This window comes from Lutra lutra, chromosome 1, assembly GCF_902655055.1.
Source record: "Lutra lutra chromosome 1, mLutLut1.2, whole genome shotgun sequence".
In the NCBI taxonomy this organism is placed as follows: Eukaryota; Metazoa; Chordata; class Mammalia; order Carnivora; family Mustelidae; genus Lutra; species Lutra lutra.
Window position 1 is genome coordinate 83,045,680 of NC_062278.1, and position 284,881 is coordinate 83,330,560.

The 284,881-nt window shown below is 38.0% G+C and overlaps 1 protein-coding gene and 1 long non-coding RNA gene across 8 annotated transcripts; one reads left to right on the plus strand and one right to left on the minus strand.

Annotated features, from left to right (window-relative positions):
• Positions 1 to 42,595: 42,595 nt before the first annotated feature.
• Positions 42,596 to 239,729, plus strand: LEKR1 (leucine, glutamate and lysine rich 1). Of its 6 annotated transcripts, XM_047728752.1 has the most exons (14): positions 42,596 to 44,153; positions 44,816 to 44,890; positions 53,712 to 53,794; positions 65,982 to 66,196; positions 123,325 to 123,444; positions 135,825 to 136,000; positions 151,583 to 151,768; positions 177,573 to 177,654; positions 186,687 to 186,764; positions 187,116 to 187,319; positions 206,596 to 206,689; positions 219,363 to 219,527; positions 222,740 to 223,039; positions 238,622 to 239,729. In XM_047728752.1, the coding sequence occupies exons 3-14, from the start codon at positions 53,747 to 53,749 to the stop codon at positions 239,105 to 239,107; spliced, it is 2,154 nt and encodes a 717-aa protein (XP_047584708.1). In that variant the 5' UTR covers positions 42,596 to 44,153; positions 44,816 to 44,890; positions 53,712 to 53,746; the 3' UTR covers positions 239,108 to 239,729. The 6 variants fall into 6 exon arrangements, with proteins under 6 accessions (XP_047584708.1, XP_047584690.1, XP_047584700.1 ...); XM_047728734.1 differs by having other exon boundaries at positions 42,596 to 44,890; XM_047728744.1 differs by lacking the exons at positions 42,596 to 44,153; positions 44,816 to 44,890 and adding an exon at positions 50,275 to 50,418.
• LOC125099296 (uncharacterized) lies at positions 46,531 to 50,206 on the minus strand. Of its 2 annotated transcripts, none has more exons than XR_007127094.1 (3): positions 49,698 to 50,206; positions 47,159 to 47,243; positions 46,531 to 46,574 (listed from the first exon to the last, which is right to left on the minus strand). It is a non-coding gene; the product is annotated as an uncharacterized LOC125099296 (long non-coding RNA). The 2 variants fall into 2 exon arrangements; XR_007127092.1 differs by having other exon boundaries at positions 49,265 to 50,206.
• Positions 239,730 to 284,881: the final 45,152 nt, after the last annotated feature.

Sequence of the window (284,881 nt, forward strand, 5' to 3'; positions counted from 1 at the left end):
GCCATTCAGTATGGCCAGGAAGAGAGGGGTGGGAGGGAGTGGAGCCAAAAAGGAAGATGTGGGCCAGATTAAGGGGCCCTTGAGATTTATTGTGTGGATAAAGAGGTGTTATTGTAAGTCTTAGGAGGATAAAATATATGACTACTATAGTCATGCATTCATTCATTCACTTGGGTATTTATTTGTTAATTCAAGGATCACTTATTAAGAATGTATTCATTGTGGTAGACACCGGGACTATAAAGATGAATAAAAAATGATCCCACCTCTGAGATGCTAACAACCTTAGTGGTGGGACACCGTCATCAAAGAAAAGCATTGTTAATACTGTGGTAATCAGCACTTCAAAGGAGCCATCTACAAGGTTCTATAGAAGATAGAGTCCTATCTCTTAGAGTCCTATCTAAAGAAGGAAGAACTGTCTTCCTTCTGTCCATCTTAGGTTTGTTGGCTGGTGTTCTGTAAATTAGATTAAGAGAAAAAAGGTGGTTAGTGCATGCATCGCCCATGTACACGGGAGTGTTCAGTGATGAGTAACTCAAAGGCGGTATAAGTTAGAACTTGGACTTCATGGAGTTTTAACAAACACACAATACATTTTTAAGAAAGTGACAAGACAATGGAAAAGGACTGAGTTTCTGGGGTGGCAAACTGTGGGAAGGTAAATATATGGGGAACTAACGGATGATAAGGGCTAGGTAGTAAAGTTTGTTACACAGATTCCCTGGGGTAGTTAACTTCAATCCTTCCTGGTAGAGTGGGGGGCGGGGGGGTTTGAAGCCAGGGGGATGACATCTTAGCAAATTTCATTTTGCTTTTAGGCAAATACGGGGAGGTTGGAGAGCTTTGTTCTCATCTGTTTCTTAATCAGTTGCCTTCAGTTCAAAATAATCCTTAGGGACGTTGAAGTGGCATATTTTGGGGTGACATAATCTGCTACCCACCACTTAACAGAGGATAAATCAGTCAGGAAAACAAACAAAAACACATTAAGAATTTCAATAGAGACAATACAGGGAATTAGTTAACCAGATCTTAGAGAGAACTGAAAATACAAAAAGGGAACACTGAGGTTTCATAGAGATAGTAACTTAAGGAAGCAAAACCACCTTCTAGTCTGAGCAAACAAAGGAGACTTTGGGGTTATCAGAATTCAGAAGCTTGGAGAGAGAAGATAAACAGAGGGGATCCCGGCCTGCTGGTGCTGGTGTTTCCAAGGAAGGTGGGGCGAAGCTGGCTCTGGGTATGCCAAAAGAAACTGGGAATGGGGAACAAGGGCTATTGTCAGGACCAAAGGTCATTGCTGGGTGACATTACAGGAAAAGTGAGCAAATCAGAAAGCACAGGTCCCTTCGACTTCCTCCTGCCTTCTGGGCTCCCTTTAGCACCTCCTGTTGACAAAACCAAAAGGAATTCTGCTGACAAAAGAAAAAGGTGGTTCGCATCGTATCAACCCCAACCTCACAAAAGAGGGAAGAGGAAAGTGGGTTGAGAGCTGCCAGAGAACAGCCTCATCTCCTATCTCCGGGTTCAGAGTATAAATCCGATCAAGTGAGGAAGCCGGCTTACAGAGAGGGCACTTCAGGCAGAAAGAAATCCCGGGTGCTAAGGCGTGATGCCATCACAAGGCTTGGTGCTCTTGGGAGTTCAAGTGCTGATACCCGTGCAGCTGGAACGCCAGACACATTGGGAAAGTCTTGAGCAGTGCAACTGGAGGGATTGAAAGGAACCACGTGGCTGAAAGGGCAGGGACTCCAGGGCTAAAGAGCAAAGCCAGATAATAAAATAGCTCCTGCTGTATTTTCCCTTTCAGTTTTCCAGGGGTGTGTGTGTGTGTGTGTGTTTTACCCTCACAGTCATTAAGAATAACCTTGGAACCTGAGTTTTTTTTGTCCCAGGGAAGGGGAGTATTTGATATAGCCCAGAACAAATAGGTCATTGCCTCCATTTTTGAATTTCAAAATAGTTTTTTTTTTTTTAAGTCCCCAGGGAAACAAGATAGCCTGAGGACAAGCCCTTTTGATTTGCAAAAGTATGGCTTTTTGAAACGGAAAAAGATTGACTCAACACTCCAAAAGCTTTATCAGGAGCCAAGAAACTAGCCTTTATTCTAAGGAGCCATCGAGTAGGGATATACAGGATAGGACGGAAAGGAAGGCACGTTGCTGTTCCACAGGACAAAAGAAAAGCCCTCAGCAGCAGAGGGGAGCCATCAACCACAATGTCAGATTCCAGCATTCCTGCTGTGTTCATTCCTCACCCCCCACTTCTGGGAAAGACCTGGGCAGGGCGGGGAGTGTGTGTGTGTGTGTGTGTGTGTGTGTGTGTGTGTGTGTATGAACTTCCAGAGACATTTAACTCTTAAGTCCCAGAACAAAAAGTCTGTTCCTCAATTCTCCAACTACAGCCTGTTCAGCCTGTTCATCCTGCTGGGTGGAGAAGCCTGGTGTTAGCCTGGGACCACAATGGTCCCTTAGGATGCACCTGGGAAAGTATATCTCCAAACAGTGGAATGAATGGTTTTGTTTTCGAGCTTTATAAAATGGTATACTCCAGGTGTGGAACTGGAGTTTTCCATATTATTTCATGTAGCTGCAGTTCATTCGCTTTCATTTGAATATAGTGAATTGTGAGAATATTCTCTGATTTGGTAATCCATTTCCTGGTCAACGGATGTGCTGTTTCTTGTTCTGACTCTTCCCAACACTGTGAACAAGGCATGTTTCATTAGGGGTGGAGCTATGTGACTGTTCAATTTTATAAGGTAATGAGAAGTTTTCCAAGTTAGTTATACCAGTTTGAATTCTCAGCAGTATTTTTAAGGTTTCTATTGACTACATCCTTTCCACCACCTAGTATTATCTGACTTCTTAATTTTGTCACTCTAGCGAATGCAAAATATTATCCTATTATCATCTTAATTTCCATATTCTTTTATTTCTTTTTTAAAAAGATTGTATTTATATATTTGACAGAGAGAGAGAGAGCTGGAAAGGGAACACAAGCGGGGGAGTGGGAGAGGGAGAAGCAGGCTTCCTGCAGAGCAGGGAGCCAGATGCGGGGCTCCATCCTAGGACCAGGGGATCATGACCTAAGCTGAAGGTGAACGAGATGCTCCACGAGACTGAGCCACCGAGGCGCCACTAATTTCCATTTTCTTAAGGATTAAAAAGGTCAAATATCTTTTTTTTCCCCCAAATATCTTTTTATGTGTCTATTTGTCATTAGGGAATTCTGTTCTGTGAAATTCCTTTTTTTTTTTTTTTTTTTTGTTTTGCCTTCACTATCAAGTCCCTTGCCTTTTAATATTGATGGGTAAGAGATCTGTAGATATTCTGGCTTCGAATCCTTTGTTAGTTATAGTTCTTGCAAATATCCCTATCTTAGTTTGTGATATGAGTTTTTACTTTCTTAATAGTGTCTTTTGAGAAACAGATGTTTTTAATTGATCAGACTTTAGTGGTTAAAACTTTATGTCTTGTATTCAAGAAATTCTTCTCTATTCAGAGGTGATAAAATTTTCTCTTAAAAGTTTTAAAATTGGGTCATTTATTTTACATTCTCAATCCACCTATAAATTGGTATTTCAGAATGGTACGGCAGAGGGGTTGAATTTTATGCTTTTTACATGGATAATCAATGATTCCATTTACTGAATAATCTGCCACACACAGATATATGTGCCCATATTTCAAAGTTCCGTAACCACTTTGGATTTTTAAGAAGTCCTGATATCTGAAATGAAGAAACTCATTGGTCTGTGAGAGTAATTTGGCCGTTCTTGGCCCTTTGATTTTCTACATGCTTTTTAGAATCAGTTTGTCAATTTTTAAGAAATAGTCTATTAGGATTTTTACTGGAATTGCATTAAATCCATTCAGTCTCAACCCACTCCATTCTGACTTCAATCTCTAGGACTCCACTGCAATGATTTGCCAAAATCACTGAAACTCACCATATTACCACATGGAGTGGATTTGTCTTCATCCTCACTTTATTTGACCCGATAACAGTACTCAACACGGATAAGAACTCTCCTTTTTTTGAATCAACTTATGCTCTGGGCTTCAGAAACATTATACTGTCCTGATTTCTTTCCCAAATTAATGAACTCTTCTCAATTTTTATAGCTGGCTTTTTGCATTGGCCCAACATCTGAAAGCTGGAGTGTCATGGGGCCTGGTAGTCAATTCTCCCTTCTTACTTGTCTTCTGGTCCAATGGCTTTAAATGTTATTATGTGCTGATATGAACTGACCCGAGCTTCAGACTCATGGATCCAATTGCATAACTGACATTTCCAATTAAACTCCAAATAGGTATTGTAAACTAAATGTACATGAAAAAGGACTCCTAAATCTGATCCTATCCCAGTCAAAGTCAATACCTCCATCATCCACCCAGTTGCTTCACCCCAAAAAACAAGGATCCCAATCATTCTAGGTTCCTCTTGCCTTCATCCTCTGTATCTAATCCATCAGCAAATGTGTAAGTGCTACTTCCGGAATACATTTTGAAACCATCTACTTTACTCTATCATCCCAGTCTAAGTCACCATCCTCTTTTGTTTTCACTACTACAAGAGACCACTAATGGGTCTCTTTCTTTCTCTTCTTGTCTCACCATAATTCGCTCTTCACCTAGCAATGAGAGTAACCTAATAGGGCAAAACACGTGCTGCCTTTGGTGAAAATCTTCCAAAGTCTTCCTGTTGCACTTAAAATAAAATCCAAACTCCTCACCCTGGCCTACAAGGCCCTACAAAGCTGAATCCTGCCTTTCCCTTAGGTCCCTGCTGGCTAATTTCATTCCCATTGGCCTCCTTTAGCTTCCTCAAATACACAAAGCTCTTTCCCATGTCAGAGCTTTTGTGTCTGTTGTACCTGAGGCCTTCAGCTCAGTGTATGGCTCTTACCACCTCATCTTTCTTCTATCTGCCGACATATCCTCATAGGAGCCTTCTCCGACCCTAAAAAGTCAGGAATTATCTTATTTACATATTGGTTTACATATTTATTCCGACTAGAATTAAGTTCTTTGAGGCCTGAGGCCTTGTCTGTCTTGTTCATCCTTATATCTGTAGTACTTGGGACAATCCTTGGCATGTGGGAGATATTCAATAAATATTTACTGAATGGAGAAAACCTTCTCCCAGAGGGAGTGTGTGGTGTGATAGGGAAGAGGACAGATGACTGGGGCTTATAGAGCACTTAACTTTTTTTTTTTTCTTTCAACCACTAGGTTAAAAAAAAAAAAGGTAGGCAAATGGACTTGGTATAGAAAGGAACAGAGAAAAATGAAAACAACTGATGTATTGGGGTGTAAGTGTTAATGGTATTTCCTTCCTTCTATTATTGTTGCTACACTATTTGTGTAATAAATCTAGATTCGAAGAGAAAATTAACTTCTTTGGGTTCATACGGTCTTATAATGAAAAGGGCTGCAGTCAGCTTATGAAACCAGTATATATCTATGATTTTTGGAAGAAAAAATGAAACCTATAGGAAGGTGCTCATCTGGATATGCTCTTTTACCTTGTCTGATGATCTAATTTCTGCCCCCCATACTGAACTCACACACTTGTTTTAAAATCCAAAATACTACCTAAATTAAGAACACAGTTCTTTAACTCAGATGCTTCATGTCTAATCTATTTTGGAGAAGGAGAGGTTTAAATGATTGTCTTTTATCTCAGTTTTAACTATTATCTTAGGTTTTAGTTGGATATATAACTGAAAATGTACCATGGCTAACATAACATTCTGTCCAAAAATTAAATATACTGGAACAGTCATAAATGATGATAAATACATACTTGTATATATTACTTACTTATTTAACAAATCCATACATAGTGCTTTCTATGTGCCAGGCACTGTTCTAAGGTCTTTAAATAGGAAACCATTCGATCCCATTCTTATAAAAACTTTATGACATATGTACTATTATTATCCCCATTTTATATAGGAGGAAGATGATACACAGAGAGATTAAATAGCGTTCCCAAGGCTTACAGAGCTAGTAGTCAATGCCAAAGCTGAGATTAAAATCCAGGCAGTTTCTCGCTACTGGATGTTCCCATGATTGAAACTTGGTTATGTAAATGAAAATGCTTTCTTCATCCAATTGCAGTAATTTCCACATGCTTGCCACATGTCTGTTCTTTTGAATAGTTGCTTGTTCTGAAACATCATGAGAAGAACCAGTGCCAGGGATAGCTAGTGAAGTATCATTTAACACCATGGGTTCTGAAGGATATCATTAATAATACTCCCATGGTCAGAGTCACCATTGACCATTTTGTAGCCTGTGCAGAAGACCATTCCCAGGCCATGACCCATTGAGACTGGATATGATTGGCACATCTTAAGAGTTGCTTGGGTTTAACTATCTGCAGTGAACTTGCGAGTGGCCTACAGACTTAATAGCTTTCTCAGAGAAAGACTTCCAACTGGGAGACCCTTCTCTCTACATGGTCCATTTTTAGTTTCCATCCATTACAATTTATTGTTAAGAGAATGTATTAAAATGCCAGTCAGTGTCCTGGATACTTGTCATGTCTCTTCCATTTTGAGTTCACTAGAAAGAAAAAAATGCTTACATGTTTAAATATGTCTCCATATATGGTGTACTCTAGAGATAGTTTTTTTTTTTTTTAATTCTGTGTGAAATGTTATGATTTTAAATGCCTTTTTGGGTACTTTCAGAGATGGCAACAAAGCTAAGTCAAGATTCTATGAAAGGCGACATTCATTCCTTAGTTCATCTGCCTTTAGATAGTTTTGAGAACAACCTATGTTGATTGGGTATTAGCCGGTTCGGTATTCCTGGTCCTCTGTGTTTAACCTCAAAACATAGATAATTCCTAGAATGATTGGAACGGGACAAGTCAGGGTACAGGGGACCTGTGGGGTCCTGTGGTCTGATTTTTCCCTAGATAAAGAGCCTGAGGCTCAGAGAGTTGATCGTAGATCATGTGTACACAGCTGGCTGGTTATAGGAGAATGACACTGGAATCTCAAATTTCCAAAGTCCTACTTTTTTTTTTTTTTTCCTGTTACATCTCTTTATATCCTGTACTCCTGTAGAAAACACAGACTCTACCTTGTGTGAATACCTTAAACCACCATGCCCCAACTTTGCTATTTGCCCTTGTCCATATTCAGTAGGACAATGAGTGGAGTCCTTTGAGCATTAAGTGTGATCTATACCATCTTTAGGAAGAAAAGTCCATTCCTAGCTCACAAATATAGACTGGTGGTTTATTAGTCATGACTCAGGAGTTGGGGCTCCACCACTAATTATATGGGTTAATTAACTAGTCAATTAACTTTTGTAGGCTTTTCCCAATTATGAAATAAGAGGGTTGGATGGTGGCCTGCTGTGTATTCTCCAGCTCTTATATTCCATGTTTCTGTGAACTCTACTTGTGGGTCCCCATTATCTTGTCTTTAAGGTGCATTTGGAACATGTAACACTCCTTTTAGGTCTTGATTAAATGAGTTCATGTGTTTTAGTAACCTTGTCAATTTTACTACCTTATTTTTCCCATGTTGCTTTCAGTACTTTGGACCCTAACACTAATATTCTGTTCTTTTCTTCCAAATTACCACTAACTATACAGTGACCTGTCATTCTGCTCTGGCTAGTCTAGCCTCACTTTCTGCTTTTTTTGGGAAAGGATTTTTGCTAAAATGAGCAGAGAAGGAAATTTCCCAAGTGGATTCTTTAGAGTCCCAGGGATCTGCCAAGGGTTGCCGTGGTTAGGACTTCATGACAGCTTTAGCCAGAGGTTGGTGTCTGGCCCACAGGGAACACATGGGGTGCCTGGTTTGAGAGCTGAACCCTAAACAGATGCTTAGGACTAGACACTTCCCAATAGACTCAAACAGACTCTCTCTCTTAGAGCCTTGGAATCAGAAGCAATGAGGTCATTGAAGGCATGAAGTGGAGGAACAGTTCATCAGAAAGGAAGGAAAATGAATGGAGATAGTAGCTGAGTCTCAGTAATAGTGGGCTCACTGGAGTGGGAATAAATAAACAAGCCCGAGGCAATGACCAGATGACCTCCTGACCAGAGCTCTTGTATCCTTAGGGCATCAGAGGCTCTTGTGGCATGCTGTACCATGTTCTAATTCTCTGTGAGAAACTGGCCAGCTAAAAGCTGCTTCTCATAGCTCCAGAGTTCCCCCACTGTCTTTCCAATAATTTCCATCTCCTGAAGAATCCTGGGTAGTCCTCTGTACCTGGCCATTTGAAAGAGCCTAAACAACATGGCGTCTTTGTCAAAGTGTCCACATGCTTGGCAGGGTTGGTTGAATGCCGTGTTGAGATGTACAGAATGACTTTGGAAGTGACTGCGTCCATGTAGGCCGGTGAGAGAGTAGTTCTGGACAAGGTTCAAGGTGTATCCAAAGCTCTCCGAAAACATGTGGGCTGAAGCACAGTGAAGCCTTGCGAGTAGATGAAGCAAGAAGTGGTTTATGCAGCAAGATGACCAGGAAGGACCCCCCACCCAAAGTAATTTTCCCTCCGGTTTGCCCACACTGCCTGAACTTGATGCTGGGAGAGTAACTTCTCCAGTGGAAGTCACTCTGTCTGCAAGCGCCCACTTACAAAGTACTTCTGTTCAGAAAGAGGATTAACACACAAAGCTGGTATCAGTATTTCCCACCTCAGTGTGCATTCATTCAGAAACCCCCCTCCTTGTAGTCTGTTGTCTTCAGGGACTGAAGAAATGGGAGTTTTGATGGTCACAGGAGGTAGAAAGGGGACATTTTCTGAGCATGGAACACTGCTGAAGGAAAGTATGGTGACCGTGTGGACAAAATAAATTCTGGCTAGTCTTGGTAAGAGAAACAGTAGGTATGAAGCCAGATGTCAAATACCTCCAGGCCTCACTTTAGATGAACCCAATGACCACATATATTACAAAAAGACAATCTTCAAGGATGTATGTTGTAGGACAAAGATTATAGGCTTTTGAATTAGAAGATCTGAGCTCTGAGTCTATTCTCTACAGCTTGTTTATGGTGCATATAACTTGCGGTTTCTGGGCCTCAGTTTCCCAATCTATAAAATGGGATATAATAATAATAATAATAACAACAACATATAATTCTTCAGACGGAGTGGCAAGGATCAACAGAGAGGATGGAAGTCAAATGACTAAAAATTGCAGACTGTATCTATTGCTAAGTAGTTCACCAGTAGTAGCTGAAGAAGAGGGAATAATTTAAGAATGGCTTTAGCTGAGGGTAGACCCTTCCTGCTGCTAAGTCCCCACTCCTAGTCCCTACTCAGGCTGTGCCTTAGAAGAAGTATGTGGATTGACTTTTCTCCAGCCACACACTGCTGAGGTAGTTACTCATCCCTTGGAAACATTTTTTTCTCATCCTTTTCTCAGTAGCAATCACTTCCTTATTCCTTACTGATCTTGTTTTTCTGTAATTAGTTCTGAAATTGACCTTAATAGTAGCCCATTAGATTATCACCTTTCCCCTTATTTTTCTTTTGTAAATGTCTTCTAACAGGTAAATATGACAGTTAGGAAGCTTTGGTTACAAACTACAAAAAAACTTGAATCAAGCTAGTTTAAGCAGTATAGGGAACTTAATAGTTTATGTTACTAAATGGTCCAGAGATAGATCTTCAGGCAAAGCTTGATCCAGCAGTAAAATGGTAACAGCTTTTTTTTCACCTTCTCTATCCTGCCTTCTGTGGTCTTTGCCTTTTTTAGGCAAATGGGTTAGTCCCCATTATGACCCTAAGGTGACTGCCAACTGTTTCAGTGGTCTTGTCCATCAGGAAAAAGTGACTAATGTTTTCCCAGCAAAAGCCTCAAGATTCACTTTGATTGGATAAACTTAGTTCATAGGCCTCCGCACGAAATCTCTGTGGCTAGGAGAGATAACACATTGAATAGCTTAACCTAAGTCACATCCTCTGTTCTGGGGCTGAAGTAACTTAAGTTCTTCCAGAGTGTCACAGATCCCAAAATAGTTTCTGGGCTGATAAGAAAGTGAACTGGGAAGAACAGATGTTGAGGAGGACACTAACCAAAGACCCCTGTAACAGGTTAGAAAAAGAGGCAGTCCTTCTATGAAAAGCTGCAGCGGCCATATACTGAACGATTTTTTCATTTGAGAACTAGAGAACACACTGTTTACCCAAATTTGATGTGTCCAGTGTAATATGGATTTAGTTTCATCAATAGGCATGAAAAATAATCATTAACCTTTGAATTTTATGAGTTTATAAAGACTGACTTCCAGCCTTCAGAGTTCTCGTGAGGGAAGCTTTCCGTCGATGCATTTTGGCCATTTTCAACATGCTCTAAATTGAAACAGAGAATGTTATATATATATTTTTCCCTCCTAGTGTAAAATCGAATAAGCTGCAGCACCCTGCAGGAAGTCAGTCTAGCCACAGCAAATCTGTACTTGTTTTTGTGAGAGAGGATGGGAAGAATGAATATTTGCCCTGTGGCATCAATTTCCTGTTTAATGTTCTCCAAAAGGCATTTGGAAAATGCCCAGGAACACAGATGTACATAAATACCATACATAACTGGTTTTCGTGAATAGAAAAAGAGTCTGTAAAATTATGACAAGGCTGGCTTCCCCTCACCTGCTGGCAGTTGGTGAATCGCTCTACCTTTAACTTGGTGATTTGGAGAATGGATTGTTCCAGAGTGTGGCTTTGGAAGGAGAAGTTGTGTAGAAATGGCATGGCGCTCTGCTTCTTAGCTCAAGTTCTTACTCATTCAAGGTTACTTGCATCCCAAAGTTTGCTGGTGCCTGCTGGAGGTTGCCTGCAGGTTGCCTGTGAAGAGAATATACATACCAGCATGGTTTTCTAAATGAATGAGCAAACAAACAAAAAATAACCCCCCAAAACAGAAACTCATCTGTAGGTTTGCAGACAGAAATTTGTTTTCAAACCACAGAAAAACATGCACATACCACATTGCATCTCTCAAGGTGTGGGTAGACATGTTCTCATTTCTGTAGATCACATTACCCTAGACCACTCGCACACCATTTTTGGACATCTTCTCTAAAAGGTCATGGCGTGGTTGGAGAACCAAACTCTTTTATTTTTTTTCAGCAACTAACCTCTACGGCTACTACATGAATTAAGAACGTGACATAGAAAAGAAGATTCAGGCTCAAGAATCCATTCTCTTCTCTTCGAGCCACTTCCCCACATAACTCAAGAAAAGAAATAATAGTTACGACCTGTAACACCTACTAAGGTGCTTAAGAAGGAACGCACAAGAAAGCCCTTTATATGTCTCAGAGCTAATCTTCATAATACCCCACAATTTGTCCATATCTTCCTATCTTATAGATGAAGAAACTGAACTTAGAGAAGATAAATACAGCCCAAGGCCACCCCAGAAGCTGTTGGAGGCAATAATTGAACCCATATCTGGCTGGTCCATGCTCCTTTTTTCAAACTTAGAAATTATTAATTTAGGGTGCATGGTAGGCTTCGGAAGAGTCACAAGAGCCTGGAACAGAATGCAGGTATGTAAATGTGTTCATGTACACTTTCTTTTCTCCCCTGGGGAGAGGGTCTAAGACTTTCATCAGAGTTATTAGCTGTATTTCTAGAGCCTGGCACAGTCTGAAATACAGTAGAAAAATCATAAATACTGTTTCAATGAACAATATGGGTCCATGACACAGAAGAGGATCAGTACCACTGATTTTATTACATGCCTCTGTATCACTCTAGCTTGTCCTAATATCTGTCCTAATATCAATGGATTTGAACTTCCAGTACAGCTGGATTTGTTTGGGGGACATAAATGCCTTCTTTTAAAAAGTTAAAAATACGTTATTTAGTTGAGATTTCATTGGAAACTATTTGGTAGTTATATAAAAATATTAAAAATTTTTCAATGGTATTGCCTAAGGAGATTAAAAAAATTTTTTTTTTAATTTTAAGATTTTATTTATTTATTTATTTGACACAGAGAGAGACAGAGAGAGAGAGAGACAGAGAGCATAAGGAGGGGCAGTGGGAGAGGGAGAAGCAGGCTTCCCGCCGAGCAGAGAGCCCTATGTGGAGCTTGATCCCTGGACCCTGGTATCATGACCTGAGCTGAAGGCAGACACTTAACAACTGAGCTACCCAGGCACCCCAAGAAATGCTTTTTCTTTATTTCTTTTTTTTTTAAAGATATTTTTTATTTATTTGACACACAGAGAGAGAGAGAGAGAGGTCACAAGTAGGCAGAGAGAGAGAGGAAGGGGAATCGGCTCCCTGCTGAGCAGAGAGCCCGATGCGGGGCTCCATCCCAGGACCCTGGGATCATGACCTGAGCCGAAGGCAGCGGCTTAACCCACTGAGCCACCCAGGTGCCCCAAGAGATGCTTTTTCTTAAGTAGAGCACAGTAATGCAAAGGACTGGAAACTAGACCACTAAAGAACAGAAAAACAACGTGAGCTACAAATGCAAGTCACACTTTAATTTTAGTCTTCCTAATAGCCACATTAGAAAAGAATTTTTTTGAAAAAGCAGGTAAAATTCATTTTAATCATTTATTTTATTTAACTCAGTATGTTCCAAATAGTCTCATTTCGACCTGCAAGACATATTGGAAGTTGTTAATGAGATATTTTACATTCTTTTTTCCACCCTGGGTCTTGGAAATTGAGTGTGTAATTTCACACTTCTTTCAGACTGGCTTTATTGCTTCTGCTCAGGGCCCGTGCTGGCTCCTTGCGGCTCTGTGGGGTGATGCACATGGAGACTCGGGTGTGTGAAAGAGGGCGACATGGTAAAACCTGGAGAAGAGTGAGAAGAGTACAGCAGGCTTGGGCATGTGGGGAGACACCTTGATAACCCAAGACCCAGTAACGGTGGGTTAGGCCGCCAGCTCACATTGCCACAATTGCAGCTTTGCAGGTGATTATTAAGACAGGCTCTAGAAAATAGTGGAAAAGTCAGCATTTCAGCAGCACTTCTCCCATACCCGCAGTCACCTTCTTTTCTTGGTAACCGACGTGCAAACCTAGGGCACACATTCAGTGGAAGATGTGATGCAGAGTGACTAAAGTTACGCCCAGTAATTATAATAATTTTGTTCTTTTAACCACACCTAGAGCAAAGGATCTGGGTTTTATAGTGTGAGGCTTAGGCAGTTTCTGGCCCCCTGGGGGAGAAAAGCAGAGCAGAGGTCCTGGATTTGCATTCCTCCCTTTGACAGATACAGGAAGGAGGCTGCCCAGTGCCTAAGGTCATAGGCAGCAAGAACAGACAAAGCCATAAAAGAGCCCAGGAAACTCTGCACCCAGTCCCGGCTTCCTGCCGTGCTTTCTGTGCTTCCTGAGGCCATACCAAGACTTTTCCCCAGGGTGTTGTCCTGCCTTCCTCTCTGGCCTGCCTCCTCCGCATCCTGAGATTGAACACACTTAAAACACCTTCTGCTGCTAGGCGGAATGGTGTTGTGATCCGCAAACATGGCTAGAAATATCTCACTGATGTAAAGGATCTTACAAAATCACATTTCTTCTAAATTTTTTAGTTATTCAAAATGACAAGCGTATGACTGTCATTCTCCATAAGATACTGCTAATTTGGGAGCTCAAGGTTTAGTTAGCCCGGGCGCCACGCCTAGATTGCCAAGAATTGAGGATTTACCTGAATCCATATAGCATGGTTTCCTTCTATCCCTGGGTCTTCAGTTAAAAGCATTTTCTATAGGCAAATGGTAGAGGCTGTTTTAAATTTTAAAGGAAAAAAAATTCAGCAACATACATGAAGGCATATGCCACTGGAAGATGGAGATACTTTTATTTGGGAACTTCAGTAGCAACTAATAAACTATAAAACATCGACCAAATAAGTTCAGATTGTCAGAATAGAATGAAATTCTTCCCGGGTGAGGTGCCCACGTCGTTGGATAAACTCTTTCCACTACCATGTTATCCCCACTGCTATTACAACCACCAGCAATATGCTCCTTCCATTAACCCTCGTTGTTTGGGAAAGGACCCAGGGAAACAAAAAAAAACCACTTTTTTTTTTTTTTTAAGATTTTATTTATTTATTTGAGAGAGAGACAGTGAGAGAGAGCATGAGCGAGGAGAAGGTCAGAGGGAGAAGCAGACTCCCCATGGAGCTGGGAGCCCGATGCGGGACTCGATCCCAGGACTCCGGGATCATGACCTGAGCCGAAGGCAGTCGTCCAACCAACTGAGCCACCCAGGCGTCCCGGGAAACAACGTTTTATAGGGAATTTCCCCTGCACTCAGGGCCCTGTCCTCCCACAGTTACTGGGTCATGGAATGGTATAAACTGGAAAGCGCAGCATTTGTAAACTCTTCCCCAATCCCAACAATTTCTATGTTGATGATGTCAAGTTATGTGCTGAGGTAGACATAGACATCGACTGGCCTATTAGAAGCATCGAAGAAAGCAATTAACTAGGTGGGTGAAAATACAAGTCAGAGATGGCTGTGACTGAGCACCCTTGGGGAGTAATGAGACAAGAATTCCTAGGACTTAATTCATAAAGGAGAGCCTTAGAGTGTGGAGGAGTGTGTGGGTAGGCAATGACTCATGTTCCTGCACAGGGCGCAGCCTCAAAATAGTGATGCCGATCCTACAAAGTGTGTATGAAAACCAGTCTCAGAATTGCAGTCACTACTCATGGGTGATTGTTGACTCCACTTTCGAAGATTAATTTCTAAGATGGCTTTTGTAAAAGAAGAGTGCTCTGCTCAGTCATTTTATGAGCAGAAACAGTTAGGAGGTTGGCTCCTCAACATGTGTGGTCTAGAGCAAGATTCTTAATTGCCTGAGCCTCTGTGGTTTTCTCTGCAAAATGGGGGTAATGCCGTGTAAATTAGAAAATACATAATTCATTACATAGGGGACCTTTGACACACACAGTAGGAGAGACAATAATGTAGAATTTGTTTACTAAGAGAATGCTTGCCTTATCTCTATTAATCTCCCCATTCGTCCCCAGGAAATAGATATTATTTTCACCTCTATTTTATAGATGAGGAAACAGGTTTAACGAGGTTAAGATCACACAACTTGCAGAGAGACCTCTAATTTATTTCTCACTGTTGACAACAACTAGATTTCTTTAATATGTAAACTGTGTTATTTGCAATGGTTTAGACCCCAATGGAAGATGAAAATCATTCAAACTCAAGATACAAATACATAGAGAAAATTCGCTAATCTGGAAAACTGGGCCATTTCAAAGGATATGTGGGCTTTGTTACTTTCAAGTACATACAGTAACCAGAAAAAAAATGACTAGTAAGTACTGGCAGTTCAGGCCCAGATTCAGTAAATAAATAAAAATGATTAATATATCTAAGAAGTTCTGGTCTTGCCTGCACTTTGAATAGAGTGTTTTATAAATAAAAGAAATCTTGGGTTGCCTGGGTGCCTCAGTTGGTTAAATCGCTGCCTTTGGCTTAGGTTATGGTCCTAGGGTCCTGGGATTGAGTCCTGCATCAGGGAGCCTGCTTCTCTCTCTGCCTCTGGCTGCTTGTGTGCTCCCTCTCTCTCTGACAAATAAATAAAATCTTAAAAAAAAAAAAAAATGAAAGCAATCTCGAGTGTTGAAAAACAAATTATTTTCTTTGGTAAATAAATGCTTCCTTTCAAATATTATTTATACTCTTCATTTACTAAGGAAGTCAGTTTTCTCACAGAGAGTACAAAAGTACACTTTCAGCTCAGTTCCTGCATGCATTATAAGAAACTTAGAGATTATAGCTGTCTAGAGTAAATGTTAAAATATTTTAATCAGGTTAATGTATTTTCCCTTTAATTCTTTAGAATATAATGTTCCAAATAAATGTAAATTTTGAAATGTTTTTCAAGTATTACAGTAATCCAAACTTCATAAAAATATTTATTCTAGTATTAATATGAATGGGATAATATCAGCTGTGTCCTCTGTTAAAGTAGACAGTTTTTGAGGAATGCGATCTTTCCTCACATGAAATATTTATGTCATTTATGAGTACTCTTTATGGTAGAAGATGGAAAAATGAGGAAGAAAGTGTTCAACTGTAGTCTTTGACAACAGTTTACCGGATCTGCCCTAGGTTATAGACCTGGGACTTCCATTCATTTTGCTATACCAGGCAGGGCACAACCTGGGTGTGGAAGCTTAGCTACTGGTGTTAACCCATGGAAAATATTTCAGCGTGATGCATTCTCCTGAAAAGTTAATAAAATGTTGCAAAAAGAATAATGGGATTTATTAAATATGGTACTCTTGAACCATGCCAAATGGTCTTTGGTTTTGTGGGAATATAGCAAATGTAGTTATTGGTATTGTAATAAATAAGGGTCTCCACAAGTTCCAGCTGTTGAACATACGATCATTACTTAGGAGTACAAATAATAATATTTTTCCATCTCCAGAGTACATTCTGCTCTTGATATGCCTGCATAACTACCATGAACCATTAGTGGGAGTTACACACAGAGGGAAGAGACTGAGGAACTACATCTCTTTTCTGCTGCCCAAATGAAACTTCATCTGGTTGTTATCTGTCCAGAGTTAAATTTTCTATATCACACAAACTCTGTCAGTATTTGAATTCCACTTTCATGGGAGTCTTTCTTTATAAAAGCCAATTGAACAGTACATTTTTAATTGGGTGGAATCTGGTTTTGCCACATATTTGTGTGTAACTAAATTAATGTTCAACAAATGACTTTTAAACAATGCCTAGCACTGTAACCTGCAAAGGCAGAAGAAAAGCACCAGACACTGCCCTTCCAGAAATTAAATCTGGCTAGAGAGAGAAGATATATTTATCCAGAATCATGAATATGTAGAGTTAGAAGGGTTCCAGAAAGGAGACAGTCTTGGGTTATATATTCAAATTCTAACAGAGAACTAACATAAACAAGTGAAGTGTCCAGGCTACTTCACCATGGCACATCAGAGGGTCCCCACCCCATGTTAAAGACAATTGTTGGGGCGCCTGGGTGACTCAGTTGGTTGAGCATCTGAATCTTGGTTTCAGCTCAGGTGGTGATCTCATGGGTTGTGAGATGGAGCCCAGCATTGGGCTATACACTCAGCCAGAAGTCTGAAGATTCTCTCCCTCTGCCCCTCACCCCACTTACACGCACTCATGTTCTCTCTCTCAAATATATAAATAAATCTTAAAAATAAAGACAATTGCTTTCCTTCTCAGTGGATTTTTAAAAAAATATTTTTACCTATTTGAGAGAGAGAGCATGTGACCATGAGCTGGGGAGAGGGGCAGAGGGAGAGAGAGAAGCAGACTCCCTGCTGAGCAGGGAGCCCCATGTGGGACTCGATCCCAGGATCCTGGGCTCATGATCTGAGCTGAAGGCAGACACTTTAGCCACTGAGCCACCCAGGCATCCTTTCTCAGTGGATTTGTCACCATGCAGAAATGTAGGTCTCGGGCCGCCTGGGTGGCTCAGTCTTTTGAGTGGCTGCCTTCGGCTCAGGTCATGGTCCTGGGGTCCTGGGATCTAGTCCCTCATTGGGCTTCCTGCTCAATGAGGAGCCTGCTTCTTCCTCTCCCTTTGCCCCTCCCCTGCTCGTGCTCTCTCTCATGCTCTTTCTCTCAAATAAATAAATAAAATCTTCAAAAAAAAAAAAAAAAAAGAAAGAAAAAAATGTAGGTCTCTTGTTGCCTGTTCTACTGATTTTTTTTTTTCCCCAGAGGGGGTAGAATTTCAAGCTTTCCAAAAATTTCCCAATTTTTAAATATGCTAACTAATTTGAGTTTCACTAAGGCCAAATGAAACACATCTGTGGGCCTTATTCAATCCAAGGGCTGGCATTTTGCAACCTATGGTCTAGACTAACGGTTCCATAATGTGCAGATGTGGGAAATGGCCCCTCTGCAGTCTGGAATTATTCTCCAGGACTCTGAGTCCAAAGCTTTTGTCACTTAACTACACCTTCTGTCAACAAGAAAACAATTAGATGACTCAGAAAGAAAAAAAAATGTAGTTATAAAGCAATATGTTGAAGTTTTTTTTTGTTTTTTGTTTTTTGTTTTAAAGCACAAGATAAATAACCATGAAATGATGAGGTGAATCTTATGGGGAGAAGAAGTAAAAGAGTACTCATAGTAGGAAGAATTCAAGGTTTTACAAGTGGCATCTGAGCTAGATTTTGAAGGAAATGACTAATATGAATTGATAAAAGATAACAGTAAGGGGAATTAGGTAGAAGAGAATAGAATGAAGAAAACATATAACCAATAATTCACAAATGGATATGTAAGACAATGTAGAGAATGGCTTGGCTTAATCAGGGAGTAAGAATTATGTCACTATAATTCACTCAGCAAATATTTCCTGGGCTCTGTGTGCTAGGCACTATTCTAGGCCCTGTAGATAAAGCAGTGGACAAGAGAGCCAATCTGGGTTCTTGTGAACTCTTTTTTTCCCCAGTGGCACGGTAAAAAACAAGTAGAAAATAATATAAAGTACTATGAATAAAATAAAACTAAAAGAAAGATGTGACAGGTACATCTGTGAATGCACATTAGACAGGATAGTCAGGGAAGATCTCTCTGAGGAGAAAGCATTTCCATTGAATCCCAAATGATGAGAAGAAGCCATCATGCAATGGTCTGGGCTAAGAACTTTCAAGACAGAGAAGAAAGCTAGAGCTGTGGGCCTTGGGTGGGAAGGAAGAGAAAGAAATGTGAGCTGTAGCAAGGACGATAAAAAACATGGTTGGAAAGATTGGCAGACATTTATTAGCCTTTGGTAAGGAGTCTGGAGTGAAATGAGGTTGCCCACAGGGAAGCGGCATAATTTGATTATATAGAGACCATTTCTGATAAGAAAGTGGCATAATTTCATGAGAAAAGGAGGTAGATAATGGAAGTTCTTGAATGGAAGCTGATGAAATACAGCTAATCTTGGGGGAACGCTGTAGATTTCAGCAGGCAGAAAGACAGTGACAAAGATGATGTATGAGAGTCTATTCTGTCTGCTGAGTATAGATGGGTTGAGATCAGGAGCTCTGGATAAAGGCTATTGTACAAGTCCAGGTATAAGGGAGGATTAGGATTCAGTCAAGAATGACAAGAAATAAGGGGAGGAAAATGAGTATCATGGACACTAAACAGAATGAACTGTTGTAAGGCAAAACAAACAGAAGAGGAAAATTGTTGTGAGGCTCTCTTAAGTTTCAGAGTCGGAAGCCATTTTGGAAGCAGTCTTGATAATTAAGATAGGAGAGAATTTATCAAGATAGTAACTCTTACTGGATCATAAGATATATATTATAATAAATTAGAAATACAAAATTAGAGAGGCCTTGGAGGTGAGAGTTGAGGGCAGGAGAGAGGTTTAGAACTACTCTTTGTATCAGTAGAGATTGAGGAGAACAGAGAGAACTTTCCTAGAAAGAAATGTCAAGAAGAGAATCAGGTCAAAAAACTAAACCCTGATTATATCCACAGCCCGGTTGAAAGTACAGGGTAACTAGGTGTTTGCTCTGTTTTGTTCTTTTCTTTTCTTTTTTAAAGATTTATTTATTTATGTTAGAGAGAGAGGATACACACACACACACACACACACACACACACACACACACACAAACACACATACACAAGCAGCGGGGAGGGGTAGAGGTAGAGGGAGAGAATCTCAAGCAAACTCCCACTGAGCATGGAGTCCAGAGGTGGGGGTGGGGGGAACTGTCTCCATCTCAAGACCCTGAGATCATGACCTGAGCCAAAATCAAGAGCCAGCTGCTTATTTGACTGAGCCACCCAGGTACCCCTGCTCTGTTCTGCTTTTTAAATTGATCTGTTAATCAGGGGAAAAAAAACATAGACCCTTGGTCAACTCAAGTTTAGAAAAAATACTTGTTAGAAGCAGGAAGTTATTCTACATCAATGTAATAAATATTGATATGTTTTACTAAAAGTTGTTCTTTGAAGCAAAATTTAAAGAAACATAAAATTTGACTTACTTCAAAGGCTTTTTTTTTTTAAAGATTTTATTAATTTATTTGCAAGGGAGAGAGTGAAAGAGAGTTTGAGAGGGGAGAGGGTCAGAGGGAGAAGCAGACTCCCCACTGAACAGGACTTGATTCCAGGAGTCCATGACCCAAGCTGAAGGCAGTTGCCTGACCAACTGAGCCACCCAGGTGCCCCCGCTTGAAGGCTTTTAATTTTTACTTACTATTGATGATTACTTAATGTTTGAATATAAACCTGAGTGTTTTCCTAGAATCTGCAACCTCTCTCTCTATGTGGTCTAGAAAGGCTGATGATCTTGAACTTGCAACCCCTGAGTCTCAAAACAAAGCAGAGCAAAATTTCAGGCAGTCTTTTAAACCAAAGCTTTCCTCTTTATGTAGCAAAGCCTTAATTTTATCTTTCAACAAAAATTGTAAAAAAATTTTCATAGTCCCAAATATTTATTAGTACCTGTACACAAGAATGAAGACATGGTCTCTGCTCTCATGAAGCTTACAATTTCATCAACAAAAACAAAGAATTTGGTAACACCTCCAATAGTAGAGGAATAACTATTTTAGCTGAGCACCAGGTGGGGGTTAGAGAATAAGCATTTGATTGTTTTGTGGGAGACCCTCCGCCAATGTCAGTTCCTTTTTAAATACAATTTTTTTTTTTATTTGACAGAGAGAAATCACAAGTAGGCAGAGAGGCAGGCAGAGAGAGAGGAGGAAGCAGGCTCCCCACTGAGCAGACAGCCCGATGTGGGGCTTGAACCCAGGACCTGGGATCATGACCTGAGCCGAAGGCAGTGGCTTAACCCACCGAGCCACCCAGGCGCCCCGTCAGTTCCTTTTTAAAAAGAAGAATCAAGTTGTGTGTAGATGAAAAGATCAGGGACCAACTTTGCTATTCAAAATGCCAAACTAAACCTTCCTCGAGGAAATTTTGAGAAAGCTAGGCCATTTAGGAAAAATCAAAAGGGTTTCTTCCAATTATTTTAAAAAGACATCCAATTTTTTTCATTGTTTTGATTTTGAGGAAAATCCCTTGCTTTTGTAAACATTAACATGTACATCAATGCTCATCATGAAAATTCAAATAATGCACACAGTACAAATATGAACATGAAAAAAAAGTCACACTTTCCACCAGTTCATATTAATATTATCACTACTAAGAGTTGAAAACAATGTCTGGATGCTTTCTCTGCATATAGACACAGAAGGATAGATAGAAGGGTAAAAAAGGAGGAGAGAAATAGAGAAATACTTTCATAAAAGTCAAATTCTGTGTTGCTATCTGTAATAAAATATATTACATTTAACTGTATCTGAATTTCAATAGAAAAGGAAAAAGGCAAAAGTAGAAGGGGGAAAAGATGGATTAAAGTGTCAGAAAACACCTGAAGTGCTGGACTCTGGTCTCTAGCGTCATGCTACTGTATACTAGGTATACTAATCTTTGTGATTTAGTAGATGCTTATCAACTTTATTTATGTTACATTAAGATAAATGTTTAACGCTTCATTTGATGTGTTACTCTTATTAACCTTCCATGTTTAATCCAATTCACTTAAAATAGATGTGATAGCTTTCTATCATGAGGATGCATTTTCCATTGATATATATGCTAAAAACTAACAAAGATAATAATGCAGGATAGGCAGTCCTCTGCATGGCTCTGATATGCATGGATATCAGTTACTACATTGTAGTTAAGTAATACAAGTGCGCCAATAACACCGTTTAAATTGTAGTTACCATGCTCTCTGGGATCTTTCCTGTATTTACCCAAAGTACAAACGTTGCTCCTAGCCCTTCAGCACACAAATCACTATGTAAATAACATATGTGAATCACAATCCATGACCAATCACTTCCTTGAAAGTCTGTGGGATCCCCTCGCATCTGTTATTCAGTTCACCCACAGATAGCAAAGTGTGCTGTTGTCTCCTTGTTGCCCAGGGATAAACCTCTGTGACATTTTACAGGAAGAGTTCATCAAAGGAGTGAATTGACCAACCAAGAGGGAAGTGCAGCAGAGAAATGATAAGAGACACATGGGAAGTAGAATCTGAGTGCAATGTAATGGAATTCTTGAGGACACTGCTGGTCAGTGCAGTGTGAGCCCCTCCAGACTGGCAGCCAGACCCTCAGCAAAGCCCACTTCCTGCCGTCAGTGGGGAAACCCACCATGATGAAAAGGATGACGATGTCCCAGGGGAAGTGACTTCAGGAAAATACTTCACATTAAAGAAAGTCTTGGAGGTATTTCGTGACACTGAATGTGCAAAGGATAAAGTGTTGGAAACTGATCCAGATTTAGGAAGGAATGTGACAATTTTGCCAAGGCAGTGGGAAGATGCGTAGAAAGTTATATGATGAGAGGAAAGCAAGTACTGTTCAAACTCTTCTTGATGCTTTTTCACAAGGAAGTGAGATAATTTCATTCATTTTTTTAAAAGGTTTTATTTATTTATTTGACAGACAGAGATCACAAGTAGGCAGAGAGGCAGGCAGAGAGAGAGGAGGAAGCAGGCTTCCTGCTGAACAGAGAGCCAATGCGGGGCTCGATCCCAGGACCCTGAGATCATGACCTGAGCCAAAGGCAGAGGCTTAACCCACAGAGCCACCCAGGTGCCCCATTTTCATTCATTTTTATTGTTTTAAATTCTAGTTTACTGAATGTCAGTTTTTACTTTTTTTTTTTAATTTCCCAATACATGGATAACTGACCTTAAGAGAGTTATTAATGTTTTCACAAAAGTTTTTAAAGATCTTGGAATAATCGTAATTTTCCCTACTGATTATTAAGATTACTTTGCATGGCTTCAGCTTATATAGGTCATTTTTATGTTCCCACATTGCCGTGCAAAGTGAGGGCTGCCTGTACTTAATTATGTCATGCAGATTAGCACTTATGTATATTTTGTGTATTTGACTCCAACTGGATTTTAAGTTGCTTAATTACAGAAATAAGGCAAAGTAATCTTTACTTCTACATTGCCTACTCCATTTAGAATAGCTTTGAATGTCTGGTAAATGTTTGAATAATACTTACTGGTTCACTACTTATATAGAATGATAATGTTTTTATAAAGTGCTAAGTCATAATAATAAATGTTATTCCTTTCATTGGAATGTAAGCTTTCCCCATTTTACTTTCCACTACTGGGGCAACAAAGTATGACTCCCAGGTTGTATTCTACTGTCTTCAGGTTGCATTGTTCCTTTGGATGATGATGCAAATGGTGGCCTGCAGATTTGTTTTGTGCACAACCTGTACAATCATACAGGCAGCCCTGATCCCACTCCTCATGCCTAAAACAATGCCTCCCACACCAAAGGCATGTGATAAATATTTATTGAATTACTGTAATTCATAATAATTACTAGGACCGTGCACTGTATATTATTTTGTACCAGATGTTTTACATACATTATCTCATTTTATCTTTACAACAATCCTGTGGCCCTATTTTATAGGTGACAAAAGCTTGGCTTGAAGATTAAATGACTCAGCCAGCAAGGGCAGGCTAGAGCCAGAATCAGAATCCAAGGTTGCTTGACCCTTGTGTGCCTTGGTCACCACAATGATAATAAACTGACATCAGTGATACCAAGTGATGTGCAAATGGATTAGAGACAAAAATCTGATGCAATTTAAAAAATCTCTTCAAATTCATTTTCTGTCTATCACAGGCCTATTTTGACAAGGGGAGTACGTCCCATCAAATGTATTTTTGTATTACTTTACATTTATAATTTCCCTCATGATATTCTTTCTTTAAACACCAATTTTTAGGAAAAGAATCGCCCAAAAAGCATTTTCCATAGTATTAGCTTAAAGTAGAAATGGCCCCAAATCATAATATTATTATTATTATTTTTAAAGATTTTATTTATTTATTTGACAGACAGATCACAAGTAGGCAGAGAGGCAGGCAGAGAGAGAGAGAGAGGAGGAAGCAGGCTCCCCGCTGAGCAGAGAGCCCGATGCGGGGCTCGATCCCAGGCCCCTGGGATCATGACCTGAGCCAAAGGCAGAGGCTTTAACCCACTGAACCACCCAGGTGCCCCTCATATTATTATTTAAAACAATCTAAATTTACAAGCCACTTTATGAAGCTCTCTTGGTCTATAAACGAATGCGTGTGTGTGTGTGTGTGTGTGTGTGTGTGTGTGTGTAACACCTTTTCCATTTTAAGAAGTTTATGTTTTAAAAAATCATTTGGCTTTCTGTTTTGGCATTTCCTTACACTGACGCTTTATCGGTACTTCTTGGCTAATAAACTCTTGATTGCAGGGGGAGACCATCACTGTTGCATGGCACACACCAGACCCCCCACAGCAGACTTTTCATGGGAGGTGTCATGTAGCACGTGAAACCTGAAGAGGTCATCATGGCCGTCAGAGGCTGTGTGCCCGTGTCACTGGGCAAACCCACTATTGTTAGAAGGCTGTTACTGCTGTCACCTTGGCAAAGGCCTCCACTTCACACTTGTTTTCTTTCTCTTTGTATATGATAAAATACTCTGTTGACTACCCTTCTCCTCAGTGAATAGATGTACGCATGTTGTTTGGTGCGAAGAGTTAGTTTGAATCCATGGCTGAGCAGAATAGGACTTATGATCTAATGACTCTGCCCCAGTTTCTCCCTGTGTCTCTGTCTCTCTTGCTTTCTCTCTCTGAACCCCACACCCCTACTCATTTTCTCTCTCCAGGATTCTGTGTTAAGACTGCTTTTGAAAACCAGGCGTTTAGGATTCAATATCTGCTCTACATTTAGACTTCTTGCTGTGTGCTATTCACAAGGCCCTTTCCTGGTAGTTCACTTTCCCTTTCTTCAAATCTTCACACTTTTCTTCCTTTCTCTTGAAACTAGGAGACCTGTTACCTTTAATCGTGTTTAATAAGTATTCAGTCAAGGTGGTGGCTTGGCCCGTGTGTGGGACCTGAAATGAATAATGCCATCAACGGTGGACAGTTAGTGAGGCTTTTAACATTCTCTCTCAGATACCTCGTTCTCCTTTGGGCTTAAACTACATCACCTTTCTGCAGATTTAGTAGCTCAACAGATGTTTATTGAGCACCAGCTATGTGTCGGGCCTGGACATATTGTATGAATAGGACAAGTGCTCCTTTTACCTTCACTGAGCTTACATTTTAGTGCAGAGGACATTAAACAAAACAGTAGGTATGCAATATACATTTCAATAAGTAAGTGCGACTGTAGGGAAGGAAAATTTTTTCTCTAACTCTCTTATTTCTGTAGCTAGGGTTACAAATTCAGCTGACAAGTGACATTAAGCAGGACAAAAGCATACACATTTTATTTGATGTTAGTATTTTTACTTGGCATAGGGGACATCACAGGAAAGAGATGAAAACAGACTTGGGGGCTTTTATGCTATTTCAACAAAAGGTGAGAAATTGTGAAGAAGTAACTGGATAAAGGGAAGAGGTTTGGGCCTCTGGGGGTGGTAAATTGTGGGAAAGTGACTAGGAAATATATGAGGGAAACAAATGGAAGCTAAGGATTACTTTAATAAGATTTGTTGTTTTGTGGGCTCATCTTGGCATCAACTTCCCAGCTCCAGTGATAAAAATTTTCTATTCTTTCTGGTACCAGCAGGGCATCTTTCTCATAGGAAATTTATGCCCTGCTTTTTTAGAGTGGGGGAAGGGCAGAGAGCCCTTCTTGTATCTGCTGTTTTTCAATTGCCTTCAGCTCAAAATAATCAGTATGCCAAAGTAGCATCTTTGGGAGTGCATGTTCTGATCCCTTCACTAGGAAGATTAGGTGGGGTGGGCATATTAGTTTAAAAAAAGTGGCTTGGGGGATGCCTGGGTGGCATAGTCGGTTAACCATACAACTCCTGGTTTCAGCTCAGGTTGTGATCTCAGGGTCATGAGATTGAGTCTCACAATGGGCTCCATGCTCAGTGTGGAGTCTGCTTGAGATTCTCTCTCCCTCTACCCCTCCCCCCTCAAATAAATAAATCTTGAAAAAAAAAGAGTGATTAGGGAAAAGTTTTCTTAGGATATGTATTTGTTCGGAGGACTGACAGATGATATCTTGGATTGTCAGTTCAAGATACCAAGAAAGAAGCTGGGGGTGGAGGGAAGAGCATTTCTACCCTATTGCAGCAATGAGCAGCCTCTCCTGCTGAAGAACGAAAGGAAGGCCAGATGCGGTGCAGAGACATGAGCCAGGGTGAGGGGAGGAAGGGAGGCCAGGGACTAGTCAGGGTCTAGAGCCTCTGAGGCCTCTGTGGGCCCAAGGAAGGAATTTGGCTCTTATTCTAAATGTAATGGGGAAACACTCGAGGACTTAAACAGGAGAGGGACATAGCCAGTGTATTGTATGCATGTATGTGTGCATTTATTAATTTATTGATTTATATTTATTTTTTGCTTTCCCTGGGCCAATTTATTTTCTACTTAGGATTCAGAAATAAACTTAAAAGAACAAATACAGTAACTGCAAATGTGACCATTTATAACCGAAAACAACCACATAAGTTGAATAACCAGATGAAGGATAGCTGGTGTATTCTCAAAAGGTCATTCCGAATATATGTGCAGAATGGATCTGAGGAGGTGAGATGGTAAATACAGGAAGTCTGGTTGGAAGGCGAATCTAGCAGTCCATGAGAGGAGATGGCGACTTGGCCTAGATGGTAGCGGTAGAGGTGGGAAGAAGGGCACAGATTCGGAATACAGTTTGGGAACTACCAGGACTTGCTGTTGAAGTCAAGTAGATGGATATGGGAGAAAGAGGGAAGGAAGGATGGAGAAAAAGGGAAGGAAGGAAGAAGAAATGGCGCTTAAGATTTTGGCTGGACCACTGTGTTGTGTTCGCGGAGCTAGGGAAGGCCAGGGGAGGGGAAGGCTGTGGGCTGTAATGTAGAGCTCTACCAGCACATGCGCAATGTGAGATGCCCATGAGATACTCCAGCGGAGGTGTCTAGAGCTTAGAGCTCTATTTGCAGCTCTTGCCCCTACATTTGGAGAAGAGTTTAAAGGGCAAATCGTTTAAGAGAAATAACAATATATCTATCTTGGAATTCGAATTATACCTTCATTTACTAATGTTTGGGTCAACTGCCTCAGTTTGGAAAGCAAATGACTGGTGACAGCAGGCTGACATAAGGGGACCGTTTGGGCATGGGCTTCAAATTGATCAAATCAATTATTTCCAAGCAGGACTCTCAAAGTGTGTGCCCGGGAATGTTGCAAACAATTTCCCAGCAGATTCTGAGTTAGCCTGTTTGGATTTAAATCCCAGCTCCATCACTTGCTAATTTTATGATTGTGACAAGTTATTTAAATCTCTTGTCAGGTTTCCTGTGTGTAAAATGGAGACGATACCAATCTCACAGAGTGGATTTCATCCCCAGCCTCTTTTGTCTTATGTGGACCTTATGGGAACCAGGAAGCCAGAGACATTTATCTGTGGCTTCCAATTCTGGCCTCAGCTTGAGCTGGATTGGCCTAAGAGGTGCTGGCGAATGTGCCCGATATGGCACCATGGGAAGACCTGAACCCTTTTCATCCCTTCTCCACTTTGAGGTGTGCTATGAAGATAGGGAGGCCCTGCTGGCAAGTGGAGTGGATCCTCATTCAATAAGCTCAGAGGAGGGTTTGGAGTTGATCCTGTCTTAGCCTGGGTCTATTAAGACAGGTCTTGAGAAAGATGCATGTTGTTCACAGATGCCCCCCAATGCAGTGATTCTCAAATTTAAGTGTGTATCAGAATCCCTTGGAGGGCTTGTTGAAGCACAGATTGCTGGGCCCCGCTCCCAGAATTTTAAATTTGGTAGGTGTTGGATGAGGCCCAAGAATTTGCGTTCTAACAAGTTTCCAGGTGATGCTGATGCTCCAAGGATGACACAAAGGAACCCACTGCCCTGCTGCCTCCCAGAGACCTAGGCTGTATGTGTGACTCTGACCTCCTATTCTGGACCTGCTACAGACAGAAGTTAACCAGCTCTGTGGCAGTGTGAACAAGGAAAACAGCATTCTCATCCTGTGGGAAAAACCTACCTCTAAATACAACTTCTCTCAGCACCAGAGAGAAGATTAGAATCCTCGCTTTCAACATCGATTGAATCCAAAGCACAGATAAGACAAAGAATATAGAAAGGTAAGAAATGGCCCTAAAAGCACTTCCCTCTGAGCTTCATACCAGTCCAGGACCTGGTTTTCCTATCTGGGACCCCTGCACCCTCCCTAGATGGATTATAACCATAGGAATTGGCCCAGGCAGTAGGCAGGATCTGAAATGACGATAACTTCCATGTGCTCTCTAAAACAGTACCTTCCACATGGAGACATGTGTGGGGCACCTTAGGAATTCCATCTGGGGCTTTCGATCGTATTGCAAGATCATACTGCAAGCAGTCAAACTTGGGCCAGAGGAAAGGAAAGTATTGGCTTTTTTTTTAGTCCTAGCCCTCAAAGTCTATTTCATTTCTACACTACAGGTAACTAAGAATAAGGTACTTTGATTCTTCAGTTCATTCTGAATTGTGTCCCTTTTCTCCCCTCCTACTTCCTGAAGGAGTCCTTGTGTAGGTTTTCCCTGATACTGACTCCTCTTGTAAGAACCAGTATTGTTCCCCTTGGAGGTCCTCCCGATATTTCAATGGTTCCTAAGTCTCCTGTGTTATTGTGCCACAATACCCTTGACTCCCCCCACCCCAAACATTTCTACTGCTGCTCTCTCTCTCAGCTTTCTGGAATTAATGGCTTTATCAGTCAGGTCAAGCTGCATTATGCTGCAATAACAGATGAACCTTCTATTTTGGTGGTTACAACAACAAAGGTTGTTTCCTGGTTTATTTTCTCACTCATGTCAATAACAGATCAGCTTCTGTTCCAGGTCATCTTTATTTTGGGACTTGGACTGAAGGAGCAATCCCCACCTGTGACACATTGGTCATTTTATAACAGAGGGAAACACCATGGCAGAACCATGCAATGGTTTTTAAAGCTTCTGCTAGAAATGTCACATGCCCTCTCTACTCACATTTCATTAGTCAAAGCAAGTCAGAAAGCCAAACATAATATTGGTGTGTGGGAAGGGTAATCTCTTAGCACAGCCTCTCCTACAAAATCATCCTCCCTTGTTGGGAGGGGCCAGTAGAGAGGAGCTGGACTTGTGTTTGCTTTTGCAAACTGATACAAATCAAACTTGAACTTAATGGGCATCTAGAAGATCCAAGTTAGCAGTGATCTGCTCCACTCTTCTTCTTTTTACTTTTGCAGTCTCCCTGTTTTTATAGGCCACCCACTTTCTTCCTGTTATTCAAGCCTTCATCAGCTTCTTTGGACTCTACAAGCCATCTTAAACCATCTTTGATTGAGAGGTTGAGAAAAGGGGGAAAAAAGGAAGTGAAACAGGGAGGAAAATAAGTTACTCTCTTTAAGAACTTTACAACAACACGCTTCCAAAGATTTGAACAAAACTGGGCTCCAGGGGAAATGTTCATCTGTCCTGTTTGGCATAGATTAGTGGTATTACCAGTTGTTGGTGGCCGGTTTTTGTCGCTGGCCATGTTTGCTGTGATTGGGCACAGATTTGGGTGGGGGGTGCGCTTTGGGAACACTCTTCACCTCTTTGTGTCCAGAGGCTGTGAGACTGTTGGAAGAGCTAGTAAGAAGACACATATGGCTAGGATGGAAACAACAGTGGAGGGAATACACATTCTAAGCGAGGAGAAAAGGATGAGAGTTGCATGTGTGCAAGGGATGAATTGTTTTCGCAGAAGGAACAGTTCTGAAGGACAAAGAGAATCCCGCAGCAATTGAAGAGCTGGGCTTTTGCAATCAAGAGTAATCAGCAAGAGATGAAGCAACCTGATTAACCAAATGGAAAGCCTGGCCCATGGGGTTAGAGGATCACAATCAACGCAGATGTCCTTTAGCCTGTGTTAATTCAGGAGAAGGCCAAGAGTTTGTTTGAGAACTTAAAGGCTCAAATATGTTTGTGGTAGACCAAGGCCAAGCCTGCCTGCAAAGTAAGTAGAAAACTCCTACACCCCACCGCCCAGGTGTAGATAAGGAGAGACTGCCCCAGGCTGGGCACAGCAACCATTTCAAGGTCTGGAATCTGGACACTAGCCTGAAGGAAGTAGCCCGCTGGAGAACTACATTTTGGCCTTATATGGTAGCATAAATTGTTTCTGGTTGCTGATGTGGTGGGAGGTATGAAAGATAGTGAGCCCCTACTTCTGGGCTCCCCTCCCCTGGCCTCCCAGACATCTCACTTTCTTCAGGCTGCCAACACCACCAAATTTATGTGTCTCTCTGAAGAAAAAAGGAGACAACGGGCAGCTGCATCTGCCTTACCTCATGTCTATCCTTCGCACTGCTTGGATGCTGCTTTGGAAATAAATCAGAGTGCAGCATCTTTGAACTGAACTCAGAATGTCATTCTTGCCCATTCTCTCACCTAGACCAGGCTCCATGCTCTGACTCTCGTAGAGCAAATAAATGGGCATTCGGGGAAGCTCTTGTTAAAAGCCACAAGTGGTTCATTAGTTCAAGGCCTGGCCCATCTGCACTGTCAAATAAATGGTAAATTCAGATGCTGTATCTGCCGAGGTCAAGCGATTACAGCCTCAAGAGATTCTCAGTGATCTCTTCTGGTGGAGGAAATGCCTGACAATACTTAACGTGTCATCAGAGAGGGGACAAATGCAACTGACTTAAAAGTTTTGAGAAACATCTAACTCCTATTAGATAGAAATGTGTTCATTGTTATAAGCTTAATCTCCTCTTAGTCACACCAGACAGTGGCAACGGGTTGTCACCTGCTTAGCCTCTTCCTTTCCCTCTGAAAGTCTCTCCTCAGGTACCTTTACAGATCCAAGGGCTCTTTAAACCCAGTAGGAACAGCACTGCCCTAACTTAGGCAATGTTAGTAAGTTATAGGTCAAACTGGGACACTTCTGAGCATGAAAGGAAGTAAGTTCGGTTGGTAATTATGCTAGACAACAGACATAACCTGGGGCCATCCTAGGAAAATGGAGAGTCTGGTCACCCTACAGATATCCTAATCCCAGTGTTTGCCTGCAGAGGCTGCTTCCAAAGGGATCCTGTTTTGTCCACGGCCCCCATGAGAGAGGCAGCCGCAGGCTCTCTGGGCTGATTCTCAACCTGCAGCCTGTACTTCAGTTGAGCATGTGACTCAAGGCCGGTAAATAACCCTCGGCTAGTGACTCCAGGAGACCTCAAGGAGGCTTGGCGAGACAGGACAATCCTGGTCAAGTAGATTCCATCATGAATTGGAAATCCTGACCAAAAGAAGCCAGCCGGTAATGGTTCTATTTTTTCTGCCTCCACACTGTTCACATATTGAATTCACTCTGCCATTGTCAGTAAGTAACAGCTGTCATTGCACTACAGTTCTTCACTGCTAGGGAGTGGGGAGGGAGGGCGGTAATATAAAAATCCCCAGCAATGCCTGCTCAAACCACAAATGTACACACCCTTGACCCAGTAATCCCAAGTCTAGAAATGTATCAGACAGATATGATTGCACACTTGCAAAACGCTCTATGTCGAGGCTGTTTGCTGCAGCACTGTTTTACCAGCAAAAGACTGGACCCCCTCAAATCACTCAATGTTGATCAACAGGGAACTCATCTGTAACTTCTGTATGTCATCTCCAGGGAGAGAAATTGGATGGCTGGGGAGTGAATGGGAACATTTTCGCTGTAAGCTCTTTTATACTTGTTCAATTTTGAACCATGCGAGTTTATGAGCTATTTTGTAAATTAGTAAATAAAATTCAAGATCTAGGATACATGACAGCTCTTAAGTAGGAACTTAGAAATATTAACTCTGTCTTTGCCCACAGGGCTACCTAGGATCCCTTCAGGCATGGTGCACTCAGGAGCATTGGGATTTGGGGACTGGCAGTTTTAAGATTGGGTGGCAAAGTCCTGATTATTCAGCAAACATGCACTAAGCACTATAGGAATTACAGACATTAACAAAATGATTTACAGTTGCATAAAATGTGAATATACTTAACATTACTGAACTGTGCACTTAAAAATTGTTAAGATGGTAAATTTTGTTATGTGTTTTTTTACCACAATTTAAAAAACAAGGAAATAATAAATAAGAACAAAACAAAATTAAAAAAAAATTATAGTCTACTAAAAGCCTGAATATAATCCATTATTTCACCCATAGATGATGATCAACAAATGTTTAACAGAATAGAATTGGCAGACGAGAGAATAAAAGTAACAAATTAAAACAAAATGGAGTGAGGAATGCCTGGCTGGCTCAGTCGGTAGAGCATGAGACTCTTGATCTCAGGGTTATAAGTTCAAGCCCCATGTTGGGTGTAGAGATTACCTAAAAAAATAAAACCTTAAAAAACAAAATAAAACAAAACAGGGGCATGTGGGTAGTTCAGCTGGTTAAGTGGTGGGGTGATGAACTCAGGGTCATGGGATTGAGCCCCTGTCAGCCTCCCCAAGAAGCTGGGGTCTGCTTGGCATTCTTTCTTCCTCTGCCTCTCCCCTCCCCGTGCAGGTGCATGCTTGCTCTCTCTCTCTCTCTTAAATAAATAAATGTCTTTTTTTTTTTTTTTTAAATTCTCTCTCCCTCTCCTTCTGCCACTCCACCCCTCATTCATTCTGATAGAGAGGGTCAGTATTATATGCACTGTGATGCAAAGAATAAAATGAATGCTTTTGGATCCTTCAGTCCTGGGATCCATTCCAGGCTTGACTCTTTTTCTGGCTAATTGATTTAGTTCCTCGTTGCCTCCTTCTATAAAGGATTGATAATATCCCCCTTTCAGGACTATGCCCATCATAAATGAGGCAGCTCAAGTAAAGCACCTAGCAAGATACTGAGCACATAGTATATGCTTTAGGTATGTTGGTCCTCCAGTGAGATTCAGTGAGATCCTAGAAGATGAGTAGAAATCTGCTGGTCTGGAAAAAGTCCAAAAAAAGGTATTTCAGCTCAAAGAACTATTACAGTTGGATGAGTCAAGCAAGAAAAGCCTTGGGATTTTCATGAAAACCATCAGGGGGGACTTAAGTAACTTTTTTTTTTCTAAAGATTTATTTATTTTAGAAAGAGAGAGAGAATCTCAAGCAGACTCCCAGCTGAGCTCAGAGCAATTGTGGGGCTAGATTCCATGACCCCGAGATCATGACCTGAGCTGAAATCAAGAGGAGGATGTTTGACTGACTGAACCATCCAGGCGCTGCTTAAGTAACTCTTGAATGTGGCTGAATGCAGGTACAAAGACCTAGGTCTCCTTTTTCTTTTTGTTTCTGCTCATTTTCTTCTTTTGACTTCTCTTCATTTTTCTTTAATCCCTCTCCTTTTGTTCCTCTTCCTTCCCCCTCTCTTCTTTTTCTTTTCTTTATGTCAGAAGTTAGACTGTATTCTAAAAAAACCATCATTATCTTCCCAGGTAGTCTTAGGAATATTCCATAACTTTTCTGAAACAGCATAATTTCATAGGAGTTAAGACCTGGAAGGAGCATGATTTCAAATTTAAATCAGGAAGAACAGCTATTTGCCCCATGGACACATTATTAACAAGGGAATAATGATAACGCCTACTGTGTATTGAGTGGCTGTTGGGTACTTCACATGCAATATCAGGAATTTTCACAACTGTAAGGCAGGTATCAGCCCTATTTTATGGATGAGAAAAATCAAATAAATCTTAGATTTAGTGGAACTAGGATTTAAGCCCATATCTCAGTTCAAAGACTGCAGTCTTTTCTGTATACTCTCCTCCCTCCCCAAACTTCTTGATTTTCTCTGGTCTCCCATCTCTAGCCTTGTCTAATGCTTACAGTTTTCAGTTCTGGAAGCAGTAGTCATGTTTAATAGAGAAAGTAATTAGATAGGTCATCTATATAAACAAGAAACAGGACAATAGTATTCCTATCTCTTTGTTGGTTCTGAGAGTAGAATTTTATTTAATAGATGCCAAAATTATTAATAGCTTATTAAAGTACATGAAAGACATGGGAATGTCTTTGATTCCACCAGATTTTCAGAAATGATTAGTACTGAATCAATGAATCCCTCTCCCTAAATTGTTCTAATGCCTGAGGTCATATAGTTGACCTCTTTCTGTTATTCTTTTTGCTTCGTCCTACTCATGCAGTGAGCAAAATTATCCCCATACAGAAAAACATGGAGAATCTCTTCTGTACACTCAGGAGAAAATTGTATCATTTTGAGAATTTAACAACTATTATAGACATTTTATTCATTTATTCTCTTGGTGACTTACAGAGCAATTATCAAGAAGTCTGTATGCTTTTAGGCTGGTGCTTGCTTTAAATGCCAGTATGTATTCTTTAATATTTCAAGTGTGATATGTAAGGCTCAACAGTTTTTTTAAATTGAACTGTGAATGTGTCTGAATACAACCAAAATCGGAACAACTTCTTCGGGAGTTTCTTTGTTTATAAGAGAAATGGTTCAAATAAGATAGTGTACAATTGACTAATTTCTGTTCTAATTTTCCAGAAATGCTTCTCTCTGGCCTATGATGTTCTAACTTTACCATTGGTGTCTATACACACATGCTAACACATAGTCATACAGACAGAGACATACACACCTACTTCTTTGCACATTTCTAAGATAAATTTTTCCCCTGGAGGAAGGTAAGACTTAAATGTCGAAAGAGGAGGGAATTCACAGGCTCTTTGCTAGAATTACAGAATACTTTTTTGTGGAAATGACTTCAGAGAATATTTATCCAAAGTTTTCATTTACAGATAATGAAAATGAGACCGAGGGAGGCAAAGTTACATACCCAAGGTCATACAGCTGGATGGTCAGAGAAACAGGGTTGGAGTCCATTTTTTTCTGACTTTCAGTTTGAGATAGGGTAGACTGATCGGGGGGGGGGGGGGTGGGGGGCAAGCCTTAAGACAATTTATGGAAAGGATGCCACTTTGAAACAATGTTCCCTTGCTCCTGGCTACCTTCTCCTTTCCTTCCTCAGTTTTTTCTTTTTTTTTTTTTTAAATCAGAACTTTTTGTTGAAACAGACAGCCCCGACCCTTCCATGCCTTTCACTTGCGTTTAGCCTTTCTATCAACCTCCCCAACTTGGCCCCTTCTTCTCAATGTGCTGCTGCTTCTTCTTAAGGGAAAAATATTTTATAACTTGCTCAGAATTTATAGGAATGTCACTGAGAGGTACCACCTAACACCAAAGATGAATGGCAAAAATGTAGACAGCAATAGAAGAGAGGTTTTTATTTTTTAATTACACTAAGTAAGTAGTGTTGGTTGGGAGAGAGATGAGCTTAGTTGGTGGAGTTGTTCTTAGTCTTTAAATAATAATCACCTAGGCCACTATCAACCACCTAGCCATACAAACATTTGGCATGAAGGCAAGCTTAAAATGCATAGTAAACATGAGAACTACTATCTAGAGGTTGTATTTTTAAGCCTATAAAACAACTAACATTTTTATAGTCCTTTATCATTTACAAAGCACCAGTACCTACATTTTCCTCTTTGGGTCTCAAATGACCGAGCGAGCTCATTAAGGCAATCCATGTTGTTCTTTAGAGGAAAAACAGAGGTTCCAAGTTAGACAGACTTACTCAGGTGGAGTCAAATCTGGGGCTTCTATTTCTATAAATCCCAAGGTCTTTTCATTCCACGACTTTGTCTCCTAGAAAGCCCAGCAGCAAACACAGTTCTAGAAACGTGGAAACTTGGGCGAAATCTGTGTAGAAGCTGTAATGGTTAATTTTTGGTGCCATTTGCGAAAGGTCCAGGCTGCCGTGCAAAGCTGCTTCGCTGCTTGGGCATATGATCTAAGAAGGGTATGCTGAGATTATTTTCAGATATTATTTCCTCAGTGCTGGGGCAGGTGGGGTCAGAATGTGGAGCATAGACATGCACACTGGGTAGAACTTGGCTGGTTTGCGGTGATTTGAATATGTTAGGACACACTTGCCTATTTGCTCTTTTATTTTTATGCAATGTTTCTCTCTTACATACATACACACAGAGATTTTATTGATGAGAAAGCTACTATTTATGGGAAAGTGGGCTTCCTAATGTAAAACCCCGCTATGAAATTTGTTTCCCCACTCACAAGACCTGAAGAGGCCTCCTTCTGCCCTGTTCATCTTTGGGCCTAGAAGAGCAAAAGACAAAGCTTCCCTTCAGGCACCATTGTCCTAAGAAAAGAGAAGGGAAGGGACTGAGCTACTTAGTTAGGCACAGTCACTCTTTCCAAACTCAGATGTCACTTTATCTCCCCTTGGGCAGAGTAAACAAGGCAGGGAGAAAAGCCAGGACTCATATGTTAATGGAGCTCCCTTCACAGGGAAGGAGACGACAGGAGTGGGAAGACACACTCCATCCTACTGTAAATTAGTGAAGATTATGTCACTTAATGTAGGTGAAACACTTTCGGGCCTGGTCTGGAGTCAGTACTTGATTAATGGAAGCTCTTTTAATTAGAAATCCACAGACTTATTTCTGTTTCTAGCTCCTCCATTAACTGAGTGATTCAGGGCAAGAGACCACATCTGTCTTATTCACTGCGGGATTCCCAGAACAGACACCGGTGCCTTGCATAGTACCTGTAGTGATGACGATGGTAACAACAGTAATACTGTTTTTAAATGAATTAATTTTCCTCTCTGAATTTGCTTCCTCATCCATAAAATGAGGAATGTGATCCTGACATTTAAATCTCTTCCTTGTGCTAATGATTTAATTCTATAATAGAGAATCTCAGAATATCTGACACACCTCTGTATTTTTTTAGGTTTAAAAACAACAAAAACAAAAGGATTTGCTGCCAGCATTCTCATTTATTCTTCGTATTTTGAATTCCATTATTTATAAAAGGCAATTCATTAAGAATAGCAACATATGTATAATTCTCTAATAATGTTAGGGTTAATTAATTTTTCTCTAGTTCCCATATACCCTGGTTACTTTTAGTAATATTGTCAGCATTTTATTCTATTCCTTGTAATTTTTTTTAAAAACTCTATTAGTCAAGTCCTCAGCTATGCTACTATAAGTTCTTCTCAACTGAAAAGTTTAAGATTTTATGGAACAAATCCAATGTTGCCAAGCATTCAGATTATTGTTTTAGAAAATCTCTTCCTTGTTCACTGAGCCAAAAACAAAACCATTCTCCAGTTGTTACATATTTAGAGATGAGAAAATAGGCTCATGTAGTAATACGACCAGGGCACAAAAACAGTAAATGGTTGAGCCTAGTTCCGCGGACTTTTAATTTTTTATTTTATTTATTTGGGAGAGAGAGACAGAGACAGAGATAGCGAGAGAGTACCAGCAGGGAGGAGAGGGAGAAGCAGGCTCCCTGCCGGTTCTGTCCTCAAGATGATCTGAGCCAAGGCAGCAGCTTGCTTGACCTACTGAGCCACCTAGTCACCCCTCCAAGCACTTTTTAAAGTGCCTTTCTATTTTATTATTATCTTATTAAGCAGCTGGTAGTTATGATCATGTGCTCCATCACCCACTGTGCAGCTAGAGAACTAATGTGTTCTGGAAGAGAGCATGCACAGAACATAAAAGAACTTAGCACTTTTTCATTAAAAAGTCTAAAATTTCTTATAGGGCACCTGGGTGGCTCAGTGGGTTAAGCCGCTGCCTTCAGCTCAGGTCATGATCTCGGGGTCCTGGGATCAAGTCCCGCATCGGGCTCTCTGCCTGGCAGGGAGCCTGCTTCCCTCTCTCTCTCTCTCTCTCTGCCTGCCTCTCCATCTACTTGTGATCTCTGTCAAATAAATAAATAAAATCTTTAAAAAAAAATTTCTTATAAAGATTTGAACAGATTAGCTAACAAAGGCAAATGTCATAAATCTAGTGAATGGCCTCAAAAGGCACAATGGAAAATATCACACAGTAGGTGAATGAATTCAGCAACTCTGAAAACAAAGTTTCTTCAACTCCAATCTTCTTTATGCACAGCTATTTCAGTTTGGAGTCTAAAAGACTATCTATCTACTTTGTGTCTGACTGATTTTCCTGTCAGGCAGGAACTGGAATTTGAACTTTGCTCTCCAAAAGCCAAAGGCCAACTAATTTAGAAGGAGACTCTCAAAATCAATGATGGTTTCTTCTAGTTTCATTAGCTCTGTCTAAAGTGATGAAAGGATTTGATTCCCAGATAACTATGATCCTTATTGGTATTTTTACAAATCACATTAATTTCTATACTTAGTTCTGATCACTTGTGGCATTCCTGAGGCAAGTCTGGATTCATGCAACATTCCAATCCTGAGTGCCTTTTCAAGTTTCCAACAGAACCCTGTGCTGGTGAGTGATGATACCTTTATTATAGTAGCCCCAAGGTGTGGAAGTTGTTTCCTGTGGCCTAGACTCAGCCCTACCCCTCCACTTGTTGAAACATCTGCAAATACTTTTTTCATTTCAGAGGCATCTGACCATAGCTAGTCTCCCATCTGGATTGCTTCCTTTTTCCTGATTGCTCATGTAAGGCATCAATAATTTGGGAAGGCAATGAGCAAGAGAGAAACTGGGAGGGCCTGGAGATTAGAATGGAGTGCTTGGAAGTTAGTTCTTACAGGTTTTTCTCTCATACTCATTCATTAACTGACTCATTCAATCATCATGATTGACTGCATGGTACTAGCAATGCAAATATCAACATGTAGCAGTATTTGTTCTCAAACAGAAAACAAACAATATAATTCATGCAACATTTATTGTCTCAGATATGGAATTACATCCATCAGTTATAGTAGTAAACTATTTTTACTAGGAGTGTTCTGTGTGTAAAGTTCCACAATTGCTTTAATTCTGTCTTTGGTAGGTATTGGATTCATGGAGTATTTTAACAAATCTGTTTCCCCACCTTGAAAACTGAAAAGTGATGCTCTCAATTTCAATAAAATTGAAAGCAATACTCTCCAAAGGCTTTTGTAAATAATCATTAATCAATTTAATAAATACCATAGGAATCTTTACTTGATAAGTAAAATGATATATTGTATAGTGCAAAGTAATCATATTTCTTCATATGTTTTGTTTGCTTTAGGCTTATATGGTAAGCCATGAATCTAACTGCTTGACTACTATTAGAAAGAGATGACATTTTAGAAGGTGTTAAGGCAGTTGGATCATTTCCCTGCTCTTATATGATATTAACTCCAAGTTTTAAAATATATTTATATTATGTCCACATTTGCACAATTTTACTAAGTTACATTTAAACTCTCACTTTGTTATAATCAAGTCATATAAAGAACTAATTAACTCCATCCTGGGAGTTATTGAGCAATGACTATACCTTCAAAGCAACAAGAGATTTAAGGTGTATTCAGGGTGGGGCCCATCCACCTGGGATTTCAAAACGACATGGTTCTTCAGGTCTTGTTGGGGCTCATCTATCCGCACGGCTCCCCTGCAGGAGTTTGGACTAATCAGGTCACTACATCCTGACACTGCAGTCTCTACCACTCATTGTTTGCAACATGATGTAATGTCAACAGACCACAGCGAAGTTAGCAACGGGAAAAGGAAAACACTTTAATACCCAAGGCCATCCCTGGGGTTCAGCAGGACATATATCCTATATCAAATCACTTGATATCAAATCCTACAAATGAGCTCGGCCAAAAGGTTGAGCCATGTGGTCTGACTGTATCATGTTCTGCAGTTGCAATGCAATACTAAGGCAACCTGTTGTGAGTTGACAGTTCTTCCAGTTTGCTAAAACCGAAAAGGCAGTTTTGTTGCTCTGTCACTGCTTCCTCTTTGCTGCAGAACATTTCACACAGCATCACGCCTCAGCTAGTTTTCATTTATCTAGATATTATTTAAAATATCACGGAAGGTGATCAGGGTTGCTGGTTCATTTCTACAGCCTTGACTTCACCCCATCCCCCAGTGTTCCCTGTCTTGCTACTCAGAGCAGTGCTATTCAGTATAACATGAAAATACATGTCAAGGGCAGATGGCAGTCAGTTGCCTGAGAACTCTGAAGAACAAAGAGAGCCATGGTGGTGCTACAGTGCTGTGTTCAAATTAGAAAAAGATACCCCTTCCTCAGGTAGATGCAAAACACATGTCTTAGCAGGTGAAGGTAGGTGCTGGAATTCAGTGCCTACCCACCTCCTCTGCAAGGCACCATGATACAGTCAACAAACTGTACAATGTAGGGTGTCCTGGAAAAAGGGCATGTGTAGCCTTAAAATGATGGTAGAGGGCATTAAGAAAGATGAGGGCAACTTGGATATGGAGAATGATGGAAAACAGCGGTATTGTTTGGTTTTGGCTTTTCCTTTCCCTCTCTTAGAGATCGCTTCTAAAAGCTGAGACAGGAACAAGTTTTACATTTACACAAAAATATATGTCATGTATTACCATATCTAAGGTTATTTGTAGTTAGAGAGACCAAAATTATTTAAATTATTTAAATAATGATTTAAATCCACAGTTCTGTTCACTGCTGTGTATCTCTAACACCTAGAACAATGCTCAACACACAGTAGGTCCCTTAATGTGTTGAGTAAATCTCGAATCCAGGACTTTTGGTCACTGAGCAACAGGAAAGTAAACCAAGAGGATCTCTTTGTCTTCAGGATTCCACAAATCAAATTAGGAAGGGTTATCAAAGATTAGTTTTCTCCTAGGTACTTCATAGACCAGAGGTCTCAGCTTTCATATAAAAAATCGTCACCACAAATGCTACTCAATACTGATTATTTAGAACTTCCAGTTTGCACATCGTATTTGTCAACTGACAGTGAAATGTCTATAAGTCAAATATTTTACATAAGGATGCAGCCTCCCACTGTATTTTAGTACTCGATGGGCTAAACACCAAAAAAAAAAAAGGTAGCACAGCTGCATTTAAACATTATTTTATACTTTTGTAATTTTATATACAGGCTGCCATAACAGCAGTATATTATTTGTAATAATTGAATTTATCACCTTACTCCAAAGATCTCAAAGCACCTTTTGTGAGTAAGGAATATTCCTCCCGACACCTCTGGTGAGGTGGGTATGCTGTAGGCATTATTTCCATCCTACCAGGATCACACATGAGTCATGAGACAGTGGTAGGGCTGCCAATTCTCACTCATGACACTTTATAGTTCTCAGCTCTGTCAGAGAGTACTGTTCACATATTCATCCATTTCTTCATTGAAAATACTTATTTGATGCATTTACTAAGCACTTAGGGTCAAGGCCCTACTTCATTACTGAACTCACACTGTATAAACATTACAATTCTAAAAACAAAAAACAAAAAAACCCCACTCATAATATTTAAAATTCAAAGCAGAGATTTTTCTGCAATTGTGATTAATTCTAATTATTTCATAGTGACATACCTATCACTGACTCACTAAGGAAATGACTGAAATACAACAAAAATTAAAGATACATTTCTCCATGTTATGGCTGTGAATCACGTGTCTATAAGGCTTTTAAAAAGAAAATGTTTGCCTCGTACAGCTAAATACTTGCGTTTTCTGTGTCTAATTAGAAGTTTCCGCCGTGTATTATAGTTGAGTTGGTACAAGATGTTCAAGACCATGAAAAGCTGAATGTAATGGCTTCCTTGTGTCATGGTCTGAATTTTTTTTTTTCAGTTCATTTGTCCTTTTAAGTAATCTTACTGTTTGTACCCTAACTGAATTCGCAATTGTTCCTCTTGCCAAACCATGCCTCCAGACTTGACTGTATAAATTAAATTTCATGCATGCATGTGCAAGCCGTGTGCACCGCCTGTTAAACGAAGTACTATAAACAAATTAAAGGCACATTTTAATGACCCTTGCGTTCCGCGTTACAGTGATTTTTAGCCAGTTACCTACTGGGCACAGTGTAAGACACTGATTCACAGAAGTAATTTTCCGTGTGCCAGCCGGGCTGCTCAAAGAATCCAGTCCCCTAACTGTGCAAGTTGCATTTTGTCCGGTTTTCTTCTCTGGCTGCCCAGCCCTTTGCGGCCTCTGGGAATAGTTCTGACGCTCCCCTGGCGACAGTCAGGACGGGGCTGATTCACCCCCCAGCTCCCTCTGCCGGAGCCCGCGCGCGGGGCGGCCGCAGTCACGGCCACCAGGGCAGAGCCGGCGCCGGGGCCCGGCGGCGGCTGCGTGACAGGCTGCACTCCCCAGCCCCGGCACTGTGGTAATTCAAACTGATCTCATCGCCTGTCGTCACGACACGCGCTTCCTCGCTTGCACGCGGCGTAGCGTGAGAGGCTCCGGGACAGCCGGCGCGCTCACCCCTGAGCCTTCGGGTGGGCGGACGCGCCCTTCAGACCGCTTTGAGGCCCGCGATGCAGCAAGTCCCTACCCCTGGCGACAACGCCACCATCCTGCCTTCAAAAAAAAAAAAAAAAACAAAAAAAAAAACAAAAAAACCCACAAACAAACAAACAAAAAAAACCACAAACAAAACAAAACAAAAGGTCCCGGGACGTCAACAAATAACCTCACCTCCCAAGGGCTGGCCTTCGCCCTCTTTGGCCTCAGCAGGCCCTGCCCCTCACCGCCCCCTGACGCACAGCCGCCTCCCCCGCCGAGTTCGGGAGTAGACGCCAGGTCGCCCGGGTCAGTCTCCCGGCAACGCAACCCGCCTCCCGCGGGCCCCGGGCGTCCGACCGCGCCGGCTTCCCGACAGCCGGGGCGCCGTGGGGGCCCTTTTCCGGGTCTCCCTGCCGGGGGCGGGTCTCCGCGTCCCTCCTGCGCAGGACAGGCAGGGCGCGAGGCCACCAGGCGGTGCCCCGAGACCCCCCACGACCGAGAGGCCAGGTTTGGAAGGCGCCGAGGAGGCGCCGCGCCTGCTAAAGAAACCGAGAGGGGTTCGCGGGGCGAGACCGATTTGTCGCCGGCGTTCCCCTTCTCCCTCCCTCCGCCGCCCGTGGTGTTTGCTTTACAGCCGCGAAGGTGGAAACTTTTTGACGTTAAGTGGAGGGCATCACCCTCTCGGCTAAAGTCGGCGGAGGGCACGATGTGTCAGGAGTCCGGCGGAATCCGAGATTCCGCGCCGGATTACTCGGCCGGGTCGGCACGCAAGGCGGGCTCCGTGCCCTGCAGGAAACCCCGAACGAGCACGGAAGCGCCGAGAGCAGGCGGCGGGGGCGGGGCCCCCGCCGCCGGGGTTGCGTGACCTGCCGGCCGGCGGCCGCACGCACTTCGTGCTGGTGGCTGCCCTCTCCTGCCTGGCCGGCAGCGGCCGCCGCGGGGCGGGAGGCGCAGGTGCTGGAGGGCGGCACCCGGTTTCCACTTTTACAGCCCCAGCCGGGAGGGGAGTCACGCTATGTTTCTGGGAAAGGGAGTGAGTTCACCGGGGAGGACACGGCGTCTCCTTGTTATCAGAACGTGGGTAGCATTCGGTAATAAAACCCGCTCACACAGGATGTATTAGACGAACTGGGAACCGGAGCTGCTTAATCAATAAGTAATCGTGCTGGGAAAGTTTACCAAACAAAGAAAACAACAACTTTAAGAGGCAGGGCGCACAGGTGCGAAGCGTGTGACAGGCTTACACAAACAGGAACAGAGCAAGGACGGCGGTTTCGGGAGGCCCTTTTGTCCACTCTGCACAAAGATGAATAAGAGAGTCTAGATTCCGTGCGTGTTGTTATTCCTCCTCGAAGCGTTCCTTCCAGTGTTTTATTTCAAAATCAGAAGTACCTATTTCCCTGGAATACTGAATGTAGAGAGACTTCTTTTACGTGTCTACTGAAGAGTCCCAAGCGCATTTAAAAAAGAGAAGACGACAGACATCCAAGCTCCTTGTCAAGATCATGAGAAAAAGTGTTTTTCGCTCAGATATCTATTTACGTAACTCATATGTTTGTAGATATCTAGATAAATGAAGTTTGGAGGGCAGAACAAAAATATTAACACCAAAATAGTTTAACACACAAAACCACTCCGGTGGACTAAAAGCTTTCAGCTTATCTGCTATTTATTTATAAATTTTTATATGGTGGATCTAAGCTCTTATTTATTTCCCTCTTACTCTTTCTCTCAGACCTATGGTGCCTAGTGACACACGCATTGATTTTTGTTATACAAGTAACGTATTATTGAAGAGGAGGATTTTCCTGGGTTAGGATACCTGCCGTAAACTAGGAAACTTCTTCAAAATACTCGTATTTACCTCCCAACTTATCACATGTTTAAAGGGTGAGCAAGGTTCACTGTTCACTTTTAAAATGTTTTCCCAGTCAACTGATCCTTACTTAAGTGTATTTGGGGATGTTTATTTTGTCTGCCCAGCAGTCTGTTTCCTCTGGGGCAGAACTGCCCCTTTACTGTTCTAGGCATATAATTAGAAAGGGAAGTTCATCATGTGTGGCCTTGCCTACCTGATCTTCACAACTGGTCAGGAGGCATGTACCTGCTATCTCCTAGCTTCAGCAATTTGGTCAAAGGATTGCTGTATAACTTAAGTGTGCCAAACAGTTATTTCCTGGCATTTTTCTAACTGGTGGTTGGGAGCAGCGTCCTCCTCTTTGCCTCTTGCTGACAAATCTGGACTGTCAGCCACTGTGCAGACACTGTAAAAGAAGAGAGCCAACCTGCATTAAGTGGTAAACTCAAAGGGCTGAGACGCACCATGATTATTACAGTTCAAGAATCCATATCTGAAGTTCTCAAAGAAGTCCTGTTTTCCTGCTTTCTTGAAGCTTGGTTATTCAGCTCTTGTTGACTCTGTGAGGTACTCTGGTATCCTAAGAAAATATACATCTATAGACACAAATAACAGAATGTATATTTAGAATACTACTTGGAAAACTTATTTTTTGGATTGATAATATTGTTTTTAACTTGCTTTTTTTTCACAGAACAATCCATTGGGACATTAGTTACCAAGCAACGATATCATCATTTCTTTAAAAGATGCACAACCTTGATATTTGGTATATCAGTTTATTTCACATTTTGATTTTTCCAACTTTTAAGCATTAAACAAGACTGTGATGAACACTAAATATATGTACTAATAAGAAAGAACTTTCCCAGAAGCTTCTGGCAGCCTTCTCATGGAGACTGTTTGATGAGAATTGAGTCATAGGCCCATTTGTTTATCTATCTATCTAATCTTTCCTTCCTTCCTTCCTTCCTTCCTTCCTTCCTTCCTTCCTTCCTTCCTTCCTTCTCTCTCTTTCTAAGATTTATTTATTTGAGAGAGACAGAGAGCAAAACAGAAAGCACAAGCCAGGGGAGGGGCAGAGAGTCTCAAGCAGAGAGTCTCAAGTCTCCTATGGAGCCAGGAGCCTGACCTGGGGCCCTATCCCATGACCCCTGAGATCAAGACCTGAGCTGAAACCAAGAGACTGAGGCACCCAGGTGACCCAACAGGCCCATTACTGATTTAAATCACTGGTAAAGGGAAAGGGGCTAGCAGAGATGACCTAATCTGAGCTGTTTCCTGGAGTTGGGCTGATTCACTTGGGTTGAGGGTAGGGGGAGGAGGTCTAGATTCCTGAACAAAAGGAAGAATGGGACTCAGATGTCCACTACAATAGTTTTGAACATTTCAAGGTGTTCACAATATATGTATTATTTTTTTACACTAAAAGCAATGTTTAAGACTGCTATTGCTCTACACCCTTGCAAACCAGGGCTACTATAAGTATTTTAATTTTTTAAATCTATTTAATAGATCCGGTAATCCTATTTGATATTTTTTTATCAATAATTTGTAAGAAAATATCTTTAAGATGATCCACAACTCCTTGTTTAGTGGAATCAAATCATTCTATTAATAGAAATATAACAAAATGACAGGAAAATTGTTATAATTTGACACCTATAAATTCCACTTACCTAAAATTATAGGTACAGAAACATGAACTTCATCTCTACAAAGGTAGAATGAAATAACTTCTGCCAATCACTTATGAAAACACACGTTAGACTCTTACATGCTTCATTAGAATGCTATGGAAATCTCAGAAATAAGCTATAATTTCATTAAACAAGCAAATTCTACAAAAGCTGTTTTTAAATATATAAGGCAGTTCTCAATTATCAGTCTTTGAATTCATTAACATTTATTATAGGCTATATATTTGATGCTAAGAGTTTAAAGAGTTAGCAGGGGCATATATTTGAGCATCAAATTCATTACAAGAGTTTTAGTCAGTTACGTGAGAGCTTTGTTCTTTTGTTTTTAAATATGTTCATGAAAGTAAATGTATCCTGGGGATGTATTGGACAGCATATTGATGATAGTTAATAATACTGTATTTTATATTTGAAAAGTTGCTAAGAAGATAGATCTTAAAAGCTCTCATCACAAGAAAAACAGTTTGTAATTATGTGTGGTAATGGATGTTAACTAGAATTATTGTGGTGATTATTTCACAATATATACAAATATTGACTCATTATATTATGTACCTGGAACTAATAAAATGTGAAAAGTCGATTATATTTCAATAAAAATAAATATACTCATGTAAAAAATATTTTTTAGAAGATTTTATTTATTTGACAGAGACACAGCGAAAGAGGGAACACAAGCTTGGGGAGTGGAAGAGAGAGAAGCAGGCTTCCTGCTGAGCAGGGAGCCTGACCATGGGGCTGTGGAGCTCCATCCTAGGACCCTGGGATCAACACCTGAGCCGAAGGCAGACGCATACCAACTGAGCCACCCAGACACCCATCATGTAACAAATATTAAAGTATACTTGGCAGATAGTACATTTTTGGGTAAGGCTCTTGTCAGTAGTGAATGGCCACAAGAGAATATACTTACAATCACTGAAGTTTTTGCTATACTGCCTGACTTACTTTTAATATTTGAGAGTAGACATTTATCACTTAAAGGCTTGATGTCTCATTGGAAATTTGTTCAATAATTCTATTCTCAGGGCTAAAAAGAATTCAATATAGAATTTATTACTGTATAGATCACAACACATTTGAACTCCTAGAGAGAGATGCTATTTAAACATTGTGACTTTCATTTTATTAGGTACTCAAGTTTATACTGCACATACGATGGATTAAAAAATATACAGAGCAAAACCCCACAAATAATATTTTGTGGCCAAAGCTACCTCTAGACCGGTTATTTGGAATTCAAAATATACAAAGCTGCTTTACAAAGGAATCTGCAACTTTAAATGTTGATTAGCACTTACAAAAACAGTATTAGGGAAAAGAAAAATCTAATCCACATCTTGGTGAGAATAAAGTGTGTTGGGGTAAGTACAACAAAGCAAGTAGTCACTTGTAGCTGGCCTCTTTTTTGAAAACTGGAAGCTGTATCAGAAAAGTTATAAAAAAAAGTAAGTCTATGACAAAGTTGTTTCCAGAATTCAATACTTTTTGAGTATTTACATGTGTTACTACTCCACAGTAGGCTGATGCCTAGTGGGTACTGACTGCCCAACAGAGTCAACTAACACAATACATGAGGCCCAGGTACTTCTGCTTATACTTTTCACTCCAAGTACACTTCAGTGTTCACATGTTGGACCTTGCCCTTGGCCATTTCCATCATTTGGGTAAAAGTAATAAGAAGGATCTGACTGAGTTATGTTTGGAAGGCTTCTCAATAAATGAGACATTGTGTATGAAGTGACTGGCACACAGAAAGAGCCCAATAAATGTTAGTTTTTAAAAAATTCTGCAATTGCATTGGATAGATCCCAGAAATAGCAGTGAAATCCATGGTTGCTCCCACCTGGGAGGCCTGTATTACAACTGTTTTATTCAAACTTTGAGGCATTAGTATGGAACTGTGTTCTGGTTAACAAGATAAAAATAAAGCTGGGTAACTATAATTTTGCCAAGCTCCTTTTGGTACAGTTCTGAACTCACTTTGAAATTAGCAATCTTGGGGAGACTTCCTGATATTTTCATCAGACTTGCTGACGAAGTACCTATTCTTCCATATGCTTTTTATGGAGGGAGGGAAGGGGGTTATACTATTACCAAAATGAATGGGATGAATGACAGTGCCTTGATGGATCAATATCTTAGGTAAATTCATGATAGAAACAAAAGCACAGACACTGTGTTCTCATAAATATTACTACTACAACACAAAGGTCTACAGACATTGTGGAAAGCTTTTAGTCACTTTAGACTAAACTTTAGGCTCTTTAGACTCTTCTTCCAAAACCAGGGAATATATTTTTTTCTCTCAGGGGTCACTGACCCACAGGGGAAAACAAATAATAAAGGGTCTCATAGAAGTTGAAAAAGAACTTAATTATCACTGGATTACTTTATAAAGTCACAGTGAAAAGTGAAACTTACATGATTTAAAATTTAAGAACAGAATAACACAAAACTTTATTCAGTATGTTTAATGATAGGAACATTTTAAATTCTACTTCAGTTCCAGTATAGCCAATAATGGGGTGAAGAAAAGTAGTGGAAAAACAAAAAAGAAAAGAAATTCAGAGGGAGAGGAGAGATTGAGATCAACAGAGAGCCAAGAATAAACACACAAGACCCTGAGGAGAGGCTTATTGGATTTCTTTTTTAAAAAAGTAACAACTTGTCATAACTCTTCATCTGTACTGTGGTCTTCAGGGATAACGCCTTTCACTGCTACTTTTTAACAAACGCTATTCTTCACAATTTATTAACTCTCTTTATCCTTGAAATTCTTACTGGGCCTACTGCTCCCTGTTCAGAACTTTCTCTGACGATGATAATGTTCTAAATATGGGTAGTCTGATGCTGTGGCAATATATGACTACTGAACACTAGTACTGTGGCTAGTGCAATAAAGGAATTTTTAAATTTCATTTTAATTAGTCAGGCGTGGCTATCTAATTGGACAGTGCAGGTCTAAGGGACGTTTGTGGTGTGGACACTTATGGTGGGAGGAAAACTGGTCTCAAGGCTATGTAGAGATGAGTAAGGACAGATGAAATTAAATCACAGAATGAATTACAGCCTTTCAGCTGTATCTTCTTCCACCCTTAAGGTGTTTCCTTTCCTTATCATATATAAGAAGTACTCAATAAATATTATTGGTGATAACCATATTACTAGCCAAACTAGCCTCAGAAAAGTCACCTTGCTTTAGATGAACAGTTTCTGTTCCAGATAAAGCACTCAGTGGACCTAGATGAACTCCTTTTTTTGTGCCTCATGTGTAAACCCCATTACTGAGAACAATCCTGCCTTCCTTGTCCCTCAAAGAAACATGCTGAACATAAACAGCTGTTGAAAGTCCTTTGCACTTCTCATAAGCATGCCCTACCTGATCACTTTGTTGGCTGTCCTCTACTCCCCTTAACCTCTTCAGTCCTCTTGTTGCTTACCTTTTCCAAATGGAGAAAAACGCTCTTTGAGGGGGTGGAAACTCAAAGTCGTTGGTAGGCGTTGGGGCAGAAATATCTGCCAGGTTAAGTGTACAGGGTATATCTGTCTCTAAGACTTTGAGGAACAAGGCTTTTAGGAGTGTTCACTACTTCATGCTGTCATTTTCATTAATAAACAGCTCTCACCAGCAGTTTGACTACCATTTCAGCACTGCTCTGCATGGTTTGGTCACCTCTAAATCTATAGGTTTGAACTAGTTTTCTCTTTCTTAAACCTTACTTCATTTGAAAGTAACAGGTCTCTTTCCATGCTAGTGAGCCACATATGATTTTTCTTGTAAGAGCTGCATTTTCGACCTCATATAATCTTCGGAAAGGCGAGATTGGGACTATTGATGAGTCACTTGAAAATCACACCAATAGCTGTCCCTACCTGGGTTAGTCACAGAATCACCCCATTCCGGTATGCAGTGCTTGTCTCTTAGTAGTGGGTCATTAATAAACACTTGCTTTATGAAGGAAGAGAAGTAAGTCACGTGCAAAGCTAAGCAGCCTCCTGTAAATAACTTGTGTACGAGGGCAGTCTCAAGGTATGAGTCTTACTACATCCCTAGTACTTTGGGCTATGAAATTTCTAACGCCTTCCCAACTGCCCTCGTGGCAATGCCAATGACCAGAGCTTCCCTTTATACTCCTGACCTCTTCAACTGGCTTCTCTCCTCGTGGCGCTCAATATTATAATTGCCCACTGCTGTGTCCACTTTGCGGGCTCTAGAGCCAGGGATCAGAGGTACAGGGACCTAGACCACCACTGCAGGCTGCCTCTCTCCAACCCACTTGAACCTAGGGACATTTCTCTTCTCAGCAGCTTCTACTAGGACTCCAGCCCGCCCTCCCCCACGTTGTCCTTTGCGCCTTCCTTCCCTCACACAGCACTCGGTATAAGACCAGCCCCCCCTCCCTCCCCGCAAACCCCGTCGTGAGCTTTCCGGCTTTCGCTCGGCGCGTGGGGCCCGAGGCGTGGCAAGGGAGCCCCGCTCTGCGTTGGCGAACGGCGTGGGCCGTGACGTCACTGCGCCCTGACGTCGAGCCGACGTGTAGCTTGGTCTCCCGGGAGACCGCGAAAGCCGTTCGCACTTGGAGTGGAGGTCTAGGTGAGACAATGAATGACTTCCTTGAGTCCCCCCCCGGCCTATCCAGTCCTCGGGACGCAGTTCCGGAGCGGAGGCGTGCTGACACCGGGGGAGAGGGCCGGAAAGCTGAGCCGCGACGCCGCGGCGAGGGAATGTGGCCCCGAGCGTCGCCCCCGCACCCCTTCGCGGCCCCTGCACAGCTTCCGCGAGCCCGCTTGGCCCCGGCGTCCTCTACCGAGAGCGCAGCTAGTCCTCCGCCCTGCACCCTCCTCCTTCCTCCTGGCACAGCAGGTCCCGAGGGTACGGGGTTAGAAGGGGACGGGTTTCAAAATCAGCAGTTTTAGCTGGCCTTGCAGTTGGTTTCTATTTGGAAAATCCCGCCGCTTCAGGAATGTCTTAGAACGTGAGCTTCGTTTCACCTGAACGTGACCTCGTTTGCGGGTGATTCACACCAGGGGAAGGGTGTGTTTACGGAAGGGTCCGAAAGCTGAACGTGAGTTAATGGCCCAACGTGACACTGCTGTGAGGAAGGGAATCGGAAGTGAACAATCCAGGACGTTCCTGTGTTTTCGACATCTTCCTCGTGATCCTGTTAAGAGAGCAGGTTCACAAATACTTAGTGTTTGCTGCCAGTTTCACCACACCTCTTGCTCAAGGGCAGCCTGCATGTATGTAATGTGCAAGAATAAAAAAACTGACTTCATAAAACGTGCAAAATAATATAAGAGTGAAGTAATAATTTTAAAAATTGCCATGTTGCCAAAGGGGAAAGAGACTTTCCCCCTCCCTTTCTTGAGAAACTTTGTATTTGTGAATGTTTCCACTGTTCCTTTAATACCTATGCAATTTTTTAAAAGACTCAATTTTTCTTGAGGACTTGAGGAAAATTTCTTTAAAATGTAAACATCAAGGAAGCTATCTCCTGTCACCTTGGGAATTTCACCTAGGCTCCTTACATCAGTACTAAGGGCTCTGTCATAGAGATTTGTATTCCTTAAAACAGTCGCAATTAACTAGCGCAGATAGCTTCTTCAATTACTAGGTAAATTGAAAACAAACTATGAAATTGTATAACAGACTGTACTGAGAACGAGTTACCGTTTCTCTTGAGAAGATGTATGTAATGGATTGTATCTACATAGCTATATAAAAAAAGTGGGGTTACTTTATGTCTTTGTAGTCTCATTAGCAGATTGGCTCTGATGTGCATCACAATCTAGTTAAATGCTTATTCAGTAATAAGACTGTTTTCTTCCTGCATTGTGGAGAGATTTTTCTGGGTTGGCAGTATTTAATTCTTCAGTAATCAGAACCTGCCAGATTTCCCCACTTGCTATAATAAGGCTACAAAGTTGGACTAGCTTTAGAGATAAAGAGGGTACTAAACAAAAACTGTTCCACTGGTCCCTTGTTTATACTGTCACTAGATTCATACTCTCAAATAATTTTATGGGTGGAATTTAAAAAGGAGATTTCGTTGTTAATTTTAGGAAAAATTCTACTCCCACCAGAGTTTAATTAAGGTGATGCCATCTTATTTTACTGATGGTGAGTCCATTGTAAAATGACAGAAGAGAGAATAATGAGCCTTCTGTGAATAATGAGCTCTTGCCACATCAGAGACAGTCTGCTGAACATCAGATTATTATGTACTTGGCTATGTGGGCCTATGTTAGCTATGTCAGTTAACATTACGCTCATAGTTAACTCCAGTTAACTTTACCACATACATACATTATCTTTATATGGGAAGACAGTTCATTAGTTATTTGTTTTTAAAAAGCATCTCATTAAAACAGCAGGCTTTGTGTTAACACAGGGGATGAGGAATTTTCTTTCCAACAATGGTTGCATGATTTAAAAAAAAAATACTGCTACTACAGAAATTTTTGTCAACTACAATTTCCCTAACACCTTGTAGTGGCTGAGGTTGCTGTCTCTGATAGCGTACTCCACCTCCAGTCTATCTTTGTGTCAAAATCATGCTCTGATCAAAAGCAAACGGCTTCAGGAAGCCTTCCATAGTTTCCAATTCCCACCCGAAAGATAAGACAGGTTTCTTTTCTGAACTCCTAGGTTGTTCCTTCTCTACCACTCCTGGTCCTCACTTTCTTCCTTGCTATGGAATTGTGCCTGTTCATACTCTGCTGCCCTCTTTCTACTCCTCACTCCTTAGATGTATATATAAACATTTCTTACGAAACTGGACTGTGTATTCTCTCTCCATAGTTGGGAAAGATTAAAAAAAAAACAAAACAAAACCCCGAAAGTACTTCCTTCATTCACCTTGTGTAGTTATAACAAAGTAGATAGAATTTTATGTTGAGTTCTTTTATTAGAAAATGAAAATCCAGGGACGCCTGGATGGCTTAGTTGGTTGGACGACTGCCTTTGGCTCAGGTCATGATCCCGGAGTCCCGGGATCGAGTCCCGCATCGGGCTCTCAGCTCCATCTGACTTTCTCCTTGCTCATGCTCTCTCTCACTGTCTCTCTCTCAAATAAATAAATAAAATCTTTAAAAAAAAAAAAAAGAAAATGAAAATCTGGGGCACTTGGGTGGCTCAGTGAGTTAAACCCTCTGCCTTCGGCTCAGGCCATGGTCTCAGGGTCCTGGGAGCGTGGGTCTCTCTGGTCGGCGGGGAGCCTGCTTCTCCCTCCTGCTCTCTGCCTGCCTCTCTGCCTACTTGTGATCTCTGTCTGTCAAATAAATAAATAAAATCTTTTAAAAAAGAAAATGAAAATCTATTAAAGTAAAATATCTGCATAAAATTATGTAAATGTTCATCTTAAAACGAACACTTCTCATGCTCTGATGCACTGATCTTCAGTGCCTGCAGATGATATTTAACTTGATAACTGTTTTTTCATACTTCATCCTTTAAACCAGCATTTGTGTCACAATTGTTTTTCCTATCTGCTGAACTAAACTACTATATTTAGATATTTTTCTGTTAAGTTTTTGAACCCCCCTTTTATAAGGGAACAGAAATAAATGGGCCTGTTTAAAATTTTAAGCTATACTTACTCTGTATTTGCAAAACAAATCATTAGTAGTAAGCCACCACAGAAACTACAATTAGACTATAAAGTTATAAAGAAAGAGAAGTTTTCTAAGTTGTCTGTTATCTTTTCCATTCTAGTGGCCTAATAACTGAGAAAAGCCCAGTTGTTTGTACCTTTTAACATTGAGTTGACGAAATAACTGTTGAAAGTTATCACCATTCATCTCTGAGTACTCCCAAGAACTTAAATCTTTTAATTCAAATTTTATTCACATTGTTTCAATTCTGATTATTGCTATCAATGTTTTTAGATTATTTTACTTGAGAACTCACATTTTGGGAAATTATGGATCGTCACATCCCCATGCATGCATTACCTGAAGAAATCCAAAAGGTATGATATTGTGTTATTACAGCATAACATTAAGAACATTTTAAGGTAGTTAGTTATAAAACCTGGGAGAATGATTTTAGAGGTTTTACACTTATTTTCGTCAGGGCATCTGCAATGAACTGATGGAGTGGTTAAGGAGAATAATCATAATGGCCAAACTGTAGAGTTCAATTCAGTGCAAAGAATGTTTAACCTGTGAAGGAGACTTCTTTAATTCCAGCATAGTATTTGACCAGGTATTTGTGGAGCTTTTGTGGAATGTCCAAATACTAAGGTACTTTTCTTGTAGCTTTTCAGGAGAAGAAAGCTTGTAAAAAATGGAAATACATGGCCCTGTTTAAAATTTTAAGTGAACCTTATTCTGTATTTGCAAAATGGATAATTAGTAGTAAGCCATTATAGAAACTACAATTACTTTGTAACTTTTTGTTACAAACGCTAAATGTTGGTGTCTCTCTCCATATAAAGGTCTATTTCGGTTTCATCTTAATTTTTGCCACTTATCATGTACCAGACACTGTTTTAAAACCTTTCATATATATCTGCTCATTGAATCTGATTAACATCAATTTTTCTTTACAGTTTCTATCCTCCTTCCCTCCCTGTGAGTTCCTATCTGTCCTCAGGCAGAAGCATTTATCCTATATTTAGTTTGGCAATGCATACATTGTTAACAGTTTAATTTTTAAAATATCTCTTTGAAACTGATTGACAAATTGTGTATTGAAACCTCAAATATTAACTATCATTAATCATTAAGGTTTTTTAGTAAATCTACAGTCAACTCTTAATTAACCACCAATCCATTACTTTTTAATTAAAAATTGCAGTCATATCTCAGATATGCTTTTATCCTTTGTGCACATTGCTTTGGGCTGCCTGTTAGCATTAATCATTCCATTGATTTAACTTGATGCTTAATGTTACTGCGTGTCCTTCGGATTTATGTAAAATGCAACCTAGCAGGAGCTGGAAGGGAAAAGACCCAGAAAAAAACCTTTTAAGCCATTGCATTTCATTTTCTTCACCTTTTAAGTTGCATGTAAGAGATAATAAGCACACAGAGAGCTTAGCCATGCTATATTTATCTGAGAAATGGTACTCGTATATGTTTGAAGACATGGTATATTCTTCCTCTCTCACTCAACTGAATTCCTTCCATTGTGCTAGGCTGGTATGGTAGAGATTAAGAGAAACAGAACGAAATAGTCTGAAAGAAACAATACCCACACTGCAGATCCCGAAGAAGAGGATATATAATGACATGAAAAAATTACTCTAAAAGATAGTTTATGATTTAAATGTCATATAAAGTAGTATCTTCTTTGAGAATGGAGAGGTGGCAGGCAAGGGAGAGGAATCCCTGGTATTGGGATGGTCACATAAGGAGCTTTATGTGGGGGATAGAACTGGAATAGGTCCTTGAAGGCAGAGTATTTCTATAGACAGATGGGAACAGGATATGCTAGGCCAGGGTAACAGAAGCTTGCTGGTGAGAAAAAGCTGGCCAAGTTAGAGGATGTTTAACAATGTAAATGTTTTGAATACATGAAAGACTATGTATTTATTTTGACTATTGTTATAAGAGTTGCAGAATGCTTTTTTCTCATGTTTAAGTTACTATATAAGTAAATTGTTTAAAAAAGATAAAAACCAAACCTTTCATAAATCTGCAGTTATATTCTTTTTTTTTTCAAAGATTTTATTTATTTATTTGACACAGAGAGAGATCAGAAGTAGGCAGAGAGGCAGGCAGAGAGAGAGGAGGAAGCAGGCTCCCTGCTGAGCAGAGAGCCTGATGCGGGGCTTGATCCCAGGACCCTGGGATCATGACCTGAGCGGAAGGCGGAGGCTTTAACCCACTGAGCCACCCAGGCACCCTGCAGTTATTCTTATGGCAGGAATGGCAGGCAGCTGTCCATACAGTGCAGAGAAGGGACATCAAGAGAAACTCAGCTGCCTAAGGCCCTGGACAATTATGCTGATTGTAGCCCTTTTCTGCTGAATGTTTAGAATGTAAAGTGCAGCTCTGTACTTTTGCAGACCTAAGTTAGATACATTTATACCACAAATATTTATCAAGTGCCTATTATGTGCTAGACACTGTTCTGGATACTTGATTAAAAAGCAGTGAAAATGTGTACATGTAGCCACAGCCTATTAAGCACAATCTAAGAACAAATCAGTTATTTGTTTTCCACAACTTCTTACCAACCTGTGATTCCTCTAGATTGTCCAAATGTAACTTGTTAAATTGCTCACCGATCAGGCGGTCTATCTATTTAGTCAGCTTGCATACATCATTCTGTACAGAACCATGTTAAATAGATAAATAGCTTATAGTGGTAATAGGAATACTTCAGATTAGAACCATTTCATTATTTTTTTTTCAGTTTTTTTATATTAAGTTTTTATTTTAATTTCAGTACAGTTGACATACAAGTGTTATATTAGTTTTAGGTATACGTTTTAGTGTTCAACAATCCTAGAACCATCTCATTATTAATATGAAGAAAACAAATCATTTTTTCCACCATGGCTTTGAAATTGTGCTCATTTCTTTATTAGATAAACAAGTACGTGAGGTGTGTTGGTCAGTATGTGGTGACAAGTTTTTCAAAGGTTTATTTATTTATTTATTTATTTATTTGTTCTTCTGTTAACTTTTTGTGTTAGTTTTTATGCTGGTTCTTCTTTCTAGAGAAGCCCCTGCTGTGTTTCCTTTTTTTCCCCTCTTGTGTGTAGGCAAGGAAGGTTAGTGTAGAAATTAGGAAAGAAAAGGTGAAATTTTCCTATCTCTTTCTTTCTGTACTTTTGCTATATGATCAGGAAATAGATGGTCAATAAATCCCTTGAAAGATATATGATAAAGAATGTGAAAATGTACTATATTGTACTATTAATAGCAAAATCGTAGTAATTGAAAGAGTTGCAAGAATAAGTAAAGGTGGGGACAGGTGTGAAGAACGCTGATGACAACCAGCTACAGTTAGAGAACCCATTTCCTGATTAGAAGCCTACAATTGTTAAATTAGCTCCCCCGATCTCATCTTCTTAGGAAATCTTAGAGAAGAAAGAATAAAATAATCTTTTTGACTCCCATTCCTAACTCTTTCTGCCTTTTTCATAGTTTCCGACTGAGCATAAAACACACCTCAGACATCCATATCTCTCAGTGGAAGAAAATGTAAAACAGGCCCGTGGGCTGGACAGCAGGACCACACTTGTCCACTTTGTCTGCTGCTAGACTATGGTTCTCTTCTGAATGTTCTTAGACTGTATCTCTAAATCTACTCTCTCTAGACTGACCTAACCCCTGCCTGTGTCCGATCTCCCGTATCCAACAGCTTTGCTTGAATTTTCATCCAGTGTTCTGGAAGAATGCACTTGGTCTAAGTTTAGAATTGCCACAATTTAAAGCTAAAACAACGCTTCTAAATCAGCAAAGTAATAATTCTTTCTTTATTCCCTTTCTGAATGTCAACTGATGTGAGGGACAGGTGGGCTTTTGTTTTTAGAAAAGGAAGCAATGAACAACTTTCCTTTTGCTGATTTCATTAGGGGACATAAGCAGAAGTCAAAATAACTCCAACAAGCTAATGGAAAAATTAGTTTTTTTGCAAAAGTAGAAATGATCTCTTGCTTTTTTTTTAAATGGTGACAAAATGAACACTTGTAATAGGATTTTAGCTTCAGAAGATATTTATTACCACAGAACACAAAGTAAAATAAAGAGACCAGAGTTGTTTATTTTACAAATCAGAAGTGGTGCTGCAAGGGCTGGAGAGCACACTGTTCTTTCTGGGATAACAATCCCTTTCTCTAGAGTAACAGCTCATTTTGTCCTGTTTCAGTAAAGTAATTTTAGTACTTTGGGACTTTGAAATTTATTCAGAATAACAGTTTTATATTTCCAAGCACAGATTGTCATTGCCAGAAAAAATAAAACGTAATTTTCTAGGTCATTTTGGGCCACTGTGGCTAGGGTCAGATTTGGTGTTGAGTTAAAGTAGAAAAAGAAAGAGAATATAGTCATAGAAATGTTAGCACTAGCATCCTGGAAGAGTGATATTTGTATGTGGGTGTATGTGTGTTGTGATTTTAAGCAGTCGTAGTTTTAAAACTTAATGACAAAAGAAATAGGAAGCATTGTAATTTTTGGAGAGACTATTCAGTTAATATTGTGATCCAAGATAGTTCGTTAGGAAAAACAGTTTTTTTTTTTTTTAAATAGTACTGTGAATCTTGAAAACTCTGCATCTGTCAATCTGTAGTCCAAAATACCTTTTTTTTTTTTTTTTTTAAAGTCCAAAATACTTTTGTTGGCTGGCTGCAGAGAGTCATAGAGTCTAAGGTGAGGTTTCCCAGTGGAAAAATAGGTATTGGGGGAAATACACTTTGGAAGTATATTTATATAAACTGAGTGTGTCATGTCTAATTTATATGTGAAGCCAACATTTCTTAAAATTGCTCAATAAAATTTCTTTATGGGTTAATCTCTGTATTTCAGATTTATTTTTACTCTTATTATTTTAAAAGTAAGCTTCTTATTTTGAGATCATTGTAGATTCACATGTAGTTGCAAGAAATAATACCAAGAGATGACAGCTTCTTCTTCCCCAGCCCCCTCTTCTTTCCCCAGTTTCCCCTAGTGGTAATATCTGGCAAAACTGCAGTCTCATGACCAGGATATTGACATTGATACAGTCAGGGTGTAGAACAGTTCTATCACAACAAGGGGTCCTCATGTTGCCCTTTAATAGCCACACTCACCTCAGCCTACCTCTTCACACACCTCCACTACCCCATCTCCCACACCTAATTCATGACCCCTGGGAAACATTAATCTCCAAGAATTATGTTATCTAAATGGAATCAAGCAATATGTAACCTTTTGGGATTCCATTTTCCCCTCAGTGTAATTCTCTGAAACTTTATTCAGGCTGTTGCATGTATTATTAGTTTATTCCTTTCTGCTGCTGAGAAGTATTCCAGGGATGAAGGCACTGCAGTTTAACCTGTCGAAGGACGTCTGGGTTTTTTCCAGTTTTTGACTATTATGTATAAAGCTGTAAATATTCATGTGCATGTTTTTATGTGAACATATGTTTTCATTTTCCTGGGATAAATGCCCAAGAGTACAATTTCTACAGTAGTTGAATTGTACAGTAGTTGCATGTTTAGTTTTTTAAGACACTGTCAAACTTTTCCAGAGGTCTGTCCCATTTTGCATTCTCACCAGCAATGTATGAGTGAGCCACCTTTTCTGCATCTTTACCAGAATTTGATGTCATTAGTGTTTATATTAGCTTTTTGGATAGGTATATAGTGATACCTCATTGTAGTTTTAACTTGCATTTTGTAATGGCTAATGATGAATGTCTTTCCATGTGCTTATTTGGCGTCTGTATATATCTTCTTAAGTGAAGTCTCTCTTCATGTCGTTTGACCATGTATTTTCTAATTGGAATTTTTTTTAAACTGTTGAGTTTTGAGAGTTCTTGTGTAATCTAGATAATAGTCCTTTGTCAGATATGTGATTTGTAAATACTTTTTCCCTAGTCTATAGCTTGTCGTTTTATCCTCTTCACAGGGTCTTTTGTAGAACAAGAGTTTCAGATTTTGATAAAATCCAGCTTACCAGTTTTTCCATTTATGGATTATGCTTTTGGTATCAATAAGAATTTGGTATCAATAAGAATTCTTTGCCTAGAAAATCCTGAAGATTTTCTCCTAGGTTTTTTTTTTCCTTCTAAAATTATATTTTTATGTTTTACATTTAGGTCCATAATCATTTTGAGTTAATTTTTGTATCCGGTATGAGTTTAATATAAGTCTGTTCATTCGTTCCTTCTTCCCTCCCTCCCTCACTCTCTTCCTCCCTTCCTTCCTCCCTCCCTCCCTTCCCTCCCTATTTTCTTCCTTACCTCCTTCCTTTTAACCTATGAGTATCCAATAGTTCCATCACCATTTGTTGAAAAGGCTGTCTTTCGTTCACTGAGTTGCTTTCGGACCATTGCAAAAAACCAGTTTGGCATATTTATGCAGATCTATTTCTGGGTTTGCTATACTGTTCCCTTGATCTTTGTGTCCATCGCTCTGTTAATACCACACAGTCTTGATTGCTATAGTATGTCTTGAAATCAGGTAAAATGATTCTTTCCACTTCATTTTTTTCAAGATTGTTTTAGCTCTTCTGGTTCCTTCGCCTTTCCATATAAATTTGAGAACAATCTCGTCTATATCTTTAAAACATTTTGCTGAAATTTTGCTGAAAGAATTACATTAAGCCTATATATATAAATTTGGGGACAGTTGCTATTTTTTAAAGATTTATTTATTTATTTATTTGACAGACAGAGATCACAAGTAAGCAGAGAGGCAGGCAGAGAGAGGGGGAAGCAGGCTCCCTGCCAAGCAGAGAACCCAATGTGGGGCTCGATCCCAGGACTCTGAGATCATGACTTGAGCTGAAGGCAGAGGCTTTAACCCACTGAGCCACCCAGGCGCCCCAGCAATTGCTATTTTTAATATTTTGAGTCTTCAGTATGTTTTTCTGTATATTTGGATCTTCTTTGGTTTTTTTTATCAGCATTTTATAGTTTTTAGCATATAAGTACTGTATATGTTTTGTTAGATTTACGCCTAAGTATTTCATTTTTTTGAGCAATCAGTTTTGTATTTTTAATTTCCCTGTCCATGTGTTCACTGGCAGTCTGTACAAATATAATTAGTTTTTGTACGTTATTCTTCGATTATTGATCTTGCTTGAACTTATTCTAATTTTATTGTAGATTCTTGGGACTTTCTATGTAGACAATCATGTCCTCTCAAATAGGGACAGTTTTCTTTTCTTTTTCTTTTCCTTTCCCTTTTCTTTTCTTTCTTTTTTTCTTTCTTTCTTGTATGTATACCATTTACTTCTTCTTGCCTTCTTGCCCTGGCTAGAACTTCTAGCAGTATGTTGAATAAGAGTGGAGAGAATGCCTTGCTACTGATATTAGAGGAAAAAACATAAATTTTCACTGTTACCTATAATGTTGGCATAGGGGTTTTTGTAGATATTTTTTGCCAGTTGATCTTCAAATTGGTGGTATAGCAGTTTGACTTATTGATAAGGAAGGGTCCTGATGGTATTATGAAATGGTCAGGTGGCCTGTATACTTAATGATTCAAGAGGTACACTGTCCTGTCTTAAAGTGTTTCTCCCAATCCTAATGAAATTCACTAGCTAGACACTCTGCATCTTTTTGAATGGAAAGCCTCTTAGAAAGGTTAACATTTTATATTGCTGTCACTCTTACCTTTGTGAAATAATTTACCTATTTTTTTCTTCCTTATTCAAGTATGAAAAGCCTGGGAGGGGTTTTGGAGCAGAGAATGCTTCAGATGGGCAGCAATAAGTAGGTTACTCGAGTGCCTTTTCTAGGTAAAGCACAAATAAGAACTTTGAAAATTAAACCTTTTAAAAATTTTGCATCATTTTTATGTTAAAATAACATATGTTAAATAACAAAATTTTTAAAGTACAAACACTGCACATGAGCAGTTTATTTTATAATTTATTTTTAAAGAGCTGTACGTTTGTTTAATATCCTGTATTTGTTGATGCCTCCGCCAAAGTGCATCTTGTAGAAAGCAGAAACATCCTGCTAATGATAGCTCTTTTGTCAAAAATGACAGCATGTCATTATTTTACTTACAAAACGAGGACATGATATAACACAAGTTATAAGAATGAAGCACAAATTATGTTTCACAAAAAACAGATAACTTTTACTTACTTCATTTGGGAACATAATTATAGTATTCAATAATTTCTCAAGTTTGACAAAAATGTCCTAAGTAATTAGCCCATACAAACTAAGAATTTAAAAGGTTATTACATTTCTTAATATTGTAGTTTTACTTATGGAAAATTATTTACAAGTTAATAACATTGAAAACTTTTGTTCAATATCCTTATTTAGCATAGATCAATCAGTGATTCAGATTGTACTAGGCCAAATTTGGAGACTCTTCCTTATGGACTTATTATTTTGTAATTTGATTGTCTTGTTTCCTAGATCATAATGTCATGTTTGGGCTCTCTTTGTTGAACTTCTAGAAGACCTTTTCTATAAAAAGTATTACTTCATATATTTTAGCTCCCTCCACCCCACCTTAATGGCTGTGGTAGAATAACATTCTAATAGCTTTTGTAACTGTGAAATGTATACTCTTTCTGTTTTGTACATCAGGCTGCAAATAAGCTCCAGCCAGCAAGAGTCTTCTTTGGGATGAGGATAAGGCATTTTGCCAGAATCTGGGCAAGAACCATGAATAATGGGCATAAGGTTAAGAATGAAAGTGCCTCCAAGTAAGAAATATAATTTTCAAATTGATGAGAAGGAACCAAAACTCACAATGAGCAAAGGAATTATAAGGAAATACCCATCTGCTCTGAATTAGTTCAGGTCTCTTGACCTAGATAATTTATATTTACAGGAACTAGTAAATGGGATTGTGGAACTACTCTTGGTGATCTTTGAGAACATGGAGAGAGTAAGAGGATAACGTACACATGCCATCCCATGTATAAAATAACCATAAATCACAACCAGGGAACTCAATTTCAATCCCAGGCAATATACTAGAATATATTTATTAGACAGTGATGGGGGGGTACCTGAGTGGCTCAGTTAGATAAGCGTCTGTGTTCAGCTTAGATCATGGTTTGAGGGCCCTGGGATCCAGCCTGGCATCAGGCTCTCTGCTGAGTGGGGAGTCTGCCTCTCCCTCTCCTTCTGCCCCTCCCCCAACTCATGCAAGGCATGCGAGCTCTCACTCTTTTAAATAAATAAATAAATAAAATCTTAAAAAATAAAAGGTGATTTCTGAGGATATACTAGAGAAAGCAATAAGAGCCAAATTTATGTTCATTAAGGGAAGTGGTATGTAGGTTCTGCCATTCCATTTTGTTTTCAGTTACTAGATCTAGGAACTGTGGTAGCCATAGAAAATATGGGCCTTATGAAGACATTTGACAAAGTTTGTCATAATATTCCTGAGGATGATATGAATCAGTATAAAGATAATTGGATAGTTTAGTAACCAGCTGAAAAGTGTACCTTCAGCTCTTCAAATGTGCTGACATGCTGTGGAGTTCTTTCCTCAATTTTGTCATAGTCAATATTTTTAATCAATGAATTGGATGAATAAAGCAACTTATAAGAATCAGTTTTGAAAAAGACACAAAGTTTAAAATTTCCTGGATACCAAAGTCAGTAAATAAAGGCTGAGTCTAGGACACACCTATTTTCAAAATACATGTGTGTCTAAGATATTTATGTATAAGTATATATGTTATTTATTGACATTTATAATTATATTTTTCTGCATTTCTATCTGAAAACCTATTACATAATAGAATGAAGTTTTTTGGTTATAAGAAATAGGTAGTTTAAGGGGGTAGGGGAGTAGTGCAGGAAGATTGGGCATGGACCCCTAAAGGCAAGTAGGGCAGCTAGGTCTCAAGAGGAACTGAGGGGAGGAATTCTCAGGGCATTGGTTCTTTTTCTCCTCTCTTACTCTGGATCCACATTATCTTTGTCTTATCTTGTCTCTGTGTGTCTTCTCATTTTTCTCCCTCATTCCAGTAATGTGGCTAACTCTGTACCTTGCATATGATCCTTCTCTATTAAGACTGCCTAAAGGTGTCCCAAATACCTGGGTCTTCAACACTTATAAGTCTGGTTGGCTTATACCAGCTTAGGGCTTGGTTCTTCTTGGTCTAATATCTAATCCTCATCCCCCGATCAGCCATGGCTAGGGAGGATGGGTAGACAGAGTTTTAGTCATTTTACCAAACAGAGCAGTCAGTACCGTAAAAGGTGGATTCTCTAAAAAAGCAGACATAGGTGGGAAGGAATAGATTGGTATATTTAATATAATGAAAGATAATTTTGTACTAAGTACTTTTTAAAAATAGGGCCTTTATTTAATGCAAAACCCTGTTGTAGTATATAATATTAACATATAATTGCTGAAAATACGGAAGACAGTTGTGATCTAAGATTGCAGTAGAAAATACTTCCATTGCTATTACTTATGAGATATTAGAATGAGGGAGGTTTGAGCCCTCTCTTACTCTGTTTTAGTGAGACCAACCACACTGGAGTATTAAATTCTGGGCACCATACTTTGAGACATATATAGAACACTGGAACAAGTTCACAGGAAATTATTTAGAATAAGGAAGAAATTCAAAAACATGTCATATGGGAAACAGCTGAGGGAACTGGAAGTGTTGACCTGGAGAAGAGAAGATATGGAGTGTTCCTGAAAGCTGCTTTTAAGTATTAGAAAGAGCTCCGTGTTGTTCCACATGTTTCTAGGAGGTCTAGGGCCAGTGGATGTTCCAGGGAGGCAGATCTGGGGTCAGCATGAGAAGGAATTTCCTGATAGACAAAGCCATCAGAAGACAGACTGCTTATATCATTTGGGATGTTGAAATAGAGTCACGATAACGACTTACTAGATTGGAATAGACTTTAGGAACCCATCCAGAGCTTGAACCAAGTTATCTTTATGATTTCTTCCAAACTTGTTATTTTACAAATCTGTAAATTTGGTATTGCTGGCAGTTAGATGATTGATATAGTCATTCATCTGTATCCCACAGTATTATGTTTTTTAATTTGAAATTTTTATTATTGAACTTTAGATGAGCAAAATGTTACTGTGTAAGAATTTGTTACTAGTTTGTTTCATCTGACTCTTGTGTAATTGTACTGATAGGCAGATGAGGTAGTGTCACTCCTAGTTATGGGAGCAGTTTCTATAATCTTTAAAAGAAATTTTTAAGAAAGATTTTATTTATTTATTGGACACAGACACAGCGAGAGAGAGAACACAAGCAGGGTGAGTGGGAGAGGGAGAAGCAGACTTTCCACTGAGCAGAGAGACCCACGTGCAGGGCTTGATCCCAGGACTCTGGGATCATGACCCGAGCTGAAGGCAGATGCTTAATGACTGAGCCACCCAGGTACCCCCCCTCTTTTTTTTAAAAGCAATTTAAAAAAAAAGATTTTATTCATTTATTTGACAGAGACATGGCAAGGGAGGGAACACAAGCCAGAGGGAGTGGGAGAGGGAGAAGTTTCTACAATCTTAAGGGAGGTTGCATTAAAAGTAACCCTTCAAGTGTTGCTTTCATTTTAGTGCCTTGGAGCAAATATTTAATGAAGCCGTCTCTCATTCTTTGTGAATAGCAGGACAAGTAGTCTACTTGAAGAATATTTATATACTTGAGACAGAAAAAAGAAGTACCTCTCTCTTGACTTTGCTTAAAATTCCATTTTTCACTGCTCTTATGTTGACTAGAGATGTATGAACATTTTATTTGATGGAAGGAAGAGGATTTAGCTGACCGTCACATGGCAGATAAATATAACATAAATGGTTACAGGCGTAGGTGCTGGGTTTAGATAGACTTGGGTTTAACCTGTGTCTCCATGTATCAACTGGTTATTCAACTTCAGTGGTCACCATTTCCCTATCTAGAAAATCTACCACAGGTATCTACCATACCTATGTGAAGGGAAAAGAACATTGAGAGAAGAGGTTGGGTTCAAAATGTTTTTGCTATTTGTGGTTTTATGACAGAATTCTGGCATAATTTCTGCTAAATTCTGTAAAAATCATAAAATGTTAAAAACTGAACAGGAACTTAAGAGTTCATTTGGTCCAATGCCAGAATTTTATAAATGAGGAAAAATAAGATCTGAAAAAAGCCAAGAAGCATCTCCAGGTTCACAGTGCAGCTGGCAGTAAAAGGTCAGTGATTTCTCTCCACTTCATGGAAAACTCATCTTAAAACAAGAATTTTAAAGATGTTTTCATCATTTTTAGTTTTATTTTATGGAAAATATTCCAAGGGTAAATCTTTCTTAGAGATACTGCGGAGAAATAATCACTCTGAAAGACCCTTTTCTAATTCCAAGATTTTGTGTCAGAGTCGGTATCATGCCAGTTTTAAAAATTTTACCCAGATGTAAGCAATGTCATAATTATTATTCCGTGGCATAGTCCAGTGTACATTTACTTCAGCTGATTGGCATAGTTGCAATGACATCTTCAGTGGAACTTTGCTTTTCAGAATTTAAAAAATATCCTTTCAATGTATGTATGTCTGTCTGTTTTCTAGATGTCTCCTGAAGAAAAAGTTTGTAAGTACTGTGGAGTCAGCTATCTGATCCTTCACGAGTTTAAGGCTATGGAAGAAAAAGTGAAGGCGATGGAAAAAGAGATGAAATTTTATCAAGGAAGTGTAGACCGTGAAAAGAGACTTCAAGAAAAGCTACGGTCTCTTAGTCAAGATTTTGAACAGTACAAAATTAACAATGAATCCAAAACAGAAAGGTGAGAGTCTGTTATTCTCTTCTGTCATTTATTTAGTTTGAAAGAAAAGCACAGGAAAGAAATAGACTTTGAATGTTTTTCTAAAATTTCTCTGTATCAGTTATGTTACAATTTAATATATTTGAGTTCATTTTATTATTAATAATTATTAAATATAATTACTATAGTTTGAGCATTTCTTTAAGACATGTATTTAAATAATTAGAAATCAGTTAATTCAGTAATTATGTGGTGAGATGGGTCAAGTTTTAATTTTCCCCAGATGTATATCCTAATTTTATCATTAGGAAGATTTGTCTAGCAAAAACCAGGTGAATCTTGGTAGTTTTTGATACTTGATATTGTTTTTAAATGGCCTCAAACATTTAGATTTATAGAATAAGGTTTTCATGTTTTGAAAAGGATGCCAAAACATTAATATTGGTACATGATTCTAAATCACTGAAATTTGAATAAAATTGAAGAATGGGTTCCTGATGCTGTTGAATCAATAAATTAAGCAATTTAGTCTGCTTAAAGACACCTCAGTGGTTTTATACAGACACTTCTGTAGAAGGGTTTTGCTGGTATTTTACGGCTTTTCCTTTTTTATAAGTGAATATTTCTCCATTTAAAATATCAACAGTTGATGTTAGTAAATCTTGAATTAATGAAGGTAATGAGTATCATGTCTTTGTAAAAGTAGGAACTTTGTTAGATCTCCTAGGATTAAGAACTTCAATTACATTTTATTATACATTTTTCTAATTACATTAAATCTCCATTGAGCGGATAGTTCTTAGACTATTACTAAGAAAATTTTGTTACAGTTTCTTGAATTTCAAATCTGAATAATAAAGTATTTTGTAATATTTGGGTAGAAAAATAAAAAGTTTGAATATTCAGTTTAAAATTTTAGAGTTGGAGGGTTTTTGCCTGTCAGAGCAGAAATTCTTTTGTTTTGCTGTATTTACATTTTCCTTCTTTAATAACCTATTACATTATATAAGTCATATATAAATACACAAAATAAAAGAAGTATATAGAAGAAAAGACAAGAGTTCTCTTTTTATTCTGATTTCTTCTTACTGGAGATAAAATTGCTTTTAGTGGCTTGGTGTATATCTTTCTAGGTCCTTTGTTGTTCCTTTACCCTCATTATAGATATATTTCTTTAAGATATCTAATGTATTATATAAGACACATAATTTAAAAACCTTTATCTTTTAATAGGCCAGTTTTTAATATAAGCAATATATTAAATATATCATTCTGTGACTTTTGCCACTTAATTTATATATATTGAAAATTGTTCCGTGTTAATATATATAGATTTATCTTTTTATCTGTTACATTTTCCTTACTAAGAATATGCTATAATTTACTTAACTGTTTTTCTTTTCAACATTTAGATTATTTCCAATACTTATTACAGACAGTACCTATATTTATATTCTTGTGTATGTATATTTTCTGTGGGATAAATTCCTAGACATGAAGTTGCTGAAAGAAAGGAAAAGTCAATTTAAAATTCTAATAAATGTTATACCAAATTGTCCTTTGAGAAGATAGTGTTAATTTTTATATGGCCAATTGTTTATAAAGTGGCCATTTTCCTACTTGTTGTTAATATTAGAGTTTTTCAGATTTTTACTTTTTTTTTAAGGGGAGAGAGGGGCAGATGTAGAGGAAGAGAGAGAATCCCATGCAGGCTCCATGCCTATTGTGGAGCCTGATGCAGGGCTTGATCTCATGACCCTAAGATCACGGCCTGAGCCAAAATCAAGAGTTCAGTGCTTCACTGACTGAGCCACCCAGGCATCCCATCAAATTTTGGCTTTTTTCTTGAGTCAAAAAAGTTACTTCTTTGGTGTTTAATTTGTGTTTCTTTATTGCTAATGATGTTGGACATTTTTTCATATGTTTTTATTAGACATTTATATTTCTTCCTCTATTAATTATTTGTTCATATCTATTGTCCAAATTTCTATTAGGTTAATTTTATCTATAGGAATTTTTAATATAACATGGATATTATACTTTGTTTATATATGTTGCTAATATTTTCTCATGGTTGCTAATCTTTTCGTTCATTGTGTTTTTTCTGCATTGATTGTTTGTTTGTTTGTTTACTATTCCATGCCAAATTCTGATCAGGGGTCTGTGTCAAGTTCTCTTGGTTGTGAACAACAGAAACTTACCTGATTAACAATAACCTAGATTTAGCCCAGTTGAAAAACCAACATGTGTTTAAAATTATTATAGCATTGATGTTTTAGTTAACTTTTTAAAAAATTTTATTTATTTGTTTGACAGAGATCACAAGTAGGCAGAGAGGCATGCAGAGAGACAGAGAGCAGGAATCAGGCTCCCTGCTGAGCAGAGAGCCTGATGTGGGGCTTTGATCCCAGGACCCTGAGATCATGACCTGAGCCAAAGGCAGAGGCTTAAGCCACTGAGCCACCCTGGTGCCCCTTTAGTTAATTTTTTAATCTATTTGGAATTAATTTTTGTCTGATGGATTTATAATTTCATGTTTATTGTTGTTTTCTAAATGTGTGACTTGTTGTCCCAATGTTATTTTTTTATATCTTTTATTCTTTCTCCCTTGATTTGAAATGCCACCTACTAATTTCTATTCTAGTAAATTTCTGGACTCTCTGTTTTATACTATTTTTTTTTTTTTCTGTTTTATACTATTCATGTCTTGGTCCATTTGGGCAGATATAACAAGTACCATAGACTGGATGGTTATAAACAACATTATTTTTTAATTTCTCTCAATTCTGGAGGCTGGGAAGTCCAAGATCAAGATGCTGGTGTATTTGGAAGGGTAGCTCCTCCCACCCCTTCATGGTTCATAGATAGCTGTCTTTTTGCTATGTCCTTACAAGGTAGAAGAGACAAGAGAGCTCTCCAAGGTCTCTTTTAGGACACTAATCCCGTTCATGAGGACAAAAATCCTCCATGCTCTGCTGATTCATCCTTCCCTCCCTCTTAAGGATTGGCAACCACTGTTTCATTTGCTCTCTTCATAGTTTTGTTTTTTTCCAGAATGTCATATATACAATCATACAATATATAGCCTTTTCAAGTTCTTTTACTTAGTAGTAAGTATTTAAGCATTTAAGTTTCCTGCATGTCTTTTAATGGCTTGATAGCGCATTTCTTTTTAGCATTGAATAATATTCCATTGTCTGGATGCACCACAGTTTATTTCTCCTTTCACCTTCTGAAGGATATCTTGATTGCTTCCAAGTTTCGGCAATTATGAGTAAAGCTGCCATAAATAGTCATGTGCAGGTTTTTGTATGGACCTACATTTTCAGCTCTGTTTAATAAATACCCAAGAATTTGATTCCTGGATCATATGGTAAGAGTATGTATAATTTTGTAAGAAACTGCCACATTGTCTTTCAAAGTGGCTCTATCAATTTGCTTTCCTTGCAGCAATGAGTGAGAACATCCTCACCAGAATTTGGTGGTGTTGGTGTTTTGGATTTTGGCCATTTTAATAGGTGTGTAGTAGTATTTCATTGTGGTTTTAATTTTCATTTCCCTGATGACATATAATGTTGAACATCTTTTCAAATGCTTGTTATTTGTTCTTCTTTGATAAGGTGTTGTTTAGGTCTTTTGCCCATTTTTAAAAAGATGTATTTATTTTAGAGAGAGAGAGAAAGATGATGAGTGGGAGGGGTATGGTAAGGGAGAGAGAATCTCAAGCAGACTCCACACTAAGCATGGAGCCCAACTCGGGGCTTGATATTAGGACCCCGAGATCACAACCTGAGCTGAAACCAAGAGTTAAACGGTTAACTGACTGCGCCACCCAGGCGCCCCACATTGTTTAAAAAAGATTTATTTATTTATTTATGTGTTTGTGGGTGGGGAGGGGCAGAGGGAGAGTTTTAGCAGCCCCCATACTGAGCTCGAAGCCCAATGTGGGGCTCTATCTCATGACCCTGAGATCTTGACCTGAGTGAAAACTGAGAGACTGATGCCTAACCAGCTGTGTCAGTGGGGGTACCCCAGCCCTTTTGCCCATTTTTATATCAGATTGATTGTTTTCTTAGTGTTGTTAAGAGTTCCTTGTATATTTTTGATAATACTTCTTTATTGGATATGTTTTTTGCAAGTATTTTTTCCAAGTCTGTGGCTTTGTCTTCTAATTTTCTTGACATTCTCTTTAGCAGAGCAGATATTTAAATTTAATGAAGTCCATCTTATTGTTTATTTCATCAAACTTGTCTTTGGTGTTGATTCTAAAAAAGTTATCACCATAACCAAGGTAATCAAACTTTTCTCCTGTCATTTTCTAGTTTTCTAGTTTTGTATTTTATATTTAGGTCTGTGATACATTTGAGTTAATTTTTGTGAAGGTTGTAAGGTCTGGGTTTTTTTGTTTGTTTGTTTTTCTGCATGTGGATGTCTTCTAATTACTTTCAGTACGCTATGTTAATGAGACTCTCTTTTCTCCATTGTGTTTGCCTTTGCTCCTTTGTCAAAGAGCAGTTGACTATATTTATGTAGATCTGTTTCTGGACTCTCTATTCTGTTCTATTAATCTTTGTTCTTTTACCAGTACTACATTATTTTAATTATTGTAGCTTATAGTAAATTTGAAGCCAGGTAGTGTCAATCCAAATTTTTTTTTTTCTCCTTCAATATTGAATTGGCTGTTCTAGGTCTTTTGTCTCTCCTTGTAAATTTCAGAATCCATTTTTTCATAGCCACAAAATAACTTGTGGAATTTTAATTGATATTGAATTAAATCTGTACATCAAGTTGGGAAGAATTGATATCTTCATATACTGAGTCTTCCTGTCCAAAACATGGAATATCTCTCAATTTATTTATTCTTTGTTTTCTTTTTTCTTTCTTTCGAATTTTTATTTAAATTTTAGTTAGTTAACATATAGTGTAATATTTAGAATTTAGTGATTCATCACTTACATATAACACCCAATATTCATCACAACAAGTGCTCTCCTTAATACACATCCTCTGTTTAGCCCATCCCTCACCCACCTCTCACCATTGACCCTCAGTTTGTTCTTTATTGTTAAGAGTCTCTTATGGTTTGTTTCCCTCTCTTTCTTCCCCCCTACTTCCTTTATGTTTTGTTCCTTAAATTCCACAAATGATTTCATATAGATAGATAGATAGATAGATATAGATATATATATCTCCCACATCATCTTTATCTATTCATCAGCCAATGGGACTTGGGCTCTCTCCATAGTTTGGCTATTATTGATAATGCTGCTGTAAACATTGGGGTGCATGTACCCCTTTGAATCTGGGTTTTTGTTTTTGTTTTTGTATCCTTTGGGTAAATACCTAGTAGTGCTGTTGCTGGGTCATAGAGTAGTTCTATTTTTAACTTTTTGAGGAACTTCCATGCTATTTTCCAGAATGGCTGCACCAGTTTGCATTCTCACCAACAGCGTAAGGGGGTTCCCCTTTCTCGGCATCCTCCCCAACATCTGTTGTTTACTGTGTTGTTAATTTAACCATTGTGACAGGTATAATGTGGTATCTCATCATGGTTTTGATTTATATTTCCCTGTTGATGAGTGATGTTGAGTATCTTTTCATGTGTTTGTTGGCCATCTGTTCTTCTTCTTTGGAAAAAATGTCTATTTATGACTTCTGCCCATTTCTAAGCTGGATTATCTACACTTTATTTTCTTATTTAGATCTTGTACAGATTTTGTTAGAGTTTCTTAGGGTTGTGTCAAAGTATTTCATTTGGGAGGGTACTAATGTAAATGGTAATCTGTTTTTAATTTCAAATTCCATGTGTTTGTAGTATATAAGAAATTGACTCTTGAATGTTCACCTTGTATCTGGCAACCTTGCTATAATCACTTACTAGTTCTGGGAGTTTTTTTGTTGATTCTTTCATATTTTCTATACAGGTGATCATATAGATTTGCATGCTACAAATTTCAGTAAGTTGTACTTTCATTTTCACTTAAAGTATTTTTAAGCTTCTCTTGTGAGTTCTTCTGTGACCCATATGTTATTTTTTCATCTCCAAGTATTTTGGGATTTCCTAGCTCTGTTTGATTTCTAGTTTAATTTCCTTTTGGTCTGAGCACAGACACCGTATGATTTTTATTCTTTTAAATTTGTTAAGATGTGTTTTATGGCCCAGAATATGGTCTGTCTTGGTGAATGTTCCATGTGAGCGTGAAAAAAATGTATATTCTGTTTTTGGATGAGGTAGTCCATAAATGTCAATTATATCAGTTGATTGATGATGCTGTTGTGTTCGACTATGTTCTTATTGATTTTTTATGTGCTGGATCTGTCCATTTTTTATAGAGTCTTCAACTATAATTGTGGATTTATCTATTGTAATTCTATAAGCTTTTGCATCATATTTTGATATTCTGTTGTTAGACTTTCTTGTTAAGGATTATTATGTTTTCTTGAGGTTTTGACCCCTTTTATCATTATGTTATACCTCTTTTTAACTCTAGTAACTACTTTGCTCTGAAGTCTTTTCTGTCTGAAACTAATATGTACATTCTCACTTTCTTTTGATTAGTGCTAGCATGGTACGTCTTTCTCCACTGCTTTATTTTTAACCTATTGGATCTTTATATTTAAAATGGGTTTCTTGCAGACAAGTATATTTGGGTTTTGTTTTTTGATACACTCTGACAATCTGTCTTTTAATGAATGGATTTCGACCATTGACATTCAAAGTAATGACTGATATAGTTAGGTCCAGATCTACCATTTTTATTACTCTTGTTCTTTGTTCTTATTTTTGTCTTCCACACTTTTTCTACCTTTTATGGAATTGAACATATTATATAATTCCATTTTCTCTTAGAATATCTGGGATTTTTTTTTAACTTTTTAAAGTTGTTGCCCTAGAATTTACTAGGTCTGCTTTCAGATAACACTATACTGCTTCATGGGTAGTGTAAGTACCTTATAATAATGAAATATTTGTGATTCCTTCCTCTTATTCTTATACCACTGCTATCATTCATTTTACTTTTTTTTAAAAGATTTTATTTATTTGAGAGAGCAAGAGAGAGAGAAAGAACAAGAGAGAGAGTGAGCACAAGCCGGGGTAGGGGCAGAGGGAGGCAGAGGGAGGGGAGGAGCAGACTCCCTGCTGAGCAGGGAACCTGATGCGGGGCTGGATCCCAGGACCCTGTGATCATGACCTGAGCTGAAGGCAGACACGTAACCAACTGAGCCACCCAGGTACCCTCAATTCACTTTTAATTAGGCATATATAAATATCCATATATATTTTTAAAAGCACACATAATCAAATACATTATTGCTCAATTATTAGTTTGAATGAATTATTGCTTATTAGATTAAAAACAAGGAAAAGTTTTTAATTTACGTTCACTTAGTCCCTCTCTGATGCTCTTGCTTTATGTTGACCTGAGTTTCTGTTCTGTATTCTTTTACTTTTTTCTGAAGAAGTGTTTTAACATTTCTTGCAAAGCATGTTGACTGGCAGGCAAATACCCTCAAGTTTTGTTTTTCTGAGAAAGTCTTATTTCTCTTTCACCTTGGAAGGATAATTTTATAGGGTACAGAGTTTTGTTAATTTTTTTTTCTTTCAAACTGCAAGTATTTCATTCCACTCTTTTTCTCTTTTTTTTGCTTGCATGATTTCTGAGGAGAGGTTGTATAGAAGACTTATCTTTGTTCCTGTATAGGTAAGGTGGGGTTTTGTTTTGTTTTGTTTCCTTTTGTCATTTCTGGTGTTTGTTTGTTTGTTTTTTAAAATTATTTATTTGACAGAAAGAAAGAGCACAAGCAGGGGGAACAATAGGCAGAGAAAGAGGGAGAAGCAGGCTCCCTACTGAGTAAGGAGCCTGTTGCAGGGCTCCATCCCAGCACCCTGGGATCATGACCTGAGCTGAAGGCAGACACTTAACCTACTGAGCCACCCAGGTACCACAGGTAAGGTGTTTTTATCCTCTGGCTTCTATCAAGACTTTTTTCTTTAGTCATGATTTTCTATAGTTTAGAGATGATATACCTACATATTGGGTTTTTTTAGGAGGGGGTGGCATTTATCCTGCTTGGTATACTCTGGGGTTCTTGGATCTGTGGTATTGTATCTGACATTAATTTGGAAAGAATTCTCAGTCATCATCTCAAACAATTCTTTTTTTCCTTTATTTCTTTTTCTTTTATTCTTGTTATGTATATGTTATGCCTTTTATAGTTGTCCCAAAGTTCTTGAATATTCTCTTTCTTTTTCATTTTTTTTCACTTTGCTTTTCAGTTTTAGAAGCTTTTCTGTTCCATTGTCATATGTTCAAGCTCAGAGATTTTCTCTTAAATGATGTCTAGTCTACTAATAAGCCCATTGAAAGCATTGTTCATTTTGTTGCAATGTTTTTGATCTCTAACATTTCTTTTTGATTCTTTCTTGGAAGTTTCATCTCTCTGCTTACTTATCCACATGTCTTGTGTGTTGTCTACTTTTTCCATTAAACTCTTTTCATAGTAATTATAGTTTTAGAAAAGTTCCTAGTCTCAGGGCCCCTTGGGTGGCTCAGTTAAGTGTCTGCCTTCAGCTTAGGTCATCTCAGGGTCTTGTGATTGAGCCCCATGTTGGGCTCTCTGCTCAGCTGGAAATCTCCTTCTGCCTGTCGCTCTGCCTGCTTGTGTACATGCTCTCTTTCTCTGTGTCAAATAAATAAATAAGGTCTTAAAAAAAAATTCCTAGTGTGATAATTCTAACATTCTTGCCATATCTGCCTCTGGTTCTGATGCTTGTTCAGTCGCATCAAACTTTTTCTTTTTTCCTTTTAATAATGCCTTGCAATTTTTTGAAAGGTGGATATAATGTACTTGGTAAAAGGAATTGCTCTAAATGGATCTTTAGTAATGCAGTGGCAATGTGGTGGGTGGGAGATGAGGGGAGGTGTTCAATGGTCCTGTGACTGGACCTCAGTCTTGTAGTAAGCCTATGCCTCTGCATTGTGAAGTTCACAGATGTTCCTTAGTTGCCAGAGCCTTACCCCTCCTCACTCCCACCCTTATGTGGGTCAGGATGGCTAGAATGGATCTGCGTATTTTCCTTTGCCAGGTTAGTTGAGCTCTGATAAAACCCCAGCAGGTTAAACTCTAATAAGATAGTTTCTCCTGAGAGCAGGCCTTGTTAAACAGAATACAAAGCTCTGGTATTTTTCAACATATTTACTTTTCCCTTCTGTTTGTCAGAGGCACAAGTGGATTTTTCTCTAACTTCACTTTGAGGATCTGATAGGGCTCCTGGATGTAAAACTCACAAAAACATGGTGTTCCCCTAGAGTTTTTATCTCTCAGACTTGTCCACAGTGAGTTTCTAGTCATTTGCAAGTTACAATTCAGGTTTTTGTTTCCTCGCATTGGTTCCCATGGAGGTTTCTCTGGGATTCTGCTCTGAAAAGTTGTACTTCTCTGTATTTACCCTTATCTCCAGTTTTGGGGGCAGTGGTTTGCTTTAGGCCCTCACTTCTCTGACAAATCTAGCAAGAGCTGTTCATTTTCACTTTGTTCATCTTTTTACTTATTGTTAGGGTAGCCTATTGACTTCTAAGCTCCTTACATTCCTGACTGGAAACCAGAGGTCTTAAGCTGGCATTTGAAAATGTGACTTAATACTTCAAAAATTTTTATTCATGTTCTATAGATGTTTACAACTGGAATCATTAAGTCTCATGAAACAAATCAAAGTATAGACACACCAAGAGGAAGAACAGGACATAGCAGACAAAGGAAATAAGCAGAAAATTATGAGTGTCTGAAACTTAAAAAAAAAAAAAGTATAGGTTTCAAATAACATTTTCTAACCTTGACTTTCTGCTTATAAAACATTAATGCTATTACTTCTATATCAATTCCTTTGGTGTCTGTCAGCATCTATTAGTGAGCTGCCAATGTGACATTGTGCCAGAAATATCTTTTGGCGCTCCTCTGGGAAGGTCTACTTCAGAGTTCCTCTGGAAAGGAATAGCCACAAGGAGATTCTGTGTTTGTAGACAGATTGATGCTGTATAGCTAAATATATTATTATTATCACTACTAGAGTATTCTATTGATTTTAAGTTTATCAAAACTATTAGTTTAAGCTTATGGTTCTCACCAACTGATCAGAATGACATCTAGCATGTTTTACCTTTAGTCATCATGGAGTAGCATACTGATCACAGCTGGGTATTTCAGAGAATTCAAGAACCATAATGGCAGACTATTGGTCAGAAATATTTGTATTTAGAATTGAATGAATTTATTACATGAAACTTTAATTTTGAGGTAATGATAGATTCACATGCAGTATAAGAAATAATGGAGATCCTGTGTACTATTTACCCAGTTTCCTCCAGTTGGTAACAGCTTGTAAAACTATAGTATAACATCACAATGAAGATATTGACCAATATAGTCAAGATGCAGGACTGTTTCATTACCACAGGATTCCTCATGTTGCTCTTTATAGCCACAATTACCCTTTCCTACCTCCGTTCATGACTCTTGGCAGCCACCATTTCTATAATTTTGTCCTTTCAAGAATGTCATATAGATGGAATCAGAATATGAGTCTTTTGGGATAGCCTTTTCACTCAGCATAATTCTTTGGAGATGCATCCAAGTTGTGTATATTACTAGTTCATTCTTTTTTATTGCTGAGTAGTATTACATTGTATTGATGTACCACATTTTGTTTCATCGTTTACAACAAGCATTCACTGAAGGACATGTTGGTTATTTTCAGCTTTTCCTTGTTACAAAAGAAGCTGCAGTGAATATTTATAAACAGGTTTTTGTGTGAACATGAGTTTTGTTTCTCTGAGTAAAAGTTCAGAGTGTAGTTGCTGGCTTATAGGGTAATTGCATGTTTAGTTTTATTATTTATTTATTTATTTATTTATTTTTTTGGTATTTATTTTTTTGCATGTTTGGCTTTATAAGAAACTTCCAAATAATGTTCTAGTGTGGTTGTACCATTTTATTTTCACCAGGAGTATATGAGTCATCCAGTTTTTCCACATTCATCAGCATTTGATGTCAACTATTTTTTTGTTTTAGCTATTCTGAGTGGTGTGTAGTGGGACCTCATCACGGTTTTAATTTGCATTTCCTTAATGGCTCATGATGTTAAACATCATGTGTGTATTAGTTTGCCAGGGCTGCCATAATAAAATACTACAGACTGTGTGGCTTGGACAACAGAAATTTATTTTCTCACAGTTTTGGAGGCTAGAAATCCAAGATCAAGTGCTTGATTTCTGACAAGGCCTCTTATCCTGACTTTTATTTATTTATTATTATTTTTAAAAAGATTTTATTTATTTATTTGACAGAGATACAGCGAGAGAGGGACACAAGGAGGGGGAGTGGGAGAGGGAGAAGCAGGCTTCCCGAGGATTAGGGAGCCCAGTGATGGTAGGGCTTAATCCCAGGATCCTGGGATCTTGACCTGAGCCGAAGGCAGACGCCTAAGGACTGAGTCACCGGGTGCCCCTTTTCCTGACTTTTAGATAGCTACCTGCACACTGTGTCCCCACACGACCTCTTCTCTGTTCATTTGGAGAGAGAGATTTCTGGTGTCCTCATTTTCTTACATGGATACCAGTGCTTTGAGATTAGGGCCCCACCCTCATGGTGTCATTTAACTTTAATTACCTCTGTAAAGACTCCGTCTCCAGATACAGTCACATTGGGAATTAGGGCTTCAACATACAAATTTTGGAGGGACCTTTTCAGTCCTTAATATTGTGCTCATTTGTTATCTGTATATTCTCTTTGGAGAAGTGCCTATTTATATCTTTTGTCCATTTTCTAGTTGAAATGTTGAGTTTTCTAGTGTTGAGTTTTGAGAATTTTTTGTGTACTCTCAATACTAGTTCTTTTCAGGATATGTGGTTTGTAAATACTATCTCCCAGTCTTTTTATCCTCTTCTCAAGGTCTTTTGCAGAACAGAACTTTTTACCTTTGATGAGATTTAATGTAGCAGTTTTTCTTTCTATAAATCATGCTTTTGTCAAGTCTAAGAACTCTTTGCCTGGCCATAAATCCCAAAGATTTTCCTCTATGTTTTTTTGTTCTGTTTCATTTTTCCTAAAAGTTTTTATGTTTTACACTTAAGAACGATTCTGTTTGTCTTGATTTTTTTTTATAAGGTGTGGGACTTAGGTCAAAGTTCATTTCTTGCCTATAAATGTTCAGTTGCTCCAGCACCATTTATTTAAGACCACCTTCCCTTCATTGTATTGCTTTTGCACATTTGTCAAAAATCAGTTGGGCACATTTGTGTTGGTTTATTTTAGTGTTCACTATTCTGTTCCATTTATCCATGTGTCTATTTTTCCACCAGTCCCACACAGTTTGATTACTATAGGAATTTGGCAGGCCTTTATATGAAAGGTAGGATGATTCCTCCTATTTTATGCTTTTTAAAGTTTGTTTTAGGGCACCTGGGTGGCTTGGTTGGCTAAGCATCCAACTCTTGGTTTCAGCTCAGGGTCATGAGGTTGAGCTCCATGTTGGGCTCTGGGCTCAGTGCTGAGTCTACTTGAGATTCTCTCCCTCTCCCTCTGCCCTGCCCCCAACTCACACACACTCTCTCTAAAATAAAATAAATAATTTTTTAAAAAAGATTTTATTTATCCATTTGAGAAAGAGAGAGAGAGTATGAGAGGGGAGAAAGTCAGAGGGAGAAGCCAACTCCCTGTGGAGCTGGGAGCCTGATGAGGGACTCAGTCCTAGGACTCAGGGATCATGACCAGAGCCCAAGGCAGTCGCTTAATCTACTGAGCCACCCAGACACCTAAAATAAATAAATTCTTAAAAAAAAAGATTATATTAGTTCTAGTTTCTTTATTTTCCATATAAAATTGAGAATAAGCTTGTGTCTACAAAACATCTTGGTCAGATTTTGATAGGAATTAAATTAACCTGTGTATCAATTTGGGGAGAATTAACATCTTCACTATGTTGAGTCTTCCAATTCATGAACACAGTATATCTCTCCATTTATTTAGGTCTTCTTTGATTTCTTTCATCAGCATTTTGTAATTATCAGCATACAGAGCTTGTTCATGTTTTGTTGATTTATACTCAGGTATTTTATTTTTTTTGGAGCATTTGTAAATGATATTGTGTTTTTAATTTTGGTTCCACAGGCTCATTGTTAGTATACAGAAAGGCATTGTTAGCATATAGAAATGCAGACAATCATGGTATCTGCAAATATGGACAATTTTCTTTTTTCTTTACTATGTATACTTTCTTTCTTTTTTTTTTTTTTTTTTTGCTTTGCTGTAGTGACTAGAACTTCCAGTAATATGTTGATTACATGTGGTGAGAGTGTACATTCTTGCCCTATTCCCCGTCTTAGAGGGAAAGCATTCATTCTTACACTGCATTAAGTGTAACATCAGCTCTAAGGTTGGTTTTTTTTTGTTTTTTTGTTTGTTTTTTTTAGATGTTCTGTATCAAGTTGAAGAAGTTCACCTCTAATCTTAGTTGGCTGAGTTTTTATCATGAATGGATGATGGATTTTGTTAAATGTTTTTTCTTTGTCCTTTGATGTAATGTAATTGTTCTCCTTAATCCTGCATATATGGCGGAATATACTGATTAATTTAAAAAAAAACTGAACCAGACTTGTACCCCTAGAATAAATCCCACTTGGTCTTAGTATATTATATATGTTTACTAGGTCTTATTTGCTAATATTTTGTTGAGGGTTTTTCTGTCTAAATTATTGAGAGATATTGGTGTGTAGTTTCTTTTTTTTTGTTATGTTTTTGACTGGTGTAGGGTATTGTGTTAATGAGAAGTGGTTCCTTATCTTTTATTTTCTGGAAGAGATTGATTAATTCATCTTTAAATGTCTGGTAGAATTCTCTAGTGAAACCATCTAATCCTGGAGACTTTTGTTGTTTTAGATAGCTTTTAAATCACAGATTCCATGCCTTTTATAAGACTGCTCAAGTTATTTATTTTATCTTGGTTGAGGTTTCATAGTTCATGGTTTTCAAGCAACTCTATCCTAAGTTGTCAAATTTTGGGGGTTATTGTTTATAGTAATACCTTAATATCCTTTTGATGGCTAGAGGATCTGTAGTGATATTCCCTTTTTCATTCCTGATATTGTTAATCTCTGTCTTCTTTTTATCCTTTTAATTCTTGCTATAGATTTATAAATTTTGTTGATGTTTTTAAAGAGCCAGGTTTTTGTTTCATAAATTTTCTTTATTCTTTTTTTTACATTTTTTTGTTTTTAATTGATTTCTGCTTTTATCTGTCGTATTTCTTCTGCTTGTTTTGGATTTATTTTACTCTCCTTCTTCTAATTTCTTGAGGTAAGAACTTAGAACTTTATTTAAGTTTTCATTTAAATTCCAGTTAGCTAACATACAGTGTAATGTTAGTTTCAGGTGTACAATATAGTGATTCTTAGATTATATATTTGAGAACTTCTGTCTTTTCTAGTGGAAGCATTTCCCTCTTTTCTAATGGACGCATTAATGTTTCCAATAGAAAGTTTTACTCATGGGGCACCTGGGTGGCTCAGTGGGTTAAACCTCTGCCTTCAGCTCGGGTCATGATCTCGGGGTCCTGGGATCGAGCCCCGCATCGGCCTCTCTGCTCGGCGGGGAGCCTGCTTCCCCCTCCTCTCTCTCTCTCTGCCTGCCTCTCTGCCTACTTGTGATCTCTCTGTCAAATAAATAAATATTAAAAAAAAAAAAGAAAGTTTTACTCATGAATTTGATTCTGTTCACTTTATTAGTTGTGTTGTACATGTTCTGATATGCTATACTTTTCATCTCCATTTTAGTTTTCTGTGTGTGTATGTATAATTTTAAAATTTTCTTTTGAGACTTCTTTGACATATGTGTTATTTCAAAGTGTGATGTTTAGTTTCAAAGTGTTTGTAGATATTCTTGTTATCTTTATTATTGACTTCTAGCTTGATTCCATTATGGTCAGAGAATATGCTCTATATAATTTCAACTTTTAAAAATTTGTTGAAATTGGTTTCCTGGCCCAGTATATGTGCTGCTTTGGTGACTGTTTTATGGGTGCTTGAGAAAAATATGTGTACTGCTATTGTTGGGTGGAATTTTTTATATGGCAATTAGGTTGATAGTTTTGTTGAGTTCTTTCATTTCCTTGCTGATTTTCTGTCTAATTCTATCAGTTACTAAAAGTGGAATTTTAAAAGTCCCCAACTCTGATTGTAGATGTGTCTATTTTTCTTTGAGTCGATAATTTTTGTTTCACATATTTTGTGATCTTGTTGTTTAATGTGAACACCTTTAGGATCAGTATGTGTTCCTGGTGGATTGATTCTTTTATCATTATGTAATGTCCTTCTTTCTCGCTAGTAATTTTCTTTGCTCAGAAGTCTACTTTATCTGATACATATATATCCACTACTGTTTTTAAAAAAAAACAGTTTATAGGGGGACCTGGATAGCTCAGTTGGTTAGGCATCCAACTCTTTTTTTTTTTTAAATATATATATATATATATATTTTATTTATTTATTTGACAGAGAGAGATCACAAGTAGGCAGAGAGGCAGGCAGAGAGAAAGAGAGAGGAGGAAGCAGGCTCCCTGTGGAGCAGAGACCCCAATGTGGGACTTGATCCCAGGACCCTGAGATCATGACCTGAGCCGAAGGCAGAGGCTTAACCCACTGAGCCACTCAGGCACCCTGGCATCCAACTCTTGAATTCAGCTAAGGTCTTGATCTCAGGGTCATGAGTTCAGGCCCCATGTTCAGATCCTGTGTTGGACTACACTTTAGATGTAGAGCCTACTTAAAAAAAAATAAGTTAAAACTGTTTACGTGGTATATTATTTCTATTCTAAAGATTTTATTTAGTTATTTGACAGACAGAAATCACAAGTAGGCAGAGAGGCAGGCAGAAAGAAAGGAAGAGAAGCAGGCTCCCCACTGAGCAGAGAGCCTGATGCGGGGCTTGATTCCAGGACCCTGGGATCATGACCTGAGCCGAAGGCAGAGGCTTTTACCCACTGAGCCACCCAGGCGCCCCTATTATTTCTATTCTTTTGCTCTCAATATACCTATGAGCAAATTTTGACAGCATGCAGTAGACAACATATTGTTGAACCATGTTTTTTTTTTTTTTTTAATCTACCCTGCCAGTCTCTCTTTTTCTTTTACTTATTTGAGAGACAGTGAGAGAAAGAGTGGGGAGGGGCTCAAGGGGAGGGAGAGAGAGAATCTCAAGCAGACTCCTTGGTAAATGTAGAACCTCACATGGGGCTCTTCCATCTCATGACCCTGTGATCATACCCTGAGTGGAAATCAGGAGTCAATCACTTAACCAACTGAGTCACCCAGGCAGGCCTTGGCCAGTATCTTTTAATTTATGTATTTTTTAAAAAGATTTTATTTATTTATTTGATGAGAGAGAGATGGAGAGAGCATGAGCCAAGGAGAAAGGCAGAGGGAGAAGGAGAAGCAGACTCCTCACTGGGCAGGGAGCTTGACTTGGGGCTCCATCCAGGAACCCTGTGATTGTGACCTGAGCTGAGAGCAACTTAAAGACTGAGCCACCCAGGTGCCCCTTAATTTATGTATTTAGACCATTTATGTTTAAGGCAATTATTGGTATGTTAGAGTTTAAGTGTGCCATTGAATTATTTGTGTTCAGTTTGTTCCTCTGGTTCTCTTTTTTCCATTTCTCTTACATTTCTGTTGGTTTCTTGAAGATTTTTAGGATTATATTCTGAGATATATATATATATATATATATATTTATATTTGGACAGAATAAGTTCTTCCCTAAAGTTTGTTGATTCTATAGGTTTATATCTCTTGCCATATTTAGGAAGTTTGCAGCCATTTTTTCTTTGACTATTATTTTGTCCTACTTTCTCTCTTTTCCTTCTTAGATTCTAATCATATGCATGTTAGCTCTTTTGTTACTATCTCACATGTTTCTGAGACATTGTTAATTGTGGTCTTTTTTTTTTTTTCTATTTTCTCTCTGCTCAGTTTGGGTGAATACTGTTGATTTATCCTGAAGTTTATTGATTCTGTCTTCTGTCATTACACTCTGCTTTTGAGCCTGCCTAGTGAATTTTTTTCTTTCAGTTATTACATTTTTCAGTTCTATAATTTCTATTTGGTTCTTTTTTTTGGTAACTTCTATTTCTTTGTTGAGATTCTTTATTTTTTGTTTCAATAGATATTTAATTGCTTTTAAGGTAATTTTTAGGTAATTTAAGGTAATTTTATAAAGGCTGCTTTATAATCTTTGTCACATAATTCCAACATTTGATTTATCTCAGTGTTGGGTCTGTTGTTTATCTTTTTTTTTGTTAATGTTATGATTTTCTTGGTTCTGGCATGATGAGTGATTTTCCACTGAATCCTGGTTGTTTTGAGGTTATACTGTGATGTTCTGCATCTTATTTCATCTTTTTTTTTTTTTTTTTTTAAGCAGGCACTCCCCCTATTGAGGTATAGCATGAAAGCCAGATGGGTATGTTTGTTCAACTTCCTGCTGGGCTCACTAACACTACTCCAGCTAAAGTGGGTTTTTACTCATACTGCCTTGTATCAGACTGGTGGAGTGGAAGTTCACTTATCCCCCTTGGCCCCATTCACACTTTTCTGGCTAAAGTGGGTCACCAACTTACACTGTCTTGTGTCTCTTCTGGATTAAAACATTGGCTCCCTGCTGCTGAACTCACTGTCACCAAAGACTGTGAGTCAGAGAGCTGACTCACATTGCTTTGTTGCAGGTGAATGGGTAGAAGTTTGACTCCTCTATGTGCCCCACTGACACCGAGGGATGGGAGAGGTAGAGTGCCACCCAGCCCTGCTTCCTGCCACTTTATTCTGCTTTGTTGATGCCAGCTTGGAGTGGAGGCTCAGCTCCCTGCTGGTCCCACTGGCACCAGAGGAAAGGAAGCAGATTGTTGACTACTTGCTTTCATACTACCTTATTCTGCCTCATTGGCATTGAGCAGGGCTGGAGGCTCCTAACTGAGATCCTCTGACACAGGATCTGGTTGGAGAACAGAAATAGGAGTGCTGCTAGTACTGTTTTTAACTGCTTCATTCGTCTCTTTGCTGTCCCTTGATATGGAGGTTTAGTTCCCCACTAGGCTTCACTGACACCAGGAGTAGAAGGAAAAGTGGAGTGGTCACTACTACTGCTTTATATTACTTTGTACAGACTCGGTGCAGCGTGGGAGTGGAGGATTAGCTTTCCATTGGCCCTGCTGATACTTCCCCTGTGGGGGAGTTGGAGGATATCTTAACTTCTGCAAGAGGGAGATGGAAGATCAGCTCCCAGATCAGCCCACTGACACTGTACCACTCAGGCGAATTAGAGGATCAACATTCTACTTGGCCCCAGCCCCACTAAAACTGTGGGGTAGGAGGTACAGTTGTAGTTGATGTCTAGCTCCGAGAGGGTGGATATTGCCAAGAATGTTTTTTGTTGGTTAGTCACCCTATTGCTGATCGACTGTAAACTTTTTCTTTTTTGTCTGTGGCTATGGGTGCTTCTGGTTTGGAGACTTTGGCACGTTGTCTGGAATATATGGAGATAATAAGGAACTCAGGGATCTCACTGCCTTGGCATTTCTCAAGTCCTGAGATTCCTAGGCCATCTGTCTTCCTTTTCACCTTTCAGAGCTTTCTATACTTAGGTTATGTTACGATCAGGGTTTTTTAGTTGTAAGAGGGAGGACCTGAGAATAACAGGGCTGTTCCATCTTGGTTGTGACCTTGGGTTGATATTTTAGCCAAATTAAATATTGCTCTGAATAACTAAAAACTTTTCAAAGTAATTGATTACATTTTCACAAATGTCAATAGCTAGTTGACAAAAGTCAGTAGTTCTATAAATGCATCTCTGTTTGTCTGCTAAACATTTCTTCTTTGACTTCTATTCTGCTAATGCCAAATTGAGACTGTGGCATAGAGATTTAAGCAGCTGTACAGTAGGCCTGACTGTGAGGCACTAGACTTGAAAGTTTTGTTGATGAGGGTTGGCTGTTCTCAACAATTAGCTGTGCCATAGAAGTCAGGTCTAAAGCAGTCAGCCAAGGAATGGGCATAGGTAGGTACCAAGGGTTTAGAGACTCAGACTGAGTCCCCAGTTTGGGATCAGAATTAATACAGAGAGTTTATTATGTCTCTGAGTTTATAAATGTACTTGGCTGGAATAGAGTGTCACTGGGCAAACAAAGTAGATTTTGTGAATTATCTTCCCTGCCAAATCTGCTTTCCACATAGACTAGTTATATCAGTTAGGAATGCATTCCACAGCAAGTGGCTTAAAGGGACATGGCTTTATTTGTTTCTCGAATCATGAAGAAGAGGTATATAGGGAGTTCAGTAATGTCACCAGGGACCCAGTCCCTTTCCATCTCTCACTTTGTCTTTCTCAGTGAATTGAGTTTCATGCTGGTCTTCTTGTGATCTCAAGATGGCTTCAACACTGCCAGATGTCATGTTCATTTCTAGGCAGGAATATGAGGGGTGAAGCACTCAGGGGAAATGCCTGTATTAGAAGATCAAAAGCTTGCCTACAACTGCAGGGGTTCTGGGGGAACTGACTGCAGGCAGTTGGCTCACTGCTTGCTGAAGTATCAGGTTCTGTTGTAAGGAAGAAGACACTAGCAGAGCCTGCCTAACTGGACCATCACCTCTTCCTCCAGAAAATAACACGTGCATGCTTCCTTTAGTTTCTTGAGTGGGAGAGAAATAATCACCCAGGGAAAGAAATATATCAAGGACTCCCTTTTTAAAAGGGTCTTTTGTACATGTCAAGGCTCTGCTTTTTCTACTTTTGCAGTAATCTCTGGATTTGTGGAAGTAGTGTTAAGAGAGATACATTAAGAATGTTTGTGACAACTGATTTTGAATAATTAACATAGAACAAAGAACTATAGTTCCCATGGGGTGGGGTACTTCCTAGGTAATCATTTCAGATCTCTGGGGCTTTTCAAGCCTTCACCTCTCTTCTAAGATCCTGAATTTTTGCCTTCAGGGTAGAGTAATACTAGCTACAGTGAAGTAAGAGCTGGTATGAATGGGAGTGTGGTTGGGCTGAACATGGGGAAGGCAAGAAAAATAAGGTAGAGTTCCACTGGGGAAAGCATTTATTCCTTTTCAGGCCACTGAAAATGGCTCCAATAGATACAGGATCATTAACAAATAATTTAAACCTGGAAGTTGATATCATGTTTTTTTTTATTTTATTTATTTATTTTTTAAAGATTTTATCTATTTATTTGACAGGCAGAGATCACAAGTAGGCAGAGAGGCAGGCAGAGAGAGAGGAGGAAGCAGGCTCCTCGCTGAGCAGGGAGCCCTACGTGGGGCTCGATCCCAGGACCCTGGGACCACGACCCGAGCCGAAGGCAGTGGCTTTAACCCACTGAGCCACCCAGGCGCCCCAATATCATGTTTTTTTCCCAGTCTAGGTGTATACATACGAGTTTATTATATTGATATCGTTAACTATTCATTACTTAAACCTTGGGAAACCTAAACAAATTTTATTCATACCATATAGTCTAAGACTAGCTAATCTTTTTATTGTCTTTTCGTTGTTCACCAGTACTAGACTATGTTCCGGACCAAAGTCCTTAGGTATACATCATACTATTTTCCTTTATTCCTTCTTTCTGTGGACATGTGCAAACAACAAATAAAGTTTGACAGGTGTTTTACTTATTGGCATAAATAATGCTTACATGGGTTTCCTTGTTACTAAATCTGGCAAGGTTATAGAGACTGATATTTATTCAACAACATAGATAGACCTATGTATACATGTATATCTTTTATTACCAGTATAACTTTGAAAACTCTTCTGTGTACCATTATGTTGTTGCTATAGCAACATAGTTACCAAAATAAGGTATATATTTTTCTGCTTTGTCTTTTTAAAGATCTCTTTTTCCCCCAAGTTTTTAGTCAGCACAGTAGAATTTTCATCCCAGACATTCAATATTCTTTCTTTTTATCTTTTCCCTTTGAATTTCTCCTGCTTCAAATTAGTTATTTATCATTATAGAATGCAATTTTTATTGGACTAAATCCTATTGGGAGTTATAAGAATGAATGAAGGGAAGCCATGTATAATATGGTATAAATAGTAGAGGCTCTGCTGTTACCTAGTTCCATGACCTTGTAATCTTTTCATACTTTTGCTTCTTCATCTAGAAAATGGCCAAAGAACCAGCTACTTCACAGGAATGATGTGCACATTACTCTGTGCCTGGCAGGAGTTCAGTTATGTCTTACTTCCTTCATCTTCCTCCCCCCATCCCCACCTTTTTTTCCCTTTTTTAAATTAAGGTTAATAGCATATAGTTTTTTCCTCCATAGGTATCATCACATTCCTACCTATCCTGGATATCTGAATATTACCTAATATCATAAGGGAAGTTCTTAGGTCTAGGAAGTATCCCTATCTCAGCTCTACCAAAACAATGAATTCCATTTTAATTAGTGATTGAAAATGCCTAACCAACTTTGATTATGTCCACAGCCTGTATTTCTTTTTTTTTTTTTTAAGATTTTATTTATTCATTTGACAGATAGAGATCACAAGTAGGCAGAGAGGCAGGCAGAGAGAGAGGTAGAAGCAGGCTCCCTGCTGAGCAGAGAGCCCGACGCAGGGCTCGATCCCAGAACCCTGGGATCATGACCTGAGCTGAAGGCAGAGGCTTTAACCCACTGAGCCACCCAGGTGTCCCCACAGCCTGTATTTCTGCTCAATGGAGTAGAGATCTTGTAGAAAGCATAATTTTAGAATTAATTGTTACTTTTATTTATTATACCCCATATTTCCAAAGAGGATATGAAGTGTTATAAAAGGACATAATAAAATTAACAACTTGACAGAAAAAAGGGAGGAGGTGTTGAACAAAAACCAAGAAACAGAATAGGTGAACCCCTAGAGTCAACAGTGCAGCTTTCCTGAAAATCCTACCTGAACTTGAGGAGTTCTGTACATAGCCTTTTTCTAGAAACAGGAGTGGAGTAGGGGTTGGAGAGGTGGGTTTTATATGTAGATTGTTTATTTGTTTATTTAATCAAGGCTGACTTAGCGCCAGAAGAAATCAACAAGAAGTCTACAGGAAGTAACTAGGAGGGCCATTAGGCCCTAGTGAGAACCTGCATTATCTGTGTAGCATGAAGCCAGTCCTGATAGGTGACAGGGAGATGCCCCTCTACTGCTGCTGTTCATTGAGGAGGCAGCAAAACTTTTCGGAAGAACACAGTCTCATCCTATCTTTCCCTTAGCTTTCTCTTAATCTTCATCTCTCCATCTACCTTCCTATTGTTTCACTTACCACTAAGCCTGAATAAACAAGTCAGATCCTGTTATTTTTAGCTTAGGAATAGGATGGTTTTTATTTGTTGCAGATTTGAATTAACGCATCTTCAGAAACATGCAGTTTGGTTTCTTCTCAGATTATTTATATATTATTTACATTTTTCTGAATGGGAACAGTTTTAAATTAGAAAAAAATGAATGAACTCACTGAGTGAGGTATCATTAACAACTCCTGTTATATCCATTTCATAGATGGCTAAACAAACAAAAAGATTAAATAACAGTGTCACACAGCTAATTAACTACTTTGTCTTTTCTATAATATTCCTATTTGAATTCACTGAAGAAACCAAACAAATGCAACCATGGCAAAAAATAGCATGAAGATACTGTCATTGGAGAGTTGTTTTGAAGGGACAGGGCACACCAGAGCTTGAGTCTTGCCTTATTGTACTGAAGAAACCCACTGTATAGAAAGCCATCCTGTAGCATTAGCAAGGAATGGGTTGGTTGGATTTGCAGAACTACTAGGAAAGCTGTCCCTGGAAACAATGTGAAGAACTTAATAAGAAATCTTCATGTATTACATGCCTTTTTAAAAAATAAATTGAAGATGTAATGAAAATGGAAAAAATTCTTTCCATTAGCCAAAGTGATTCCACATCTGAAATGACTAATTCGGACATCCATTCTTTGTTTATAGCCTCTTCACCTTCCAACTTGGTCACTTTCATTGAGGCCTGAAATCTATTGCTGTCTCTACCTTCTCTGTCCCTTTCTGTTAACACATTTTTCCTATTCAGCTTAGCTTCCATGGACCGTGATGTCAATTATTCCCTTGACAGTATGTTAAAAAGTCCCTTATTCCATTATCCTTTTAGCATATCAACCTGAAAAACCCCTACTGTGGATGGCTACAACTATCACACACTATACTGGTACCCTCACTACCAGGAACCTGATACTAATTATTTCCTCTTTCTGGAGTATTTTTACCTTCTCTTTCTCTACAAACTCCTTCTTTTCCAACAGCATTCCTTAGGACTCTCCAAACAAACAAATGAAACGGTCTCTCAGTCTGACTGCCTTAGCCCCTTCTTCCTTTTCAGGCCAGTCTCATTAAGTAAATTATCTGAGCTTACTATCTCCATTTTGTTATTTCTACACACAGTGTGCCTTCCTGTCATCTGGCTTCACTCAGCATCATTTCAAAGGAAATGTTGTAATTCAGGTCACCAGCTACTTCATGTTACCAAATCTAAAAAATACTCTAGTTGACTTCTTAGCAGCATTGACACACAATATTTCACCCGTTCTATTTGAAATACTCTTCTTTTGCTTCCATGATATCATATTATTCTGGATTATGTGTGGCTTCTCCTAAGTGTTACTTCTCATTATCCTTTCCTGGACTCTTCACTTTTCTTGCTCTGTACATAATAGAGCCTTTCAAGGCTTCATCCATAGCTCTCTTCTATTTTCATTCCTTACTTTCCCGTTTCTCTTACCCCATCCCAAGATTTCAGTTACCCACCTTTTTTGGTAGGCCTGTGAATCTCTACTTCCATCTCTAACTTCTCCTTTGAGCTCCAGATTAATCTATTTAACTCTTCATTTGACATCTCCACTTGGAGGCATCACAGCTTCAACAATGTCAAGTAGCATAATTCTTTACTTAGATAGCATATTATAAGTACGATGACCATAAAATTTGTAGTCCATATCGGGAACTTATTGAGAGTAAAAGGGGGTGTTATTAAGAGTTATTCTTTTTTAAGACTAAAAAAGCAATTTTAGGTTTATAACAAAATTAAGAAGGAGTTATCGATATTTCCTCTATCCTCCCTGCCGCCACACATGCATAGCTGCTCCATTATCAACATTACTCACTAGAAGTGTACATACTTTACAAGGATGCACCTACATCAATATATCATCATCATCTAAAGTTCATAGTTTACCTTAAGGTTCCCTCTTAGTGTTGTATTCTATAGGTTTGGAAAAATGTATAGTGATGTGTATCCATCTCTTGTGTCATACAGAATAGTCACATGTCCTAAAAATCCTCTGTGATATAGCTATTCGTCGTTCTGCCCCCAAACCACTGATCTTTCTATTGTCTCCATAGTTTTCCCTTTTCCTTTTCATATGGTTGGAATCATACAACATGTACCCTTATGAGACTGGCTTTTTTTTTTTTTTTTACTTAGTAATACATATGTAAGATTCTTCCAAGTCTCTTCATGACTCAATAGCTCATTTCTTTTTAGTGCTGAATAGTATCTCATTGTCTGTGCATACCACTGTTTGTTTATCCATTTCCCTAATGAAGGACATCTTGGTTGCCTCAAGTTTTGGTAATTATGAATAAAGCTATTCTAAATAGCCACGTGCAAGCTTTGTGTAGACAAACATTTTCAGCTCCTTTGGGTAAATATAAAGGAACATGATTGCTGGATCAGATGGTGAGAGTATATTTAGTTTTGTAAGAAACTGCTCAACTGTCTTCCAAAGTGGCTGTATTTTTTTTGCATTTCCACCAGCAATGTGTGACAGTTCCTGTTGCTCCACATCCTTCTCAGCATTTGGTATTGTCAGTGATCTGACTTTGGCCATTCATACAGGAGTACAGTGGTATTTCATAGTTGTTTTAATTTACATTTACCTGATGACATATGCTGGCTGAACATCTTCTTCTTTGCTTATTTGCCACTTGTATATCTTCTTTGGTGAGATGTCTATTAAGGTGTTTGGTCCACATTTTAATTGGGTTGCTTCTTTTCTTATTGTTGAGTTTTAAGAGTTCTTCGTATATTTTAAATAACGGTCACTTAATCAGATGTCTCTTTTGCAAATATTTTCTCCTAGTCTGGATTTTCTTCTGATTCTCTTAGTATTGTGTTTTGCAGAGCAAAAAATACTTCTGCTTTTTGCAGAAGCTTTTAATTTTGATAAAGTTTAGCTTATCAGTTGTTTCTTTTGTGGATGATGTTTTTGGTGCTGTATCTAAAAAGGCATCACCATACCCAAGCTCATCTAGCTCAGCACTTTGCGTGTAGGTCTGTGATCCATTCTGAATTAATTTTTGTAAAGGTTGTAAGGTTTGTGTAGGTTCATTTTTTTTTTCTTTTGCAAGTGGATGTCTAGTTGTCCAGCAATACTTATATGGGTCTATTTTTGGACACTCTATTCTGTTCCTTTAATTTCTTTGTCTATTTTTTCACCAATACCACACTGTCTTTATTACTGTAGTTTTATGGTAAAGTCAGGTATTACCAGTCTTCCAACTTTGTTTTTCCTTCAATATTATGTGGGCTATTCTGGGTATTTTGCCTTTCCATATAAATTTCAGAATCAGTTTGTCAGTATCCATTAAATAACTTGTGGGGTTTTGACTAGCATTGAATTGAATCTGTAGATCAAGTTGGGAAGAACTGACATTTTGACAGTATTGAGTCTTCCTATCAATGAACATGGAATATCTTTCAATTTATTTAGTTCTTTGATTTCTTTCATTTTTTTTTATTCCATCAGTTTTGTAGTTTTCCTCAAATAGATCTTGTACATATTTGTTAGATTTATACATAACTTTTATTTTGTGGGATGCTAAGGGAAATGCTGATGTGCTTTTTAATTTAAAATTCCATATGTTCATTGCTGGCATATATCTTTTATATCCTATATATATAAGAAAGTGATTTACTTTTGTATATTAACCTTGTATCCTGCAACATTCCTTTAACTGCTTATTAGTTCCAGAAGTGTTTCTGTTTGATTCTTTCAGATTTTCTACATAGATAATCATGTCACCTGAGAACAAAGACAGTTTTATGTCTTCCTTCACAGTCTATATACTTTTTATTTCCTTTTCTTGCCTCATTGCATTAGCAAAGACTTCTTGTGCAATGTGGAAAAAGAGTGATGAGAGGGGATATCCTTAACTTGTACCTGATCTTGGCAGGAAAGGTTTGGAGTCTCCCCATTAAGTATGTTGCTAGTTATACTTTCTTTTCTTTCTTTCTTTCTTTCTTTCTTTCTTTCTTTCTTTTAAGAAAGTTCTTTATTAAGTTGAGAAAATTCACCTTTATTGCTGGCTTACTGTGAGATTTTTGTTCCTGAATGGATATTGGATTTTGTTAAATGCATTTTTTGCATCTGGTCATATGATCATGTAATTTTTCTTTCTGATACTGTCAATGTGATGGATTATATTAGTTAAATTTTGAATGTTGCACCAGCCTGGAATACCTGGGGTACATCCCACTTGGTCATGGTAATAAATATTTTGTTGAGAACTTTTGCATCTGTGTTCATGAAAGATAATAATCTGAGTTTTCTTATAATGGCTTTGTCTGGTTTTGCAATTAGGGTAATGCCTGCCTCATCAAATGAATGAGGAAGTATTCCCTCTGCTTCTCCTCTCTGAAAGAGATTGTAGAGAATTGGTATAACTTATCCTTAAATGTTAGAATTCACCAGTGAACTCATATGGGCTTTGCTTTCTTTTTGGGATGTTATTAATTATTGATGCAGTCTTAAAAAAAAAAAGATTTTATTTATTTATTTGACAGAGAGAGACACAGTGAGAGAAGGAACACAAACAGGGGGAGAGGAAGAGGGAGAAGTAGGCTTCCCGTGAAGCAGGGAGCCAGATGCGGGCCTCGATCCCAGCACCCTGGGATCAAGGCCCGACCTGAAGACCTGAAGACAGACACTTAACGACTGAGCCACCCAGGCGCCCCTTTTAACTAATTTTTAAAAAGATTTTATTTGAGAGAGAGAAAGAGAGAGATGGTGAGAGAAAGTGAGTGAGTGTGGGAAAAGAGCAAGAAGCAGGTTTCCTACAAGCAGGGAGCCCGCTGTGGGGCTTGATCCTGGGACCCTGAGATCATGAGCTGAGCCAAAAGCAGACATTTAATTGACTGAGCCACCCAGGCACACCTTTGCTCTAATTCTTATTATTTATTTTATTCTGCTTACTTTGGATTTAATTTGCTCTTCTTTTTATAGTTTTCTAAGTTAGAAGCTTAGATTATTGATTTTTTAAAGTCTTGATTCTTTTCTAATATGTGCTTTTGATACTTACAATTTCTTTTCTAAACACTGGTCTTTTTTTTTTTCCACATCCTACAAATTTTGATAAGATATGGTTTCATTTAGTTCAAAATATTTTTCAATTCCTTTTGAGATTTCTTCTCTGACTCATATATTTTTAGAATGATTTATTCTCCAGACTTTGGGGGATTTTCCAGATATCTTTCTGTTACTGATTTCTAGTTTAATTCTATTGTGGTCTGAGAGAGCAGATAGTATATGATTTCTATTTTCTTAAATTTGTTAAGATGTGTTTTATGACTCTGAAGATTGTTTTTCTTGGTGAATGGTCCATGTGAGCTTTAGAAGGATCTATATTCTGCTCTTGTTGGGTGTAGTCTAGAGATATCAGTTATATCAGTTGTACTGGTATTGTTGAGTTCAACTATTTCCTTTCTGATTTTCTTCCTATTGGATCTATTTCTTATAAAGATTTTTTTAAAAAATTATTTATTCAAGAGAGAGACAGAGAGTGAGCAAGCACTAGTTGGGGGAGGGGGCACAGGGAGAGGGACAAGTAAACTCCTTGCCAAGCAGGGAGCCCGACATGGGGCTCAATCCCAGGACCCCAGGATCACGACCTGAGTTAAAACCAGACATTTAACTGACTGAGATACCCAGGATCTCCTATCCATTTCTTAGAGGGGTGTTGAAGTTTCCAGCTATAGTAGTGAATATATGTATTTCTTACTGCAGTTCTATCAGTCTTGTCATAGCTTGTTTGATACTCGGTACATATATGTTAAGATTTCTTATGTCTTTTTGGAGAATTAACTTCTTTATCATTATACTTCTCTTCCTTATTCCTGGTAACTTTTCTTGCTTTGAAGTGTGTTCTGTCTGAAATTAATATGGTTACTCCTACTTTCCTTTGAATAGTATTAGCTAATCAAAATGGTTGATTTTCCTTTATCTATTTACTTTTGGTCTATATGTTTCTTTATATTTAAAGTGGATTTCTTGCAGGCAGTATATAGTTGGTTTGTGCTTTTGATTCATTCTGGTAATCTCTGGCTTTCATTTGGTGCACTTAGACCTTTGGCATTTAAAATGGTTATTGGTATAGTTGGATTAATATCTACTATATTTCTTACTGTTTTCTATTTATTGCCATTGTTTTTTGTTCTGATTTTTGTTTTCTCTTTTTCTGTCTTCTGTGGTTGGGCATTTTATATGATTATGCTTTCTGTCCTTTATTAGCATGTTAGTTATACTTCTTTTTTACTTTTTTAGTGCTTGCCCTGGAGTTTGTAATAGAAATTTACAACTAATCCAAGTTCACTTTCATATAACACTAGACACATTACAGGTAGTATTGTATGTACCTTATAATAACCAAAATGATTCCAGTTCCTTTCTCTTCTTCCTTGTTTCATTGCTGTCATTAATTTCACTTATATAAAAGCATACACATATATACATAAAATAAAGACATAAGAACACATAAGTATATTGTTACTATTATTGATTAAGAATAAGAAAAGTAATTTTTTTACTTTCACTTATTTCTTCTTTGATGCTCTTCCTTTCTTTAAATATGTTCATGTTTTTGACTTGTTTTCCTTATCTCTAAAGAGCTTCTTTAATATTTCTTATAAGGCAGGAATACTGGCAGCAAATTCCCTCAGTTTTTGTTTGTCCGAGGAAGTCTTTATTTCTCCTTCACTTCTGAAAGATAATTTTGCAGCATACAGAATTCTAGGTTGGTGGTTTTTCTTCTCCCCTCAACACTTTGAATATATCACTCCACTCTCTTCTTTTTTGCTTGGTTTTTGGGGAAAAGTCAGATGTGATTCTTATCTTTTTTCTTGTATAGATAAGGTATTTTGCACTCTGATTTTTTTCTTTATCTTTGATTTTTCTGTAATTTGGGGATAATATGCCTATGTATGGTTTTGGGGGGCATTTATCCTGATTGGTGTTTTCTGAGGTTCCTGGGTCTGTGCTTTGATGCCTGACATTAATTTGGGAGATGCCCAGTCATTATTGTTTCCAATATTTCTTCTGTTCCTTCTCTCTTCTTCTGGTATTCCCAGTGTGCATGTGTTACACCTTTTATGGTTGTCCCATAATACTTGTATATTCTGGTTTTTTTTTTTTTTGAAGTCTTTGTTCTCTTTGATTTTTTTAGATTTCAAAGATTCTACTGATATATCCTCTAGCTCAGAGATCCTTTCTCAGCTATGCTGTCTACCATGACCATTAAAGGCATTCCTTATTCTGTTACAGTATTTCTGATCTCTGGCATTTCTTTTGGATTCTTTTTCTTTAGGATTCTTTCTTAGGATTTCCATCTTTCCCCCACACTACCCATCTGTTCTTGCATGCTCTCTACTTTATCCATTAATGCCCTTAGCATTTTAATCATAGTTTTATTTTATTATTATAATTTTGGGGCGGGGGAAAGGGAGAAAGAATTTTAAGCAGGCTTCACACCCAGTGCAGAGCCTGACACAGTGCCCGTCTCATGACCCTGAGATCATGACCTGAGACAAAAATCAAGAGTCAGATGCTTAACCAACGGAGCCACCCAGGCACCCCTAATCATAGTTGTTTTAAATTCATAGTTTGATAATTTCAACATTTGTGGCATATCTAGTTCTGATGCTTGTTCTGTCCCTTCAGACTGTGTGTTTTGCCTTTTGGTGCGCCTTGTAATTTTTTCCGATAGCCAGACATGATCTACTGTGTAAAAGGAACTGCTGTCAGCAGCCTTTAGTAATATGGTATAGTAATGCGGTATAGGGGGAGGGGAAGCAATCTATACTCCCGTGATTAAGTCTCAGTCTTGTAGTGAGCCTCTGGACTGTGAACTTCACAAGGTTCTCAGTTCTGGCCCTGCCCATTCCTCCCTCCCCTGCCCCCAGCCCTTAGGTAAGACAGGATGGCTAGACTAGATTGGAGCTGGATATTTCCCTTTGCCAGGTCAGTTAGGATCTAATAATACTTATGCAGGTTAGGCTCTGGTTAACTAGTTTTCCCTGAGAGCAGGCCTTGTTAAGAGAACAGATTGATCTGGTGGATTCCTTTGGCCCTCCCCCTGCTGGATTCACAAGGGGATTTTTCTTTGATATTTGCTATGAGACCCTGGTCAGTTTCCTAGGGCTAAGTCTCACAGTGTTGTGAAGGTTGCGCTATGACTGGGTCCCCCTGCAGTTTTAACTCTTAGAGTTATCCACAGTGAGCCTCCAGCAGTTTATTAGTTCCAGTTCAGGTTTTCTTACCCTCAATAAGTCTTCTTGAATAATAAGCTTAAACCAGAACCATAAAATTATGGTTATATAATTATAAAATTATAATAACCATAAAATTATGACTAATTTTAAGAAAATAACTCATTTACATATGTAAAAAAATCTGTAATTTTGATGTAGATTTGAGTTAGTTATAGAACTATCTGAGGCCATTCCCATTTCAGTGTGTGTGCACATGTTTTTTTCCCTAGCCAAAATAAACTACCCATTTCATTTCCTTTTTTGTGGTTAGATTATTTTGATTCTTTAAATCCTTCTTTTTTATGGTGTTAACCTACAGTTACTCTAGCCCATAATAATCTTTTTGTACCTTATAGCACTTATATTTTTAAACAAACTGTTTGGCAGTTGAGTATGTCTTCTTTTGTATTTATTTGTTTATTTATTTTTTTGGTTTTATTATTCTAAGTCTTGCCTTTTTTGCATGTCAGAATCCTTGAGAACAGTAACTGTCTTTATTTTCCTTTGTAATACCCATAGGACCTAGCACAATGGTGGGTGCATGGCAATAGGTGTTTGTTAATTTGCTGAGTGATTGGAATGTATGAAAGGAATCATGAAGCTAAGGTTTTCATATTATATTTCATTTTGATTTTACCACTCTACATAACCTAAGAATGTTTACACGTCTCCTGAAATGCACTCAAGCTAATGTGTTGTTCTGTATTACAAATGATATCCATGCCAAGAAAGGATTGATATGGAACAGTATATCTCTTGCTGCCACTTCTGTTTCCTATTAACAGTAAATGCATGTAGGTCTATGGATGGCTCTCCGCCATGAATTGCATCATTTACATTGGCTTTTAATATGCCTCCTGGCCTTTCAGTTTCTGTTCTCAGCAGGCAACCTCACTCACGCTGAATCCTCTAATATTTGTACCCAGATAAATGCTTAGAGAGCTGTGAAAGATTGTCTTTCTTTGCTTCTGCATGGTTTCAGATGAATGTCAATGACACATTGGAAAGTATATCATTCAAATATAATTTAAAATATTGAATCATAATAATTTCCTAGAATTTATATTCTATTTTTTCTTTTAATGGACATGAATTTTTATATTGAGTTTTGTTGCCCGTATATGATTACTCCTGGGTTTTGTCATTGTCTGCCCTCAGAAGAGGAGGGGCGTTTCTCATCTGCTGCCAGACAGCAGGCACCTTGTGCAACTGTGCCTGAGCTTGAAAAGGCGAGCAGAAAAACAGAGAGAGGGAAAGTGTAAAATGATTTACAAAAATTTCCTTACCCATGTTAGGGGTGGAGTATGGCAAGGATGCTGGGAAGAAGGAAAATGCATATTTAAAGGTATTAGCTTTTAGTTAATCAAGGCTCAGAAGAAGAGAAAAATTTTTAATTTGTAATAATTATACATTTTTTGTGTCAGTGATTATATAGATGAGCTGAGCAAATCTTCTTAGGGCTTTTTTTTCCCCCTTCAGGATCCTTTGTGTTAAAGAGACTCATACTGCATATGAGATAAGGATAAAGAAAATCAAATTTATTTTTACAGAGAACATTTTTCTTCACAAATTTTTTGTTTGTAAAATAATAGTTTTTTTTTCAGGAAATAAGACTTCATACTTAGAAATGCATTCATAAATATTATAGATTTTTTTGAAATTCTATATGCCCATAAGAATGGTAGTTTTGATTCTGAATTCTCTGCTGAAAAACATTTGAATGATTAATTTATACATTCTGCTTTATTGGTATATTAGTGAAAGCCCCTGGTAATTGCTCAGGGAAGAGCAATCAAACAGCAACTCCTTTAACTATATGAGTCTTAATTCCATTATTATTATTATTTTTAAAGATTTTATTTATTTATTTGATAGAAAGAGCCAGAGAGCAGGAGCAATGGGAGGGGCAGAGGGAGAGGGGGGAGCAGGCTCCCCGCTGAGCAGGGAGTCTGATACCTGGCTCCATCCCAGGACTCTGAGATTATGACCTGAGCCGAAGGCAGATGCTTAACTGACTGAGCCACCCAGGTGCCTCTAATCCTATTATTGATCTAATTTAGAATTATTTTTATCTATTAGAAATCTAAAAAATTAAAAATGGGTCATAATTATTGAGTTAAGGTACTGGAATCAGAGTAATCCTTCTGCCCTCTCCCTACCATTTGAGAAAATTCTATGGACAAACATTTAGGTTTACTCATTCATTCATTCATGAATGACTCATCATTTTCTAATTTTTTCCAGGTGGTATACCTTGAGAAAGACATTTGAATATTCATTTGTATGTATTTCACATCATTCTGTTGTTATTTTGACACTCTCCAGAGAGTTGTTTATTCCAAATTCTATCATTAACATGCAAATAAAACTGTGATAATAAACAGGGATAATAAATCAGGGAATTCAAAGAATGTCTTTGTTTTTCAATGTAATTCTGTCAAAAATATGGTCTCAGTTCACGTACCTCTTCACTATGTCTAATGAAACTAGTTTAATGTGACTGTGTAACAGATGATCAAAGAAGGTAGGAGAGTTAGGAGTGGGGAGAGGATTAGGATAGGGAAGGAAAAAAAATTAAAACAAAGCAGTTGGTCAACACTTCTGTTAAAAAGCAAATGTACGGTTGGGAAGCACGGTAGTATTTATGACCAATCTAAACAGCAGGATAGCTCAGACTCAAGCTTAGACTGGAAGTACAGTATTGCCAAGTAAAAGAACTAAGGCCGAATCCACAACACTCTCACTGAGCCATTCATTCATAGCTCTGTGATTTAACTTTGCCTTATCCTTTTGTTAATAACTTTGTTTTTGCAAAATAAATAATTTTGTGACATGAAGTAAATGGCCTTCTAATATTAAGCCAGAAGACTTTGGAGAGGAGGGAGAGAGAAACAAAAATTAGAAGATTGAAAATGCCTAGTCAGAGGCACCTGGGTAACTCAGTTGATTAAGTGTCTGCCTTCTGCTCAGGTCATGATCCCAGAGCCCCAAGAAACCCCCTCCCCTACTCCCCACAGCATCTAGCTCCTTGCTCAGCAGGGAGCCTGCTTTTCCTTCTCCTGCTCCCCCTGCTTGTGAGTGCTCTCTCTCTTCGGCATTCTCTGTCAAATAAATAAATAAAAATCTTTAAAGAAAAAAGAGAAAATGTCTAGTAAGAAAGTTCTGTAAATTTGGGCAGCTGCTAATCCAAGGAAAGAGATAACTAATTAAACATTCTCTGTTGCTCTGCGGTTTTTCTTTTGCTTAAGTTTGTTTTCTCTTTCTCTAACCTTTTGGTTTTAGCCTGGCTTTATTTTGTAAATTGTGTCTGTTAAAAGCAGCATTTTCTTGGAATATTTATCACCATTGTTCTTCTGTGTCAGACTTTGTCCAGTGTTGTTAGTTTTCTCTTACCAGAATAGCAATCCAAACACAAGCCTGTCTTTTTTTTTGCTCTGCTTAATTTAATGTAAAACTAATTAGAGTATGAGCTGAAAACATAGTATGTTTATGCCTTTGAAAAATTAACTTTAGTATAACCTGTTTTATAGCTCCTATCTTCTAAAAAGAAAAGTTTTATTTTCTTGTAAATGCTAAATCATAGACTTCTTTTTAATCTTGTTTTCTTTGGCTAGATATTTTATTCACTTATATCTTTATATCTACAAGAATAGGTTATAATTTTCTTCATTTCCTATCCTCTTTTAAAGGGAAGAAAAGTTGCCTATTGAGGTAAAACTCAAAATTGTCAGCGAGTTAGAAGCCAGTCATTTAGTACCTCATTTACACTGTTATATTGGCCTGGTATTTTATGCTATTATGGGAGGGAAGACTACAATTAGAGAGCTTTCTAGGTTTGATAAGAATTAAACTAAAAAAAAAAATGAATGTTTCACATAATTATAAGCATGTTTTGTTTGTCGCAGTGGAAAAAAATAGGAACAACAACCACTCCTGTGCCTCTTTCCTCCAGTGCTTTTCTTTTACCCAAGTCTGAAGCCAGTTGGGAGGCGGCTAGAAGGAGATGAAAGCGATTTGCTGTGGAAGCTAGAATATTAAGTGCTTTGGCAAGCATTTAGATTTCTTTCTCAGGAAGAAAGGAGTAGCATGCCAAATTCTTACCCTGCTGAAGGACAGAGACTAACTGGGGTTGATTCTGAAAACATTTTTATGCCCATGAAAACAAATGACTGTGAGAATTACCACTGAACTCTTTCCCTCTGTCAACCCCTGGGTTTTGCAAGGGGATTTTAAAAAGACGTATATTTGGAAATATGTGTAAATTTAGCCTGGTGTTTCACTTTTCTTCATGTGCATATCATTTGTGGTTCTTAGCCATTGCTCTCTTTCCTTTTTTGGTAATGCCATTTCCCACTCTTCAATTCCTGTCTATTGCTATTAAGTATCAATTTAATTGAAGCAGAAATCAAAGTACAATATGCAATAAAAACCCATCTTCTAAAATAATATGCAAAGCAACAATCAAAAGTACAAAATCAGAGCAAAGTATCATCCACTATATATTAGTATCAGAATAAGAGTCAGGCTGCATGGGTTCAAATCCCAGCTTAGTCACTTGTGTGCCCTATTGTAGCTTTCTTATGTCTCTGCCTCTCTATTTCCTTATCTAACAAGTGGGGCTGATAAGGGATCTACCTCCTAGGAATATTGTGATGTTTACTTAAAGGACACAATAAAGAGAAGTGAAATCTGAGAAATTATAACGAAATTGGTTCAATATATAATGTGTGACTTCACCATTCAGTTGTTTGGCCAGAGCAATCCAAATTAGTAAGTATCTAAATGGTAGAATATTTTGTAAGTGCTCAATTTTAATTCATGCAAGTACATATAACTAATAAAACCAGACAACAAAATACTGTGTGATTTAATACTTCATGGATTAGTGTTAGTAATCCCCCAAGCCTGATATTACAATTTTTATTTATTTCTAAATTTAAGCAGTTCATATTTAAGTTTTTCTTTACTGAAGTTTTAAAGGAAGGTTAATGTTAATATTTCCATCAAAAATAATGCAGACAAACTTCAGCCCAGCCTTTTTTCCCCAACTATCAGAAATTCCCTGTTAGTGTATTTGAAATAAAATTGTAATTTAGCATTATATTTACCAGGCAACTCTGAGGCCTCTCTGTGTTGTCAACTGTCAGCATTCTGAGACTGCCCCAAAGTAACACTCTGCCAGCATTACTTTGACAGAAGGATGGAAAAGAATAGGCAGCAACTGGGTATAGGCAGTTATTTTCTAAAAGCCATGCTTCTTTTTAGCAGAGAGGACTGTAGTATTGGAAGCCAGTAAGCATTTTTCTGTTTGTTTGCATTATTACACTCCAGAAGAATTTTAATTTGGGGAAGTGCAATCCAAGATTACTTAAGGGTAAGAAAAAGTATACATATTTGCCTTTTGAGGTTACAGGATTCCATACTTAAGAAATTATTAGTACTACAGGATAGGCCCAGTACTGTCTAGCTTATAGACAGAGTAGAAGAATGAAGGGATCATGAACCTTTTTAATCTAAATGAGGAAAGGAAAGGCTTAAAGGGCTAGTAAGGGAGAAGCATAAGGTGATTGTTTTATGGCATGCCATATTAGATTAGGTGTTAGTGAGGATCACCTGAGGGGCCAGATTGTCATCCCAGAGAACAGTTAGAGTAAGTGGTGTTTGTCACCTTCCTGAGCTCAGCTGAGCTTTGCTCAGTCTCTTAAAAGGACTAGTACTAGAAGCTGGGACCTGGAATTACACGTACCCATTTTGTTTATATCAGGTGCTGAGGAAAACAGCCTTAGCTTTACACTGTGAAGGTGTAGTCTTCCACTACCACTGCCCACACCACCCTCCCCTCCCATACACACCCTCCTTGAGTTTCTAAGGTTGATGTATCTGGATAAGTAGTTAAGAAGAGAAGTTAAAGGCAAAGTACTAATAACCTGCCCCAACAGATAGCAGGGTTCATGTTTATAAATCCAAAAAGTCTAAATCACTCAGTCACTGATAATTAGAGAAAGCTGAATTGCAAGATTGTGGTCTTGGCCTGGAAAGAGAATATTAAGGATCTGGTCTTTGATGGGGTTACCAATAGAAGACAAGATTACAACAAAGCAGATAAAAGCCTATTGATTAAAGGAGGATAAAGGAATCAGCACAAGAATGACTGGGTGTGGAGAAGTGGACAGTGTTGTTGAATTTATGTCTGAAGTCAGAATTGGTCCTGATGAGAAGGGGAAAGGGGAGGAGAGAAAAGGCATGAGGGTTGGAGGGCAAGTTGAGTCTCTAAGTGGGGAAATCATATGGCGGTAGCTGTGATCATGGTAAAATAAGTGTGATTGATATTATCAATCAATAGGAACATGTATAAATTGAGTTTTATAGGAGAAAAAAGATTCTGGAGAGGACAGACTGGAGAGGAGAGGGAAGTTCAACGACATAAATATTCCTATGTCTGGGCAGCAATTTCTTAGGTAATTTCTGGAGCCATCTTTCTGAAATGCTTATCTGACTCCTGCTTCAAATCTTCTAGGGGTCCTATAGCACTGAGGGAAAAGTGCAAATTTCATAACGTGGTTCACATGATCTTCAGTTTGCCATCAATTCTTGTCACTCCACATGAACCACTAAGAATTAACCAGATTATAACATCTTCTCTAAAACTTCTGTGCTTTGGCTAATGCCCTTCCGGAATTCCTTGCTTGTTTTGCCTTCCACTGCTTCACACTGACCCTAACTCATCCTTTACCCTTCAGCTTCCTTGACTGACCTCCTGAGCTCCCATAAAATTATGTACGTGCCTGTTGTTACAGTACTTAAACTTTAGGGCTGATCAACCAACCAGTCTTCTGCATAACTGAAGTTCTTTGATGAATGAGTAAATGCATGACACAGATGAAACCCTGAGTAGAGAGAATTATTACTAAGATACAGTCCAGTTTGTTAGTTGGCTTGATTGAAGTGCCTTAGGCCTACTAATGATAGCTTCGTGTTTGCAGTGAGGGAGCCATCCAGAAACTCGCAAGAGATCCTTCTTGGCTGGTTTCTGTTTCTCAATAGAGCCCTTTGTAGGATACTGGAGCCTTGTAAGGTCAGGATCTATAGGAGAATCTCTTTACTGATCTTTAACAAGAAAAATATTAATATTCAACTTCACCAAAATGATAGGAATAGCATCTTTAGGTATGGTACTATCAATCTTCTCCCATAGTCAAAGAAACTGTCTGGGTCTGGAGTAGAAAATTGGTTGGGGGTGGGTAACATGCCCCACCCTTCCAGGTGGGCAAAGTTTGGGGTACATTGACCTGTCCAAGGAGTCTTCCAAGTTGAGAGCAATGGGCCAAGGATGAATTTAGATAGGCAGAAGTAAAGGATCAGGACCTGGAAACCAGTCTGATGATCAAGCAAGTTTGTAGGGCAGAGCTGGAGACAACCCCTAAAATAGTGTGTATGAGAAGGAGGTTTTTGATGGACCAGACTCCATCCTGGGTAGGAGTCCTCATAAAGGGAAGAGCTCATTTGGCCAGAGAGAGCTTCTGCAATACTCACTAGAAAAAGAGGGACCTTTATTCTTGTTGCAAGTGCTATTTGCTCAACTTTCTGCCTTTTGCTAATACTTTCTGATACCCTTTTTAAATGAACATTATTTTCAGTAAAATTAATCATATAGAATGATTATAAAATTGATACTAAAAATAGAACATTGTTCCTCAAAGTGTGTTCCAAGGGATTCCTAAGAAGTGTCATCGAAAAAGTATCATATGGCCAAATCTTAAGTTTGGAACATACGCCATATCTATCTTCTCTTGGTGATTCACTTTACATATTGGCATAGTAAAATCCCTAAGAAGTCTTACAGTACAAAAAAAATCTGTTATTTCTAATTTTAGTTTACTATGAAACTATTTTTGGAGTGTGCTGGGGGCTTACTGTAGAACTTTGACAACACTAAAATAAGGGTTAATAAAATATTTGATATGACAAAGAGACTGCTAAAAATCAGGCAAAATTCTCTTGATTCAAACCAAAAGAAAATTTAGAAGCTAGAGATAGGATTCCCCAAAAGGTTTAAATGAGAAAACACCTGTAATGTATGTTGCATTGGGCCTTTTGTGGTTGGTGCTGGGTCATTTGTTGCTGCTATTGTTACTGTTTTTGTTGTTTAATGGGAAAGGAGATGGTACGGGCTTATTCTTGCCAGCCATATGAGAGAGAAGTTGCTGTCGGCAGGGTAGATATCAGCTTATTTTTCAATTAAGGATCCACTGCAACTTTGGAGCAAACAGTCATAATTTCTCCTTGCCCTCAAGATTTAGTATCTTCATTTAACATACTAGTAGAGGTTATAGCCTCAGCAATCAGACAACAAAATGAAATAAAAGGCATCTGAATTGGCAAAGAAGTCAAACTCTTACTCTTCACAGATGACATGATACTCTGTGGAAGACCCAAAACTCCAACCCCAGAATTGCTAAAACTCATGTAGGAATTCAGCAACATGGCAGAATATAAAGTGCACAAAGTCAGTTACATTTCTATACACTAACCATGAGACAGAAGAAAGAGAAATTAAGGAGCCGATCCCATTTACAATTACACCAAAAACCGTAAGATACCTAGGAATAAACCTAACCAAAGTGGCAAAAGATCTGTACTTGAAAAACTATAGAACACTCATGAAAGAAATTGAGGAGGACAGAAAGAAATGGAAAAATGTTCCATGCTCATGGATTGGGAGAACAAATATTGTTAAAATGTCTATTGTACCTAGAACAATCTATACATTCAATGCAATCCCTGTCAAAATACCACTCAGTTTTTTTCACAGAGCTGGAACAAATAATCCTAAAATTTTTATGGAACCAGAAAAGACCCCAGTAGTTGAAGGAATGTTAAAAAAGAAAACCAAAGCTGGAGGCCTCACAATGCCAGACTTAAAGCTAGATTACAAAGCTAGAATCACTAAGATGCTGTGGTTCTGGCACAAAAACAGACACACAGATCAAGGGAACAGAATAGAGAACCCAGAAATGGAGCCTCAACTCTGTGGTCAACTAATCTTCAATAAAGCAGGAAAGAATATCCAGTGGAAAAAAGTCTCTTCAGTAAATGGTGTTGGGAAAATTGGACAGCCATATGCAGAATGAGACTGGACCATTTCCTTATGCGATATAAAAACTTGGACTCAAAATAAATGAAAGACCTAAATGTGAGACAGGAATCCATCAGAATCCTAGAGGAGAACACAGGCAGCAACTTCTGTGACCTTGGCCATGGCAGCTTCTGGCAATTCACCTCTCCAAAAGCAAGGGAAACAAAGGCAAAAATGGACTATTGTGACTTCATCAAGATAAAAACCTTCTGTACAACAAAGGAAATAGCAGACAAAACCAAAAGACAACTGACAGAATGGGAAAAGATATTTGCAAATGTCTTAACAGATAAAGGGCTCATATCCAAAATCTGTAAAGAACTTATCAAACTCAGCACCCCCCAAAACAAAAAATCCAATCAAGAAATGGACAGAAGACACGAATAGACATTTCTCCAAAGAAGACTTACAAAAGGCTAACAGACACATGAAAAAATGTTCAGCATCACTCAGCATCAGGGAAATACAAATCAAAACCACAATGAGATCCCTCTCCCACTGGTCAGAATGGCTAAAAGTAACAAGTCAGGAAATGACAGATGTTGACAAGGATGCAGAGAAAGAGGAACCCTCTTACACTGTTGGTGGGAATGCAGTCTGGGGCAGTCACTCTGGAAACCAGTATGGAGGTTCTATAAAAAGTTGAAAATAGAGCTACCCTATGGCCTTGCAATTGCACTATTGGGCATTTATCCCAAAAATACAAATGTAGTGATTCAAAGGGGCATTTGCTCCCCAAAGTTTTTAGCAGCAATGTCCACAGTAGCCAAACTATGGAAAGAGCTGAGATGTAGAGCTGAGATGTTCATCCACAGACAATGGACACACACACACACACACACACACACACACACACACACACACTGGAATACTACTCAGCCATCAAAAAGATGAAATCTTGCCATTTGCAACAATGTGGATGGAACTAGAGGGAATCATAAGCTAAGCAAAATAAGTCAATCAGAGAAAAACAATTGTCATATGATTTTACTGATATGTGGAATTTAAGAAACTATAAAATAGGATCATAAGAGAAGGGAGGGAAGAATAAAACAAGATGAAATCAAAGGGAGACAAACCATAAGAGACTCTTAATCATAAGAAACAAGGTTGTTAAGGGGAGGGGAGGATGGTGGAGGGATAGGGTAGCTGGGTGATGGACATTGAGGAGGGCACATGATGTAATCAGCACTGGGTATTATATGAGACTGATAAATCATTAATTTCTACCTCTGAAACTAATAGTACATTATATGTTAATTAATTGAATTTAAATAAAAATAATTTTAAAAGTTTTAATATCTTGGTAACTGTCAGTATAAATTCTGATTTTTCTCTGTGGTTTGTTCTATTTCTTTTCTCTCTTTGTTTATCTCTCTGTGTATAATATATATTTTTCATTATGCAAAATAAAAATGTAGTTCATTTAATCTAAAGAATTCCTCAAGTGAATGTCAGGCAACCACCTTATGTAATTTTCAGAGAAAAAATATTTGAGATAGCCAAAGGCTCATTCAGATGGACTTTACAATGAATATAAAAACATCTAAAATCCCGCTAGTGAATTTTTGGAATTAGAATTTAGAATGGCAAGCTTAAATGCAGGTATCTCAAGTGAGTGAGTGAAACAGGCTAGGCATGAACTATATAGTAAACCAGAAAATGTATGCTCATTAAGGAGGCAGCTGGTCCAGGAGATTGTTTTTTGGGGGGAACGTTGACCCATTGTTTCTTGATTTGTATATGTACGTACGTATGTAAGTATGTATGCATGCGTGTATATATGTATTTGACAGGGAGACAGCAAGAGAGGGAATACAACCAGAGGGAGTGGGAGAGGAAGCAGCAGGCTTTCTGCTGAGCAAGGAGCTGGATGCCGGGCTCAAAGCAGGGCTCCATCCCAGCACCCTGGGATCATAGACATGAGGGGAAGGTAGATGCTTAACAACTGAGCCACCCAGGTGTCCCTGAATTACTTGATTTTTAAAGAAAAGTGGGGAATATGGATCTTTATATAAAATCTCTGAAATTTGAAATGGTGGTGCTCATGAGAAACCAAGCCAAATAAAGCATGTTCAGGGACTGGTTTGTAACTTCAGAATTGGGCAACTGTAAGACTGCATACAGCAGAACCGCAAGTCTGCATACCAGCTCAGCTCTGGGTTCTGTTTATCACTGAACCCTCTACAAAGTAATTGTATAACAATTCTTATCCAACCCTATAATTGAGGTGCTTTTTGTCACCCTAATAAACATCTGCTTTAAGTTAGTTGGAGATCACGGTGCCATTATTTGATGATCTACAAAAGTCATATTACATTTCTTAATGGCATTGTAATTAGAAAACTTTCAGTGTTAAGCCTACAGGATTTGAATTAGAAAATATTTAGTGAAACACTGATAGCAGAAAAACTGGCCAAAAATACAGTAGGTTTGTTAACTATAAGAATATTTGGCTATTATATTCTTAAGTCATTTAAAAATTTGTAGTTCGAGAATACTTCATAATTTTATTTCCTTGGAGTATGGCAGGCAATAAGTTGAATTTTGAACAAATACTACTACATTTCTTTTCCTTATCTAACTCTTTGAATAGTAAAATGAAGTGCATGTAATATCTTGTCAAAAAGATTCTTTGGGCATTTTTAAATGTCACTACTGTATTAATGAAGATCATGGAATGATCTTTCAATTGGAAGTAACTATAACTACTCACATCTTTTCCCTCTTTTTTTTTTTTTTAATATTTGGAGAAGAAAATAAAAGTCTTTTATTTTGTTTTCTTCCTTCCATTATGCCCGGGCAACCTCTTTCCTCTTATCTTCTCCTCTTTTTCCTTGCCTGTTTTCAATACCATTCATGGTGCAGTCGGAGAATTCTCTAATCAGAAAGTTCTTCATACTTTCAAGGACACACAAAGAGCAGCTGGTTCCTTGCCTCTCTGACTCCTCTCATCTGCCTTCCTCTTTTACCATCTTTATCCTGCTGTAATGTAACTCTTCATGTTTATCCTCTCCCACAACTAACCCTGAATCACTAGGAGACTGGTGCCATCCCTTTATTTCCCAATCTTCAGTGATGCCTGTGTGCTATCATGTACATAGTGGGCATGTCATACACATTTTTGAGTAAATGATTTCTATTTTTGTTTTTCCTCCTTAATGTAATTACAGTTTTATCAGAAGATTAAAAATAGTGACCTGAAGCTGTTACATATTCTCTTTTCCTTGATTGAGGCAGATTTATTATTGCTTCAAACCTAAAAATGGGAAGAAAGGAAGCCTCAAATTTTAATCATTCTTTGAATATCTTACAGTTCTGTGCATTATTTCTAGAAGCTCACATATAACTCTTGAACCTTTTCAAAGAAGAACAGATGTCTAATGTTTAAAGCAACTAATGTAATCTAATTATACATTAGTAAATGGACTATCATACTATCTTTCAAATGCCCTCATTTTTATTGCTTTAATCATTATAAATTATTTGCTATTGTTTATTTTATTTATTTATTTATTTATTTTAAGATTTTATTTATTTATTTGATAGAGAGACAGTGAGAGAGAGCATGAGCGAGGAGAAGGTCAGAGAGAGAAGCAGACTCCCTGTAGAGCCAGGAGTCCGATGCGGGACTCGATCCCGGGACTCCAGGATCATGACCTGAGCTGAAGGCAGTTGTCCAACCAACTGAGCCACCCAGGCGTCCCTGTTTATTTTTTTTAAATTAAGTATCTTGTTTTTACTGTGCACATGATAGAATATTTGGGAAGTAGAAAGTAGATGAAAAAGATTGCCCTTAGTGTCACTTCCTGAGGTAACTGATACTGGCTTTTGGAGTCAAATCTCTTTTTTTAAAAATGTGTTCATTTTATTACCCTAAAAGCATTTAAAAAAAAAATCACAGTTTAAAAGGTATATTTTAATGAGAAAAAGATTTAGAAGCTGAATTTCACAATCAAAAGTTATTTTTTCTATAAGAATTTTAATAAAAGATTTTAAAAAAATCTTATATATAGCTATTTTATTATTATAGGGTGAAAAGAATAAATACATGTATTTTAGCTAAAAGGACATAAACCTAAATGTCTCTGAGGAGCTCCTGAATAGTATGGAAGACTACACTAAAATTGAGTCTTAAGAAATTATTATGGGGCGCCTGGGTGGCTCAGTGGGTTGAAGCCTCTGCCTTCGGCTCGGGTCATGATCCCGGGATCCTGGGATCAAGCCCTGTATCGGGCTCTCTGCTCAGCGGGGGGGTCTGCTTCTTCCTCTCTCTCTGCCTGCTTCTCTGCCTACCTGTGATCTCTGTCAAATAAATAAAATCTAAAAAAAAAAAGAAAAAGAAAAAGAAAAAGAAATTATTATATATGTCAGAACAACCAAGATTTAAAATATAGAAGCAAGGTCATCTTAGTAGCCAGCCCCTTACACAGAGTAGCTATGTATTCCTATATTTGGAGAACAGTGGTTCCTGTCCCTTTATTTAAGGTGTTAGCACTTTCATAGAGATCGACTTTTCACTAATAGCAGTCTTTGGAATGCAAATCATATTCCATGTAAACATACAGAATGATATCTAGCTTGTATTTATAATAATTTTCATTGTTTATATTTTAAAAAAAAGTTATGTAATTTGATATCCTGATATTTAAAAATCTAATACCATAATGGTAAGTATTTTTCTGTATTATTGCACACCTACTATAAAATTATTTTTAGGGGCGCCTGGGTGGCTCAGTGGGTTAAAGCCTCTGCCTTCGGCTCAGGTCATGATCCCAGGGTCCTGGGATCAAGCCCCACATCGGGCTCTCTGCTCCTCAGGGAGCCTGCTTCCCTTCCTCTCTCTCTCTCTGCCTGCCTTTCTGCCTGCTTGTGATCTCTGTCAAATAAATAAATAAAATCTTTTAAAAAATTATTTTTAATAACTAAAATTGCCTTAGTAAACAATTAATAATTTTTAATTGAAGATTTTTTTAAAATTTATTTATTTGACAGACAGAGATTACAAGTAGGCAGAGAGGCAGGCAGAGGGAGAGAGAGGAGAAAGCAGGCTCCCTGCTGAGCAGAGAGCCCGATGCGGGGCTCGATCCCAGGACTCTGGGATCATGACCTGAGCCGAAGGCAGAGGCTTTAACCCACTGAGCCACCCAGGCGCCCCAATAATTTTTAATTAAAATGAACATTTGTATTGCTCTCATATTTTTGCTACTGCAAATTACTAAGGTGATTGGCTTTCTTCAAGGCCAAAGAAAACAAAAAAGTTTTCTGTAGTTAGATCTGTTTCCTCAATTTAGATCCCAGCAGTGGAATTCCTGAGTCAAAGAATATGAATTATGTTAAGCTTCTTAATCTATAGTTTCTAAATACATTACAAAAACAGAACATTAAAAATTTATACTCCCACAAATGGTGTAAGAGGATGTTGTTTCATTGTAATTTACCAATATTGGATTGGATACTCATTTTTTAAAATCTTTGTTATTTTATTAGATTAAAATATTTTTAAAATGTTATTTACAATAGCCAAGATATGGAAGCAACCTCTAGGGGTCCACTGAATAGATACAGGGATAAAGAAGATATGGGGGATGTGTGTGTGTGTGTGTGTGTGTGTGTGTATGTATGTAATGGACTATTATGCAGCCCTAAAAAGAAAGATCTAAGATCTTGTCATTTATGACAACATGGATGGATCTAGAGGGTATTATGCTAAGAGAAATAAGTAGAGAAGAACAAAAGCTGTATGATTTTACTTATAATTAGAATCTAAAAAACAAAACAAATGAACATAGAAACAAACAAAAAACAGACTTAAATACAGAGAACAAAAGTGGTTGCCAGAGGGGAAGTGGGTGGGGTGATGGGTGAAATTGATAAAGAGGATTAACAGTTACAAACTTAGAGTTATAAAAAAAAGTCAGATGAAAAGTACAGCATAGGGAATATAGTCAATAATATTGTAATAATGTGTGGTGACAGATGGTGTATATGTTTATAGTGATGAGCTCTGAATTATATATAGTATTGTTCAATCAATATGTTGTATACTGAAAGTATATAACATGTTAATTATACTTCACTAAAAAGAAAAGTCAAAGCCCCAAGGAACTGAGGGCAAGCAGTTCATGACAAAAATTGTAGATTTGGATGAATGTAAGGGAATAATTTTTTCCTTTACTAGGAGAGATAAAGACCCTGTGAATTGAGGAAATGAGAAAAAAGTGGAAAAGAGAGAGATTAGGCACTGGTTAGTGTCCCAGAATAGGAGAGTGTGTGATAGAGTCCTCAAGTTAATCTGAACATCTAACAGCAAGAGGACCTGTGCTCACTTCCCCTTGGTAACTCTGAAGGGCCCATGGAGACTTCCGAGGTCCTAGACAACACAAAGTGTATTGGTTAAAGTGAGTTCTGCTGTAAGGGACAGAAACTCTACAATGAGGGATTTATACATGTAGAAATTCAAACACATGTTATATATATTGTACATAAATATATAATTGTTATAATTAACAATTATGAATATTTCAAGTTCCATTTCTCTGAATTTTAGTGGTGTACATTTTTTTCAGTTTTTTACTCAGAATATTGCTTTCCTCCAAGTTGCCTGTTTATTATCATGAGCTTATTTTACTAAATGTTTTCCATTTTTAAGGATTAGTAGAAAGCTTTTAATCTTCAGTCTAACTTTAGAAGTTAATTCTAAGTTTGCTATATAATAGATCCCGAGCTATACACTATTAGATAAAACTCTTAATTGGGGGTGCCCGGGTGGCTCAGTGGGTTAAGCCTCTGCCTTCGCTCTGGTAATGATCTCAGGGTCCTGGGATAGAGCCCCGCCTCAGGTTCTCTGCTCAGCAGGGAGCCTGCTCCCCCCCCCACCACCTGCCTTTCTGCTTACTTGTGATCTCTGTCTGTCAAATAAATAAATAAATAAATAAAAACAAAAAAACCTCTTAATTGTAAGTGACTAAACTGTAGCTTGAATCAGATTGGGCAAAAAGTGTTTAATGGATCACCTTGGAAGGGCCTATGAAACTAGGCCTCAGGAATAACCTGAACAAAGGTCATGACCACCCCTAAGATTTTCTTGTCTTTCATCTCTGTTTTTCTTTGCATACTGGCTTTATTCTCTACCATTGCAGATTTACTTTTCTCCTTTCAGAAGGAAAAGTGCCCACAATGCCTAAGTTTTACTTCTTATATTTTCTGCCACCTGAGAGGTACTGCCTACTGTTTTCTCTCGTGCAAGGGGAAAAACACATCGTAGAAAAGAGCTCTGACTGACCCATTCTGGGGGAGGTGTTTTATCTATCTAGCCAGTGGAGTTGGGCCCTAGAACATGGAAACCTCTGTGGCAATCATATGAATAGTTGGTGCTTTCAGAGTGGAGTGGAAAAAAATAATTCCTCCTTGCATAAAGTATCGATGATTCCATAGAAAAAGAATCTTTTTGGGTGGATAAAACAGTAGCTAACCATTTCATGAAAAAGAGAATATCCAGGGATTTTATATGCATTTCATCCTTTAGAGTTAATCAAAAGAAGAATATTTATCAATGCCTGCTGTTACCAAAACTGGGACAGAACAATTAGGGAAGTAAGAATTGTAAGTTCATACAATAAAGAATAAATAATGTAATTATTTAGAGTACCTTAAAATGATGGTGGTGATATTTAAATGTGTTTTACATGAACAGTGTGATTTTATTAAGAGCATTTTAAAATGATGGAGATTTCCATTTTTTTTTTTTTAAAGATTTTATTTGTTAGAGAGAGCACGTGGGAGCACAGGCAGACAGAGTGTCAGGCAGAGGCAGAGGGAGAAGCAGGCTCCCTGCCGAGCAAGGAGCCCGATGTGGGACTCGATCCCAGGATCCTGGGATCATGACCCGAGCCGAAGGCAGCTGCTTAACCAACTGAGCCACCCAGGCGTCCCTGGAGATTTCCATTTTTGTCCAAATTGTCTTCTATGCCCCTTACCTTCAAGGAAAATATGGTAAAACATTTCTCCCCCATTTTGTGAAAATATATGTCAACCCTAAAATACAGTATTATGTGTTTGTTTATTAAGTCAGGATTAAGATTTTTAACTTCTTATGTACTAGTAACGCTTAAGGGTATCATACTTAGTCAAAGGAAGATCTGTTTAATAGACTATATATTAAAGAGGCCAGTGGAGTTATTAATTACTGATTCCATTTCATTGCTGTAGTCTGTTCAAATTTTCTGTTTCTTTCTGCTTTAGTTTTAGGAATTTATGGTATTTATCCATTTAAAAAAGTAAAAAGTAAGTAAAGAGACCAAGGAAGAAATCAAAGACTGAATAAAGCTCAAATGTGGTTAATTATTTTTACTTTTTTCAAATGAGATTAATTAAATGAAGTTAATTTAAAAAGCAGTGTTGATGCAGTCCAATGCAAGGTACCATTCTCTCACATCGTTGGAAGAGGGTGGAGAGAGACAGAGACAGGGGGAGGAGGAGAGGGAAAGGAATGAATTTGTGATTTCAAAGTCAAGACAACAGCTTATTATAGTTAGACTTTTGAGACCTCTACCTTTTAGCAAAGGTAAATATTCCTGATCCTTACCTCAATAGGGAAATCACCCTTTAGAAGGAGCCAAACTATTAAGGAGTACATTTGTTATCAATATACTGAAAATACATTGATAATGTATACAATAATGACTGGGATAAAATTACCTCAAAAAAGGATATGTTTTAGTAACTAAGCCAGAACTCTTGTAAGAAGATGTAAATAGGTATCATAGTAATTCTATAAAGGAAAGCAATAGGATATTACTTAAAAGGAAATTACATGTTTGTATTCATAAATAATTTTCTTTTTATTTTTAAAAAGATTTTATTTATTAGAGAACACAAGTGAGCTCAAAAGTGGTGGGGGAGGAGGAGAGGGAAAGAATCTCCAGTGGACTCTGTGCCCAGCACGTAGCCCAATTCAGGGCTCAGTCTCACGACCCTGAGATTGTGGCCTGAGCCAGTATCAAGAATCAGATGCTAAGCCAACTGAGCCACCCAGACACCCCATAAATAATTTTGTTTTAAATATTGCTACTGTCCTATGCGCTTGGATGTTAGTGACATTTTTGGTCCTGGGCTTTCTCTAAGCGACACTTTTGAAGTTGCCATTCTCCTGATAATAGCTAAAGAAGTTTGGTTTCTGTCTTCAGAGTTTCACAAAGTGCTTAGTGACTTTTCTGTGTAAAATAAGAATTCTTTCTGGTTTAATTGAACCCTAAATGATTATCTACCCATATACTTGGGCTCCCCATCCCATATTCCCTACTTTCTTGAAAAGGAATTTAATTTTCTAGATGCATTTAGGCAGTGGTTAATTCCAAAGGAGCAGTTACAGAAGCCACTTTTTGTAATTGGCAGTTAGTTGCATGTCCATTTCTCAGATCCGTTTCCCAAAAACTCTCGAAGTACTGTATTTTGGTTGATTTCTTTGTTGTAGTCCTAATTTTCCCTTTGATAACTGGATGCCTTCCTGTCAGATCTTGGTGGGATATAATCCTGAAAATCCCCCACCTCATTTCTTTAGACCCCTAGCTTCCACCTGTCATCTTAGATTGCTGCAAAACCAGTTTGAGAGAATGACTAAAAATAAAGGAATCCTTAGATCCAGGAGCTTGACATAAAAGAATGTAGGTTACAGGTGGTAAAATCCCCAATGATGTGATTAGCTTTCTTGTTGTGTTTTCTAAAGTGTTTGATTACAGAGTGGAGGGAAGTTAAAAGGGTGTTTTTAAAGTATTTTCCTTTAGAATATTTTCATTATGAGTGGTTTTAATAGATGATCCAAATGGAAATAGAGACTGTAATACCTTTCCCAAGTTTGTTTAACAACTCCATGATTCTCACAAAACTCATTTTAGTCAAGTTAGCTAAGGGAAAAGCTGGGAAATAGATAAGGTAATAAATGTGGTGTTCTCATGGGTGCATTGGCAAGAGGTTTATAATACAGGTCTCTAAGTTCCAGCACAGGGCTCTCTACACTAGAACATGCTGTTAGTCCCTACTGTTTGGAACACCCTCTCACTAGACAACAACATGTCCTCACATCAACATGGTATTCAACTTTAATGCAGAATTACAGCTGTTAGAGGAAAAATGTGTGCTTGCCCAGTACATACTTTATTACAATATTATGGGAATTGTTTATTTTGTAAAGTTGATACATGCAGCAAAAGCAAACATTAGTGCCTTTCCAGGCATGACATTTTAAACCATATCAGTTTAATTTTGAAAGAATTGAGGCTAATTTACATAGCCAGAACAGAGTGAAGTAATGTGGCCTAACTTCTTAGGGAGTATTGTTAGAGGGCCTGAGATGCTATTTATATGAAACATTCATTTGGGGAGCATATTAAAAGAAGTAAACTTGGGGGCACCTGGGTGGCTCAGTGGGTTAAAGCCTCTGCCTTCGGCTCGGGTCGTGATCTCAGGGTCCTGGGATCAAGCCCCACGTCTGGCTCTCTGCTCATCAGGGAGCCTGCTTCCCTCTCTCTCTCTGCCTGCCTTTCTGCCTACTTATGATCTGTCTGTCAAATAAATAAATAAAATCTTAAAAAAAAAAAAAGAAAGAAGTAAACTTGGAAAGCGTTTTAATGTGTATTTTTTTTTTAAAATTCTAGAAAGGAAAATATTTTGTAAAAATGCAAGCTTAGAATTCTTTTCTGGGTAAACCTAAATAGTTGGAGTGGGCTTTAATTAAGGAATGTTTTAATACAAATATCATTTAATCCAGCAGTATATTAACTTAAATTTTCCTCTAATATTTCTGGATTTTTCTACATTTATCAATCTTGGTAGGCTTATATACACATAATAAGCTATCTAGATGTTTTTTTTAAATTCTATTTTATCTTTCTAAGTTTTTATTGAAGTACAATATAGAGACAAATGCATAAATACACATGTACAGCTAAATTAAATTTCACAAAGTGAATTTCCCACGTAATCAGTACCCAGATCATGAAACAGAGGCTTTCTTTACCTCTTTTACTGTCACCCACCCAAAGGAATTTAGTATCTTGATTTATAACACCATAATTAATTTTGCCTTTCTTTAAACCTTATGTAAATGGAATTACATAGTGTACATTCTTTTGTCTGCTTTCCTTCACTCACATTACGTTTGTGAGATGCATCTATGTTGTACTGGGTAGCTGCTGTTCATTCCTGTTGCTGTTCAGTTTTCTATGGTATGAATATACCACAGTGGATTCATCTGGTCTGCTGTGGGTGGGTATGTGGGCTGTTTTTGATTCAGGGCTATTATAATCATTGGCGCTGTGAGCATTTGTGGGCATGTCTTTGGTGAATGGATGAGCCCATTTCTGTTGGGTATGTATTAGGTGTGGAAATTCTGGATTAAGGCCTTATACATATGGCCAGGTTTATGGATCTAACTATGTATTCAAAGTAGTTGTATTAATTTACATTCCCACTAAAGGTGTTTGAAAGCTTTTATTGATCTCCGAATTACAGCTTTTCTTTTTCCTCCATAATTAGTCTTGGTATTTTTTCCATGCCAGGACATAGAGATCTACTTTATTCTTTTTTTATATAGTATTACATATATATTACATATAGGTTAGTTAGTATTCCTCTAGCATTGACCATGAAATTTGTTTCCTTTTATTTTGCTATTAAAAATATTGTATAACCTCCAAAATTTAAAATACACCCACCTTTTTACACAATTTGTACTACAAATATGTTTGACATGTACAAATTATTCATTGCATATGTATGTGTGTTTTTTTTTTTACTTTTTATTTTGAAATAATTTTGATTTGTGGAAGATTGCAAAAATAGTACAAAGAGTTTCCATGTGCCCAGCTTCCCCTAATGTTAATACCTTACATAACTATGGTACAACTATAAAAACTCGGAAATTAAAATTGCTACAATACTATTAACTAACCTACTGGCTTTATTTGGTTGTATCTGTTTTGCCACTACCATCTTTTTCTCCAGTCTGGGATTCAATCTGGAATCACACATTACATTTAGAGCTCATACTGTTTTAGGCTTCTTTGGTCTCTGACAGTTCCTTAATCTTTGCTTTTCATGACCCAAGGCTTTTCAAGAGTGCTTTCAGTTATTTTGTAGAATGTCCCTTATTTGGGGTTTGTCTGATATTTACTCATAATTATATTGAGATTATTCATTTTTGGCAAGAATACCACAGAAGCAATGTGTATATCATATAGAATGTATATGCTGTCAGTATGTCTTCTTACAGGTGATGTTAACCTTGATCACTTGGATAAGGTGGTGTTTGCCAGGTTTCTCCACTGCAGAATTATTATTTTTCCCTTTGCAATTAACAGATATCTTGGAGTAAATACTTCCCTTATTCCTTCTATATTTATTAATTAGAATTTCTTTGTGAGGGAAGGGCTTTTCCTTCTCTTCCATTTATTTATCTGTTCAGTTACTTATTAGTATCAGTATGGAATCATTTATTTTGTAGGTTATACTCAAATACTATATTTATTTTGTTTCTAAACTCTTCTAGTTTTAGCTATTAGGAGCTCTCAGGTGGTACCTGTATCCTATCTTTCTTGAGCTCTTCCTTACTTTCTTTTTTTTTTTTTAAGATTTTATTTATTTATTTGACAGAGAGAGATCACAAGCAGGCAGAGAGGCAGGCAGAGAGAGAGGAGGAGGCAGGCTCCCCACTGAGCAGAGAGCCCAATGCGGGGCTCGATCCCAGGACCCTGAGATCATGACCTGAGCCGAAGGCAGCGGCTTAACCCACTGAGCCACCCAGGCGCCCCTCTTCCTTACTTTCTGGCACCACAAAATGTTCTAGTCTTGCCTTAGATTTTTCTCTGCCCCAACAAATTCTGGAATCAACCAATTCTTTAAGATGCCTTGGTTTCTTTTATTGGAAAATGGTATTAGAAAATGGTATTAGAAATGGTATTAGAAACCAAGATGTGAAAATTGGGTTTGCTTATTTCTTGCTTGCTTCTGAGGATTGATTGCTTTTTGTCATTTATACATTTTTGTCATTATACATTTCTCTTGAATCATGACATTCAGAATATCCATTCATTTTTTTAAAATAAATGCGTTTAAGACTATACATTTTTCTCTGCATACTTTGGTATATCATGTTTCCATTATTTATTTCTACATAGTTTTTATTATTATTTCTTCTTTGGCCCAATGTTTATTAGATGTATGTTTTAAGTTTCAATGTATATAGATTTTTAATTGGCTTTTTGCTGTAAATGTTTCATGTAATTTTACTGTAAGCAATGAGTGTGCATATATGATGTTTTTTCTTTTTAAGAACATATTAAAATTTTAATTGTGGCTTGTTACATGGTCACTTTTTTGTGATTTTACCATGTGTTTGAAAGAATGATTATTAGATATAACCTCCAATTAAATCAATACATCATTTGTTACTTATGTTATTCAAATCCTCAATATCTTTACTATTTTTCATATCATTGTAACATTCCATTTCTGTGAGAAATGTGTTAATACCTTCCGTTATGATTAATAATTTGTTCTCACTGAATTTTTAACAGATATTTCTTTATGTTTTAGAGCCATGTTTTGGGTATGTAAAAGTTCATGATTATTATTTTTCTTGGTAGATTAGGATTTTTATCAAAACTAAAGGGTTCTATTTACTGTGTTGCTAGTTATTGATATTAATGTATATCTTTTATCATTTTTAAAGCTATGGCCTGGTATATATTTTTCTAACTTTTATATTCTACATTTTTGTTAATTATTATTATTTTTTTATATGTGACTCCTGAAAACAACATGTGGCTGATTTTTTTCTCTTAGTATGCCAAAAGAAATACTTGTTGGGGTATAAAGTGAGGCTGAAAAATGGGAAAATTTATTAAAAATATTTTAGAAGTGCATTTAGGCTTGCAGAACCTCTCTCCAACTCTTCCTCCCCAAAGGCTTTTAATTACCTTGTCCTGACTCTGGTAGATGGCATAGGTACTATCAAAATAGCTAATTCCCCACATGGTCTCCTACAGTTGAAGCCCATCGTTTAATAATTCCAATGCACACCACAGAAACTTAAGGCATTTCAGTGCCTCATTTGTTAGGTTTTTAAAGAGAAAATAGTATAATAAATGTCCATTAATACAGATTCAAAAATTACCACAATTTTTGTCATTTGTGTTTCATCTGTCCCTTTTTTCTGTTGCTAAAGTAATTTAAGGAAAACCCAAGATGGCATGCTATTTTCATTTCTATTTACTTCAGTGTGATGTGCCATTTTCTTATGTAACAACAGTATCATTATCCCCAAATTAGCAATAGTTCTGCTGTATTTTCTAATTCTCAGTTCATAATCAAATTTCCTTAATATTTTTTAAAAACTAGTTTATTTGTTTGAATCTAGTTCTATAGAAGGTCTGCATGTCACTTTTGTTGCTTCTCTCTCTCTCTCTTTTTTTAAAGATTTTATTTATTTATTTGACAGAGACACAGCGAGAGAGGGAACACAAGCAGGGGGATTGGGAGAGGGAGAAGCAGGCTTCCTGCTGAGCAGGGAGCATGATGCAGGGCTCAGTCCCAGAATCCTGGGATCATGACCTGAGCCAAAGGCAGATGCTTAAGGACTGAGCTACCCAAGCATCCCTGTTGCTTCTCTTTTATCTAGAAAAGGCACTTTCCCACCTTTTCTCCCTTCATCATTATTAACTTGTAGGAACTGGACCAATTGTGTTCATTTGTAAATATGAGTAGACAACAAAGATCTCCAGACTGTAAGGGAGGCTTCAAATGTGAAAGACAAAAAACAAAGCAAGGAAAAAATTTAAAAACCCAGAGAAAACAGAAGTAATGCAGTAAGCTGAAGAAAATTTTAAAACACAGTGTAACTGATATCAAAATTATCATCAAAGAGTAAGAGAAGAAATTGTATCCATGAAATAAGAACAAGAGGTAATAAAAAAAGGGACCTTTTGGAGAATAAGAAAGAATTCCTGATAATTAGAATATGGTAGCAGAAATTAAAAATTTTATAGGCAGAATGGAAGATCATGGAACTAAAACAAAATGTCAAAATAGTAAGATGGCAAGAAAATTTAAGAAAATTAGATCTCTCCAGATGGTTCCACAACCAAATAGAAAGATGTTCCAGAAAGGAAACAGAAAATGAAGGGGAAGGAATCATTCTCCCTAGGGTAAAGTTCCTGGAACTAAACATCAGTTTCCAAAACAAATACTCATGAAGTGTGCAGCACAGAGAAGGACAACATACTGACATGATAATATATTTTGATGAAATTTAAGAATACTAAGTGAAAAGAGAAAAATTTTAAAGCTTCAGAATCCGGGCAGGGGCAGAGTAGGGAGAATCTACCATGTATCATACAAAGAAGTAGGAATTAAAATGGCATCAGACTTTGGAAAACAGCACCAGAAGTAAGGAAACAGAGGACAGTGCCCTAATTTTCACATGAAGAATATTTTTCTCATCTATGATTCTATATTCATATATATTCTAAACTGTCCAGTCTGATATGTAATAAAGACATTTTCAGATATTCACATTCTCAAATTTACCTCTCATGCACAAAATGCTTCTGGAGGATTTATTCCACCAAAAGGAGTACACCACAGAGGAGGAAGATTTTATTTTATTTTTTTAAAAGATTTTATTTATTTATTTGTCAGAGAGAGAGAGGGAGAGAGAGCAAGCACAGGCAGACAGAATGGCAGGCAGAGGCAGAGGGAGAAGCAGGCTCCCTGCGGAGCAAGGAGCCTGATGTGGGACTCAATCCCAGGACGCTGGGATCGTGACCTGAGCCAAAGGCAGCTGCTTAACCAACTGAGCCACCCAGGCGTCCCAGGAGAAAGATTTTAGAGCCAGGATACAGAATATTTGACATGAAAGAACTGAGGATAGTTCCTGAAATGATAAGAAAGGGAAGTCCCAGGATGACAGTTGTTACAGTCAATTGAGAGAATACCCAGATTGGAGAATGAGAATAGAGAGCTTTGGGAAGGATGTTTCCTAGAAAAGAAATGATATGGAAGAGTTTTCTGCTGTGTCTGAAGGTGTTGAGAGAGAATTACACCTCTGTCAGATTTGGAAGATATATCAGTAATAGGTATACAGAAAACTAAGAAGAAAAGGAAATGGTTTTTTTAATCCAGGGACAATAAAAAGTTGTACAAGAAAAGAAATGTGATCATAACATAGGGCTCACTAGTGAAGAATAATGTAAATACTAAATTAAAAATTTGATTTAAGTAAACTGGGAGGGTGAGACTAGGAAGGCGATGTGTTTGTATGCGTATATAAGAGTATTGGTATGTGTAGAAGGATCAGTTCTTACTAGGATTGTGATAGAAACTGCTAGCTACCTACCCTAACATCATTGTTCCTTCTTCCTTAGTAAGAGAACTGTGGATATATCTGCTCTACTTGAAATAGGTATGGTCAGGTGTCTAATATCTAAGTTCAGCAGAAGTAATTGGTGATACTTCCAAAAAGTCTCCTTAAAACAGAATGAGCCATTATTCTCATCTTGCTGCTGGTCTGGAATGGGAAGGGAGTTGTTGGGGTTTCTGCCACTGGTTTCTGCCATGGTCAATGAAAATAACACACACCAAAGATGGTAGACCAGAGAGTTGGAAGGATCCTGGGGCTTTGATGACTCTATAAAGCTATTATTATCAGCATTGGATTGGCTAACAATATATTTGTTTTATGCAATATAATGTACTCTTGTATATTTAAGCTATTTATTTATGTCTCAGTTATTAGTAGCAGTATCAGATCCTAGCTGATTTGTAATTTACTAGGTAATACTGAAATATTAAGGAATAAGAATATAAGCATGTTATTTAGTAATATAGAAAGAAATACTAGAGAAATCAGGGGAAAAAGTTGAAAGTTGTTTTGGGCAGTGGGAATTGAGGTCAAGGCAAATGATTACTGTTTTTTCTTTAGATTTTTTAGTAATATTTGACATTTGAAATTGTATACATGTATTACTTTTAATAAAAAATTAATATTTGTTTAGTTATATTCTAATTAGTAATTGAAGTGAAAATACATGTTCATTGAAAAATTTGAACAATACAGACGATACAGAGTAAAAATTATGCCTCCCTTCAGTGTTCTTTGCCTTTTCCCTGCCCATCAGTTCTGCTCTCCTCTCCAGGGTTAATGGTGTTTGATATGTGTCTCTCCATACTTTTTCTGTACATTCATTTAGCATATATAAAGATGTGTATAGCTTTTTAACATTTATTTTTATTAAAAGTATATTTAAATTTAATAAAATTCTCAGGAAGGAATATTTATGCTTGTAATAGGTGTTGGTTGTTTGTATTTTTAGAATTCAAGATGTGAGCATGCAGTTAAAAAGTCAACAAAATGAATTTCAGAGAATACAGAAAGAATTGAATCATTTGCAACATGAATTAAAAATTAAGCAGAGACAATCACAAGTATTCAGGTAAGATTATCTTTAAAGAATCGAAAATGATAAGGATTGAAAAGGTACTTTTAATACTAACTTGATAAACATTCAAACAGATTTTAGTAATATAGTTTCTGTATTCCGTGTGGTTGAAAAGAAACAACTTCACCTGGGGTTTTTTTTTTTTTTTGGCCATTATCTCAACTGAAGAGTTTTAGCAGGCGAACACCTTGCTTTTATTGTGCAGTAACATTTAGAATGAAGGCACAATAACTAATTCATTTTTCTCTTTCTCTTGACCAGTATTTCTTGGTGTTTTAATTCCCTGCCTGATAGTCTAGTGGTACAAAAAGTAATAGAAGAATAGGATAACTTTAGAAAAAAAAAAAACATTTATTTATTTGAGAGAGGAAGCGTGTGCATGCTTGTGTGAGTGGGGGAGGAGCAGAAGGAGAGAATCTTCAAGCCGACTCCGTGCTGAGTGTGGAGCCCAGCTAGGGGCTCATCTCAGCACCTAGAGATCATGACCTGAACCGAAACCAAGTGTTTGATGCTTAACCAATTGAGCCACCCAGGCACCTCTAGAATAGGGTAACTTTCTAAATGATAGTAATTTAGACCTTCTAAATTTCAAAATTTCCAACATAAATGGTGTTCATTCTGTTTTCATATAATCTTTGGAGGGCTTATAATATCTAAACCCCATGTTCTAAATAAATTAGGAAGTTCATTTTCTTTTAAAAAATTGGAATTGAATATATTGAGAATATCAGAAACAATGATTCTTTTCAAAATTGAGTAACAGCTCTTAGAAAAGGGAAATAAGTGAACATTATAAATAGTTTCTGGGGGGCGCCTGGGTGGCTCAGTGGGTTAAGCCGCTGCCTTCGGCTCAGGTCATGATCCCAGGTCCTGGGTTCGAGCCCCGCATCGGGCTTTCTGCTCAGCAGGGAGCCTGCTTCCTCCTCTCTCTCTGCCTGCCTCTCTGCTTACTTGTGATTTCTCTCTGTCAAATAAATAAATAAAAAATCTTAAAAAAAAAAATAAAATAAATAGTTTCTGGGTTACTAAAAAATATGTTGAATGAATATTTTGAATGTTAGTTCCCTTTCTTTTCTTTTCCAATCTACTAGTTGTTGCTGGAAACATTGTTCCATTAAAAAAATTACCTGGGCTAATAATTTTTTAATATACTATCTGGTGATCATCTGCCTCAACTACCTTTCATAAATGCCTTGCACCTAATGACGCTCAAGAAATACTTTTTGAATCAATGAGTCTACTCATAAAACAGATGATCGTTTTTGTCATCAGAAATCTTTTCTGCCCTGTCCTAGAAATCTGGTATTGAACCAGCAGGTGATTCCAGTTCTTTACTTTAGTTAGGCCAACCAGTATTCAAACTTGGCTCTTCCAATATCTCTGGCTCAGGTCTGCTAAGGAAGTCCCATTTATTTTATCCATTAATGCCATAGTGGGTGGTAAGATGCACTAAATTTTAAAGGTTAGGCCAGAACTAGATTAAATAATTAATGCTGCTTCAAAATATTAAGATTTTACATGTGGTTTTGTAGCATTTTAAACTCTTGAAAAAACAGGTGTATTTGTTACTTTTAATATGTTTTAATTTTATCATTTTAAGTTATACTTTTAACTGCTTATTTTCCTTAAAAATTTTTCAATAGATATGTGACTTTTGTTTATTTTTAGCTAAAAGATTACAAATTGGGAGTCTGGGGTCTGACTTACATAAAAACATAGCATTTACTAAAAAGCAATTTTGGAAGTAACCGTTTAACTAAACACTTAGTGCAAATAAAAGTTTATGATATACAAATAGAAATGATTACTGGTTTTATTCCTCACTAGGAGGTACATTGAGTAGAAACAGGCAGTCTGGTGAAAATAAAATCAAGATTCATAAGGTCAGTGATTTTGTTGCATTACTAAAAGCTAATTTTAAAGTTGTATATCTTAAAAATATCTACTAGAATACAGAAGAAAAGGAGCTTACCATCTCTCTAAACATGGCAAAGAAAAGAAGCATGAGATTTAGGTACTTAGACATAATCATTTTATTTGTGGAGCCCAAAAAGAACTTCCTCTCTCTCTCTCTCTCTTTTTTTTTTTTAAAGATTGTATTTAATTGTCAGAGAGAGAGGTAACAGAGAGAGAGAGAGAGAGTACAAGCAGTGGGGGAGTGACAGGGTGGGGGAGAAGCAGTACTCCCTGCTGAGCCAGGAGCCAGATGTGGGACTGTATCCCAATGACTTGAATCAAGGGCAGATGCTTAACCAACTGAGTCACACAGGCTTCCCAAAAGAAACTTACAATAGAACGTTGAACTATGTCCTTGAGTCGCATTGCTCTTTTAAAATTATTCTGTCATTTACTTAATTGCAATTGGGCCTTAATCACCTAGCCTCCAGAAAAATGTTCTTCATGCTCTGTTTTTCCTGACATCGTTTCCAACCTTCCTCATACAAGGAGGTCGTCAGGAGTAGGTGTGGTCTGCCTCAGCTGGCTCAGCACATCTGCTATTCAGAATAGAGTGCCTTTGAGAGTGGAAATTAAGTTTAGAAGGTCTGTAAAATGGACACTAAAAAGTAGTATGGAATATAAGTATGCTTTACTTTACATAAATCTGTATTCCAGTGCTCCAAATCAATCCATATTTGAAATATTTTAGGAAGTGTTTATTTTTAGAGGATTCCTGTTGTGAATCTTTCATAAATTATTTGAAATATAAAGTACTTACTTTTTTGTTTGTTTGTTTGTTTGTTTTAAGAGTCAGATAGGGGTAGAGTAGAGAGAGAATCTTAAGCAGGCTCCATACCCAGCATGGAGCCCAGTGCAGGGCTTGATCTCACAACCCTGAGATCATGACATGAGCCAAAGGCAAGGGTTGGATGCTTAAGTGACTGAGCCACCCAAGTGCCCCCTTACTTTTGTAATTTGTCCATCTGGACTGTCATCTGGCTTTATTTTGTTTTGTAGCCTCAATCTCATGGTTTATCATATCACATCTTATTTTGAACAGCTTTGTTGATATACAATAACTTACTACAAAATTCATTCATGTCAAGAGCACAATGTAATGATTTTTACATTGTAAGACCTACTAAGTTGTGCAACCTTTACCACATCCAATATTGGAACATTTGAGTCATTCTCAAGATTCTCATGCCATTTGCACTCAATCTCTGTTCTCACCACCCATCCTAACAATCACTAATCTTCTTTCCATTTCTATAGATTTGCATTTTTCTGGGCATTTTTGGATATATGGAATCAGACAACATGGTCTGATTCACTTTTGGTTTATTTTATTATTATTATTATTATTTTTAGATTCCACATGCAAGTGAAATCATATGGTATTTGACTTTCTTAGTTTGATGTACTTCCCTTGGCATAATGCCCTGTAGGTCCATCCATGTTGTTGCAAATGGCATGATCTCAACCTTTTATATGACTGCATAATATTCCATTGTTTAGAGGTACTTTATCTTCCTTATTTATTTATCTGTCAATAGACATTTAGGTTGCTTCCATATCTTGGTTATTGTAAATAATGCTGCAGTAAATGTAAGGGTACATATATCTTTTGAATTAGCACATGTCAATGCTCATTTATAATTTTCTTTTTCTTTAGGTAAATATACAGTAGTGGAAATATTGGATCACAAGATGTTTCTATTTTTAGTTTTTTGAGGAACCTCCATACTGTTCTCTACAGTGGCTGTACCAGTTTACATTCCTACCAATAGGGGATGAGGGTTCCTTTTTTTCCACATCTTGCAAACACTTGTTATTTCATGTCTTCTTGATACTAGCCATTCTGACAGATAATATCTCATTGTGGTTTATATTTGCATTTCCCTGATAACCAGTAATGCTGAGCATTTCTTCATGTGTTTGTTGGCCATGAAGGTCTTCTTTAGAATGATGTCTGTTCAGGTCCGTTGTCCATTTTCAATGAGTTCGGTTTTTTGTTTTTGGTTTTTGGTTTTGAATTGTATAAGTTCTTTATATATTTTGGGTATTAATCCCTTATCAGATGTAGCATTTGCAAAATCTTCTTTCATTCAGTAGGTTGTCTTTTTCTTTTATTGATGATTTCTTTCACTGTGCAGAGCTTTTTATTTTGATGTAGTCCCAATAGTCCATTTTTGCCTATGTAAGACACATTACTGCCTGTGCTCTCTTCTAGGATTTTTTTTTTTTAAAGATTTTATTTATTTATCTGACAGAGATCACAAGCAGGCAGAGAGGCAGGCAGAGAGAGAGGAGGAAGCAGGCTCCCCGCTGAGCAGAGAGCCCGATGCGGGACTCGATCCCAGGACTCCGAGATCATGACCCGAGCCGAAGGCAGCAGCTTAACCCACTGAGCCACCCAGGCGCCCCTCTTCTAGGATTTTTGTGGTTTCAGGTTTCATATTAGGTCTTTACTCCATTTTGAGTTTGTTTTTTGTGTGGTGTTAGAAAGTGGTCCAGTTTCATTCTTCTGCATGTAAATGTCCAGTTCTCCCTGGATGTTTCCCCCGACCCTGTTGCATATTCTTGCCTTCTTTGTCATGGATTAATTGGCCAAATAATTGTGGGTTAATTTCTGGGCTTTCTGTTCTATTGCAGTTATCAATGTATCTATTTTTGTGCCAATACCATACTGTTTTAATTATTGCAGCTTTGTAATGTATCTTGAAACCTGTGTTTGTGGTGTCTCCAGCTTTGTTTTTCTCCCTTAATATTGATTTGGCTATTTGGGGTCTTTTTATGGCTCTATGCAAATTCCACATTTCTCACTTTAAGTAGAAAGCTAGAAATGGTTAAGCTTAGTGAGGAAGGCATCTTAAAAACCATGATATGTCTAACAATAGCCAAGTTATGGAAAGAGTCCAAATGTCTGTCCACTGATGAATGAATAAAGAAGGGGTGTGTGTGTGTGTGTGTGTGTGTGTAATGGAATATTACTCAGCCATCAAAAAGAATGAAATCTTGCCATTTGCAATGATGTGGGTGGAGATAGAGTGTATTATGCTAAGTGAAATAAGTCAGTCACAGATAGACAAATACCATATGGTTTCAATCATATGTGGAATTTAAGAAACAAAACAGATAAACATAGGGGAAAGGGAAAAAAAAGGTGGCGGTGGGGGCAGAAGCAATCCATAAGAGACTCTTCTTTTTATTTTTAAAGATTTATTTATTAGAGAGAGAGAGCTCACAAGTAGGTGGAGAGGCAGGCAGAGAGAGAGAGAGGAGGAAGCAGGCTTTCCGCTGAGCAGAGAGCCCGATGGCGGGGCTCGATCCCAGCACCCTGGGATCATGACCAGAGCCGAAGGCAGAGGTTTTAACCCACTGAGCCATCCAGGTGCCCCGGAGACTCTTAACTATAGAGAACAAACTGAGGGTTGATGGAGGGAGGTTGGGTGGGAGGGGCTAGATGGGTGATGGGTATTAGGGAAGGCACTAGTGATGAGCACTGGGTGTTATATGGAAGTGATGAATCACTAAATTCTACAACTGAAACCAATTTTACTATATATGTTAACTAACTAGAATTTAAATAAAAACTTGAAATCAGGAAACAAATAAACAGCGAAGATATGCCAAAAGCTAGGCCCCTTGTGCCAAACAGTTATCCAAGTTGTGGATGCAAAAAAAAAAAAAAAAAAAAAAGCTCTTGATGGAAATTAAAAGTGTTACTCCAGTGAACACATGAGTGATAAGGAAGCAAAACAGTCTTAATGCTGATATGGAGAAAGTTTTAGTGGTCTGGATAGAATATCAAATTAGTCCCAACCGTTCCTTAAGCCAAAGGCCCATCCAGAGCAGGGCCCCAACTCTTCAGTTCTATCTATGAAGGCTGGTAAAGGCATGAGGTTGTTGAAGAAAAGTTTGAAGCTAGCAGACGTTGGTTCATGACGTTTAAGAAAAGAAGCTATCTCTATAACATAAAAGAGCAAGATGAAGCCGCAAGTGCTGATGTCAAAGCTCTACAGCAAATTTGCAGAAGATCTCACTAAGAAAAATAATGAAGGTGGCTACACTAAACAACAGATTTTCAATTTAGAAAAAACAGCCTTCTATTGGGAAAAGATGTCACCTAGGACTTTTTTAGCTAGAGAGAAGTCAAAGGCCTGTTCTTAAACCTTCAAAAAAAAAAAAAAAAGGCTGATTCTTCTTGTAAGGGGCTAATACAGCTGGTGATTTTAAGTTGAAGCCAATGCTCATTTATAATTTTGAAAATTCAAGAGCCCTTAAGAAGTATGCTTAATCTACTCTGCTTGTACTCTAGAAATGAAACAACAAAGCCTGGATGAAAGCAAATATGTATATAATATGGTTTACTAAATATTTTAAGCCTATTGTTGATACTTACTGCTCAGAAAAAAATATTCCTTTCAAAATGACTGCTCATTGACAATGTACCCAGTCATCTAAGAGCGCTAATGGACGTGTACAATTAGGTGAATGTTTTCATGCCATCCATTCTGCAGCCCATGGATCAAGGAGTAATTTTGACTTTTAAATCTTATTACTTAAGAAATACATTTTGTAAGGCTCTGGCTGCCATAGATTGTGATTGCTTTGATGGGTTTGGGAAAGATAAACTGAAAATTTTCAGGGGAAAGATTAAGATGCCATTAAGAACATTTGTGATTCATGGGAAGAGGTCAAAATATAAACATGAACAGAAGTTTACAAGAAGTTGATTCCAAACTTCATGGATGACTTTGAGGAGTTCAGGACTTCAGAAAGAAGTCATTGGTGTGCTGGAAAAAGCAAGAGAACTAGAGTTAGAAGTGGAACCTAAATATAAGACTGAATCGCTATAATCTCAAGATAAAACTTTAGTAGATGAGTTGCTTCATATGGATGAGCAAAGAAACTGGCTTCTTGGGATGGAATCTACTCTTGGTGAAGATGCTTGGAAGATTGTTGAAATGACAAAAAAGATTTAGAATATTATATAAAATTAGTTGCTAAAATGATGGGCATGATTTGAGGGGACTGACTCAAATTTTGAAAGAAGTTCTACTGTGGGTAAAATGCTATCAAACAGCATTGCATGCTACAGAGAAATCATTTGTGAAAAGAAGGGTCAATTGGCATGGCAGACTTCATTGCTGTCTTATTTTATGTCCTCTTTAGCATATTAAAGTCCTTTTGGAAACCTTCCTTTTTACTTACCTCCCTCAACTCCCAAATGTATAATCAGTCATCCTCAAAACCCCAGGGCAGCAGCTCTTTTTGCCCACAGGTCCTGTCCCCATACTTTAATAAATCACCCTTTTTTCAAAAAAGAAAACAAAAATCACCTTTTTGTACGATTAAAAAAAAAAAAAAAAAAAAAGATACTGCTGCAGTCATCCCAAACCTTCAACAGCCATCACCCTGATCTGTTAGCAGGCCATCAACATGGAGGCAACACCCTCCACCAGCAAAAAGATTGCGACTGACTGAAAATGCATATGATAGCATTTTTTAGCAGTAAAGTACCTTTAATTAAGATATATACATTGTTTTTAAAACTTCTGCACACTTAATAGACTATAGTATAAACATAATTTTTAAAAGATTTTATGCATTTATTTGACAGAGACAGACACAGTGAGAAAGGGAACAGAAGCAGGGGGAGTGGGAGAGGGAGAAGCAGGCTTCCTGCTGAGAAAGGAGCCTGATGTGGGGCTCAATCCCAGGACCCTGGCATCAAGACCTGACCTGAAGACAGATGCTAAACGACTAAGCAACCCAGGAGCCCCTTTTAACTAATTTTTAAAAAGACTTTATTTGAGAGAGAGATGGTAAGAGAAAACACAAATGGAAGAGAGTGAGAAGCAGGTTTCCTGCAAGCAGAGAGCCCAATGTGGGGCTCGATACCAGGATCCTGGAATCGTGACCTGAGCCAAAGGCAAACGCTTAACAACTGAACCACCCAGGCCCCCCTAAATGTAACTTTTACATGCACTAGAAAACCAAACAATTCATTTGATTCACTTTATTGTGAAGTTTGCTTTATTGTGATGGTCTGGAACCAAACCTGCAATGTCTCCAAGTTATGCCTGTATAAGTCTTGCACTCCTTTTATAAATTATTTCTAAGTATTTTATTATTGTTGATGTTATTATGAGCGGGATCATTTTCTTTTTTCTTTTTTCTTTTTAAATTTTATTTATTTATTTGTCAGAGAGAGAGAGGGAGAGAGAGCAAGCACAGGCAGACAGAATGGCAGGCAGAGGCAGAGGAAGAAGCAGGCTCCCTGATGAGAAAAGAGCCCGATGTGGGACTCGATCCCAGGACGCTGGGATCATGACCTGAGCCGAAGGCAGCTGCTTAACCAACTGAGCCACCCAGGCGTCCCATGAGCGGGATCATTTTCTTAATTTTATTTTTGTGATTGACTACCATTCGTATATAGCCATAACACTGATTTTTGCATATGGATCATATATCCTCTATCCTGTGACATTGATGAACCTGTTTGTTCATCATCCTGTTTGTGTGTGTGTGTGTGTGTGTGTGTGTGTGTGTGTATTCTTTCGGATTTTCTATGTGGAGGATGTTTCTGTCTAGAGGAGTTTCCAACATTCCAACTCCTTTTACCCCTGCTCATTTAGTTGTCATTACCCTTACAACTTTCAGTCTTCATACTTACAAATTGTGAAACACCAAGCCTTTAGTTCCTCCAGCACTATTCTAACTCCTCACTCTTCTGCTTCGACTACTCATCTCTCTGCAGCTATGTATCTTCCTTCCTATTTCACAAAGGAAATCAATGTTATAAACACAGCCTTTACTATGAATTCAATGATGCTCAAATTTCAGACCCCTTCACTCGGCAGCCCCTTTTAAGGTTCTGAGGGCCCCTAGCAATAGTAAAATGACCTAATTGTAATTGGTTAAAATTCTTTCTTTTTCCAGTCTGATATCCCCTTTCTTAAACTTCTGATGTTGGTGTGCCAGTGGAGTAGTCACAAGCATTTTGTGAATCTGAGTAAGGGGAAATTGAGTTGGGAATACACTATTAAAGTTGCCATTTGGAAAGACATTCTAAAATGCTTTAATAATACAAGCAAGATATCACCGACGAAAAATTTGGGTGGATGTGAATTTTAAAAAAATTAATGGAATAAAAACAATAAAGATTAATTTAAGCATAGAAATTATTTTGACAAAGAATTGTAACTTTTTTCAGATTATATTACAGGTGAATTCATTAAGAGAAAGAAATATTTTCAATTAAATATTGAATGGATTATTTCATAATCCATTTACTGAAATGGAGTTAATTATTCAAATACATTGAAGAAAGATTTAAGTGTCTTGCTGATTTACAAAAGCTACTATCACTGAATACAACATAAAAATCATACCACATCAAGGGCATCTAAGATAGATTAGTTTATGAACTTCCTCATTTCAAAGTCAATTTAAGCCTAGTCATTTTCTTTCTTTCTTTTTCTTTCTTTCTTTCTTTTTCTTTTTTTTTCAAGATTTTATTTATTTATTTGACAGAGAGAAAGATCACAAGTAGGCAGAGAGGCAGGCAGAGTAGGGTGGGAAGCAGGCTCCCCGCTGAGCAGAGAGCCCGATGCGGGACTCGATCCCAGGACCCTGAGATCATGACCTGAGCCAAAGACAGAGGCTTAACCCACTGAGCCACCCAGGTGCCCCGCCTAGTCATTTTCTAAAACACTTGAAATGTTCCTAATCTTATAATCATATAAAGAAATTTGATAAGTTTTTTCCAAATTGGACTATGCATAATATTTACATAGTGTTATCAATAATGAACTATAAAGCTGAAAGAATTTCACAATTACGAATTATGAAAAACTAATGGCTATGCTAGATGAAAAGCTACATAATTTTTATATTTTCTCCACATAAAGTATTATATAAAATGATTCTCATATGAACAAGAGCATGAATATAAAAATTGCAAATAGGATGCCTGGGTGGCTCACATAGGTTAAGCTGGTTAAGTTGGGCTCTGTAGCCAGCACAGAGTCTGCTCTAGATTCTTTCCTTCTCCCCCTCCCACTACCCCCACTTGCGCATGGTACCCAGGCTCACTCTCTAAAAATAAATAAATAAAATCTTTAAAAAATAAAAGGTATTATAGAGCTGTTACTTATTAGGAAGTTATATTATTTTCCTATATTTTGTGATATTAGTGGAATTCATCAACTTTAAAATTTTTATTTGTAATGATTTTTCTCATTCTATGGATAATTGCACACTTTTAACCTAATTTATAGACATCTTTTTTTTTTTTTTTAGAGAGAGAGAGTAGGGGTGCAGAGGGAGAGGGGGAGAGAATCTTGTAGGTTCCACACCTAGCGTGGGACCAGAGGTGGGGCTCAATCTCACAACCCTGAGATCATGACCTAAGCCTAAATCAAGTCAGTCACTTGACCAACTGAGCCACTCAGGTGCCTCATGTAGATATCATTCTTGTATTCTGTTTTTCAAGAAAGCTCTCCTTCCACTCACCACTAATCCTATAAGATATAGGCACCACAGAACATTGATCTTCTTGTGGCTAACAACCTTGAATTTTCTGTTTTCTGCCTTTCTCCTTACAGAAGCACCTGCGTCCACATCCAGTCTTTTTTCTGTTAAATATCCTTGTAAGCCCTGACTCCCATCCACATGGCTTATTCTCAGCAGCTGCCTTACGCCAAACCATTAGCCCCTTGACCTTGACTTAGTTCATAGCTCTTCTCTCTCTGTCTTACCAGTTTTAGCATCTCTCTTAGCTTCCAGCTCTGCATGCTGAGTGAGGCATCCCCTGTGGCTTCTGATCACTCAGGTGGACCTTAGTTACCAATAGAATGACACCACCCTTTTTCCTGACAAAGGCTACTCTTTTAGTCTCTACCCTATCTCTGTCTTTTCTAGGACTGCACAAGAAATTCACTGCATCTCTTGTCTGTGTTTTTAGCCTCTGACTGTACATGTATTGTTACTCAGCTATGTGCACGCTTAGGTGTCTCCTATCTTAACCATTCTACTCTGCATTTTCCTCCTTCTCTTCCTGCCACTTAAGTCAAGGTTCTTGATTGCTGGTATCACCTGTTTTGTCACTTCCACTTTGTTGCCCTGTCTTTCCTACCTAATGCCTCTCTCTGAGATCACCAGAGGTCTCCTTAATACCAGATACAGTGGACTCTGTTCAGTGTTTATTGAAGGCTTAAACACTGACCACTACTTTTTTGTTTAAATTCTTGTATTTCCTGGATTTCAGATATTATTCTTTTGGTTTTTCTTCTCTTTTACTCCCTAGTCTTTTTTGAGGCATTCTTTTCTGTTTCAGTCCCATATATGTTAGTGTTGTCCAGTGTTTTATCCTCAACCCTTCTCGCTTCTTCATTCCTCCACCTGGGTGATCTATTATTTTTACTCATTTATCCATTTGGCAGTATTTGTTGAGCATATACTGTGTGGTAATACTGTGCTAGGTGTTTGGGAAACTGTGATGAATAAGACAGATTTAGTCTCTGCATCATAGATTCAGTCCATCCAGGAAGATGATTATTATCATTATTTTTAAAAAGATTTTATCCATTTATTTGACAGAGAGAGACAGTGAGAGAGGGAACACAAGCAGGGGAAGCAGGAGAGGGAGAAGCAGGCTTCCCTCCGAGCAGGGAGCCTGATATAGGGCTTGATCCCAGGACCCCGGGATCATGACCTGGGCTGAAGGCAGATGCTTAACAACTAAGCCACCCAGGTACCCCCAGGAAGATAATTATTAACCAAATAATTACAATTCCATGGCTTCAGTCACCACTTTTTTTGCTAATAACTCCCAGATCTATGCCTGAATCTTTTTTGACTATTAGGTAAATTATAGCCAGGACATCTGAAGTAATAAAATCACTGAGATTGCAAAACATCTGTGATTACTTTGAACTGTGACATTTCATGAAGCAAAAGCACTGGATCAATCACTTTAAAAGGTATTCTTTATTGTTACCCCAGGTTTCATACAGCATGGAGAACCATGGTATGTAGCAAGAATATTGTCTATGAATCTGAGATTCTCATTTTTTCTCTGTGGTTATGTCACTGACCTAATTTTCTTCACTAAGTATTTACTGTTAATGAATTTAAAACATTAATTGAATTAACGTGTATGGAAAAGTTAGCTGTCTTTATAGTTAAATAATGGAAGTGCGTTGGGGTGACCATATACCTGTTTTCCTGGGATATTCCCAGTTTATATCTGTCATCTCAAAGAATACAAATAATCCCTCCTTTCATGTTCAAAATTGTCTCCACTTAGACAGTAGGTTATATGGTCATTCTCAAACCATTTTTCAAAGAAAACCATTTTTTCAAAGAAATATTTGTTATTATCCTTGCTATTTTTAAAATTCCTAATTTTTTAAACTGTTTTACAGTCAAAGATTGGTGGAGTACAAATATTTCTGGAATAAGACTCTTTCATTACTTACTTTTACTAAAAGGGAGCTAACCAGTATTAAAAATGAAGTATATGATAATTTTCAAAACTGGACTTCACTGAAAGGAGAAGTTTTTCTACAAATTAAATCCATAAGTGAAACAGCCTTTACAGGTTTGTTGTGTATATTTAGAATGTAATCATCTTTTTTTTTTTTTTTTTTTTTTGCTATATGGTACATAAGTAATGAGATAATACTTATACTTCATTTTATGTGATGGGACTTATGATCAACTTTTAAATTTGTCGGGGTTGGTAAACTAGCTGGCCATTATGACTTCTTTGAACCCTAAAATTCAATAATTATAGGCTGATCTAAAATAAACCAGATACATCTATCTTGAGTTGTGACCAGAAGTCTGTTTATTACTTTTAGATGTGCCAATTTGTATTTTAAAACTTTTTATTCTGTTCATGATTTAGTATGTCATGTTGGATCAGCCTTCCCTCAGATAACTGATAAATTCTGGACAGAATAACTACTTAAAAACACTGGAGAGTGACCAAAGTCAAGCACATAACAAAGGGAATGTCAAATATTGAAAGAAGTCATATTACTAAGTGAAAGAAGCCAATCTGAAAAGGCTACATAATATATGATTCCAAATAAATGAAATTCTCAAAAGGGTCAAACTATAGATATAGTAAAGGAATCTGTTTTTGCCAGGGTGTGAGAGAAGGGTGAATACGTTGAGCATGGAAGATTCTTAGAGCAATGAAAATACTTTGTATGATACTATAATGGCGGATACATGTCATTATACATTTGTCAAAACCCATAGAATGTAAACACCAAGAGTGAGTCCTAATATAAACTAAGGATTTGGGGGGAATTGTGATGTGTGAGTATAGGTTCATTGATTGTAAGAAATGTCGCACTCTGGTGCAGGATTTTGATGATGGAAGAGGCTATGCATGTGTGGAGACAGAGGTTATATGGAAATTCTCTGTACTTTCTGCTTAAGTTTTCTATGAACCTAAAACTGAGGCATTTTTCTAAAAGGCTACGATTTTTTTGTTGTTGTTGGTAAAAGAAGAAAATGGAACTGGGTGAATTCCTTAGGGTTTTGTTTTTATTTTTGTTTGTTTGTTTACGGCTGTTAGATTGAGGGCAGGTACAGTGTGTTCCATGCCAGAAAGCTAAAACTCTGATAGAAATCTATAGTCTTTTGGCTTGAAGATTGGAGAACACAGATTAAGGCAGCCTCTGAGAAAGAATTTTCTAGAAAAGAGATGATCGGAGAGGGAGAGCTCAGAGTTTGCATATAAGCTCTTTCTAATTTTTGGCCTATTCCTGAAATACATGTGCACAGGGAAGACTTGAAACAACCCACCAAAGACCAAGATAATTGATATTTTCACTGCTGCTTACCCAAGGGGAGATATATTTTACAGTTTGAGTTCAGCCAAGTTAACTGCTTATTAAAATAAAACAATGTCAAAATCACTACCCTTTAGAGGAACATAACAGAATTCAGGGTCTCCATAACATAACATCCCCAATGTTCAGGATATAACCCCAAATTTCTTGATCTGGGAAGAAACAACAAAACATGGCCCATACTCAAGAGATTAGATATAAGCAGAGACCTACCCTGAGTTGATCCAGATGATAGAAATAACTAATCAAGATTTCAAATTACCTGTTAATTATATTCAGTGACATAAAGGAAAATAAGCTAGTATGAATGAAAAGATAGACTATCTCAGCAGGAAACTATTAAAAATTGGATATTCAAGAATGGAAAAATACAATATCTGAAATAAAAGTTTACTAGATAGACTTCTATAGCATATTGTGATTATAGAAAAAATAACCAGTGAATTTAAGATAGATCAGTAGAAATTATTCATTTTGAAGAAGAGAGATAAACATTGAAAAAAAGTGAACAGAATCCCAGGGCCCTTGCGATGGATTAAATGTACCATAAGTGATAAATATGGGTAAGTATTATTAAAGACTTTTTTCCTTTGAATTAAAAAAGTTGTATATTCTTATTTAAAGTAGGAATTATTATATGTGGGTTTTATAAAGTATGTTGATTTAACTTATGACAGCTAGAACATAAAGGATGGAGGGAAGGAGTAAATAGATGCAAATGGTTGTACTTCTTTTGTATTTTATGTGATATGATGCAATATATTTTATATGTAGACTAAAAAGGATATATAACTCATAAAGCAATGACTAACCAATAAATACAAAAAGATAAAGCTAAAAAGATAATAAATAAACTAAAAAGTAACTTTTCTAAAGGTCTCCAAACAGTGTTGAATTAATGTCACCTGTCTCTAAGATTTATTATGTATTATGGCATCTGGATCATCAATAGATCAATGGAATAAAATAGCCAGGTAAATGATCCTATTTGTATGATTATTTCACTTTTGACAGATGTGCCAAAACAATCCAGTGGGAGAAAGAAAGTCTTTCAACAAATCGTAATAGAACAACTGAATACCCATATGGGAAAATATACCTCAACTCCTACATTACATTGTACATGAGATTAATTCAAGCTAAATCATAGAACTAAATATAAAAGGTAAAAATATCAAAGAAATAGAGCAAAATGTCTTCATGAATTGGTAGTAAGTGAAGGTTTCTTGGATAGGGCAAAGAAGTAAGAAAAAGACCAAAAATTGATGTGTTAAACTTTATCAAAATTAAAAACTTATTCATCAAGAGATGCCATTAGGAAAACGAATAGGTCAGCCACAGACAGAAGAAATATCTTTAAAAAATATGTGATGGCATCGGGCTCTCTGCTCAGCAGGGAGCCTGCTTCCTCCTCTCTCTCTGCCTGCCTCTCTGCCTGCTTGTGATCTCTCTCTGTCAAATAAATAAATTAAAAAAAAAAAATATGTGACAAAAAACTGCTGTCCAGCCTACATAAAGAACACCAACAAATCAGTAATAATAGGACAAAAAAATCCAATCAAAAATGGCCAAAAGATTTGAACAGACACTTCATAAGGAAACATGTACAAATGACCAATAAGGACATGAAAAAGCACTCAGTGTTACTGGTCAAAAGGGAAATGCAAATGTCAAGAGTACATACCCACCAAATTGGCTAAAATGAAAAAGATTTAAAACAGCAAATGCTGGTGAGGAAGGAAAGCAACTTAAACTCTTACGCAGATTGGTTTGAGTATAAAATATTATAGCCACTTTGCAAAAAGATCTGACAGGTATTTTTTATAAAACTAAATATACACATATCCAATGATCCTTGAAATTCTTTTCTTTGGTATTTATGCCCCACCTCCCCACAAGTAAAAACGGATGTCCACACATTTATCCTAAAGAAGTGTTCCTGGTGGCAGCCTTGTAGCCTTAAAATAAGGGAAGAAAATTAATGTTCTTATAGTTTAAATAAATTTGTTCATATATAACTAATATATTAAATATACTTATATATATAAATTTAGATCCACATGAATATGCTGCACTGATTTTTTATGGTGTGGTATTCCATTTATTTATTTATTTTTTAAATATATTTTTTAAATTTAAATTCAATTAATTAATATATAATGTATTATTGGTTTCAGAGGTAGAGGTCAGTGATTCATCAGTCTTACGTAATGCCTAGTGCTCATTACATCACATGCCCTCTTTAATGTCCATCACCCATTTACCCCATGCCTCCATCTGCCTCCCTCCAGCATTCCTCAGGCTGTTTCCTTGATTAAGAGTCTCTTATGGTTTGTCTCCCCTCTGGTTTGTCTTGTTTCATTTTCTCTTCTCTTCCCCTGTGATCCTCTGTTTTGTTTCTTAAATTCCACATATCAGTGAGATCATATGATACTCGTCTTTCTCTGATTGACTTATTTCACTTAGCATAATACTTTCTAGTTCCATCCACATCATTGCAAATGGCAAGATTTCATTTTTTTAAAGGATTTTATTTATTTATTTATTTGACTGATGGAGATCACAAGTAGGCAGAGAAGTAGGCAGAGAGAGAGGAGGAAGCAGGCTCCCCACTGAGCAGAGAGCCCAATGTGGGGCTCCATCCCAGGACCCTGGGATCATGACCTGAGCCGAAGGCAGAGGCTTTAACCCACTGAGCCACCCAGGTGCCCCAAGATTTCATTTTTCTGATGGCAGAGTAGGATTCCATTGTGTGTGTGTATATATATACACACACACACCACATTGTGTATATATATATATATATATACACACACACACCGCATTGTGTATATATATATATATATATATACACACACACCACATCTTTTTTATCCATTCATCTGTCGATGGACATCTTGGCTCTTTCCATAGTTTGGCTATTGTGGACATTGCTTCTAAAAACAATGGGGTGCAGGTGCCCCTTTGGGTCCCTACATTTGTGTCTTTGGGGTAAATACCCTGTAGTGCAATTGCTGGGTCTTAGGGTAGCTCTATTTCCAACTTTTTGTAGAACCTCCATACTGTTTTCTAGAGTGGCTGCACCAGCTTGTATTCCCATCAACAGTGTATAGGGAGGATTCCCCTTTCTCCATATCCTCGACAACACCTATCATTTCCTGACTTGTTAATTTTAGCTATTCTGACTGGAGTGAGGAGGTATCTCATTGTAGTTTTGATTTGTATTTCCTTAATGCCAAGTGACGTTGACCATTTTTTCATGTGTCTGTTGGCCATTTGGATGTCTTGTTTGGAGAAATATCTGTTCATGTCTTCTGCTCATTTCTTGACTGTATTTTTTGTTCTTTGGGTGTTGAGTTTGATAAGTTCTTTATAGGTTTTGGATACTAGCCCTTTATCTGATAAACATATTTATTAGTATATAATTAATATATTAAATATATTTATATATAAATTTAGACCCATGTAAGTATGCTCAACTGATTTTTGATGAAGGTAAGTAAGCCATTCAGTTGGAGGAAGGACAGCTAGAAAATCTTTGGGACCTAAGATTCTCAGACTTGAACTAAAAGCATGATACATAAAAGGAAAACTTGATAAATAGAACCTCAACAAAATTAAATTTTGCTCTGTAAAAGACCCTGTTAAGAGGATGAAAAGGCAAGTTACAGATTAGGAGAAGATATTCGTGAATCAGCCAAAGGACTTTAATATGGAATACATGAAAAACTCTCAAAACTCTGCATTTTAAATAAACAGACTAATTAGGAAATGGGCAAAATATATCAGAAAAAATTTCATCAAAAAAGTATATACAGGTGGAAAAAAGCATGTGAAAAATTGTTCAAAATCATTAACCATTTAGGGAAATGCAAATTATAATGAAATGAAATACACATCTATTAGAATGTCTAAAATTATAGAGGTTTCTTAAAAACATAATGACCTAAAATAATTTTAAGTCCACGTGGCTAAGAACAACAGAAAAATCTTATCAAGATAAATTGATTGTATAAGACTAATACTAGTAATTGTACTTTCATTAGCTAACATTATATAATACTTATTCTAAATTTAAAACCCTGTATTAGCTTTACACTTTGACGATATTACAAGCATTTTAAATGATAAATACTTTTTTAAAAATACCAGCTTTTATTTGTGATCTACATGGATATGTCCTTATGGGGTGATTTGATTATGCATGGCATAGTTCTTCAGTTGAAAAATTGACATAAAAAAATGAAACATTTTTTTTAATTAATTAATTTTTTATTTTTTCAGCATAACAGTATTCATTATTTTTGCACCACACCCAGTGCTCCATGCAATCCGTGCCCTCTACAATACCCACCACCTGGTGCCCCCAACCTCCCACCCCCCACCCCTTCAAAATTCTCAGATCGTTTTTCAGAGTCCATAGTCTCTCATGGTTCACCTCCCCTTCCAATTTCCCTCAACTCCCTTCTCCTCTCCATCTCCCCTTGTCCTCCATGCTATTTGTTATGCTCCACAAATAAGTGAAACCATATGATAATTGACTCTCTCTGCTTGACTTATTTCACTCAGCATAATCTCTTCCAGTCCCGTCCATGTTGCTACAAAACTTGGGTATTCATCCTTTCTTTTTTCTTTTTCTTTTTTTTTTTTTACAGCTTTATAAACATATATTTTTATCCCCAGGGGTACAGGTCTGCGAATCGCCAGGTTTACACACTTCACAGCACTCACCATAGCACATACCCTCCCCAATATCCATAACCACACCCCCTCTCCCAACCCCCTCCCCCCATCAACCCTCAGTTTGTTTTGTGAGATTAAGAGTCACTTATGGTTTGTCTCCCTCCCAATCCCATCTTGTTTCATTTACTCTTCTCCTACCCCCTCAACCCCCCATGTTAAATCTAAAATCCTCTCCCTCATATCAGGGAGATCATATGATAGTTGTCTTTCTCCGATTGACTGATTTCGCTAAGCATGATACCCTCTAGTTCCATCCACGTCGTCGCAAATGGCAAGATTTCATTTCTTTTGATGGCTGCATAGTATTCCATTGTGTATATATACCACATCTTCTTTATCCATTCGTCTGTAGATGGACATCTAGGTTCTTTCCATAGTTTGGCTATTGTAGACATTGCTGCTATAAACATTCGGGTGCACGTGCCCCTTCAGATCACTACGTTTGTATCTTTAGGGTAAATACCCAGCAGTGCAATTGCAGGGTCATAGGGTAGTTCTATTTTCAACATTTTGAGGAACCTCCATGCTGTTTTCCAGAGTGGTTGCACCAGCTTGCATTCCCACCAACAGTGTAGGAGGGTTCCCCTTTCTCCGCATCCTCGCCAGCATCTGTCATTTCCTGACTTGTTAATTTTAGCCATTCTGACTGGTGTGAGGTGATATCTCATGGTGGTTTTGATTTGTATTTCCCTGATGCCGAGTGATATGGAGCACTTTTTCATGTGTCTGTTGGCCATCTGGATGTCTTCTTTGCAGAAATGTCTGTTCATGTCCTCTGCCCATTTCTTGATTGGATTATTTGTTCTTTGGGTGTTGAGTTTGCTAAGTTCTTTATAGATTTTGGACACTAGCCCTTTATCTGATATGTCATTTGCAAATATCTTCTCCCATTCTGTCAGTTGTCTTTTGGTTTTGTTCACTGTTTCCTTTGCTGTGCAAAAGCTTTTGATCTTGATAAAATCCCAATAGTTCATTTTTGCCCTTGCTTCCCTTGCCTTTGGTGATGTTCCTAGGAAGATGTTGCTGCGGCTGAGGTCGAAGAGGTTGCTGCCTGTGTTCTCCTCGAGGATTTTGATGGATTCCTTTCTCACATTGAGATCCTTCATCCATTTTGAGTCTATTTTTGTGTGTGGTGTAAGGAAATGATCCAATTTCATTTTTCTGCATGTGGCTGTCCAATTTTCCCAACACCATTTATTGAAGAGGCTGTCTTTTTTTCCATTGGACATTCTTTCCTGCTTTGTCAAAGATGAGTTGACCATAGAGTTGAGGGTCCATTTCTGGGCTCTCTATTCTGTTCCATTGATCTATGTGTCTGTTTTTGTGCCAGTACCATGCTGTCTTGATGATGACAGCTTTGTAATAGAGCTTGAAGTCCGGAATTGTGATGCCACCAACTTTGGCTTTCTTTTTCAATATTCCTTTGGCTATTCGAGGTCTTTTCTGGTTCCATATAAATTTTAGGATTATTTGTTCCATTTCTTTGAAAAAAATGGATGGTACTTTGATAGGAATTGCATTAAATGTGTAGATTGCTTTAGGTAGCATAGACATTTTCACAATATTTATTCTTCCAATCCAGGAGCATGGAACATTTTTCCATTTCTTTGTGTCTTCCTCAATTTCTTTCATGAGTACTTTATAGTTTTCTGAGTATAGATTCTTAGTCTCTTTGGTTAGGTTTATTCCTAGGGATCTTATAGTTTTGGGTGCAATTGCAAATGGGATGGACTCCTTAATTTCTCTTTCTTCTGTCTTGTTGTTGGTGTAGAGAAGTGCAACTGATTTCTGTGCATTGATTTTATATCCTGACACTTTACTGAATTCCTGTACAAGTTCTAGCAGTTTTGGAGTGGAGTCTTTTGGGTTTTCCACATATAGTATCATATCATCTGCAAAGAGTGATAGTTTGACTTCTTCTTTGCCGATTTGGATGCCTTTAATTTCCTTTTGTTGTCTGATTGCTGAGGCTAGGACTTCTAGTACTATGTCGAATAGCAGTGGTGATAACGGACATCCCTGCCGTGTTCCTGACCTTAGCGGAAAAGCTTTCAGTTTTTCTCCATTGAGAATGATATTTGCAGTGGGTTTTTCATAGATGGCTTTGATAATATTGAGGTATGTGCCCTCTATCCCTACACTTTGAAGAGTTTTGATCAGGAAGGGATGCTGTACTTTGTCAAATGCTTTTTCAGCATCTATGGAGAGTATCATATGGTTCTTGTTCTTTCTTTTATTAATGTGTTGTATCACATTGATTGATTTGCGGATGTTGAACAAACCTTGCAGCCCTTGAATAAATCCCACTTGGTCGTGGTGAATAATCCTTTTAATGTACTGTTGAATCCTATTGGCTAGTATTTTGGCGAGAATTTTTGCATCTGTGTTCATCAAGGATATTGGTCTGTAGTTCTCTTTTTTGTTGGGATCCTTGTCTGGTTTTGGGATCAAGGTGATGCTGGCCTCATAAAATGAGTTTGGAAGTTTTCCTTCTATTTCTATTTTTTGGAACAGTTTCAGGAGAATAGGAATTAGTTCTTCTTTAAATGTTTGGTAGAATTCCCCCGGGAAACCGTCTGGCCCTGGGCTTTTGTTTGTTTGGAGATTTTTGATGACTGTTTCAATCTCCTTACTGGTTATGGTTCTGTTCAGGCTTTCTATTTCTTCCTGGTTCAGTTGTGGTAGTTTATATGTCTCTAGGAATGCATCCATTTCTTCCAGATTGTCAAATTTGTTGGCGTAGAGTTGCTCATAGTATGTTCTTATAATTGTCTGTATTTCTTTGGTGTTCGTTGTGATCTCTCCTCTTTCATTCATGATTTTATTTATTTGGGTCCTTTCTCTTTTCTTTTTGATAAGTCTGGCCAGGGGTTTATCAATCTTATTAATTCTTTCAAAGAACCAGCTCCTAGTTTCGTTGATTTGTTCTATTGTTTTTTTGGTTTCTATTTCATTGATTTCTGCTCTAATCTTTATGATTTCTCTTCTCCTGCTGGGTTTAGGGTTTCTTTCTTGTTCTTTCTCCAGCTCCTTTAGGTGTAGGGTTAGGTTGTGTACCTGAGACCTTTCTTGTTTCTTGAGAAAGGCTTGTACCGCTATATATTTTCCTCTCAGGACTGCCTTTGTTGTGTCCCACAGATTCTGAACCGTTGTGTTTTCATTATCATTTGTTTCCATAAATTTTTTCAATTCTTCTTTAATTTCCTGGTTGACCCATTCATTCTTTAGAAGGATGCTGTTTAGTCTCCATGTATTTGGGTTCTTTCCAAATTTCCTCTTGTGATTGAGTTCTAGCCTCAGAGCATTGTGGTCTGAAAATATGCAGGGAATGATCCCAATCTTTTGATACCGGTTGAGACTTGATTTAGGACCAAGAATGTGATCTATTCTGGAGAACGTTCCATGTGCACTAGAGAAGAATGTGTATTCTGTTGCTTTGGGATGAAATGTTCTGAATATATCTGTGATGTCCATCTGGTCCATGTGTCATTTAAGGCCTTGATTTCCTTGTTGATCTTTTGCTTGGATGATCTGTCCATTTCAGTGAGGGGAGTGTTAAAATCCCCTACTATTATTGTATTCTTGTCGATGTGTTTCTTTGATTTTGTTATTAATTGGTTTATATAGTTGGCTGCTCCCACGTTAGGGGCATAGATATTTAAAATTGTTAGATCTTCTTGTTGGACAATTCCTTTGAGTATGATATAGTGTCCTTCCTCATCTCTTATTATAGTGTTTGGCTTAAAATCTAATTGATCTGATATAAGGATTGCCACTCCTGCTTTCTTCTGATGTCCATTAGCATGGTAAATTCTTTTCCACCCCCTCACTTTAAACCTGGAGGTGTCTTCGGGTTTAAGATGAGTTTCTTGTAGGCAACATATAGATGGGTTTTGTTTTTTTATCCATTCTGATACCTGGTGTCTTTTGATTGGGGCATTTAGCCCATTAACATTCAGGGTAAGTATTGAGAGATATGAATTTAGTGCCATTGTATTGCCTGTAAGGTGACTGTTATTGTACATTTTCTCTGTTTCTTTCTGATCTACTACTTTTAGGGTCTCTCTTTGCTTAGAGGACCCCTTTCAATATTTCCTGTAGAGCTGGTTTGGTATTTGCAAATTCTTTCAGTTTTTGTTTGTCCTGGAAGCTTTTAATCTCTCCTTCTATTTTCAATGATAGCCTAGCTGGATATAGTATTCTTGGCTGCATGTTTTTCTCATTTAGTACTCTGAATATATCATGCCAGCTCTTTCTGGCCTGCCAGGTCTCTGTAGATAAGTCTGCTGCCAATCTAATATTTTTACCATTGTACGTTACAGACTTCTTTTCCCGGGCTGCTTTCAGGATCTTTTCTTTGTCACTAAGACTTGTAAATTTTACTATTAGGTGACGGGGTGTGGACCTATTCTTATTGATTTTGAGGGGGGTTCTCTGAACCTCTTGAATTTTGATGCTTGTTCCCTTTGCCATATTGGGAAAATTCTCTCCAATAATTCTCTCCAACATACCTTCTGCTCCCCTCTCTGTTTCCTCTTCTTCTGGAATCCCAATTATTCTAATGTTGTTTCGTCTTATGGTGTCACTTATCTCTCGAATTCTCCCCTCGTGGTCCAGTAGCTGTTTGTCCCTCTTTTGCTCAGCTTCTTTATTCTCTGTCATTTGGTCTTCTATATCGCTAATTCTTTCTTCTGCCTCATTTATCCTAGCAGTGGGAGCCTCCATTTTTGATTGCACCTCATTAATAGCTCTTTGATTTCAACTTGGTTAGATTTTAGTTCTTTTATTTCTCCAGAAAGGGCTTTTATATCTCCCGAGAGGGTTGCTTTAATATCTTCCATGCCTTTTTCAAGCCCGGCTAGAACCTTGAGAATCGTCATTCTGAACTCTATATCTGACGTATTACCAATGTCTGTATTGATTAGGTCCCTAGCCTTTGGTACTGCCTCTTGTTCTTTTTTTTGTTGTGAATTTTTCCGCCTTGTCATTTTGTCCAGATAAGAGTTTATGAAGGAGCAAGTAAAATACTAAAAGGGTGGCAACAACCCCAGGAAAATATGCTTTAGCCAAATCAGAAGAGATCCCAAATCGTGAGGGGGGAGAAAGGGGATAAAAAGGGGTTCAAAAAGAAAAAAAAAAAAAAAGAAACTATTTAAAAAAAGAAAGCCAATAAAGAAAAAATATAAAAAGAGGAAAATATATATATATATATTAGATAAACTATTTAAAAAACGTTAAAAAAGAAAACGGTAAAAGTTAAAAAAAATTTAGCAGAAGAAGAGAAAAAGAAAAAAAAAATTGAAAAAGAAAAAAAAATAAATTAACTGCAAGGCTAAAAAATCATGGGGAGAAAGCCATGAGTTCCGTGCTTTGCTTTCTTCTCCTCTGGAATTCTGCCGCTCTCCTTGGTATTGAAACAGCACTCCTCGCTAGGTGAACTTGGTCCTGGCTGGGTTTCCCGTTGATCTTCTGGGGGAGGGGCCTGTTGTAGTGATTCTCAAGTGTCTTTCCCCCAGGCGGAGTTGCACCGCCCTTACCCGGGGCTGCTTGCTGAGTAGCTGAGTAATCCGCAAAAAATGAAACATTTTTATAAGAAGTAAAATAACCTCTTGGGCGCCTGGGTGGCTCAGTGGGTTAAGCCGCTGCCTTCGGCTCAGGTCATGATCCCAGGGTCCTGGGATCGAGTCCCACATCGGGCTCTCTGCTCAGCAGGGAGCCTGCTTCCCTCTCTCTCTCTGCCTGCCTCTCTGTCTACTTGTGATCTCTCTCTGTCAAATAAATAAATAAAATCTTTAAAAAAAAAAAATAACCTCCTAATTCACAATCCTAATTCCTTTGTCCTAACACAGTTGCTTTCATTTTCCCATTTTATCTTTAATCCATCACATGCTCGTTTATTTTTGGCATATTTATAATCACAATATACATGCCAATAAATATTCTAAAATGTAGTGTTATTGGCTGGATTTTGTCACTTCCCCAAATTCATATATTGAAGACACAATCTCTCAGAATGTAACTGTATTTGGAGTTAGGGTCCTAAAGAAATAAATGTAAGTGGGTGGGCTCTAATCTATTGTGATTGGCGTTCTTTATAAAAAAGAAGAAATTTGGAAACAGACACACACAGAGGGAAGAGCCATTTACAAACCAAGAAGAGAGGCCTGGAACAGCTCTGTCCTTTGTGGTCCTCAGAAGATACCGACACAACTGATACCTTATCTCAGACTTCTTAGCCTCTAGAACTGTGAAAAACATTAACCTTTGTTGCTTAAGCCACCCAGTTGATGGTCCTTTGTTACAGCAGCCCTAACAAATTAATAAATATCATGAACCACATACACATTGCACAATTTTATTCAAGATACTTTGAAAGATTTGCACATTAAAATTTAGGTTTAAATCAAAGTCAAAACAGTATTCCTAGAAAAGGCATTGCTTAGTATTTTCTTGCTGACAAAGTATGTTTATTATTGAATAGCAGATATGAGTGAAATATTTCTTACCCCTCTAATGAGTTGCTTTCTCTTTATGTAATCAAGATTTTTAAGTTCAAATGTTCATGGGTTAGGTTTTCTTAAGCCAAAGCACACCTATTTTAATAAGAGAAATTTCAGGAAAAAATCCTTTATTGTAGAATCACCACACTAAAGGTAGAGTATTTTAAGTGTATAATCAATTTGCTTCCATTCTCAAAGTAACTTTTGATTGACTAACTCTTGAACTTTCAAAATTCAAGTTCTGAATTAGTCTTAGAAATATAGTCCACATTTTTTGTAAAATTGAAGAAATTGGGGATAGAATAGGCCTGTTTGCATAGCTTGTTAAACACACACAATTGCTTATGTGTTTTTATTGCTTTATCTAGTCTGACATTAAATAATCTGGGGCTCAGAATGCTTGCCTATGAAATGAAGGGTAAAAAAATATTCAGGATATTCAACCAGTATATCAGAAACTAGAAGTTTTTTTCAGAAATGAATTTACTCATTTGGTAAGTATGTAATGAGCTGCTATTATTTCTAGGACATCATGGTAGAAATTATGGGTATAATAAAAAAATAAGCAAGGTATTATCTCTGGCATAAAATAATTTAGTAGGTCATATGTAAACATATGATCAGTGCAGTAAAAAATGGTGTAAATTGGTGAAAGTTCCAGGAAGATTTAGGTCACTTCCAGATTGTATCAGACAAGATTTCTAGGCCCTGGTAGCATACAAGCAGTGGCAGGCCAAATGAATGAGGTTAGGAGAAACTTCTTCATGGGGGTGCCGAGATAGGGGAAATACAAGATGGGTACAATGACCAGAATAGGTTAACCTGGTAAAGATCATAATTTCTGAACTCCAAACTGGGACACATGGCTGACAGTTATGAAGTTATAGAATGATGAAGGTGGGATTGAATATTTGACAGCAGGATTGCCAAACAACAATGGATGTGTAATTTGCCAAGGATGAGTTAATTCACCTTCATTGAGTTTACTCTCCAAATTTCATGTTAGAAACAGCTCCTGTTAGTTTGGAAATCTTGCTGTACTTTTCCATGTGTTAGAATATATTTCACAAATAAATTTGTATCGCAGATTCTTATTCTTTTAATGTCAGATAGAAAGTCATGTTGACATGAGTAGTTATTTTAGAGACAGCGAATAGTGTACACTTACAGAGTCAGCCTGCTAACCTAAGCAGTATCATTCTGGCAAATGAAAAATAGGTGACAGCATGTGCAGGCTCCTCTGCAGTGTCATTTTGACTTAAACATAGATATGATTAGGATATTATATAATTTATTCAGCATAAGGAGCCGCCTTTATGGATACAGGAATACCCAAGACTTTTTAGGTGTGAAGAAAAACTGCAACCTCTATATTCTTAAAACTCTCTTCTTTTAAAATCTTATGCACTAGTGGGTTAGCAGTTTTCCTTATACAAATGGGTGCATATCCATAAGTATTTAGAAGCATACAGTTTTTCTTAGGAAAAAGATTCCCATATAAATAATCATTCATTAGAATATAGTAGAACCTTACTTATTTGGTCTCTGTCAGGTTATTTCTCCAGGTTTTCCATTTTTTTAAAGATTTTATTTATTTGAGAGAGAGAGTGAGAGAGAGAACATTAGTGGGGTAAGGAGCAGATGGAGAAGCAGACCCCCGCTGAGCAGTGAGCCCAATGTGGGGCTTCATCCCGGGACTCGAGGATCATGACTTGAGCCAAAGGTGGATGCTTAACCAACTGAGCCACCCAGTCACTCCACCAGCTTTTCTATTTTGAGCAATAATTAAAAGTGAAGAAGATGCTAGACCCCTTGTGCTCATGCCCTAGATCTGTCTTAAAGATCATGTTTTCTTCTAGACATACTCTTCACCCACAAGAGATATTTTGCTTTTCTCTCCTTGGACCACATTCCTAATCCTATTCATCACCATCCTTTAAGGCATGTTCTCTTTTCCTTATCTGTCTAGCCTACCACTTTACTTCTCCTATAACCACTTGCCAGCCATATTGCCTCTGCTGCCATGTCTGTTTGATGGATCTCTGATTCTGGTTTTCAGCTGCCCCTCTGGCTGCTATTTCTGCCATGGTGGTTCCAAGACCAAGTCAAACTCATCTGATACCCAGTCACTTGCTAAACCCATCACATGGCCCAGGATAAGCTAACCAAGGAAGGGGATGCCAAGTGAATTATCTGAAGAAACAGACTGTCCAGATTTTCATGTAGACCACATCCTCATCAATTCAAATTAATTGTGGTACAAATTTTATAGTATTTTATCATTATTGTGGGGTTCTTTAAATACTTTAATACTGGTTTAAGACAGTAGTGCTGAGGAGACTGATTAAAGGAGAGCTTGATAATTATTCTGAAGGATAATATGCTCCATGCATTTCTCACAAAATTGTACAAAACTAGCACATTTAAATCTACATAATGCTATGAAGGCATATTTTTATTAAGTTTAATTTAGGTAGATAGAATAATGACAAGTGATTGCTATAATGAAATTCTGGTCTCATTTTGAGGGCACAGAGTATTATTAGAATCATTAAGGTATATTAACTAATACTTTCTGTCCATAAATTTATTAGTTTTAGATACTGCATATTTTTATTCCTCTCCATCGCTACTGCCTTTCTTCATAATTTGTATAGAATGTACCCTAGTTACTCTCCTAGAAATGCCACCCAACTAGCTCATGCTAGCACATTTTAAATTTACTTTTCTCAATCATGTTGCCAAGAAAACAATTTCAATAAAACTCGGAACATTATGCAGATATTATGTTATTCATTTATGTATTTGAGAAGCAAGATGGATTGCCATTTATTACAATTTAAAGGCTAAACTACTAAAAGTTTTCATGCATCATTTAGCAATATAATCCTTTTTATTTCTTTTTTCTAAATAACTACTAAATTTAAATTTTTTGGTTAGGTGTCATTATGCCGACAGAAAAGTCATCTTGACTTTCAACTATTAATTTTCTAAAAGGAAATAATCATTCTATGGGGGAAATGATTTATGATTCAATTTTGTCTATTTGTAAACTTTGAATGTTCCTTACAGAAATAGAGATACTAAAGAAAAGTTTGACAGTGTCCCAGAGAAATAAGATATGCCTTGAAGAGGAAATGAAAAATCTGAAATTATTGTCAGATGCAGCCATATTGAGGTCTCAGCAGATTCAGACATCCAAACAACAGGAAGTAAACTTGCAAACCAGATGCCATGACTTGCAAAAAGAAGTACTAGGTAAAAGAGAATTGTTTTTTGCTGTTGTTAGCAACTAGCCATAATAAAATCTTGCTTTAATTAGTTTCTGTTGCAAATATGCCTAATTACTAGTAACTATGTCAATAACTGTGTCTGTGATCCATGTTTACAATCTTCCCTTCCCATTCTGCTATTTAGAGTGATGAGACTTAAGTGAATATGCCTCCCATTCTTAAATTGTACAGATAGTCTCCTGAGTTTTCCTACATTTAAGTCATTAATACATGTAAGATGTGGGGCACCTGGATGGCTCAGTGGGTTAAAGCCTCTGCCTTCAGCTCAGGTCATGGTCCCAGGGTCCTGGGATTGAGCCCCGCATCGGGCTCCCTGCTCAGCGGGGAGCCTGCTTCCTCCGCTCTCTCTCTGCCTGCCTCTCTGCCTACTTGTAATCTGTCTGTCAAACAACAACAAAAAAAACAAACAAACATGTAAGATGTGTTTTTTATATGGTGTGAGATGTGGGGGTCTAATTTTATTCTTTCCAAGTGGATAACCAGTTGTATCAGTATTATATATTAAATAATACATCCTTTCCACTGAATAGTACTATCATCTGTCGTATGTTAAAATTTTATATATGCTAATAACATTGATTACTGTGTTCTCTGTTCTGTTCCACTAATTTATTTAAAATACCAGTAATACATATTCATTCGAATATAGTGACTTAATAGCATATTCTCGGGGCTCCTGGGTGGCTCAGTGGGTTAAGCCGCTGCCTTCGGCTCAGGTCATGATCTCAGGGTCCTGGGATTGAGCCCCGCATCGGGCTCTCTGCTCAGCAGGGAGTCTGCTTCCCTCTCTCTCTCTGCCTGCCTCTCTGCCTACTTGTGATCTCTCTCTGTCAAATAAATAAATAAAATCTTTAAAAAAAAATAGCATATTCTCATAGCTGGTAAGTCTTTTCTCCCTCCACCATTCTTACTTTTTAAATATATGTTTGGAGTTATTCTTTGATTTGAACTTTTTTTTTTTTTAAAGATTTTATTTGTTTATTTGACAGAGAGAGAGAGAGAGAGATCACAAGTAGGTGGAGAGGCAGGCAGAGAGAGAGGGAGAAACAGGCTCCTCACCAAGGAGAGAGCCCGACGTGGGGCTCGATCCCAGGACCCTGGGATCATGAGCTGAGCCGAAGGCAGAGGCTTAACCCACTGAGCCACCCAGGCGCCCCATGATTTGAACTTTTTAAGATCCTTTATTTACTTCTAACCCAAAGACTCTAAATAGTTATCTATAAAATATTTCTCTTCCAGTCTTTATATTTTATTATAGATTCACAAGCAGTTATTCTTCCACATAAACATTAAGGCAATTCATTTAATTCTAATCCCATCGGGGATTCTAGCTGGAATTACATTATATTTATGTAGTAAATTTTGGAGAATTGACATTTTAGTGATAGCCTTTTTAATATTATCAAATCTTCTCATTCAAGAATATATATCCTTTCATTTCTTTAAATTTGTTTGTTTTCAAATGATTTCATAGTTTTATTTGAATGTTTGTCATTTTTGTTAAATTTATCACTATCATGGTTTTGCATCTACTATAAATGGGATATTTTCTCTATTTCAGCTTCTTAATGTTTGTTTTTTTGTTTGTTTGTTTTTTGGTGTAAGAAGGTGTTTTTATTATAGCACAGGGACAGGACCATGGGCAGAAAGAGCTGTATGGGGATTGTGAGGAGTAACAAGTTCTATACCCTTTAGTTAGTAGGAGTTAGGGATAGTCTGTAAGGAATTTGTGCATGTTAAAAGCAAGGTCTCCAGGATGTTGGAGGGCTTGCTATTATTAAGATAAGTTTGCTTTAGTCTTCAGTGAAACATCAACGGTAAGGCAGCCATGAGTTCCTTGAGGAATGTCACACTCTGCATGTCTCAGGGATGTATCAGCGGGCTGCCAGTTTAAGGAGAATATTTTAGTGCCTTTCTCTTGCCTTTGTTCTCCTCATCATTTATCTTGTGAAGAATTTTGACCCTTAAATTTTTCAGGTTGCTGAGGGTGAAAGATTTTATCATCTGTAACTTTTTCCTGATGAATGCGGGCGTAGAGATGTCCCTACCTAGGAGTCAACATTAGTCAGTTGGGGATATAGGAGTTATGAAAGGCAGAGACAGCTGAATCCAAGGTAGACAGCCTATATGAATCTTCTTGAGTAGAAAGGATCATCTGTCAGCTTGAAGTTATGGCACTGAAGGAGTCTTGGCACTGTGTGGAGAGACGTTGGAAAAAAAAATGATTAAAATTATTATGAGAAAAAGAAGCCCAATAAAGAGATCTTTGATAGTTGACTAAAATCCTCCTCCAGGCCAGGAAATTGAACCAATTTTTAAAGGAGAGGGAGGGATTGTTTAAAATGCCAGTTTGAATATTTATATCTTTTAGCAATTCTGTACATTTTTATGATAATCTGGAATATATACATAGCATTCTGTTTTTATGACGGCACATGTTCATCCTATGCAGCAGTTATAATATCTAATGCCATTTTATTTTGGAGAAGTGCTTTATGAATGAGTTATTTCAGTGTTTAATAATGTAATGCTATTTTGAGAGTCACTTAAGGCTTTAATTGTGGAGCAGGTGGTGTTAGCCATCATATAGACTGTTCTGTTTAGCAAGCAATCAGATAATTAATAAGAGGCACTTTCATGGGAACAAAAGAAAAATATAGGTTAGTGGATGGAGCAAATTACAAACCCAGTGTCTGAGTCTCCAGTACTGCCAGTGAGAAGATTTTCAGATGTCAGGTTTGAAGCATCCTCAGACAGACTGGGATCAGGCAGTGGGAATCAGATGAGTTTTTCTGGTTTGTAATTTAATAACTCTGGTGATCCTTTTGAATGGCCCATAGTGCAACAGGCACAAAGATTGTGTATATATGAGTTCTGTGGCAGTTTCTTTGAAACTACCCTCAAGTTGTCCAGCATCAGTTTTCAGGGCTTTAGGAACAAGAGCAGTTTTAATTAAGAGAATGGAAGAAGATTGGAAATCTTGGTACTTGTTGATAGAATAAAAAAAGACTATTGGTTTTTATGTATTTGTCTTATATCCACCAACTTTATAAAGTTTTCATATTAATTCTAGTAGTTTTTTACTAGTATCTCTTTGATTTTCTAGTTTTACAATTATACCACCTGCTCTAATACCCCTGAAAAAGAGTTCATCTGTTTCTTCCAGTATTTATATCTGTTATTTTCTTGTCTTGTTCATATCTTTTTAAATTCATTTGAACTGAGACTGTATTAATGATGATGACATTGAGCATCCACATCTTCTTCCTGATCTTAATTGAAATTGTTGGTGTTTTGCCACTTGGGATTATATTTGATGTTTGGTAAATACTTATTTTTAATTAACTCTTTTACTTCTGTTTCAATTTTACTTAGATATTTTATATGAAATGCTTTTGGATTTTGTTAAGCACCTTTCAGCATCTGTCATTATAATAGTATGTCTTCCCCTTTAACCAACTGGTAAAATGGATTAGTATTATTGAATTTCCTGATATTGAAGCATCTTTGGTCTCATGGAATAAGCCGTATGTCATTTAGTTTTTAAATATATCATTGCCTGCATGGTTATATTTTATTTATAAATTTGGTACATATATATTGATAAGTGAGATTGGTTTATAAATTTTTCTTTATTAGGAGGCACTAATTTTATCAGAGTTTTGCCTTAAAATTAAGTGACTATCATAAATACTCTTGTTTTACTTTATTTTATTTTATGTATTTATTTTTGAAAGATTTTATTTATTTGACAGAAAGAGATACAGCAAGAGAGGGAACACAAGCAGGGGGAGTAGGAGAGGGAGAAGCAGGCTTCCCGGCAAGCAGGGAGCCTGATGTGGGGCTCGATCCCAGGACTCTGGGATTGTCACCTGAGCCAAAGGCAAACACTCAACAACTGAGCCATGCAAGTGCTCCATAAATACTCTTACTTTTAAATATTTCGTCTATCTGTGGTTAGGCCTAGTTTCTGATTTTTAATCTTGTCTATTTTTGTTTTATCTTTTATTATTTATCAAACTTGCAAAACCTTTATTTTTTAGTCTTTTCAAAGAACTAGCCTTTGTATTTTTTATGCTTTCAATTACTTTTATTTTCCATAACATTAATTTTTACTTCTATATTTGTTAATTTCCTATTCCTAGTTTCTTTTTGTTTGTATGTTTTTATTTTGCAGACTTCTGGAGGGAGTACTTAGTTCTTTTATTTCTCATCTTTTTTTTATATAATAGTAAAAACATATAAGGTAATAAGTTTTCCTTTTTTTTTTTTTAAAGATTTTATTTATTTATTTGACAGAGTGAAATCACAAGTAAGCAGAGAGGCAGGCAGAGAGAGAGGAGGAAGCAGGCTCCCTGCTGAGCAGAAAGCCCGATGTGGGGCTTGAACCCAGGACCTGGGATCATGACCTGAGCCGAAGGCAGCGGCTTAACCCACTGAGCCACCCAGGCGCCCCAATAAGTTTTCCTTTAAGTAAAATTTTCTCTATGTCATATTTTTAATAGGAATTCTCCTTTTCAGTGCTGTCTAAATACTGTGTAATTTCTAATTTTTTTCTGTGGTGAAAGGGTTGTCTAGGAGTATATTTCTTAATTTCTATGTAGTTAATTATTTGGGGAAGGAGTTACTTTCTTATTTATTTAACTTGGGAGTATTCTGAGTAAGTAATGAGGTTTATAATACCTTTTTGAGTTTGTTAAGCTTGCCTTTATGTTGTGTACATGATCAAGTGTTATAAATGTTCCTTAGAAATACAAAATAATTCTCAGCCTGATGGATAGAAGTTTATTTCAGTTAAGTGTAAGATTATTGGGTTCTTTTATCTTAGACTATAGACGCTCTGACTTCTAGCTTTCAGTGCTGCAAATGAGAAGTCTACTGTAGCTCTGATCCTTTTTCATTTAAAGGTAACTCATTCTTTTTCCTGAAAGCTTTTGTTAGATTTTTCTTTTTCTTGTTTTTTTTTCCTCTTTTTTTCCATTGGGCCTCAGTTGGATCACTCATAATCCTTGGGTCATGACACATATGTACTGGCTGGGACTTTATATATAATCTTGAATAGAAGGGTAATGCAGACATCCTTGTCTCATTCACAGTTTTATGAAAATATACTGCAGAATAACTTTGGAGTTTAAGCAGAAATTAAAATGAATATAAAATAACTAAAGAATGACATTAAAAAACTATATTATCAAAACTTGTGGGTCACAGCCAAAGAGGTGTTTTGAGGGAGATGTATAGCTTTAAATAGGGATATAAAAAGGAAAGAACAAACTCAAAATACATAGAAGAAAAAATAATAATAAAAATAAGAGGCAATCAGTGAAATAGAAAAGAAAAACATGATAAAGAAGATAAGCAAAATAAAGCATTGATTTTTTTTTAAACTAACGAAGTAGACCTTTGACAAGTTTGGTCAGAAGATGAGAGAAAACACAAATGAAAAATACAAGCAATTAAAGAGGGGCAATGTCTACAGATAAAGAGTAAATAAATAAAATAAAAGTGGATGCTGTTAACATTACACCAACAACTTTGAAATCTTAAATGAACATACTATTAGAAAAATACCTTACCCAGACTTACTCAAAGCAATTAAATGGTCCTATAACTACTAAAGAAATTGGATCAATGTCTTCTCACAGAGAAAAGACCAAATTTTTTTTCAAGTAAATTCTACCAACTTTCAAGGAACAAAAGATCTTAATTTTATACAGTCTTTTCTAAACAACTGAAAACTGGGGACTATTTCCCAAATAAGTCTACAAGGCCAAGGCAACACTGCTACCAAAATCAGACAAAGAAATATTAAAGGAATATTATAGGCCTATTTATATTATGAATGTCAGTGTAACAATTTCAACTGTATGATATTTGCAAAAATATTTTGAATCACCTAAGTGAATTACTTATTTATAAAATTAAATAAAGTTAAATAAACAAAAAATGTTAAATAAACTCTGAATGCCATTGTACTTATTTTAGACTTAAAAGAAGAGGACAAATTTAAGATACATTTGCTAAAATGTGCATTTCACACTTATAAATAACTTTCTTCAAAATGCAAGGTTTTGGGGCACCTGGGTGGCACAATTGGTTTAGCATCTGACTCTTGGTTTTGGCTCAGGTTGTGATTTCAGGATTGTGAGATTGAGCCCTGCAGGGGTCTGCACTTAGTGTAGAGTCTGCTTGAGACTCTCTTCCTTTCCCTCTGCCCCAGCCCTTGTTACCCACACTGCCCCACCTTTCTCTCCCTTAAAAAAAAAAAAAAAAGCAATTTTCCTTCAAAACAAAGATTTTCATTTTTGCCTCTCTTTTATTTCATCTTTTTAATCTGGCTTAGAAAGTAAGCAAGTTTCTTTGAATATTATAATTTCTTAGAAGAACAGTAATACATTAGAGAATGTGATATCTTATATTTTTTTAGGAAACTGTAATGTATATATGATCCCCTTACTTCCTCCTCTGGTCCTGAATACTGGTTGATCTTGGAATGAATTCTTAAAGCTTCTGTTGCTTGGTGTCAATTGTTTTTGGGTCAGCTCTTGGGAAAAATATATTTTAAAAATAGTCTGAAAAGTAAGAACCATGTTTGGCCACCTAGCCCTAGCATATTTAGAATATGTTATTATAGGAATGTGTTGCAGTTTTTAAAAATAGCAATGTATATTTTTAGAACAGAATACCAAATTCAGAAGTTGAATCAGATTTTAAGGTAAGAATCATTATTAACAAATGGGGAAAGGCAAAATTATGTGATAAGTGGCATAGGGATAACTAAAACAAAATAAATCAAATACTCAAAAATCAACCTCAAATTCAGTAAGAAAAAAATAACAGGATAAACTAGTACCAAAAATAAGGATACAGAACTTATCCAAATCATGGAGGGATAAAGCAACACTTTAAAAATTACAAAGGGTAAGATAGACAGATTTTGCCTTTAAAAAATATAAAATCTCTGACTTTAAAACTGCCAAACCTCTTTGTTTTGTTGACTGTTTCCTTTGCTGTGCAGAAGCTTTTGATCTTGATGAAGTCCCAAAAGTTCATTTTCGCTTTTGTTTCCTTTGCCTTTGGAGACATATCTTGAAAGAAGTTGCAGCTGATATCGAAGAGGTTACTGCCTATGATTTCCTCTATAATTCTGATGGATTCCTATCTCACACTGAGGTCTTTTATCCATTTTGAGTTTATCTTTGTGTACAGTGTAAAAGAATGGTCGAGTTTCATTCTTCTACATATAGCTGTCCAATTTTCCCAGCACCATTTATTGAAGAGACTGTCTTTTTTTCCACTGTATATTTTTTCCTGTTTTGTCAAAGATTATTTGACCATAGAGTTGAGGGTCCATATCTGGGCTCTCTACTCTGTTCCACTGGTCTATGTGTCTGACAGTACCATGCTGTCTTGATGATCACAGCTTTGTAGTAAAGCTTGAAATCAGGTAACGTGATGCCCCCAGTTTTGTTTTTCTTTTTCAACATTTCCCTAGCAATTTGGGTTCTCTTCTAATTCCATACAAATTTTAGGATTATTTGCTCCAGTTCTTTGAAAAATACTGGGGGAATTTTGATCAGAATGGTGTTAAAAGTATAGATTGCTCTAGGCAGTATAGACATTTTAACAATGTTTATTCTTCTGATCCAAGAGCATGGAATGGTCTTCCATCTTTTTGTGTCTTCTTCGATTTCTTTCATGAGTGTTATGTAGTTCCTCGTGTACAGATCCTTTACCTCTTTGGTTAGGTTTATTCCCAGGTATCTTATGGTTCTTGGTGCTATAGTAAATGGAATCGATTCTCTAATTTCCCTTTCTGTATTTTCATTGTTAGTGTATAAGAAAGCAACTGATTTCTGTACATTGACTTTGTATCCTGCCAAACCACCTAAAGATAGAAGATGGACAATAAAATGTGTGTATCATATATGGTATGCAAAGAGTTACAATCTGTATTATATAAAGAATTTATTTAACTATGTGTGAGAACTCCCAAGACCCCAAACAGGCAAATGGCTGAAAAACAGAAACAAACAGAGGAAATATAATAAGCACAAAATGCTTGATCACTAATAATTAAATAAACAAAAAATTATCTTTTTAAAAAATTAGTACAGAAACGTCAATGTTAAAGTTTCCCTTCATTTGATGACAATAATTATGTATTTTTATAACCCACAGAAATGTTTGTGATCAAGTAATCTCCTTATTGAGAATCTATGCTTGGGAAATGGAAGACAAAAAATTATTTATATGTAAAGATCATGTTTTTAATAGTGAATGATTAGAAATACTTTATCTGCAACATTAATGAAATGGGTAATAAATTATCATATACCATCACTTAGAACATTATCCAGACTTATAAAATGACAATATGAACATAGGGTATCAACATGGGAAATACTATAATTATAATATTACATAGTAAAAGAACTGACAAAATTATATGTACCTTACAATTATGTCAAAATACATTTATTCATGAATGGAAACCAGAAAGCATCATGAAAATATTATTTTTATAAGTTTTAGGGTGATAAAAATATAAGTGATTCTTCCCCTCTTTTAAATTACTCTCTATGTTATTTTAATTACCTTTCTTCAAAAACGAAAAAAAACTTTACACGTCTTTTAAGATTTAGCTCACATTCCACTTCCTACATTAAAAAACCTCACCAAAACATTGTAATACTAATTAGTCATGGTTTCTATACTCATTAAGACCTCACCTTCATTTAAGTACAGCTATATTCAAATCAAAAGTGCAGCTGGAGACACTGATCTGTTCAGTAGTGTATGTATAGGTTGTATAGTTATGGATGCAATATAAACTCGTCTAAAGGACAGTGTAATTGCAGAGCAAAGTGGCACATAATTTCAAGACTAAATTAGGGTTTCATTTCTGGTGCTGCTGAATAGGTTCACTTCATGGGTAACACTCGAACTATGTTAACAGAGAGAGAAAGCATGTTAAAATGCTGTTACATCTCTCTTACTATTTAAAATTGGCAAGTCAGAGTGGACAGGATCATTAAAGCTAATGATGACTCTAATGATCTCAACTAGTGATGACAAATAGAACTTCCTATGAAACTACCTATGAAGGGCACTGGGTTTGGGGGATTTTGTTTTGTTTATTCATTTGTTTGTTTTTACCACCACCCCCTACACACAATCTTATGCCCATGTTAGAAATTGTCAGAACATTTAGAAAAATGTTCGTAAATGTACCTCTTGCTTTATCCACAAATAGCCTTCTAGTGAACTGATTGTACCAGTGTATCCTTTTTTCCTAATTCATTTTTCCAAGATGGTTACAATGGTTTAAGAAAACTACAAGTGCAGGAGAGACAATCAAGTTTCTGTCTCAGGTCTTAGCAGTGTTGTATCACAAATCTGGTAAACTTTCTTGGGGTTTTTCTCCGGTGTCCTCACCTCCAGGGACCCAAACCTGCCCTCCTGTTCTCCTCCTCTCACTATTTTCTATTTGGGATCATCTGATTTTATTTCTGCCCACTGTCCATGAACCTAGTCATTAGGTTCATTCCACACCTCACCTCTTGTCCCTGGGCTGACCATGCCTCTGAGTTTAACTTTATTTTTTCAACAAGTGTTTATTGGACATTGACCACATGTGGCCAACTGGCCTCATCGTTGCTATGACTTCTGGTGTATAGGTATTCTTCAGCTCTTCATGGGTCTTCACAGGATTTCTGACTTCCTAACTCCACGCTGGATGCATGTGCTGGCACTCTTTAACTTTAGCCATTCTTGACAGATATTTTTCTCTTCTATATTAAGAATAGACTACAAATTTCTTTAGCGCCAATTTTGTTGTCATTCAAATTATTTTTAGTTTGCTTTTTCTGCCATCACATGGCATTTACTTTCATAATTTTCATGAACTTTAACACTCTTACTTTTTATTCTGCTTCTTTTAAATGCATGCTTAATTTTTCTCTTACTAACCAACTAATGTCCTTAAGATTTTATCCTTTCTTCATAATCATCATCTATAGCTTCTCTAACTTATTAATGTCTTTTCAGAAATCATGTCAACCATTTGCAAAGAGGCAAAACCAGCATATCACAGTAGATATCTTCTCCCCAGATAAATGACTGGATTAACATAATGGGCATAGCATTTTAAATTTTCTTTGGGCAAATTAAAATAAAGGCAGACTGATATATCATTTCATAACTCTTTCTGTGTCTTATTTTTAAGAAATGTAATAATTTGCTCAAGGAAACAATAGATAGTATTTAAATTCATTTTTGATGATCACTATAAATGGCTTATTATTTATAATCCTAAATCCAGTTCTAAGCATTTGCATGGTTTATGATCCTTCCTATGAATCATTTTACTGGGCCTCCATTGCTGCAGAACTAGCTTTAAATGATAAGCGTCACAATACAGCTTCCTGTCTAGTACTAGTTGAACAACTTCCCTCCTGTATTCCTTGCCTAATTCTCTGCTCCACCTTCTGCCTTCCATTATTTCCTTCAGAGCATTCATTCAGGCCCTATACTATATATTTTCCCTTATACTTCAATCAGCTTATTATTATCCATGCTCTTAATAGTTTCTTATTCTCTTAGATTCTTTCTCTTATTAAATGAGCTAACATGTTATACAGTTGATCTTTGAACAACAGGTTTGAATTGCACAGGTCCACTTATATGCAGCTTATTTTTCAGCAAATACTATTGGAAATATTTTTGGAGATTTGGGCCAATATGAAAAAACTCATGACAAACTGTATAGGCTAGAGATATTGCAAAAAATATGAAAGTTAGGTATGCCATGAATGCATAATAGATATAGATATACATACATAGACACTAGTCTGTTTTATCATTTACTACCATAAAATGTGCACAAATCCATTATAAAAGATAAAATTTATCAAAATTACACATACAAACACAGACCATATATTATCTTTTCATTTTTGATGTCTAGTGTTAGTAACACATATGACATCTACGGTCTCTTGTAGCATATAAGAAAATATTGAGGTGGGTACTGACAGATGACCATTTTGCCAACAAATAATGTAAACTTATGGTATCAGTAAATACAAGTGCAGTACTGTAAATGTATTTTCTCTTCTTATGATTTTCTTAATGTTTTTTTCTTGCTTCATTGTAAGAATGTAGTATATAATGCATGTAACATATGAGATATATGTTAATTGCCTCTTTATGTTATTGGTAAGGCTTCCGTTCAGCAATAAACTATTAGCAGTTAAGTTTGGGGGAAGTCAAAAGTTATACGCAGATTTTCAGTTGAACAGGGGGTCAGTGCTTCTAGACCCCGTGTTGTTCAAAGTCAATGTACTTTTTTGACTGACTAAACATATTCATGTATTTGAATATGTTTTAGATTCCACACGTAAGTGAGATCATACAGTATTTGTCTTTCTCTGTCTGACTTATTTCATTTAGCATAATTCCCCCAAGGTCCATCCCTGGCAAAATTTCATTCTTTTTTTATGACTGAGTAATACTGCATTGTATATATGTACTGCATTTTCTTTATCCACTCATCCAGGAATGGGTACATAGGTTGCTTCCATATCTTAGCTATTATAAATAATGCTGCAATGAACATTGGGCTGCATATTTTTTTTTAAGTTAGTGTTTTAATTTCTTCGGATAAATACCCAAAAGTGGAATTGCTGTACCACGTCATAGTTCTACTCTTAAATGTTTCAGGATGTCCATGCTGTTTTCCATAGTAGCTATACCGCCACTTTCCATTCTCATTGATAATACACAAGGGCTCCCTTTTCTCCACAGTCTTACCAACACTTGTTACCTCTTGTCTTTTTGATAATAACCATCTTAACAGGTGTGGAGTGATAGGTCAGTGTGGTTTGATTTGTATTTCCATAATGATTAGTGATGTTGAGCGCCTTTTAGTGTGCCTGTTGACCATCTGTATATCTTCTTTAGAAAAATGGCTATTCAGATCCTCTGCCCACTTTTTAATCTGATTGTTTGCTTTATGGCTGTTGAGTTGTATGAGTTCTTTATGTGTTTTGGATATTAATCTCTTATCAGATACATGATTTGCAAATGTTTTCTCCCATTTGGTACATTGCCTTTAAATTTTGTTGGTGGTTTCCTTTGCTATTTGGAAGCCTTTTAGTTTGATGTAGTCCTAATTGTTGATTTTTTGCTTTTATTGCCTTTGCTTTGGATATAAAATCTAAAGCATCATTGCCAAAACCAATATCAAAGAGGTTACCACCCATGTTTTCTAGGAGTGTTATGGCTGCAGGTCTTATATTCAAGTGTTTAATCCATTTTGAGTTAATTTTTGTGTATGGTATAAGATAGTAGTCCAGTTTCATTCTTTTGCATGTAGCTGTCCAGTTTACCCAGCACCATTTATTGAAAAGAGTGTCTTTTCCTTACCATCTATTCTTGGCTCTTTTGTTGTAAACTAATTGACCATAAATGTTTGGGTTTCTGTGCTCTCAGTTCTGTTCCATTGATCTATAAGGTTGTCTTTATGCCAATATGACAGTTTTGATTATCATAGCTTTGTAAGAAAGTTTGAAATTAGACAGCATGATGCTTTCAGCTTTGCTATTCTTTCTCAAGATTGCTTTAGCTCTTCAGAATCTTTCGTGGTTCTATACAAATTTTAGTTAGTTTCTTCTATTTCTGTGAAAAATGTTGATGGAATTTTAACAGATATTGCACTGATACATTTTTTGGGGGGTGATATGGGCATTTTAACAATATTAATTCCTCTAATCCATGAACACAGAATATCTTTTCATTTATTTGTGTCTCCTTCAGTTTCTTCCATTACTGTCTAATAGTTTTCAGTGTTCAGGCCTTTTACCTCCTTGGTTAAATTTATTCCTAGATATTTTATTCTTTTTAATGCAATTGCAAATGAAATTGTCTTCCTAATTTCTCTTTCTGATAGTTTGCTATTAGGGAGAAACACAGCAGATTATTGCTTATTGACCTTGTATCCTGCAACATCTATTTGTTCTTAAAATTTTTGGTTTAGTCTTTAGGGTTTCCCATATATATAATATTATGTCATCTGCATATAATGACCATTTACTTCCTTTTTAATTTTGATGCCTATTTCTTTTTCTTGCTTAATTTCTCTGGTTAGGATTTCTAATACTGTTTTGGGTAAAGTAGCAAGAGTAGGCATCCTTGTCTTATTCCTGTATCTTAGAGGAACAAGTTTTCAGTGTTTCATCATTGAGTGTGGTATTAGCTGTGGGCTTGTCACATATGGTTTTACTATGTTGAAGTACTTTTCCTCCATTCCTATTTTATTGAGAATTTTTACCATAAGTAGATGTTGAATTTTATCAAATGCTGTTTCTGTATCTGTTTAGATGATCATATTATTTTTATCCTTCATTTTGTTAATGTGGTGTATCATATAGATTTATTTGTGGACACTGAACCATCCTTGCATCCTTGGCCTAAATCCCACTTGATTAGGGTTTATGATCCTTTTTAATGTATGGTTGAATTTGGTTTGCTGGTATTTCTTTGAGGATTTTTGCATCTGTGTTCATCAGGGATATTGGCCTATAAGCTTCTTTTCTTATAGTGTCCTTGTCTGGTTGATATCAGGGTAATGAGGGCCTAGTAAAAGGAGTTAGGAGAAATATTATACTTGCAATTTTAGACCTATACTCACTATTATATCATTATTGTGTTCCCTTAAAAATAAAATTTAAAAATCATTCTAATATTTTATATTCCCAATTCTCTTACTTTTAGAATTCACCTTTAGATAAACTTATCTTTCTCCATTTTAAAATACATAACTATCTCTTTGTTGTGTCTCTCCACTTACCCCCTACCAACATTTCCCACTAATGTTGTATTAAATGAAAGCATGTTGGACCAAGAATCAGAAGATGATGACTAGACATTAGCCATGTGACTCTGACATGCCATTTCTCCCTGATGAGGGATGTCCACATCTAGGCAATGGATGGGTTGGACTAAGGCCTTGGAGGCCCCTCTGGGTGATATTGTGCTGTAATTTGACTCTAACTCTGATGGCATTTGCTTGTTTCCAAAGTTAAATAAATGTTCTTATTATTACATTTTTATTTTTTCTTTTAAATCACCATTAAATGATTTCAACTTTGATTCAGGTTTAGAGTTTTCATGATCATTTTTCTACATAAAAAATTTTAGCCTTGTTTTTTCCACATTTCCCTTTATCTTTTAAAATATAGACATTCAAAAATTGAAATTCAAGTGATAACTCTGGCCCATATAGTTTAATAGTGGTTTAAAAGTAAATAATAAGCTATTAATGGCAGTTTAATTCTTTTTTTTTTAAAAGATTATTTATTTATTTATTTATTTGACAGAGAGACAAAGATAGTGACAGAGAGCACAATCATGACCAGTGAGCATGAGTGGGGAGAAGAGGGAGAAGCAGGCTCCTGGCTGAGCAGAAAGCCTGATGTGAGGCTTGATCTCAGGTCCCTGAGATCATGACCTGGGCTGAAGGCAGATGCTTAACTGACTGAGCCACTCAGGTGCCCTATAGCAGCCTAATTCTTAATGTCAAAATTTAATCTTTTTCACAGGAAAGTAAGCATATAAAATTTTGAAGACTAAATTCTTGGCTCTTTTTTAAAGATTTATTTACGTAAGTTTTGTAATTTTATGTTTAGCTTACACTAATATAACCTCCAAAATGCACAATTTATCTAAATTGATAATACTCTTCTCAGAGGTCATTGTGACCCACAAATCAGTCCACTTAAATGATTTTCCTTTCACCTGGCAGGATAGAATGTCCTTTACTTTTTGTCAGTAGTCACAAATATTGGAAGATGGAGTTCAGATAAATCATTTCAGCATTATCATCTTTCCTAAAATTTATTTGACCAATTCCAAATTTATTCCAAGTGAGAAAACTTACATTATTTTTCAGTAAGCTTTTTGGTGTAATAAATAACACACAAATATTTTAATAAAGTTATTTTGCATATATTTTAACATCTTCATTGCATTTTTTTAAAATAGCCTTATCAAGAAATAATTTAAATACCATAAAATTCACCCATTTTAGGTGTACAGCTTAATAGTTTTCAGGATATTTATAGAAGTATATGACCACCATCAAAATCTAGAGCCTTTCTATCCTCCCAAAAACAAACATCATGGTCTTTAACAGTCGCTACCTGTACCTTACTTCCCTTCCCCCATCAATTATTAATTTACTTTCTGTCTCCATAGATTTACCTGGTATGGACATTTCATGTAAATAGAACCATACAATATGTAATTAGTAGCTTCTCTATTAAGGTGAAAAGTAGTCATAATGAGCAGTGTGGCTCAGTTAAAAAAAATAGTGATCCAGCAGTCAAATACTTCTGCTTTCTGGCTCTGTAAAAACAATCCTTTTACAGGATTTTGGACAAATTATTAATTTCTTTGACTCAATTACTGCACCAGTAAAATGGAAATATGACCTATCTTAGGAATGGAAATGTGACCTATCTTAGAGCTCTAAACTATCTTAGAGCATTAAGAGAATTTAAAAAATAAAATGTAGGAACCCCTAAAGAACTACACAAATATAGAATATTTAACTACATTTTAAGTTGGTTTTCCTGGTATAATAGTCAACCAAATTATTATACTTGAGCTGAAGTATTAGAATTTAAAAAGTACTCTTTTAATAATAAAGGAAAACTATGAATTTTAATTCCTGTTTGCCCAAAGGTCCATTTGCCTCCACTAATTTATATTCTAGTCAGCCTTTGCTTAAACAATACTAGTCACTCTTTCACTCATGGACTCACCCAGGCACACAACCTACTGCTTATAGACATTTACAGATTATCCACTTTATCTGGGCCAATAGCATGAGTAATAGCTATTCTGTCAGAATGAGAAATAAATGACCACCCCACATGCCCTGTGTCCAATGTCTCAGCTCTTACCAGCATCCCTCTTCTCCTTGCTAATCTCTAATACTATCCTTACATCATTAAAAAACAAAAATCATTCTTACGCGTTCAGGTAAGCTTTCCTACAACAGTCTAAATAATAGCTAATATTCATGAATTACCACGTGCCATGCACAATTATAGTCACAGTGTACTCATTTATCATTATCCTCCTGCCCTCCTAGATTAATCACTTTAATTATCTCCAGTTTACAGTTGAGTTTACCAAGGTTTAGAGGAATAAAGTCATTTGTCCAAAGCCACACAGTTACTAATGAGCACAATTGGAACCTGACTCTAGAACTGTGCTGACAAAACTTGGGCTCTTAACTCTTAAATTCCACCACATGGGAGCATTAAAACATATATCTTGTTATCATTAATTTATGCTTCAGGAGAGCTATTGTACCAGACCATTTCCAGTACTGGTGATAAGCACAAGTTTCCATAAGGGGTAGGCAGAAGAGGTCTGGAGGACAGTAGACACCTAATGATAGGTTATGGGAACTCCTGATGGGTTACGTAATGGGTGATGAGATGGGTATGGGTATGGGTATGTTTTTAGGCTACTTTAATATGATTCTTTTGTTTTCTGTTACCCAAATAAGCCATGTTCACTATTGATTGGGAAATCTCAACATTCAGAGGGAGTTCTAAACATTTAATGCATATCCTCCTAGACCCTCTGTCTTGAATATATTTTTTATAAGAATAGAATAATAGAGTTTTATAATCTCCAGTCTCCCATTTCCTCTCTTCTGAAAATTTTCCATGTCAAAGTATTCTTGGCATTTTGATTTAGGGTGAATCATAACTTATTTAACTGTATCCTAGTTTTGGATGGTTGTTTTCACTTTTTTTCTATTAAAATATTGTGATACATATCCTTATAGTAAATCTTTTCACATATCTGAGTGTTGCCTTATCATCTCTTTTGTCTTCAAATTATAAACTGTCTTTGTTTTTTTGTTTGACGCTTTTAAATTACGTAATTGGGTGGTAGAATTTGTTTAATGCAATTAGCACAAAGTATGAAAGCAATCTTTTGAAGAAATTCTTGCCCTTTGCCTATTTTCTTGCCATCCCAGCACAGCAAGGGGAAGGAGGGTAGCAAGAATCAGAGCCCTGTGTGGTTGACCATGTACTTCATCTCTTACATAGTCTTGCATAAAACTGTCCTGCATATAGAAATCTCTGTAAGCATTCTGATTGTGAAACACACTGATTCATTAAAGAAACGGATGTTTATATGGTTATATGACTCTATTTGAAAATGTCTTAAATATTTTTAGATCTAAACTTCTCTATCTTCCATGTATTCATTTCCTTTATTATTAAACCTAAGTATTTTTCTTTTTATCCCATAAATATTTTTAGCTAATAAAAATGTGTTCATAGAGGTCCCTGTCCATATCGATTACTAGTATTTTCTAGTCTTGAAAAAAAAATCTCATTAAAATATGTATGTATGATTTGTGAATTATATGTACAAATTTTCAGAAAACAGAGTACTATTCTAAAGTATTCAGTCGTTTCTAAATCCATTAGGATTATTCCTATGAGATAAATGATGTATTTGTTTGCCAGTTGAGAGAGAGAGTAGTTTTAATCAGGGTAAAAACATTAGAATTAAGCTCCTCTTATCTTATCCATCCATAATTTGTAATATTTCATAAGTGCCCCATAAGTTAGAATTATTTTCATGTTATATTGGATTGGTTTAATGTTTAGAATAAACTACAATGAAGGTTTAGAAGCACTTTATTTTTGCATTCTGAAGTAAATTTTTTATTCTTATTATTAGAATGTAATTCACTTCCAAATTTTAAATATCTGATTATCTCCTTAGCATGATTTAATGCATATTCCTATTCTCTCCTACCCATACACACCTAGCGAAATAATTTTCTGGGTTTAATGTAACTACATCTGGACTGAATTACAACTTTTTAGCTGTATATCCACACCTGTTCTAGCATCTGATGTATTAAAATCTCCAAATGTTATTTCAGTCCTTTCAGGCATTATGTGGAAAATGTTAATGTACATCAAGTATACTTGTTGCAAAATAGATGTGAATCAAACCTCTGAAACATAAACCCTAAAATGAAATGAATTTTCTAAGTGGCTATATCACCATCTGAGCTTTGTAAAATGTTTGCTAAAGTTAAAATATGTTAATTTGCAATTGATACAGTTGAATACTCATTATAGAACTTTCTTCTATTATTGGTATATATTTTTACATTTGCCAAGGTTTCCCCTGTTAATGCTCATTTAAAAAAATTTCAGTGAGATCTTACTTTTGTAAAAGTCTAAGCTCATTAAACTATGGTGTAATAATGTATACATATAAATATCCTCTAAATGCAACATACTGAGTATGTTCATTCACATCAGTTATATCTGATCAAAAATCCTGCAGTTTCAGTCATATAATTAACCATCTAGCTAAATAAAGTCATTTAAAATATTAGAGAAATAAAACAGGTTTAGGATTAAAGGAGTTATTGATTTGTTATCTAAAACATTATTCATCATCTTGAAGGCAAAAGGAGGCACTTCATTATAATTTCTCTAAGGACAGGGGACTATATCCTACTGGTATTTATGGACTGAATCCAGTTTGCATGGACCCTACCTATAACAGAGTAGATACTCAATGAGTGTCTAGTGAAATAAAATTACCTATTTATAAGAAAGTTTGCATTTTAATGCCAAGATACATATTAGATATTATCAATGAAAACTGCACAACTCTTTCTGTTCCATGTCTTTTAAACCCTAGATACATAAATTTAAGCATTTAATTGTAGGCATTCTTATTTCTTCTATCTACAACATTTCATTTATTCATTCAACAATTATTTTTTGAATACCTTCCATGTCTCAAATACTATGAATATAACAGATAAGGTTTCTGCTCTTGCAGAATTTATATTCTAGTGACTTTGTATTATGAAGATTAAATTAGTGTAATGCACATAGAATGACATGCCTGGTAAAGTAAGTACTCAGCACTTAGTTGTGATGATAATGATGATGAAAGACACCTTTATATATGTTATTCAAAGCCATGAGACTAGATGAGAACCACTAGAGAGAAAATGCACATAGAGAAAAGGGCTACAAACTGAACCCTGGAGTGTTCTATGAATAAGGATCCTCAACAGAGACTGAGAAACAATTAGCCAATGAGGTGGGAAGAAACTAGAGAGTATAGTTTAATGGAGACAAGAGGAGTGTTTCAAAGAGGAAGTAAACAGTTGTGTCAAATGCTGCTAAAAGGTTGAATTATAAAGAACAGAGAATTGAATTTTGGAATTGCCAGGATAGTATGTCATTCATAACTTTAAAAAGAGCTATTTCAGATGAACATAGGGGAAGGGAAGGAAAATAAAGTAAGATTAAAAACAAAGAGGGATTAAAAAATTAAAAAAAAACAAAAACAAAACAAAGAGGGAGGCAAAGCTTAGGAGACTCTTAACCATAGGAAACAAACTGAGGGTTGCTGGAGGGGAGGCTGGTGGGGGGATGGAGTAACTGGGTGATGGGCGTTAATGATGTAATGAGCACTGGGTATGATATGCAACTGATGAATCACTAAATTCTATGCATGAAACTAATAATACACTATATATTAACTAACTAGAATTTAAATAAAATCTTTAAAAAAATTTTTTTAAAAGAGCTATTTTCTGTGGAGGAGTGAAGAAGAAAGCTCGATTGGAGTAGATAGAAAAGAGACTGGGGGAAAAAAAGGCAAATCATGAAAAGAGAGACAGGAATGACTAAGAAGTGTAAAATGAGATGACCAGCTTCAATAGTGAGCAGAGAACTGCAGATTAAACCAACGAGACACTATCTTGCACCCTGTGGATTGACCAAAAAAAAAAAAAAAAAAAAGTAAATAGCTCTTTCTGATAAGTATTAGGAAAGCAGGGGCCTTCATTTAGTGAGGTGGAAATGTACACTGGTGCCTCCATCCTGGGAACCCTTTGGCATTAATTAAGTGTGTGTATGCCTATGGCCTCATAAGTTTGTTCGGGGGACATGCTGCAGAAAAACTCCCCCATAAGTACTCAAGAAGAGGGGTGAAAACTTTTGTCACAGGATTATTTATGGTGACACAAGTTGCAAGCAACCAGGTTCCATCACTATAGGCCTAGATCAGTAAAAAGTGACATGTACACACATTAGATATTACATGACAGTTCGAAAGAAATGAATCACATTTATATATGGTTACATGGGTAGGTCTCAAAATAATGTATAGTGGAGACAAGTAAGAATTAAAATGAGATACATAGCCTAACAACACTTGGGTAGTTTTTAAAAACACTTGCAAAAAGTACTCTTTTTCCACACATAAGCAAATTAGAAAGTGTACATCAAATTCGCAAATGCTCTAGAATGGTTCCCTCTAAAATGGATCATCCCCAAATCTAAATAATATGTCCCAATGTCTTAAAAATTAAACTAACAAACTTCCCGATTACTATATAGCCCTCTAGCTAGCTATTCATAGAAGTGAATACGTTGTCTTTAACTTTTCAACCTCGTCCCCCACTTCCATATCAAGTTCTCTAACCCTTGTTTTCTTTTGTACCTTGACCACAGAGAACTGAGTTGATTAGACTCCTTAGTACAGAGCATACTGTCATCGATGACTGTGCAAGCAAGACCCCTCCCCAAACAATATTTTCATAAAATATGCCAAACACAGAAAAATACAGAGAATAATATAACAAATGTGGGTGGACCCATCACCCATATTTAACAAGTTTTAACATGGCTGTTGTTACTCTGTATATTGTTAAAGAAAAATACGCAGTTAAACCTTTCATTTTCACCTTTCCCCATACAAGGGTAACAGCTGGTGACACCTGGCCCAACGCAAGAACAAGGTCCTCAAGGTGAAAAATGCTGAGATTCAGAGAGGAAGTGAGGGTGGGAGCCAGGTTCTGGCCTCACTAGTGCCACCGATGATAAGACCTAGCAGGGACTGCTCACTACACGCTTGCCACTCTTCTCTTTACATATTTTAAATCTCTTAATTCTCAGTCCTATGCTGTACTCACCATTTTATAGATAAAAAACTAATGCACCTAAAGTCACACAGCTCATAGAAGCAGGGCCCGTGTCTGAAAATAGGTGGTCTGGCTTTAGAGATCCGTGCACTACATGTACCTTTATGTTACCCTGTCATAGGAACGTATTGGGAATAGCAAACTTCTGTTTTTCCTCTTCCTCAGTTACCTCTACCATTTAAAAAAATATAGAGCCTTCCATTTCTCATTTAAAAAAATTCCCCTGATTGGGATCTCTGGGGGCCAATTCCGCTTGCTTATTCTTTCATTCTGCTTCTTGAACCTGCAATCAGTTTCCTCTACTTTGAACCAGATTTTTTTTTTCTTTTTGGTGTTTATCCAGAAAGCTTTAAACTTGAAATATCTTTCCACTATAAAGGTTCTATTTATTGTTTTCTCAAATGTCATGCTAAATATATTCTCCAAGTGTCTGTAATGTTTTATATCCTTCTATAAAATAGCTAACTATGAATACCTTTTGTATTTGTAGTTTCTAGAAACCTTTTGGAATAACAGCATTCTCTTAAAAGACTAATTACCCCAAAGCTGATGCCTGTGTAATGCTATCCAGCAAGCAGCTGGCTTCGTATGAAGAGAGGCTAAGAGCTCTTTTTTGTCTTGTTCATTTAAAATCATTTGCTTCTTATTTAATATCTGCAAAGAACGCAGTCACATCATAGTAGAATTTGCTGTTGTAAATTTTGGATTGTTTCCATGGGTTCCGCCTTACATCTGCATGGTGTTTAAAGCCAATGCTTCCTTTCTTTTTGTAGGCAGTTAGGGCCTTTTGCCTCATAATCCAATGTCATGCTGAATGACAGAAAATTGAAGTTGAATTTATTTAACTATACAGAAGGACTGCACAGAACAATACACTTATTTAAGAACTCCTTGCCTCAGGAACTGAAGGAGCTGTCTTGTGCAGGTGGCTTAATCTCTCTGGTGCTTATCCTAACTGTGCTCCTTTATTGAGGACAGAAACTAGGCACTCTGCTTCTAAAAACAAAACGACCCTGCTAGTCTACTAGAACCGATAATAAACCAGTAGCATGCTTACTCCTCATTCAGAACAGTAATAATAAGTTCTATGTATTTTTAAAATAATTCTTAGAGCTTCTTTTTTAGAGAAAATGTAACCAAAAGTAAAAACACCAACAGCAAAAAAAAAAAAAAAAAAGAAAGAAACAGCCATGAAAATATATTAACTCTTAATTATACACTGCTGGTCAGTTTACTTTATGGATTATTTATAATGAATCTTTTTTCCCCTCAATTCTCTGTGGTATCTTCTCTGTTTATATAAAGTGATTTCTTTGTTGATGTAACTTGTATTTTCTGTTTCTGTTTACTTCACATGGCAGCCTTCAGTGGTTTCTGTGTTGTGGAGTAAAACATTTATTCCCTTTCCCTATTTGACTTAGAGTTGCTGTAAATACATAGTAAATTTTCTGAAGGAAGTGACTTCTTTACTCACTGGACACTGTGAATTAGACTAAGCTATCTATGCTTATCTTGAGCCAGGGAGAAAGGGAGATTTGGGTGGGTATGCAGAGAGAATAATACTGGAAAGTACAGTAGCTTTTTCTTTCTTGAGTGGGTCATGATTGTGTAGTTTATTTTCCTTTAAACCTAGTAAATTCTGGAACTGTGATGCACATTTATATTCAAATGTGAGCTTAAGAATACTTTCCAAAGTAGGGCACCTGGGTGGCTCAGTTGGTCAAGCCGTCTACTCTTGATTTCAGCTCAGGTCATGACCTTAGGGTGGTAAGATGGAGCCCTGCACTGAGTTCCACTTCAGGTTCCTTGCTCAATGGGGAGTCAGTCTGAGGTTCTCTCTTTCCCTCTCCCTCTGCCCCTCACCCCTGTGCTCTCTTATGCTCTCTCCTGCGCTCTCTCTCTTTTCAATGCTATAAAATAAGGATTTAAAATGCTATAAATGCTATAAAAATAGGGATTTAATTAGCTGCCATTTTTATTATCTACTATTATAATTTTGGGGTGATTGAGAATTAACTGTATAAAATTCACATATCAAGTACCAATTATTTGGAATTTGTTTTCAAGATAATCAGTTCTTCCTCTTAACAATAGCTATATTTGGAAGTTTGATAACATGAAATTTGTTACATGGGCTCAGACCCGTGCTTCATCTAGTTTAACATTATGTTTTGACGAAAGCACCAAGGGACATTAATAAAAAGGCATAATTGTCCTCTCTGAAGTCAGTCTCATAAAATTGGTCACAATGATATCATGTTTGTCTTAATATCTTTCATTTATTATATTAATTTTTAAAACTTTCAAAAATTAAATCTAAACCCTCTTGGAGTTAGACATTCTGCTAATATACTACATATTTTATGTAAAATACTTTTCATCTATCTTAAGTATGCCCCTTTAACAATTCTTAGATATGTTAAACAGATCTGTAGCTACACTAACCATACTTTCACGGACAAATATCATATCCCCTTGTAGCTTTTATAATTTGAGAGCCATGTAGGAGAGTTAGAAAGATAATGACTTCAGGATGAGTCTAATCTGAGTTTTAATCATGGGAGCACTTCTTACTAGCTATGTCACCTTTGATAAGTTAGCTAATTACTCAGCTTCTTAGAGTCTATATTAGTAAAAATATGTATTTGTTTTTTATGGTAGTTGTGACTATAAATGAAATGATATAGGAAAAAGCATTTTGCACAGTGCCACAGAGTGCACCATCAACAAACACTAACCACCTTCCTTCCTTATTCTTCAGAGGATGGGCTGAAATCTTTTGGCTATGCCTGTGTGAATAGAACCCCTTTGCAAGTCCATATGAACTTAATGACAAAACAATCCATTGTGCAGTGTTCATAAGAGATTGCTTTATTTCAGAAGGTCATATTCAAAAATAAATTATCTATATGTATATGATCTTTTCCCACATATAATGATATCACTTGATAACTGGGGAAAAGGTACCCCAAAATATTATCTATGAGTTAAGTCCTTACTGGCATTTACTTTGAGGGGCCATTCTTTCAAATTGATCCCCTCAGTTGACTTAAAAACATTCTGTCAGTTTAACTGTTGGCTAATGCATTAATTCATTGTGAGATATTAGGCAAGCGGTACCTGGGTGCCTCAGTTGGTTAAGCAGCCGACTCTTCATTTCTGCTAACGTCATGATCTCAAGGTCATGAGATCAAGTCCTGCTTTGGGCTCCATGCTATGCAGGGAGCCTGCTTAAGATTCTCTCTCTCTCTGCCCCTCCCCTTCTTTCAAAAAACGTATAAATAAATAAAAATAAAAAGCATATCTTGGGGCACCTGGGTGGCTCAGTGGGTTAAAGCCTCTGTCTTCGGCTCAGGTCATGATCTCAGGGTCCTGGGATCGAACCCCGTGTCGGGCTCCCTGCTCAGCAGGGAGCCTGCTTCCTCCTCTCTCTCTGCCTGCCTCTCTGCCTACTTGTGGTCTCTGTCTGTCAAATAAATAAAAATCTTAAAGAAAAAAAAAAAGAGAGAGGGAAAAAAAAAGCATATCTTAAGATACCAGGCAAGAGAATCAGAGAGTATCTCCTTTTTTTCCCCTTATCTGAAAAATGAGGCCACCTAGATAGAGGTTTGAGGGATAAAATTAAATAATGTATGTGTAAGTCCTGGGTAAACATGAAGATTTATACTAAATGTCTGGCAAATTCTAATTAAAACATTCATTTAGAGTAAATTTGTTTTCTGATTTTTGTTTTGGTTCCTAATTTAAAAGCACTGGCTCTTCATAAAACAAAGCAAAGAAGGCAGATTGACGATATATATAGAAATGTTATATATTTGTATGGATGCATAAAGATTTTAAAGTTTACTATTAAAACATATCTGAGCAGGTGTAACATAGACTTTTATAGTTCCAGTGTATTAAATTATTTTCTCCATAGAAACCAGTTAGTCCATCTAAGTTTGTTTTCTGCCTTTCTCTCAACAAGAGTGCCAACAAGGGCTGTCATTGCAGTGGGGATTCGGATCATAGTTCCCATACACAGGCTAATGGCAGGACCTACTTCATTCAAGCTATTTGTTCTTTCTGCTTTAGTTTCAGTTCTGCATCCACACGCGTTAGACACGGCTGCTTGAATAATCTTTCTCAAACACTGCTTGAATTCCCCAGACCATGGAAGCCAATTTCCTGCTTGTATTTTCTTGGCTTCGAAAGTCATTAAAATGCCTCTTAGATGCTACCCAGAGTTAACAGATTCTTTACCGGATGCTACCCAGAGTTAACAGATTCTTTACCGGGAGCCTCACACATGGTTTGTCTATTTCAGTTCTACAGGGAGGCCTCAGTGATCCTTCTCAGTTCCAGGCCACAAGGGCCAGCTCAGGCAGTCAGATGTTTCAGAGGTGAGCCACATGATCAGAAATACATGTGTGTGTCAGCAACATAAATTTCCTTTAAAAACATTAATAAAATTTAGCCTATTCACTATAGGCTAAATTAGCAAGATGTTGGGGGCAGAAAGAGGCCAATAAATTAGATCTGTCAAAAACCATTAATTCTGAGGGGTTTCTGGAGAGATGGGCTGCATATCTTGGCAAACCAGAGTAAACAGCTGTAGCATGCTGCAGGAACTTGAGTGGCAGTTCTCAAAGAATATGGTTTATATTCTGAAACTATCTGGACATTTTGAATGTACTAATCAGATGAATACATTGTGTCATTTCAGATTTACAAGGTCAAGTAGAGGCCCTTGGGCTAAACCTTCAGAAGGCAGTGACCAAGATTGACGACTATAAAGAAAAGCTCATGTAAGATGGTAAACATTGAACAACCTGTAGATTTTAGAAAGACCTCCCCCACCCTTACCATCTGTTCTCTGTGACTCTTTTGGCAGTGATTTCATTGTGAATGTGGTCTGCTTTTCTCAGGCACTTTTCTGGCCTGTCTTGTATATTAAAGGACATGTAAATATTTTTAAATACATGAAATAAGAATTTCACTCAATGAGAAACTTAACCTAGTCATGTATTAAAGCTTTCCCTGATTGTTCAAGTGTAACTCAATGTGAAATATTCTGATTTTTTTTCTCTTAACGTGTCTCTTTATTATCCATTCAATTACCAATTTCAAGTTCAAAAAGAGAGTATCTTTGAAGAAGTATCTTTGAGTATCTTTGAAATGCTGGGGTACTTACACTTTATATAAGTGAGAAAGAAAAACTGAAAAACAGATGACAAGAAAATGCCCTTGAAAAATATCCAGAGCACTACTGCTTTTAGAAATGGATTTACTTCAGAAGTTTCCAAAATTACTTTATGGTATTGGGGCACCTGGGTGGCTCAGTGGGTTAAAGCCTCTGCCTTCGGCTTGGGTCATGATCCCAGGGTCCTGGGATTGAGCTCTGCCTCGAGTTCTGCATTGGGCTCTCTGCTCAACAGGGAGCTTGCTTCCTCCCCTCTCTCTCTCTGCCTGCCTCTCTGCCTACTTGTGATCTTTCTCTGTGTCAAATAAATAGATAAAATCTTTAAAGAAATTACTTTATGGTATAAATATCATACATCTATAATTACAATACTAAAATAGAATTTATGTAATCTTTGAAAAAAATTTTTTTTTTTACTTTGTGGTATGTTATCTGGTAGCTCTGGTTTTCAGTTCCTATATTTTGGAAGAATGAACCTCATCAGACATATAAATATTTAGAATGCTTAGCAACGAGATGTTGTGTTGACTGTGGACTACTCCTAAGAACAATGTGTTTAATAAAATTCTTAGCAGGGGCGCCTGGGTGGCTCAGTGGGTTAAAGCTTCTGCCTTTGGCTCAGGTCATGATCCCAGTGTCCTGGGATCGAGCCCCACATCGGGCTCTCTGCTCAGCGGGGAGCATGCTTCCCTTCCTCTCTCTCTCTGCCTGCCTCTCTGCCTACTTGTGATCTCTATCTGTCAAATAAATAAATAAAATCTTTAAAAAAAATAAAATAAAATTCTTAGCAGCACAAGGAAGAACAAATTCCAAAAATACCTTAACAAATTAATGTACACTTGAATTATTTGTAGCAAAATAATTTTTCTTTGAAAAACAAAAGAAATCAAATATTCAAGCTTTATAGCACAGTGGTTAATAGTACAATAAATACAATAATTCAACCATCAGTGTATAGTGGCTGAGGTTGAAGGAATGAGTGGACAGGAGGTCCTTGGATGATTCACTGGACCCAGGAAGTGATTTTCTGGAAGAGAACAAGCATGAAAAAAGCAAATGCAATTACCTCCCCTACCCCCCACCCCCCAAAAAACCCCATTGTTCCCCACCCTCTAGTAACATTAGGGAGGGCTTTGGCTATATGGATGTCTCTTGTGGAGGGCAACCTAATCATGATTACTGCGTGACTTTGGTTTTTAGATCTCAATAAGTGACAAAAGCACATTCCAGGAATAGAAGAGTAGGGTTGGTACCTGACTCAACTCAAAGGGAATTTGTGGACCCACCAAGACTTTAGCATATGGAGTGGAGTCCTGGCAGTTAGGAGAGATTCTAACTACAGAAATAAGCATACTGAGGAAAAGGAATAAAGCTAAGTGGTTGTGATATGAATTGATTTTACTTGATAAATTGGCACAGAATTTTCTATATATACAAGGCACATTCCCATTTAATATTAATTAACATGCTTTGTGATATTTTTCATTACTCATATATATGTATATATATTTTAAAGATTTTATTTATTTATTTGACAGAAAAAGATAGCCAGAGCAAGGGAAAAAGAGCACAAGTAGGGGGAGCAGCAGGCAGAGGGAGAGGGCGGAGTAGGCTCCGGAGCCTGACGTGGGGCTCGATGTGGGGCGCAATCCTAGGACCCTGAGATCATGACCCAAATTGAAGGCAGACACTTAACCAACTGAGCCACCCAGGTGCCCCATTATTAATTGTTTTTGACATAATTTATAATGTAAATTCTGAGAAATGACAAGAGTCAGAATAGGTTGGAGTTGGAGTGAGAAATACGATGTCACTAAAGTCCATCAAACAAATTAGCTGGAGGACATCACTATACAATTGCAGGTATGCTAATGCTTTTGTTTCAGTTTATAAAACTGGTGCTTCCTGCCCTATATAAAAACTGCCGAAAATTAGGAAATGGGCAAAGTATCCATTTTTAGAAAACTGAGTTATGAAAGAACTACTAAGTCCCTTGTGATTACGAGATGGTACCACATCCAGATGGAACTGCCCAGAGACAGGAAGGGCCTGTTTTTCTGGTGTCTCCTTAGAAATGAGGAAAAAATGTCCCAGAGTCCCTCTCTTTACATCTCGTTAGCTGGAACCTTTTACATACCCTCTTCTAAATGAATCACTGGCAAGGGGAACAAGACTAACACAATTAGTACAGACCAAGCAGCGTTATGATAATGGAGCTCTGATGGCCAGGAAGAAAGCTATAGTGCATGTCTAGAATGCAACCAGTAATGCTTGCTAACATGGTAGATCATTTATGATGCTTTGAAAAGTTATGACATGAGGAAGGCCCGTTAAACTTGCTGACCAAATTTAAGACACGAGGAAAGCCAGTTGTGATAGACAGAAAAATGGTACCCAAACATTTTCATGGCTTAATCCCTGGAATCTGTGAGTATATTATTCTATATGAGAAAAGGAACTTCGCACATGTGATTAAGTATTTTGAGAGAGGGAGATTATCCTCGATTATTTGGGCAGGCCTGATGTAATTGCAGAGATACTTACAAGAGGAAATACTTACAAGTATAATTGCAGAGATACTTATAAAAGGAAAGAGGGTCAGAGTCACAAAAGTAGTTGTGAAGGTGGAAGCAATGTTTGGAATGTTGTGATCTGAGGTTAGAAGAAGGGGGCACAAGCCAAGGAATGACTGTGGTCTCTAGAAGCTAGAAAAGGCAAGGAAACAGATCTTGTCCTGGAACCACCAGAAGGAACACAGCCCTTGAGATATCTTGATTTTAGGACTTCTTACCTTATAACTATAAGGTAAGTTTGTGTTGTCGTAAACCACTAAGGTCGTGGTAATTTGTTATAGCAACAATAAGAAATTAACACACCAGTGTGTTCAGAGCCTAGTAAGGATTTTGGATTTATAATGGAGGGCAATGGGAAACTATTAGAGGATGTTTGACATGAGAGTGAACTCATCTGATTTGTTTTAATGTGTCAGCATGGCAGCTACCTGGAGAGTGGACAGGAGTGAGAGTACAAGAGCAATCGGGGAGACCAGGTGGGAGGGCATGAGCTCATGCAAGTGAGAAGTGACTGGTTGAGTGTAAAGCTGTATTAGTGGGGAGATGGAGAGAAATATGTGTCAGTTCAATCTGACAGGATTTATTGGTGGAGTGGATGTGACTGAGGAGCAAGAGGACTGGAAAGGAAAGAATAAAGGATGAGATTTGGGGACTTTCAGCATCATGGTAGACAGTTGAGAGGCGCTAGAGTAGAGTGACTATGAGCCTGGATTCTGGATCCAGACTGCTTCCCGCTCTGCTGTTTACTAGTATGTCACCTCGCGTGTGGCACTAATCTCTCTAGACTCCATTTTCTCAACTTTAAGAAGGAAATAAGGGCTACCTTGTCATTATTGGGTTGGTGTCCTTGATTGAAGTGCGAAAATTGTAGAAGAGATAGATATGGGGCGAGGGAAATAAAAAACTGTGCTTTTGATGGTATTCGATTTGGAATGCCTTTTGGACAGCCGGGTGGAAGTATCAAGGAGACAGTTAGAAAATGGTTATTTCATATGAAGCAGTGGAATGGTATAGAAACTTGCCTTTTAAAAAAGATTTCATTTATTTATTTATTTACTTACTTATTTGAGAGCGAGTGAGAGAGAGTGAGCACAAGCAGGGGAAGGGGCAGAGGGAGAAGCAGACTCCCCACTGAGCAGGGAGCCCAATGTGGGGCTCAGTCCTGGGACTCTGGGGTCATGACTTGAGCCGAAGCAGACACTTAATGGAATGAAGCACCCCAAAACTTGCCTTTCAAATCAAGACAAACATCCAATTATTTCACCTTATTTCCTTATGTTGATTAGCAGGGGCCTTCCTGAAGGCTTATTCCAAGCCCTTGAAAAGATTGACATTATTTGCTGAGAGTAAAGAAGGAATGTAGTGTTGAAAGAGATACAGGCTTTCTTTCTATTCCATCCAGTTCCCCCTCTCCCCATTTTAATGAAGATGAAGATAGCCATTGTGTCATGAAGAGTAAACCATAGAAAGAGTGGCTTAATAGGCATGGGGGTGGGAGCAGACCATGGTGAGGGGAATCCTTGGGACAGTAGGCTCTCTAGATTAATTGTCCATATAGTTAGCAAAATAACCACTAAAAGAAGTTCTACTGTCCCTGCTTCTAGATTAGAAAAGTTGTATGTGAGTCTGAACATGGAGTGAATGTCGTGGTGGGTATGCTGTACCTCAGAGGATTTTTCAAAGTTTTTATTTTTGTTCCAATTAGTTAATTTGCAGTGTTATATTAGTTTCACATGATACTAATGATCATATGATTGATCATTATCATGATGATCAGTGATGATATCATCATCATGATACAGTGATTCAACAATTCAATATATCACCTTGGGCTCAAAGCCCTTTTTTTTTTTTAGAGAGAGAGAGAGAGAGAGAGAAAGCATTCAAGTGGGGTGGGGGTGAGGGGCAGAGGGAGAGGGAGAGAGAATCTTAAGCACACTGAATGCAGAGCCTGACACAGGGCTCAATCTCACAACCCTGAGATTATGACCCCAGCCAAAAATCAAGATTCGGATGCTTAAACAACTAAGCCATTTGTGTCCCTGAAAGCATTTTTTTAGGTTAAAAAAAATTTTTTTTATTTCAAAGCAAATAAAACTTGGAAAATACGGGAATATGTAAAAAAGAATATCCTAGTTGTATTTTGATAAAGCCTTCTAGTCCTTCTTCTAAGAACTTTTTCTTAAAGTCTTCTTTTTCTAAGTAATGTCTATTTTTTAGCATATTTTCACTTAGATAATGTATCATTTTCAGTTAGTGATAAATATATGACATGTTCTAAAAAATGACATTTTTCATGTCATTACATGATACATTTATAGATAACTATTAAATGGCTATACAGTATTTCATGTGTAGTGAATCATAACTACTTACTAAGCTTTTGTAGAATTTCTAAATTTTTCACTTTTATAAGTAAAGTACTTTGAAATTCATATAGATAAATCTACTCACACACAAGTGTTTCCTTTGGATAGTTTTTGCTAGAATCAAACTTAAATAATTTTAATGCTTTTAATACATAATGACTTATTGCTTTCCAATAAGATTATACTGATTTATAATCTCAGCATTGTTTGTAAATACCCATTTCTCCACTTCCTAGCTAATGGTATGATAACTAAAAACAAAAAAAAAAACAAAAAAAACAAAAACTAGTTCGATGAAACACTGTACTCCTGCATATTTGACTCTGAATTCTTTCTTTTGTGACTCACCTGAACATAATCTTTGCCCAGTTTTCTAATGGTATGTGAAAATCTTCCTTATTCCTTCTTTTCTAATATTTTATTCAGAAATAACTTAAAACTTTAAAAAAGTTGTAAACATAATAATACTACAAAGAACACCCAAATAACCTTTGTCCAGATTAACATTTAAACCCATTGCTTTCTTCCTCATCCTTTCCCTGGCCTCCTCCTTTCTCTCTCTCTACACACACACACACACACACACACACACACACACACTCTTTTCTTTCCTGAATCGTTTGAGGGTAAGTTACATACAACATGACCCTTTACTTCTAAGTACTTTAGCCTGCCTTTCCTCAGGATGGTGATACTTTAATACAGAAGCACTGCATGGAGCCCTGGGTGTTACACGCAAACAATGAATCATGGGACACTACATCAAAAACTAATGATGTACTCTATGGTGACTAACATAACATAATAAAAAGCACAGTAATCTGTGTCATAAATTTATATAAAGTCCTTTAATCTGCCATCCATATTCTAATTTTGTTAGTTGGCCTTTCTAGCATTTTCTCCTCTAGTATAGGATCAGTAGAGTCAGCCTGTTTGGCATGTCTTTTTAGCCTCCTAATTCTGGAATATTTCCAGTTTCTCTTTTTTTATGACATTGACGTTTTTTGAAAAATGCAGAACTCCTCAAAAATTTTTAAATAAAAATTTTCATTTTATATTGGTCTGATGTTTCCTTTTGATTGGATTAGGGGCATGTATTCTTAACCAGAAAACCATGTAAGTGAGGATGTGTCCTTCTCAGGGTATGACTACCTGACTGCCTTCACTAGGTTATGTTAATTTTGATCACCTGGTGAAGGTATTGCTCAATTTTTTCACTCCCTTATTCCTGGGTTTGTTGTTGTTGTTCCTTTTCAACTAGTAAGCAGTCTATAAGAGACACTTTAAATACACTTTAAAGGCTCTCCTCCTCATCAAAATTTATCTCTCAATATGGTATCCATTAATTATTTTTATCTTATCTAAACTCTAATACAGTGGTTGCTAAATGATGATTTTTCTGACTCCAGCCCTCCCTCCCCATTTATTAGCCCTCAGCATCCTACTTTAAGCAAGAGCCTCCACTTCCCCCCATTATTTATTTATTTATTATTGGTGTGAACCTATGAACTCTTATTTTTTCAATGGTTTATAATTGATTACTGTATTGAATTGCTTTGATACATAAATTATCTAGGCTTAGCCAGTAGAAGCCCCTTCAAGCTGCCCTTCTGTGACATTGGAATGTGGTTTCCTCATCTTTTATAAGTACTTCTTCACCTTCTGACATAACAAGGTATCTCAGATATACTTACTCTGCCTTAGTCTTGGAATCAGCCATTTCTGAGTACTCTTGGTTCCTTTGAATAGGAGTGGCATTAGAGACCAAGATCTAGGCTTTGAGTAGGCTCGTGTGCTGCTTGATTCTGTTGATGGTTTCACGGGCTTGTATATATGTCAGACATATCAAAGTATATATGTACTTCATTGTGTGTCAACATGATACCTTCATCGATTTTACAAAAAGCAGATAATGAAAATAACATGTTTTAAAAAGACATTTTTTTGAGAAGAAAAAGTTAAGCTAAAATGTAGATAAAACTTGAGTAATAAAATGCTAAGGAAAATCAAAGTGATTACTATGAAATTCATGAAAATGGTTATTTTAGGGAGGATGGGGGTTGGCTGTGACTGGGACCAGGGACATGAAGCTTCTAGGGTAGCTGGTCAGGTTTTATGTTTTTACCTGGATGGTAGTTATAAGAGTTTTCTCCTTATAATAATTCATTATATAATTGTTTTATGCAATTTTCCTATAGCTTATAATTTTATCATATTTTACAATAAAATTATTTTAAAAATAAATGAATGTACATATTCATTATGCAAATAAATAATTATTAGAAATTAATGTCATTCTACAAGTAGGGCAAATTCATTGGCAATCTAACATATAGTTCATTGTAAGGTTTATAAGCTATTTTAAGGTACTTTCAGATAATGACTTATTAATAAATAGCCTATATAAACTTAAACTGGAATATTACTCTTTCTTAATATATTAACTTTTTGAGTTTTGTTACAAAACCCAATTACATAAAATCAAGACATATGTTTATTTCAGTTTTAGAATTTCCATTTGGTTCATTTTAATGGTTTATTTTTCTGCTGAGATTTATCATCTTTTCACTAATTTGAGTGGATTTTTTTTTTATGTCTTTGAGCAGAGTTATAACTGCTCTTTGAAAAGTCCTTGTCTGCAAATTTCAGTATCTGGGTCATCTCAGAGGCAGTCCCTATTAACTGTCTTTTCTGTGAAGAATTGGTCATGCTTTTCTGTTCTTGCTTGTGTTGAGTAATTTTTATTATATTCTGGGCATTGTAAATGTTATATTATAGAAATTCTGGATTCTATTATATTTCTCCAAATACTCCAAATACTATTGTTGGTGGGGGTGAGGGTGTTGCTGCTTTAAGCAAATAGTTTGGTTGGCCTCAGACTGTAAACTCTGTCTTTACCGCAACAGCTCAGATCTCTGCTTAATTGTTTTATCTTTATCCTAATTGGATTCTGCCCTGTGCATGAAGAGTTCAGAGCCCAGCCAGATGTGTGTGTAGGGTAGTTTTGGGACTTCCTGTGTTTGACTCTCCTATTTTGAGTCACTCTTCACTTTTCAGCACTGTGGTTGACCTGAACACTGTGCTCTAATTCTTTAGGCCAGACTATGTTTTCTATTAGAATGTTAGTTACCCTACATGATGCAGACTGGACTCTCATGTTTGAAATCATTAACACACACACACACACACACACACACACACACACACACAAACCCTGACCCCATGCTATCACCTCATTCCAAGTGTCAGCTTCCCTCCAGAATCTTCTTGTTTTTGTTCACTTTCCAATGCCTTCGAATAGGGGTTTTACTTTTTTTAATGTTCTTCAAAGTTTAGACTTTTTATTTGTATGCAGATGAGTCTGACAGGGGCCTACTTAGCCATTATAGAAGTGACCTGAATGTTTATTTTTTTAAAGAAATAATAATATAAAGATGCTAAGAAATTTCTCCTAAAAATGAATAAAATAATGATATAGAAAAACACATTGTTGGACTAACAGATCGGGTGATTTTTTGGCAGAGAAAAACCCCTCGACTTTATATATCTAATCTCAAGGAAGTACGCATATGTAATCACAAATAGAATATAAAGAAAAGAAAAGTAATAAAGGAAAAACATGTTTTTAAAAAAGGAAAACATTTATACTTGAACTATTTTGAAATAAAATATTTGAACCTTTTATATTATTTTAGGAATAAATCTAATGAAGCTGCTGACTGTCAAAGAGAACTTAGAAAACTGAAGTTTGAATCCATTATTTCTGAATCACGGTATACATTGCAAATTTTTAAATTAATATTTTTAGTCATTGAATTTGAAACCATACTTTAAGTAACATTTTATTTGAGATATATTTAACTTTTCTTACTATCTTATTTATACATGTACCTAACTCATGTTTGTAATATCTTGAAGTTGCTCATTGATTTTGCTTCTCCCTAGATGGGAAAGTTTTAATATCACAGAACTATCCATTTTCTTAGGATTTTTAAAATTTTTCTTTTAAGTTAAAATTACAGTCTTTGATTTCAAATGAGATTTTCACATATCTTTGATAAACATAAAAATGTAATGTCTAATGTGTATTGGTGAGCTTTTATTTAAATCCTGTTCCATTTTAGGCATACCAGATTGCTTAAAGAGAAAGAGGATTCTTTAATGGCTTGTCAACAAATATATAAAACTTTACAGGAAGAACTGACTGCAAAAGAAAGACAAGAAGAAGACGTGAAAAAAAGAATTAATCTTGCAGAAAATGAACTACAGATAACCAAAACTCTTCTGACTCAGACAAAGGAAGAGGTTATAACACTGAAAAATGAAAGGTACAGTCCACAACAATTTCTTCCAAAAATATCTTATTTAACTCAGTGTTCCATATATATTTGAAATATCAAGGTCTTATGTATATTAATGACAGTGAAATCACAGCATTTAGGACTTATTTCACAGGAAAGTTCATTACATCCCACCACCTCATTTGATGATGATTAAACTGAAATCCAAATGGGTTAAATGAGATGCTCAAAGTCACATAGTTAGTGAAAGTAGAGATGGAATCCACATTACATTTGGGGTTAGATTTTTATTGAAAAGTATCAAAAAGACCATGTGTGATCTTATACTACTGAATTTCACCTAGGCCAATAATTGGTGGATTCTATCATTTTCCAACAGAAAAACATCTTTTTGTATCACTTTTTCCTTTCATTATTTCCTACTTTTCTTCTCTGTTACTTATCAACACCTCTTCTTGAGGGCTCTCCACAGATACCTCTGACATTCAGGTAGTAACGGGAAACTAAAAAGCATGTTCATTTAACCTTCCTAGATATTGTTTATAATATAATTTGTCTTTAAATTAACCTTATTTGTACTTAATACCTCAACCCTGCTTTCTTTCTTTTTGTTTTCATTTGCCTGGTATGTCTTTATTCATTCTTTTCAAGTTCTTTAGTTTTAAATGCATATCTGATATATACCACACATGTTGGGCTTTTATTTTATTAGTTTTTGTCAAATCTGGGAGTCTTTAAGGGAGATATTATCCCATTGACATTTATTGATATAACTGTTATATTCCAGAAGAACACAAGTCCCATAAGGGCAAGAATTTTTGTCATATTACTCTCTGTGTACAGAATCCAAAATTGGCTATGTGTTTTTCATTTTTCCTAGAATTTTTTTAGTTTATTTTTTATTTTGTTAATTTCATTTTATAAGTATTAGACCATTTTCTAACTTAGAAGATTTATAAACTTTTTTTCATTCTTTACAAAGGCAGCTATAGAATTAAGTTGTCTTAGAACATTCTTATCAACTTTTTGCCCTGGGTTACATCTGTGTCTAACTCCAAGCTAGAAGGAGTTCTGTCCACTTCATAGGGGAACAAGTCTTGTCTCTGGTCCATCCTGGGACAAGATGAACAACTGCAATGCTAATTGCCACCCATCATTTCTTCCTGACTCAGCCATACCAACAACCTGTGTCTTGCAAAGATGGTATACCTTATAGTTATAGGACTCTTCACCACCTCTGCCCTTTCACAATTACATAGTCATTCAGCCCATAACATATTAGAAACAGCAATTTCATAAGCAGGATATTTGCAAGGTCCAAGCTTACTAATAAGAAGAAATGGCAACTGAAAGATTGGCCCTGCATAAGAAGAAAAAAAACCCTAAATCCGAACAAAAACATGAAAAGCATTGCAATTTGACCCAATATGCAATAGAGACAGCCCAACACACATCAGTAACTTAGAATGTTCCTGTATTTATTAACATGGGTTAATAACTGGTGGCCATCATGATGACCCTGAATGAGAAAAATAAAAATCAGCTTTATACTCTACATAAAAAGTACAGAATCATATGTCCTAGGACACCACGAAATAAATAATTTGTTTAAAATCTTCTGCTTATAACTTTGGTTATCTGAGTAATTTTCTTATATTTCTATATTGCCTATAATACCCCATTTCAAATGATGTCAGATTAGTTATATTTACTTATCAGAATGAATGCCATCTTCTTTACAGTGGTCATTGAAAAGAGCCTGTCTTTGCTCAAACATTTCTGGAACTCTTTTCTGAGGATTGACTGAAGAGCATATGTTTTAGAATATTCTCTGTATGATAAATCTTTGCCCTTTAGGAATGAATTTGATTTTAAAAACCATCTCAGAAAGCAAGTCCAGTGAATATGGTAGGAACTCAATCTGGGAAATACCATGTGGGATAAAAAATGAATTGTATTTTTTCTCTATGGTTAGTAAATTATCTCTTGCTGCAATTTGAAAAAAGACAGTTTTATTAGTGTTTTGAGGATTGATGGCAACATTAGGATAAATATAGAACTTTCTTGGAGGATTGCTTTGAAATACACACTCATCTAGATGATTATGTTTTGCCACATTTTAGTATGGTTCTAATCTTACCCTCATTGTAAGTATTGAATGAGAAAGATAATTCTTTAAGTTTTCAGAAAATAGAGACATCACTGAGCTACCACCTTCTCTTCCCCCCTCTTTTTTTCTTTCATATACTTGCCCTGTTTTCTTCTTTGCTCTTTACACTTTAGTCTATCCAAAAGTAGGCATGATATTATCTAGTCATTTGGTGACACTAAGTTTACTGTCTGCCACATAACAAATAAAAATATGCTTATGTATCATACTGTCATAGGATTATTCCTAGACATAACCTATTGTCCTTTTTCTTTGTCCTAGGCCACCTTCAAATTTTGTCTGCCTTGTCCTCTGTTGTATCCTCAAAGTCTAGCATGTATTCACTCAACAAATATTTGTTGAGGGAATGAATGACTTGCTTTGGGTAATTTAGTCAGTCAACAATTATTTGTTGAGCATTCGCTATATGCCAGGTACTATGCACCCTGGGGATATAATAGTAAATCTGAAACATCCCTGTCCTCAGGAAGCTTACATTCTAATGAGACACAGTTAAAAAAAAGTAGTAATTACAATAATTATAGATTGTGATAATGGATATAAAATAAGTAGAAGGGTATAGTAGCAGAGACTGATAGAAAGGGGACCTGATTTGGAAAAAGCAGTCATAAAAGTGACTTCCAAGATGGTATATAAAGGAAGACAAGTCAAAGTAACCAGGCCAAAAGTCAGGAAGAGCTTTACAACCGAAGAGCAAGCTTGGTGAGTTCTCAGAAATGGCAGCATGACTATAGGCCGAACAAGTGTGAGTGAGAGAAGTGAGGACCAAAGCATGCAGGGTCTCCCAGGCCTTTGAGAGTTGGGTATTAGATACAGTGCAATGAAAAGAAATTGAAGGGATTTTAGCAGAGGAGTGACACTGTGGCAAGATCATTCTGATGCTGAGTGGAGAAGGTGTGGTGATAGTGGGAACAACTCAGGTCATTTACTGTTTTGATACTAATGAAAGGACTTCATATGTGGTTAAGCCTAATAGAAGAAAAATGAAAATCTTCAGCTCCCACCTCTTGCCAGTTTGTGCTAGGTTATTTAAATGTCTGGACCAAGTGGATAGTGGCAAAATAGCCAGAGTTCACTCCATTTTGAACCAAAAGGGATATATGAAAGCCAAGTTAGGGGTGCCTGGATGGCTTCGGTGGTTAAGCATTCAACTCTTGATTTAACTCAGGTCATGACCTCAGAGTTATGATCTTGGGGTTCTGGGATGGAGCCTCGCATTGCATCAGGCTCTGTGCTCAGCAAGAAGTAGTCTTCTCTCCTTCCTCTGCCCCCTCGCCACATACTCTCTGTCTCAAATAAATAAATCTTTAAAAATCTTTAAAAAAAAAAAAAAGAAAGAAAGAAAAGAAAGCCAAGTTAAAAAGATATCTTGGGGGCTCCTGGGTGGCTCAATGAGTTAAAGCCTCTGCCTTCGGCTCAGGTCATGATCCCAGGGTCCTGGGATCAAGCCCCGCATCGGGCTCTCTGCTTGGCAAGGAGCCTGCTTCCCCTTCTTTCTCTGCCTGCCTCTCTGCTTACTTGTGATCTCTGTCTGTGAAATAAATAAATAAAATCTTAAAAAAAAAAAAAGATATCTTGAAGAATAATGACCTTTTAGAAGCTTTTGACACTTCTGTCCAAACTTACCTTGAAATTTTTGTTGACAAGCCAATCAGAGAATCCTCTTTTTAAGCAATCTGGTATGCCTAAAATAGAACAAGATAAAAAAATTTTTTAAACCATCAGTATACTTTAGGCACTATATTTTTATGTTTATTGAAGATATATGGAAATCTCATTTGAAACTAAAGACTATAGTTTTAACTTTAAAGAAAAATTTTAAAAATACTAAGAAAATGGATAGTTCTGTGATACTAAAACTTCCCCATCTAGGGAGTAGCAAAATCAATGAACAACTTCAAAATATTATAAACATGAGTTAGGCATTATACATGTAAATAATACAAGTCTTCCTTTGACTGTGGGGGCAATCTGTTTACCTGCCCCCTTTCTGTCTCTGTTTGGTTCTTTTCCATCCCTCCTGACTGCGGACATTCCTTAGGTTCATGCATGCTCTTGGCTTTCCTTTCTCTACTTTTTTCCCTTTAACAGTAAACTGTCTCTCAACTGAGCAAGGTTCCCTGTAAAGCTTTACTTTGAAGTGCCAAAGGGACCTCTAAATTAGAGGTGTCCCTAAAGCAGTTGGAGATGTGAAAAGTCCCTCCAAAGAAGAAGTGATAGAGATACTGTTAACATTCACAGAGATTCTTGTTTAGTAGCACAGGGTGGTGCCTGGAATTCTGCCAAAACACCATCATGGAAAGACTTGCAACCCACCAGGCTGCCAGATGTGCTTTCCAAAGGCCAAAACCCAAGTTGCTCTAGGTGACGGCATGTGCTTCCGTAAGCTCGGGCAGACTCATGTACACATCGCTCTTCCCTCAGCTCTCCTGGTATAGAACCCAAAGCTCCCCTGGGACCAGTATGAGAAAGGTGCAATTCAGATGCAGCGTAGATTCAGAAGAGGAGAAAAGGAAGACGTCAAAAGCCAAAACTGACCAAAACTGACCCCAAGGAAAAAAGGGGTAGAACTGAATTTGGGGCGGAAGGGAAATGGTAACTAGGAAATAGTTGAAGTATTAGGACAAATCTACTCTATTATGCATTGCTTTCTTCCCCACACTCAGGAAGCTCTATTAGGAAATGAGGATCCCCTGGAAGGAGAGAAAGTAGGTCCTTCGAGATCATGGATGCTGGGGGTCAAGGTCTGGCCAGCTTGGTCACAGACACACTGAGGTTGGAGAGGGACATCTCCTTGGTGGAACAGGAAGGAGGCACAGTGGGTGGCGCCAGAGAAAAGGGCAGCTGTTTTCTCAATTCTATACAAAGAGCTTTCTGCTCTCTTGCTTCTGGACTGTGAGGTCTCATCAGCCAGAGCTAGAACTCTGCTCAGACTGTGCATTTGTGACAGTGCTTCAGGCCTACAGTGGATTAAACAGGCCTAATTCCATTTTTGTAGAAAATTATTTCTATGGTAAAATGTGTTTGGAATTCCCTATAACTAACTTACAAATAACGTTTTATAAGGACATATGTGTTTAAGCTTGGAAACTGCCCACACATAACACTTAAGAGAAATTTATGCACTAACATGTGGGCTACAACCAGAGTGCCGAAACCCGCAGCTGTCTGTGACAGCTCTCGTACTCTCTGATTCCCAAGAGCTGTATTAGCAGCATCTTGGTAAATTCCAAGAACTATAGGAAAATACTTATTTAACTGACTTGCCAATAGCAGGATGGGATTAGTGAAGAGCATTTGTTGGAAGAAAAGCTTAGTTGTAACCGAAGTTAGGTGCAAGTTGCTTAGGTGTGATTTCTTCTGTGAAATAAATAATATACGTCTATATCTCTTTATCTGCCTAACTCTATTTTTTTTTTTTAAGATTTATTTACTTATGTATTTGAGAGAGAGCGAGCACGCAGGAGCGCAAGAGCACAAGAGGGCGCACAAGCCGGGAAGAGGCAGAGGGAGGTTTGAGATGCAGACCCCCCCAACCCCCCCACCCCATGAGTGAGGAGCCCCATGCAGGGCTAACCAACTGAGCCACAGCGGGGGGGGGGGGGGGGCTCTTTATCTGTTTTAAATGAAGTTTACTTAAGTGCTCCCTATCCCTCCAGAAGGGTATCTTTTAGACTGTAATGAAGGGTTTTACTCTCCCTGCCCCACACATATAACCTTAACTTCTTTCCAATTCCCAGATCCTCTCCTCTCACTCTGTCTTTGGTTTTTGTTTGTTTGTTCCTATTTAGTCAAAAGCTACAAACCCTCACCCCAGAGGAATATATACAAAATCTAGCAATTTTTTCTCAGGAGCATCTATATGTGACACGACCCCATAATTAAACGTGTGCTTCCTCATGCTCTCTCTCCCATCTCCCTTTCCCCCAGCCCCACCTTCCTCTTTCTCCCTCTCAAACTCTCACACACACAATCCACAGGTATCACAATTGTGGGGAGCCCTCTAAAGGCTTTTGGGATCATGTCCTGAGTGAGAGGCATCCTTATGTGGCACTCAGTGGAAGGAGTAAGGGATCTGCAAATCAGTCAAGACTCTGCTGTCCTTGCCACATGCCACAGGGGAAGGAGCTCAGTGTTCTTGCATAAGTATGCCATTCCCTTCTCCCCTTACCACGCCTTCTGTCTTACCAACCCAGAGGGCAAGTTATTTCCAAATTTGTCCAAAGGCATGGTTAGCAGATCTGGGAACTTTCACCTGTGAAGCAGGTCATTTTTCCACATTTTCTACATAAGGAAAGAGGTTAAGCAAAGCTAAGTCTCTCACTCAGGGTCACATAATTGGCAAAGATAGTAATCAAGCTCTGCTGTGTCTAACCTCATTACCCATGTTCCCTCCACTACAGTTCACATAGTTCCCTCAGCATCTGTCTTGAAAGGCTGTTTTGTCAGCTTCTCTCTGTGTGACTTCTTTCTCAACCATGTTGTAACACTGAGCCTTCAGGGGACTCCCATCCCTGAGAAAATCAGCAGAACCCTGAGTGTTCCCTTTCTGTCTACTCTCCCCACCCTCTTGCTTTCTTATTCCACCTCTCTACTCTTTCAGGATTCTTCCATTCACTCAATAAATATAAGATGGTGACTTTTGTCTTCTACTCTCTGGTGTCTTGGTAAAATCAGAAATGGATCTATATCTTCAGAATGAAAATAGAATAATATTTCACAACACATTCTAGACGAAGAGAAGCTTACTGTTTAGTTCCTTTAATGAGGCTTGTCATATTTTCATGAAGGTTAAAAAAATGAGAAATGTAGATGCCTGCCTGGGTGGCTCAGTCAGTGGGGTGTCTGCCTTTGGCTCAGGTCATGATCCTGGGGTTGTGAGATCGAGTCCTGAATTGAGCTCCCTGCTTGGTGGGGAACCTGCTTCTCCCTCTGCCTGCTGCCTCCGCTGCTTGTGCTTTTTCTCTCTTTCTCTCTCTCTGTGACAAATAAATAAATAAAATCTTTTAAAAAGTTGCTTTGAATCTGAAAAGATTCAGAAGCAGTGTAGAAAGGGTCTGTTACCTCCTGGTACTGTGGCTTAAGTATAAAAAATGGACTGTAGAGTTAGGCAAATAGGTTTAACTCTCAACTTGACCAGTATCAAATTTGTACAACTCAGCCACTTTAAGGGTCATTTTCCTTATCTGTAAAATGGGGATACTAATAATAGCTATCTTCTCATGAAGACTGAAGTATCTAATATTGTGCCTGGTAGGATGTAAGTGCTAAGAAAATGTATTCCCTCTCTTTCATCTTTTCTTAGGTTGCTAACCCCTTAAAGCATCATATCTCATTAATGTTTACACCCTACACTGGTGATGTAGCTATTTATTAAATGTCTATTCAATCCAATATTTTCTGCTTTACTCTTCAAGTTGTAAAGATTAGACCTGGAGTGATTCAATTTGGATGCTATCCTATTAGTTGAAAGTATTATGAAACAAAATATTTCAAGTAACATCATTCTAAAATAAAGAATGTTATTTTTCCCCCAAGACTCACCTCTTTCTCTGATTTCCTATCTGTCAGCAGCTCTCAGAACAAGAGGCTTAGCCAAACTTCTTATGATACCACAGAGTTAACTGCTTTTAACTAAGGCAGGAGTTGTGGCAAAATCAAAATTATCTCTTTGATTGACAATGTGAAGACATCTCTAAAAGAACAACTTGTGAAATAGAATTTAAAGCTGTCGTTTGGCATTATGGTTTGACATTTGTTTGCAGTTACGTTTTTAACTACAATTAAGGGAATCTAGATTTTTGCATGTATGTAAGGAATTAGATTCTCATTTTTTTTCGGGTCTATGAATTTAAAAGTTAAAATTTTAAAAATAAATACTCCTAATTGAGAGAGATCCTAATTTGCCTATTGTGCCAACTCCAGAATTGTTATTTTTAAGCAATATTTCATGAAACTGCAGGGTAGTGTGCCACACCTCCCTCTCAAATATAAAAAGCAAAGACAGCATACCATTGCAGAGAGCTCAAGGCTGATATGAGCGTAAGCCAGAATTGCTGATGAATTCTGTCACTTTAGATGGTCATTTACTACTTTGGAATCTTGTTTCTTCTAAAATTTAGTCAATTGCCTTAGGTGTATCACCAAAAAATGGCAAGAAAGAACCGAGCCCTAGAGACTAAAACAATGCCTTACACGTAATGGGCACTCAGTAAATATTTGCTGGATAGATGGATGTATGGATGAGAATTAATTTAATCACTATGAAACCACTGATTGCATGATTTAAAGTTTGAAATTTCCCTGTGTTTCTCTCAGGTCCAGAGAGCTTCTGACTTGTCAAAAATCAGAGGTGGGGGTACAGTCCAAACTCCTAGATTCTAGTGATAATCTCCTTTGTCAGATTCTTAGTAAAATCCAAATTTAGGACCTAAATCTGTATTGTTTCCTATAACTCTAAGGCATTTTTACCTCCAGAACGGGTTCAGAAGAGGAAATTAGATGTCTCTATAATATTCAAAAATGGCTATACATTTTCAACTTTTTACAACATGGAAAAATATGGAAATGCATCTAACAATGTCTTATTTCTTATCATTCCTCTAGATTTCTAGCAGAAAGGCTCACAAGAATCAAAACTGATCCCTTTTAGTTTCTTTCAACACAAGCTTTTTTTTCATCATCAGTGACTTAAATGGTTTTGTATTCCTGAACAATGGGTATAGTGTGAAAGTGTGATTTTTGTTTTTAGAATTGGGATTATCTTTTTCACACATATAATCATCTCTGTTTACATTACTCAATGCCCATTTCATGCTAATTAAGGGTAATAAGTATTTGTACAATCACATATGATTATTCTTTCTGCTTTGTCCTACTAAAGAATCACACAAGAGTCTTAGAGTCTGGGTCAGAGGCTCAAAAGGAATCAAAGTGAGCTGAAAGCCCTTCTCTTTCTAGAGCCATAAGTAAATCAAGCAGACTTACCACTGCAGACTTTTAAGTCCATGATTTTTTAAAGAGTTCATTCAAAACACCTTAGACTTTGTGGAAATGTCATAGGGAACTTTATAACTTCGAAAATCCAGTGAATAATTATCATTTCATTAGCATTGTTTAAACCTTGGTCTACTCTATTTTAGCATCTATAATCTAGACTTTCAGTTTTTATTCTAAAAGGAAACATGTAACAGCAGTGGCGTTTTGTACACAGTCCATCAGAGGAATGTATATGGAATGGATTTTACTTTGGTTGTATCTAAATTATATTTGTCTTCAGAGAGACTGAAATTTGAGCATCTAAATACTCTACACTCATTTCACAAAAAAGGTAACTTCTAATGTACTGACAGGCACCCATCTGAAAATGCCTGTTGGAATTTTCTAACCAGTAAGGCCTCTTTTCAAATAGGAAACCGGGCTTAAGAAATAAAATGGACCAAATTGCCAAGACTGTGCTGTCTGCTACTTCTAACAAGTGCATAGCCAGCCACGTCCATTCTGTATACTGGTATTTTAAAAACCCGGTCAAGTGCAACTTCAGTTTACATCAACCGCTGTTCCTTATTTGATTAAGTTTACTATTATAAGATTCTAATCTCATACCTAAAGTTGTATAATAGCACTTGAAGGTAGACCATGGCATTAGTTTTCTATTGCTGCTATAACAAATTGCCACCAATCTAACAGCTTAAAACAACACAAATTTTTTATCTTATAGTTTTGCAAGTCAGAAGTCCATAGGAGTATTCAGGAACTAAAATCAAGGTGTCCCTAGGGCACGTTCTTTCTGGAAGTTCCAGGGGAAAGCCCATTCCTTGCTTCTTCCAGCTTTAAGAGGCTGCTGGCATTCTGGCATTCTGGCATTCTGGCATTCTTTGCATCCTAGCCACATGAATCTAGTCTCTGCTTCCTTTGTCACATCATCACCTTCCCCTACATTAATGCTTTCTCCACTTTCTTATAAAGGCCTTGGTCATTACATTTAGGGCACAACCAAATGATCCAAGACAATCTCCCCATGTCAAGACTCTTAATCACATCTGCAAAGTCTCTTTTGGCATATAAAGTAACATACAGACTCTGTAGATTAGGACATGGATATCTTTGAAGGCAATTATTCGGTCTACTACAACTGTGTTAAGTTAAAGATGGCTCTTATTACTCCTATAGCAAATACTAAAATAAAACTAAAGAAAAAATTTATAGCTAAATAGCCAAAAAAAAAGCGGATAAAATTGAATCATAAGACATATGCAAAATCCAAAAGAAGGCAGAAAAAAGAGGGAAAGCACACAACAGATGAGACACATAGGAGACACATAGCAAGAGGATAGATCTAAGGCTGACCATATCAACAACTGAATTAAATGTAAGTTGTCTAAACATTCCAATTAAAAGATGAAGATTATATAAGAATCTTTGTATAAGACTGTATAAGAAAAAGTAAGATTCAGCTATAAACTGCCTGTAGGAAATTTATTTTAAATGTAATGACACAAATAATTTAAAAGTAAAACAATGAAAAAAATACACCAAGTTGATGCTAATCAAAAGAAAGCTGAAATACTATAGATATCATGTAAAGTAGATTTTAGACCAAAGAATATTATTAGGAATAAAGAAATTCATTTCATAATGATAAGTGGGTTGGGGCACTTAGGTGGCTCAGTCAGTTAAGGATCAGACTCTTCATTTAGTCTCACATCATGATCTCAGTGTCATGAGATGGAGCCCCATGCCAGGCTCCATGCTCAGCTCTCCCTCTCCCTCTGCCCCTCCCCTCTCTCTCTCTCTCTGTATCATTAAAAAAAAAAAAAAATTTAGTGCAATCACAAAAATTCCAACAGAACTTTTTGTAGAAATTAACAAGCTAATTCTAAAATTCACATGGAAATGCAAAGGGCCTAGAATAAGCAAGGCAACTTTGGAAAGAAACCTATAGTCACTACCTGACTTCAATACTTCTTGTAAAGCTACATATTTAATAGTGGGGTACTAGTCTCAAGAAAGACAAGTAGATCAGTGGAACAGAATAGAGAATCCAGAAATAGGCACATGTATATGGTTTGTTGATTTTCTACATGGGTACTAAAACAATTCATTGGAGGAAAGATAGTATTTTGAAACCATTGGTATTGGAATAATTGTATATACATGTGTGAAAAATGAACTTTGATTCATACTATGAAATATATTTATATAAATTCAAAATAAAGATCTAAATATAAAACCTAAAATCATAAATTTCTTAAAGAAGACATGGAAGAACAACATTTATGAGCTTGAGTTGGGCAAAGATTTCTTGGATTCAACACCAAAAGAACACTCCATAAAAGAAAAAAAATAACGTTGATAAATTGAACTTCATTAAAATTAAGACTTCTGTTTCTTAAAAGACAGTTTAGAGAATGAAAAAACAAATTGTATACTGGAATAATATATTTGCAAAATATATGTCTCATAAAGGACTTGTTTCCAGAATATGTAAAGAACTTCAGAAGCTTCGTCATATGACTGTAAACAACCTAGTAAAAAATGAATGAAAGATTTGAACAGACACTTCACCAATGAAGACATCAGGTGGTCAATAAGTCCACAAAAGGACGCTTAACATCATTAGTCATTAGGGAAATGCAAATTAAAGCCATGGTGAGATACTACTACACACCTTCAATGTCTAGAATTAAAAAGTCTGAGCATAAAGTTGACAAGGATGTGGAGAAATGAATTTTCATACCCAGCTCATTGGAATATAAAATAGTACAACCTCTTTGGGAAACAGTTTGGAAGTTTCTTAAAAAGTTAAGCATTATACTTACTTGCTACCCCAGTGTTTTACTCAGGAGGAATTAAAGGGATTATCTATATAAAAACTTGTACAGAGGTATTGATAGTAGCTTCATTTCTAAGAGCCCAAACCTGTGAAACAACCTGTATGTCTGCCAACAGGTGAGTTGATCAAATTGTGGTATAGCCATACAATGAAACACTACTCAGCAACAAAAATGAACCACAATGTAAGCAAGGAATATCCCCTGCCTCCAGGATAGAGATCCTCAAAGTGGCCTCCAGGGGAATTTCAGAATTTCGATGGGCTCCACTGGGTGCCAGGTGCACACCTCCCACTTCTATCCATGCCTGACCGTGATCAGACTTGGCCACTCGACTTGTTCTTGCCACTGAAATGTGAGAGAGTGCACCAATTCTGAGTAGGACCTTTAACAGACCCAACGTTTTGGAAATTTTTCTTTTCCATCTGCCAGATGCTTCTAGTGGTTAGGATTCGGCACTCTCTCCCTTTTCCATCTGCCACTAAAGTAGCATTCCTGGGTAAGAATTGCTCCTTGAGCTACACCCTGGAACAAAACATGGGGAGCAAACCAGCAGGTGACACATAGCATAAGCCAAAAAAATAAACTCTAGTACTTTGAGCCTCTGAGATTACAGATATGTTAAGTTTGGGATGTCTCTGAAATATAGAAGTAGAGCAGTCAGATGGTGAGTTGGATTCCTGAGTCAGATACTCAGAGAATACCGAGAGGAGATCTGAGCCAGAGATAAAGTTTGGGAGTTGTCAGCATCTAGTTTGCATTTGAAGCATAGGAGTGGATAAGATCATCTAGAGAAACAGGAGAAAGGAAAAAGTGCTGAGGAGCACAAACATTTAAATGACAAGTACAGGAAGACGAGTCTGCAAGGCAGACAGGAATGGCTGAATATTTGGAGTAAAGCCACAAATGAGGTTTCTAGTGCAATCCCACTTTTGCTGTCCTCATTCTTTGTTTCTTCTGCTTCACCTCCTTTTCCTTAGCCTGGAGACTGCTAAGCAAGCATCAGAACCTGCTGGGTGCACCTCACACTCAGCAAGATAAATTTTTCTTTTACAATACTGGATTTTGAGCACCATTTGGACAGGGATCCTGCCTTCCTAATTCACCTCTGTGCTTCCAGGGCCCAATGACACTGCCTTGTCCCTACTGTGCATAGCTGACGGTCAACTCTACCCTACTGGTCACCTGCCTGGCCCTTCACCTTAGTCTTTCCTTTTGATTCCTTTTCCTCCACATGCATGTGCTCAGGCTTTAATCACTAATTATTTTTAAATAAATACTCAATAGACAAAGAGGAAGTGAACATAGATGGAAAGTCTGAAGAAATACAATATGATGAACATCTATGTGTCAACCCCTCAGTTTAGAAAACAGAACCCTACCATTAACTTTGAAGTCCCTTTGTGTTTCTCCACATTTCCACCACAGTGCCTCATTCTGCAGAGGAAACAACCAGCTTGCATTTTGTGGTTCTCAGCAAACTAGGAATAGAAGAGAACTTCTTTACGTGGATAAAGAACATCTATAAAAACCTGTAGAGAACACCTGATGTTTCTTTGCTTCACTTTTTAATTTTACCGACTTGTTTACAGTCCTTAAAAAAGAGTTTGCATATATCTTCATAGAAATAAAATCAGACTGTAAGGTTTACCCAATTTTTTTTTCTTTGTGCTCAAGATTATGGTTCTTGGATTTGTCCGTTATGGTGCATGTAGCTGAAAAGCATTCATTTCTTTATCTGTATTATATTCTAAACTATACCACAATTGGTTTATCCATTCTGCTTTAACTATATTCTATAAGGTTTGATATGTAGCAATTTCACTATTGTTCAATTCTAAGTATTTTTAAATATCAATTGTGATTTTTTTTACTTGACCCATGACTTACAGAAATTCATGTTTTAGATTTCCAAATACGTGGAGATATTTTACGTGTCTTTTGTTACAGACATTTGTTTTCTGAGAATATAGACTCTAACAGTGCTGTTCAGTAGTATAATGTGAGCCACCTATGTAATTTAAAATTTTTCAATTGCCACATTAAAAGAGAAAAATAACCAGGCAAAATGTATAACACATTTCACTTAACTCCATATATACAAATTATCATTTAAATATGTAAACATCTTTAAAAATTATAACAAATATTTTAGATTTTGGGGAGGTACTAAATTTTCAAATCTGGTATGCATTTTAAATTTAGGCACATCCTAATTTGAGCCAGTTACACTTTCAGGGCTTAGAAACTACATACGGTTAGTGGCTACCATATTGGACTATACAGGTTAATCAGACAACTGTTGTTTAAAATTTACTTTAAGGCCTAGGATGTCCATTTCATGTGAACTGGAAAATAATTGTGTGTTTTCCTACTAATTTGGCACAGGGTTCTATATATGAACCTTAAATCAGTCTTATCTGCATTGCTAAAATCCTCTATATTCTGAATTATTTGTCTGTTTGACCTTGGGTTGCTGCATTGCACATTACAGGAAGACTTCTCACATTAGGCTGGAGTTGTGCAGTACACATTTCCATGGCCTTATGTGGTGATCCCAGAGACTGACTTACATAATTGAGGGAACTGTGTTGAAATCTAACTGTAGTGTGGATTTTATAGTTTCTCCTTACGGTTCTATGAAGTTTTGCTTTATATATTTGGAGGCAATTTTAACAGGTGCATACAAATTTAGACTACTTATGGTGAATTAACCTGTTGTCACTGTAAGTCCAAAATAATGATTTTTGTCTTTAAGTTTACTTTGTCTAATATTAATATAGTTGCATGCTTCTCTTTCTTTAATATTTCCCTGTTACATCTTTTCCAAAAAAAGAAAAAGGAAATATTTCCATGCCCTTATGTTTTAGGAATGCATCTTATAAAGAACGTACATGTTCTTTATGCTCAGTGTCTTTTTTTACCAAGACTGTTTCTCTATTTTAACTTATGAGTTTAATTTATTTACCATCATTGTGATTGCTACCTTAAGCATTATATTTTTTCCTTTTTTTCTGCACTGTTTCTACCTTTTGGGTTTTTGGGTGGAGGGATATTGTTGGAGTTTTGTTTATTTTCTTTGTGCTTTTTCCTCTAATGGTATATTCTACTTGTATTTTTTTAGTGGTTACTTTAGAAATTTTACTATGCATACTTAGTGAAGTCTAAGATTAATATCTCACAGTCTCCTTGAATCATGCCAGGACCAAAGAATACTTGAGCTCAAAACTATATTTTATACAATATTTGTTTATAATTACCTGCATTCAGGGCTGGCTGCATAATTTTCAGGGCCCAATACAAACTGAAAATGTGGACCTCTTTGTTTCCCTGCCTTCACAGTACCTCCTTCAACCCAACATGGTATTTTCTTTTCTTTTTTTTTTTTTTAAAGATTCTTATTTATTTACTTGAGAGAGAGAATGAGAGAGAGAGCATGAGAGGGGAGAAGGTCAGAGGTAGAAGCAGACTCCCTGCTGAGCAGGGAGCCTGATGTGGGGCTCAATCCCAGGACTCCAGGATCATGACCTGAGCCGAAGGCAGTTGCCTAACCAACTGAGCCACCCAGGTGCCCCTGGTATTTTCTTGATTACTATTGAATGTTGTGCTCCCTTGGGCATGGGGAAATCGTGGAGTGGATACAGGCTTTCACAAGCACCCAGTAATTCTTCCCCATGATTCAGAGCAGGGGGAGTACACATGCCCAACCCTCACCCTCCCCATGCAGGTACCTACACCTGAGCCCACACCCAAAGCAGATGCTGGGCAGGGGCCAGAGAACCATCCTAGAAAGGCAGGGAAGTGATAGGAGGTAAGACTGTATGTGAACCAAGGCTCTAAGCCAAACTCCTGGTACATGCTCAATTTTCCCATTAGACCTCACATAAAACACATATTTAAAGATAAAATTATTAAGAATTTCTTGTTGGTGACCATAATGCATTAATTCTGAAGCACAGGATCCCCTTCTGAGCATGCGCCTTGTACAACTCTCTTGATCACATGCTCAATTAGTCTTCTCTGCATTTGTGTTTGCCAGTTTCTTTGCTCACATTTCTTATTGCATGCTTGACCTTCCTTCTAAACCTTTCCCCTCCTATAAAGCATAGTCTTTAGAAGGTTCTTTAGTAAAGGTCTTTTAGCTGGTAGTAAACACTCTGATTTTGCTTATCTGAGCATATTTTATTTCAGTCTCATTTTGAAAGGAAGTTTTGCTGGGTACCCAACTTTAGTTGATGGTTATTTTCTCATAAAATTTTGAACATAATATTTTGCTTTCTGACTTCCTTTGTGATGGAGAATAAGCTTTCAATGTGTTTGGGTTCCTTTGAAGATACTGGATTTTTTCTCTCCAGCTTCTTTTAAGATCTCTTTAACTTTGATGTTTCTCATATCTACTATCAGATGCCCAGATGGGAGATTTATTTTTATTTATCTTGCTTGGAATCCATTTGGCTTCCTAGATTTGTGAGTTAGTGTTTTTCATCAATCCGGAGTAGTCCCTTCAAATATTGTTTCCTCTTTCTTTTCTCTCCTCTCCTTCTGAAATAGTGCATAGATATATATTAGATCTTTTCCCTCTGTCCTCTGTATATCAACTTCACTTTTATATTTTCCATATTTTTCACTTCCTGTACTTCACTCTGTATAATTTCTTTAAATCTCCCTTTCAGTTTATTGCTTCATTTTTTAGCTGTGAATAATTTGCTACAGGACCACCCACTGTTTTTCATTTTGATTATTATGTTTTTAATTTTTGCAAGTTTGATTTGATTCTTTTTCATATTTCATTAGTTATTTAAATAACTTTTATTTCATTGAACATCCTGGTTTTATATTCTGTATCTTAAAACTCAACACTTTAGAAAGTATGAGTTTAATTATGCTTTCATTTGTGTCTGCTTATTCTCTCTCTTACTGGCTTTTTTTTTTTTCTTTTCTAGTTTTGTGATTTTTTAAAAAATCAGGATCTCATAGGTCTTGACTTTTTATCTGTAGAAAACCTTTGAGTCCCAGGATGAAGATAGGTTGCTCCCTGAAATATTGGTGTTTTTTCCTACCAGACATCTGGAGATAAAGTTAACCTATTACTACTTTAAGATATATTTTCAACATGAAGCTTTTTGAACCACTCAGGCTGTCTGAATTCATGATAAAAACCTGCATTAGGGTTAGTTTGTGTTTACAGATTCCTGTGAGAAATTTATATTCTTCCCTGTATCTAGCACAATTCAAAACCAGTAATTTTCTTTTGTACCTTGAGAGATGTTATTTGAATTTTACACATACTAGGTGTGAATTTCACACATATACTGCACTTGCAGCTCTTTGAGATGCAGCTTCATGCAGGTGAGTTTCCACTTAGACCTTTTCTCTCCTGAGCCCTTCATGAAATTTAAAGCTCAAGTTCATCAATTTTGGAAGGTACCTTCAAGTTGAGAATTGGTTTCAATGCTCTACCTATTGTTGGGGGTTCTTCCTTTTACTTCACTTTTTTAAAGATTTAGTTTGAAATAATTACAGAAAAGTTACAAAGACAGTATAGAGAGAGTGTATGTTTCTCTTTGGCCCACTTTTAATAACAATGACACATCTGTAAAAACTAAGAAATTAACATTGGTATAATATAATTAACTAAACTATAGAGCTTATTTAAATTTCAATAGTTTTCCACTCATATCCTTCTGTTCTTTCACTTGGGTTTTGTTCTCTGCATCCTTCCTACTTTTTCTCCAGCTCACTGATGAATTTTAAGATTTTTTTATAAGTTAAAAAAATGTTTACTAATTTTCAGTAGGAAAGTTGTCAAAGTACCTAGTCCAACACACTTCTGGAAAGAGAAGTCTGGGGAGTTTTAATTTTTTTAAATCAGTTTCCCTCAAATGATATTCATAATCCTGCTTACCAAGTCCAACATGTCTTCTTATGCTTGTGTCCTTAAAATTTTCTAGCCTAGAAATGTCAGCATTATTTTTATTTTATTTATAATATGTATTATTATTTATAATAATTTATTTATAATTTATATTTATATTTATTAGTTATATTTATAATATATATTATTTATAAAATATTTATTATTTTCTTTTTATTATTTTATTAGAAAAAGTTTAATAATATTTAAAAGAGTGAGAGTAGAAGAGAAATTAAGAGAGAGATTGAGAGTCCATAATAATATTATAGGTGGGAGAAAAAGTCAAGAGCCTTAACAAGGCTGTTGGTAATGGGAAAGGAAGAGAAGGAATAGTTTGGGGTCCACTCAGGAAGCAAAATACAGAATTTGGTATTGAATGGATGTGGTAGAACAAGGAGAAGAAGGAGAGAAAACTCAAGGATTTCAAACCAAAGATTTGACTCTTAAAGATTTTTAGAAGTCAAAAGGAAAAGCAAGATTGCAGATGATAGTAAACTTGTTTTTTAATGGATCTGGTATTAATGGTTCATTAAGGTGGAGATGTCCAACAGGCGGTTACAATTGAAAGTCACAATTTTGAGAAAGGAGTCAGAGCTACAAGGAACAGGGTGGTGATAGAAAACAAAGAGATTAGAATTAGGAATAAGCAGTGGAGAAGAATCACCTACATCAAAACTAAGGAGGGACGTGGTGATTATGGAAGAGGGAGAGTCCTGTTAACAAGTGTGCTTTTGCCACTACTTGTGATATTCAAAAGCTTAATTTCAGTGCCTCTGTGAAATGCTCTTATGAATCTTCTGCACTTACCCCACCCAGAGGATTACAAACTAAACTTCAAGATCCATTTATGTGGATTAAAATATTAAAATGTTCTTTGTGTTTTCTTTTCAATTTTCCAGTATGTTTTGTACTATACGATATCTCAGACATGAATTTCTACTTAATTTGGTTTGTTCCTATTAGTACTTGAGACAAGTAAAAGAAAAATAAATCTAGCAAGAACCACAAATGTGTTGATTTTATGGCATATCCCAACATATTTTCCTTTTCTTTAGGAAACAAAATATTGTCTAGTGTTAGAATTTAGTCATTAAACTTTGGAACCATAATGTGCAATGTTTTATGATATTTGTGATTCTACATATTTGTTACTATTTCATGCAAAAGTAATAACATAACTTATTAAAAAAAATTAAGGCTGGGAAAATACCTTGTATGTAGTGTTTGTAAATTGCTGTTAACGGTAAAATAGTATCTAGTGGCAGTACATATATTGCTAAAGAGAAGAAACAGATTAAGTTGTGAAATACTATTCTCTGAGCAAGGAACTGCAATTTAGGAAGAGCGTCAGGGTCTTGACTCATTTGTTGGGTTTATGGTTTTCAGGGAACTAATGCTGATTTCACATCAGAAGAGCATTGAACAGCTGCAGGAAACCCTTAGACAGAAGCTGCTGAATTATGATAACTGGAGAGAGAAGGTAATGATAATGTAGCTTTCATCTGCATGTGTCTATTTTGCTTTTTAAAAATTCTGTCTGTTTGGAGCACCTGGGTGGCTCAGTTCATTAAGTGTTTGCCTTCAGCTCAGGTCATGATCTCTGGGTCCTGGGATCAAGCCCCACATCAGGCTCCCTGCTCAGTGGGGAGTCTCCTTCTCCCTTTCCCTCTGCCTGCTGCTCTCCCTTTGCTTACTCTCTCTATATCAAATAAATAAATGCAGTCTTTAACCCCATGAGCCACCCAGGTGCCCCAATAAATGCAATCTTTAAAAAAAAAAATTCTGTTGCCAGAGGGCTATCCCAGATATCTTGGCTTCTATGCACATTTTGATTCCTTCTGGAATTTCCTAGACCAAACATGCTAATAGTGTATGTCTTTTCCAAAATATTAGACAACATAATGGGAAATGAAAAGGTAAGAGCAGGGGGCGCCTGGGTGGCTCAGTGGGTTAAGCCGCTGCCTTCGGCTCAGGTCATGATCTCAGGGTCCTGGGATCGAGTCCCGCATCGGGTTCTCTGCTCGGCAGAGATCCTGCTTCCCTCTCTCTCTCTGCCTGCCTCTCCATCTACTTGTGATCTCTCTCTGTCAAATAAATAAATAAAATCTTTAAAAAAAAAAAAAAGGTAAGAGCAGAATTTAAAATATTATAAAATCAAGATAGCCCTTAGTACTCATATAAAAGTGTGATTTTTATTTTTAAGTATTTACCTTTTTCCTGTAAAGGGACAGAATCTGCATTTGACTACATCCTTAGAAGCAGGGGAATGTTAATTTATTCTCACAATTTCTCTGTTTTAGGAAGATACTAAAGAGAATGGAAAATGACAAAATTACTCAGTTATGAACTTTTGGCAAAGTAAAATGAATAAATATTTAGCTCACTATTTACAAAGAAAATATATTCTCTCCCCATGCTGAAAAATGCATTAATTTCTGTCTGGATTTTCCTAAATTTTTCAAAGTTTCAATGATAAATATGTAATACTTGTATAATTTTAAAGGATACAAATAATATTCTAAAAATTATTGGTCCCTACCTTCTCAGGCCTTGTACAGGTCTAGTCATTAAGGCTACAGCCATCATCTCCCTGTCATAAACTTCTGGTACTCCTTGATGATCCCAGGATCTTATCCTGAAGAATGCCCTGAAGCCTTTCCAACTCTTTCTCTTGCCCAGCTGATGCCTGCCGTAGCACTAGTCTTCATCCTTGGTTTTCTGATAACATTGTAAATTTGCATCTAGAGGTAGAGCGGGCTACTGAAATTCATATTGCTTGACTAAAGCAATCAGATTGCTTGACTAAAGTCCTGACAACCTGTTTGCTTATTATCAGATTCTTCTCTATGATGACTAGACCCCATAACTTGTAACCTCAAGCAACATGAGTGGCCACATCAAGCTAATATCTCTACCTGGACTCTTCCACCCTACCACCCACCAAATTGAAACACTTTAGATATTGCTGCTGGCTCAGGTCAGTTCTAAATTTTTCACTTTCATTTCCATTCTTTACTCAATTGACCATACTCAGGCATTATTGGTCTTCTATAAATCAATCCCACTTTCCTTGTCCCTCAGGGATAGCACACTCAGGCTAATAGAGAAATGAACACTATAATAACAATTCCATAGAGGCAACAATAAAAAGTTGAGAGTACAGACTAAAGTTGCTCTAAATGGCTCATTCTTATTTTATTTTGAAGTATGGACTTTTTCTTTTCCTTCTTCTCTAAAGCCCACATTTCTTTAATTCTTTCTCATTTTTATTAGCTTTGGGGTACTCAATTGACTAGCCTATTCTTATTTACTTCCTCCATCCTTACCAATCCATGTTTGAATATACAAAAAAGATGACTAACCTAACCAGCAATCCAAAAAAGTGCAAATTAAAACAATGAGATTTTTTTTTAAAATCCATTCAGTTAACAGAGTAGTTTTGGCATTGTGGTAAGGTCTTATGAGATAATCTTTCATACTCAGTCTTTAAAGGGCTGGAAGTTACAGCAACACTTTGGAGAGCAATTTGGAAGTATGTATGAAGAGATGTTGTAAATACCTCATTTTTGATGCAAAAATTTCAACGATGGAATTAATGCGAATAGAGATTCACAGATTCTTCCCTTCCTTCAAATACCTGAGCTTCTCTTAGACTGGTATTATCTTATCTTCATGGTCACACCTCATGAAGGACTTTGAGATACAATCTACTAGAGAAGGCTTTGCATTTACAATCTTCCCTGTTACTGCTGCTTACTGTACCCTGTCTGTGAGGTGCTAACATAGCAAGTGGACCAAGTTAATGTAGCATTTAATCATATAGAAGAAGCATTATAGTCTTGCTTCATGCTATTAATCTGATGATGAAAATAAACCTGTGTAAAATTTTCTAAGTTCTTGCTAAGACCGTGATATCATTCTAATAAATTAATTATATCATAGATGTATTTTGGCATGTATAATTTTCTATGATATAAATGGGCATTCCATTTTGTTGAGAGGATATAACTTCTTGTTAGTAAATCTTATCATTTAGCTTAGCAGTAAATCAAGATCCAGACCAGTAAAGCCAAGGAATGATAATTATGTCTTGGCTGTGCTCATTATTGAGACTATGAATAAAAAGTTCCCTTAAAGTCCTCTCATGAGAAAGGAAAATCACTAATATGACATTGTTATCTCTTTCTTGGGTCACTGTGCCTTTATGTAGGAGTGAAATATTCCCTTTACAAATATATAATACACATATTAGAATAAACTTCATAGCTTAAATGCTTTTAACATTCAAAAAAAGTAGATAGCAATTTGTGCCTGTACTTAATTATTTTAGAGTATGTAAAAAGCACATAATAGAATCAATAGTTGCTATGCAACAAGGATGGCACATTTTAAAATAAACTGCATATTTACTAATTGCCATAGATTTATATTTATTTCAAGTATTCCTTTGATGTGGAAAAAAATGAATTAATGTGCATACTGAACATTTAAAATTGGTCCCAAATACAGTGTTGTTACTTTTTAGTTAAAATTTTTATAATTAAAAAAATTTCCTATAGCCAGACTGATGACATTAAGTGGTAGTCGTGTGTTGACTATTATTTTGTAGTGTAATAAACAAATTCTAACCAAATATTTTGTTAGATTATTATTAAGATATCATCCCATTTAGGAACATTTTAGAATTGTACTACTATTCACCCCATTTTAAATAGCACATAGAGCTTTTAAAAACCAATAGTTCAAACAAACAGAACCTTACTTCCTGCCTAAGGAATTGGATTAATAGTGAAAATGGGGGAGGGGGTAGAGTTTACCTCAAAAAGTCAAATCCAGAACCAAAGAGAAGCAAACAGAAAATCTCAAATTCTTCTTCAAAATAGAAGAGCCAAATGGCTGAATAATTCCTAATGTGTTTAAGTGTACTATAAATGGAATTTAAAAGGATAACTTGTAAAATAACAGAATTTGACAGGGATGAACCTGTCATAAAATAATCAATTTTCACTTATGCATAATTGAATGGCTAAAAAGAATAATGAGAGCACCTTTTAATTTATAAAATTATGTAATTTTCAAAATTGAACTAATAAAATCACAGAATTATAGATCTAGAATAGCCTGCAAATATCATCTGATTTAAACCCTTAATCAAGATAATAAGAATAGTCTCCATTATTAGAGTGTTTATTATATGCCAGGCTTTGTGCTTAATGCTTTCCATAAATGTAATTTTAACCATTATAAAATTATTATTCCCATTTGCACATGGGAAAAAATAAGGTTCAGTGGAGTTAGGTAAGTTGCCAAGGTTATTTAGCCAAGAAATAACAACTGACACAAACCTAGAGAAAAAAAAAGTAAGAACTAACTCAAAATCCAAAACTTACTCATTTGGCCTAGATGGACTAATAGGAGCCAGATTTACCCTCTGTCTTTACTAACTAAACCACTGGAGAAAAGATTGAAAGCAATGGTTTCAAGATACTCAATATCAGACTACAAAGGACAATTATTCTTACAGATAGGAACAAATGAGGCAAGCTCCGTGATTGCCCAAACTTAGTTCCTTGAAATAAATTTAAGGCCACAGTGCAGGAAGTGTGAATCTAGGAGGTCTGTCAGGTTCTTTGAGTTAAGAAAACCAGAGAGATCAAGATAGCTACAATTCACAGGATGGTGTTCTCTGGGGAGAGCTAGCTGCACACAAAAAGAATACTGGAGAGCTACAAAGAGTCCCCCTTAAGTATAAGTATGGTCTGGGGTGCCTGGGTGGCTCAGTGGGTTAAAGCTGCTGCCTTCGGCTCAGGTCATGGTCCCAGGGTCCTGGGATCGAGCCCAACGTCAGGCTCTCTGCTCACCAGGGAGCCTGCTTCCTCCTCTCTCTCTCTCTGCCTGCCTCTCTGCCTACTTGTGATCTCTGTCTGTAAAATGAATAAATAAAATCTTAAAAAAAAAAATTAAAAAAAAAAAAGTATAAGTATGGTCAGTGCATATGTGTGAGGAAACTCCCAAAGGCAGAGAAAGACCTATCTGAAAAGGCTAGAGAGTAGTACCAAATGCTCACACAAGGCCAGACTGGAAGACCTATAATTCACAGTGCACTGGGTAAACTTGTAAGAAGGGTCTTGCATCAGTAGTAGGAAAAAATTAGCCCTAGACTAAATGCTGAGCTGATTTTGCCTAATAAATGTTAAAAGGGAGATCTATAAAAATCAAGCTGATTAAAATGCATCCCAGAACAGAGTTCAATAATACTCATAGGAATACAAAAATATCCAGCATCTAACAAGGTAAAATTTACAATTCCTCGCATTCAATAAAACATTGCCATCCAAAAGGAAAGGGAAAACATGGCTCATAATGAGAGAAAAATCAATGAATAAAAACTGATTCAGAAAGGCACAGATACTAGAATTAGCAGACAAGGACATTAAAAGAGTTGCAATAACCATATTCCATTTGCCCAAAACCTAGAGGAAAAAGTGACCTTGTTAAGTAGAGATATAAAAGACATTAAAAAGATATAAAGTAAACTCCTAGAGATGAAAAGTACAATATCTAAGATAAAAAGTACACTGGATGGGGTTAATGACAGATTCAACATTCCAAAAGAAAAGTCTGGTGAACTTGAAGACACACAATTCAAACAATCCAAATGAAACAAAAATAGAAGACTTAAACAAGAACACCAGTGAGCTATGAGACAAATGCAAGTGGACTAATATATGCATAATTGGAATTCCCAAAGGACAGGAGAGAGAAGAAAGGACAGAAAAAATATTTGAAGAAATAATAGCGGAATAAAATTAAGAGTTAATGAAAACTATAAAGCACACATTCAAGAAGCTCAGCAAAACCTCAAACACAGCGAGGAATATTCTAATCTAATTGCTCAAAAATAGTGATAGAAAGAAAATCTTAAAAGCAACCAAAAAAATAATAGACATTATATAGAGAGGAACAAAGATAAGGATGACAGCAGATTTTTCATCAAAGACAGGATAGGGCCTAAGGATAAATATTTTTTTATTAAATCATGGCTTAGGTCATGATTTCAGGGTTGTGGGATTAAATCCCACATTGGGCTCCATGCTGAGTGTGGAGCCTGTTTAAGATTCTCTCTCTCTCCCTCTGCCTCTCCCTACCTCTCTTTCTCTCTGGGGGGGAAAAAAAAGACAATATAAGCAAGAAGTAGGTGGGACTAAAAGTACTAAAAGAATGAGAGGACTGGGAGTGTGAGCTGCCAATCTAGAAATCCATACAAAGTGAAAATATCTTTCAAATATAAGGGTGAAAGACTTTCAGAGATGAAAAAGCTAGGCAAATATATCACTAGCACATCCACATTGTGAGAAATGTTAAAAGTCCTTCAGTCAGAAGAAAAATTATACCACATAAAAATATGGATCTATACAAAGGAATGTAGGACATTAGAAATGGTAAAAATGTGGATAAACAGATAATAAACATATTATTTAATTATTTGGATTTCTTTAAAGTATAATTAACTATTGAAACAAAAATATTAACAACTAATATGAGATTTATAACATGTAGAAGCAAAATACATTACAAAGATAACACAGTGTCTAAGGGAAAAATGGAAGTACACTATGGTGAGATTCCTATACGTGAAGTGATCTAACACAGACTGCATTAAGTTAAAGATGTAGTCTATAAATTCTAAAGCAACCACAAAAATAGAAAAAGATTCATAGCTATCAAACCAGCAAAGGAAATAAAATTGAATTAAAAAAAATTCAGAAGAAGACAAAAAGAGGAAGAGCAAAAAGATGAGATGGGCCAAATAGAAAACATATAGTAAGATAGATTTAAAGCTAATCGTATCAATAAATTAAATGTAAATCATCTAAACCAGGGGTCAGCATACTTTTTCTGTAGAGGACTTCAGAGTAAATATTTTTGCTTTGTGGGGACATTGAGTCTCTGTTGCAACCTCTCAACTCTGCCCATTGTGGTTTAAAGACAGCCATAGACAATAAGCAAATGAATGGGCGTGGCTGCATTTTGTCTATGGGCCACAGTTTGTCAAGCCCTGGCCTAAATATCCCCATTAAATGACAGAGATTGTCATGTTGGCTAAAAATGCAAGATTCTACTATATGTTCCCTACAAAAAAAAAAAAAAATACACTTTAAGTATTTTAACAAATAGATTAAAAATAAAGGATGTATAATACCAAGTATATGCTAACACAAACAAAAGAAAGAGGAACTAGTTACTATTAGAAAAGTAAATTTGGGGCTGCCTTGGTGGCTCAGTTGGTTGGGCGGCTGACTCTTGATTTCTGCTCAGGTCATGATCTCAGGGTCCTGGGATCAAGCCACCTGTCAGGCTCTGCTCAGCACAGTCTGCTGGAGGATTCTCAGTCTCTCTTTCCCTCTGACCCTCCCCCCAGCATGCTCTCTCTCTCTCTCTCTCAAATAAATGAATAAATACTTTTTAAAAAAGAAAAGTAAATTTCAAAGCAAAGATAAGAGAATATTTAGAATATTAGCAAGGATAACGAACATAATTTCATAATGTTTAAGGGATTAGTCCACCAAGAGGACATAATAACCCTAAATGTTTATTCAGCTAATAACAGGGTTTTAAAATTAAGAAAAATTGATAGAACGGCAAGGAGAAATAGACAAATCTATAATTAGAGTAAAAGATGTCAGTAATAGGCCTTTTTCAATAATAACTGATAGAAAAATACCTGGAAAATTAGTAGAGACATATTCTATGGAAAATAATATAATAGTTTTTTAAAACAACTTATTTTTAAGAAATGCATTGACCAACACTATTAACTAACATGACCTAATTGATATTTATAAAATTCTCCATTTAACAGCAGAATAAACATTCTTCTCAAATACACATGGGACATTTACTAAAATAGATCATATTCTGGAGCATAAATAACTCTCAACAAATTTAAAAGTATTCAAGACAAATAAAATATTTTTTCTGACCACAGTGAAATTGAAACAATTTATTAACAAAAGATTATCTGGAAAGATCCCCAAATATTTTGAAACTAGATAAATACCTAGTCTATGCCCTTAATGACTATGCTATGTAGATGTGTGGAGAGTCAGGCTACATGGAAAAATGAAATATGCTGAGCCATGGGATCTACCAGAAACATCTAAGTGTGCACACCCCCTCCATCTCATAGTACCTCTGTGATCTTGGTGAAGGTACTTAACCTCTCTGAACCTATTTCATAATCCAGTGTGAATAATAATAATTATTATTATTATTATTATTATATGTTGTAAGAATGAAATGGATTAACATATAAAATGTGTTCTGTACCATGCCACCCCAGCCTGTATTGGTAGCAAGTGAATATTCTCTCCTTTCATCCTGAGTTTACACAGTTCTTGTCAGGACTTCAATATGTATTCTGATTCCTTAGCATTGTTTTTTTTACTGCAAAGTCTGTGTATTTGAATAATCATCTACTTTTGCAATATATTTATTCAGCAGTTAATTCATAAATAACCTGAAGAATTAGTATTCAACCAGCATTTTTTTTTAACTTTTGGAAAACAGTAAAATAATTTCTTTTTAGGAGATATATTATTTAATATTATATACATATATCAAATATAAACAAATGACCTAATTACTACTTCCTGAAATTCCCTTGCTTATAGGGATTGTCAGTAATGAGTGATTATGTTACAACATAGTGTTTGGCTCCATAGACAGAAAATTATCACAGAATCAATCACAAATACCTAACTTGGAAAATAATGAAAAGACAGAATTTTGCACATCAGTATTAGACACAGGTGTTATAAAATACTAATTATGCATTTCAACACAAATACAAAGGGAATTAAAAACAACATACTCAGAGTGCTCTAGAGTCATCAGGAAGTCTTCACCAAGGAGGGGTTTGAGGTAATGGGAGATATGGGTAAATAAAAAGCAAAAATAAATAAATAAATAAAAACCAAAAACATGAAATGTGTACAGAGATAACAATTTCTTTTGCTTTATTTAACTCCTAAGATCATATATTATTCATGCTTTGGTTTTAGAAATCAGAATTTCCCCATGATTATTAAAATTGCTATCAGTTACTATATAAAGTGGTTTATATTTTATATAAGCACCATCACCACATTCATTTACTTTGCATAGAAATAAGTTCTCCCACCTAAGTTTTTTTTTTTTTAATCTAAGGTATTTTTTTTCAAGGTTTTATTTATTTCTTTGAGAGAGCAAGCCAGTGAGAGAGAGAGAGCAGGAGCAGGGGGAGGGGCAGAGGGAGAGGGTGAAAGCAGACCCCCTGCTGAGCAGGGAGCCCAGCTCCATACCAGGACCACAGGACCATGACCTGAGCTGAAGGCAGACTCTTTATCAACTGAGCCACCCAGGTGCCTCCATCTAAGATATTTTGAAGAGCTTATATCAACATATAAGAAATATAAACACAATAATTTGGCATGAATTCATCTCAATGACAATACACTGGCTTAAAAAAATCATTATGGGGGCACCTGGGTGGCTCAGTGGGTTAAGCTTCTGCCTCTGGCTCAGATCACGGTCCCAGGGTCCCAGGATCAAGCCCAGCATCAGGCTCTCTGCTCAGCAGGGAGCCTGGCTTCCCCGTCTCTTTCTGCCTACTTGTGCTCTCTGTCAAATAAATAAACTCTAAAAAAAAAAAAAGAAGAAGATTTCTAAAAAATATTAAAAAAAAATCATTATGTTTGTTTGCTCATCATTTTGTTCAAACTGTTCACATTATGAAGGAATCAGTAGTATCATCTTTCTATGCTACAGTGTCAACACATTCAGATGGCCCTTCACATGCATTGCAACTTCCTTAAATGTTTAGAAATCCCACCTGAAACTCGTTACTTTGCTTCTCTTTCTCTGGTTGTCGAAATTAAAAATCAACTCAGTAATAGTAAATCACTCCTCTCTTTTCTATCTACATGCTTTTTATTTCCCACCTTCCTTCTATTCCTTTTATTCCTAATTTTTAAAAGATTTTATTTACCTATTTATCAGAGAGAGAGAGAAAGAGCATGTTTGTTCCCAAGTAGGGGGAATAGCTGGCAGAAGGAGAAGCAGACTCCCTGCTGAGCAAGGGGCCCCACACAGGACTAGATCCAAGGGCCCTGGGATCATGACCTGAGTCAAAGGCAAACAATCAGCTGAGCCACCCAGGCTTCCACTTCCTCCTATTTCTTCTTTTTTTCCCCCTCTCTCTTTACCTACAGTAGTTGCTTCCAAGGTTAGGGGCAAGAAGGACTTGCTACCTGACTTGCTACTTGACTCGTTCAGTCTATCAACTACTTCCTTTTCTTCTCTTGAATACTTTCAGGTTTCATCTTCTTCTAGGGATTCTGATTTCCTACATGGCCTCCTCCCCATAATAAACTAAAAAAAAAAAAAAAAAAAAAAAAAATTTAAGGGGTCCTTCTAAAGTCTTTCCATCATCTAATTTATAGTTTGTCCTGTCCCGTCTAGTCTGCATATATTCTTATTCTCTTAGTTCAAGCAATCAGTCCATATTCTGAAAGATGTCTTTTTGTCCTAAAACAACTATTTGGCTCTACCAATTAGCCACACAAGGAATTTTTTTTGGAATACTTGATATTTTAGTACCTCAGCACACATTTTTCTTGAGCTTCTCAAAAAATGTTTTATTTAGTTGTGTTTTTTAATAGTGTCAAGGTATCTTGTGGGCTATTAACTGTTAAAGTTATACCTTGCAAGTTTTTTAAATGTTTTGCATTTGATATCCTCCCTTCATATGTTTTTATCTATTCCAGTGTGGTTGGAGCACTGTGTCGGAATCAAATGGGGAAAGTGCAAGTCAGGTGGGAGAAGTCCAGGGCTGCCGTAGACAGTGTGCTTGCCTTGTGCCCAACACAGTCATGCCGGCCAAGAGAGAAAAGGGAGGTGGTGCTCTGCCCACCAGGTGCTGTGCTCAGCATGAGGCTATGTTCGTCTAAGGAAGGGACGCTTTGTCAGTTCACACAAAGGTGTCACATGGGCTGGTGGTGACCCAAGAGCAGATCATGTATAGGAACTTTTATTTTATACTAACACCCTGAGAAACCACTAAGAGGTAGTAATATAATCCAATTTGCATTTTGTAAAGAACACCCTGCTGGGTGGATCATGAATTGGAGAGAAGAAGGAAAGGAAGTAAGGAGACCAGTAGAGAGTTGATGGTGGCCAGAACTAGTGTGTTAGGAATGGAAATGAAAAGAAATGAATGGATTCAAGGCATCTTTTGGAGACAAAGTGAATAGAACTTGGTGTTGGATTAAGGGTAAAGGATAAAAATGATGCCCCAGTTGCTGACCTGAGTAACTAGATGGAATGTGGTTACTGTGTCTTGACTGGGGAAGGAACAGGTGGGGAGGGATTGTATCTAGTTTTCTGGTTCAGACCGTTTATTTGAGACACCTGTGTTATATCTCAATGGCTAGCAGGGGCCGGGTAGATATAAGTACCTGGAATTTAGAAGAACATCTGTTTTTTGTTTTTTGTTTTTTCCTGAGTGCCCCTGAGGCTTCCCTTGCCTTTAGGAGTCTAAGAAAAACACATTTGAGCAATGCTATCATGTTCCTAAAGGATCCTTAGCATCCTTTTCCTCAAACAATCCAGAAACTTATTTTGAAAGAGCCAAAATAACTCCTTGCATTGAGTACAAACATAATTGTTTTGCCTTGGAGGAAATGCTTAGTCCTATAACGGTATAATAAATGTGACCGACCCCACACTGGGGCTAGTCTTTTATCTGTATTTTATTTAATTTGAAGGACTTTATGTAAACTTCCTTAGCAAATTTTCTGTTTCCTGGTACCCTGGCTTCAGTGTTTCCCTGAGAAATTCACGTTGACCTCTTTCTTCCTCTCGTAGTGGTGTGAATCACTGTAAGTCAAGTTTGACAATTATTCTCGCCAGTTATCTGGCATTTACTCCCTCTAGGAATTTATAATCATGGTGCAATGTAAATCTAGAATCAGCCTGTCACTGAGGTGCTCCAATCTCACTAGATGAACGACGAGGCCTGAATGACTCCAGTACTCAGAGATTTGTTCTCTCTTGCTAGGCAGAGCCAAAAGCAATGGTTAAAAACCACAGGGAGAGAGATGTTGGCTCAGCTAAAGGAAAAACTGCCTAACACTTAGCACTGTCTGAAGATGGAAATGCTTGCTGGGAAGGAGTGAGTTATGGTTTCTAAGTGGTGTTGAGGCATAGGGCAGACAATCATTTGATGCAGTCAGTCTATCTGTAGGAGAGACTGAAGAGTCAGAGCACAGAAGTCATCTCCACTGACTATTGAATCCCTGCTCATGCTAGAGCTTTATACAGATATTTTGTCCTGTTTATCCTCATAAAAACTCTCAAGAGAACGAGTTGTAACTCTACCAGGAGAGGTTACAGTCACAATTTAAGATTATATAGTTAGAATGTGGCAGAGCCAGGGTTTAGAGCCAGGATTTAAACTCAACTTCGTTTGAATTCAAAGCCCTTGCTTTTTCTTTCCACAATTCACAGAAGCTTGAGAAATGGAACCAGGGGATTTCTAATGTCCCTTCCAGTGCTGCGGTTCTGTATAAGTACAACATGAATACAAGGCATCCCCAACTTGACTGTGTTTTCCTTAATCATCCTTCTGGCCTCTATCATGTTAAAATGATAATTTGTGACTCTCAAACTTTCTGGGATCACCATCAAGAGAAGAGCATTCAAAAATCATTTGTACTTTGTATCCCCACTGACCTTTCAGTGGAATGTAGTCTAAATCCTCCAAATCTTTTCTATTTTTTTTTTCTTATAGGGTTTCTGGGAGGGACTGAGTTTATAATACAAATATACAGAAGACTAAGCTTTTAATATTTCTGAAAACTGTCATAATATATGGTCCTAACTTCTCTACTCATTTTACAGGTCTTAGAAGATCTTGAAATATTTGACCTAAAATCAATTTTTCTGGTCTAAGTTCTGAGTCAGATTATTTTTAAATATTAGAATTTAAAAATTAGATTCATTAAAAAATTAATATTAGAATTAATTATTTTAAATTGGAGTCTGAAAATAAGCTTGATTTACTCATCTTAAGGTCAAATGCCTTTATATGTGTGTTAAATGCTGTTTTCTAGATTGAAGCTGAGCTGGCCAAGGAAAGAGCCCGACACTTAGTTGAATTTGAGGAGCAAGCTCTGCTTTTTAAGGAAGAAGCTAAACTGGAACTTGATATTGAAAAGGAAAAACACCAAGAAATAATCCAAAAGTATAAGAAAGAACAAGAGGAACTACAAACAAAGGTCTGTGATCATGATGTTCATTGTTATTTAATGGGTTTGAAACTATAGATGTTGGTTATTTCCTTCTAAGAACATTCTACAGTATTTTTAACTCAAGGAGCATTCCTGAGGTTCATTATGCCTTGGTTTTAACTACATAGGTGGAATGGTTTGGATAGTCTACAGAAGGAATAGCTGAGATAAATCCTATAAGCATATAATACAGCTACTAATGGAATTTTTTCTACAAAACTTTTTAAAAAAGATTTATTTGAGAGAGAGAGAGAGAGAGATCACAAATGGGGATGGGGAGAGGAGAAGCAGACTCCCCCCACTGAGCAGGGAGCACAGTGCACTAAGGGCTGGATTGCAGGACCCTGGGATCATGACCTAAGCCAGAAGTCTGGTGCTTAATCTACGGAGACACCTAAGTGCCCCCAAATAAACCTACTTTTAAAACAACATAAATTAGGGACATTAGGGTGGCTTAGTCAGTTAAGCATCTGACTTTGGCTCAGGTCATGATTTTAGGGTCCTGAGATCCAGTCCCAGGTTTGGCTCAGCTCTCAGTGGAGAGTCTGCTTCTCCCTCACCATCTGCGTCTCCCCCCACTTCATGCTCCCTCTCTCTTTCAAATAAAATCTTTAAAATAAATAAAAATAAAAGAGCATAAATTACATAACTAATAATTAGCATGGTTAGATATACCAATACCTCAAATATCCAACATCAAATGATAATGATAATGATAATTAACATTTTATTTACAACTAAAGCTAACAACTAAAGCCTATCTCTTTCAATTGCAAATATTTCCAATTCTAGATATTTTTGAATGATGGGAAATATTTTAAGAACATAATCCTCCTTCATAATTTCTGAAACGGTATGTCCTAAACATAATTTTTTTAAAGATTTCATTTTTAAGTAATTTCTACACCCAGCATGGGGCACGAGCTCACAACCCCAAGATCAAGTCCCATGCTCTGCCAACTGAACCATCCAGAAGCCCCCTAACCATAACCTAAGGTTTTGTTTAGGTTGCCATGTTATTATAAGACCTCAGTGTCATATACATGCATGTTTTTGTGTATATGCATATGTTTGTGTATATGTATATGTGTGTGTATTAACCAAGACCCAGTGGGTAAACTCACTAACAGTCTGGGTAAATTAAGTATCAAATGAGAGTTAATGGCCTTTACAGGTGTACAAGATACAGTACAGCCTTGCCTTCTCTCTTTTTTTTTCTCTCTCTTTTTTAAAGATTTTATTTATTTATTTGACAGAGAGGAGAGAGCACAAGCAGGGGGAGCAGCAGAGGGAGAGGGAGAAGCAGGCTCTCCACTGAGCAGGGAGCCCAACACAGGGCTCAATCCCAGGACTCTGGGATCATGATCTGAGCTGAAGGCAGACACCTAGGCACCACTGGTTCAGCCTTTTCAATAGCACTGTGAATGATAAGCAGGGCCAGCTATGTGAGTATATGACAAGTACAGTATCACAGGGCCCCACACTCAAATAAATGGCCTCATGCCACTTGGGTTTAATCCTCGGCAAATGTTGTCTTGAAATTCTTAATAATTTTATCTTTGAATTTGTGTTTTGTAAATAATGTTCTATTGGGACAATGGTGCATTTGCTGGGAGCTTGAAGTCTCAGCTCACCCAAATTTCTACCTCTTCTAGACTAGTTTTCTCCAAGAAGAGGCCTCTTAAGGCAGGGTTTGCCAAGGGTTATGGTTTTTCAAAAGAAGTCATAAACCCAGATTTTGTAAGTAAATTCTCTTGATTTTTAAAAGCTGACTCCCTTTTTGAAGAGATCAAAACACATTTGTGGCTCTGTGAGTCTTCACTCCTGAGGATAACCTGATCTAGTTCAGTGTCAACTCTCCTCTTAATGATGGAAACTACTGCTCGGACCTAGCAATGATCCTCTTCCTTCCTGGATAAATTGAATATAATGGAATATTAATTTAATTTTTAAGTTAGTGTGAATAGATTTCTTACAGAAGTTTCTCTTAATGTAAATTTAACATTTGAAACAGATTTTGGATACATAATGCTTAAGTACTAGTTCACAAAATCCTTGAAACTTTGTTCTCTGAATGTTTTCCAGATTCTTCATGGATTGGTTTCTGGTTGTACTAATATTTATAATATGATGATATCCATAGCATAAATAATAAGGATATATTTCATCAGAAGCAGCTTTGCTCTTCCTGGTTTGTTTTCTGTTCTTTGTTTTGTTTTTTAAGGAGAAAGAAAACAAGCAGCCTTTTCCCTTCTAAAGCTCCCATGACTCTCAGGAAAAGCTGTTCATCTTCTCTCATCTCTTTATCTAGAGGTACCACCTACAGAGACAGTATATTTTCAAACTGTTCTGGTAGTCTCTAGAATTGCCCAGTCTAATATGTTAGCCATGAGTGGCAACTATAATTTCAATTAATTAAAATTAAACAAAATTTAAAATTTGGTTCCTCAGTCACATTAGCCACATTTTAAATGCTCACCCGTTAGTACTGGCAAACCAAAGCCTATTGAGTGTCTCTCTTCCCAACTCAGCAATTGGTGATGTCACCTTGGAATTGGCCGTGGTGAGAATATTTATACCGTGGAGACTAGACAAATCTGGCTTTTGTGTGTATGTGAATCAGTTGTTAAACATATATTTACACAGTACTGTCATTAGGCACCTTTGGCTAGTGGCTACCATATTGGACATCACAGAATATCTCTATCATCACAGAAAGTTCTACTGGGCCATGCTGCTCTAGAAGGTGTAGTGTCTGGGGTTCCTCCAGTCATTTTTTTATAAGAAAAAAATGTATCAAATGAAAACTTTATTGTTATGGTATGAGTAGAATTTAACTGTGGTGCTCACTACATGCATCCCCAAACATCAGGCATTTCTAGGTCCCAAAGCCACCCCATACTGAATCCAGACCTGGATCAAGACTTGAGCTGTACTTGGTAGCTCAATCCAGACACAGATTTATATATTTCCTAGGATGCCCAAGTGATTAATATGCAATTCCATTTAAAGTGATAAAAATACATTTTAGTCTTAACTTTTAAAAAAGAAAATCTTGGAGGCCTACATAATGTCATAGGATTTATTTTCATTTGATCAGACAAATACACTGATTATTTAGAATAAACCTCTTAGAACCTTAAGAACTGTGGTTACATAGAGATATTGCCTACAACCTAATAGATGATATTATCTTACAGATATCAGACTTAATCACAGGTGCTACCAGAGAGCTAAGGCTGGAAGTGGCCACCCTTGAAGAAAAACTCCGTGAATCTTGTATCCGCTACACTGAAGATTCTGAGTCAAAGGAGAAAGAAATCAAAAACCTGAAAAATATGGTTGCAGAATTTGAATCCCGCTTGAAGAAGGAAATTGCTAGTAATGATTCTGTTTCGGAGGACTTGAGGAAGGAAATGCAGCAAAAGTCAGATGAGCTAGAAAGAGTAATGCTGGCACAAACACAACTGATACAGCAGTTTAACGAGTCCCAGGAACAGGTAGGGAGCAGAGGACGGTGGCATCGCCAAAAATGAAAGAGCACACATTCTTTCCCAAAACTAGACAAGCAGACAGAAACATGAAAGGCAGCTTGGTGTCACTCAAAGAGTTGGGGACTATGAGTCAGGGACTTGGAATTACATCCTGGTTGTGTTCTTATCTAGGCAGTCACTTAACCTCTCTGCACCTCATTTCCTTTTCTGTAAAATGAATTCACTGGACTACATGATCTCTGTGGTTTCCTGGCACCCAGTTCTACTCTGTTGTAAATGACCATTTGAAACTTCGGAGACTAGAAATCTTTGTATATGTATGTCTTATTTGTTTGGACATTAAATCTTTGCTAAAGAAACTTTTAGAGCACCTGCTGCTTAAGTTCAGAAAATAATTTGGACAATATATTTTATTTTGTTTTTTAAGATATTTATTTATTTATTTGGGGGAGAGAGAGAGTGTGAGAGGGGGGTGGGGGGAAGGGAGGGGCAGAGGGATGGGCAGACTCCCTGCTGAGCAGAGAGCCCAGATGTGGGGCTCTATCCCAGGACCCTGAGATCATGACCTGAGCCAAAGGCAAACACATAACTGGCTGAGCCACCTGGGAACCCTGGGACAATATATTTTAAAAGTAATTTCTCTTTGGGCTTTATCTTTCTGTCAACCTAAACTATAAGGTAATTTACATGTGTTGGTCTTCTTTCTTATGTATGCACGATTATTTCAGCAGTGTTTTTATTTAAACTAGAATAGACTTATTTTGATTTGAGTTTTTTTCCTAAAAAAGTCTTATTTCAGAACTGCTAAGCAGTTTAGGTCACACAGCATAAAGGAGCCAAGATTCATATTTGAATTTCCATGATACAATGTTTCCTATTTCAGGAAACCTGAATTCTAGTGATTCTGCTTCTAAATTTCAAAGTGACCCTCAGGCTTAGCACTCAGCATCTCCAGGATTCGTTTCGTTTCGTTTCGTTTCATTTCATTTCATTTCATTTCCTTCCTTCCTTCCTTCCTCCCTCCCTCCCTCCCTCCCTCCCTCCCTCCCTCTCTCCCTTCCTTCCTTCCTTCCATCCTCCTTTCCTTCCTTCCTTCATTTTAAAATAACACTAAGCATACTACTTACCTCTCCAGATGTTTAGGGGGTCATCTGAGAGTCTTATTGCTGACACACAACAGCACAGCCTCCCTGATAAAAGGAGCTGCTTCACAGGCAGGCAGGAGGGGGAGGGGAGAGCACACATGGACTCAGTTCCACTGAAGAAACCCTAAGGAGAGAGGCGATGTGGGTAGTGAAGCTCTAGAGAAGGAACGGCAGGTTAAGGGAAAGAAAGGTCAAGGCAATTAGACCAGCAGGTTTTCTAACTCTTAAATCACCAAAAAAATGTCAATATGGAAAGTAAGGAGTAGCCTATAAACTAGGACAAGCAGAAGAAATAGAAGGGCTGAATCCAGAAAGTATATACTGAGCCTCTGTGTAGGCACCAGGCACTGTGCTAGGCCCTATCTCTGCAATTATGAACAAGACTGACAACTGCCATTTCATGCTTTCGAAGAAAAATTTAAAGACAATCTTATATGAGTAATTAAATTGACATCCAGGGGCACCTAGGTGGCTCAGTTGGTTAAGCATCTGACTCTTGATTTTGACTCAGGTCATGATCTCAGGGTCATGAGATCGAGCCCCACATCAGGCCCTGCACTGCTGTATGTGCTTGCTTAAGATCCTCTCTCTCCCTCTGCCTCTCCCCTACTCCCTCCTTAAAAAAAAAAAATTTAAAAATTGAATCCAGAGGAAAGAATGACCTAAACAAAGACTTAACATATAAAAAGCACAGACTGAAGTGTTAAAAATTGGCCTTAAGGATCTGTATTTGTTATCCCTTGCTGCACAATAAATTATTCTCAAATTCAGTAGTTTCAAATAACAAACACTTACTATCGCATAGTTTCTGTAGTCAGGATCTGAATGTGGCTTAGCTGGGTACCTCTGGCTTAAAACCTCTCATGAAGTAGGTGTCAGGGGATCAGGGGTACAATTTTGTCTGAAGGCTGAACTAGAGGAGGATTTGTTCCCATGCTCACTTTGTGGTTGTTAGCAGGATACATTTTATTATGGCTGTTGGGCTGAAAGCTTTAGCGCCTTGTTGGCTATTGGTCAGAGGACTACCTCAGTTCCTCGCAATAAGGACCTTCTCCATAGAACAACTTACACATGGAGCTGGCTTCCCTCAGAGCAAGCAAGCTGGCAAGACTGAGAGTGCAAGAGAGGTGTCACAGTCTTTAACCTAATTTCAGAAGTGACATCCCAGTGCTTCTGCTAAATTCTGTTCATTAGAAATGAGTCAGTTAAGTCCAGCCTGCATTCAAGGTAAATTGCACAAGGGGGTGAATAAGCAAGAGGGTGGGGATAACTGGGGGCCATTCTGGAGGCTGCCAATTTCAGAGCCACTAGAGGTAACTTTGGCAAGAGAAGCTAGATTAAAAGTGAAGAGTGAATTTCTTTTTCAGACAAAGGGAGCTAGATGTGAAGCCCTTCCTGGTCATTAGTTGTAAAAGAAAGCCCCTTAGAGATGGAGTTTGTTTGTTTGCGTTTTTAATGCACAGTTTTGAAATATACAAGACACTGGTTTGGCCCATAAACAATCATTGATCATTACTGGGGAATAGAAAGGGATCATTCTTTTTTTTTTTTTAAGGTTTTATTTATTCATTTGACAGAGAGAGATCACAAGTAGGCAGAGAGGCAGGCAGAGAGAGAGGAGGAAGCAGGCTTCCTGCAGAGCAGAGAACCTGATGTGGGGCTCGATCTCAGGACCCTGGGATCATGACCTGAGCCAAAGGCAGAGGCTTCAACCCACTGAGCCACCCAGGCACCCCTAGAAAGGGATCATTCTAAAAGTAAAATTACCTAAGGACAATCCTGGGAACAGACTTCCTTTAGCTAGGGTGGGAGGAAGGAAGGTAGATAGATTTTCCATTAGAAGTTAAATAATTACCATTGAACTGTAAGAGTAAATAACTAAGGCTGGTTCTCTGGTTAAGCATGCCAAAGTCCAGAATATTCTTATAAAAAAGAGGAAATGAGACAATAAAAGTGATAGGATTTATGAGCCAGAAAGAATAGAGGTGGTAGTATGTAAAGCGAAAAACACTATTATTTTGAGCATACATTCCACACACTTGAAATTTCTCAGATTCTAGAGAAATAAACATTTAAGTGAAGAGCAAATTCTCATTAGAATGAAGATAAATTAATGGTCTAATAAGGAAGCTAATTAAGGACAGGAAAGCCCTATTCTCTTCAAGGGGTCAGACAATGGGTGGACTTTGCTTTTAATTGTTTGAAGAATGTTCTCAAGGATAGGAGGAAAGCCAGAGCCTCTGAAGGGCAAATGGGCATCCCTGCATGAATTATTGGAGAGTGTCCACAGAGACAGCGGGGGTCAAGAAGGTGAAGCAATGAGAGGTGCAGGTGAATAAGAGGAAAAAATGGAACGTAAAACTGAATGGGAAATGTGAATGAGAAAAGAGGGCCCATGAAAATTTTTCATAGGGAGAAGACACATTTAAAAAAAATTGAAATAATTTTTTTAAGATGTTATTTATTTATTTAACAGAGAGAACACAAGCAGGGGAAGCAGCAGAGGGAGAGGAACAAGTAGGCTCCCCGCTGAGCAGGGAGCCAGATCCAGGGCTCCATCCTAGGACCCTGGGATCATAACCTGAGCTGGAGGCAGAGGCTTAACTAACTGAGCCACCCAGGCATCCCTGAAATATTTTTTTAAGGAAGAAAGAAGTCAGAAAAGAAACTTAGTATGTTAAAGAACAGAACATCATCATTTAAAACCAGGTTAAAATAGATCACATGCTTCTTGCTGCCAGTTTTCCTTCCTACTAGCTTTATATGAGTCCTGTCAAGATAGTGTGGCCCCGCCCCACTCCACTGTCAGGTGTCTTGTTGTAATCCAGAGGAAGAATGTGGTAAGTCCAAAAGTTTTAAAAGCTATCAATTTCTCTAATCATCTAATGAAACTCAAAGACATTCAAAGATAAAAAGGAATGTTCTTGATTAAACTTGGAGAATTGAATACATATGTTTATCTATGCTTCATCTCAAAACAGCACTAAAATGACAGTGTGAATACATCCATAAGGAAAAGAGAACAGGAGAAGAAGGAGTTGACATCAGATGAAAGAGATATTGACCAAATTTTGGAAAATAATTCAGAAGTAATTAGTAGACTGTAGGATGTTAAAACCTAATGCCTGTGGGGATTGGGGTGAACCCCTAAAAGGATTATGTGACACAGCCCTGGAAAGGCTCAGGAATTGGAGATACCAGAACCTTCTGAAAGAGAGAAGAGTGGATCTGAAAATGGGATTGTATGAATGTAAAAGGAACAGATAGATCCTCATATGCCCTCCCTAACCCCTAAGCAACCCTCACTCACCATTCTGGCAGGATACCAAAGATTTACATTCTAGAAAAACTGAATGTGAGAGGCTTTGGACCTGAGGTTACAGAACAGCAGAATGTGGGAGAAGGCTGGAATGAAAGTCTTTATCTTGAAGAGTAAGACCTCCTCTTCCACTTTACCCATTTACTTACCAGAACACAGACAACTGGGTTTATATATCAACAGCTAGGAAATTGGAAGTGCCCTCTCTGGAGAAATGAGATGGCTCAAAAGACAAGACAAGACAAGACCTATGGATCCTGATAATTGGGGTCTCCCAGTGCAATGACGATAATCATGTCTTATCTACCCACTAAGAAGTATAGCAAATCAATAAGCCCCCACATAAACTCTCATGTAGCTTCCAATAACACTTTGGAGACTCATTTTTAAAAACATGAACAGCCAAAAGACCACCAAAAGTTTTAGAAATACCTCTAATCTGAGACAGAAACAAAGATCAAACAGATAATTAAAAAAGAACTCAGAAGAAAAAGATACAAAATAATGCAGGGAGAAAATGTGAGCTTCAAAAAGAGCATAATTAATATCCTCAGAGAGAAAAGAAAAAATATTGCATCCTTAGAACATGAGGAGGAGGCTATGAGTAAAGAGTAAGAGTAACTATTAAGATATAAGAGCTGAAGTAAAAAAATCAATACTTGGGTTAGATGATAACGATGAATAAATTTTCCAGAAAGTAGAAGAAAGCGAGGATGTGGAGAAAGGGGAACCCTCCTACACTGTTGGTAGGAATGCAAGCTGGTGCAACCACTCTGGAAAACAGCATGGAGGTTCCTCATAAAGTTGAAAATAGAGCTACCCTACGAGCCAGCAATTGCACTACTGGGTATTTACCCTAAAGATACAAATGTAGTGATCCGAAGGGGCACGTGCACCTGAAGTTTTATAGCAATAATGTCCACAATAGCCAGTCTATGGAAAGAACCTAGGTGTCCATCAACAGAAGAATGTATAAAGAGGATGTGGTGTATATATATATATGTGTGTGTGTGTATGTATATGTATATGTACACACACACACACACACACACACATATATATATATAATGCAGCCATCAAAAGAAATGAAATCTTGCCATTTGCAACAATGTGGATGGAACTAAAGGGTATTATGCTGAGCGAAATAAGTCAATCAGAGAAAGACAATTATATGATCTCTCTGACACGAGGAATTTGAAAGGCAGGGCGGGAGGCTATGGGGTGGTAGAAAAGGAAAAAATGAAATAAGATGGGATCGGGAAAAAATGAAATAAGATGGGATCGGGAGACAAACCATAAGAGACTCACAAACTGAGGGTTGCTTGGCAGTGGGGAGGTAGGGATAGGGTGACTGGGTTATGGACACTGGGGAGAGTATGTGCTATGGTGAGCGCTCTGAAATGTTTAAGCCTGATGATTTACAGACCTGTACCCCTGGGGCAAATAATACATTATTTATTAACAAAAATAAAAAAATAAAAATAAAAGGTAAAAAAAAAAGTAGAAGAAAAAAGCAGAAATGGAGAAAAGAAAAGAGAATTAGAAGAGATTTGGAAAGAGAGAACAGAGAATGTAAAAGAAAGTTATCCAGAAACTAATCAAGATCATTTCCGGGGCGCCTGGGTGGCTCAGTGGGTTAAAGCCTCTGCCTTCGGCTCAGGTCATGATCCCAGGGTTCTGGGATCAAGTCCTGCATCGGGCTCTCTGCTCGGCGGGGAGCCTGCTTCCCTTCCTTTCTCTCTCTGCATACCTCTCTGCCTACTTGTCTATCAAATAAATTAAAAAAAAGAAAAGATCATTTCCACATACTGAAGGATATACATTTCTATAATGGATGGTAAGGCAACCACATAAAGCACTTCATCATGATATAGCAATACTTAAGGATAAACATGAGTACTTAGAAAGTTTCTGGGCTGGGGGTTGGGGAGGGTGGGGGGAGGGGTGTCACTTAAAAAGGATCAAGAATCAACATAGCCTCAGCATTCTTAACAATAGCAGTAGAAACCAGAAGACAGTGGCTTCCACATTCTGAAGAAAAACTATTTTCAACCTAGAATTCTATAGCCTGCCAAATCAATCAAGCAAGTGTCAAATAAGGATATTCTCAGATATTAGAGTTCTCAAAAATGGTACTTCCCTTTGCAGCCTTTCTTGGGAAGTTATCAGATGATATATGACACCACAATGATGGAACAAAATAAGAAAGGAGAAGATACAGGAATCAGGAAGTAAGAGTTCCAACATAGGAGAGAAATGGAGAGAATCCCTAGGACGATAGTAGGGAGAAATCCAAGAATTACAGCAGGGCACCAGACTTAGAGAACAACCAGGCTGGGTTCGTCAGAAGAACAGAGGATTTTTAGAAGTATGTTTCCAAAAACAAAGAGAAGCTGCTGGATTACCTGGAGAATTTGAACATGTTGAAAATATTTACATTTCTATAAGTGGGTTTGACAAAAAATTAGTAATCAACACCTAGAGCCCTAAGCAGATAAACAGTGGTACAATAATTAACTTTGGAAGGAAGCCATACAAGAAGGAAAATGTAACCGTAGTACACTGCATAGCTCAGGTATACATAATATTTATATATTATAATCATATGAAGTAAAATATAGATTTGATTAAAAAATCATCATGGAGGTTGGGATGATTTTCCAATAAAATTGAGATAGAAATTTCTCCCAGGAAAAGAGAAACATCTTTGGGGGTGACCGTGAAATATCTACTAAGAATTAGAATAGGAAGCTAAATCTTCATTTTCCATTCTATGAAGCTGGTAGATAATGACTTCAAAACTGAAAAATCATGAGATAACCATAATGTTATTATTTAGGAATATGGAAATAAATATCACAGGAAACCGCTTAAAAACCTGAAAAAAGCTGTTTCTGGGACGTAGGACTTGGAAGTATGAAGGAGTGCTTTTTTTCATTATACTGTAGTACTATTTTAATTTTTAAATATGTGTTAGATATTATTTTAATTTAAAAAAATAATTTAAAACAATGGAAAAGAGTAACATAAAAAAGACCTAATAGAAAAAGTGGCAGAGAATAGGATAAAAGACAGTGTTTTAGAACATGTAGCAAGGTTTTTAAAAAATAGATGCTGGGGCACCTGGGCTTGGGTAGTTAAGCATCTTACTCTTGTTTCTGCTCAGGTCATGATCTCAGGGTCATGGAATTGAGTCCCTCTTCTGACTCTGAGTTCACCGCAGTCTGCTTGGGATTCTTTCCCTTTCACTGTCCTTCCCCCTCTGCGCCTCTCCCAACTCAAGTACATGCCTTCTCTCTTTCTCAGTCTCTTTTTCTCTCTCAAAATAAATAATAAAATTTTTAGAAAATAAAAAATAGATGCTAAGAAGAAAAATAGAGCAAAAGGATACTTTCTGAAAGAGAGGTCCTGTGGTCAGAGGACTGTCTGAAGAGATAATATTCAAGCAGACCTAAAGTGAGGACAGGAATATTCCAGGCAAAGGAAATGTGAAGTGTAAAGGCCCTGCAACCAAGAACATCTTGGGAACTTTGGAGAAACCACAGGGAAGTCAGTAAGCATTGCTTAAGCTTAGTGAGCAAGGAGGACAGTGGTAGAAAGCAAGGTTGGAGGGACTAATTCATGTGGAGTCTATGGACTTGCAACAAGGACTTTGGATTGTTCTCTTAGTGTGATGGAAAGCCACCTGGAGATTAGGAACAAGGCAGTGACATGATCTGATTTATTTCTAGAGGATAACTCTGCTGTGGAGAAAATAGGTCGAAGAGAGGCAAAAATGAAAACAGAAGCACCAATTACAAAGCTCTTGAAAAGGTCTAGAAATGCATGTATGGTCATAGTGATGAAAAGGGTGAGAAGTGGCCAGATTCAGGATATATTTTCAAGGTAGAGGCAACAGAAATTGCTGATGGGTTGGATGATGTGAAAGCAGAAAAGGAATCGAGGATGCCAAAGTTTGGAATGTCAGCAACGAAGTGAGTGAAAGTACCATTTACCGAGATGGGAAACATTAGGAAAGGAATGCAACTGGGCAGGAATATCAAGAATTTGATTTGGCACAAAATAATGTTAATGTGTCTATTAGATATCCAGATGGAGGTATTAAATGGTCAGTATGTTCATGGGAAGGCTGACTAGAGACTGATTTTGAGACAACCACATGTAGCTGATACTTAAGTCTTGGTACTGAATGAGATCCCAGGAAATTGAGATAATAGAGAGTTGAGAACAGGCACTCCAACTTTTAGAGACTTCAAGGAGGAGAATCCAACAATGGCATCAGAGAAGGAATATCTAATGAGGAGGAAAGCTGGAAAATACCAGCAAGGACTCTAAGGAGAAAAAGAATTTAAAGAAGGGAGCACGCAACTTCTATGGGGCCACAATCCCTTATACAAATGTTGGTTTCAGATAGGTTTTGAAATTCAAATTATTTCATATTTTAGAAAATTAGTAAATTACCTATGCCCCCAGAGATCTAGGGCGGACCCTCTCACGCAATGACATCAATTATTTCTGCGCTGAAGCATAGGAATAGCACCACTGAGTGATTTTGTTAGATTTAGATTAGATTTTGTTACCAAATATTGTGAGTTACACAAATTTTTCTTCTTAGAGGTTGGTGGATGTCAAAATTTTGGCTAATGGATTGTAGGTGTGTACTTGCTTTCTTGACAATAGCTATTTTTGTTGGTTTTGTTCATTCACCTAATCATCTCTTGGCATCTTGGATATGATTTTGTTTAGAAAACAAAAAAGGAGAGTGCATGAGGTTGCTCTGTAGGGTTACAGACACAGAGAGGTGATAGGAGAAAGTGAAGGAAGAATTTTCCCCACACTATCTACAGTGATTACTTTCTGGAGGGTAGGAAGAGATGGCAGGGTTTCACTTCTTATATTTTTCAAAAATTTGAGGATCATGGATGACTTTAAAATTTGGGGGGTTTTTCAAATATTTTTTGAGAGAATATCTATTAAAAAGGAAAACTCATTTATTTAGGAAAGTTTACTAATCTGGCAACAATGGATCTATGTAAACTCAAGATTAAATTTGAGGAATACATGTTGTTTGCAAACACAGATAGCTTTTTTTTTGTGAGAGGTATTTGCTTAGTTTTGGGATGTGCATATTCTATATTTACATATATTCAATTGATTTAGATAAAATGGTACACATTTCTCTGGTAATCCCATTTATGAGAAAACAAAGTACTAGTTAGTATATCAACCAATGAGTAGTTCTCAACTTTGGGACCAAATACAATTAGAACATCTGAATCTCTTCTCTAACCTCTGGCTCCCCAGGGAGCAGGGGGAGAATTGGGGAAGCTTTTAGGAGTCAGGGGCTATTCCTATGGTCAGTTGGCAGGGAGGATGGGTGACAGCCTGAGAACCTTAATGGTGGGGCATGGGACAGACAGGAGTGTGGTGGTCAGACTGAGAAGCTTCAGCATTTGAGAGGGAGAGCTAAACAAGACTGCCTTTTACACATCGGAGACTCTTTGTCCTGATGCAAAGTATAGATGCCAGAAAATTGACAGAATGAGAAAAAAAAAATGTTTCTATTGTACTGAATTAATATCAATTAAATTCCTAGTAGATTATTGACTTAGAACAATGAATCCTGAACTCTGTGCCTTCATGGGCTCTTTCTCTCCCTTCAGAAAATCTGCTCTTGAAGCATGTTAGTCCAAGGGATTATTTCCCTGTTTCTACTTCTGTTTTGGTGTATTAGTGGTAGTGATTTCGCAGTGCCCATTATGTTTGTAAGTATAGGAGTGCAATTTTATTTTATTTATTTATTTATTTTTAAAGATTTTATTTATTTATTTGTCAGAGAGAGAGAGAGAGAGCGAGAGTGAGCACAAGCAGATAGAGTGGCAGGCAGAGACAGAGGGAGAAGCAGGCTCCCTGGCGAGCAAGGAGCCCGATGTGGGACTCGATCCCAGGACTCTGGGATCATGACCTGAGCTGAAGGCAGCCGTTTAACCAACTGAGCCACCCAGGCATCCCAGGAGTGCAATTTTAGAACAACTGGACTAACATCCATCTATCTTACTTATTTCCTGGAACTATATTCAGATTCTCATTCCTGTCTTACCAAAGGGCCATTTTCACTGTTTTTCTGCAATGTTTTGGACTGATCAGATTAGTTCACCAGAAGCCTTAAATGGAAACCTAGCTCCTACTCATCGTTCTGATTACACTTTTCCCACAGTTTCCCTTTGTCTCCGCTTCCCCCAGGGTTCCCTCCCTTCCCCAGCCCCGAGTTGTTCAGCCATCCACTCACCCTCGACATATCTAGTCTGGGTAGATGAAAACTATAATCTGATCGTTCCATGACTGGTTCAGAACTCACTGGGTATAAAGCACAAAGAAAGACACCCATCTGTGCTCATTCTTCACTGAGGACTTGCTTTCCTGGCATGTTCCCCCAGTGGCCAGATTCAGTTGATTGCCATCGCAAATGGGACTCTCACCTTCAGAGTAATCAAGTTAGCCAGCAAAGCCTTCTCTTGCTTCTTCCACTATTTTTGGAATTGAAAGCAATCCAGCTGTCGCTAAGGATAAAAATGAAAACAAACATAAAAATAAACCACACTTACATTGCAAAGAATGGGGGGAAATTTAAAAAATTGGCTATTTTTTAATATTAGAAATTTCAAACAGATGGCAAGCTAATTTATATTTTCTTTTTGACATTTACTTAGCCAGTGAGAGTGCAATTAAGCCATATTTTAAACCCCCTCAAAGGGCCTTCATCTGAAAATGTTATAGACCCATCTATAGTTAGTGCTCTGCACCATCAACAGAGCTTAAGGACCCAGAAACAGTAGTTCTTTCATGCCCAGGCCACCCTAATCAGGGGGCAGAAGGTTTAGGAACCTCCTCTGTGAAAATAATGGCCTCCTATCCTCCCTACCTCCCATCTTGCCCCACTTGGGGCCATTTTCCCATGTTAGCAAACGGATCTTTCCTTAATGCAAATTTGACCATGCCAGCCCCCTGCTTGAAATGAACCTTTCAATGACTCCATATGGCCCTCAGAATTAAGGTAAAACTCTCGTATTATCATGTTACTAAAGTCCTCTTCAATCTGACCCTGCTCACTCTTCTCTGCCTCAGTCCTGGTCTCTCTTCCCCCTTCTGCGTTCTGCACCCAAGTCCTACTAAGCTACGTGTCATCCCAAGATGTGCCTCTCCCTGTCGCACTGCCAGGCGTTTGCACTCCCTGTCTACTTTGCCTTAGAAAACCCCACTGCCCCTTCTTCACCTGGCTCGTGTCTCCCTTTTCATTTTGACTTATAGTTTAGTTACAACCCACTGAAACCATTTTATCATGCTAAGATATGGCCAAAGATAATTTTACCTGAAACATTTATAATGTTATGGCTTCCCGGATTATTCTCAAGTTCGCCCAGGATTTTCAATCTTACTGCACTTCCGTCTTACACATTTTCCTTATGTTGTTCAATGAAAACACACATTAAAACCCTGTAACAATACACCTTCAAAAACACAGCCCCAAAAGAGACATCTTGCCTAAATCACTGAAAGCAATCTAATCACAAGTGAATGGTTCTTTTCCATACATGATGGAATTTTCCAGTAATGTGCCTTACTGACTTACTTATTGGCCCCATCCACGTGTGCTCTTCTCATGCCCTGTCACACACAGTCCACCCCTGAAATAGCAATCCTCTCAACTTGATGTGTTCTATTTCCATTTTGTTACTCCATAGTTGAATAAATTATAACATCTGAATTGCCTGTTGTACAAAACTGAGTTGTAACATCAATTTTAAAAGAGGATGGTAGCAGGGGAATCTGGGTGGCTCAGTTGGTCAAGTGTCTGACTCTTGATTTCAGCTCAGGCCATGATATCCAGAGTTGTAAGATCAAGTCCTGTTTCAGCCTCTGCTTTGGAGCCTGCTTAGGATTCTCTCTGAAGAATCCCTCTCTCTCAGCAACCCCGCCCCCAAAAAAGAGGAGGTAGCAGAGGATATGCAGATATTGTGAGATTCACCTGAGATTTCATAGCGTTTGTGGCAAAGACAAAAATAGAAGTTCTAACTGCAGGCTTTTTTCAGTTGAGAGGTCCTCCTGGCTTGGAAATAATAGAAGAAAGAGAAATAGTCCTTTGTACTGGAAGCTAATAGCCTTGAAGAAGGATGAGTTCCAGAGCAGTGGGCCCCAGACCAAGATGGTCAGCAGCCCTTCCAAAGTTCAGTCTGGAGTTGGCGGGCACTTTGCTCCCATTAGACTTGCTATGGGGACATCTTTGGGTTCACTCCACCTTTTCATTTCCCCCTTCAGTAGAGTGTCACTTGCCTAAAACAGCTTTTAAGTGACTTGCTTAATGGATGTTTTCCATAGAACACTGCTCCCTTCCTTTCAGACTTCAATTTAATTTTAGTAAATGGATTGAATTTTCTTTTTCTTTTAATGAGAGCTCTTGTCATAACATCACCCATCACGTTATCCTTCCATATTGGTGGACCTATTATTCATGTCACCAATTTGTTGACCTCATTAGTTAACTGCTATTCACTCTTTTACATATTCAAATAAACTTAAGTCTTTCTTACAGCTTTCTTAATCAGGGGATTTTTTATACAAAGATATTGGAAACCTCTTATATCTAATCACTTCAACACATTTTGCCAGCTAACTCACTAGTAAAGAGAAAATAATACATTGATAGTTGTGCCTTTTAAAATAAAGTTTAGATTATGTTTAGAAAACTTGGGCAAAACCAAATGTCTTTTTTTTTAATTGTTTCCGTGTCATAGAACAAAATGGTACCTGCTTGATATAACTAATTAGACAATTCATTTAGGCCTGGGCAGCTGGGAGCAGGGCTCTGGAAGCAGGCAAGACCCTGCCACTTCAGAGCTGGGTTACTCTCAGCAAGTCACATAAGCAGTGGGGCTTCTGTGTCTTTTCTTGTCAAATATAGTTGTTGAGAGCAGGAAATGAGATGACACCTAACGTAGCAACTGATTAATCTTCTCTAGCCCTCCCTCCCTTACCTTTTCAACAAGAATTTCAGGTAGAGTTAATGAAAACCAGAAGAGAAGGTCACAAACATCATCCTTGGTCTCCAATTCCTCAAAAAACAAACAAACAAACAAAAACACAAACCCAAAACAAGAAAACAACAACAACGATAACAACAACAAAAGAACCTAATTGGAACAACAACCCCAACCTAACTGGAACCAAATACTTAACCCTCATGATTTTTAAAAATATGTGATTATAAGGACACATATGTGTGTTGCTAATATATGTAAATGATGAGACTTTGACCCTGACATGCTGCTGATTTTAGAGAAAATTATGGAGCAACTGTTAATCTGGAATTGTGCCATATTCTTCAATGCTGATTACCAAATTTGGAATTGAATAGAATTCTGATCATAATCACAAGAAACTCAAATACACAAGATACTACTTTCTTGGATACTTTGTTATTTAGTTCCACTGACAACAGATTAGTCAGGAAAGCCTTAGGAAGATACTTCCTGCTGAGAGTCAGAGTTGGGAATGCCTTGGATAGTTTTACAAACACAATAACCTGACAGAAATTCACTTTAGTCAAAGACTCCTATAGCACAATCATTTTAATTGTGAGCTACCTTGAAGTAGCTACGGTGAAGCTACCTTGTTTACTGTACAATCTCTTTTTTGACATCAGACAGACATGAACGTCAGGAGGTTAGAAAGGTCCAAGACTTAATTCTTACCATGGGCCTTGAAGTAATTTGGATGAATTCCATAGATGAAAGATGGGTAGCTCTTTAACTGAAACCGTATAGTCACAGAATTGGAAGAGGCCTTAGTGATCTCTAGTCTAATCACACATTTGAAGCTTGAATTTGCTCCAGTATATCCCAGTCATGTGAGAGTCAGCCTTTCAGAGTATCCTCTGGATGGCTCTGGCTATTAAAAAGTTATTCCTTATCTTCAACTCCATAGCTTTTGCCCTTGGCTCCAAATTCTGTTAAGAGACATAAAAAAATAAAGGCTCTGCTCAAACTCATGAGGCTGCAGACTTCTTGAGAGCAAGTATTATATCCACTACAGTTTCTAGTGACTTGACAAATGATTGCTGAATGGAATTAAAAGCAAAAGATGTTCTTTATTTTGATATATATCTTTTTTTTAAGATTTTATTTATTTATTTATTTGACAGAGAGAGAGAGATCACAAGTAGGCAGAGAGGCAGGCAGAGAAGGAGGAGGAAGCAGGCTCCCTGCTGAGCAGAGAGCCCAATATGGGGCTCAATCCCAGGACCCTGGGATCATGACTTGAGCCGAAGGCAGAGGCTTTAACCCACTGAGCCACCCAGGAACCCCTATTTTGATATATATCTTACAAAATAGCAAATGATCAGTATATTTAAGTTCTACTGAGAAAGCCTTGTATAAAGTAACTGATTTTATTATTTAAATATCATGGCTGATATGTTCAATTCTTTCAGTCTTATAATTCAAGCAATTTTATCCTATATATTGCAATTTACCTTCATTGTAAAATAACATACTTGCCCCTACAGATATTAGCTATTACACATCACACTTGCCAACAAGCTGAAACCCCACTAAAGTAGCCATCAGAAGTTCTGGGTTCCAGCCCCAGCCCCCCCACTACCCATCTGAGTGGTCCTGGCTCTTGTTTCCTATTCTGCAAACTGCAAGGGTTGAACCGGATGTCCTCTTAAAGTTCTTTCCTGCTTCACAAATCATTCGCATTTTTGACTTGTCTGTCCCATGTGGCAGAGTATCCACAAAGACAGTCAAAGACTGGGGCGCCTGGGTGGCTCAGTGGGTTAAGCCTCTGCCTTCAGCTCAGGTCATGATCTCAGGGTTCTGGGATCGAGTCCCGCATCAGGCTCTCTGCTCACAGGGAGACTGCTTCCCCCTCTCTCTCTGCCTGCCTCTCTGCCTACTTGTGATCTCTCTCTGTCAAATAAATAAATAAAATCTTAAAAAAAAAAAAAAAGACAGTCAAAGACAAGGCTTCTGATTTCTGATTCAATTCTCTAGTTACATTGCCAATAACTCTCCATATGTACAGTTTAAAGCTAGGGATGCATTCCCCCCTCTTTTCTCGTTTCAGAACACTTTTCTTCAGGAAACAGTGAGGAGGGAGTGCGAAGAACGCTTTGAACTGACAGAGGCTTTGAGTCAAGCCAGAGAACAGCTCCTGGAGTTCAGGAAACTCAGTGGAAGTTCACCTCTATCACCGTGTTCCCTTAGCCAGGGCAGCCTAACCTCCTCTGCTGTAGTGGTCAGTAATCAGGGAGAGAGGAGCCTTACAAGACTGAACTCTGGAAAAGGAATCAAAATCCCCAGCCTGCACAGAGTGTCAAAACCCGCCACTTCCCCAACCTCGCCTCAGTCCAAGAGGCTCAGCGGCTCAGGTTTGCCCACTGTCCCCCAACCCCATCCTCCTCCCAGGGGTCGAGCATCTTCAGTAAATGAGACCAGACAAAGGCTGGCCACCATTCTTCGGAGGAGACTGAGTCAGCAGGGATCGGTCCAGTCAGGAGCAGCTCCCCCCAGCACACCTGGTCTTCCCCAGCGGGCCAGAGATGCACGGTGACTGAGGATGACAAAGGTCAAATTATTATCGCAGATCAAGAATGTGTGTTTATAGATGTTTTTAATAAGATAATTGGGAAAATTAGGAATTGTGAAGCCACATTTTCTAAGAGATCTTTGAAGTTGCCACAGATAATGATATTGTTGATATTCCAGAGGGCCAGTGTCCATATTTCTATATTGCATCTTTAGGTGTGGTCTATGAATATACCCTTTTAGATATCATAGGTGAAAATTTTCACTCATGGCATCTTTGCTATATATATATATTTTTTTTGCACCATTACAAGCAGATATATTTCCACAAAAAATTAGATTGTATTGGTTCTGTCAGTGTTTGTTCCTTTGTTTGTTGAGCTGAATGGGTGAAATAGATGTAATTCATATTTCCAAATAGAAAACAGAAGTACTTTAGTCCTACATTTGATAATTTCCAAAGTGTTTAGTTCAAATATTCACAGAATTCATCATCATCATAGAAACCTCTTTTTTATCTTGCAGTCTAATTGGTTAATTCAGTTTCTTTTTAGGCCAGAAGTAATGATAGGTAAGGTATCCTTCAAGAAGGCAGTCTTCCCTGTGAACTTGGGACCTTCTAGGAAAAGGGACAGCAACTCCAATTCAAGAAAGATTTTCTACATTTTTAGTAATCACAATCAGATTTTTATTTGATGCTCATATCCTTCAACCATTGGGAAAAGAACTAATTCAAGACTGTTCTATAGAGATACATAGTGCTAATTTGGGGTTCACATTTTATTACTCCCCAAGATGGGTGGCTAGTTAACATATTTTCTGTTTTCAGAGTGAAAAATTAAAACGAGCAACCAAATCAGCTATTTTAAGTTAAAAAGCTTCAGGCCCCTCCTGTTTCTTAAAATACAACTCTTTACTTTAAGCTAATGTTTGTCTGTCTTTTCCCCCCTTGAAACTGAAACGTATTTTTCTTTCAGGACTGACTTTACTTAAATCCTTCATCTGATTCTATCAGGGACAACCAGGCTTCTTACTCCTGGATAAGGATATAGTAACATGAAATATGGCACATAAAACTCTCCTCTGTTTGACTATCATCTTGATGAGAAAATCCAAAGGCACTTGGAATCCTTCCCATCTGGAAAAAAAAAAGTAAAGCTACTAAGTAAATTCAGATTTATGTCTAATCTTTCAAAGGATTAGTCTAATCTACCAGTACAGTGTTTTAACCTCAAAAAAAAAAAAAAAATTCCCTATCAAGTCTGCTGATTTCCCTGACTAGTTTGAGTACATCTTGTATTAAGACTTAGAATGCTGAGTGTTGCTTTACAGAGACCAGAATTCCTTATAATGGCATTTGAAAAGAGAATAAAACATCATAGAATAGTGACCCCCAACCATCTCTTTCCAAATAAGGAATAGATGTCCAAAGAGGTCTGACTTGGCTAAAGCAGCATGGCTAATTAGTGACAGAGCTAAAACCAGACCCCTATTAACTGACCCCAACTTTCCCCCTCGCTTTTCCACTCATCAGATTCCCCAGCCTCCATCACAACAGAAGCCCTACATAGTATTTACCTAATATTTTCTTTAAATGCACTCACTTTTTAAGCTTAAAGTTATGTAAAAAGAAAACTTGACCCAAGAAAGAATAACTGTAAAGTAATGAGTTTGATTTGCTAGGTGTATTTCTTCTAACACTTTAAAATACTAAATGTTAATTGGTGTACCCCCTAAAATCATCTCATATAATGACAGTAGTACTCATGCCACACTCTGGGAACCTCGATGCTTCTGGTCTGGTATTTGCAGGTTTATTGCAAGTACCAGTGACATAAGGTAGACGGCAAAACTAGTGAAAACTTTATTAAGCCTACAAGAATATTTGGGGCAGCCGTCTTTGTCATCAGATGATACACGTTTTTCCAATTTTTGCAGTTTCAGCTCTCTTCAGGAGCCATGGGGATATATTTTTCCCAAAATGTGAACAGATTTAAATTTGTAAAGAAAGTCACACGTAAGCGTTTCTAAAGCGATGTAAAGTGCAAAACCTGGTTTCTTGGTTTGCTGTTACACTCTTGCATTATAATGAGTAATTATGTCAATAATCTTTCTGAGGATAGAATCAGGATGGGCAGTAAGGCTGTGTTATAGTCCACAAGTATATTAGAAAGGTAAGTTCATGGATAAACAGAGGGACAATATTTACATTTGTTTCAAACTAGACCACTTGCATGGCGCCATCTAAGTTATGTGCTGGTATCTTTTAAAGAAAGACAAAGGAAAGAGAATCACATTACTGTATGTAAAGAGGGTGTTAAGGACACAGACTCCTAGATTTTCTCACTGATAAGCTAACTCTTGCCATGAAACAGTATCAGGAATGTCAAGAAAGGAGTGAACATTATAGTGAATTAAAGCTCTCAAATGCATGTAATGCATATTAATTTAAGTCTATAGTTTTCATTTCTCTCTCTATATATGTTTTCCATGACCTCAATGGAAGGATTGATAGGTACAAAAAGAAAAGAATGTCACAGAAAACATTCCTTACAGAATTATATCGTATTTGTTTTTTCTTCTTAAACTAGTATTGGTAGACAAAGATGGGAGAATTCTTCTATAGTTAACATAGATTTCTCAAGTAATTTATGAAAGTTTTATTGAATTAAATTACCATATTTATACTTAGTCAGAATTACTTAAAAGTTATATTTCCTGGCAATGAAACTGACTAAAAGAGGCATTTATGTTGAAAATTATGTAAAACTAAAATTTTTTTGATGTTCTGTTAGTCTGAAAACATTTTTATAATATTACAGATCAATTATAGCTAATTTCTTTGATTATGAAACAAGTTTTCTCAAGCTTCATCTTGTAATATTCTTACAATTATTATAATATTGCATTGATAGAGCAACCTAAGTAACCCAAAAGGGTTAATGCACTGGAGCTGAAAATTCCTGACCATCATATTGTATTTAATGGAGCACAAAAAAGCAATTTAATATGTACCCAAGTTCAAAAATCCTACAAGTATAGCTATTTTTTTTTACTTTTTCACTTTTATATTTTAAGAAAATAACGTATGTCCACTGTACCTTGCACAAGACACCTTTGATGGCTCCCCAAGACATGATAGACAATAATGGCACCATTCCTAAGGTGGTGTCTATGGTATATTCAGGAAGAAATTCTACTTTTCCTTTTGAAAATATTAACCCTATATAGCGATAAATTGTGAAGCCCATATAATTAGGTTGCATCTTTAGAATCTTAAATAATGTCATCTTGGTTTATTCTTTTTTTTTTTAAATTTTTTATTTTTTCAGCATAACAGTATTCATTATTTTTGCACCACACCCAGTGCTCCATGCAATCCGTGCCCTCTACAATACCCACCACCTGGTGCCCCCAACCTCCCACCCCCCACCCCTTCAAAATTCTCAGATCGTTTTTCAGAGTCCATAGTCTCTCATGGTTCACCTCCCCTTCCAATTTCCCTCAACTCCCTTCTCCTCTCCATCTCCCCTTGTCCCCCATGCTATTTGTTATGCTCCACAAATAAGTGAAACCATATGATAATTGACTCTCTCCGCTTGACTTATTTCACTCAGCATAATCTCTTCCAGTCCCGTCCATGTTGCTACAAAACTTGGGTATTCATCCTTTCTTTTTTCTTTTTCTTTTTTTTTTTTTACAGCTTTATAAACATATATTTTTATCCCCAGGGGTACAGGTCTGCGAATCGCCAGGTTTACACACTTCACAACACTCACCATAGCACATACCCTCCCCAATATCCATAACCCCACCCCCTCTCCCAACCCCCTCCCCCCATCAACCCTCAGTTTGTTTTGTGAGATTAAGAGTCACTTATGGTTTGTCTCCCTCCCAATCCCATCTTGTTTCATTTACTCTTCTCCTACCCCCTCAACCCCCCATGTTGCATCTCCTCTCCCTCATATCAGGGAGATCATATGATAGTTGTCTTTCTCCGATTGACTTATTTCGCTAAGCAGGATACCCTCTAGTTCCATCCACGTCGTCGCAAATGGCAAGATTTCATTTCTTTTGATGGCTGCATAGTATTCCATTGTGTATATATACCACATCTTCTTTATCCATTCGTCTGTAGATGGACATCTAGGTTCTTTCCATAGTTTGGCTATTGTAGACATTGCTGCTATAAACATTCGGGTGCACGTGCCCCTTCGGATCACGACGTTTGTATCTTTAGGGTAAATACCCAGCAGTGCAATTGCTGGGTCATAGGGTAGTTCTATTTTCAACATTTTGAGGAACCTCCATGCTGTTTTCCAGAGTGGTTGCACCAGCTTGCATTCCCACCAACAGTGTAGGAGGGTTCCCCTTTCTCCGCATCCTCGCCAGCATCTGTCATTTCCTGACTTGTTAATTTTAGCCATTCTGACTGGTGTGAGGTGATATCTCATGGTGGTTTTGATTTGTATTTCCCTGATGCCGAGTGATATGGAGCACTTTTTCATGTGTCTGTTGGCCATCTGGATGTCTTCTTTGCAGAAATGTCTGTTCATGTCCTCTGCCCATTTCTTGATTGGATTATTTGTTCTTTGGGTGTTGAGTTTGCTAAGTTCTTTATAGATTTTGGACACTAGCCCTTTATCTGATATGTCATTTGCAAATATCTTCTCCCATTCTCTCAGTTGTCTTTTGGTTTTGTTCACTGTTTCCTTTGCTGTGCAAAAGCTTTTGATCTTGATAAAATCCCAATAGTTCATTTTTGCCCTTGCTTCCCTTGCCTTTGGTGATGTTCCTAGGAAGATGTTGCTGCGGCTGAGGTCGAAGAGGTTGCTGCCTGTGTTCTCCTCAAGGATTTTGATGGATTCCTTTTTCACATTGAGATCCTTCATCCATTTTGAGTATATTTTCGTGTATGGTGTAAGGAAATGATCCAATTTCATTTTTCTGCATGTGGCTGTCCAATTTTCCCAACACCATTTATTGAAGAGGCTGTCTTTTTTCCATTGGACATTCTTTCCTGCTTTGTCGAAGATGAGTTGACCATAGAGTTGAGGGTCTATTTCTGGGCTCTCTATTCTGTTCCATTGATCTATGGGTCTGTTTTTATGCCAGTACCATGCTGTCTTGATGATGACAGCTTTGTAATAGAGCTTGAAGTCCGGACTTGTGATGCCACCAACTTTGGCTTTCTTTTTCAATATTCCTTTGGCTATTTGAGGTCTTTTCTGGTTCCATATAAATTTTAGGATTATTTGTTCCATTTCTTTGAAAAAAATGGATGGTACTTTGATAGGAATTGCATTAAATGTGTAGATTGCTTTAGGTAGCATAGACATTTTCACAATATTTATTCTTCCAATCCAGGAGCATGGAACATTTTTCCATTTCTTTGTGTCTTCCTCAATTTCTTTCATGAGTACTTTATAGTTTTCTGAGTATAGATTCTTAGTCTCTTTGGTTAGGTTTATTCCTGGGGATCTTATAGTTTTGGGTGCAATTGTAAATGGGATGGACTCCTTAATTTCTCTTTCTTCTGTCTTGTTGTTGGTGTAGAGAAGTGCAACTGATTTCTGTGCATTGATTTTATATCCTGACACTTTACTGAATTCCTGTACAAGTTCTAGCAGTTTTGGAGTGGAGTCTTTTGGGTTTTCCACATATAGTATCATATCATCTGCAAAGAGTGATAGTTTGACTTCTTCTTTGCCGATTTGGATGCCTTTAATTTCCTTTTGTTGTCTGATTGCTGAGGCTAGGACTTCTAGTACTATATCGAATAGCAGTGGTGATAACGGACATCCCTGCCGTGTTCCTGACCTTAGCGGAAAAGCTTTCAGTTTTTCTCCATTGAGAATGATATTTGCAGTGGGTTTTTCATAGATGGCTTTGATAATATTGAGGTATGTGCCCTCTATCCCTACACTTTGAAGAGTTTTGATCAGGAAGGGATGCTGTACTTTGTCAAATGCTTTTTCAGCATCTATGGAGAGTATCATATGGTTCTTGTTCTTTCTTTTATTAATGTGTTGTATCACATTGATTGATTTGCGGATGTTGAACCAGCCTTGCAGCCCTTGAATAAATCCCACTTGGTCGTGGTGAATAATCCTTTTAATGTACTGTTGAATCCTATTGGCTAGTATTTTGGCGAGAATTTTTGCATCTGTGTTCATCAAGGATATTGGTCTGTAGTTCTCTTTTTTGTTGGGATCCTTGTCTGGTTTTGGGATCAAGGTGATGCTGGCCTCATAAAATGAGTTTGGAAGTTTTCCTTCTATTTCTATTTTTTGGAACAGTTTCAGGAGAACAGGAATTAGTTCTTCTTTAAATGTTTGGTAGAATTCCCCCGGGAAGCCGTCTGGCCCTGGGCTTTTGTTTGTTTGGAGATTTTTGATGACTGTTTCAATCTCCTTACTGGTTATGGGTTTGTTCAGGCTTTCTATTTCTTCCTGGTTCAGTTGTGGTAGTTTATATGTCTCTAGGAATGCATCCATTTCTTCCAGATTGTCAAATTTGTTGGCGTAGAGTTGCTCATAGTATGTTCTTATAATTGTCTGTATTTCTTTGGTGTTCGTTGTGATCTCTCCTCTTTCATTCATGATTTTATTTATTTGGGTCCTTTCTCTTTTCTTTTTGATAAGTCTGGCCAGGGGTTTATCAATCTTATTAATTCTTTCAAAGAACCAGCTCCTAGTTTCGTTGATTTGTTCTATTGTTTTTTTTGGTTTCTATTTCATTGATTTCTGCTCTAATCTTTATGATTTCTCTTCTCCTGCTGGGTTTAGGGTTTCTTTCTTGTTCTTTCTCCAGCTCCTTTAGGTGTAGGGTTAGGTTGTGTACCTGAGACCTTTCTTTTTTCTTGAGAAAGGCTTGTACCGCTATATATTTTCCTCTCAGGACTGCCTTTGTTGTGTCCCACAGATTCTGAACCGTTGTGTTTTCATTATCATTTGTTTCCATAAATTTTTTCAATTCTTCTTTAATTTCCTGGTTGACCCATTCATTCTTTAGAAGGATGCTGTTTAGTCTCCATGTATTTGGGTTCTTTCCAAATTTCCTCTTGTGATTGAGTTCTAGCTTTAGAGCATTGTGGTCTGAAAATATGCAGGGAATGATCCCAATCTTTTGATACCGGTTGAGACTTGATTTAGGACCAAGAATGTGATCTATTCTGGAGAATGTTCCATGTGCACTAGAGAAGAATGTGTATTCTGTTGCTTTGGGATGAAATGTTCTGAATATATCTGTGATGTCCATCTGGTCCATGTGTCATTTAAGGCCTTGATTTCCTTGTTGATCTTTTGCTTGGATGATCTGTCCATTTCAGTGAGGGGAGTGTTAAAATCCCCTACTATTATTGTATTCTTGTCGATGTGTTTCTTTGATTTTGTTATTAATTGGTTTATATAGTTGGCTGCTCCCACGTTAGGGGCATAGATATTTAAAATTGTTAGATCTTCTTGTTGGACAGTTCCTTTGAGTATGATATAGTGTCCTTCCTCATCTCTTATTATAGTGTTTGGCTTAAAATCTAATTGATCTGATATAAGGATTGCCACTCCTGCTTTCTTCTGATGTCCATTAGCATGGTAAATTGTTTTCCACCCCCTCACTTTAAACCTGGAGGTGTCTTCGGGTTTAAGATGAGTTTCTTGTAGGCAACATATAGATGGGTTTTGTTTTTTTATCCATTCTGATACCTGGTGTCTTTTGATTGGGGCATTTAGCCCATTAACATTCAGGGTAAGTATTGAGAGATATGAATTTAGTGCCATTGTATTGCCTGTAAGGTGACTGTTATTGTATATTGTCTCTGTTTCTTTCTGATCTACTACTTTGAGGGTCTCTCTTTGCTTAGAGGACCCCTTTCAATATTTCCTGTAGAGCTGGTTTGGTATTTGCAAATTCTTTCAGTTTTTGTTTGTCCTGGAAGCTTTTAATCTCTCCTTCTATTTTCAATGATAGCCTAGCTGGATATAGTATTCTTGGCTGCATGTTTTTCTCATTTAGTACTCTGAGTATATCATGCCAGCTCTTTCTGGCCTGCCAAGTCTCTGTGGATAAGTCTGCTCCAATCTAATATTTTTACCATTGTACGTTACAGACTTCTTTTCCCGGGCTGCTTTCAGGATCTTTTCTTTGTCACTAAGACTTGTAAATTTTACTATTAGGTGATGGGGTGTGGACCTATTCTTATTGATTTTGAGGGGGGTTCTCTGAACCTCCTGAATTTTGATGCTTGTTCCCTTTGCCATATTGGGGAAATTCTCTCCAATAATTCTCTCCAATATACCTTCTGCTCCCTTCTCTGTTTCCTCTTCTTCTGGAATCCCAATTATTCTAATGTTGTTTCGTCTTATGGTGTCACTTATCTCTCGAATTCTCCCCTCGTGGTCCAGTAGCTGTTTGTCCCTCTTTTGCTCAGCTTCTTTATTCTCTGTCATTTGGTCTTCTATATCGCTAATTCTTTCTTCTGCCTCATTTATCCTAGCAGTGGGAGCCTCCATTTTTGATTGCACCTCATTAATAGCTTTTTTTATTTCAACTTGGTTAGATTTTAGTTCTTTTATTTCTCCAGAAAGGGCTTTTATATCTCCCGAGAGGGTTGCTTTAATATCTTCCATGCCTTTTTCAAGCCCGGCTAGAACCTTGAGAATCGTCATTCTGAACTCTATATCTGACGTATTACCAATGTCTGTATTGATTAGGTCCCTAGCCTTTGGTACTGCCTCTTGTTCTTTTTTTTTGTTGTGAATTTTTCCGCCTTGTCATTTTGTCCAGATAAGAGTTTATGAAGGAGCAAGTAAAATACTAAAAGGGTGGCAACAACCCCAGGAAAATATGCTTTAGCCAAATCAGAAGAGATCCCGAATTGTGAGGGGGGAAGAAGGGGATAAAAAGGGGTTCAGAAAGAAAGAAAAAAAAAAAAAAGAAACTATTAAAAAAAAGAAAGCCGATAAAGAAAAAATATAAAAAGAGTAAAAATATATATATATTAGATAAACTATTTAAAAAACGTTAAAAAAAGAAAACGGTAAAAGTTTAAAAAATTTAGCAGAAGAAGAGAAAAAGAAAAAAAAATTGAAAAAGAAAAAAAAATTAACTGCAAGGCTAAAAAATCATGGGGAGAAAGCCATGAGTTCCATGCTTTGCTTTCTTCTCCTCTGGAATTCCGCCGCTCTCCTTGGTAGGTGAACTTGGTCCTGGCTGGGTTTCCCATTGATCTTCTGGGGGAGGGGCCTGTTGTAGTGATTCTCAAGCGTCTTTGCCCTAGGCCGAGTTGTACCGCCCTTACCCGGGGCCTCGCTGAGTAATCCGCTCGGGTTTGTTTTCGGGAGCTTTTGTTCCTTGAGCGCTTTCTGTAGAGTTCCGGAGGACGGGAATAAAGATGGCGGCCTCCCGGTCTCCGGCCCAGAGGAGCCAAGAGCCCGGGGCCCCACTTCTCAGTGCGCCCTCAGAGAACAGCGCCCAATGACTCCCGTCACCCTGGCCTCCGGCCGCGCTCCGAGCTGACCGAGCCTGCGACCGGTTCAAGGCAACCCCGAGCTGAGAGTCACTCCTTGGCTCTCTCTCTGTAGCCGGCTTCCCCGTTCTAATACCGGTAAGTTCTGCGACACTCAGACACCCCCGATCCTTCTGCGACCCTGCGGGACCTGAGGCCGTGCTGACCCCGCGTGGGCTTCACCCCAGTTAAGCCTCTGGAGCGATGTCCCTCAGCGGAACAGACTTTTAAAAGTCCTGATTTTGCTCCGTTGCTCTGCCGCTCGCCGGGAGCCGGCCCCTCCCCCCCGCAGTCTATCTTCCTGTCGCTTTGGATTCACTTCTCTGCCAGTCCTACCTTGCAGAAAGTGGTTGATTTTCTGTTTCTGGAATTGCTGTTCTTCTTCTCTTCAATCTCCCATTGGATTTGTAGGTGTTTGCAATCTTTAGATAAGCTATTTAGCTGATCTCCCGCTACCCGAAGTAGTCTCAGCCTGCTACTTCTCCGCCATCTTGACTCCTCTCATCTTGGTTTATTCTTAATTCACACATAAAACTTTCTTGACAACACAGTACTTGGATCTGAAACACACAAATCCAATGACAATATTTACCATGATCCAGAAAGTCAAAAGATTTCCTTCTTCTCCAGCATTCATATAGCATAGTGCTCTATATCCATTAAATGAGTAAAAATATTTACTAGACCTCTTTTACCCCACCCCAAATATATAAGAGAATACTGTGTCACAGAGATTAAGTAATTTATCCAAAAGAAATACTAAGACTAAGGAATAATTTTAAAACGTGTACAGTTTCTGAGCATCTTGGTCTGTAGAATAACAGTGAAGCTATATTATACATTCACTCATTTCTTCAACAGATATAGAGAATTGAAAAAGCACTCTGAGAGGCACAATAATGAAGACAGACTACAGATTCCCAGGAGTTGTATAGTAGAGAGGGGAGGAAGCATATACAAAAACTGTAACCCTGGGCAGTAGATGTTGAGAAGAGAGTCAAAAGCAAGGTGTTGCGTGAATTCAACTTCTTGCTGGAAGAATCAAGGAATATTTTTGGCAAGAATTGGTATTTATCATAGGTCTTAAAGAATTGGTAGGATTTTATAGAAGAAGTTATACCACATAGAGGAGATGTATAAAGAGGTGCAGATATGAGAAGTGTACAAAATACTTGGTGAAGGGAAGTAGTAAGAACCTGACCCCATAGCATGAAGGTGTTAAATAAAGGCCTTTGCAGCATTTTGTCTAGAAGAGACATGCACTTCATTGAAATCTGGCAGGGCTTTATAGGAATAATTATGGAGTGGCAAGATTGGAGATGGAACACAAGTTGGTAGATTAGTATGGTAGTTGAGACAAGAGTTACATAAAGTTCTGAATAAAAATGTTGATAATGGGGGCGCCTGGGTGGCTCAGTGGGTTAGGCCGCTGCCTTCGGCTCAGGTCATGATCTCGGAGTCCTGGGATCGAGCCCCGCATCGGGCTCTCTGCTCTCTCGGGGAGCCTGCTTCCTCCTCTCTCTCTGCCTGCCTCTCTGCCTGCTTGTGATCTCTCTGTCAAATTAAAAAAAAAAAAATTATTTAAAAAAAAATGTTGATAATGGAAATAAACAAGAAGGAGCTGACTCCAATTCTATTCAGAGAAGAGAAAGAATTTGTTCCCTGTTAAATATATTTTGAAACTGTTACTAGTGATTGCCTCTTAGCAGGGGGTGCAGTGTATGAGATTGGCTCCAATTAAAATATCACCCTCTGCTTAAGAATATTACAACTTCTTGGGGTGCCTGGGTGGCTCAGTGGGTTAAAACCTCTGCCTTCGGTTCAGGCCCTGATCTCAGGGTCTTGAGATAGAACCCCGCATCGGGCTCTCTGCTCAGGAGGGAGCCTGCCTCCCTCTCTCTCTCTCTGCCTGCCTCTGCCTACTTATGATCTCTGTCTGTCAAATAAATAAATAAAATCTTTTAAAAAAATAATATTACAACTTCTCTGAAAAAATGTAAAATCATAGCAACTACATTTTCATTTGAGCAACCGGTAACTCATTCCACAGACTCCATATTCATAAGAATCTTCCTTAAAGTTAAAAGAAAATTCAAATCTGAATAGTGTTCAAAGAATTATGGAGGAAGAATGTGGAAATTGACATTTTAAAAAAATAGCTATCATCTTGGCCTCAAAGAATGCAAAGCACAACTCAGTGGTGGCCTTTGGGAGTAATATAGTGCAATAAAAACTTTTCTGACTTTTGTTAACTGTTTATGAGGAAAAATACAGGACATAGCAGCCAAAATAAAAATAAGTGTTATCTTAAAATCCTTAAATGTTATCATTCTGAAATGACCTGACACATCTTTGGACCAGACCTGTAATTTTACAGAAGGAGAAAATCGGTACCTTTATAAGAATAATAAATAATTAATCTTTTAAATAATCTTTTAAATCCTTGTAACTGCTTAACAGCTGACTTGATGAGAAAGTCATGGCCTCCAGCTTTTGGCCGAACATCTCATTTCTAGACTGGAAGAATAGTATAAGTGCTGTGAATTTTTGCCACTCAAAGTGATCCTGCAGGATCAGTGTTTCCAGGGAGCTTGTTAGAAATGCAGACTATCGGGCCTCACACCCAAGGGTACCGAATGAAATTTAATGAGATCTGTAGGTGATTCTTATTAAAGTATGAAACTCTCTGCTCACAGTGGTGCCCTTGGCCCTGGCATATTCTGCCTCTAAGAGCTATGCATTAGTATTGAATAGAAATAATCTTGCTAGACTCCGTTCCTTTATGCCTAACTGAAACCAATGGTGCTCTGAGACCACCCATCCAGCTGTTGACCCATCCAACTTTTACTCAGGTAAAAGTACACTCAAAATTCTTTTTTTTTTCCCCCCAGGTGATTGTAAATCTGGAAAGCTCTCCAGAAAAACTAGTGAATTAAAGGAAGTCAGTATCCAATCAATAGTCATAAAATCTTATGTCTTGATCCAAGTTTCTGAGCCTGCAAAGAACTGAAGATTTGTTATTTTTTTAAAAATCCAATAGAAATGCTTTCATTTTGATCATTGGCAACTTACTGAATATTCTTAAATTTTAATCTCATAATGGTACATATTTGGATATCTGATTTTCAAAAGCAAATCTGGTAATTTTGGTTGTCTTTTGAGGATTGTGAAATGTAGACTACTTAGATAAAAATTTTTTTGAAAGATTTTGTTTATTTGTCAGAAAGAGAGAGAGAGAGCACAAGCCGGGGATTGGCAGGCAGAGGGAGAAGAGGGCTCCCTGCTGTGCAAGGAGCTCTATGTGGGACTTGATCCCAGGACCCTGGGTTCATGATCTGAGCCAAAGGCAGATGCTTAACCAACTGAACCACCCAGGCATCCTTCCCCCCAGAATGTTAAGTCAATGTTTTTAGGTATGTACCCTGAAAATTTGCTTTGAAAAAACTACATACCTCTCACACATTTTTATCTCTAAAATATTTAGAAATATTTAGAAGTATCTAAAATATTTCTAAAATATCTCTAAAATATTTCATCATAAATTTAAATAGTTACAAAGGATGTTGTAAAGATAATCAGTATATTATAAATAGGACATTAAAAATAAAACATTAAGAAACTTTTGTGATTATAAACCTTTTATTTAATAACATGGGAGTATGTTATTAAATTACTACCACAACATATACATAACTTTATAAAGTCCTTGTGGATTGATACATTATTAGTTACTAATATACTATTATTTATTTTTAATATTTCTCTTTTTATTACCTTTTTATTTTTTTAAGTTTTTATTTTAATTCCAGTTAGTTAACATACAGTGTTATATTAGTTTCAGGTGTACAGTATAGTGATTCAGCACTTCCATACAATACCCGGTGCTCATCACAAAAGCGCTCCTTAATCCTCATCACCTATTTCACCCATCCCCCATCCACCTCCCTTCTGGTAACCAGCAGTTTGTTCTCTATAATTAAGAGTCTGTTTCTTGATTTGTCTCCAGCTCTCTTATTTTTTCCCTTTGCTTGTCTAATTTCTTAAATTCTGCATAGGAGTGAAATCATAAGGTATTTGTCTTTCTCTGAGAATCACTGTATATATATGTACATATATATATTTATATATATGAATATAAAATCACATCTGTTTTATCTCTTCACCAATCAATGGACATTTGGGCTGCTTCCAAATCTTGGCTATTGCAAATAGTGCTGTTATAAACTTAGGTGTGTATGTATCCCTTTGAATTAACATTCTTATATTCTTTGGGTAAATACCCAGTAGTCCTATTACTGGATCATAAGATAGTTTTACTTTTAAGTTTTTGAGGAAACTCCATGGCATTTCCTAGAGTGGCTGCACCAGTTTGCATTGCCACCAATGGTGCAGGAGGGTTCCCCTTTCTCTGCATCCTCACCAACACCTGTTATTTCTTGGTTTTGATTTTTAGCCATTCTGACAGTTGTAGGGTGATATCTCATAGTAGTTTTCATATGTATTTCACTGATGATGAGTGATGTTGAGCATCTTTTCATGTGTCTGTTGGCCATCTGGATGTCTTCTTTGAAGAAATGTCTGTTCATGTCTTCTGCCTATTTTTTAATTGGATTATTTGTTTTGGGGGTGTTGAGTTGAACAAATTCTTTATATATTTTGGGTATTAACTCTTTATCAGGTATGTAATTTGCAAATGTCTTCTCCCATTCTGTAGGTTGTCTTTTAGTTTTGTTTCCTTTGCTGTGCAGAAGCCTTTAATTTTGATATAGCCCCAATAGTTTATTTTTGCTTTTGTTTCCCTCGCCTCAGGATAGGTATCTAGAAAGAAGTTGCCACAGCTGATGTCTAAGAAGTTACTGCCGGTGTTCTATGGTTTCCTGTCTCACATTCAGGTCTTTGATCCATTGTGAATTTACTTTTGTGTATGGTGTAAGAAAGTGGTCCAGTTTCATTTTTTGTATGTTACTGTTTGGTTTTCCCAACACCATTTGAGTTGAGAGACACTTGAGAGACCATTTGAGAAACTGTCTTTTCCCCATTGGATGTTCTTTCCTGCCTTGTCAAAGATCAATTGACCATGTCATTGTGGATTTATTCCTGGGTTTCCCATTCTGTTCTGTTGACCTATGTGTCTGTTTCTGTGCCAGTACCATACTGTTTTGATTACTACAGCTTTATAATATAACTCGAAGTCTGGAATTATGATGCCTCCTGCTTTGCTTTTCTTTCTCCAGATTGTTTTAGCTATTCAGGGTCTTTTGTGATTCCATGCAAATTTTGGGATTGTTTGTTCTAGTTCTGTGAAAAATGCTATTGGTATTTTAATAGGAATTGCATTTAATCTATAGATTCCTTTGGGTAATATGGCTTTTTAAACAACATTTCTTCTTCTAATCCGTGAATATGGAATGTCTTTCCATTTCTTTGTGTCATCTTCAGTTTCCTTCATTGGTGTTTTATAGTTTTCAGAGGACAAGTCTTTCACCTCTTTAGTTAGATTTATTCCTAATACCTTGTTATTTTGGTTCAATTGTAAATGGGATTGTTTTCTTAATTTCTTTTTCTGTTGCCACATTATTAGTATATAGAAATGTAACAGATTTCTGCACATTGATTTTGTATCCTGTGACTTTTACTGAATTCGTTTATCAGTTCTAGCACTTTTTTGATGGAGTCTTTTGGATTTTCCATATAGAGTATCATGTCATCTGCAAATATTGAAAGTTTCACTTCTTCCTTACTGATTTAGCTGCTTTTTATTCCTTTTTGTTGTCTGATTTCTGAGGCTAGGACTTCCAGTACTATGTTGAATAAAAGTGTAGAGAGTGGACATCCTTGTCTTGTTCCTGACCTTAGAGGAAGGGCTTTCAGCTTTTCCCCATTAAGGATGATGTTAGCTGTGTGTTTTTCACATATGGCCTTTATTATGTTAAAGTATGTTTCCTCTAAACCCAATTTGTTGAGGGTTTTTATCATGAATGAATGTTGTGATTTGGCAAATGTTTTTTCTACATCTATTAAAATGATCATATGGTTCTTAACTTTCCTCTTATTGTTGTATTGTATCATGTTGATTGATTTGTGAATACCAAACTACCCTTGCATACTGGGAATAAATCCTACTTGATCATAGCAAATGATTTTTTTAAATGTATTTGATTTGGCTTTCTAATATTGAGAATTTTGGCATCTATCTCCATCCAGGATATTGGCCTGTAGTTCTCCTTTTTAGAAGTGTCTTTATCTGATTTTGGTATCAGGACAATGCTGACCTCTTGGAATGAATTTGGAAGTTTTCCTTCCTTTTCTATTTTTTTGAATAATTTGAGAAGAATAAGTATTAAATCTTCTTTAAATGTTTGGTGGAATTTGCCTGTGAAGCCATCTGGTCCTAAACTTTTTTTGTTGGAAGTTTTTTTATTACTGACTCAATTTCTGTGCTGGTTTTCAGTATGTTCAAATTTATTTATTTCTCCTTATTTCAGTTTTGGTAGTTTAATGTTTCTAGGAGTTTGTCCATTTCTTCTAGGTTGTCCAATTTGTTGGCATATGGTTTTTCATAATATTCTGTTATGGATCTATTTCTGTGGTGTTAGTTGTCTTATTCCTCCTCTCTCATTTGTGATTTTATTTGAATCCTTTCTCATTTTTATTTTTTTTATAAGTCTGGCTAAAGGTTTATCAATTTTATTGATTTTTTTCAAAGAACCAACTTCTGGTTTTATTGGTCTGTTCTACTGTTTGGTTTTTTTGTTTGTTTGTTTGTTTTAGTTACTCTATCATTTATTCCTTTTTTTCTTTTTTTAAATTAACATATAATGTATTATTTTCTTTAGGGGTACAGGTCTGTGAATCATCAGTCTTACACAATTCATTTCTGCTCTAATCTGTATTCTTTCCTTCCCTCTGCTCATTTTAGGTTTTGTTTGTTGTTCTTTGTCTAGCTCCTTTAGGTGCAAAGTTAGGTTGTTTGAGATTTTTTTCTTGCTTCTTGAGGTAGGCCTGTATTTCTATAAATTCCCTCTTAGAACTACTTTTTCTACATCCCATGAGTTTTGGACCCTTGTGTTTTCATTTGTTTCTATGTACTTTTTAAAATTTCTTTGATTTCCTGGTTGACCCACTCATTGTTTAGTAGCATGTTATTTAACTCCATATACTTATGGACTTTCCAGATTTTTCCTGTTGACTTCTAGTTTCATAGCATTTTGCCAGAAAATATGCATGGTATGATTTCGATCTTCTTGAATTTGTTTGTTTTGTGGACTAAATATGTGATCTATTCTGGAGAATGATCCACATGCACTTGAAAAGAATGTGTATTCTTCTGTTTTAGGATGGAATGTTCTGAATGTATCCATTAAATCCATCTATTCCAGTATGTCATTCAAAAGCATTGTTTCCCTTGTTGATTATCTGTTTAGATGATCTGTCCATTGATGCAAGTAAGTGGAGTATTAAAGTCCCCAACTATTATTTTTTTATTATTGATTACTTACTTTATGTTTGTTATTAACTATTTTATGTATTTGGGCACTTCTATGTTTGATGCATAAGTATTTATAATTATTACATCTTCTTGTTACATTGTCCCCTTTATTATTATATAGTGTCCTTCTTTGTCTCTTGTTATAGTCTCTGTTTTAAAGTCTAGTTTGTCCTATGTAAGTATTGTAACTCTGGCTTTCTTCCAACATCGTTTGCATGATAAGATGCTTCTCTGTACTCTTACTTTCAATCTGCAGGTATTTTTAGGTCTCAAATGGATATTTTGTAGGCAGCATATAGATGAGTCTTATTTTTTTATCCATTCTGTCACCCAATAACTTTTGATTGGAACATTTACTCTATTGACATTCAAAGTAATTATTGATAGATATATATGTATTGCCATTTTGTTTCTTGTTTTGTGGTTGTTTCTGAAGATTTTCTCTAATCCTTTTTTGTCTTTCTTTCATGGTTTGCTGATTTTTTTAGTGATGTACTTAGATTTCTTTCTCTTTACTCTTTGCATACTTATTAGTGGTTTTTGATATATGATTACCATTAGATTTGTATATAACCTCTTCTAAATATAGTAGTCTATATTAAGTTAATGGATGCTTAAGTTTGAACCCATTCTTTACTCCTCTCCTCCCATTTTAGATATATATTATTATACTTTATATTATTTTTTGTTAATTCCTTGACTGATTTTTTACAGAAATATTCACATATTTTACATAAATATTTTATGTAAATTTTTAATATTTTACAGAAATATTATTTACATAATTTTATGTAAATTTTTCATATTTTACAGAAATATTTTACTTCTTTTTTCTACCTATACACTGCCACTTTTGGTCTCTCCTTTCCACTCAGAGTCCCCTTCCATATTTCTTGCAGAGCTGGTTTAGTGGTCATGAACTCCTTTAGTTTTTTGTTTGTCTTGGAAACCTTTGATCTCTCCTTCTATTCTGAATGATAGCCTTGCTGGACAGAGTGTTCTTGGCTACAAGTTTTTTCCATTCAGCACTTTGAATATATCATGCCACTCCCTTCTGTCTTGCAAAGTTTCTGTTGAAAAATCTCCTGCTAACCTTATGGGTTTTCCCTTGTAAGTTACTGACTTTTTTTTTTTTTATCTTGCTGCTTTAAATTTTTTTTTCTTTATCACTATACTTTGCAAATTTAATTACAATATGTCATGGTGTGAGTTTGATTTTATTCGGAATTATCTGTGCCTCCTGGATCTGGATAAATATTTCTTCCCCCGATTAAGGAAGTTTTCAGCTATTATTTCTTCAAATAAATTTTGTGACCCCCTTTCTCTCTCTTCCTCTGGGACTCCTAAAATATGAATCTTATTATTTTGATGAAGTCACTGAGTTTCCTATATCTATTCTCAATTTTGTATAATCCTTTCATCTGCCTTTTGTTCAGCTTGATTACTTTCCGTTGCTCTTTCTTTTAGTTCAGTGATCCACTTCTCTGGTTCTTCCATCCTGCTGTTTATTCTATCAAGTGTGTTTCTCATTTCATTTGTTGAGCACTTTATCTCTGATATATTATTCCTTATCTCTGTGTTAGGGGTTCCACTCATGCCTTCCATGAAGTATCCAGTGAGTATCCTTATGATCCAGTGAGTATCCAGTGAGTATCCTTATGATCATTCTTTAAATTCTCTATCAGCATGTTACTTATATCTGTCTCACTTAGATTTCTGACTGTGGCCTTGTCTTGTTCTTCCATTTGGGATTAATTTCCCTATCTCCTCATTTTATCTGCCTCTCTGTTTGTTTCGTGTGCTAACAAAATCAGCTGCATCTTCTCCTCTTCAAAATAGTGAGTTTATGAAGAAGAGGTACTGGAATGCTCCAGTGCAGTGTCCCCTGTTCCCCAGAATCTAGAACATCAGGAAAGTATCCTATGTGTGTTGCTTATGCCCGGCTGTTGTCATTGAGTTGCTTTTCCTTTCAGTGCAGTCATCTGGACCAACTCTCCGCCTGCTGTAGGCTGTGCTTGTTCTTTGAGGTGGTAGTGGGACCCAGGCAGATCAGCTCTAAGGGAGAGTGTGCACACTAGGGAACTTGGGAGTAGGGCAGTGGTATTAGCAAAATTTGCACTGGACCACTAGTCCATATCCCCCTGAAGTGCTGTGGTGGTTGGGGGCTGCACATCAGGGTGGCTAGGGGTACATGACTGGGTGCAGCACACAACAGTGGCTGGGGGTCCATTGCTAGGCATGGTGCAGTGAAAGGGTGTGGCATGTGTAGATAGCTGTGTACCTGGCACCTGCATGTGGTACATTCAGGGTTAACAGAATTTGCTCTGAGCCCAGGGCTGAGGCTAGGAGGCTTTGAGTGGGAAAGTCCTCAGAAGAACTGATAGGCATAGCTACATAACCACTAGGGGGTTAAGTAGCAAGTGTCTATGCAGTGCAGTCTCCCACAGATGCCTCTGTATTTATGCTATGGGGCAGGGAAGAAAAGTAGCACCTACTAGCTCCCTCATTTTCAGAGAAGTCGCCCAACACACTCTGAAATCAGTATGAACACATCTATCTTCCATTTGCCTCTGATGTTGTGTGAACTGCCAGGCTGCTGTCTCTTTAAGTGGAGCAACCCAGCAATTGCTCTCCATTTTAAAGGTCTAGGCTCTAGTCCCACTGGCTTTACAAACTCATGGAATTCAGCCCCTCAGGATTTTTTTAATTTAATTTTATTTTTTCAGTGTTTCAAAATTCATTGTTTATGCACCTCACACAGTGCTCAATGCAATACATGCCCTCCTTAATACCCACCACCAGGCTCACCCAACCCCCCACCCTCTCCCCTCCAAAACCCTCAGTTTGTTTCTTGGAGGCCACAGTCTCTCATGTTTCATCTCCCCTCCAGTTTCCCCCAACTCACTTCTCCTCCCCATCTCCCAGTGTCCTCCATGTTACTTCTTATGCTCCACAAGTAAGTGAAACCATGTGATAATTGACTCTCTCTGCTTGACTTATTTCACTCAGCATAATCTCTTCCAGTCCCGTCCATGTTGATACAAAAGTTGGGTTTTTATCCTTTCTGATGGAGGCATAAATCCAGATGTTACAGGGTTTAGTCTTCTTCATGTGAGTCCCCTGGTATAAGGGCCCATTTCTCTGCCCTCTCCACATGTGCAGCTCCCTCCCTCCTGTAGGCAGCCTCCTTCCACCTTTCTGACCTTCCTAACTTTTCAGATGCAACTTCTTCTCTACATTTAGGTGTGGAGTTAGTTCTGCCATTCTTTGCTCAGATCACTCTCTAGTTTATCACCGTGGATAAAGATATCTAGTTGAAAACATGGGACAAAGTAAGCTCAGAGTCCTCTTACTCCACTATCTTTCTAAGCTCCCTCCAGGATCTCTTATTAATACACTACTATTTAAACAACATAAATATATTACAAATTTTGACAATTATTAAGCATAAAAGTTCAATTTTATTTATAATGCACTTCTTGAAATGAATCAGTATCTAATGTTTCCTTTTACATTTAATGAAAAAGAAGGTAGATGCAGTAAAAAAAAATTGGTCTGTACACAGGATATTGTTTGCTTTTTTTTTTAAGATTTTATTTATTTATTTGACACAGAGAGAGAGAGAGATCACAAGTAAGCAGAGAGGCAGGTGGAGAGAGAGGGGGAAGCAGGCTCCCTGCTGAGCAGAGAGCCTGATGCGGGGCTCAATCCCAAGACCCTGGGATCATGACCTGAGCCGAAGGCAGAGGCTTTAACCCACTGAGCCACCCAGGCATCCCGTTGTTTGCTTTTTTTTAACAGGAGGTAGAAAATATTAAATGTTTTATGATAAAAGAAGATGAGGATTTTTACTATATTTTAATAAACATTTCAAACCATACCTGATAAAAATTAGTTTTAACTACCTGATTGTAAGAATAAGTGCCAGGTGGAAAGATCTCATAGATCTTTTATCTAGTGTATCTTGAAAAGTTTAGTAGTCTAAGAAAACATTCTAATTACGTTTAAAAGAATTAGGGACACTAACCAATACTGCTTTGCTATTTGAAGTTTTTTGTTTTTGTTTTTCATAGCTAATAATGTCTGAGGGATAATATCAAGAAGTTGTAAAGAGCTGCTTATATTTAAATTCATTGCAAGAGGGGACATTTTCAACAATGGACCTTTCTTACTCAACACTAGTTAACGTTATTTTTGCCTTGCTTTCATGAAACTGTCCCTCATATTGATATTTGACAAATACATGGCATAGAAGAGAATCATTAGTCTAAAACTGTCTCACTGCTATCTCTGTAATCTACCAGAAAATCCCCATGTATGCTAAAATATTACATTTATAGCATGACACTTTAACAGCAATATTTAAAAGTCAGGGAAATAGGGGAATCTTAAGTTTACAATCTCTATGAACTTACGATCATCAACCCTTTCATGTACTCGTGGGGTACATGTTCTCCATGTAAAGGCCACTGTTTTAAGTTAGCAAGTCAAATCAACCAGAATCCTATTTGCATTGGAGCATTAGACATGCTGGACAAAATCAAGTAGAAAACCTCAGACCAGAGGGTTGGTCTCCCAGACTTCAGATCCAAGACAGAGGTTGTGCTCCCTTCTCTCAGCCTGCCTATACCCAGGGTACAGAGTATCACAGAGAGAATCCTGAGAGCCACTTCATACTTCTTCTGGCCTTGGGCCCAGATCAGAGAAGAGGGAAATTTCTGAGTACAGCATTGTGGTTCTCTGTGATCACGTCCCAATGGAACTCTTTGTAACATTCTTAACCAAAGGAACCCCAGAATGGACCAAGCCTATTCACCTTATGCAGTCTAAGGCACACCTGCAATCACCAAGAAGAAAGTTCTTTATTTTCCAGTCCCTGGCAACAATAGGAGAAGTAGTGAAGAGGAATGTGAGCCATTAAAGTCAAGTTTGGGGTCAAGGAGGGCTTAAACTTTCTGTAAATAATGTGGCTGGAACTCCAATTCAGTAACTACTAATGTCACCAAATTCTTGATATCTACATGACTCATGTAGAAGTGGGTTAAGTTTCTTTTGACCATTTGTGCCCTGGACATAGTACATTAGTACGGAGGGATGACAGTATTTGATGGAAAGAGAGATTTTTCCATGTTCTGATGTTGTTATTCATGACTCAGATATAGTTACACAACCAATATCAGTGTCTTTGCTTATGTTTTAAAGGATCTTTAAAATGTTTGTTAAAAAAAAATAAAATGAAAAAAAATGTTTGTTAAATACTCTGCAGTTTCGTGTTTTGCCTTGGTCACGATGCATTTTGGTTGCACGTGTGTAGAGTCTGTATTGCTGCTCTTATTTTTGTCACAATGTCCTAAATGTTTGTAATGCTAACTTCATAGGCACACTCTTAATAATTAATAGCCCCCAGATACCCAGAGTTTCTCCAACCATCCCTCGCCTCCAGTATTAGGATAGTTATTGGAAGGACACAGGGAAAGGTATGTGTCCACCTGGGTCTGAGGGCATGTGATCTGATTGAGTGTATGATCCTGAGTGTACTTCAACCACAACATCTTTGTAAACTGTTCATGTATTACGTATGCCTCTTCTGACCTTTCTTAGTGTAAAAGCAGCCAAACTTTTAATGAAGAAACTGTGTATTCATATGTTACTGAAACTCAGTCACAACGGGTTTAATACAAATGTGATTCTGAATGTAATATCGTGGGGTTCCATATAAAGAGCTTCTCATAAATGTTCTGCATTTTTCTGGAAGCATGATGAGAATGTTGTCTCAGCAGTTTTCCTTGGCCATCTTTAGATTTCATCTTAGCACTCCTGAGGGGAAAATTTCACCTCAGATCTTTTAACTTACCTATATGTGTGTACAAAAGGAGCTATGGTACTCCCTCAGCCATCTCAGGTTAAAATCAAGGTCTCACCACAGGTCAGACCAAGGAGTTTTCTTTCATCACTGAGAGGACATGAAAGAAAGGCCTGGATGCCTCGCCTGGTGAAAGAGCCATCCTCCCAGGCATCAGGCTGGGCCTTCACTCTGTGTTCCCAATTTTTTTTTTCCAATTTAAAAACAGGAACTAAATCTCTGGCAGGAAAGTGTGATTGCTGATTTGTAGGCCCTGGTGCAGTCCCTTCCAATAACTCATTAAAAACCCTGTGACAGAAAAGGTCAAACAGCACACACGTAACAGAATCACAAGGACCTGGGTCACCCTCACCCCCTCTGTGCCCCATGGACGCTACCCCTCATAGCACCCAGGCCACTCTGCTGGGAGCACCCTGAGATGGAGACTCCTGGAAAAAAAAAAAAAAGGCTAAAGAAGCAACTGGTGTGTGTGGCAGTAGCGAGGGAGAGATGGGCAGTGAGGTGTCACATCCGGGAACATGGCAGTCTCTCTGGGGCAGCCGTGGGTCAGCATAGGGGCACTGAGAGCACAGGTGTGTGCCTGTCCTAACGGCTGGCTGCCCTGAAGAACTGGTCACAGCAATGACGCAGCAGTGTGGTGGGAGGGACAACGGCGATAGTAGTTACACTTACCGCTTATGATGGGCAGTCCACAGTGCTAAAGGCTTTAGAAGTATTTCATTTCATCTTCCTAAGAACTCAGTGAGTTTGGTATATACTTTATGTTACTTTTACAGGGGAGAAAACTGAGGCATGGAGAGGTTCAAGCAGCTGCCCCGAAGTCACACAGCTTGTAAGTGGCGAAGTCTGGATTGGCAAATAGGCACTGTAAGCTGGGAATTGGACTAGGGACAAGGCATATCCCCTTGTCCTCCAGTTGTGTCTCTGAAAAGGGTTAGGACCCTCACTTCAGAGCAAACTTGAGTGACATCTCTGTACTGTGTCTGATGACATGATGATCTAGCCTCATTTAAGGTTCAGCAATTAAGAAGAGACAGAGAAAGAGAGGGGAAGGAAGGAAGGGAGGGAGGGGAAAAAAAGAAGGAAAGGTAGAGAAAAAGAAAGAAAAGACAGAAATAAAAGACAGAGCTTAGAACCTATAGAAGAAGCATTATAGAACAAAGGGGGGAAAGAACAGGTAGGAGAAAAACAAGACAAAACAGATCTGTGGAAAGGATCTATTGCAGAATCTTACAAAGACCCTTTGGGAAGCTATTTAGCATCCTGTAGGAGCAGAATATTATAGGTCTCCTATCCTTTTTTTTTTTTTTTTAATGTGTCATTTTCTATATTAGGTCTTTAGGTCCTGTGCTTTCTGATTTATTTCTAGAATATCATGTCCTAGCTGTAGCCTTAAAAAAGCAGGTCCTTCTAAATACAGACAAAGGAGAAAAAGAGTGTTAAAATGGGTACAAAAGGAGAGAGATATAACGAATTATACAGCTGTTCACAAGAAAAACTCTCCAGATAAAGTCAAAGGCCAAAATTTATAAGAATAAAAACATGTTCTAAATTTAGTAATCATAAGAGTGCTCATAAAGAATTGTCTATAAAAGCCCATTTTTGAGACACAGGTCTTCAGAAGTTAAAGTTTCTTTTGTGGAATAAAGCCTTTTATTCTCAAAGGTCATTTATGCCCATTTTTTTCATTGTTAATAACAGTATGAAATTAACACCCATCATTTTAGAATGTGTATAAACCTCCATTGTTTTGATTTGGGGCAGAGGATCTTAAGACTCTGTCTTTGCTCTTCTTCCTTTGATTTATTTCTATCATCTTATTATATGCTCTCCATTTCTCTCTCTCTTTCTTCCTTTCTTGCGATCTTCTGAATAGATTTCTTTTTTCCTTTCATCTTTTGCTATTCCCACCCCACCCCCTACCTCTCCTTTGGAATTAATTACCTCTATGTCTATTTTTAGGAGTTACCCTAGGCATTTGAACACACTTGCTTCATTTCTTGTTGCTCGACCCAAACAATGCAAGAATATTTAGACTATAGTTTTTTACCCGATTCCAATTTCTATTATAGTTTGACCTGTATTTGAATTCTTTCTTGTTTGTTTAACTTCACAAATGAGACATTATTCTTACTATGATATGTAGTCAGTGTTTGTTTAAATTTACCCAACATGTTTATCTGTTTCTTTGCTTACCATTTCTTCTTGCAGCCCTTCTTCCATTTGGCCTCTTAATATCTCTGCACAAAGCAGGTTTTCATTTCAGAAAATTTTATTCAATTGTTTATCAACCTGCTTGATTTTTTTCCAAAGGCCATCTCTTATTCCTTGGTCACAAAATATTTATTCCTTCACTATACCCAACGTGGTTGCTTTATATTCTGTGTCTGATCACTTTACTGATCTGATTTTGCTACCTGTTTCTGCTCGTTCTCACTCACAATGCTTTACTTTCCTACAGGGGAGAGGTGAAGGCAGAGTGTGCCTATGTATGGTTTTATGTGAGCTATGTTCTTTGGAACTTTATCTATAGGAATTCTTTGAGACCTGGGTTGAGACTGCATTCTTCTAGAAAATATTTCATTTGTTCCTCCCAGTTGATTATACAAACATTCTAGGAGCACTTTAATTAAAATTCTCCTATTTCAATTTTGCAGATATGGGGAGTATAACTTCATACAGAAAGCCATGTGAGGGCCAAGCTGTACTTACAAATTCTCAAGTGAGATTTCCTACCACTCTCCCCCAGCCCAAAAATCAAATCAGACGTGTTGCTCTCCCCTTCTGCATAACAGTTCATTTTTCACTCATCCTTAATTGAAGGTAAAGCCCTTTGGGATTCCAGCTTCATGTGGGAGTCTTCTGTAAGACTTCCAATTTTGTGGGTGGGGGATGGGTGAAATAGTTAAAAAGGATTAAGGGTCTTCTTAACCATGATGGGCACTGAATACTGTATAGAGTTGTTAAATAATATTGTAAAAAAAAAAAAGATTTCCAATTTTGTGTGGGCCTAACACAAAGAGAACTGGCTTTGGTTTTCCTCTCCTAAAGTTGTTACTTTTATCTTTTTTTGATCTCTGCAGATTCTTTACTTTTGTGCCATTTCAGTGGCACCTTTTAAAAGTGTTTTCATTGTTATTTTATCTCACATTTTGGTTGTTTTCATTGGGTAAGCCTCTTAGCATGCTTAGTTCAATAAACTAAAGGCAATACTGTGTAGAGATGGGGTGCCATCCTCCAGAATGCAGTATATATGCTGAGTTGAAGACCTCTATAAAGGACTGCATTGGAAGAATACAGAGATCTTTCCAAAAGACGGAAACAGATGTGGCCCCATGTACCTATTCCAATGACCCACTGGCCTTAGTTTTCCATCCTGTTTCTACAGCTCTGGCCTCTGCAGTCCCCATCTCCCAAGGGGATGCAGTCTCACCCAACACATCAAGAGTCCCTTCAGATTGCAAGCTACAGATACCACCAGGTTCTTCGGGTTCCTTTATGTTCTCTGTGCCCAGGTAGCTGTAAGTGAGAAAAGAAGTCATCATACTGGCAACCACAAAGACCAGCAGAGGTGACAGCAGGTAACTGGGGGAGTTTGGAATGGAGGAGTGTGACAATGAATACTAATCGTGGCCCTAAACCCAGCTTCTGTGGCAGGGGCTTTAGTTTGTCCCACTAACTTCCCTTTTCCAGGTTTGCCTTCAGGAAGGGATGTTCATGGGAACTGCAGTAGCTAGCTTCCAAGACAGTCCCCAGTGGTCCCTGCCCCTGGATATACCCTTGTGTGGTCCCTCCCACATTGTATCAAGGTTGTTCTGGGCAACCAACAGAATGTGGTAGAAGGGATGCTGTATCACTTCCAAGATTAGGTTATAAAAGGCTGTGCCTTCTGTTTTAGTCTCTCTCTTTCTTTCTCTTCCTTGCTTTCTCTCATATCACTTACCAACTTGCCAGCTACAGTTAGTCATGAGACACGGAGGTGGCTTTTAGAGAGGCCCACATGAAGAAGAATGGAGATCTCAGACCAATAGCCAGCAAGAAACTGAGGCCAGGCAGCAACCACATGAGTACGCCCAGAAGCAGATTCTTTAGTCCTGGTCAAGTCTTGTGATGACTCCATGTCTAGCCAACATCTTGACTGCAGTCTCATGAGAGACCTTGAACCAGAACCATGTAGCTAAGCTACTCCCTGGTTCCTGGCTCTTAGAAACTGTATGAGATAATAATGTGTTCTTTAAGCTGCTAAGTTTGGGGATGACTTGTTACACACAGCAGTAGGTAATGAATACAGGAACCATGGCAGGTCTGTTCCCCAGATGTGTAAAGGAAGCAAATCCATGTAGCCCAAGGAGTAAACTGTGACAGCCACATAACAGCGTTATTCAAATCTCCAATTAAGCACCTGCTCCAAGGGGTGTGAATTCACCAATAACCTCCAGCTATGGAAGCCTTTAGGATCTGCCTTTTCTTCCAAGTTGAAGCCATATGTTTCTAGGAAGACCCTGAGCAATGAGTGAGCATTGTTGTAATTTCTGGCCAGTGCAAGATTGCTCGTGGGGAACCCCCTCTTTGGGCTGGCTGAGACATGTTCCACTCTGCACCCCTAATTCTCCTGACTGCTTTCTCTCACTCATAGGTGCCACATCTGCATCATGGCCTGAAGGGTTTCCCTGCCAGTTCTTTCTCTCTCTCTCCTTTCCCTTTTAAAGGAATTTGCCCCAATAAATTACATACACTTCTAATTCTGTCTTGTGTCTCCTTCCGAGAAGACCCCAATTTTTAAAAAAGATTTTATTTATTTATTTATTTGACAGAGAGATCACAAGTGGGCAGAGAGGCAGGCAGAGGGAGAGGGAGAAGCAGGCTCCCTGCTGAACAGAGAGCCTGATGTGGGGCTTGATCCCAGGACCCTGAAATAATGACCAGAGCTGAAGGCAGAGGCTTAATCCACTGAGCCACCCAGGCGCCCCCTCCTCCCAAATTTTAACATTATTATTACCTTTGTTTTATTTCTTTTTAAATTTTCTTCCCATTCCTGCTTGTGAAGGTACAGGCTTAGCATAATTATTTAAAATATTTCTCTTTTTTTCCAATATAAGAATTCAAAGCTAGAAAGTTCCTTTGTCATCTGTTTCTGGGAGAAGCAAATCTGGGAGAAGCAAATTTTTCTGTCTGGGGGAAAAAACAACCCAGGAAAATGTTTTATTTATTTTGATTCTGTGGTTAATTTTAGTCCATAGCAAACTAGAATAAACTTTCCTATCTAAAATTAATCCAGAAAGCGGGCGCCTGGGTGGCTCAGTGGGTTAAGCCGCTGCCTTCGGCTCAGGTCATGATCTCAGGGTCCTGGGATCGAGTCCCGCATCGGGCTCTCTGCTCAGCAAGAAGCCTGCTTCCCTCTCTCTCTCTCTCTGCCTGCCTCTCCGTCTACTTGTGATCTCTGTCAAATAAATAAATAAAATCTTTAAAAAAAAAAATAAAAAAAAATAAAATTAATCCAGAAAGGTAATGCTGATTTTTAAGTACAATGGTCATCCATAATTTTTAATTTTATGTCATCTGTTCATTTATTCATTCAATGAACATTTATTAAGTTCTTTATTCCAATCGTTATGCTGAGGTAGTGAATTAAGGAATATCTTTACCAGATGGAGAATTTTCTTGTACTTAATACTGTTTAAAAAAAATTAAAGAGGGAAATCAAACCCCTGTTTTTCTACAGATCACAACTCATTGTTTGACCATAAAACATTGCTTGGCCTGGCTTCAAATTGATCCCCAATAATTTTCCAATTTGAATGAACCCCAGGTGCTCTGTTCACCTTGTCATTAACAAACTGTTGACCTTATGATTATTTTATAAAGAAGTAGATGAAATAAGGAATTTCTTTAAGAGATGAAGAATATATTGCCTGTTCAAGCAATAATTCACTAATTCATTCAGCGTTGATTCATGGCTTCAGGAAAAGGAAAAAAATATGAAAAATGACTTTAATCAAAAAAGCCTAGGTAGAAAGGACACAGATTTCCCTCTGCATCTGAGCTCTTTTGCGTTTTACTTCCTGTCATCATTGGCCAAGGGCCTATACTGTACTGCCTCGCGCTCTTTGCTTTTCCTTTCTATGTGCATAGCAGAGGCCTGGAAATGTTACCTGTACCTTGGGCTGGTTGCCAGGGTTAGTGAAATTCACCCTGTGGTACCCCCAATGTATATGTTACTGTGCAGCATGTATTTCTCATTCAAAATAAATTTCAAGTTAGTCTTGTTAAGAAACACCCTTTTGAAAAAGTTGCTGGGGAAGTATGGCAAAGCTGAGACAGTTGACCATCTAACTGTATCTTGTCTGACACTGGGATCAAACACTAACTACCATCTATCATCTGCAGAACAATAGTATTTTGACCTTTTATCTCTTTATACAGCATTTAGGCAAGAGATTGTGTAGACTTTTTTTATGTCTGAGGTAGATAGTTTTTATGTCATGCTAGCAGTTTTACTTAGTTAAAATTATTCTTTTTAAGTCTGCAAAATGCTCGAATATATCAACTCTCCTTCCATAGTTAACAGTGACTGAATTCCATACCTACTGTGTAAGTGACTACCTGGGGTGTGTGTTTAGAAAACATCTCTCAACTGTATGTATGTGCCATTTTGCCAGGCCTAGGAGAATAGACTCTCCTTTATTAATTTATGAACAATTTAAAAGGAATGAAAATCAGAGTTTATCAAGTTCATGTTACTATCTTTATGTATTGGCATTTGGAAAAGTCTCTAGTCATTGTTTTTCATTATCACTATGGCTTTTCAAACCTCCGATATAGTCATTTTGGCAAAGGCGTGAATACCAGCAACTGCATGAAAACAATGGGCCTTGCTTTGTAATGTGATGTGGGGAAAATATTTTTTAATTTTCTAACAGGTGCTTGGCAATGAGTCTGACTCACAGTAATTATACCTCTTTTCTGAAACGAAGCGATAGAGAGAGAACATACTAAAATTAATAGAGAAAACATGACTTGGGTTCACTCTCTCTCTCTCTGGAGAATTCATGATCCTGGGTTTTTAAAAAAATAAATCATTGTTTTGTGAAGTCGCACAGGAATGCATATTAGTCTTTGTGCCAAAAACAAGGACTCTTAATAAATTGAATCTCATCCTACCTTTAGACAATTCAAAAAAAAAAATCTTAAGAGCTTTACAGTGTTGAGCAGGGATAAAGCCTCCTTACAGCTTGGAACAAAATTCTTACCAGTTTCAACCAACAGACGAAATGCGTTTCAGAAGTGATGCTTACATAAAGAACTGTTTAGAATTCGAGCACTCCATATAGGCAGAGCGCTAATGGGCTACACATGCTACCCTGTGTGAAAATGAGAGTCGGCAGAGTCTTGTGGAGCATTGGTGATAGCAGGAATCCGAGTAAGCAATGGCCCCTTATTCCTTAAGTAGTGAGAAGACAGTGGGCAGAGGGCTGGGGAATGACATAGAGGTAATGTGGCAAAGACCAGCTGAACACAAAGATGAAAACTGCAAGATGAGTGCCCTTTCATTTGAATTGCAAAGGGTAAATGTGGGATGTTGAAGATTTGCCCCATGCGTTATTCAGCACCTGTAGCTCACAGATCTGGGCATAAAATTGTCCCAGATCCAATTCAATGCAGTAGGAGGTTGTGTTTTCTCTCTCTCTTTCCTCTCTCTCTCTCTCTCTTTCACTCACTCAGTTTTGGGATATGATATAAGACAGTAGAAACAGAGGCTGGCCAAAAAGGAAATTGCTAGGAGTTAATTTGAAAGGAAAAATTCCAGAAAGTTGTTGCTTGTCACTATAGCTCCCGACGTGCCTGCATTTCCTTACATCATTCTCTGTTTGCTTTCAACGATTTCCTTCCCAAGCCTCTTTGCTGATACGCTCGGTTCAGCATCAGTAAACCAACAGGTTGCAGGGGAAGAACACCCACGGACACACAGCAGAGTGTGTGGCTCACTCTGCAGCCCGCACTGTGTCACGGCTGACAGTGATCCCGAAGATCTGCTGGAGGATGCACTAGGCATCAAGTGAAAACCAAACAAACAAATAAAACCCACATGCTATCAAACATTGCCACTGGATGTGGAGAAGGACCAGCTATGGCAGCCGTCCATCACCTAAGCAGGCCATTATTGGAAAGGCTAATGACAGTGAGAATGGTGTAAGCCTGGAACTTAAAACCAGGAAGGTGTTTAAGGATAGAATTTGGATCACTGAGCTCATTATTTCTTTTCACTGATAGCTACAGCTACAGGCAATGCAAATCATAACTCAGAATTTATTGTGTCCTTTGGTATGCTAGACTGACTAGTGTCCCCCTCCAATTCATATGCTGAAGCCCTACTTGCTATCATGACTGTATTTGGAGATAGGGCTTTTCAAGAGGTAGAGTTAAATGAGGTCATAAGGGTGGAGCCCTAGTCCAATAGGACTGGCATCCTTATAAGAAGAGGAGGAGACACCAGCGGTCTGTGTGCATAGAGGAAAGACCAGCGAGGACCCAGAGAGAAGGCAGTGGGGCGCAAACCAAGGAGAGAGACCTCAGAGAGATCAAAGCTGCCAACACCTTGATTTTGAACTCACAGCCTTTAGAACTGTGAAAAAGTAAGTTCCTGTGGTTTAAGCCACCCAGTCTGTGGTATTTCGTTATGACAGCCCAAACAAACTTAAAACATTGAGAGCTATAATGCCATCCCACTGTGATAATGAGTTGCAGCCCAGAAACAAAGGAGTAGCCAGAATTCCATGAAAGCCTGACGTACACACCAAATTTGGCTTCTGTGTCCATTTTCATCTCTCTTGTGCATTATACTAATAGCACGAGGCATCGAAGAACCATCCCTTAGATTCAGTGTGCTGGACACTGCACTAGGTGCTCTGAAAAGGCAAAAAATGACTCACAGAGTTGCTTCCCTTAACTCATCATCTGGAGAAAGACAAGATGAGTCAGTCCTCTAATACAGGTTTAACAAAGGACTATGAGAGACAAGAATGACTAATTTCAGTTTGGGGCTTGGGAGTGTGGGAAGGACAGGAAGGAGCAGGGAAGGTTTTGAAAAGAGGGAGAAGTTTGAGGAGAATTGTTTTGGTATCTGTTGACGTCTAACCAAGCACCCCAGAGTAGGAGCCTGAAACAACCACACATTTGTAAGGCTCGGGGGTTTGTGGGTCAGGAATTGGAACAGGGCACAATGTGAAGAGACTGTCTCTACTCCAGGCTGTCTGAACCCCACTTGGTTGGGAGCGACTCAGAGTGTGGGAAGCACCCGCTTCTAAGATGGCTTCCTGGGCCATATCCCTGGAATGAAGGATAGGCTCAGCTCAAATGCCAGCCGTGGAGCCCCCAGATGGCCTCTCCTGTGCTGCAGCATCAGGGTGCTGGACTTCTTACGCTGAGATCCAGGGCTTCCGTTTCAAGTGCTCCTAACAAACGAGGCAGAAACCGCATAGTCTCTTATGACCTGGCCTCAGAAATCACATGGCACCATTTCCATTGCGCCCATTGGTGGAAGCAGTTTCACTCAAAAGGACAGGACACAGACTCTCTCTATGGAAGGAGTAAGCAAACATTGATTTATTGCCATATTTTAAAACTGCCATCATGACCCTGAAGCATGAACAGGATTCCAATAAACCTCATGTACAAAAGCTTTATTTCCTAAAAAAAATTTCTGATTTTACACAGAATGCATATTCATTATTAAAAGAAAAGAAAAACATGGAAAAGTAGAACGAAACTCATTCATTGTTTCAATAGGCAAGATATGTGCCTAGAGCTGGAGTTAGAGCTATCACCATAAAGAAGAAATAGTTCCTACCCTCAAACTGTACACAGTCTACACTGGGCCACCCATAAGCATCCCATCAGGAGATACCACATCTAATATGTTGATGCAGTCCTTTCAATTTGAATATCCTGTACATATGTTTTTGTGTCCTGGTTTGTTTGTTTCTCCCAATATACAAGATAGTATGGGGATTTTCCTCACGGTATTAAATATTCTACAAAACTGTGATCTTGAATGAATGTATCATATATCATCATATGAATAGGCCACTGTTTGTTTAACCATTTCCCTACTGCTGGATGTTCAGGTTGTCTTCAAGTTTTTGCCACTACAAAATAATACTGTACTAAACATGCTTACTCATCTGTATGCTTTGCTGACAATTTTCATAGGATAAATCTCTGAGTTAGTTGAATTACTAGTTCAGTAAGAACATTTTCGGAGCTTTTGATTATAGTTTTCCAGTTTGGTTTGCAAAAATGCTGTCCTGGGGGTGCCTGGGTGACTCAGTTGGTTAAGTGTCTGCCTTCAGCTCAGGTCATGATCTCAGAGTCCTGGGATCGAGCCCCACAATGGGCTCCCTGAGCAGCAGGTTGTCTGCTTCTTCCTCTTCTTCTGCCCCTCCCCCCAGCCCATCCTTGCTCTTACTCACTCTCTCTCTTTCTCAATAAATAAAATCTTAAAAAAAAAAAATGATGTCCTGGTTTATATTTCCCTAGCATGTGTTTGAGGAGCATCAAGCAGCAGGCCATGTGGAAAGCCAGCCTGTTCCTGGGGTATGGGGTAGAGATATTTGGCCCAGTCTGAATTGAACAAAAAAATACTGAAAGAAACCAAAAACGTTATAAACCACAGTCAACTAATAAGCAGCATGGGCTTGGCAGCTAAAGAGATGGATTTTGGATATGACTTCTGCAGAGTCAGGGTAGGTGCAAAGGCTTCATTGGCTTCTAGCATAGCTTGGGGGTGATGTTCTAAAGCTAAGTGTGACGAAGGACACTCAGAAACCAAGGTTCACTGTGGGCATGACTTAGGACTCCTTAGGTGGTAAGCAACAGAAGCCAACCCCAGCTCATCTAAACCAAGGCGGGGGGGCTTACTGGAAAAACAGTTGGGTTATCAATGGCTGGGAAACCGGGCTCAGACACCAGAACATAACGGACAGGAAGTGGGAAACTCAGTGGGCAGGAAACGGCATAGGATCAAGGGTCTAACACACAGGGCCTCTTAGCAGGGTTCCCTGGGTCCATCTCTGTGAATAATGAATAAGCTCTAATTGGTTTCTGTCTTTTGATGACTTGGCTCAAATTTCAGTTTCTGGGCAAGGCAGATCCAACCAACCTCACAAGGTTCAAGTGCCTCTCCTGGGGCCAGAGACAGGAAGGCAGGTTCCCACGTGTGGGAGAAGTAACTACCAGAGGTAAATCAGGGCACAGCCCACCAAACCAAAAACTACCTGCCATACCATGTTACGTGGCAAGGGAGGCACACTAGTACCCAATCATCGTTAATCCCTGAACCCAAATTCATTTGCCACACTGAGCCTCTGCCTCCCCACCCCACCACACCCCACCACACTGAAGTAGGAATCTTGTGGGAATGACAAGAGACACAGTTCCTTTGCCGAGGAACCAGTGGGAAACTAAAGCTACAATGTGTGAAGCACTGTGCTTGATGATGGGATGAATAAAATATTAAAATAAATAATCCTGCTTTAATTTGAACTGAGTGTTTGCCTCTTCCCCTCCCCACTTCCTTTTGTCTGGAAGCTTGGATTCAAAGGAACCAGAAAGCAAGTAGACTGGAAGCAGTCTCGGCAGAGGGCTAGAACCATGGGCTACATGCTGCCTTTGGCCAGGCTCGAGGCCCTCCACCGCCTGGTAAGCCCAAGACAGAACAGAGAAGCTGAAAGAGATTGTCGCATGGCTTCGTTTGAGGAGGAGGTCAAACATGGATTGGGGTGTAACCTCTCTCCAAGAGGACACCCGTTGAGCGATTACCTCCCAGACTTGCAATCCCTGCTAGCTGGCAACTGATGAAAATGAAGCCATTCACCCTGAAGTTACCTCTGGGGCTTGGGAATGGGAAGAAGAGACCTGGTTCCCCACTCAGAGACCCCTGTTGTTTAGCCAGGCTGGGACAGCATAACAAAGGGGACAGGTAAGTTTTAAGGACAGAAGCAAGGTAACACAAGCCTTATTGCACACACAGGACGTAAAAAGTCAGGGTCAGGGAGGGGTTCTTAGGTTGGGACAATGTCATCAAGGGGAAGAGGTGCCTATGAAGACAGGAGGGTGTTTAGGGAATGACAGATTCCACTCTTTCTGGAAAGAGGCCAGAGCCCTGGTCTCAGATCCCCATTGCTTCCACTACTGGGAGAATCATCTTAGGGTATGACAGATCAGACTTCTTAAAATATTCCCTTTGAGTCATCAGGAAGGTAGGTAATTAGCTGCTCCCTTGAGATGTGAGCATTGGGGTGCAAGGTAGGGAGAGTAGTCCTGTTCTGGTTGCCAGAGTCGACTTCTGTTTTCAAGAGCATATTGTAAAAAAAAAAAGAAAAGAAAAGAAAAAGAAAAAACTATGGGATTTTGGTATCTGCAGAACCATGGCAAGATCTCATGTGTTCCTGAGAAAACCTTTCCAGCACCTTGGAGGGGAGTGGGGAGATGGCCATTTGTTCGAGGGTCTTACTGAGTTGGGGAGGGTGGTCTTGTCGGTCAGTGGGCCCAGGGTCAGAGTAGGGCCAGAGGGAGCCCTGGGCACAAGAGGGCTTAGAGTGGGGGGTGCCTGGGTGGCTCAGTTTGTTAAGCGTCTGACTCTTGGTTTTGGCTCAGGTTGTGATCGCATGGGTTGTGAAATGGAGCCCTGTGATGGGGGCCATGCTCAGTGGGGAGTCTGCTTGAGGATTCTGTTCTTCTGCCCCTCCCCACCACTCTGTCTTAAAGTAAATAAATAAGACTTTCCCCCCCCAAAAAGAAAATAGAGGTTATAGGGTCCCTGCCATATGGAGAATTTAGAAGCTGCCGTACCATAGGATAAGTGCAAAGACATTTAAGTTATGACTTTTCTCATGGGAAACGCTTCTGTAATTTTATTTCTGAAATACCAAATTATTTCCAGTCTTTTTCTCCATCTTCCAGTGCTTTGTCTGCTTAGCCTGCCTGGGGTAACTAAGTGCTGTCTCCACAAGGCCTGACCAGAGGGACTTTGCTCACTGCGGAGGCAGCCTGGATGTCTCACAGCAAGAATGGAGTCTAGACGTGAAGCATATCTTGCCTGGAACTTGTGAGTCACTGGGATCCCTCCCCAAGGAAGGGATTTCTGTCCTGGGCAGGCTCTGTGCTCCCCACAGGGATTCTCCAAGGAAGCCCCTTCTGAGGGGGCAAAGGCTGAAAGACCAAGAACCAGCCAAGTGTCTGAAGGGGCATCCATGATGGACTCTTTCCCTGGGAACTCCCTCCTCTGAGACTCTGAGTCCCACTCAGAGGGCCCCACACCCGGAGTGTGTCTACCCTCACCTGGCAAGCCTGGGGGCGTGGGCTCTCTGTGGGGCCAGTCCTCCCAGTGGGGGCCCTTCTCTGCCTTCGCCTGAGCCCAGCCTTGACTTCCTTCCAATCCCTTCCCCACTTCCGAATTCGTGTGGCACTTAAATTCCTCTCACCTCCCAGCTACCTCATTGATAGTTGTTATCTTTTCTTCTTAATTTTTTAAAAAGATTTTATTTATTTATTTGACAGACAGAGATCACAAGTAGGCAGAGAAGCAGGCAGAGAGAGAGGAGGAAGCAGGCTCCCCGCTGAGCAGAGAGCCCGATGCGGGGTTAGAGGCTTTAACCCACTGAGCCACCCAGGCACCCCTTTTCTTCTTAATTTTTGATCTGTTTTGTTCTCCTGTCCAAAAGTCCTTCCTATGTTCCTGGAGGCCAAGAATCTTACTACTTCTCTGAATGTCCCACACAAACCCTAACACCTAGTACAGTGCTCTTCTGGGTCCCTTTTTCCTCAAAATCCTTTACTGATCATAGCTTAAATTGTTGCAGATAACAAATACACATCACTTCCATACATTATCCAACCCACCGTTCTTAATCTTTTAAGAGTAACTCTATTCCATGATAGTATAGCGAAAACTGTGACCCACTCCCCAGAAAAATGCACATAATCACGCGTCAGCAAAATGCTGGTGCTGATTTCAGGGCTCTACAGCCCCCACGAAGCCTGGCCAGCCACTGACCCTAAGCTAAGAGGCCCTGTTTAAACCGGCTCTTTCCACCACGCTGCCAGGCAGCCGGCCCAGGCTTTGTGATAATGCGTCTCGCAGGTGGGAAAAGTAAGGCTGGGAGAGAGACTCCTCCAGGCTGCTCTGAGCGGCGGACTGCCCTGCCTCTTTGCCCAGATTCCCCGTCTCCTTTGAGACCTGTTTTGCAGATGTGCCCTTAGAAGAGCCAGGTCAACACGAGCAAGACCTCTTCTGTCAGTAGTCAGCGCGGGAACTCTCTCTTGTTCTTCTTGCTTTTGTGACGATGTTTGGCTTCTAATGAAACAGTGCCCTTGTGCTCGCTTCGGCAGCACATATACTAAAATTGAAACAGTGCCCTTGCTGAGCCCAGCTCATCCCCGGCCAGCGAGGTTCTCTCCTGGTGTCAGAGGAGAGAGTGGGATCTCAACAACCTGCTTGTTGCCTCGAATCTCTGATTTTCTTATCAGAGCCCCCTCCCCCCCGCTGGCTCCCCCAAGCCAAATGCAGCCAGAGCCAAGTCGGATGTGAGAGCAGCCAGGTGGCCCCGACTGTGCCAGGCAGAGCTGCTTAATCTCGGCGGCTGGCTGTCCTTCTCCTATCGCGGCCTAAGAGGCTCTGCCCCAAACCGCAGGCCCTTGCTCGGCCATCCACATCGCACAGGTCTCGGGCCCCCGCAGGTGAACGATGCGATGAGGAAGGAGTCACGCACGAAGGGGCATTGAGCCCGTGCTTTACATGACGGCCGAAAGTCCCCATTCACGTGGCTGTGAATGCATAATGGCTTTCAGTCACTGCATCGAAGATCAATCCAGACTGCCTCCACGGGGCGGGAGGTGGGGGCGGGGAGCTGGGATGGTGGTGGGGTAGGTGGAGGAGACAATCCTGCAGCTCCTCCAGAGTCCCGGACCGCAAGTGCCTTCTGGCCACTTGGGCATCCCCCAGACTCAGTTCCCTGACATGACAGAGTGTAATAGCTTCAGAGAAAAGCAAGAGCGGTGGTTTGTTCTCGCACGGTTTGCAGTGTCTGAGCAAATGCATTTCTTCACAGCTCTGCCTGCCTGGAGGCTACTGTGGGACTGACAGATGCCTCCCCCCACCCCACCCCGCAGAGACCGGGGCGATGATGCATGAGGCTTACCTCTATGCACACCCAGAACGTCAAACCATTCCTACTCCCAGATCCAGGCCTTGTGTCAAAACAGGTGTGCACCTTCCTTGAGTTTGTATGTACTCGCTTATTAAGTGGGGTTGGTTTCCCACGACGTGCTCAGAAAAAATATGTCTTTTGTCTCATTTTGATGTTACCTTTTCCCTTTGTGTTCTTGCTGATGTGACCCCAGGCACCTCCTGGTAGCTGTTAGGCTATCTCAAGGCTACAACCTACCCACCCAAAATATTTATATTCACAAGGGAAGAGCCTTACCTACTTCTCTATTTCCCCACCTCACTTAAGAAAATTCTAGCATTTACAGAGGCATTGAGCTATGGTCTTCTATTGTGGAAGACAAAGTTAAAATAAGTAGGAATCGGGGTGCCTGGGTGGCTCAGTGGGTTAAAGCCTCTGCCTTCGGCTCAGGTCATGATCTCAGGGTCCTGGAATCAAGCCCCGCATCAGGCTTTCTGCTCAGCGGGGAGCCTGCTTCTCCCTCTCCCGCCGCCCCTCACTCATGCTCTCTCTCTCTCTCTCAAATAAATAAAATCTTAAAAAAGAAAGGAAGGAAGGGAGAGAGAAAGGAAAGAAAGAAAGAAAAGTAAAAAAGAAAGAGAGAGAGCGTACGAGAGAAAATTCCAGCATTTGACTAGATGTCAGGGCAAAATATTTGGCCAGAAGGCATAAGGAGCTGCCTGCAGCTGATGTATGAAAACACTGATGATGAGAGCGGGGCAGGGAGGGAGGGAGCCTCACCAGGGAGGGCCCTTCTCAGACTTCCTCCCTTCCTCCTCAGGGACTCTCCTACCTCAGTGGTTCTCACCCCCACCCCACCCCCCGACAGTTCTGCCCCCAGGGGACATTGCCGGTGGTGATATTTCTGGTTGTCACACTCGGGAGGAGGAGGAGATGCTATGGGCATCCAGTGGGCGGAGATCAGGGATGTTGCTACACACCCGACAGTACACAGTGCAGCCGCCCCCCACCCAAGAGTGATGCAGCCCAAAGGTTAGTAGTGCTGAAGTTGAGAAACCCTGACAACATCGAGTCAGTCACTCCCACTTTCATATAGCATTCCAAGGAATCTGTGGAATAGACTCGCACATCTGGAGATCCATCCCAGACTTCCCTGAATCCAGGCTCCCTGGGGACCCTCCCACCCTGGTTCCCAGTCTCTGCCTCTGTTGCAGCTTGAACCGGAATGACCTCAAGTTTCCCTCAAAAAAAGCACCCCTGTTCATTTCAACATCCCCAGTGCTGTATCATTTGCCCTCCTTTAGGACAGGCCCACTTGGGAAAGAGCCCTGGTTTTGTTTCTGAGGGCCTCCCTAGTTTATCATTGCCAATGGATTATTTCCTCCATACAAGTCAACTCGGGGGGTGACTCAGAGACCTGCCTTTATCGGGTCATGAGATGGAGGAGGAAATGGTGTGGGGAAATCCCAAATCCTTGGCTACCACAAGTTTCCCAAAGTGAGCCTTTCCCCTGGTGTCCCTGAAGGGCTTTGGCAGCCTTCTGCTGTGACAAAGGAAAGAAAAAGACAGCTGTGTAAAAACCAGATCCTTTTTGTGGGACAACAGAAATGCTTTCCGAGATCCTTTTAGCGCATCCAGGAATCATTTACTCATCTTTTGCTCAACCCAAGGATAGTCTCCTTTTGCTCAGAAGAAAGGCACCTTCCTACAAAACAGGCTCAGGTGGAACCCTTGGCGAGGAGAAGAGAGCTGTGAGCTCACTCCCGGCCACGGCTTTTAGGGATTAGCCTCAGAGGTAGCCACAATCTGGGTCACTATGGGGCCCAATGGCAGCCTCCCCTACACCCCGACGCAGCTCAGGCGGTAGGGATGGGTTTTCAGGCTCTGGGGCCCTGGTTTTCCGCAGGAAGCCGGCTGTGTGTTCGCACTAGAGGTGAGGACTTGGCACCCAGGTGCTGGGCTGTCCCTGCTGAACGTTTCTTGGGAGCAGACGCAGGGACGCATCAAATCAGCTACATGCTGCCTGTTTTTTTTTGTTTGTTTGTTTGTTTTTAAAGATTTTATTTATTTCTTTATTTGACACAGAGAGAGACATAGCTAGAGAGGGAACACAAGCAGGAGGAGTGGGAGAGGGAGAAGCAGGTTTCCCGTGGAGCAGGGAGCCCAATGTGGGGCTCGATCCCAGGACCCTGGGATCATGACCTGAGCCGAAGGCAGACGGTTAATGACTGAGCCACCCAGGTGCCCCATGCTGCCCTGGGAAAACTAAGAGGCATCTCTTGGTGCATCACACTTACCCTGGCTTTCTAGCACTCTCGGTGACATGGGAGTAAGTCACCAAAAACAAAGAGTGTCTGTGCTATGCTGAGGATCCGTGTCCACCTCGGGTTTCCGGTCTTGTGGGAGTCCTGGCCGCCTGTGTTCTTGCTCTCAGAGGCCGTGCTCTCAGAGAGCACCTTCTTCCTCAGCCTGATCCTTTAAAGGTGCTTGGCTGCCCTAGGGCGCCCTCCTGTTGGACAGGACCATCACTCCTAGAGTCTGAACCACAGATTGCTTGTCAGAATCTGTGTGTGCCCTGCATGGCCTGGGCCGCCCCGCTCACACTGCCATGCCCCGGGTGGACTCTTTGCAAGGGTTCACTTAGGCCATCTCATTGAATCCTCACAGAGATCCGGGGCTCCTTGGACTTGAGAGAAGCTCCACTTCACCACACCTGGGCCAAGTAGACCCTCAAAGGCTAAGACCAGACCCACCCCACCCGCACCGCATTTGAGCTTCCATCAAGCATTTGCAACTTAAGGGTTTGATTTTGCAAGGACACTGCTGTTTGAAACTCTAGGCCTCCCAGTGGGAAAGTGACAGCAGGGAAGCAGAGACGCCTTGGGTGTGGCTGGCCCCAGGGTAGTAAACAACCCGGGCTGGGGGACACCGCAGCCAGCTGCCCAGCAATGCCAGCAACTCTGCTTCTATTTCCCCAAGAAAAGCTGAAATCTAGGATTTGGTTTAGTCGGGGGTTTTTTGTTGTTGTTAATGGGAAATCCTCTAGTTTTACCTGCTGGCAGTTGATTAAAAAACAAACCAAACCAAACTTGTTTAATGCCCCGCAGGTGAAGTAACATGTTTGTGGGCTGGTTTGCAGTTTGTGGAGTAGGCTTTCTGTGAGACACAAAAATTCCCATGTAGAATCAAATGGGACCCTTTTTTGTTCGTGAAATATAGTCTTTATTAGAAGGCGTTAAAATTTTCAGAATTCAGAACAGAGTTCTAAAAATATACGTGCTTTGGTATTTTTGTCACTACATTCATTTTTCGAATGAAGATCGCCTTCTATCTGTGTGACAGTTTCCACAGTGCAACGTGAGGCAGGGTATTATCCTGTTGGCTGTTCACAAAGCTGTGAGCCGGGCGCCATCCCTTCTGCGGGTGCTCACAGGGACACGGAGGCTGAGAGAAGCCCAGTGACTAATTCGAACCCCATGACCTTGTGGTGGCAGCCCCAAACCCAGCCAGGCCTTTCCGCCTCTGACTGTGCTGCTGGTTCAGGAAGCTTTGAGTTTTAGTTTCTCCCACCAATGCTTCGATACCAGTAACTACTCTTCACTCCAGCTGCACAATTTGTTTCCAAGTCAGCCTCTAGTCATTAAGCAGAAGAGAAGCCATAAGCACTCCTTGAAGCTCGCACTTAGCTTTCTTTCCCTTTACGGGCCAAGAAGGGAGAAGGTGATATGCCTTTACCTGAGCTTGGGGGACCTAAGAGTGAGTGGAAGAAGTCCGAACCCCCTGTGATTGTTTGCAACACTGGGACATGTTCGGGTCTGGGGACCTGTGGCTTTTTCCAGACAGTGCCCATCTTCCTCAGAGGAAGCAAGGTCCAAACAGGTCTGACTCCAGTCTTTGGCCTTTATCCATACTGACTCGGAACGTAGGCAACCATCCTAAATCTGCAAACTGGTATCTCCCTGATACCTTTCTTCTATTAGGATGACCTAACTCAGACCATTTTCCATCAGGAAGAGGTCACCACCCAATTTGTCGTAATATTTTGCTTATCAATGCCTTATTGCCAGGGAATGAGCTGAGTTCCTGTGGGACAGGCCTCCAGAGTTGTTAAACCCTGATCAGCCCTCGGACTTTAATTGGTGTCTTCCTTTTTTAAGATATATTTATTTGAGAGAGAGCACAGGTGAGGTTGGGGTCGGGTGAGAGAGGCAGAAGGACAGGGAAAGCAAATCTCAAGCAGTTTCCATGCTGAGTGCTAAGCCTGTATGGGGCTTGGTCTCATAACCCTGAGTTCACAACCTGAGCCAAAACCAAGAGTTGGGCACCTAACCGACTGAGCCACCCAGGTGCCCCCCTATTTGTTTTCTTCTTAAAAGGCCTAAGCTCTTTTATCCTGTAATGTTGCAAAACACTTTTAAACAAAACATAATCTTTTTATGAGGTAGTAATTACCTCATGTTAACAACTACATGTTAATAGTACATAGAAAAAATAAAGTGAAGTGGACATTTCTTCCATTAAGAAGGTTTTCTGGGGGGACGCCTGGGTGGCTCAGTTGGTTAAGCAGCTGCCTTCGGCTCAGGTCATGATCCCAGCGTCCTGGGATCGAGTCCCACATCGGGCTCCTTGCTTGGCGGGGAGCCTGCTTCTCCCTCTGCCTCTGCCTGCCATTCTGTCTGCCTGTGCTCGCTCGCTCTCCTCTCTCTCTGACAAATAAATAAAATCTTAAAAAAAAAAAAAAAAAAAAAAGGTTTTCTGGGTACTGTGAGAACCTTCCCATATAAGGTACTTCTCACTAGGTGGTGTAAAGAGCATCCTGGGCCCATGCATTTCATCACCTTTACAACTGTTTGTGAGAAACAATGCCTGGAGAAATTTTATTGTGGGGGAGCTCTGGAAGACGACATCAAGGGGAACCACAGTGCACACTGGAGTCAGAAGGCCTGGAAGGTGATATCCAACCTTGTACCAGCTCATGATATGACAGAAGAGAAGTCGTCTTCCCCCTCCTGGCCCTGAGTAGGACCCTCATCTCTCAGACAAAATGACCTTTGGGGGTAAGAAGGTCCACGTGAAAAGGGCAAAGAAGAATAACATCTACGAAGAACCTAGCGGGTTGCCAGGTCCCATCTGTGGTATTATTACACGAAGTCTCTTGTTTAGTCCTCACAGTGGGATATGTGGATCCACGCCCAAGTCCACATGACCAGTAGGTGGCATGGCCAGAATCCAAAGCTGGTCTGGCAGCCCCAAAATTTGAGCTCCTCCTACAACACAGTTCAGTGTTTCTCAAACTCTGTCGAAGAAGCATCTTCAGCCAAAGAAAAAGCTAATACATTGGATTCATTTGTTCAGAACTCCCTCGACAAAGTACCACAAACCGGCTGGCTTGGGCAAGAGAAATTGATCTTCTCACAGTTGTGGAAGCCAGAAGTCGGAAACAGACGTGGGGCAGGGGCGGCATTGGCTCCTTCTGAGTCTGTGAGGAAGACTCTATTCCAGACCTCTTCCTCAGCTTCTGGGGGGTTGCCCGTAGTCTTCGGCCTTCCTTGAGCTGTAGACACATCCTCCCCATCTCTGCCTCCATCTTCAGTGGCATTCTCCCTGGGTCCATGTCTATGTCCAAATTGTCCCTTTTTTGAAGGACTCACCCTTCTCCAGTATGACCTTCTCTAAACTAATTACCTCTGCAATGACCCTCTTTCCAAAATTAGCTCACGTTCTGAAGGACTAGGGTTTAAGACTTCAAGATATTTGGAGGGCCACAATTCAATCCATAACATTACCCACTTTAGGAGTCTGATGTCTTTGAAATGTTTTTCATTATCTTTAAAATCCAGGCAAATTGAGCGCTCCAGTCCATTGTTACCTCACTATTTAATATGAAAACATTTCCCAAAAGTCCTGTGAGTAAAATTAGTGATCCACAAAACTGCTCCTTGTTGATCCTAGGAATCCAAAACCCTATCCCAGGCCCCTATCCCACACTTATTCACATCCTTCGAGGAGGTTCACAGCAAGTGTGAAAGCCCCAAGAAGCAAAGACCCTTCTAAGGAGGCAAAGACACATTTAACCTAAACAAGCATGAAGAATATTGACTCAGACAGGGCTGAATAAGAAACCACGCAAATTAAATACACAGAGAAAATATGGACCATCCCTGACCATAATCAATGATGAACCAGCCCAGTGTGGAAACGCTTTGCCGAGAGCCCTGTTGGAAGCTCACAGCTGTTTCTCATTCCTTTTTAAAGGAAATCAGCGTCATGTAAGCACTGTTCATCCTGATTCTCCAGCACAATGGCTTTTGAAGAACATGCTTTTGAAGTTCAGGTACTGTGGTGTTTGGGGACAAAGATGACGGTTGTGGCAGTAATAGGCTTCGTAACACACTGATCAGATTCATATTTTTCTATTACAGTAAGTGTGCCTCAAGTAATAGAACTTACCAGCAACACTAACCACGGCCATACTGTTCTTTTATTTCCAAAGAAATAACATTTTCAAAAGTGACAAAGGACTCTGACAAAGGCCCAGCGATGGAAGCAAGAATGACTCAGTAGCAGAAAGGCCTTCTCCGTGTGGCTAGCCTCTTGCCCCACTTGGTTCCTGACTGAAAAGTGGGTTGAGCCAAAGCTTTTCCACACCCAGAGGGCCCGCTGCCAGCCCTGCAGGGCTGCACTCCTGCCCGGCCCCGAGCCAGCGAGAACCTCTGATGGACAAGGCTCAAAAGGCAGCCCCGGGAACATCAACAGCATGGAAAAAAAGACAGCTTTCTGCTTCCATCGCTTGAAAACATGGAGGCCACAAAGTTCTTTACCTTTTCCTGTCTCTCTCTCAGAAGAAATACAAACTTCGCAGAGGCATTCACTGGCCCCTTTGAAGAAATATCAACGTTAGATGCCAATCAAGGAGAAGACATCTCCACAAAAGGGGTAGCCCACAGGGTCCGGCCAGCTGACAAGCTTGGAGAACACACCTAACCCGGGTTATTGCTCAGGGCAGCTTTGGGGTTGTAGCTCCATTCAGGAAAAATCCCTACCCATCACTGGGTTCTAGAAGCTATGCTCAGCAAGCCCAGAATGCCAAGGGGCACGCCCAGGGGGACTCCCTGTTAGCAAATGTGGATGACCAGACCCTTGAGGAAATCATGTGACGACAGAAGAGGGTGGTCTGCAAGGGAGGGAGGGCAAGGGGATCTGGAGAGAGAGAGCCCGCAGGGGCACTCAGCTCCCCCCCGTCGGCAAGAAAGCAGTGCTCGTCGGGCAGCCATGACAGCTCCCGTCTCTCGGGAGGTGAGCTTTTCTCAGAAGCGAGACTATTTCATCAGTTTTTTCCACAGCCCAGAGAGAATATCTCATGAGACTGCCCCACTCCCTCTGTCCTAATTCCTCATCTCCCAGAGCTATTGCAGTTTCCTGGTCTTCCTGATAATGGGAGGCAATGCTGGAAAGGTGTCTACTGGGGACAGGCAACTGGCGCTGGGCCTCAGGACACCGACATTGAAATGAAGCAGAAACTGTAAATGATTTCTAAAGATTGTACTGTCTTTCAGTTCTCTCCTCTTAAATCCCAGCCTGCCCGCCCTTTCCCTAGCCATCCCACAAGGGTCATCTCCTTGGCAGCTGAGGCAGACAGAAGGGGCCAGAAGCCCGGCCAGGGCCTGGAGCCCACTGGCCTGGGGGCCCTGCGTGCACTCTGGACCACATTTCATGCTGCCTGCCCTGCATTCCACACCCTGGTGAGAGCTCCAGGA

Bases quoted from the DNA above. Each gene is read 5' to 3' on its own strand.
- LEKR1 (XM_047728734.1), top strand. From the start codon at position 53,747: ATGGATCGTCACATCCCCATGCATGCATTACCTGAAGAAATCCAAAAG. The intron at 136,001-151,582 runs GTTTGTTGTGTA...TGTTCCTTACAG, and splicing joins AAGTGAAACAGCCTTTACAG to AAATAGAGATACTAAAGAAA. The intron at 206,690-219,362 runs GTAATGATAATG...GCTGTTTTCTAG, and splicing joins ATGATAACTGGAGAGAGAAG to ATTGAAGCTGAGCTGGCCAA.